Source organism: Neodiprion fabricii, chromosome 2 (genome assembly GCF_021155785.1).
Source record: "Neodiprion fabricii isolate iyNeoFabr1 chromosome 2, iyNeoFabr1.1, whole genome shotgun sequence".
Taxonomy (NCBI): Eukaryota; Metazoa; Arthropoda; class Insecta; order Hymenoptera; family Diprionidae; genus Neodiprion; species Neodiprion fabricii.
The window spans coordinates 23,031,462-23,276,589 of NC_060240.1; the positions used below are offsets into that span (position 1 = coordinate 23,031,462).

General features: G+C 35.2%; 19 protein-coding genes and 4 long non-coding RNA genes across 66 annotated transcripts; 12 read left to right on the forward strand and 11 right to left on the reverse strand.

Moving 5' to 3' along the window:
- Nucleotides 1-3,009: 3,009 nt before the first annotated feature.
- LOC124176184 lies at nucleotides 3,010-5,624 on the forward strand. 3 transcript variants are annotated; one of them, XM_046557119.1, is made up of 5 exons: nucleotides 3,010-3,258; nucleotides 3,385-3,593; nucleotides 3,668-3,907; nucleotides 3,988-4,083; nucleotides 4,253-5,624. In XM_046557119.1, exons 2-5 carry the CDS (start codon nucleotides 3,472-3,474, stop codon nucleotides 4,476-4,478), a joined length of 684 nt encoding a protein of 227 aa, XP_046413075.1. In that variant the 5' UTR covers nucleotides 3,010-3,258; nucleotides 3,385-3,471; the 3' UTR covers nucleotides 4,479-5,624. The 3 variants fall into 3 exon arrangements, with proteins under 3 accessions (XP_046413075.1, XP_046413073.1, XP_046413074.1); XM_046557117.1 differs by having other exon boundaries at nucleotides 3,023-3,297; nucleotides 3,387-3,593; nucleotides 4,253-5,623; XM_046557118.1 differs by having other exon boundaries at nucleotides 3,030-3,297; nucleotides 3,387-3,593; nucleotides 3,680-3,907; nucleotides 4,253-5,621.
- Nucleotides 5,625-7,938: 2,314 nt separating this feature from the next.
- Nucleotides 7,939-15,146, reverse strand: LOC124176182 (BRCA1-associated protein). Of its 2 annotated transcripts, XM_046557110.1 has the most exons (7): nucleotides 14,923-15,145; nucleotides 14,805-14,837; nucleotides 14,242-14,536; nucleotides 13,525-13,714; nucleotides 12,708-13,026; nucleotides 9,957-10,375; nucleotides 7,939-9,865 (listed from the first exon to the last, which is right to left on the reverse strand). In XM_046557110.1, the coding sequence occupies exons 3-7, from the start codon at nucleotides 14,529-14,531 to the stop codon at nucleotides 9,476-9,478; spliced, it is 1,608 nt and encodes a 535-aa protein (XP_046413066.1). In that variant the 5' UTR covers nucleotides 14,532-14,536; nucleotides 14,805-14,837; nucleotides 14,923-15,145; the 3' UTR covers nucleotides 7,939-9,475. The 2 variants fall into 2 exon arrangements, with proteins under 2 accessions (XP_046413066.1, XP_046413065.1); XM_046557109.1 differs by having other exon boundaries at nucleotides 14,805-15,146.
- Nucleotides 9,507-13,648, forward strand: LOC124176188. Of its 2 annotated transcripts, XR_006869322.1 has the most exons (4): nucleotides 9,523-9,645; nucleotides 11,130-11,210; nucleotides 11,613-11,708; nucleotides 12,722-13,648. It is a non-coding gene; the product is annotated as an uncharacterized LOC124176188 (long non-coding RNA). The 2 variants fall into 2 exon arrangements; XR_006869321.1 differs by lacking the exons at nucleotides 11,130-11,210; nucleotides 11,613-11,708 and having other exon boundaries at nucleotides 9,507-9,645.
- A 3,695-nt stretch (nucleotides 15,147-18,841) lies between the features above and the next one.
- LOC124176185 (probable low affinity copper uptake protein 2) lies at nucleotides 18,842-24,014 on the forward strand. Of its 2 annotated transcripts, none has more exons than XM_046557121.1 (4): nucleotides 18,842-19,540; nucleotides 19,644-19,936; nucleotides 20,598-20,824; nucleotides 21,646-24,014. In XM_046557121.1, exons 2-4 carry the CDS (start codon nucleotides 19,671-19,673, stop codon nucleotides 21,735-21,737), a joined length of 585 nt encoding a protein of 194 aa, XP_046413077.1. In that variant the 5' UTR covers nucleotides 18,842-19,540; nucleotides 19,644-19,670; the 3' UTR covers nucleotides 21,738-24,014. The 2 variants fall into 2 exon arrangements, with proteins under 2 accessions (XP_046413077.1, XP_046413076.1); XM_046557120.1 differs by having other exon boundaries at nucleotides 19,663-19,936.
- Nucleotides 24,015-24,474: 460 nt separating this feature from the next.
- LOC124176186 lies at nucleotides 24,475-26,569 on the forward strand. Its single transcript, XM_046557123.1, has one exon. The coding sequence runs from the start codon at nucleotides 24,682-24,684 to the stop codon at nucleotides 25,153-25,155; it is 474 nt and encodes a 157-aa protein (XP_046413079.1). The 5' UTR covers nucleotides 24,475-24,681; the 3' UTR covers nucleotides 25,156-26,569.
- A 4,001-nt stretch (nucleotides 26,570-30,570) lies between these two features.
- On the reverse strand, nucleotides 30,571-31,882 carry LOC124176187. The gene is made up of 2 exons (XR_006869320.1): nucleotides 31,263-31,882; nucleotides 30,571-31,103 (listed from the first exon to the last, which is right to left on the reverse strand). It is a non-coding gene; the product is annotated as an uncharacterized LOC124176187 (long non-coding RNA).
- On the forward strand, nucleotides 31,872-35,926 carry LOC124176181 (endoplasmic reticulum chaperone BiP). The gene is made up of 6 exons (XM_046557108.1): nucleotides 31,872-31,974; nucleotides 32,513-32,666; nucleotides 32,847-33,267; nucleotides 33,470-33,835; nucleotides 34,017-34,420; nucleotides 34,667-35,926. The coding sequence occupies exons 2-6, from the start codon at nucleotides 32,539-32,541 to the stop codon at nucleotides 35,325-35,327; spliced, it is 1,980 nt and encodes a 659-aa protein (XP_046413064.1). The 5' UTR covers nucleotides 31,872-31,974; nucleotides 32,513-32,538; the 3' UTR covers nucleotides 35,328-35,926.
- On the reverse strand, nucleotides 35,479-45,324 carry LOC124176183 (histone-lysine N-methyltransferase SMYD3). Of its 5 annotated transcripts, XM_046557114.1 has the most exons (7): nucleotides 41,740-41,875; nucleotides 41,437-41,624; nucleotides 40,872-41,113; nucleotides 39,776-40,080; nucleotides 37,860-38,139; nucleotides 36,680-36,845; nucleotides 35,479-36,546 (listed from the first exon to the last, which is right to left on the reverse strand). In XM_046557114.1, exons 2-7 carry the CDS (start codon nucleotides 41,550-41,552, stop codon nucleotides 36,336-36,338), a joined length of 1,320 nt encoding a protein of 439 aa, XP_046413070.1. In that variant the 5' UTR covers nucleotides 41,553-41,624; nucleotides 41,740-41,875; the 3' UTR covers nucleotides 35,479-36,335. The 5 variants fall into 5 exon arrangements, with proteins under 5 accessions (XP_046413070.1, XP_046413067.1, XP_046413071.1 ...); XM_046557111.1 differs by lacking the exons at nucleotides 41,437-41,624; nucleotides 41,740-41,875 and adding an exon at nucleotides 45,113-45,324; XM_046557115.1 differs by lacking the exons at nucleotides 41,437-41,624; nucleotides 41,740-41,875 and adding an exon at nucleotides 41,992-42,288.
- A 2,059-nt stretch (nucleotides 45,325-47,383) lies between these two features.
- LOC124175734 (neuropathy target esterase sws) lies at nucleotides 47,384-68,758 on the forward strand. Of its 9 annotated transcripts, XM_046556196.1 has the most exons (16): nucleotides 47,994-48,112; nucleotides 49,512-49,913; nucleotides 50,692-51,111; nucleotides 52,979-53,304; nucleotides 54,565-54,925; nucleotides 55,018-55,311; nucleotides 56,132-56,511; nucleotides 57,414-57,585; nucleotides 57,657-58,037; nucleotides 59,661-59,936; nucleotides 60,033-60,219; nucleotides 62,970-63,086; nucleotides 66,252-66,572; nucleotides 66,951-67,258; nucleotides 68,077-68,133; nucleotides 68,415-68,758. In XM_046556196.1, exons 1-15 carry the CDS (start codon nucleotides 48,002-48,004, stop codon nucleotides 68,122-68,124), a joined length of 4,104 nt encoding a protein of 1,367 aa, XP_046412152.1. In that variant the 5' UTR covers nucleotides 47,994-48,001; the 3' UTR covers nucleotides 68,125-68,133; nucleotides 68,415-68,758. The 9 variants fall into 9 exon arrangements, with proteins under 9 accessions (XP_046412153.1, XP_046412154.1, XP_046412157.1 ...); XM_046556197.1 differs by lacking the exons at nucleotides 47,994-48,112; nucleotides 68,077-68,133 and adding an exon at nucleotides 47,384-47,687; XM_046556198.1 differs by lacking the exons at nucleotides 47,994-48,112; nucleotides 68,077-68,133 and adding an exon at nucleotides 47,384-47,669.
- Nucleotides 67,380-75,254, reverse strand: LOC124175736 (folylpolyglutamate synthase, mitochondrial-like). 4 transcript variants are annotated; one of them, XM_046556212.1, is made up of 4 exons: nucleotides 75,120-75,254; nucleotides 72,577-72,700; nucleotides 71,336-71,451; nucleotides 67,380-71,061 (listed from the first exon to the last, which is right to left on the reverse strand). In XM_046556212.1, exons 2-4 carry the CDS (start codon nucleotides 72,649-72,651, stop codon nucleotides 69,582-69,584), a joined length of 1,671 nt encoding a protein of 556 aa, XP_046412168.1. In that variant the 5' UTR covers nucleotides 72,652-72,700; nucleotides 75,120-75,254; the 3' UTR covers nucleotides 67,380-69,581. The 4 variants fall into 4 exon arrangements, with proteins under 4 accessions (XP_046412168.1, XP_046412167.1, XP_046412170.1 ...); XM_046556211.1 differs by having other exon boundaries at nucleotides 75,112-75,249; XM_046556214.1 differs by having other exon boundaries at nucleotides 72,530-72,700; nucleotides 75,112-75,249.
- On the forward strand, nucleotides 71,659-87,035 carry LOC124175737 (uridine-cytidine kinase). 5 transcript variants are annotated; one of them, XM_046556217.1, is made up of 6 exons: nucleotides 71,659-72,463; nucleotides 75,273-75,563; nucleotides 77,256-77,512; nucleotides 82,835-82,980; nucleotides 83,128-83,274; nucleotides 85,474-86,528. In XM_046556217.1, exons 1-6 carry the CDS (start codon nucleotides 72,461-72,463, stop codon nucleotides 85,605-85,607), a joined length of 978 nt encoding a protein of 325 aa, XP_046412173.1. In that variant the 5' UTR covers nucleotides 71,659-72,460; the 3' UTR covers nucleotides 85,608-86,528. The 5 variants fall into 5 exon arrangements, with proteins under 5 accessions (XP_046412173.1, XP_046412174.1, XP_046412172.1 ...); XM_046556220.1 differs by lacking the exons at nucleotides 71,659-72,463; nucleotides 75,273-75,563 and adding exons at nucleotides 75,953-76,042; nucleotides 76,143-76,208 and having other exon boundaries at nucleotides 85,474-86,529; XM_046556218.1 differs by lacking the exons at nucleotides 71,659-72,463; nucleotides 85,474-86,528 and adding an exon at nucleotides 86,553-87,035 and having other exon boundaries at nucleotides 75,267-75,563.
- LOC124175741 lies at nucleotides 79,867-82,912 on the reverse strand. Its single transcript, XR_006869224.1, has 2 exons — nucleotides 81,973-82,912; nucleotides 79,867-81,397 (listed from the first exon to the last, which is right to left on the reverse strand). It is a non-coding gene; the product is annotated as an uncharacterized LOC124175741 (long non-coding RNA).
- A 365-nt stretch (nucleotides 87,036-87,400) lies between the features above and the next one.
- LOC124175740 (ubiquitin-like protein 5) lies at nucleotides 87,401-89,688 on the reverse strand. Of its 4 annotated transcripts, none has more exons than XM_046556227.1 (4): nucleotides 89,583-89,688; nucleotides 88,713-89,034; nucleotides 87,891-88,094; nucleotides 87,401-87,612 (listed from the first exon to the last, which is right to left on the reverse strand). In XM_046556227.1, the coding sequence occupies exons 3-4, from the start codon at nucleotides 88,066-88,068 to the stop codon at nucleotides 87,569-87,571; spliced, it is 222 nt and encodes a 73-aa protein (XP_046412183.1). In that variant the 5' UTR covers nucleotides 88,069-88,094; nucleotides 88,713-89,034; nucleotides 89,583-89,688; the 3' UTR covers nucleotides 87,401-87,568. The 4 variants fall into 4 exon arrangements, with proteins under 4 accessions (XP_046412183.1, XP_046412184.1, XP_046412181.1 ...); XM_046556228.1 differs by lacking the exon at nucleotides 89,583-89,688 and adding an exon at nucleotides 89,178-89,332 and having other exon boundaries at nucleotides 88,855-89,034; XM_046556225.1 differs by lacking the exon at nucleotides 89,583-89,688 and adding an exon at nucleotides 89,178-89,332.
- A 75-nt stretch (nucleotides 89,689-89,763) lies between these two features.
- LOC124175738 (surfeit locus protein 4 homolog) lies at nucleotides 89,764-94,923 on the forward strand. Its single transcript, XM_046556221.1, has 3 exons — nucleotides 89,764-89,919; nucleotides 92,882-93,556; nucleotides 93,692-94,923. The coding sequence occupies exons 1-3, from the start codon at nucleotides 89,869-89,871 to the stop codon at nucleotides 93,776-93,778; spliced, it is 813 nt and encodes a 270-aa protein (XP_046412177.1). The 5' UTR covers nucleotides 89,764-89,868; the 3' UTR covers nucleotides 93,779-94,923.
- LOC124175743 lies at nucleotides 94,403-96,336 on the reverse strand. The gene is made up of 2 exons (XR_006869225.1): nucleotides 96,187-96,336; nucleotides 94,403-96,079 (listed from the first exon to the last, which is right to left on the reverse strand). It is a non-coding gene; the product is annotated as an uncharacterized LOC124175743 (long non-coding RNA).
- A 129-nt stretch (nucleotides 96,337-96,465) lies between these two features.
- Nucleotides 96,466-140,201, forward strand: LOC124175735 (formin-binding protein 1-like). 7 transcript variants are annotated; one of them, XM_046556203.1, is made up of 11 exons: nucleotides 96,466-96,674; nucleotides 118,172-118,287; nucleotides 123,876-123,926; nucleotides 124,496-124,802; nucleotides 124,924-125,070; nucleotides 126,738-127,094; nucleotides 131,563-131,592; nucleotides 132,412-132,719; nucleotides 133,717-133,908; nucleotides 136,023-136,159; nucleotides 137,514-140,201. In XM_046556203.1, the coding sequence occupies exons 1-11, from the start codon at nucleotides 96,651-96,653 to the stop codon at nucleotides 137,669-137,671; spliced, it is 1,827 nt and encodes a 608-aa protein (XP_046412159.1). In that variant the 5' UTR covers nucleotides 96,466-96,650; the 3' UTR covers nucleotides 137,672-140,201. The 7 variants fall into 7 exon arrangements, with proteins under 7 accessions (XP_046412159.1, XP_046412163.1, XP_046412160.1 ...); XM_046556207.1 differs by having other exon boundaries at nucleotides 131,563-131,574; XM_046556204.1 differs by having other exon boundaries at nucleotides 131,566-131,592.
- On the reverse strand, nucleotides 139,833-158,898 carry LOC124175739 (leucine-rich repeat-containing protein 20). 2 transcript variants are annotated; one of them, XM_046556222.1, is made up of 4 exons: nucleotides 158,130-158,898; nucleotides 145,906-146,049; nucleotides 142,811-142,978; nucleotides 139,833-141,677 (listed from the first exon to the last, which is right to left on the reverse strand). In XM_046556222.1, exons 1-4 carry the CDS (start codon nucleotides 158,284-158,286, stop codon nucleotides 141,514-141,516), a joined length of 633 nt encoding a protein of 210 aa, XP_046412178.1. In that variant the 5' UTR covers nucleotides 158,287-158,898; the 3' UTR covers nucleotides 139,833-141,513. The 2 variants fall into 2 exon arrangements, with proteins under 2 accessions (XP_046412178.1, XP_046412179.1); XM_046556223.1 differs by lacking the exon at nucleotides 158,130-158,898 and adding an exon at nucleotides 150,464-150,544.
- Nucleotides 158,899-174,182: 15,284 nt separating this feature from the next.
- On the reverse strand, nucleotides 174,183-189,051 carry LOC124175389 (PDZ domain-containing protein 8). 2 transcript variants are annotated; one of them, XM_046555596.1, is made up of 9 exons: nucleotides 188,104-189,051; nucleotides 184,453-184,645; nucleotides 182,601-182,863; nucleotides 181,160-182,264; nucleotides 178,536-178,801; nucleotides 178,255-178,458; nucleotides 175,883-176,032; nucleotides 175,193-175,375; nucleotides 174,183-175,096 (listed from the first exon to the last, which is right to left on the reverse strand). In XM_046555596.1, the coding sequence occupies exons 1-9, from the start codon at nucleotides 188,503-188,505 to the stop codon at nucleotides 174,893-174,895; spliced, it is 2,970 nt and encodes a 989-aa protein (XP_046411552.1). In that variant the 5' UTR covers nucleotides 188,506-189,051; the 3' UTR covers nucleotides 174,183-174,892. The 2 variants fall into 2 exon arrangements, with proteins under 2 accessions (XP_046411552.1, XP_046411553.1); XM_046555597.1 differs by lacking the exon at nucleotides 175,883-176,032 and having other exon boundaries at nucleotides 174,184-175,096.
- Nucleotides 189,052-192,727: 3,676 nt separating this feature from the next.
- Nucleotides 192,728-199,069, forward strand: LOC124175028 (ras-related protein Rab-9A). The gene is made up of 3 exons (XM_046554835.1): nucleotides 192,728-193,974; nucleotides 194,047-194,303; nucleotides 197,161-199,069. The coding sequence occupies exons 1-3, from the start codon at nucleotides 193,495-193,497 to the stop codon at nucleotides 197,177-197,179; spliced, it is 756 nt and encodes a 251-aa protein (XP_046410791.1). The 5' UTR covers nucleotides 192,728-193,494; the 3' UTR covers nucleotides 197,180-199,069.
- On the reverse strand, nucleotides 194,484-203,156 carry LOC124175027 (exosome complex component RRP4). Of its 6 annotated transcripts, none has more exons than XM_046554833.1 (4): nucleotides 203,031-203,156; nucleotides 202,778-202,916; nucleotides 201,489-201,729; nucleotides 194,484-200,118 (listed from the first exon to the last, which is right to left on the reverse strand). In XM_046554833.1, exons 2-4 carry the CDS (start codon nucleotides 202,810-202,812, stop codon nucleotides 199,597-199,599), a joined length of 798 nt encoding a protein of 265 aa, XP_046410789.1. In that variant the 5' UTR covers nucleotides 202,813-202,916; nucleotides 203,031-203,156; the 3' UTR covers nucleotides 194,484-199,596. The 6 variants fall into 6 exon arrangements, with proteins under 6 accessions (XP_046410789.1, XP_046410786.1, XP_046410787.1 ...); XM_046554830.1 differs by having other exon boundaries at nucleotides 202,752-202,916; XM_046554831.1 differs by having other exon boundaries at nucleotides 202,778-202,933; nucleotides 203,031-203,115.
- A 1,785-nt stretch (nucleotides 203,157-204,941) lies between these two features.
- Nucleotides 204,942-212,720, forward strand: LOC124174656 (T-complex protein 1 subunit zeta). Its single transcript, XM_046553968.1, has 7 exons — nucleotides 204,942-205,182; nucleotides 208,769-209,360; nucleotides 209,723-210,058; nucleotides 211,161-211,226; nucleotides 211,344-211,566; nucleotides 212,187-212,355; nucleotides 212,460-212,720. Exons 1-7 carry the CDS (start codon nucleotides 205,046-205,048, stop codon nucleotides 212,530-212,532), a joined length of 1,596 nt encoding a protein of 531 aa, XP_046409924.1. The 5' UTR covers nucleotides 204,942-205,045; the 3' UTR covers nucleotides 212,533-212,720.
- A 1,166-nt stretch (nucleotides 212,721-213,886) lies between these two features.
- On the forward strand, nucleotides 213,887-221,624 carry LOC124174657 (beta-ureidopropionase). 4 transcript variants are annotated; one of them, XR_006868966.1, is made up of 6 exons: nucleotides 213,897-214,593; nucleotides 215,145-215,392; nucleotides 216,243-216,631; nucleotides 217,412-217,729; nucleotides 218,008-218,150; nucleotides 219,263-221,624. XR_006868966.1 is itself a non-coding variant. In XM_046553970.1 (5 exons), exons 1-5 carry the CDS (start codon nucleotides 214,439-214,441, stop codon nucleotides 218,009-218,011), a joined length of 1,122 nt encoding a protein of 373 aa, XP_046409926.1. In that variant the 5' UTR covers nucleotides 213,887-214,438; the 3' UTR covers nucleotides 218,012-218,862. The 4 variants fall into 4 exon arrangements, 3 of the variants coding, with proteins under 3 accessions (XP_046409926.1, XP_046409927.1, XP_046409925.1); XM_046553970.1 differs by lacking the exon at nucleotides 219,263-221,624 and having other exon boundaries at nucleotides 213,887-214,593; nucleotides 217,412-217,737; nucleotides 218,008-218,862; XM_046553971.1 differs by lacking the exon at nucleotides 219,263-221,624 and having other exon boundaries at nucleotides 213,894-214,593; nucleotides 215,145-215,241; nucleotides 216,233-216,631; nucleotides 218,008-218,862.
- Nucleotides 217,772-232,869, reverse strand: LOC124174655 (peregrin). Its single transcript, XM_046553967.1, has 10 exons — nucleotides 232,850-232,869; nucleotides 232,584-232,768; nucleotides 232,061-232,343; nucleotides 228,925-229,252; nucleotides 226,055-226,570; nucleotides 222,827-223,126; nucleotides 222,533-222,707; nucleotides 221,223-221,641; nucleotides 219,260-219,667; nucleotides 217,772-219,119 (listed from the first exon to the last, which is right to left on the reverse strand). The coding sequence occupies exons 2-10, from the start codon at nucleotides 232,701-232,703 to the stop codon at nucleotides 218,939-218,941; spliced, it is 2,730 nt and encodes a 909-aa protein (XP_046409923.1). The 5' UTR covers nucleotides 232,704-232,768; nucleotides 232,850-232,869; the 3' UTR covers nucleotides 217,772-218,938.
- Nucleotides 232,870-245,128: the final 12,259 nt, after the last annotated feature.

A 245,128-nucleotide genomic window follows, 5' to 3' on the forward strand; every position in this document is an offset into this window, starting at 1 on the left:
GTACTATAATTGACTAGCCCCATTACATCCAACCATTATATAATACTTGACAATACCATTCGTGAACACCCAGTTTTGAGCCGCACTACAGGCAACTCACGCTACACCATATAGCTTTGGTAGCAGATGAGACTCTACAATACAATATACATATTGCACGTTACAATAGATATATAATCGATATAATATAAAGCTAAACGCATTGCTGAATAATCCATACAACCTGTGACTACACAACCTCCAGAACCGTGAATACAAACCATCTAGCATGAACTATAGAATCCTTTCCGAAACGCCATATTGTGGGCATCGCACACGTAACGTTTGGAATGCAATGTAGATTTCGAATGTGGAACGTATGGAACCACACAGAACGCCTACAGAGTATATCAGGGACACAACACCGAAACCACTGAATATAAACGAATTCACCGGGTGAGTCTGTATCGGGAAGCAATTGAACATTGATCCAAAAGGTATGATGATGAATACATCATTATAATAACTTTAAACCCTTTAGGTCAATAGCATCTATACCAATTTTGGGAACTAAACATAACAACGTACAAAAAGGTCAACTCTTTACAAAACCAGTAAGAATTCCAAAAAAGTAATCTAAATTGCATACGTAGCAACACTGAATAACCAGCAACCAACTCGCTAGAATGATCCTCAGAAATCCCCCAAGGTCAATAATTCCAACAAGAAATACTAATTGTAAAAGAGAACTGTTCCAAATGCCTGTGCATACACGAATAAATCCTAGAACAACAACCATTAAATATTTAACACCTAATTCTTCTAGCCATCTGGCAATATTGATTCCGATGAGAATTATAAATAAAATAGCTTTGTGAAAATTACAATAATGCAATTTTAGAATTGATATAAATATTAATTATGCAACAATTACATTCAATAGATAAGTCATTGTCTTTCCAGTTAGTTGATGAAACATACAAATATTCAATTACACCTAAGTAAACTAGTTTATTCTAGACTTAAAACGTATTGAAGCCCAGCGACCTTGAGAAAGCCTACGCTACAAAATAAGACTAACACAACATAGTATGAATATCGAAACTCACACACATTCCGACGGCTACACCACTACAACCCTGTAGATCTGCTCTAGCCTTAGGTATTGGAGTCAACAGAAGAAGCATTACTGTACCACAAAAAAACGAGGATTAGAAGAACATATAATAAATAAGGCCTCCATGCGTCATAACGCTCTCTTGGATCGTACCGCCAGACTTGACATCTTGTTCTCGATTCAGTCTCGTGACATAATCCGGTTGCTTTTCTGGATTTAACATTCCTTTCTAACGACTTATAAACATCGATTTTGTATGACGCTCTCTTAGTTTGTGCCACAGGTCCCACCTGTAGACTCCTCCTGTACCTAGTCTTTCGGTACCCAGCATTTGTATATAACGCTACGTTTTCAAAAGCCATTTTAGAAATTCTGAACCACTATTCTTTGTCCCGCAATTAGATATTCCATTTTGTTTAGAACTTAGTTCTAGCCGAACAACCAGCGTTTCTCCATCGTAACTTTTAAATAATTATCATCCAACATTTATTACACTGTAAACGGTTTATTGAGAGAATAAATACCTTAAAATATGTTTCAAATAATTCTAAATAAAATTAGTTGCATTCAAGCTCCTATTTCCTCTCGCGTTCTAATCGCGACGGAGCTACACCTCAGCGGAAATCGACGTTTCAAAAGTAAGTAATCCCAATTATTAATCACCTATTAGGAATTAATCTTGGTTTATCTGAATCGGGCGATTGAATCGAGTTGCTCAGTCTATTTCAATGCTTAATCGGGATTTGGTGAACCAAAACTGCTGATTGTGCGTCTAGCTATAATTTTTGTCAACGAACTCCACTGACTAACTTCTGGAAATTTCAGGAATGGCCGCTCGATGTCACACGAATGTGAACCGAACTGACGAAAGAAAGAGAAATATATATTAGGCATGGAGACTAGAGACAGGAGCACGAACTGCGGTTCAGTTGAGTGAACATAAATGTATAGTCACGAGCACGGTCATACATACAGGTCTGGAAACTCTAGTGGTGTGGGCTGAACGCTTATGAAATAGCATTTAATTCCCGTTAGGGCCGCTAGAGGCGGGGCGGTAGAGTAAGGTTGTTTGGGAAAGAGGTAGAAACAGGTCTATCATCTCTGTCTAACCGTATTATCGGTTCAAATGAATTTGAATAAGATTTTGATGAAACAACCCAGAAAACTAAGCATTCGGCTTTTTCGCTCTTGTAGCCCATTCTACATTTCGGGATAACACATGGCTTTGGCATAGTTCGTCGTCGCACACCACTTATTGTCTTATTACGATTTATGCGATTTTCACCATTTTTACGTACATTCGAAAAATTTGGGAAATTTAGAGGTTGTGTTTGCAAACATTACTTTACGACAGTGCGAACTAGCGGCAGCGTCGAAAAACAAAAAATGCAGCATAAGCGTATTTCCCCCACCACGTAAATTTCGATGAGTTTTAAGACCTGTATGTCAGACCGTGGTCACGAGGCAGCGCCAGTGGGCTCAAACAGCTCCAGTTCGAGCTGGTGTGAGGTGGGAGCGGACCGCGACAAGGTACAATTCACAAAGGCACGAGGGCAAAACTATCCGGACGTCTAGCGCCGTAGCCATGGAGACTGGAGGTAAGGAGGCCGAAATCATATGGGGGTATCGTCGAAAAGTGGATCGTGAAAGCGATGAAAGATCTTGTAGTTCGGGATGTATCCGCAAGCGATACCAGCGCCCGGTTACGAATAAGATACGTACGGGAGGATCGACGATTCAAAATCACCGCGCTGACGGAGCCCGCAGTGGTAGCCATATCCGTTCGGACTCCTTTACTCTAGTCTCCATGATTTAGACGATGCCGGCGGCTGGGACGACGGCATAGACGAGAACTCGACTGTAGCCTTTTGCGCCCTCCAGCGCCATCCAGCGCCCAATCTTTAATGACGTATTTCACTTTCCATTTAGCGTAGCAGTTCGTGCTCCTGTCTCTAGTCTCAGTGATATTAGGTCTACTCTGTCTCTCTCACTCTGCATTTTATTGGCTGATTCCCTTTCCTACCGAATCAGCTGTTGATACGTTGAGTAGCAGATTGTCTTCAGACATAAATTGCCCGTCCGGTTTGAATCTTTGGCACTCGTGAGAATAGAAATTTATTAACAATGCCACATAAATGTTGTGTTCCTAGTTGTAAATTGCAGAGTGATGACCCAGAAGGATTCCAAGCTAGTTTTCATAAGTAAACACGACCAACATTATGTATAGAATGATGACAGTTTGAGGTTAATTCACATCGTAGAAAAAAAATTTTACTTTAATTTGTTCCAGATTGCCTAAGGATCAGGATATTCAAAGAAAATGGTTAGAAAGTATAAATAATGCTGAGAATGTAAAATTAGACCCAAAGAAATTTATGTATGTTTGTAGTTTGCACTTCAAACTAGAAGCTTTCTATTACAGTGGTTTATGCAAACTGAAGAGAATTAAAAAAGATCATTATCCAAGTATATTTGACACAGTGAAGAAGCATGCAAGGTATATTTTACATTGGTTACATACTTTCTGTTGATACAAAGAAGTATTCATAAAAAATTAAATGTCAATGTAAGGAATTTTTCTAGAAATCTACCAAACCATCAAGACTGTCAAACGAAACAGCAAAATGATGTACCTGGCAACTCAATCGATTGGAGTGCTAACTTGCAAATCTCACATAATTCATCACATCGTTTAACCACATCTCGACCCAATCCAGTCAGTTCAATTAATGACGAAGAACAACAAGAACCAATAAATGCAGGAGATTCTGAAAGTGGCAATGAATGTCCACAAGCTATGAATTGTATGAAGTAAGTATAAAATTTTTTGTAATTATTATGAAGTTTTATACGATGCATAAAAATACACATATGATCTAAATTATTTTCAGTACCAGTTCCAATGAAAATGTGAATAAACAAACTGAGCCTCTACCAAAATGTTCGAAATGCACACAATATGAATGTGACTCATTCATTATTGGAAAGTAAGTGCTCTGATATGATAGTCAATTAGTAGATGTTTGTAGGATAGTGTATCTGCAGTAACTAAGAAAAGATTTTCAAGATTCTTGCATTTTAACTTAATATCTTGATAGAATTAACATGAATTTCATTGATGTATATTTCTTACATAAAAATTACTTGCCATTTCAGAAATGATGCGACTCTCATCGCAAACACTGTACTAAAGAGGTCAGTAGCTAACATTGACCTTGGTGCAATAAATACTTCGAATAATTTTCTTCTACAACAACTGGTGTTGAAAGCTCAATTAGAGATAAGACAATTACACAAGAAGAATAGGAATCTGAGATTGAAAAACGCTCGTTATTGTAGGAGTAAAAAAAAATTTAAAGACTTTGCTCATAAGTATGACTAACAAGAAGTATATCACACAAAAAGTGTCGAATATTTTGGAAGTAAGTGATCGTATCTTTGTATGTGAAAAGTGATGAAACTTGAAAAATGTCTGTCAAATATGTGGATTTTACTCTGTATACCTACTTTGAAACTGTACATTATTCTATATATTTTTCTTAATATAAACTCTGTAAGTCAACAGAAGTTAAAATCATGTAATTATTCTTAATTTAATTTTCAGTTATACCAAATGAATGAAAACATTTGAATGTTTATTTTCTATTTCAACGAATACTCAAATAGAGTAGGTTTTGGGAAATCTTGCAATAAAAGTCACAAAAGACATTATTGTACTTGTTTGCGTAAAACTGAACTTGTTCATATACCTCCTGAGAACTTATCTAGTCAATCAAACGATGAAACTAATTTACAATGGAATGCTGAAGGTATTATTAGAAATACGGATTACAATTTGTCAATAAATGAATTTTTATGGTACAGGAACTAATAAGAAATATATTGAAGAGATTGATGAATATTTGACTGGTTTCTTAACCAGATTATTGCTAAAAAGGTACAAATATTACAATTGCCTTGTACTGTTGACACACACAGTTAGTAAATCTACTTTACTACTGCAAAAAGACAGAGATAGTCTATCTCTAGTCAAAGCTTGCGAAGATGTCGTTGAGATTTGTAAAATTGTTAAAAGGAACTTCAGAAGTTTGTACACTTCGACTAGAGGTATTATTATTAAAATATACATGAATAGTTTCTTACAAATACCAGATAATCTACTGCCTTTCAATCATACTTCAAACTCTAAGAAACATAGAGCAGAGTTACTACAGATGATTGTTAAGATTTATTTACGTATAAGAGCTAAGCACCAAAAGAATGAGAAGAGACAATCTAGAAAAAGTATGAGAAGGATCTTAACAATGCCGATTCTGAATAGGAATGAGTGGAATATGATTTATTTAATATTTTATTTACTAATATCCGTTGACTCTAATATGCAGCACGTTTTTAACGAAGCAGAGCTTATAACTAAAGCTTCCCCATTTTCTTATTCTCCTAGTCATAATAATTATATCCCATATTGATATTTAATAGCGTTGAGTAATACTTTAAATAAACGTGAATAAACTATTTTCACTTCACCTATTCAATCATAGTCGTTTGTCTTCAATAGTTGGTATTTATTATAAATCTACATTCTCAGACTTAACAATTTACTGCTAACAATTTGTATCGACTGCGTAAAAACCACTCATCACATTAACCTTCTCAGGACTTGGGCTATGATAATATATGGATAATATATTGTCTCCAATCATTGCCTCCATGCCAATCAACCAATGTAAGATACCCAACCATGACCCAACCACAGTCTTTATTAGATACAGACCACGGTCTTATAGACCTTGAAACTATACATACAATGCACATGCGCGAGTTTTATCGGCTGCTCGGGCAGACTGGCCACTCCGAGTTTCAGCTGTCAAACTCTGGTTCTGGCGGCGATGTAGTTCCATAGGTGTTCCACAGACTTATAAAGATAGACTGAGCGCTCCCATAAGAGGCACAGAGAATTACATACCTATAAAGGACAGAAATATAGCGGGAGTACTGCTCTCTTTTCAATCGGCCTCATGGTGGGAGACAACGGAGCAGTGGAAGTGGAACAGCTATAGATATATGCGCATAATTTCGCCTCATTCTCCTCTACCGCCTCGATCCCCGCCACAAATATCGTCAGAGAAAGGAGTACTCGCGGCATATTTCTGTCCTTTCAATGTTTGTTCAAGCAGCTCATAAAAGCGCTCACAATCAGTCTATCTTTATAAGTCACATGTGTAGTTTGTACGAACTTTTGAGGTTAGAATCTCAAACAGTCGAGGTAGTGACTCGGAAAGTTGATGCTAATACTCTTTGAAAATTGGCTTTATTCGACTGAAATGAGAAATCTGTTTAAATGTTGGGTGCTTGGAAGATACGCAGCAGGTAGGTGGGAACACTTTATTTGATCACTTTTATTATTTCGTACATTAGAAATAACAATGAAATTTTTTTCCATCAACAGGTGATACAGCCAAAATAATTACATCTCTAATATTCACTGTTATCTGCCTATTCAATTTATCACACGTACAAAGATCATTGCCACTTTCAAGCAACTAAGCAACTCACTCTCTTGTGATTTAAGGCAGTAATATTAAATTTTATCACTTTTGAAAATGAGACATTAAACCGAGCGTTCAAGAAATTTAAATATCTCAATATCTGTAATAGAACTGTGAATCTTTTTTTTCTCGAATATAGTTCAACAAAGTTTACAAATAGTTGACAGTCAATGTATTTTTTCCGATCAATAAGTTATTGCTACTACTATTAAAAATTTTTCAATGATTATCAGAGTTCATTTCACAAATTTTCAATGATGATCGATTAAATAAATGAAAGGAACCTAATACTCAAATTGAAAATTCAAGTAATATTAGATTTATTAAAATGATTTCTGTATTTCATGTTAGTGCGGTTCGAAACAAAGAAAATCTAATCAGAAGCGTAGAACTCAGGAACGTAGATCACATCCTGTGACACAAGTTGAAAATCAACTTTCTCAAAATGCGCCTTAACGTCACAATTAGCTTCAAGGACAATCATGTTTTAGAGTAATGTCATTGACTGATTGGATTCAAGATTGTGTCCCTTGTTCCATCAAAATAACTGAATATCTAATTTTTAATGAAGTTCATGAAGATTTTTTTCCAAATAATTTTCCAATCTCAAAATGAGATTTTTTTTGCTCCAGACAATGCTATTATGAAATGCAGAAATAATTGAGGTAAATGGAGATTCACAAGCTTTCAGTCTTAGCGTAGGACCCTATAAACAATGTAAAATTAAATTTGGTTTTAAGTTATCGTGCAACTAGCTAGCCAGATGACACCGTCAACTAAAATTAAATTTAAAGACATTTTTAACTGAAGTTATTTAACAATTCTAGATTTAGATTAATTCAGTTTGCCTAGCGAAATTCAACCCTACAATCTAATTGAGGACTTGAAAAACTATTTATCTGAATTTAATGCCAAAGAGAGTAAAAGTAAGCTTCAAAATAAGATACCAAATTAAATGGTATAAAGTTTGAAAAACAATGCTGGTCAATAATAATGCTTGAATTACAATGGTGCGCAGAATGATTCCTCGGTAGAATGGATTGGCAGCAACGGTTAAGTAAAAAACTTATCGTTATTGGCTCGATCAAAGCAAAATGACGAGATATTCAATAATTCAATGTCTCTATCTGACCTTTTCTTTTGCAAAAACGTTATAATAGCGACTAGAAAATTCAAGTGTTATGTTTAAATTTCTTATTGACTTATTCCTATTATTTATGTATATCCCCATTACATTATCGGTATTTTATAAATGAAAAAGAAAATCAACTAAAATAAATCAACGATGCAAACTACTTTAAAAAACAAATAATTTATTTATAGGGGGTACAGTCTATACAAGCTGGGTAATTAGAATTTAAAAATAAAACTGCGTAGTGTTGAATATAAGAAAATAATGTTGATGTCTATATATCAAATACTTTATACTTATTTTGTACGATTTATTATGCATAGTACTATGTCACTCGTATTATTCCATCTCTTGACTATTGGCATTGCTTCTTCCCACGGTTTAAGAATAATAGGTGGTTCGGCTGCGGCTCGGAGGCTGTGATTATTTTTGCGCAATTCCATACTTCTCTACCAGACGGCTACGGGTCTGTAAGACCAGTGTAAACAATAATGGCGGCATGCAGTGTTCGAAAGAGAGGAGGGTAATTTAAGGTTAATCATGAGATGAGCGTGTCATATTTACAAAAATATGAGAAGTTGCAGTCTAAAACATAAAATACGAATATAATATCAAATTATGAAATACATGAAACATATAAAGCAATATAAAATAAATAGAAGTCATAATAAACCTATGAGGTTGAGGTTCATCACATTGACGCAACAGAATAATCAAAAAAAGTTTCAATTTTGAGGAGTCGAACCTTTCAAAAACAGTAAACCACACTACGTAATTTTCGAGGTTGGTTAAAACATTGTGTTTCGCTTATTTTGCAATTTTAACAATATTCGGGTAAAAAAAACTGCTTTTTCCAAGTATCCTATTGCAACAACACTATGAATTTCAAGCTGCTAAACGTTAAGTTTTCATCAACCTAGATAATTTTCTCTCCTCACAGCTCTGCTTCAGTACATCCTGAGAATAAATTTTCGCCCATTGTCGCATTCTCATAGTCATATAGTAGTGCATGATGTATGATACAATTTCATCATTGTGTTGTTCGCAAGGAAATGAAAAGCTGTAGTTCTGTATCATATCAGACACAGTAGATTCGTATACAAAGCGATTCTCAGATTCTATGTGCTTACAGCAGTATTTGATCAGAGTTGAAATTTTTTTGGCAAACGTATTGATTCTTTTCTAAAACTATCCCAGTAAGAGCAATTGTATCTCTCCATTTACTGTATAGATCAATTGTTTTGGGACGGTGAAAAGATATATTTTCCGCACATTCGTCTTGTGACCATCAGTGACAAACACAACTCCTGCTCATATTTAAATAATGTTTCTTTTTATACTTTATAGATATTATGTTATTGATTTGTTTCGAACACTGCGTTCCGCCATTAGTGTTTACAATGGTCTTACAGCTCCGTAGCCGTCTGGTGGGCGTGCAACGAATTATGCTAAAATAATCACAAACCTTAGCATTGTGGGGATAGGGCAATCGGACCACCTATTATTCTTACACCGTGCTTTTTCCTATTTCATTTCCTGATAATGTTTTTTCCATTTAATGTTTGTTATTATTTTACCGTTACAGTGTGATTCGTTAATTGTGATATTTTTACGTTCAAAACGCAATAATTGAAACATTTGTTTATCCTAGGAGTTTAATTTGTCATCGGTATCCCACTGGCCACAGTAAAGACCACATTAATGTTTCTTCTGTTGTCTTCGCGTGGTTCGAGTGTTAGCGGCTGGGGTTGGAGCACTCGAAGTTTGACCAATGATTATACGTCCACTGGCAATTTCCTCTTTGTCAGCGGAGTTTTCAATCTGTTTCTGAGCTTCAAAGAAGAACATCACATCTCTAAGCTGCTCTCGTAAATCAGTCATTTCTAATTCCTGAGCTCCTTTGTATTGGTTAAACTCCAATTGTAACTGCTTATGCTTGGTTTGCCACGAGGAAAGATTTGTTTGAAGTGCTTTGCTCAGTTGCTTTTCTTCCGACAGCTCAGAAAGTGCCTGAGTTAACTTCGTACTCGAATGGTGCAGACGTTTTTCCAATGATTGCTTTTCTTTGATTGCGAGACTCAGTTGTTCCTGGAATGCAATGCCAAGTAATACGAAGTAATTTAGCAAAAATATTGCAATGATAACCTATACAAATAACGCGAAAATTCCTGTCTTTTACCTTGAACTTGACATTCTCGTCAGACATTTGACCCAGCTTCTCGCGCAGTTCTGAATTCTCGCTCACTGTGCGTTGCTCCAGTCGGCCGAGTTTTTCCTCAAAGAACTGTCGCTGGCTTTCCAACTGGGATGTGAGTAAATACGTGAATTCTAGTTGAACAGAGTCAACTTTCTCATCTACGGCAGCTCCTTCACTTTTGGCTCCTTCACGACTGCCTTCAACCATTTTACCATCTTTATCCTGCAGCAATCGGTGGACAAAATTATCTCCTACGTAGTCCCAGACGCGATTGTTTCCCAACTGCATTGCATAACAATGGTGCGTATCTCGGTAATGTTCGAAAGCATGTCCTTGGTGATATCGAGAACAGCCAACGTGGCCGCATATCAGGCAAATCCAAAGAGCATCACTGCACGCACCTAAAAAACGTACAGGCTAATACCCTTTGATAAATTTGTGCAGGAAATATCTGTAGTCGACGTGATAATACAAAGGTTTGAACTAAAAACATCTCTGTGGCACAGGAAAAAATTTAAAAACATTGTATTTGAACTGTAAGCATCTCATTATATTACCAATATTAGAGAAATAACGTTATTCTACAATTTTTTCATTGAAAAATCTATACTGCTTGCCTGATTCTAATGAATTAGTTCATTTCATGAAGTATGCACTGATACTACACAAACCCATCCTATCCAAAATTATTGTACAAACAAGCTCCTTGAATCGCTATGCATTTTATATCATATGCTGGGTAGGTCCAAACTAATTTGTGCTTCAGTAATTTGGTCACCTAATCAGAAATTGCCGTTTAAGTAGATTGCAGCTATTCAGCACTGAGATATACGATATCTGGCATTTAGATTTAGGCCTCACATATGGCATTTTGACCGTAACTATCAGAAAGACGCAAGGGCATTCAATGTTTGCCCACTGAAGTCCTTTAGGGATTACCAGGATTTATTTCGCTTGTTTAATAGTTTTAGTAACCTAGTTGATGCCAAGGGATTAGTGGGGGGATTGAATTCAACCCCCTCAGTTATAAATCACTAAGGGGGGAACACATACTTAGACAGCAAGTAAAATAGGTGAATGTTGGGAATTTTTATTTCAAAAACTATTACCGTATTGTTCCGAATATAAGCAGAGGTATTTTTTTGTTGTTCACAGCACCTACCAAACTCATCCTCGTCTTATACACCTTGAAATACTGTCGCAGAATTAGGAGTTGGCTTATACTGGAACAATTTTGTAATTCGATCAGAATAGTATTTTTTTATGTATACATTCAGGCATGTGTAGAAATTTTTTTGATGATGATTCATTCTAACGAAACATTGTTATTCATGACCGGAGTTAAAGGTGTGCTTTGTGTACAATTTGTGGTTTACAAAATATTTTGAAAACGACACATCCAATTTGCTAAATATTTCCATGAAATGTTTTTGGTTAGTTATCCTCGTTCACATGACGGGATTTTTTTTTTATTGAACTAGTTTTCTCTTAATTGATTGAGGAAGGTCGAAAATTTTGGACAAAAAACGTACATGAACTTGAAAAAAATGTCTAAAAAAAGGCTCTGACACCACGAGAAAAAACTGTCTAAAAACATTTTGTGAAAATGTGAATCTCATGGCTCTAGCCATTTTACAGATATTCTGGGAACCACAAACCATGTCTGCGAGGAACACGTTTTACACCAGCCAGAACAACAACGCTTCGAAAGATTTAATCCCCATGAAAAAAATGGTAAATGTGCATATGTATACTAGTAATGGCCACTATGCTAAAAAAAATGCATCGATTAATTGAGTTCAAAAAAATAATCGAATACGACTCGACTGAATCGGTAAAAATTAATAGATTAATCAATTATTTCGTTTTTTTTAAAACGTTGCATTTCAAACCGAAATTTTGTAAATTTCAGTATGTAGTCTTAATAGTAGAAAAGTTTTTTGATAATTTATAATTTCATTCAAAATACTTTTCAATTTTAGCTGAAAATTTTCATTTATCTTCCATTTATTATATCAGATAGATACTTAGTAAGTAAGACAATGATAATAATTGATACTTTAATCACATAAAATAATATTGTATTCCATTGTTCATGGAAGTAAAATACAATAACCGATTGTGAGGAAAAATAATCGAGTTGGTCGATTAATCTTTTTTTTGACAAATAATCGATTATACTAGATTAATCGGGAAAAAATAAACGATTTAATTTTAATTTAATTTAATCGAAAATCGATTTAAAACAGTTTTGGAGATAAAAATTCCCGAAATCCAAATATTTCTCATTTTTTTGGTGGTCTATTTCCATGTTCCCCCTTAGGTATGCTGGCATATGACAATTTGCATTTCCTCAATATTGTTTGCACATCTGCCTTTAAATAGTTGGTGCAAAAAGCACCTTTGACTTTCCATTAATCCAGTATGCATTCTATTATTATTAGACCTATTCTGTGCCACTTGTCATAATTCTGAAGTCTTTCTCTGTTGTTGTGGCAATTTTATGATTTTGCCATCTTTGTAACAGAGTATTAGGGTCCGTGTATAATAACTAATATTTTGTGAGCTCAAAACGCGTTCGAGTAGGAAGTTGGTAGGCTGTCCCATCAAGATAAGCCAGATGAAATGCTTTTTAAACTTTTGATTCGACACATCTTTGACTTGAGTTTACTTTTCACACATCTTTAATAATTAACTTCTACGTGAAATTCTTGGAAACCATTTCTTACGCACCACATTCCATACAGTGACTGTCAGCTAAGGGTTCCGGAGTCTGTGCGTAGCGACAGACTGGACACGAGGTATCACCCCATTTGACCAAGCAGCTGGAGTGAAAAGCGTGGTTGCATAATATGGTCAAAATTCCATCCACGCTTTCATCCATTCTTTCCAGGCAGACCGGACAAGATGGTAGCTCTGTATGACCTGCGAGTGGCAAACCGCCATCTCCTACTTCAACCCGGGAGACGAACACCATGTGACAGACAATTTCAGGTTCTAAAGAATTATATGGAGCTCCGTTAAATGTCTCGTAAAACTCACTTGCTGCCACCTGAAATAATTAATGATATTTGGGCACGATATAATGTCTTGATAAAACCTTTGAATCAAAGAAAAACTTATAACACATAGATCTTGAAAAATGCAAAATTTGTTCAAGGTTAAAACATTGAAGAAATTATTCGTTTTAATGAGAATCATTTTTTTTAAATTCTACGCAATCAATTTTAAACATCTTTATAAGACTCATGTTTCTCTTTTAATTGCTATAAGTGAAGAAATTGTACTATTTCTGCAAATTGTTTGACCTATTGAGAATTACTTTATAAGTAAGTAGATGTTCTAGCATTTATCTAGACCCTGAGTTACGCTTTAACTAAGTTACGCCGTACTATTTACGCTTTAATATTGATATAGCACCTTTTAAAATGTTAATATGTCAGAGTATTTTGTACTAATATTTTTTCACTTGAAACTAGTAGTCTAATAAAGACGAAAAATTTGTTATAATGTGGACAAAATAAAGTTCTATCAAATGCAAAATACTAACAGCTGATCGGAATGTCAGCAAAGCCATGTATTGATTGGGACTACCATCTCTGATAATCCTAAAGTGTTGAATGTCCTGGTGACAGGCAGCAGTAAATGTAAGCAGATCATGGCACGTCATTGTTGCTGGTACAGACAAAATACAAATGGTGTGACTTCGTTCTGCTGCCTGATGCATTTCAGTCAACTCGCTGAAAAATTTAAAATTGTTGTCAGCAGGATGCTTCAACTGCTTAGTTTCAGGAGCTGGATGCCGAAAAGGTCTAAAGTCACAGTTTAAACAATGGACAAATATTTTGTTTCACAAACGGACTAGCTTTACAAATATCCCAAAACTTTGAACAAAATTCCTCGAAATGGCAATATATCAATTGTTCTCTATGTTTGTGAATTACTGGAAAATGATCATTAAAAGCAAATGATTTAATGAATACCGTAGATACAGTTTCTTTAAATTGAAATTATAGAATTCGTGTAAATAAGTAGTTTAACTTACTAGTAACTAACTAGTAGTTTATAGAGCTACAAGCTAGACGTTGAAATATTAAACATCGAATTATTACAATGTGTGATGAGAGGGAACGAACTACGAATATAGGGATTCATATGAACGAAGATATATGAGAGTAGATTCTCATTAAAACAATTGTACAATTCTATTGACTTACATAAAATCAGGGGAGTTTTAAAATGCTAAGGGCATAATCTGAGTTCTTACTCCTCTTTGAACAGGTGTAGAATTCCCTTCGTGACTTCGACAAAAGGATTTCCAGAAATGAAATTTATTTGATCGGGGGATGTTCGTGCCACTGCTCCATCACCTTCGGCAGGCCCAGAAACAGGAGTGGCAGAATTGTGAGCTTCTTCAGAATTTGCTCTGGATGATGAGATGGATTTTCCTGGCCCACGAGACGAGAGAAGTGGACTCGGACCTTCGACAATGCTCGCATAGCTCTCAACCTTTACATCCTTGGGCTCTCGGCAGCCTCGCATTTTTCTAGCAGCCATTGCACCTTAATATAAAGAGACGTTAGAGATTTTTATATGAACCCAGAATCGATATTCATAGATAGAGAAGTAGGTCTGGAAAATAATCTGGACTAAAGAAGTGGTTAGAGCTCAGATATCGTGAATTATAGAAGATAATATAGTTTGTTTAATTTTCAATAAGTGAGACGAATGGGAGTGATGTGAAATGAAGATTGAATGTTTTGTTGAACCTAACCTAACATTAAGGATAACTATCACTTAAATATGGGATAACTATTATTGCCAACTCACCAGGACTTTTTTGTGAATCTTGATCTTCAATTTCTATGCGAATCACACAGAGAGATACCAATATTTGAGAAGACATTACACATAATCGAAGGTTTTGCAACCGATGAAAAAAACGTACAGTTCACATCTTTTCCATCCCTTGTCCAACGGATGACGATAACGGTGGCGAATGACGAGATGTTGTTCGTTAAACTGTCATGGCCCTCCGCGGTTATTTACTTATTAAATGTTGTTTGCGTTCAGATGTGAACAGTGCAAATGACAACTAAATTCTGTACTTTGCCAAAGCTGACACTATTGGCCATGATTGGCTATCATCGCAAAAGTCAGGCAGGAAGACGGGAGAAGACCATGAGAAGACATAACTCTGTATTTTGCGATGGCAAAGGTGGGACACCTTCTGGTCGGCAGATTGTAGTAGATAGCGCCACTTGCAGCGCTGATATCTTCTGTTGCATTGGAAATTTAATCGCGATACACGCGCGCAAAACTTTTAATATTACTTTCTGAACAAATGAGTACACATTGTTCTACACACGGGTGTTGAACAGGATACGTTAAAAAACGTTTAAGAAATAAAATTCACAGCAGAAAACAAGTTAGTGTTTTTTGACCATGTACGGTAAGTAATGTAATTTGAACTAATGTCTCAATTAACCTCAACAATGTTTAGCACGAGAATCCGTAACTGTACGACTAGCTCACAGGATTGTTTGGAATCTTATAACGCTTTCTTTTGACATCTATCCCGTAGGAGGAACGCTTAAGTCGATGGGAAAAGGCTGTATCTCATTCACGTAAATTATTGAACAAGCTGATACAATAAAATTTTTTGCGCATGTCTAGTGCATTCAAAATTCCAATCCAAGAACCGAAACCAGCGCTGCCACGGTCTTACATACAGGTCTGGCAACGAAGGTAGTGGGGGTGGTTCATTTCACGGCCGGTTATTTATCTCACTTTGTGGCCGCCAGGTTAGCGTTGTGATCGAGGGGTGGATAATCAACGCGTGCACAATGCAACGCCAACATAATAATACATTTTCATCCCTATCATCCCTGTCCCACGTTCATCCCTAGATAGCAGCGCCGCGACATGGCTATTTCAAACACTAAAAACCACGGACAGCAAGAGAACCACGCCGCTCTGTAGAAAATTGGCTTCGTTGCCAGGCCTGTATGTAATCTCTGTACGTCGGGTGAACCCACTGATATATATATACACTGGATTGGATATTACCGTATACTCTACGTGTAAGCTCGCGTGTCCAATTGAACACTTGAATTTCCGCCATCTTGTACAGAAAGTTGTCACAGAATGCGCGCTAGATTTGAACTGCGTAAAATATGCTATTTAAATCTAACGATATATTCGTCACACAAAAAAGTTTTTGACGAGTAAAATAATGTTTGATACATTAAATGGAGAACAAATCATTTTTTCGAAAGTATATTATTATTTACAATTATATGATGTAAAAGATCATTAAATAATATGACGAAAAACTTGTATTTAAGCGTGATTTTTCTTTATGTTCAAAAGAAGTCCTCAATTCTAAGAAGTTTCCGTCCATTATCCTTTATCCGATGGTGGGCTGAATTCCATACGGATTATTCAAAAATTTGTATAACACTAATTCAACCGTTAGGGAATTCATTTACCATCCATTGGCATCAAAGTGGAGCTTAAGACATGTAAAAAAAAGTTTTGAATTAAATTATATCGAATTGGGTGGGTAAAAACTTTATTCAAAAATATGGAGAATAAAACATTCCTTGCAAATGTTAAGGGATTTTTATAGAGTAGCGTGCGATAAACCACAACCGTAATATAATTAGTAGTATCAATCCACAATCCATTCACACGAAGAAAAAGTTACAAGCACAATCAAAAGAAAATAAAAAAGATATACATATCTGAGCATGCAAATCAGGTACAAATGTGTAGGTGACATATTGGATCTCGTCAGGGGATATAAATGGTTACTGATTGGCCCATACGAGTTGCCGATTTGTGTAATGCCGTATATTCAATCCTGTTTGTCGCAAAGTAGCAATCTTGGTTAAAGCAAACATTCGTAATTCGATATACTCTTTGATGACAGATTTTGTGAGTTGATATACGTGATTAGAAAGCTCATCTGGCGCATCGTCGAAAATGTGAGCATCTAGCTCACTGAATATTAAATTTTCCAACGGATTCTGTAAAAGACTTTTTAAAATCTGCAAACACAAAATACCTGGAAACTGAGGCTCTACTGGAGGGAGACCTTGATTGCAATTTACAGCATGCCTGAACATTTTTTCAGCAACAGAAGCAATGTTGATCACTGATTCGCTCGGTACGGCAAGGCGGAACACATCTTTCACGGGAAATCTACACATCGAATTATAATTTAATCCCTGAGTCAATAATACCCGAGTTTTCAATTTCAATTATAATAAGATCGGTTCATAATTCAAATATTGTGAATTTTTACTGACACGATTCGTACGTTATGATACTCGTTAAATATAATTAGTAAATACTTCGTATGCTGACATAACCTCTGCAAGTTATCATTTGCAGAACGCTTCAGCGTTGTATACTCACTTGTGAAACGATCGCCCACAATATTTTGATTGCTTTGTTTTGCAAAAAACGCAGGTACTCATTGTTACCTCAATAATTGTTACTGTAATTTTCCAACACAATCGATTATATACACATGCATATATCACGTATATATTTATATATATCTGAAGTGACAAGAATCTGTACAAAATGGCTACCGTTCAATTGGCGTGACGGCACCACGCTTAAATCCAATCCAGTGTATATATATATCAGTGGGTGAACCAAGCTGCAGGGGGATTTGGACGTGGTGGGGGTAGTTCGCGTGCATATTGGCTTGGCCGATACGTCAGATTTTGGAAGATCGCTGCTGCACCTGCGTGTACATCAGCTACCTGGGTAATGCAGAGTGACTGCAGAGCTGACTGAGCGGCGGCGTGCGCGTGCCTCGAGCGTATCTATCGGGTGCACCTTTTTGTTTGGAAACCGCGCCTTCCGCGTTCGTTGGAGAAATCAACAAATGCGAGAGTTCACGTTTATTCACAGACTCGATTGTATTTTGCTGATGATGAATGAGTCTGTAACCGAACATTTAATTGTGATAAGCATGTATTTATATCACGGACTCCTCAATTGGGCCTGTTGCGGAAAAGTATGCTCATCAAAAAAAAAAAAAAAAGATGTCGCCTCGATCCGAGTATCGTTAGATCACCAGCCACGAGTGCAACGCCCGCTGCTACGGACTATATACAATAAATATGGCGGTCCAGTGCATGTTCATCTACTGAAGGCTTAACAGCCAATTAATTACTTTTTACGTAGATTCAGTTCAATTAGATATAATATCATTCGAAGAAATTGTTGATGCGTATACGTGCTGGAATGAAAGAATAGTCTCTGACGCAGTCATGCAGCTATTGACGAGCATACTTTTCCGCAACAGGCCCAATTGATGAGACCGTGATAAAAATATATGCTTATTAAAATTAAATGTTCAGTTACAGACTCATTCATCATCAGCAAAATACAATCGAGTCTGTGTTCTTCCAGAATCTGACGTATCGGCCAAGCCAATGTGCACGCGAACTACCCCCACTACCTCGGCCAGCGGAGACCCCCTCGAGCACCTGCATTGGCAATCTCTCTACCATGATGTAAATATACAAGGTGTGCCAGAACTAAAAACCGATTTTCGCTCAGTCTGCGCATATCCAAGATGACGTCACAGAAATCACGTAATATCACGTAATTAGGTTACTTGAGATTACTTAATTATTTCCGTATATTCTGTTTCCTGAAAATGCCAGTTTGCGCAGTCCAAAGCTGCAACAATAATAACATAAACACCAAAGGACAAAATATCAAGCCTACATGACGTCACCTTGGATATATTTTCTGATTGGTTCAACTAGAGCGTATGCGCATGGTTTCACCTTGGTTCCTTACATCATGCTCTCTACTAGTCTCTGGTTCCACGCTGTAAGACGTAGGAATGGTATCCGTCCACTATCCAGTGATATTATGATTAGTCCATTATCTAGAGATCGGCGGTGTCACCATTGTCACCCCGTTGGTCCAGAGGTCAAGGGTCAGACCACGGAGTGGTCAGATCCATGTCGAATTGGCATGGAATGCACTATTCTACGCATTTAAATCGTCGAATGATAAAACCAAATTCTATTTCATTGCTCCGTTCAATGCGAAAACCTACAATCATGATCATTATTATTCTAGTATTTCTAGCTTTGACTCAAGTCAAGTCTTTCTATGCATATATTGCAATTGTCATGCAAGAATCAAAATTGTTAATGCTAAAACACCTATTCTATGACAATTGTAGCACATGAATTGTTGAACAAACGTATTTTCAAGCTTGTTCAGCTGTGAAAACTTCACCATCACATTACATGTTGCATGAATGATGACTTATTATCACTAGTCAGCCGCTTGCAATACCAAGTGTCCAAACTAAACTCCAAGTCCAAGTCTACACATGCAAAGAGAGCAAAGCCTGCCTTTGGGTAAGGCTAGGTGATCAACGTAGACTAATAATATCAATGATTAACATCATGCCAGCACATGAGTGTGTAAACACAAGTGCTTATCAGTCTTGATGCACAGTTCGAATGTTGAACAATTTCGACAGCGGGATCTGAAGAACAAGAGAGAAAAGAAATACAACGGTAAGTATAACCTGGACATACAATTTATATTCTACCAAAGGTCTATTACAAAAGTTATCTGCCCGCATTTCCATCACTATAAACATTAATTATTTGACTACAGCTGTTCTCCTTTGTGCCAGGCTTTCCGATGCATATGTGTTTTTGGTTCGGAACGGACTTAGGGTCGTTTCTTTTTCCAAGTTACATCGTAAGTTCAACTTGGGCTTTGGTCATGACTTGCATAGGATTGACAAGCCTGGCCATTCTCTTTGAGGGCATGAAAGTACTGCAAGTTAAACTGAGACTCGGCACCGTTGCTTCGATGTCAGACAATCAGCCTCATTTCAATGAAAACTCCTCCCTGTTGTCAAGATTTTCTTCCGCATCCTTCACCCATGCTGCCTCCACAAATTGGTAAACTTCTAACTGTAAGGATCAGGACCATCAAGATGATTGTGTCACTTGAAAATATTGTTATTGCTGTTTTCATTTTTTTTAGAAAAAATCTCCAGTGTTATCTTGAGCTCTTAAACACCCAGAGTAGAAAGCTTATTCCAAGACATTATTCTTAGGAACGCGTCTGTGATAAATACTACAAGAAAGTTTCAACTCCGTATGAAGTTTCAGTATTTTTGACCATTTGATCATATATTCCACTAACAAAACATGATACATTAAAGTTTGAAAATCCAAAGAAAAGTTGTAAAGCGCTGATTAATTTTATACTCGACCTTGTGACCAAAGGTGGTAATGAAGTTTGAAAACTTGTGGCAAATCGTAATTTAAGACCCTTATTTTCAGACCAAATACCAAATTTAGTCAAGTAGTTTCTTTGAAAACTCACAATCTTTGAGCGATTGATTTTTTTAAACTAAATCCTCTGAGTAACTTAAAAAAATTCTTGTTTCTCTAATATTTGTATAATTACAGTTTTATTCGATTCTATTACACATATCCTAAAATCGAAAGAAGTACAATGAAATGATCCAATATCTTTTGCAGCCACGTTACCCTATAAAGAACGCACAATGACAAGAAATTGAAGATATGTAGCACATTAACTATTCCTTTACAGTGGCAGCTGGCCGAGATGGTTTTTAGAAGTATTTCATTGGTCTGCACACACAACTCTGGGGTATCTGCTTATGCTGGCTGTGATGTCTTATAACGGTTATCTCAGTATCGCATTAATCCTTGGAGGAGGTTTCGGGTATTGGATGTTTGGACCGTCACTTCACCAACTCAATATGCATCACTTTGACGACCAGCACAAGAATATGCAATGTGATTTGGAGTGTTCAGGTAGTTAAAAAGATACTAGATAATATCTTTCCAATTTATCCTTACATCGATTTGAGTCCAAACAAATCACTTGCAGTAATCTAATCCTGATCAATTTATCAGTAGGTCGTTGAGCCAGAAAATCATTACTTTTTATTAATATTCCTACGAATTAATCGTACATTTAAGATTTATAAAATTAATATATTCATAAGCTACGATGATTTCTTCAACAATACAAAAATGCAAAATACTGAAATAATAAACAAAAACTTATATATCGATGCTGCACGCCAAATGTTTTCGTAACAATAAAAAATCGACTGGATTCACTCAATCTTATTTTACGATGGCCATTTTATTCAGAAGACGATTTTATACAAATTCACAACAATACATTTTTTTTAATAGCTAATCGAATATAACCATTCGTTGAGCTCAATCAATATCGGTGCACTGTTGTAAATATAAATACTTGTAACCGTACAAGCATGAATAAGAAAAGTTCTTAATAAAATTGTAGAAAATAATCTTGAGAATAAAATTAGTCATTATGGAGTGAAATAAAACGGATCTAATAGATTTTTAACCATTTTGAAGCGATTTGAAATGAAGCATCAATATTTAAGCTCTTGTTTAATTAACCTATGAATATTGTTTCGAATATGGTAATTCGATGAATACTCAATGTTTAACTATCTTGTAATGAAATTAGTAAAAAGTATGGATTTTTGGCTCGCCAACATCCATCAATTCTATTTGCGAAATACTTGTAGTTTGTACTCGCATGTTTGTGTGTCCAGTATATGCTTAAGAAAAATTGTTTTTTATTACCGTTTCAGATGCAATAACAAATACCGAAAGACGTCAATCAAGTGTGTCTGTAATCGGAGAGCAGCTGGCATCAGAAGCTAGCGCACAAATGCACACGTGATGGAGATTTAGTAAATGAGAATCAAGACAAAATAGGCAGTACGAGATGATCGATACTAGCTTTATGTAATAATTTAATTCTAAGTAAGACTTGAGGAATGACGTCTGTTCAAGTGACGATTTTTCACAGTTGAGACAATTTTTTAAAACATTTTGGTATTTCAGCTTTAATTCTTAGATCAATGAGCTATTGTACTGATTGTGAGTTGAAAAAAGTGCTGGGTGAGCAATTTTACATCTACCTACTTTCGAAATATTTTTGAAATTTCACTCATAGAAATATATTATATTGATAAAAAGTCTATTCATTTGAAAACGATTAGTTGTTACTTGATAAACTAAAATTGAATGAATTTGGTGACTAACATCAGATTATAGGCACGGTAGAAAAGTAATTTCGAGTGTCAACTACTCAGCATTAAGAAACTCATCTTTTTCTGCAGTTAATGCATAGACGGCTTTTCGTAATAACAAATACATTGGCAACGGTAGAAGTTAGGTAATCCTTTTTTAAGAACGAAGTTCTCTGCAATTGTAAATACGACATTTTCAATTTTAATCTCAGAATACATATTCCGCTATGGTGCCTATCACGCAACAATCACGTAAACTTGATTCAATGGCTGTGATAATAAATCAAACCGTAAGCTATTACTGCTTGCAATTAAAAAACATGATGCTGCAGAATATTAGAAAAGTATAATATCGAGACCAGAAAATATGATACAGTAACTTAGATTTGGTAGTATTGCCTCAGCCAAATAAATTGACATAAGTTACACACTAAAGATATCCTTGGATTGTAAAACTTTTCAAGTATAAATTCGACATCCAGCATTGATATAAATATGATATGTGAAGCGAAAAAAACATTAAAATAATTGATATTATGTTGTTCTGGCATCAGGGTACTGAATTAATCCTAATGTGTTTGTTTACACTTTTTTCTACATACTGAATCTATGCTCAAGGCTGCAATAATATCAACTAAATTTTTGAAAATATGTAGTATTAGAATCAAAGATTTATGATAATTCACCTGAGTGTCATATAGTGCTTGGTTGGTATGTATCGATGTACAAGTCAGTAACCTGCCAGTCACAACAGCAAATATGACCAAGACGGGAGACTGCGACGAATACCGATGCTCTGCTTGCAAAAAAGCAATTAAAAGCCAGGTAGTACAATGCAAGAGTGATCCGAAACTTTTTTACCACCCAGGGTATGTGAATGAGCATAAGATACTGGATAGGAATCGTGAGCTAGTACAGTGCAAGGGTCCATTCGATACGTTTAATGCAGAAGATGAACGTCCGAAGGCAGTAACGCAGTTAGTAGGTGATAGCAGAGATCGTTTAGCATCGACTGGACCGACGGGAGGAATAAGAAGTAACAGTCCATCGGTAGTGGTTGACACAAAAATAGACTAGCTGATAAAAACAGTGAAAGCAATGAAGGCCGAAATCGCTTGCAAGAATGAAGTTAGGAATATGATCCAAAAGATAATTGGTGTGGAAATGGGAGGGGTGCAGCAACAGATATAATCCAGCCGAGTAAGCATTGACTCCTATTCTTTTCGAGAACAGTTTCGCCGATTTTTTCGTAGGTAGATTTGACCTGAACCAATGAGCCCTTGATTTTTCCGCCATATCAATTTAACAGCTGATTGTTTACAAAAATGTTGAAAAAAAAAATTGAATTTTTATTTTTAATTTTTTTTCCATCAGCGTGAGAAAAAATGTTTGATATAAAAGTAGTAGATCTCAACCTCGTGCATAAGAAAAAATTTTTTTGATTTAAAAAATAATTTTTAGTTTAGCCGCAAAATGTAAAAAACCAGCCATTTTTTTTTTTTAATTTCAATCCAGTTTCCTTAATTATAAATTTAAACCTTCGAAACTCACATGTCGCGTGTGAAATTAGTGCTTCAAAAACCAGTTCCAAAAATTATTCGATTATCTCGTACATTATGGCAACAAATAGCGATTTTCGAAAAAACTTTGGGTACCAATAGAATCCAACATAATGGGGTTACAGCGTCAAAAAAAATTTCTCGTAGTACTTACAGATATGGAGATTACTAATGCGATTGAAAAAAGAAAATTTTTCTTACTTAACAAATAGGATTATTGCTGAAATTATTGAATTACGAAAAACATTTTTTAATATTGTTATTTCTGTTTTTGAGACGAAAAATTAAAAAAAAAAAAAAAACCTCTTCATCTTTATTAGAACCGGAGTTACACTTGTTTTACTTATTTCCAATTTATTATCAATGTTAATAATATTAAGATTTGAAAAAAATACTATATCTTGTCCATACCTCAAAGGTCAACCATGAATTTCTTCATTCTGATTTGAGCTCTATTTTTATCAAAATTAATTAGTGAATCGAGGCAAACGCGAGGCGTCGCATCCCAGCAGCGCGGCAACGTGAAACGGCGGCGCGGAGACGCGGTGGAAGGCATACTTAAATGAATATCTCCGGTAAAAATTATCGTAGAATTTCTTTTTTTTGAACTAATTATTTTTTTCTCAGCTATCGGAATATTCAATTAGTTTTTTATTTTGATCAATATTTTTTTTTTCTTTTATATCGTAATATCTCCGGAAAAATTGTAGAAGGAGTAGGAGAATATCAGGCAGTCGGTTACATGCCTTATTCGCCTGTACTAATAGAAGAAATGAAGAGAATGATACAGGAAGATGGTACGAGTAAACTACAGTGAAGCAGTGAAAGAAAAGAAAAAATAAAAAGTGATTATCATCAAACCCAAAGTGTAACAGGAGAGCGAAGAAACAAAAAGAGTGATAAAGGAGACGGTGGATATAAAGAGTATGGCGGTGGGAATAAGTTACTGAAGAAAGGCAGTAAAGGAACGGTGGTCCTGGGCTGTGAATCAGGAGAACAAATTGAAACACTGAAGGCTGCAGTACAGGACAAAATGGGTGAGGATTTCAAAGTTACTGAATCAGTGCAACTGGAACCGAAGATAAAGATAGTAAATGTGGAAGAAGAAGAGTTTAAACTAAACGACGAAGAACTAGTTGACACAATAAAAATGAGGAATGGGATAGAGGAAACCAAAGGAAGAGAGATGAAAATTGTAAAAAGATTAATGAAGGGAAGGAAACAGGAGCGTAACAGAAGAGGAACCGGCAAGAGATCAATAATATTAGAAGTAGATGAAGTAACCGATGAGAAGCTACCGCAGAAAAGTAAGCTCACCGTGGGATGGAAAAATTGTCCGGTTTACAATCACATCAGTGTAAAGCGATGCTTTAAATGCTGGGGCTATTATCATTTAGCGAAGAATGGCACCAGGGAAAAAACTTGCTATAGATGTGCAGGAAAACACAACGCAAGAGAGTATACAATGAATAAGAGTAAATGTGTAAACTGTACGTTTCAAAATTAAAAGTACAATCGATCGGGAATGTCCAACATACAAAAGAGCGATGCAAGAGGAAAAAACGAGTGTGGGATGGATAGAATAGCAACCACAGAAGGAAGAGACGATATGGTACACAAATGCGCAAAGCCTCTTAGCACGTAACAAGGAGATATGACACCAGGTGGTTGACAAAATGAAACCTGCATTGATAGAGTTATCAGAGACGTGGGTGACTGCTGAAATAGGAGACAGTGAAATATATATGTCGGGTTATAGTGTAATTAGGTGCGATGCAGGGAATAACAATACAGGAGGGGCCATGGGATATGTAAGAGACGGTATTAAACATGAATTAATAATGAGGTCGATAACAAGTTATATAAAGGAGTTATAATAGTGGTGTACCATTCACCGAGTGCGTCAGATGCAGAATTTATAAGATACATAGAAGATGTAACTGAAGAGTTAACAATAAAGGAAGATTGTTTAGTGATAGGAGGTTATAATATAGGCGTCAAGGGAAACTCGTTCTATAAAAAACAATTAATATCAGAAATGTTAAGCCTAGGGATGAAACAGTATGTCAACGAGCCAACAAGAATAATGCAGGATAGCCGAACAGTTATCAATCTTGTATTCGCAAATACAAGTGTGCAACTACAGGTGGTACACAAACCAAAAATAACAGACCGTGCAGAGTAGTGAGTAAACAGCGAGAATACAAGACCAGGAACTACGGTAAAATTGACATGCAAGAGTTTACAACAGTGCTGAAAAATTCCGTGCAGCAATGGACAAATGGATATATCAACTGGAAGGCAAAGCTGTTTATCGATAGTGTAGTACGTACTCTGGACATAGTAGTACCAATAAAGGTAGTTAAGGTTCCAAGCGTATGAGAGGATAAAAAATGTTACTCAGATAAGATAAGAAGGGTGGCGAAAAAAAGGGACAATGCATACAGAAAAAGCAATGCATGAGGGAACGGAAGGATGACTGGGAACAGTTTAAAGTAGAAAGAAATGAAATAATTAAATTAATAAGGAAAAAGAAAAATGAATGTTAAGAGATCATGATAGACTGTAATAAGAATGATCCAATTAAAATGTGGAAAACTTTGAAAGAACTTATTAGCAGGGGACTGGCTAAACCGAGACACATTGAAGATATGAAATTTGGAATATTAGATGATATGAAGGAGGGTAAGATGGCGGACTAATTTAACATGTTTTACATGGAAAGTATTAACAACATAGTTAATTCAATAGATAGGGATGTATCTGCAAGTCCAGGTAGAAGAAGAATCTTGGTGGGTGGTGGTGTGGAAAACGAAAGAAAAATCGAAAAGTTTGAAAATATCGGAATAGGGGAACTCGAGAAAATAGTCAATGGACTCCAGAGGAAGAAAGGTACTGAAGAAGGTATATCAAGCAAAATATTAAAGCTGGAGTTCAGTGCAATTGGAAAGGAGTTTGTTGGTGTCATCAACGAATCCTTAAGGGTGGGCTGTTGTCCTAATAATTGGAAAAAGTTCACGACCATACCGATCCCAAAGATAGAGAAGGCCAAAAATGCAAAGGATTTCCAGCTAATTAATATATTACCATTGTACGAAAAGGTTCTAGAGCTAGTAGTAAAGAGTTAAGTAGAAAAATATTTAGAATCAAATAACATTATAACAGTGGATCAATCGGGTTTTAGGGAACAATTTTCGTGTGAAACAGTGATTCAAACTGTCATAGACGAATGGAAATTAAACATTAGCAAAGGGAAAATAGCAGGAATAATCTTCATGGATTTAAAACGAGCATTTAAGAGTGTAGATAGAGAACTGTTAATAGAAAAAATGCGGCAATATGGAGTTAGAGGTAAAGTGTTAGAATGGTATAGATCGTACTTAAACAACAGGGCACAACAAATTTGGTTTAATGAAGAATTTTCCGAGATTATCATAACGAAATACGGTGTTGCACAAGGATCCGTATTAGGGTCTCTGCTGTTCATTACATATATAAACGATATAGTTGACATATGGCCCGAAGACAATGAAATAGAAATAAAAATTGTTGCTGATGATACACTAATGTATGTTACTGGAGACAGTAGTGCGGAGGTGGAATGAAAGATTAATCGGGCATTAGGCATAGTTGAAAGATGGATGAATAGGAACAAACTGAAAATGAATGCGAAAAAGACGAACTACTGTATGATAGTAAGGAATGTAAGGAAAGAATTGAGAGGAAATATTGTACTGAAATGCATGGACGAAACAGAGTTAGAGCGAGTGGAGGTAATAAAATACTAGGTGTTATATAAGACGATAAGCTGCGATTTAAAGATCATTGTGAGTATATGTTGAAAAATATAATGAAAAAAATTACTTTGACGGACTTTGAGTTTTGTGTAACACTGCTAGTGGGTATGAGTGAAACTGTGTTAAATAAACTGCAGACAGTGCAGAATAGAGCAATGCGAGTAATACTGCGATGCAATCGGTATACGAAGGTGGACGATATATTGCAAGCGGTTCAGTTTTATAATGTGTTTATAGTTACGTTCAATGCTGTAAACAAATTGTTACCAAAAGAATTGGCAAGTAAATTCCAAGTTGTAAAATCGAGAGCGGGTCGGGTAACACGTCAAGCTAAATATATTGTAATCCAATTGAGGAAAACGGAAAGTGCTCAATAGAGTATGTTTTGCGAAGGAGTGAAAATGTATAACGGACTGACAGAAGAGTTTACAGGCTGTGTAAAATTAGTTCAATACAAGAGTATGTTAAAAGCATTTATTGTAAGTGAAATTAAATAAGTGCAATAATATGTAACATTATGTAAAACAAATAGCTAAGAAAGTTAATAAACATGAATCAATCTCTCTCTGTCTCCCTCTCTATCTCTTTCGCTCTCTCTCCCTTTCTCTCGCTGTGCAAGTGATCTGAGCGGCAAGCTGTCCGCGCTTCTGCATGCATAGTAAACGAATTTTGACGGTACTTGATCGTTTTTTTTTTTAAATCTGTCGTGAGTAAATAAATAAGCGTTATAATAAGCACTTATCGTGAGGTGTATAGGCACTTAAACAAGTTATTTATTTTACACAATGTAGGTAATCTTACATTATTTTATACAATGGAGATAATCTTATACTTATATGTACACTGTCTACATGCTATGAACATCATAACAGGTGGTCACTATGACGATTATTTACTTATGTTAAAAAATCGACAAGAACTATGAAAATTCGGTTATTATACAAACAGAAGCGCGGAAAATAGAAATTTTGTATTTTCATACAGATACCCTGATGAAAATTTTTACTACAAAGAATTTTTACAGAAATTGGAATATTTCGTGTTATTCCGTACAAAATTGTGAATGTGTACGGATTTACATGAAAAATTGTTAGTTTTCTTTGAAAGTTGTAGTGTCTTATAAATTTCTTACTGAAAAAATACAAATTTTCATGAAAATTGACCATTTTTTATGAGAAACTATGCGTATTACAATTTTTTGCATAGAATTATTCGAAATGTTCCTATTTCTCTGAAAATTCGTAGAAAATCATAGAAATCATTTTTACCAGGGTAAGTATCATTTGTACATATACCACATGTTCCTACAAGGATTTTGTATAATTATAATGCACTGTATAATATGTCAGCAATTAGATCTGCTATTCAACAGCAAGTTCACTAAAATCAATGTCAAACACCTAAACATGTTTTTTTTAAATAATTTTCTACAATTGATCAACATCAGTCGTCAGCATTTTATACCTATTTACTTATCTATTAGATAATAAACAACACAGGCACATATATCATTGGGTAATACACCAAAAACGCTATTATAAAATCATGGACGGCAGCTCCCAGGTGCAATATAACAATTGTCATTATCACACTAGTTTCTTATTATTTTTTTATTGTGTTTTACTTTTATATTTTTACACCTGTAAGACTTAAGGAAGGAATAGAGTAGAGAAAGCGAATATATTTACAAGTACATTTTTTAACGGTATCGAAACAACTCATATAGCGATTATTTAGAGTTGAAACGTAGGTTGACCATGCTTAAAGACAGTGTATAAGAATATTTTTGTAGACTTCTATCCCATCGCCATGAAAGGCATTAACAATATACATATGTGCATCCACTCCTTACCAGTTGTTCAAAATTCTTAAAATTGAAACTGTCGTAGATTTTGGTTAAAAACTTTCTTCCTTCTTCGCTGTAAACAATATCTCAAGTAGCTGTGTAATCTTGTGGTGAGTCTTAAGAGCCATTAATAATTTTTTCAAGCATTTTCTGGACTGTTTTACGTAACCTATTCTTCTGTCCAACATCAACATTAAAACATTCTTTCTATATTTTAAAAATTAAAAGCTTCAACTGAAACAAAATTGGTGTGACATGCGCATGGATAGCTAGTTATTAAATATGACCGACCGAACGCAGGATCAAACACCAGCATCGAGGAACCATTCACTTGAGGAATTAATTAAAAATCACTGGAAATCACTGGGATTCAAGGTGTAATTTAATATCGACAATCACTTTGAAATTAGTAATATACCAAACATCTCCAAACTTTTAGGAACCACTTGAAGAATATTGAAATTCAAACTAATTTTTAATATTGGACATCATGAGGGAATTAATTCTGAATCGTTGATGATTTTAAAGCGAGTGGCTCCTTTGACCATCACCGTAAAATCTGTTCACAGATTTCTTTGTACAACTTTAAAGTACATCAAAAGTAGTTTTATAATACCACTTTAGAAAGATTTGACACTTTGCACATTCAGAATTTGAAGTCTAGTCTTTCCACAAAATTATAGTGATACCAATTGAACAGCAAAGTTTCGTGTGTGTTGATTTCCATGTAATTAAATGTTGGTCACTCTGAAGTAAAACTTCACAATACTGAAGGTAATTTTTTATTATTGATGTTGTGTAACTTTCAACGATCAAGACTTGAGCAATTTGACATTTGTTCACCTTTTTTTTTATTTTAAGTGCCTGATTCAGAAACGAGATTTACTTGGAGTTCCAATCGATAAATTTTAATAAAAAACTCAATTCGGTGTTGATATAGGGATTATATGATAAATGTCTGAGTAATTATGGAAACTTGGGTAGCCTGATACTCTACAAATAAACATGATTGATCGAAGTTTCAAATATATGATGCGATATATGTAGCACTGAGTGCTCAGTGTATCGAACATAGTCAGATGAATAAATTTGAACTAGCAAACTATATCTTGCCAATTGTAACTGACCTTCCGGGATATAAGGCACATAAAGCTTCGAACAAGAGAAGCCAGTAATATGAATCCCAGCAGAAATTTATAAATTTCAAGAAAAGAACTGTTTGGATACAATATAAACAATATAACTGGTCGTAGTGCTAATTTCATTTTTTGGACACTGATTTAACTCGTATAATATAATGAAAAAAAGTGAGGTCACTGTGTTTCATAGTCATAGGTTCAGAACTAAGTAAAAAATATACAACAAACTAGTCATAATTATTACACTACTCTAAATAGGATTGGTGAATTGCGAATTGGATTTTCATCAATGTACGAGTTATTTTATTTTTTATTCATACTTAATTATTATTTGTAGTTGGATAAGTTTATCGCCAGTCTGATACCACTGACAGCAGTCGTCATGCTTTTATTGTGAATTAACAGACATGTACTTAGCAGTAGTATGTAATTTGAATCTTTTTTTGTACGAGATGATTATATGCATATATTTTTGATTAAAGAAGATATTTTTGTGTGTAATGAACAGATTTTTAATGTACTTGGCGAAAGATCTTTGCATCGAAGGTGCTTTTTTTGGGAATTATGAAAGACCTGTCAAATGAGCTATTTACAATTTTGGTGTTCTTGGTCATTGCCGGGTTTTGCCCGTCGCACCGTGTCGTGTTACAACTGAACGACAATTTGCCGATATCTGCGAAAGAAAGAGAATTCAGTTCTTTTACAACTAAACTCGCGTCCGACGTAATTTTTCTTTTCCAGGCACGATATCGTGAATTAGATGTGCTGTTATTTGCATCATCCCGTTTCATCTTCCCGTTATTTTTAAATATTCCACGTTGTATATACGTACGCAATTATACATGCTACGTCGCCAGGAACGTCCGTTCAGGGATCTATCAGGACGGAGCCTGAGTTTAATTCAGTCGTAAAGAAACTGAGATATTTCTGAAAATGGAGCATCTCTCATTTTTCGCCCTTCGCTTCTATTATACTGAAGATCATAATTCAGATCGTACTGCCTTCGGAAGATCGAGATTGCGGAGAGGGATTCTCAATTGACGAAACCGTTGTCGTCGGGTATCGCGAGAATTCATCAGATATTTACGCTAATACTACGAAAAAATACATGTAATAGAGTCATTATCGCAATTACATCAAAATATAAATCCGTAGCTCGATAAAATTCTCGACAAGAGGACAGTGAGATATACTCAACGCATTCATCACTGATGTGTGTCATTCGCAGTCTACGAGAGGCACGTCCAATCTTGTTCGTCCCCGAAACTTCTAGAACAAGCGAGAGTCGCGACGTGGGCCAATAAACGGAGGCCAACTATAGAGACGCGGTCCAATCAAAGCGCGAGTTTCTTCTATAACGTGGAGATTCGGACCAATCAAAGGAAGACACGACGAAATTTTCCCGTTAATATCTCCGGCGATGAATGCGCTCGCTAGTCAGTCATTTAACAGACGTCCCAAGTGAAAGAAGGTGTTTCAGTATAGAATTGTGTCAACTCGTGTGATCTTCTCAACGAACTGGGATCAAAATAGAAATTTTACTGGTAATTATTAATCGGTTTAATAACTGCCAATCGATATACCGTGCATATTATATTTCTCACTCCTCGAATGAACTAATTTCGGAATAAACCAGTCTTCTATCCGGCGAGCCACGTCGTTAAGAGGAGCCATATCCGTCCACTATCCGTATAATTTTGGATTAACGATTACAGTATCAGTCGAAGCAATAAGGGTTGATCGGTCACTCGTTCAATAATTATTTCGCAGCCTTTACCGACAACTCCACGCATGCCGAATTCGCGGCTTTCCGGCATTATTGAGATAGCCGGGTACAGCTGCTGCTAGAAATTTTACAACTCGTAGTCTTCGTGTTTTCATTGCATCTGTGAAAGTCAATTGTATCGTATATTCATAGTTATAGAACTTCTGTCAACGCAAACTGCGATTTTAGCAGACACTTGAACAATGTTAGCAATTTTTTTTACACTACAATTGCAGTTGTACCCGAATTGTCCGGCAGCTTCGACCAGATTTGCTTAAATCAGTATCTGACTGTAAATTTTTTCAACAATTTTTCAGGTGAATATATATTTGGATACGTGAAAATGAAGGGAGCAGTTGCCCTTTTACTGTTAGGGCTGGTCGCAGCCTTGGCAAGTGCCAAAGATGAGAAAAAAGACAAAGAGGACATTGGAACGGTGATAGGAATTGATTTGGGAACAACATATTCATGGTAATAATTACAAATAAAAATTGAATTATTAAGCATCTATTTCCAGTCTTGATAAACCTGCATTTGAAATTCCCTATTCCACAAACCTCTTGAGACTGAAGTACTGAATTTAATATTTCCAGCTGACTGGGGTTTGAAAAAACATTTTCGTTTTACTAATTTGGACATTTTTTTATACAGTGTCGGCGTTTACAAGAATGGTCGTGTGGAAATTATCGCCAACGATCAAGGAAACCGTATCACACCGTCTTATGTTGCGTTCACGCCGGATGGTGAAAGACTGATCGGTGACGCAGCCAAGAACCAGCTGACGACAAATCCTGAAAACACAGTATTTGACGCAAAGCGTTTGATTGGCCGAGAATGGTCAGACAGCACTGTTCAGCAGGATGTCAAGTTCTTCCCGTTCACTGTTATTGAGAAAAACAGTAAACCCCATATCAAAGTTTCCACTAGTCAGGGAGACAAGGTATTCGCACCTGAGGAAATATCTGCCATGGTTCTTAATAAAATGAAGGAAACTGCAGAGGCCTACTTGGGCAAGAAAGTCACACATGCTGTAGTCACTGTACCTGCGTACTTCAATGACGCTCAAAGACAGGTAAGATAATTGACAGTAAGATGTTCAATACCTTTTGTGCAAGAGTGCATCAACTCACTGAATATTCCTAGTTTTTACCATCATTGTTTACTATGTTCGATAATTACCCAAAGATTCCCAGCACTATGTCTCTTTTCGGCATCAAAATTTGCTTGAATATTGGTAGGTCTTGAAAATATATTATAAATTTTCTGTAAAACAGGCAACCAAAGATGCTGGAACTATTTCTGGTCTGAATGTTATGAGAATCATAAACGAGCCAACGGCTGCTGCAATTGCTTACGGTCTTGACAAGAAGGATGGAGAGAAGAATGTCTTAGTATTTGATCTGGGTGGTGGTACTTTTGACGTCAGTCTCTTGACTATTGACAACGGTGTGTTCGAAGTTGTGTCTACAAACGGTGACACCCATTTGGGAGGTGAAGACTTTGACCAGAGAGTTATGGACCACTTCATCAAACTCTACAAGAAGAAGAAGGGCAAAGACATCCGTAAAGATAACAGAGCCGTGCAGAAACTCCGAAGAGAAGTTGAGAAGGCGAAGAGAGCACTAAGCGCCAGTCACCAGGTAAATATGATTTAAATGTCTATTAACACTTGAAAAAAAAATTCAGCAGCACGAAAATCACCAAAAGTTCAGCAAAACCTTTTGATCGCAAGATTCAGATTTGAATTATCAAAGTTCAACTTCATACCGAAAACCGAAACGAAAGTCAGAACAAGATTTACATGTTTTATGAAATTTTCAGGTCAGGATTGAGATTGAATCCTTCTTCGAGGGTGAAGACTTCTCTGAGACGCTGACACGAGCCAAATTCGAAGAGCTGAACATGGATCTCTTCCGCAGTACGATGAAGCCTGTACAGAAAGTTTTGGAGGATGCCGACATGAGCAAAAAAGACGTAGATGAGATTGTTCTCGTTGGTGGATCCACAAGGATACCGAAGGTCCAGCAACTTGTGAAAGAATTCTTTGGCGGCAAGGAGCCATCGAGGGGCATCAATCCTGATGAAGCTGTAGCGTACGGAGCTGCGGTACAGGCTGGTGTACTTTCTGGGGAACAAGACACCGACGCAATTGTCCTTTTGGATGTTAACCCTCTGACCATGGGTATTGAAACTGTTGGAGGAGTTATGACCAAGCTTATCCCAAGGTAATTATTATTATTATGATTTGGTAATACATCAACATATTTTGATAGGTAAAGTACATTTTTTATCAACGAAAATAAATGATCTCCAAATTAATTATTATTAGAATACTCTGAGAATTAGCCGTTAGATTCTAATACTGGCAAAAAAAATGGATTTTGAAATATCATCAAAGTCTTGTAACATTTATTCGATATTTACCAAATGCTTAATTTGAAGGTTAATTAAGTTTCTCTTTCCGTTTACAGAAACACTGTAATCCCGACGAAAAAATCGCAAATATTCTCTACAGCATCGGACAATCAGCACACAGTAACGATTCAGGTTTACGAAGGTGAGAGACCGATGACCAAGGACAATCACTTGCTGGGCAAGTTTGATCTGACTGGCATCCCACCGGCGCCACGAGGAATCCCTCAAATTGAAGTGACTTTCGAAATCGACGCGAACGGTATATTGCAAGTATCTGCTGAGGACAAGGGAACTGGTAACCGTGAAAAAATCGTCATCACCAACGATCAGAATCGGTTGACACCAGATGACATTGAAAGGATGATCAAAGACGCTGAGAAGTTTGCCGATGATGACAAGAAACTGAAGGAGCGAGTAGAGGCGCGAAACGAACTCGAATCATACGCGTACTCGCTGAAGAATCAATTGTCTGATAAGGAAAAGCTCGGTGCCAAGGTCAGCGATTCTGATAAATCGAAAATGGAGGAAGCCATTGAAGAGAAGATCAAGTGGCTCGAAGACAATCAAGACACTGAACCGGAAGAATACAAGAAGCAAAAGAAGGAATTGGAGGAAATAGTTCAGCCTATTATCGCCAAGCTTTACCAAGGCGCAGGTGGTGTTCCACCAACAGGTGGTTCCCCTGATGAAGATGATGATCTTAAGGATGAACTTTAATTGCAGAGAGCCCTTTGCGTTCTATAGACTGAAAAAATCATCCTTTAAGCAAATACTTCAGATATTATTATACGACGATACCGACTTGTACACTGTACATAAATACGCAGCTGGATTCGTGATGGCAAAAAGTTTTTTTTTTCGCTAGCCAAGTAGAAAATAACGCGAGTTTAGAAGAGAAAGAAGCTAGACGTAAATCGTCGAATCGTTGTATCAATCTTTGAAGCATATTTGCTGTAAAATAATTCCACCTCCATACCCCTGAAGGAAAAAAAATGAGACACGAAGCAGCAATATTTCCTTTTTCGGAATATTGTCTATGAAGGAGTTGAACGTCAATTCCTGTGTAAGACTTCACTGTGTTGTTAATTTATTTTGATTATTTTATATGTTCCATTAATATAGTAATCGAATACATTTGAAAATATTTGTGAGACTGGGAGTGAAGAGACAAAAGCGTGTCTGATGCGTGAATGCCAGTGTAGTTTCTTATTGTTATTGTGGTATATGTGTAGCATATACAATAATATTGTATGAGTGCGTGAATGCAAGATGTATCCTATCAGTATCACAAAATAAACATTTTTTCAGTAAAGTAATTATCGTCCAAATTTTATAACAAACTCCCTTGTTATTGATTTTCCATAAATTTATGGTAAAAAAGTTTGGTTCCACGTGATTCTAGAAACGCACCATTTTTATAACCAGCCTAACATGTAGAACGTATCCAAATAAATTTAATAATTTACATACTTATCTTTCCCATTATCCATCTAATAAATGCATCGTAAAAGTGATTCTAAAACTTGCCAGAATTTCATTAAGCTTTGGTAATTACAACCCATCGTCAGAGTTCAATAATGTAATTTCTGCTACAGTTTGCTCATACAATTATTTTTCATTCTCGTCGTTATCGTGTACTGCGGCAGTATAATATCTCGATAATTCGGTGAACAGCGTTTATACAAAATCTAAAAATATATTTCTGTAAGTGAAAATTGGCCTTATTTAATTAGAATATTGGGAAATAGCTTGATAAGTCAATGGTTTGAGCTGCTCTCTAACAAGAGAGTGTTGATCGCCATGTGTTACAGTTAAAACTGCTGCAGCCTTTTTGAGTGTGTCAACTGCTCTGCTCGATTTCCCTAAATACAATTGTATCTTTCCTAATTTCAGATAGAGTAATCCTGTTAATGGGTGCATGGCGCCATAATATAATCTGAAAATGGTAAATGCAATGTACAGTAAGTAAAACTGATATTGCTAGAAGAAGAAGTAGATAAGTGATACATGACTAATTATTGTGGATGTAATAACAAATTGAGCCATGCACAGGAAATCAGAGCACTTACAGATATCCAGGTATGAGTTTAGTTCCATAATGTTCAGCATCTTCCCAACAAGTGCCCAAATTGACTGCCGCTTCAAAAGCAGCGTCAAGCGTTCGTACATGCTGCAAGTTGAGGGAATGTAATACGCCTTCCTGCTTCTTTAGGCATATTTTACTAACATCGAGATCTGAAGATTTGAGTTAAGTTGCTTACAGCCTGATCCCCTAACGTTTCGCCAGTTTTTTAAGGTAAACATTTCAATTTTGCTGCAATTTGGATACGTTATATTGTAAACAAAGATCCGCATGTCTACTTTTCATAACGAAAAAAATAAAAAGAAATTCATGTTTAACCCTTTGTGGTACAGCATCTCACACATGAGACACCTTTTTTGAATTGGCTATTGAAAATTTATATCAAATTTTTGAAACATCGCTGTAATTTTTTTGCATAACTGGTCTACTAAGATGTCAATGTGGATGTTTTAAAGGGTTTATGATGATTCCGAGAATATAGTGAGCGCTATAAATAAACAAAGTGTTGAAAACGCCTATTTTTAAAGAATAAATGTAACTGTGGGAAGGTTATGGGGACTAGAAAAGTGGAACTTCGTAATATTGGATTTTTGGAGTCGCTAAAAATGAATCTGACGTCAGAATTTAAAAATTCAAGACAGTGGATCCAATACGACGGACTGAAAATATAAGATTCAAGATAGCGGATCTAATACAGTGGACTGAAAATATAAGGTTCAAAGAATTTGACTGCAAGGAAAAATGTATGCTTCAAAGGGTTGACTCGTTCACATACACATGTCTAAAAGTGACGGAAAAACGTGTTTATTGGCAGTTTCAAAGGATCCATCAAAATGGATATGATCTTTGGAAATAACAGATTTTTTACAAAAATCACAGATTAGGTTACATTTTTTTTCCGACCACAGGAACTGTTAGAAATTCGAAGACAAAAGTTCAATACATAAATGTGAAAAAATTTAGCAACGTCTTTTTTGTCAAGGGTGGATGGATTTTTATATCTTCTTATACAGTATGTTATAGCAATGAAACTGCAGCCAGATTAAAATTTTTACCTTAAAAAGCTGGCCGAAAGTTGGTGAATCCCACCAACCATTACAAGTCGACAATATAAGAGATATTATGTCACATCGTATTTCATTACTCCGGTGTTTCGACAAGGATACATGCGACAGTCTTCATGCTTTGTAAATGATGTAGAGTAAATTCTGTAACTTCTTCAAACAAATCGCTCAGTGTTTCGGGTAGTTTTTCTCCACATTCTGAACAACTTTCCTCAGACGGAAAGCATGGAGCATCGCATGACGGACTCGGACAAGCAGCAGCCATCACAAACGGCTCAGGTGACGTGCATCGTTCACAGTTGCATCGAAAATAATAACCAGCTTGTAATTCAGTTTGTCTTTCTTCCGTGGAATTGAGCAGGTCGATGTATGATATTCTGATCTGATTTATTGTCGGTGAGAAAGATGGAACCAAACTAAATTTAGTACTTTTCATTAGTTAATCAATATAGTGTAATATTGAAACATTGCTTTGTAAGCCGAAAATTATCTATGTCTTATAGTAAAATCACAATTTCGCAAAATCATGGATAAAATAAGGATGCAATAAAGTATTATACTTCTTATCATGACATATGACTTCGATTGCTTTTGTAACTCACTTTAATAATGCATGCAGAATTGAGTTAGTATCGCTGAAAGTGAAATATCTCGGTATTTGTATTATTAATTTGAGTTGAAAATACTTGAGAACAAGTGGATTTCTATCTGTTATCCAAAAATCATGCTTTGTTGACAGCAAGATAGATATTTATGTTGTATTTATTCATTAAATTTACACACCTGCGCAAAGTACTATGCATTGCATATATTATGAAACACAGGGAAAATCAGCACATGGTTCAAAAAATGCAACATAATGTGGAATGCATGTTTATATAATGAAATATCAACAATGATGAACAAACAAACAAACGGATGAGCAACACTTTGGACAAAACAACAAGTAACTACTATATGATGTAAGCACCCATATTTTATGCGAAGCAACTGCAAGCTGCAATTACTAACAGCAACAAGTAACGATCAGCATTATCTGTATGTAGTAAAAGAAATTGAGCATTTTATAGCTTTTCGTACAATTGCAGAAGGAAAATGTTTCTTGGCAATCAAGCTCAATTCCAGCACTATTTAATACGATACAACAAATAGGCAAACTATGGTGTCATAATACGAAGAAAATAAACTCTGTAAGGAAATGATACAAGTTTAGTAAAAGCCTGGAAATACGAGTTTGTGTAAATAATATTATGAGCGCAGATTGATTAACCCTATCAGTCATAATAGTAAATATTCTTACCATCTATTTTATATCCATTTTTTATACATTTAGAGAACTTTTCAATATGTTTTATTTCGGTTTTTTGCTATTTCTGATAGTCCACTAATAGGTTTTCAATACTCGAGAGAAATTATTGCGACATAATGTAAATTATTATTGTTAGAAGTAAATTGATTGAAAAAAAATGTAAGAAATGATGGAATATTTCTTTTCTGCGAAGGTTACCCCTCTACACGTACACATGTTTTACTTAAATTTTAAGTTTTTGGGGTTGCTGATTACGAATCTGGAATCAGATTTTAAAAATTCAAGATGGTGGATCTAATATGGTGGACAAAAATTTCGAATTTGCTCGAATCCGAAGACAAATCTCTGTCCAGGGGTTTTTGGGAAAATCAGATTTCCAAAATTGAGTATGGCAAATCCAATCAAACACATCGAAAATCCCTGCATAAAGTTTTTTGACTGTATTCGATCAAATTTGAAATTTTCATCCGTCGTATTGGATCGACCATCTTCAACTTTTTAAATTTGACTTCCGATACGTAATCAGCAACCTCGAAAACCATGGAATACTACCTTGTTATAAAAGTTGACTCAGCACAATAATGTATGACTTAAAGGGTTAACAGATCAGTTTAGATCTGGAACTTGATTGAAAGCAAAACAATTGAATTATTCTGAATGATTGAGTTAATACGGTGGAATGAGTATTGAAACTTGTGTATTTTCATACCTCTGACCAATCTAATCGAGGTATATCTTCCAGGGCTCTAATGGTGATTGTAGTCCCTTCAAAAACAGCAACAGCATTTGGCTTGCAACTATGATCCATTACGGAAGGCCCTAGGTAAACCCCAGTTCCGATGCTGTTCATCTCTGAGTCTAATATGTTGAAAGAGTTGACGCACAGGCGACCATATATTCCCATCAACTCTGCTGAGTTTGGTAGAAGCGTCTCTCCGAGAACTTCAAATAAGACACCACATAGAGACGTAAAGTGTTCCATTCGTTTCACATCTTGTTTCAGATCGGAATAATCTGAAAAATGAGATGTATGAATTTGAGGATAATTTGGCAGGACTGTCTGGATAGAAAATTAAAGAAAGAGAAGGAACTGTTTAAAAAATCTCTAGCAGTACTGTTTATGAGAATGATGATGATCATAAACGAAACAACAACTTGACTGTTTCACAAAAATGAATCCGAGAAAATTCAATAAACACAAGCTAAGATATCGAAAATTTAACAGATAATTTTACAATTACAACGTTCAAACTGATTAAACGCTGGTATATATTTATCTGATTCCTATGTTTTTGTGCCTATACTGCTTGCTGACCAAATTCCCACATATTATCTGATTGTGAAAGACAATCAAGAAATTTTACCATACATTATAGTTATAACATGCGTATATAATTTTTCACGAAAATCTGTTGCACCATTTTGAAAAAATCTGTGGTGAGTAAAATAAGCCCAAAAACATCAGAGTTACTCATTTTGAATGTCTAGTTATCAAAATTTTTCTCAAACTATTGATTTTTTAGCTGGCGTTATTCAAATTATCTCAGAATAATCTTTTTAGCAAAGTAAAGATGACGTTTTATTTTCAGGCTCAAAACATTGTTGTAAATTACATTGCTCAAGATTGTTTAAATGTTTTTTTCGTCTCTTTTTACAATATTTGAATCTCATTAGATTTTAATAATCTCTATAAATAAATTAAATGATTGGGTGTTTTTCATAATCTAATTATGAGATTGAACCCTTCAAAATGCGAGCTCGAAAAGTAGTTTTTCTGAAACTTGCCATTTGTTCTTGTTACTTACGAGACATAAGGTCCTTGAACTTCCTGAATCTTGTCTCTGTGTAAAAGCCTTGCTCGTCTGCTCCACCTTTGTTCAACTTTATGACTATTCGTGCCATTAATCTAGCTGCGTCAGGAATTATTCTTGGTGATATTCGCTTCAAATTTGTACACTCGAACTTGTGTATGCCCCATGATTCTTTTTGACAGTGGCGATCGCAGTAATATACACATTGACACGCTGAACATTTCAGTAGTTTACTGCTATAAAGTGAATACCATTGAATGTATTAGCAACTCATTATTAAAGCTTCTCAATTACACAAGAATGTTCTTTCAGTTAATACATTCATTTATAAGAAATTCAATCGTATCAAAATTGTTGTGATGCAAAGCGATACAATGTAACAGTAAATTTAAACGTTTTCAACCTGCTGTAAAGTAGTCAAAGAATTATCAATGCAGCTAATTTCAGTGAGAAATGTATCGTGTGATATCTGCAAAACTCTGAATTAGAAGAATAATTACAGATGAAACAAACAGATAAAGTGGGGAAGAAATCGCTGCCAATTCTATTGTTATTATACCTCCGCAAGCAGTTGTCGCATCTGTCATTTCTGTATTTGGACATCAAAACAAACGCGAACGGTGTCGCAGTTGAGATTACTGAGCCTTTCAGAATTTGACTATGTTCACCCTTCATATTGATGATCAGTAATTAATGTCATTCTACTTATCGCCCCTAAATTCTGATTCTTAAATATGAATTGCTTTCCTACAACCTAGCGGTATTCATAATTTTAGTCGAATTTCAGTCATACAGTGCAAATGAACCCCGATCGGACGCAACGGACTGCGTGTTGCTGCGTGTCTGATTCACGTGCACTGACCTCTATAGTAATTGCCACGGGTAACACCCGTATTCATAGTCCTTCCTTGAGGAACAAGGATTCCTTGTTCTCATTTCACATTTCATGAACAAGGAATCCTTGTTCCTCAAGGAAGGACTATGAATACGGGTTCTCATTTCACGTTTCATGAACAAGGTATCCTTGTTCCTCAAGGGAGGACTATGAATACGGGTGTAAGGTAAGGTTTCATGAAGGACAGGGAACAAAATTGCAGTATTCTGCCGTACCGACTCGATCTTACTTTAGGCGGTCTTTTCGAGCCGAGCGTACGTTTGCAATATAAGTCGTAGGTGGGTCGAAGATGAATATCGCAAATACGCGAGGCAAAAAATGGTTGCCTCCTTGTTGCACACGATTCTTTACATAACAAGAGATGTTACGCGTGTTTTCGCGAAGCACGAAATTGAGGTTAGAGTCGCATAATATCAGATTTGTTCGCGGCACCACTTGCGCGCAGTACAGAAAAGACCACTTGTAACTTTTTAGAACTTAGGGCCGTGTTCGACGATCTCTTTTTTTTAATGAATTCCTTCAAAATGATAGCAAAGCACGCGCAGAACGTACTTCCTGCTGCGCGAGACCGGCACATGCGCAAATTATTACAATGAGGATATAACCTCAAAACTTGGTAAAATGTGTCAAGAAGTTATGTGCTTTACCATAACTTCTTGCTTCTGAAACATCTTTTGTTATAGGTATAAAGAAAAATCGACAGTAAAAACAATACCGACAGTGTTTGACACGTGGTTTGACCAATTTACCCAGGTTTTGAGGTTATATTTTCATCGTAATAATTTGCGCATGTACCGGTGTCGCGCAGCAGGAAGTACGTTCTGCGCGTCCGCTCCTATCATTTTAAAGGTTCATCAAAAAGAAGAGACCGTCCACTGGAGATTAGTGAGATTGTCGAACACGGCCGGAGTGGTCTTTTCAGTACTTCACGCATGCGCATTCACAGCTTATTCAACCGACAAAAAAAAGGGTACTTTGTGTACGGTACGCATGAAGGACCGTGTATAACATGCTGGCGTTATATAATAGCTATTTCCGTACCTAGGATGTAAAGTATTACGCCCGTGGTGCGAACAATATTTTTCGTCCTACGTAGGCGTAAACGGGCTTTAATTCTTAAAAAATAAAAAGGCTTAAAATCCTGCTTTACGCCTGCTATAAAGAAAAATCAATTTCCGTACATGCGAACAACCAAAGCAACAAACTTTTCTAATCCGGACTGCGTCGATAATGTTAGGAAATTCTTTCACCGATGCTCCCAGAAGCGGCCCTCAGGTAACTCCAAGGCTGACTGTCTTTAACAATGTTTGTTACAATCAACCAACTACGCCAGTGAATATTTCAAACATTTTCCCGACTAAATACGTAATAAAATTATTACATTCGGTTTAATGATTAAATCATATTTGCTTTGTGAGGATATAGGATTTTCAAGGGATTAAGCGGGTATTCGCTAATGTTACGATCGATAAAAAAATTAATTTTTCAAATACGATTTTTTCTATGATCTTACTGGATTATAAATCAAAGATTTTTTTAGCAGAGATGCAAAATATAGGAGTAATGAAGGTTTACAGACAAGCGAGTGCAGGTTGAAAATTGATCTGGTTTCACAGCTGTTGTTCGTCCAATTGTTATTCCCTGAAAAACCTTTAAACGCATATTTCATAAAATTACTTTTGTCGAACTCAATATCATATCTTGAAAACTTTCTCACGATGTTTACACTAATTGACCAAAATTAAAACGTTCAAATCTCATTTGACTCGTACATAAATTTTCTGTAGTCTAAAGCAATATTAAAACATAATTCATGCAGAATTTCTATTCTCTATAACAAACGAAAGTTTGAAATGTCTGTGCAAAGTCGACCATATTGTTATTGTTTCAAGTACTTATCTTTAGTCATTTTTTATTTCATGCGTTGTTATCTGATTGATTTTAGTTCTAGCTATATAGAGGACTTTCCTGAATTATGTAGAACTTTTGTTTTTTCATTTCTGAACAACATAAGAGGTGCAATCCTCTAGACAATCGTTGGACTGCTGCAACTTCTGCATTTTTTTTATCAAACCAAATTTCAGTTGCAAATTTGTTACGTACGTCGAAAAACCATTTAAATTATAATTTTTTTGAATAAATAAAAAGATTCGTGAATATCACCTACTTTTTGGTCTTTTACTATAGCGTGTACCTCTTTAACTCTTGTAGGACCTTGACATTTCATTTCAACTTTTTAGTTTAAAAACCTTGAATTTTGCTGTCAATGTCATTGTGTTAAATGGTGAAAAAGATTTTTAAAACTACAGATGCAATCTGCATGATTTTTTTATATTAACTCATGCACACGTTGAGGAGTGAGTTCAAACAGTTTTCACTCGCGAAATTAGTCCTTAAACTTTGGACGCGTTTTTCTCGAAACTTACGTTTTCACAACGGTGTACACTATACACGATATTACGAGTGGTAATCGATCGAAGATGCGATTTTGTCGTTTTCATTTTTCATTAAATAGTTATATTGATAATGATACAACAGGTTACGTCAAATTTCAAAATAAATGAGGACCCTAAAATATTAGTGGGCAAAATATATTGTATTCGATGAAATTTATTCGATTTCGAATAAATATAGACATGCGAATTGTCTTGTGTCCAATTCCGAATCACACAATGAAACGAATAGTCACAATCGTTGAAATAATAAATGTTCGAAACTGATAATGTTTCAATTCGTCATTCCGAATATTCGTTTCCAATTCGAACGCAATTCGTTTTTGTGTACTGGGAAGATCAATGTTTTCAATTTGATGATCCAAATATTTTACAATTGCCCTCGGAATCGCTATTATAACGAATAGTTTGGCATAAGGGATATCTGGAATTTGTGTATTTGTAACCTGAATTCGTAGCTTTAAAACTGAAAATCATTTAAAAAACTGCAATAGAGTTGAAATTAAAAAAAATAATTAAACTATTCGGAACCTTTGTTATAATCTTCATCATAATCAGCTTATTTTCTATAAAAACGCGAAATGTTCCTGTATGGATGGTTTCAAAAGTGGATCGTCTGCGACGGTAAATGTTGGAAATTTAAATTGTATGTTGATAGCTGGCTTGATTTCATTGCTAAAGATCATATGCACTTTAATATATTGGAGTGCAAGTTAATTATTATAATAACTATTATTATAATAATCAACAGTAATTAATAAATTGAGTTGGCACTGCAGTTTTACTAGTTAGGAACTATAGGGCTTTGACGTCATGCTTGTGGCTGCCATTTGTGCGATAATTATATAGGTATACTTGAAATCAGAATAAATTTAATGTTGTCTCACCTCGCGAAACAATTGTCACATCGGTTCCATCGAAAAAGTGACTTGAGCACATACACAAACGGTTTAGCACTAAGAAGACTTGTTCCTTTACTGATATTAGCTCTATTTTTGTAATCGTTATTTGTAAACCTCATTCTCACATATAACTTATATTTTGTTGGATGAACTTCAAAGATTTAGCATCCAGTTGCTGCCGTCGAGGTAATAAAAGAAACTGAAACTATGAATTGAGTGCGTTACTCGCGACGCTGGGCCAATCTTTAAATTGAGTCCCACGTTACACATAAAGATACCTAGATCCAATGAGCTTGTGTGTATCATCATTCTATACTGCAACCCTAAAATTAACCACTAGGTTTTTTCAGATGACACCAAGTTTAACACGGTATTATAAATAGACTTATCATGGTTCTCAACCTGTAGAAATAGATGCTGCATATATTTCCAGGCATATACCGTCTCTGCAACAGTTACGTATTACGGATAATCAAGCCTCTCAGCATTTCACACAGTAGTTCATTCCCCTGGAAATGAGATCAAATGAGTCTAATGAAAAATTTTACTCTCGCCTGATTTTCTTTCAGCGGAAAATCTTCAAGAGCATGACGATTCAGTATGGAGGTATAATTTCTTATATAATAATTCGGCTGATCACTGATGTACAACTACACATGTTCCAATTGAACACGTGATATTCCTTGACTTTTATATTGGTATACACAGCATTTGATACCTGCATATGTATTGATCTAGCAATTACATGGCGTAGATGAATTGCATGAAATGATCAAACGACCTAGCTTTTATACCTTATATCTTTGCCGCGAGTATTCAGTCATTTGAATGCAGCTTAATAGACTTAATGACATTCAAATTTGATATACTCATAATGTAATGACAAGATAAAATATTAACAATTGATATAATTTTATACCTAAGCTATAATATTTCAGGCAGTAATTCATTACGTTGATATCATATTCCGATTATTAGTTGCGATTACATAGCCATAATATACATACTGGTGGATTCTAAATTCACTGTAATAAGTGATTTTGAAGTTAGGCGGAATTTATACAAGTGAACGTTTAAATGGCCATGGTTCTTCTACTTGGAAGGTAAACCAATCTCCATTGTCAATTATTGCCATTGTTGCTATTATGCAAAACTGTGGTTACGTGATACTAAATTTTTGAATTCCCGCTCGTATCGTTCGATAGAATTTGATAATATGATTATTATACATACGAATTCGATTTACAGTTGCGCACTGATTGTGAGAGTGCATATTTTTTGGGTTTTCCACTTTTCGATAAGTTGAAAACAGGGAAATCTACACTAACAGTGCTCAATTTTTATTTTTTCAAGTCGAATCACCATAATAATAAGGTGGAGAAATGAAAATCTCTTTTTTCTTTTAACTGCAGTATAAACTAATCAGATTTTAAATATGTCAGAAAGTGTGATAGTTGATCGTTCTGATGATCTCACAATGAAACTCAAATACTTGTAATTTCATTCAGCATCAACACAGTGTTTTTTGAAAAGGTTAAAAATATTTTTACTAATAATAAGTTGATATACTATAATATCTACGAATCCCACGAACTATATACTTGGAATTCCGAAGCCACGTGCGCAGCGATTGTATTCAGATCGCTTATTCACATTCTTTCGCACATTACAGGCTCTTCATATATCATGCCGCATGTGTATTTTATATCGAGAATTTTGCTACATACGTACGTATAAATCTCACGGCTTTAACAAATATATTTCGACACTTATAATTATTATCTCATTGATTTGCAACGATGGATCGTACGAAAGAGACATATAGCGGTTAGAGTAAAATTATCGAAATTCAAAAACGGTACAAAAATAGCATGGAAAACCATTCTCTGGATGATCTAGTGATAAATATACCAGCAATTATTGCTATATGCTCTAAGAATGATAAAGGAGGAAAGGTAGCTCTGCAAGTGTCCCCGAACTAGAAAGAGAGAGAGAGAGAGAGAGACAATGAATCTATTTCCTCTCTCTATGGTGCATACAACATACAATTAGGCGCTCTACACAGGTACTTTCATTTTCTTTCTCTTTCTAGTAGGGTCGCTGAAGTAGCTCCCCTACTCTATTCTTATACTTCTTATACTCTATGTTGATAGTAGAGTAATTTAGAGGCAGTAGCATGAAGTGATTAGATATTAGACAATAAAAGTTCAACGCGCATGTTCAGACTTTGGATAGTTGAATACGGATCAGTGTCATGGATCAGTATGGCGTTGGATGTCTCGCGCGATGGATGTCGTTGGTTTATGCTTTAGCTGACAGCAGTATAAATGTTATCATTTGTCGTGTTTTGAATGGCCAAAAATTCGAATAATACCACAGTTCTTCGCGATTGTGTCACGCGTTTTTTCCATTCGCGTTCCATTCATGCGATAAAACATAGTTAATTAATATCGGTAGTTCAATAAACGACGACGACACTCTGCTGCGCAACGTAAATAATACGTACGTCATAAGACAAACGAGATGTTCACCCACCATGGAGGTTGTAACTATATCAGATGTACTATTTTTCAACACTACCGCAAATCACAGCAATTAGTGAATTCGAGGCGATAATCAAACATAGATTATATCAGATGTAGATAATTAGATGCATGACAAAACAACTGTCAAATCACACACCCGATGAAGGCAAAAAAGAAAAATCGTGATTTTTTTCACGTGGATAAGATAATCTTAACCAAAACCTGCGCATCCAAATTATTTATAACATGATGAGGTATATTTTTCGTTTGATGCTTTACATTGTCGATAAAGATGCTGCGTAAGTTACATGTAAACAAAATATTTCACATTATGTTTGCAGTTGTGACGATGACAATGCGATCAGCTAGCAACTGCGTGTTTGTCACTTTTACACGTCATAAATATCTCGATTTCGCAAACAACAACAATTGCGCAAGCTTACTTGAGTTTGATAGAAAGGTATCATCGATAGGAATTACAAACTTATAAGTAATTGCTGCTGTGTTAGGCAATTGCCCCACATGTATAAAAGTGACTCGGCATTTTTAATTACAGAGCTCTGTCAGGAAAACTTATCGAGCTAAATTATTAATAATCTAAGAGTCTAGAAATTCACTGCCATTCAGTATTGCAATTTGGAAAAAATGCTCTATTCGTCCAATCGCATTGCATATCTTGGCTAAATTGCCAGTAGAGAATAATTTGCTTAATCTTTGGGGTCATACAGTTGGATTGAAAACCTATTCGAAAAATAATCATGATTAAACACGGGGTTAAAAAGTATAACTGAAATAAATCAAGTACATTTCATCAAAAACCTCTCTGTGACACTGGAAAAGGTTCTACGACATTGAATTTTCACTGTAAGCACCTCATTACATAATACAATATCAAAAATCCCATTACGCTACCGTCTTTTTACCAAGCAAATCCATATCGCTTGTCTAATTTTGACAAACAATAGTTTAATTTTCATTTTGACATTGATATTCGTGAATGGAGTTTTCACAAATCGTTCCGAGTCAAAGTATAGGTAATGGTAATTTATTTCTTGGTGAATTACAAATTTGACATCCGTTACTTACAATAACCTTCCATGTCAAATTTTTTTAATCACAGATATGCCCCAGAAATAATCTCTGATACGATCTTTAGTGATTTCATTTATAAAGAAAAGTGCTGTTTCTCGATGGGATTGGTTAAACTACACGAATCTTATGTTCAAGATAAAAGAAACATTTCATTTCTCTTTTGGTGTTAACTTGAAATTCAGTGTTTAAACATTTTTTTCCAAATCACACACTTTTTATTTGTATTTCACTTGATTAGTTTGAGTTGTGTTTAAATAAATTTTCAACCTAACTGTACGTCTTACAAATCCATAAATTAATAAAATACATAACGGATGTGAGGATACGAAAATATACCAAATTTATACACAGAGAATTTCTATTCTTACAGCAAATGAGTTTCTTACGATCAATATTTTAAATTATCATGGTATGGAAGTAAACGCTGAATATGTAAAACAATTACCACCTTCGTGTATCAATGCATTTTAAGGAGAAACTGAAAATCGTTATTTCAAAACTTTAGGATCGTGAGAAATTTTGCCAACCATAACGAAGCAAAATATTCTCATATTTAGGATATTCAATTTCTTCGAAGTTATTAAGAAATTGCCGAACAGTGATTTTTGTTACTGTGTTTATTGAAGTTAAGATTACCAACTTCGACTTTGTTTTATAATATTTAAGTAAGAAAGGTTATCTAATTTCATGCAACAGAAAAGCTTTGACACAGCATTATTCACCTGTTACGAATAATCAAAGGAAGTAATCTTGTGTTTTCTGTTCAGGTTGTCGACTTGTTTAATCAATTCAACGAGAGTCTGGGGTCATATGCATTTTCAAGATGGATTGGCCAGTTTGTGGAAGAATATCAGGCATCAAAAGCTCTATTCCTAGGTGCGATCGGTCTTTTATTAATCCTGATCATCGTGTCTATAGTAGTACTGCGCAAATGGAAAAACAAAGAATTCTTGCCAGAGGTAAAAGAATTCGTTGGCGTTGGAAGCGGCAGGCCGCGATTCAGAAAACGAGACAAAGTATTATTCTACGGTAGAAAAATGCTCAGGAAAGTGAAATCAATTAGCGGCCAAGTACATCCTACTGGACAAGGGAAAAAGAGACGCGCCGTTATGCGATTTGCCAGAAGATTGCTCCAGCTTAAGAAAGAGAGCGCCCCTCAACAGTTGAAGGCAAGTTACCACTTTATATTTGCTTTTGTGTGGGAACGTTCAGTCTACAATTGAGCACAGAAAACCCTCAATTACAAAATTTCCTTTCGCATATTTTTGACCATTATTCTCTGCTTTTTTAAATATAACATTCAAAATGATTAAGAAGCTTAGTTGGCCAATGATTTTTAATACGATGACGAGATAGCTATATATTGACTATTTACAAAGTATTGCAATCGTAAGCTGCAAAGATACCTTAAAAAATCCAAAAATAGAAAATACTGGAATTATAAACGGAAACTTAGTTACCAAAGTTTTAGTTCAAATTCCTTCCAAATCGTTAAAAATTCACCAATTCGTTCCATTTCGCTTCTTCTTATTTTGGCATTGTTGAATATTTAATTTTACAATATTGCACCGATATTGATATATTGAATTGACCATTGGGAAAAAAGAAAATCTGTTTCAGTGAATTCATAGAAACTGCGCACATTTGTTGTACCTTACTTACACAAATTAGTTTTTATACACTCTAGAGATAGCAACTATTTGTGGAACATTTTTCAGACAATCTCTGGAAATTCTTATGATGATTGAAATGAGCCAAAAAACATTAGACTATGTTTAAAAATACCGCAGTTGAATTAATTTTAACATTCTAATTATAAAACTTTCTCTCAAGTTATTGATATCTTAGCTTGTGTTATTCAAATTCATTGAGATTCTTTTTTTATAAATAGTTTTTTCTTGTTCCTTAATTTCTGACCTTTAAAATATTGTGCACACTTTTTTCCAGGTACTGGAACCTCCGGCTGAATATTTGGAGGAAGATCTCGGCCCAGGAGACAGAGTGCCGCCAGATGCGTTGTACATGCTTCAAAGCATAAGAGTATTTGGTCATTTTGAAAAGCCGGTTTTCCTCAAACTATGCAAGCATACAGAGATCATGAATTTACCCGCTGGCAGTTATCTATTCAAAATTGGAGACCCAGATGTGAATGTATTCATCGTCCAGCAAGGGCTGGTCAATGTATTTATTGTAGGAGCCGATGGTGCTCAAATTTCTTTGAAACTAGTAAAAACTGGAGAATCCGTAACTAGCTTACTCAGCTTTACAGATGTGCTTACTGGGCACACTAGCTCTTACAAAACCGTGTCAGCCAGAGCTGTTGAGGACTCTGTAGTTGTCAAACTGCCGATGAGTTCTTTTCAGGAAGTAAGTATAATGCTTGACAAAAGATAAGTTCAGCTCAGATAAAACTAGCCCAATGAACAAAAATGCTTAGCTGGTTTAACAGCAGAACTGTAACAAAGACTACTAAGCTCAAAATAATTGATGCATTGATTAATCGAATCCAAAAAAATAATCGAACACTACTCAATTGAGGTGGTAAAAATTAATTGATTGTTTCGCTTTTTTTTTAAATAGCGCGTATGAAACCAAAATTGCGTAATTTTCAGTGTGTACTGTTAATAGTGTAAATGCTTTTTGATAATTTATAGTTTTATTTAAAATATTTTTCAATTTCAGGTGAAAATATTCATTTATCTACATTATATCAAATAAGTACTTAATAAGTAAGACAATGATAACAATTGATACTTTAATTCAATAAATTGATAAATAATCGAGTCGGTCGATTAAACGAGTTTGAAAAATAATTTATTATACTCGGTTAATCGGGATAGAATAATCGATTTAATCGAAAATCCATCATTTTTTGCCTCTTAATTTTTTCTCCCTAGTGGCTAAGTTTAGTCTGTTAGATGCTCAAATATGCGAGACCGAGGCAAATTTATCTTGCGGGAAGAATTTTTAAGTGTTGAATGATACGAAAAAAGAAAAATGTCTGCATGAAAAAAAAACAGTTTGCAGAATTAGGTACAATATTTTGGAATTAATTACATCTAAATAAGTAACAATGAATTATAATACCTGAGTTAAATATGAAAGTTCATATTTCGAAATCTAGGAAAATTGTAGGAAAATTTTGAGAATTAATATGTCAAGAGATATTCTAAAAAGTTGTGTTGCATCTCCATCGAATAGTTTATGTTACTCCCAAATTTTATTCGAATTGATTTGGCCGTTTATTTCGAAAACAAGATGTATGTAAGCGGAAGTGGTAGAAGTTTCGAAACTTCTGTGACACGTCTATGTTCAATATTTGATATGTCACTAAAACTTGGTGCAAATTGTTCAAGCCATCCCTCTGTAATTTACAATATACGAAATAATTACTGGACACTTCGAAAATTCGCTATTTGGCAATCTACAGTGGTAGATGCTTGGAAAGTTTGTCGAATCAGCTTGACCTAATACTTAATTTCACACTAAACGTTCGTCCAAATCGATAAAGCCATTTTCTCAGCATTCAGGATACAACACTTCCTTCATACACATGGATGCATTTGGCAAATGTATAGAACACAGTGGTGTAATCAATAAAACATGTTTTCAAGTCGGAGATATTTTTTTTCTTCGAAGCCACGTTTTCTGTGAAGACAAATACATACCGAATGTTCCCAATTAATCGAGCATATTTGATTAATCGATCGACTCGATTATTTTTCCGCACAATAGATTTTTGTTTTTTACTCCCACGAACAATGCGATACAATATCAATTTATATGACTAAAGTATCAAATATTATCATAGCTTTGGTTACTTAGTACCTATTTGATATAATAAGTGAAAGATAAATATTGAAAGATAATATATCACATGAAATTGAAAAATATTTTGAATGGAACTATAAGTTATCAAAAAACTGTTCCGCCAAAATTTTGGTTTCAAATGTATCGTTTCAAAAAAATACAAAATGTTCGATTAATTGATTCATTTTGACCAATTCAAACGAGTCGTGTTCGATTATTTTTTTGGCCTCGATTAATTGATGTATCAATTGTTTTTGGCGAAAAGGACATCGCTAAAATACAAGAAGCACTCCACTTTGCGCTTGTGTTTAAAAAGGTATTTACTTATAGTGAACGCGATTGAAACTATAAATCTACATATAACAGAACTTTTTATTAGCTCAATTCTGCCTTTGTAATAAGAATTTGTGTTGATATTTCGCAGGTATTTCAAGACTACCCAGACGCATTCATTCGAGTCATCCAAGTCATAATGGTTCGTTTACAACGCGTGACGTTTACCGCGTTGCATCAGTACCTGGGCCTGTCAGCAGAGCTGGTGAATCCAGGAATGCAGAAAAAGAAGCAGAGCCCATTTTCTGGTTCTCCAGTTCGTTCTAGAACTAGGGAAAATTTTACTGGACAGGGTTTGGATACTAATCCCAACACCGTCTCGGGACACATAGAGCAACCGGTGGCGGGATCTAATATTTTTCATCGAGATTGCTCGGGACTGATATCCCAGCCAATTCCGATTGCCTCTAGTCGTCGGTAAGAAATTTTCCCCTTTCTTCCTTTTCAAGGATGTTTATGACATACAATTAAGTAAAAACTATACCCAAAAATCACAAAACGAAGCTTTAAAAAAGTTAACTGAAGCTAGTTCCGTTGAATATGCTAAAAAAAAGAAAATCTTCTTGAGAATCAGAAAGAGTTTTTTGACACTAAATTTCAATTGTAAACACCTTGTTGTTAACAACGAAATCTAATTACTTGACTACTATTTCTATGAAAAGTATAGTACTTCCGATTCGAATACAAAATAATTTATTCTGTGCAAAAATGAACTCCCTATAAATCGTCTATGATAGCTTTTTTTCTGAGTTTGTCAATTGTTAGAAAGAAAAAAATATCGACTATGCACAATCGTTAAAATTTGTAAATGATAAACTAATGATTCAGCAATTCAGCATGTATTATTGCTATCCAAAACTCATACGAATGATTTGTCAAGAATTCATTTACTAATAAAATGAACTATTGTTTACAGAAGTTTATCAGAAAAGCATTATAATTTACTGGAGAAATAATGATACAATAATGAGATTTCTCTTATGTTGTTAATACAATAAGGTCTTTACAACTAAAATGAAGTGTTTTCAAATTAGTTTGTAATGCAACTAAATTACAGTAGAACCTCGATTATCCGTACCAATTGGGACCGAAACTAGTTCGGATAATCAAAAGTTCGGATAATTGAAACGTGGGTTTTTTGGCACGAGATCATAAACAACACCTTTACATAAAAACAGTACATACATATATATTAAAATTTGACATACATATTAACGTTGAAATATATATATATATATATTTTTTTATCGGGTATATATATTAGTGTTTCAAAAAAAAAATTTGGGATTTTTCTTAACGCTACCCGATAAAATTCCTGTTTGGGACCTAAAAAATAACTGCTTAAAATTTGAGCCACATAGCTTATGCGTAAGAACTGCCGCAATTGATTTTTTGTTTTTTTTTTTTATTTTACTTTTTCCTAAAAATGTCCCAAAATATAAAATATTTAAAATTTTGAAAATTTCTCTGATCTGACCCCATTTTTGAAATCAGCGACCTCGAGAACCTTTATAAACCCAGCTTCAAAGAATTTGACTTTAAGGAAAAATATATGCTTCAAAGGGTTAAAGATTTGAAATATTTGATGGCAAGCATAAATTGCGAAGCTTTTAAAAATGATGCTACTGAAGAAACAAGCCGTTTTTTAAGATAAGTTAAGAAAGTATAAATGAATAGGTCAAAGAATACTTCAGACTGGAAGTACCAAAGTTCCAGTCCTCTTCTGAATCAAAATACGCCAGATATGGTGCCAGAGTGCGATTCGCATTGGCCAACTCTGCCGATGCCGAATCAACAAAATTCCCAAGGTGCTGCACCGGATCTCATGCATTCCGGCAGTGGTAGCGCTAATAGAAAACGTCCAACCAACGACGGATCGCATCAACAACATATGGATGAACAGCAGTTGATTCAGTTGGCGACAGATGCGTTTGTGCGAGAACTGGGACTAGAAGACGACACCATTCTTAAAGATGGAAAAGTACAAATTCGGGAGATTCCAGGAGGTACTTACATCATGAAAGAAGAATCGCACAAGGCAGGTTTCTAGTTCTGATGTTTCATTCCAAAAATTGAATCCTACACTTTCTAATTCCACAATTTCTAATAACACACTGTGATCTGATTTAGGATGTTGCACTGGTTTATGTCATCTCAGGATCTCTAATCGTCAGTCAGCGTGTCACTGAAGGCAGAGATGCTGATCAAGAAGTTCACATGTTCAGTACACACCCTGGGGAAATAGTCGGTGGCCTAGCCGTGCTGACAGGAGAGCCATCGTTTTACACAATTAGGGCGAAAAATCTGAGCCGCATTGCCTTGCTCTCTAAAAACACTTTCTTTGCAATCATGCGAGAGAAGCCTACAGTGGTTCTTCATGTTGCCAACACCGTGGTCAGGCGACTCAGCCCCTTCGTTAGGCAGGTAAGTACAAGATGATATATGAGTCTACAAAGACCAATCAGTGGATGCATAGATCAATATAAGGTGGGTTAACTTGATGCAATAGGGAACCTGCATACATCTGAAATCTCTATATTCCTCTATTGGACTCGAAAGCAGGATGAAAAATAATGAATTTCCCAAGACAGTTTCTTTTTTTTTTTTAAATTAAATTAAATTACAATTAAAAAACATGCAAGTTCCCTATTAACATTGCTAGAGATTGTTTGAACTGTTTTTTCCTTTGCCATAAATTTTAATTCAAATGGTGCAACACGTTCATCCTTAACTCTTGCATGTTTACATTTTTCTTTCCATGCGATTCACTTAAACTTTGCATACGTGGGGGACCCCAAAAGGTCGCTGATTAAGAATCTGAACTCGAAATTTGAAAATTCAAAATGGTGGATCCAATATGGCAGACAAATAAAAACAACAATAAGAAAATTTTTTGTTTTGTATTAAGCTTGTGTAAAAAATGGCGTTCGGATTTTCATGGTAGACTAGCAGAAAATTCTCTTTTTCGTGGAAACTGACAAATTTCGATAATTTTTTATATGTGCTATTTTTGCAATAAATAAATGAATAAATGTTATATGTTCTTCACACTTAGGAATATTTCAGGGGTCATGTGGAAAAATTCGAGAGTTCTTACCAAAATAGTAGTTTGATAAATAAAAACTGCAAAAAAAAAGTGGGATTAGTGTCCCAGTGTGAATTAAAGGGTTAACGATCGTAAAACAGGGATCCTGGGATTAATATGAGCTATTTATATGAAACTAATATGAAAATAATCATACAGGTAGACTTTGCCCTGGATTGGCTATTCCTGGAGAGTGGTAGGGCCTTGTATCGGCAAGGTGCCGAATCCGACTCAACGTTCATTGTATTGAGCGGACGTCTGAGGTCTGTGATCACTTATGCAGACGGGAAAAAGGAGCTGGTCGCAGAGTATGGAAAGGGGGATTTGGTTGGGATAGTCGAAATGGTTACTCAGACTGCAAGATCCACGACTGTAATGGCTGTCCGAGATTCGGAACTCGCCAAACTCCCCGAAGGCCTCTTCAATGCCATCAAACTCAGATTTCCCATCGTTGTAACACGGTTGATCAACTTACTCGGTCATCGCATACTCGGCTCTTGGAAACGTTCCCAATCCAATACAGTGTCAAACGGAGTAACGTTAGTTTTTTTAATATAAATGTAATAGATACTATATTCAGCTTACCAGATCGAATCATACGGTCAATTTCCCTGAACACTTTCCATTCTCTTGCCCCTTGCGTTCAGATCCAATCGAACATGTGTTAAAAAAAATCAGCCACGAATTATTTTCAGTCTTCCTAAATTGACAGTTTCATTGTTATGCCAATTGGCAAAATTGTATTTTAGTGATTCTCCGATCATTAATATAATCTACATATTATATTAATATATATGATCGTTACTTGTAATCTCGGTAGGTAAATTCTGTAGAAGTTCTTGCATCAAAGCTTTGCAGCTTCGTATGGAGTTTTCCATCTCTGTTTGAAAACAAAGTAATGTTTTTTACCGACAATCTGCGTAAATCGTGTGTAACGCGAAGTGTAATGTAAAAGTGCCCTAATCTATCTGGGTATTTATACACAGCATGTCTTTTCCAACTCTACAAAGCATCCATAAATTTCAAACCGGCCGGACAAGTCGTTCAGAACTTGCAAGTAATAATATACCTGTCGCTGTGAAATTTTACTACACTTTTACCCCATATTTATGGGTACATGATGATTATGACACACGATTCAACATTGAATGTGAACAAAAAATTTCAACTACTTTCTTGGTAGTTAGGAAATGATATCCAAAAATTGAGTTACAATATATTATATGTTAAGGTAATATCATTTAATTGGTGGTTGACTGATTCATTGATGATTGAACTTTATTCGAAAAATCTGAACGATTTCGTAGCTGATCCTTTAATATTTACGAGAATTGTGTAAAGAGGGTGAGATGTAGAATGTAGTTAGAGAAAAGTTTGTTCGATTTTGTATGAGATGACCCACGTAATTTTCAACTACACGCAAGTTTTTTACATTTTTTAGGAGACGGACAGCTGCAACGGTGGATGCAAGACCATCTCAAGTGAACTTTTCAACAGTAGCGATAGTTCCAATTTCAGAAGACGTTCCACTCACTGCTTTCACCTTCGAATTATACCACTCGCTGTGCTCGATCGGACCATGCGTACGCCTGACGTCTGATGTTGTTCGAAAGGTGATTTCACAGCTCTGATTCCACTCTCACCACTTTACTTACATACCTTATTCATTTATCACGGCTTACAGACATTGGGTGCTTCCATAATGGAGTCGGCTAACGAGTATCGGTTAACATCGTGGCTGGCGCAGCAGGAGGACCAGCATCGCATTTCATTGTATCAATGCGATTCGAGCTACACACTTTGGACTCAACGCTGCGTCCGACAAGCCGATTGCATACTCATAGTTGGCTTAGGCGAGAAGCCGCCAAGCTTAGGTCGGATTGAACGTGAAGTTGAGAGACTTGCTATGCGTACTCAGAAAGAATTGGTGCTACTCCATAGAGAACAGAGCGGCCAACGACCCAGTAACACTGTTCAATGGCTCAACATGCGATCCTGGGTCTCAAGTCATCACCACATACAATGCCCGAAACGGATGTTCACCAGAAAATCTCAATATCGCATTGTAAGTTGGTTTTCAAGGGCATTGCAGTTTGCGGAATGGAAGTAACGATCAATCGTTTTTATTGATACTAGATACTCAATTTTATCTGCGTAATGAATAGCGGAAAACTCATATTTTACTGCATCGCTAAACTAAAATTCAGCGTGTTCCTTTACAGTTACTATTTGCGATAATAAATCTTCGTTAATGTCATGTAGTACTTTTACCACTACCGACAAAGCAAACTCACCCTTTTTGTTCCTATATTAAATAATCAAACGAAGGATAAGGGTTCAAATTTCGACGGTGCAGCGCCTTTTTGTAGCAAAATCCAGGAAAGTTACTCATATCCCGAAAATAGTTAAAAAATGTAGGGTTTGTTGGCACATGTTACTATTCTCTCATTTCCCGGATTTCAGAAGCCAAAAAGTGCACAGCTGAGATACTTTGCGCAATTCCGGAAAAAATTAGGAGTAAAATGAGTATCGAGGGACTGTTTTCATGTAATACCGAGGTCGTTAGACGAGAACTAGGAATTACAATAATTTCGTAAACCTGAGCTTTCTTTTGTAGGCCGTTATCGTTAGAGCACCTTTTATTTAAGTTGTCGTTCTCGTCTCTGAAATCCGGGAAATGTGGGAATAGTAACAACCGTGTCAAAAAAGCGCACATTTTTTTACGATTTTCGGGATACGAGTAACTTTCTTGAATTCCGCTACAAAAGAGCGATGCACCGTCGAAATTTGAACCCTTTCCGTTCGTTTGATTATTTAATATAGGAACAAAAACTACATAACCTTGAGTGTACAAATCTTGAAATTTTGTGAGAATCTGGATAATATGTGTTCGTTAAAACTACTTTTTTTTTTTAATTGTGGCTTTCCAATGATGGGAAATTATTGTAATCGCTCTAAAAATCAAAGGCTGTTTTCACTAAATCTCGAAGTTTTGAGGTCTACCGAATCACCTTTGACCATTTTGAGGTAGACGCTGGACATATGTGTAATCAATTTGTTATCCATCCAACGATATCTTCAGAATGAATGAACGAATTCTTATGATTTTGGCCGAAATTAATGTGGGTTTTCTAAGTTTAGGACTTATTAGATGTCAGATTTCATTGGCCCATCAGTATTTGAGTTTTTCAAATAAAAAAATTAGTATCTCAAAAATGGATCAACGCATTTTGATAATTTGGTCCAATTCAACGTGGCTCTTCTTATATTTTCTATTATTATTATTATTATATCATTATCATATATCATGAACAGAGCAACGGATTTTTTATGAATTGGGTATTAACGAATGCAGTTCTTATTAATCTAGAACTGATCAGATATTAGATGTGATGGGTTTAGTAGTTCAAGTTACTTAAATACCAAATTTGAAAAAAGTCTGTAGTTTAATATTGTTTTCTGAGCTCGAGACCCATCCGAGCGGATAGCGTGTTGGCTAGCCGATCGAGGTCTGCCAAATTGACCACTTTTTTTTAATTAGTGTCAGATTCTCAATATTATCAACCAAAGCAGATAATTTTCATAGTTAGCTATATCGAGTATACTGTGATTGACCAATCTTAATGCTTTGTAATAATCCTAGCTCCCTGATTTACACTATAAGCACGTTTTTATTTTCTACTTACAGAATGAACTCTACTCAAAAGTGCTGACGTCAGAACCAAACGTGCACAGTGATTTCAGCAGACTTGCACGATGGCTCACTGGAACTTCTGTAGGCTTGGTTCTGGGTGGTGGAGGAGCTCGAGGTGCTGCTCATATAGGAATGTTGAAGGCCATTCTGGAGGCGGGCATCCCCATTGACATGGTTGGCGGTGTCAGCATAGGAGCTTTCATGGGTGCTTTATGGTGTATGGAAAAGAACATTACCACGACAACCCAAAAGGCCCGAGAATGGTCGAAGGTAATGTAAAATTGATCACACACCCCCTCTTACGGTAGTTACAATGTTAGGTTGAATATTGTGACGAAAGGTGAAATCTTTGTCTTCTGAATGTAGAAAATGACCCAATGGTGGAGGCAAATACTGGATCTAACATATCCGATGACATCAATGTTTTCGGGAAGAGATTTTAACGCAACTATTCAAGGGACTTTTGGAGATGTGTATATCGAGGATTTATGGCTTCCGTATTTTACCATCACGACTGACATCACTGCATCTTCTATGCGCACGCACACACACGGTCGGTAAACTGGCTTTGATCACTCTTTATTTACTCGTTTCGTTTCTCTTGTTCTTACAATCCTCTGCTACATTTCTTACATGCACGCTAAGTGAATATTCTTTTTCCTTCAGTTTTCAAGTCATCTTGTCCATGTTGAAATTTAAGCCAATTTCTTATCAAAATTTTTCCTGTAATATGGACACACGTACACACATACGTACATATGTATGGGCCGATCTAACGAATTTTTGGAATAAAAATTTTGACCAGGCCGCAATTATGGTATGTTATAGTGCATACTAGGATATAAAAATTCTTTAATTTTTAAACCTTCACACTGTACTGCTTACGAGAAACCAAGAATCACCAAAAATAATCGATCATTCTTTCCGGATTAATCTAATATAATCGATTATTTTCCCTCAAAATCATTTTTTGTTTTTTACTTCCATAAATGACGCAATACAATATCAATTTACGTAATTAAAGTATCAATCATTATCATTGTCTTACTTACTAAGTACCTATTTGATATAATAGTGAAAGATAAATGAATATTTTCACGTGAAATTGAAAAATATTTTGGATGAAACTATGAATTATCAATAAACTCTTCCACTATTGAGACTATATATTGAAATTTACAAAATATGCATCGTTTCCAAAAATCACGAAATAATCGATTAATCCATTAAATTTTACAAATAAAGTCGAGGCATGTCCAATTATTTTTTTGGGTCTCAATTAATTGATGCATCGATTATTTTTAGCTTAGTGGCCATCGCTATAAGGAACACGTTATCGAATTTTAAAAAATACGACCCTATGTACTTTTTGCGGTAAATAAATCTCATGCAAATGTGAAATATATTTTGAAGTAAAATTTCAGAAAATACGAGAAAACAACTTCTTTCAACATTTTCAGTCCTGTATATGTAAAAGACAAAAAAATTATTTATTTTTTTCGCCATTCTCCTTGTTTTTTCACACTGGGATGAAAATGGGATTATAATTGAATCCGTATAAATATATATAGGAATACAATATGTGTTTAGAAAATTCGAGATCTGTGGAATATCCATCCCGATTGAATTATAATCCGGTGCAAACATTTCAAGCATACACTCCGGAATACTTGCTTTGTCGTAAAAAAATATGAACCTTTTATTTTTCATTCCCTTCGTGTATGCATAGAACTGAAAATTTCTAAAAAATTTGTTTTTTGGTAGTTCCTTAGCAGAAAAAAAGCTGCACACAAGTTGGTTAATCGGCCCATATATGTACCTGAGAATACGACACAAGTATTTGGATATGTGTACTCGATGAGTTAAGATTTGGACAAGTGGTTTCACGCTATTTAGAAAAATTTGAAGAAAAAACCTATATACTCACAGAACTTAAAATTTTTTCGAATTTTGAGGAATCGTAGTTTTACTTGACATACCCACCGTAACGCTGTGTGATATTTGTGATATTTGACCATAGTTTGAACTTTTCGTTGTTTTACGTTTGGCGTAGTTTACATGATCATATATTTTATCATCAAATGAGAAAATACCAAACGATTAAAAAAAAAGGAAAAAGAAGCTTCTCAACTTGAAAAGTTGTTCCTCAAGACTTGTTATACGTAGTAGAGATAAAAAACTTTGCCTTCCTAAACATTCTCATGCATTCTTTAGATATTATTTTAATTTCTTTTCATATTTGACAAAATTATTCTTTTGAACTGGGTATCTGCAGTCGAAGGATAGAACACACTTAAACAATTTACAAATTCATATTTTAGATTAACTTCGTCAAAATTCTCGGCTATACGCGATATCAAAAAAATTATATTCTAATTCGATAATTACAACAGTATGAACGTGTTATTCAATCAATAGGAATTTGCTTGAGTTTTCGACTGCATGTAACCACTTAGCTAATCGCATTTTAGAGAATTAAGCGAAACCGTTTTGTACAAATGTCCTGGATTTTTTATATCGCACGTACAAAAATTCTACTATTGAATTTTAACATTGCTGCAAGTCAAAACTTCGTCAATCATCGCAAATCTGGCTCTACCTTCTAAGCACATTTATCATCAAAACAGGGCAAGACAGAAATAAAATTGAACCTTGTATTAATCTTCGTTTTCACTCTAGCCCTGAGCAATGAATGTGTATCAATTTTTTCTTTTTCTCTATTTTATTAAATCCAAATCACTAAAATTTGAAATCACGCATCTGGGACATTTGTTAATTTATATGTTTTTCCACACAATATATTTAAGTTGTACATTTCTAACTGGCTCGCCACTATCTCAATTACGCAGGAGCGAGCTCTATGGATAACTGTTGTTGACGTACTCTCCAATTTCTGTTACCCATCCATCAAGTTAATCTGAAAAGAAAAAAAAAAAAATATATGCACAATGTTTTCAAGTACAAAAGTTCGCTTTCTGACAGTTGATAAGTAGAATTTGATGTCACAACCTACTCGATATACTGCCATGAAATTATGTTCACATATTGAATAATTGTCTGTGTTTCACTGTATTTCACTTTCATATGTAGAACACAATAAATTTAAGCATATTTGGGTGCAAAAGCTTATCTTTCCGAATGAAAAGGAAATACAAAACAGAGAATTGAGGCAATTGGTTGTTGGATATTGAATTTTATTTGTCATGAGACAATCCCAGCCCCGAATGTTACAAAAATTCACAAAGCTATTAAAATAGTCGTGAAGAAAATAGTTAAATAACATGACTGGTTTGTCATATTCAGGATCGCTGTGGCGTTATATTCGGGCTTCGATGTCATTATCGGGTTATATGCCGCCGATGTGCGACCCTGTCGATGGCCACCTCCTCCTTGATGGCGGGTACGTCAACAACTTACCAGGTAACACGACACAAAATAAAACTTCTTTTCTATTTCATTGAAAATAATGTTTAAAATAGACAAGCATGAATGGGTCTCACATTTTCATAAATTCACTGCGAAAAAGTAACAAGCGTTCGGCAAAGTGTTCGAACATTAGTCACCTGCTTTTGAGAACGACGCTACTTAGAGTCATTGTTGTTCCGAGGTATTACTCAAGAATGAATCAGCCTGACGGTCTGAATCGAAATTTAGAAAAAGACAAGACACCGTTTTCGAAAAATCTGGAGTAGTGTTATTTTAGTGATTAATGTTGAAAGCGAGTGACAAAACATCCGTACTGTATAATAGAAATGATTTTTATGAGTTTCGAATGACATAAAATAAGGTATCAACAATTTGAGGAAAGATTTTATAATTAAACCATTCGAAATTATTAAACTCTGGTGTTTTTGACCCTATTTTAATAATTTTTATTTTATATTGCCCACGGAAAAGATCTCCATAGATATCCTGAGAAGAATTTTATCAATAGTTATCTCCAGGGCGAATAACAATAGATTCATTTGAAGATGGTATAATAGATGTTGGTCAACAATTACATTTCTACGTTACAGTTGTACGGTAATGTAAGATTTCCCGAATTTTTTTCAGAATAATTTGTGAGGAGTGAGCAAAATGAGACCATAAACATTAGAATCAGATGGAAAATACCTTTTCCAATTTTCTGATATCTCAACTTGTGTGACTCGAACTTACTTACAGTCATTTCTTTTACATAGTATGGTTGTTGTTTCAACATCTGATCTGTATTCACCATCATTGCAATGAATAACATTGCTGAAGATTTTTAACGTGGATTTTGTTTATTTTCTAACTTTCGATTCAGTGGTCCAGCTGATGACTCTTTAATTTCTGTTGAAATGCAATTTACACCAATTTAAACAATATCCAAAACCAAATTCTCCTCATTTAAATATAATCTTCAAATAAAATACTCAACAATACTCATTTTAATATATCAAAAGCAGGCAACTTTTGTTTGAAACATTTTTCTAGGTTCCTGTTATCGCTGTTGAATATAACCACATGTTTGATTTAAATGGGATACAAGCTTCTATAAGACTTGAAAACAAAAATGAGAATCAAACTGTCTTTCTTTGAAAAATCTAACATGTTAACAATTGTGTAAAACCTCTGTACAACCTCATACAGCCATTCTATCTGTGCTATGCGATATCGAATACGACCAGATTGTTTAGCATATCATCTTTCAAGCAGTTACGTCTGTTGCTAATAATAATCAACCTTTGATGGTTAGACTTACAAATTTTTAAAGAGAATTTCTCCCCTTGCTTGAACACAAAATGGAACCAAAATGTATAGCTAGTCGTTATCGCCAAACTCCAGTGTACATTCATATACATTGGTTTTAGAGCTCGCTCCCGTAGCCAAAAGATGTATATATAAATGTAAGAAAACAGATCATGAAAAGGTTAGTTTCCTTGAGACAGGCTTGTTATGGAGGTACTGCCGGGCGAGCATGTCCATAGCTGGTATTTTTCCACCTATTTGCGATCCAGCTGACGGACATCTTTTGGTTGACGGGTGCTACGTTAACAATGTACCAGGTATCATGTATTTCGTGATAGTTAATTACTCTTAAATTACATTTGCAAATTAGCTAGTTCATGTTTTTGATTTTTCTTCATATTTTTTAATTTTTTTTTTCTTTCGACAATTTCACACTTTCCATTTGATCACATTTGTTCTACGGTATTATGTAAATACTGCTCTCTCAACTATGTCCGATTGAGGAAGGATGGGCATACCATCATACCGTCTGTATTTAAAGTTGGGAGAAGAGAAAAATCATTTCAAAAATCTCCAGCAGTGTTATTTGTGCTAATGATGACGAACACGAATAAATCAATATCTGTACTATGCAATACAGATGAATCTGTGCACATTCGAAGAATACAAGCTGAGGTATCGACTGCTTGAGAGTTTTTAGAATTAGAACATTGAAAACGAATACACTCTTTTTTTTCGTCAGATTCTCATGGGTCTTGGTTCATTTCGTTCGCTAATTAAATGACCACAGATTGTTTGAAAAAAATTTTTAAGACAAGTTTTGTTGCAGCATAGTTATAACGAGCAATTTTAATTGTAGACGAAAATCCGTTTTACAATATTTACACTTATCTGGATTTATTCATTCTGGTCGTAACTGTTAAAAAAAATGTTAAATACCGGAATATATTAGAATCAGACCAAAAACTTGAGAGTTTCATCATTCTGAAATTGTTGATACCTCAGCTTCTGTTAGTCGAATTTGCTCAAAATCATTTCTATTACACAGTATGGAAATTATTTCATTGGTGTTCACCATAATTGGCACGACAAACATTCCTAAAAGTTTTTTTAAACGCAATCTTTATTCTTTCCGCATTTTCGATTCAAACCCTGTAGCCTGTATATGTATATGTTTAATAAAAAGCAAAAATTTGGACCCATTGAATGCAGAAACAATCATTCCAATCGCATAAACTGGTTAATTAAGGTGCAAATGATAGTTATCAATTTTGTTCATAATTTAGCAATGGTAAGTTATATTCGTGAATCATAGCTATTTCACTGTCAGTTTCTCTCTTTTCCCAATTTATGACTACATTTTCTCATTGGCATTGGCACTCGTATGCAAGTATGACATAGTTTAAAATTCTGATCATTCTAATTTAGAATCTTTCCTCTGCGCCCAACACATTTTCGATAAATCTTATAACAGTCTAAATCGTCAAGCTCTAGGCTGACAAATGCTGAAAAAAGCACGGCTGTTAATACTAACGATTCTGTAATCTCAAAAATACATATGCCAGGTCTTTACGTCGGAAACTGGAGAATTTTTCATTTCAGAGATGTGTTAAATTAATTATACTTAGTCAGGGAATGAAAAGCGAGGTTCCTTTAATGCTGCATAATTATTTAGAATAAAACTTTTTACAGTATTGACAGACAATTGTAACACACATACATCTGAAAAAATTTACAAATATACACATTGCATAGCACGCACATTATAAATCATGAGCCTATCGAGCATGTCTTGTTGATTGAGAATTTGGCAAATGTATATCTATATATTACTTTGTATGATACATACACCCTTCTTACTTTCTATCAAAGCCGATGAAATGCTTCGACAAGGAGCTCATCACATACTGGCAATAGATGTTGGTTCCCAAGATGACACTGACTTGACAAATTACGGCGATTCCTTGTCTGGCTGGTGGTTGTTGTGGAAACGCTGGAACCCGTTTGCTACAACTGTGAAAGTTCCAAATCTCCCCGACATCCAGTCTCGATTGGCATATGTCAGCTGCGTTCGCCAATTAGAAGAAGTCAAGTCGTCCGACTACTGCGAATACATTAGACCTCCGATCGACAAGTACAAGACCTTACAATTTGCAAACTTTGACGAAATCAAAGATGTCGGTTATCATCATGGTAAGCGTGAATTATTATTTACATTTATCCAAATCAAAATTTGAATTTTTACTAACTCTTTACGTTTTGTGGTCTGAAGAATAAATTAAGTGAGTTTTATGATTTCGGTTTCAATCAAAGTGGCTCTTGGCAACATAGAACCGATTAAATTTTGCATTCGATCAGTCTAGCAGGTTTAGAGTTATTTAAATGACATGAATTTAAAAAATTTTTTTTTATTTATTCACGTTTTTCGAGCTCGAAATGCATTTAAGCAGGAAATATGCAGGCTCAGTCATCAAGGTTAGCCAGATTAATTACTTGTTTGAGCTTGTTATATCAAAGCGATTGATCAGTACTTGTGAAAACAATCAAACATCTTACGACAACTGGTTACAGGTAAAACATACTTTGATGGTCAACTGAAGGCAGGAGTATTACCAAGATTCAATGCTGACCGAGAACATGCAAAAGCAATGCAGGCTAAACACCAAGCAGCTAATCAACAGCAATACCAAGCATCTGTGTCAGCTTATACATTCACCGATTTGGCACAAATGGTTTGCAAGGTATCTCGAGGCAATCGTTACGTCGATTTAGAGCTTGATTCCGATTCGGAAGAACTAGAAGAATACGAAGCAGATTTGGAAGAGGATGCACACGAAGTTGGCTATGCCTCCGAACCTACCGCTGGGATTCTAGACCAGGCGAGTACACTCTTTGACTGCACGATTCTTCATCACATTACATTTTCATTTGAGTCAATTTAGCCAGACTGTCATCCTCGGAGCCTTCGATTTAGTTGTGATGTATTTTTTCAGTTCGTGGCAACAGTTAAATTTAGAAAATTCGTATCCAAAAGGTTTACTACAAAAAAAAACTTCAAAATATACTGGAAACTTCATACAAATTTAAAAATAAACGATAACATCTCTTAGCTGAACTAAGTTAGAAATCTTCAAACTAGAATCCTGAAGTTCCGAGCCAGTCAGTACGTACATACTCAACTGAAAATATTCTCAGATAGGTGCCCGTGATAGTTAGGTTCTATTTTACACTTACTAGCATCTGTATCAATCGATGCTAAGATATTGACAGTCTTGGGGGTGCAATAGTGTGAATGATAGTCGTCACAACTTTTAATCACTTGAATTAGTTCGAAGTAACTGCTTGAGAATTCAGAATTTTATAAGTACTATGGAACTTTCGCGAAAATGGTGAGTTTTTCCATTTAAATTTGTGTGTGGGGTTGATATAACGTAAAAGAACGCAAGCTTTTTGAATGTTAAAATTCATCTTTAGCTAAAAATGTATCACTTCGAAGATCGTTCTACAGGATGAAATGAAATATTGTGTCTAAATTCAGCTTCACTTTAATTGTATAATTCCTAGCGCTTTTTATTACATTTAATCAAATTAATACTTTGGCATAGTTGTTTTGAAGACTAATGATCGTTCATGTATAAAAAATCATGGGTTAATCATTGTGTACGCCTTTTAAAGAAAGAAATGCTACATTTTTCAGCTAGGACCATCACTAGGACGTTACGGATATTCTCCATTTTCTCTGTAGCTGTGCATGGTAATTAATATAGTATCAACGAAACAAATTATCCCCGTAACAGCTATAAGTTTATGCTTCATTGATTTGGGTTGGAATTAACTGTGGCAATTTTCAAGTGTGATTGTTCGCTAGTAGTCAAATGCATCTTTCCAACATCATTCTGCCATATTATCATTAAAACAGAAACGGAAGACGCTAAATATTTACGTAATTTTATCAATGCCTTTGGAAGATACTTTCCAAGTTGATTATTAAAGGCATTGAATAACATGTCTTCGACAATTGTTTTTATTTTTCAGAGTCCGGAAGATAATCGCCTCAGACGAAGAGCCGGAGGTTCCCTAAGTTTGTCGGAAAATGAGGCAGAGTGCGAAATCGACTATCGTTCGAAGATGTTTTGATCCCGTTAATGGCGTAGGCGGAAATCTTCAAACTTCTGTTGATTACTTGTAAATATTTAATTATACTAGAAATTTTAGTTCGTCTTCTTTCAAAAGTACAAACGTAATCCACAAAAATTCGCAAGCAGCCGGAAGCTTGCTTGCGTTGTGGTACACCTATCAATGCAATGTACCACTAAAGTACATATTAATATTGTTATTATTAGTGTTAAGTATGAATAATAACTATTGTTTCTACTGAAGATTTTTGATTTCTTATTTCCATCCGATACAATTTTGTGTAGTGTATCGATTACTGAATAAAAATAAGAATACGAAGACAGTATAAATTGGTTTGAAAACCTGAGCAGTATGCAACTAGGACGTGAGTAAGTAAAATTATTTTTCGCTGAGATCTAATGCAATGGTAATAATAAAACTTTATTCTAAGTTGACTAAAGACGTTACAGAATGTTTATGATCATCTATTATTATCTATTTATGTACATCTTTTAATTCAAGTATTTAGGGATGAATATGATCACATTTATGCAGAAAAATCGTTTTTTTCTTCCTTTCTGTAGCAAAAGAAATTTTAGTATAAAAAATATGTAAAAATTTTCACGTAGATGTTATGATGATCTTATGTAGAAAAGTATTCAATCGCTATACAACATAAAATGAATACAAAGCGAATGACATAAATATTTATCCCCACATGGTACGTTCCCTTGATCAATAAATCGGGAAAGTCCTTATTCGGCATATGTATGATTATTTTTATAGTGTACAAAAGTAGGTTTCCACTTCCTGGAAAAATCTAGGATCCTTAGGAAATTTTACATTCACAATTTAGTCGGCAGCCTATGATTCAGCATATCATAGCTAAACAGAATTTTGCAGTAAAATAAAATCAATGAGAAAGAATGATATTAGCATAGATAAATTTTAACTCTTAGTTTTGATTTGAATTTTAACCACAACAGTGAATCGTCACTGCTCTGTTTATTCCATATTATGTATGGAATTTTGCCCGTCTCATTACTGAATGATATTGATACATGCGTTAAAATTTTGGACCTCGTATCAGTAATTCGTTTTCATAGTTAAATTTGGATCTAAAACTAATAATGCAGCACCTACCAAGTGCAGAGACCCAGTGATAAGTACCTGTGGTTTACCTTCATCATTGTTGGTATTTCTGTGTGAGTAAAACGTGCTAGTGATGTGCGATAATGCTTCGCAAACATTTTTTAATACCATTGAATTTTCTTCACCCCATATCTCGTGATTTCTCATGCATCTTTCATGCTGTAGACTACTTGTCGTTTGCAATTCTAATTGATCTAGCTTAACGGTTTTCCCCGATATGTTTGGTACAAAATAAACTTTTTCAAAGTGCAAACGTTTCAGTGGCTTCAATAGTTTCAACACGTCTCGATCGCCCGTTATATTGAATATCAGGAAACGTTTTGCGCCCTTATTATCTACCTTACTTAGATACCAAGAGGCGCAATGTTCAACACTTTCAGATGTGTGAGCACCGTCCAAGTAAAAGTCCATTGTTCTACCACACAATACTTGCGTGCGACCTGGCCACACACAGCGAGACAATGCGAGGGCAGTTTTCTTAGGGGAAATTATAGAGAAATCATTATTTTCATCGAGAGTGGCGGAAATGGAAGAAATTTGAGACTCTGAATGAAGGAGGCTACTATGATGTAAATTCTCTTTGCCATTAAAAGTTGAATTGAACTGTGACCTACGAAGAATTTTTGCAGCACAAGCATTATTGTTTTCGCTCGTATCAATAAGACGATTATTTGCTTCGTTACCGTTTGAAAATCGTGAATTTCTGTTTGCCATTTTCAGAATCCAAGTGTGCGCCAATTGTACAGCTAAAGACGCGTTAATCTCTTGAACAGGACCAGGTATCCCTAGATCTGGTGGATCTCTGGTCCAATAGTAAGATTTGAAATCTGGTACCATTCGTAGTTCACAGTTTCTCTCGATAGCCCTTTGCTTGATAACGTTTACAACATTGTCTGGTTGTGGAACTGTGAATGCGATTGAATTTTCTTTCAATATGCCTGACTTCTGGTGCGCAATTTCTTCCAGCGTGTTTCCTAACAACATGGTATGCTCCAATCCCAGACTGGAAATACCAACACACACAGGATTTCTGACAATGTTCGTGCAGTCGTATTCACCGCCAACACCAACTTCAAGAATAACAACATCGATGTCAGCGTTTAGAAATATGTGAAACATTAAAACAGTGATGAATTTAAAGTATGCAGGCATATCAGTTTCGCTTTCCTTCTGACTACTCAATTTGTTGAAGACATGCCAAAAATATTTTGCAAAATGATCCTCCTTTATCGGCTGCCCATTGATTCTTATCCTTTCCGTAACATGTATTAAATGCGGCGAACTATAAAACCCTGTGCGATATCCATATTGGCGCAGTATCGCCTCCGTGAATGCGCAAGTCGATCCTTTCCCTTTGGTTCCTGTGACATGTATTATCGACAGTTTGTCGACATCTTCAAGAGTCAAACCAGACCTGTAAAATGGACAATAATTTAGAGAGTAGGATGTAGAAGAACTGTAAGAAAGTGGAAATGTGTGAGAATAACAGGAATTTTTTAAATCGCAGAGAAAATCAGGCGCTATGATTCAATAAATAATTCCAGGAGCATCCCGAAACTTGTACGGAGTTAAATTGTTATTGTAGTTTTACCAAGGCAGTATTGAATACCCAATGAATGAGAATCAGAAATAAATTTGATACATATATGATACAAAAAATACCCATATTAAAAATTTTAATTATGTACCGAAAAAGATATTTTTTCATATCCTGAATGGATTCGCTTCCCGAAGAATGATTCGTTTTAGCTGCCCTCAAGTACTGTGCATTTGTTTGTAAAGTATTCAGAGCACGTATCACGTCCTAGAAGTAAGTGAAATTGATAGAGTGAATGTGTAAAGTGTGACAATACATTAGCAAAAATAAATACATCTCATTTCTTCTAACCATGATTATGAGTAAGTGATATCTTTGTAAGATATTGCGTTACATTTTAAAAGCCTTCATCAGCCATTATCTAATTCTTTATTGTGGGCTGATTATGGTTAATCAGAAGACTTGTCAGAGAATCAACACTCAGTCATAACAGTGATAGTGAATTATTATTACATGTTTGAGAATCATCCAACAATAATTATTCAGTGAAATGTAGGAAATAAAGGTTTTATCACGTAAACGATGGCTGTGATATCCGAGTCGAAAGATAGGAAAAAGAGAAACAACTGTTTCCAGTTCTCTAACATTATTATTTGTACCAATGATTGTAAGCACGAATGAAACAACATCCCTATTGTGTGGAAAAATTTTTTTTGAGCAACTTTCTACAACGCAAGAATTAAAATGTTCGAAATACTTGAGCTCTGGTATTTTTTATCCAATTCAAATGCATTTGAGCTTATTCTGTTCACCACGGTTTTTCAGAAATCGTCTGAAAAAAATGTAACACATTAGAATCGGATCGTTGAACGTTTAATTATAAGACGCTTTACACGAATTTTTCAAACCTAATTAGCTCGTGCTATTCGAATTAGCTCAGAATTATTTCTGTTGCATAGGGTCTGGGGGTGGCGTTTTACTTTTTCTCATCATTGGCACAAATATCACCGTTAGAGATTTTTTAAACGTTTTCTTTTTAATTTCCTAACTATCGATTCATACGACACGGCCGGTTCATCCTTGAATATAACTCTGTGACAATAGAGAGCCATACGGGCAGATTTCCAAAGCGTTTTTGTTATCAGCTGCTTGTACAAAAAGAATTATTGTAAAGACATAAGAATATCTGAATATGTGTTGATAATTATTATAGTATGTCTTTTCCTTTCAATTCACATGGTGAATTATCAATTGTGTGAGGGAGTGATGAATAATAATGGTACGAAATATACATTAATTGGTGAAAAGTTTAAATTTTAATCGAAAAGCGTTTCAATAATAATACCATTGTTGCCAAATGTGTTTAAAACGGCGACCGGGAATACGACGTACCTCGTAGCTCGTGCCGGTGGAGACAAATCGTCCGCGTGTGATAAGTTGTGTCATTTTCTTACAAAAAAATGGCATATCTCCTGGATTTGATACAGCGATACGGCGTGACGACGCAGTCCGTGCCCTAGCAATTAAAATTCTAAGGTCAGATGGTTCACGGACTGCCGATAACGAGTTAATTCGTATAACACAGATTACGTCACGAAGTGCGTCGAACACATTTTAAAAAGTTAACGCGAGCCGAAGTCGCGCTGATGTTAGATTGTTATGTTATTCTGCCGCCAACCAGCGTCAACAATATACCCTCAGAACAATACGCCAATTGTGCATCTCTTCCTTAACCACTTAACTACCAAGGCGTCATAAATTAATACAATGATTTCGGGTATCTCAGGTGAATATTTACTTTTGAAAGCATATGTTTTAATTGTTTTTGAGGTCAAAGAATCCGATTTTATCCATAAAAAATTATTTTTTCCGTGCATTCATACATAAATGGCATCATAGAATAAACTATCATTTTCTCTCTTCGGGATGAATTTTTCTTTTGAAAAACATTGAATGGTAATATTTTTGAGTTCAAATACGGAATTTCAAGAATTATAATACTGAGTCAACGTGGTTTATTATACAGTCTAGCCTATAGCTTATATTAAAAAAATGACTCGGTAATTCTTGAAATTGCGTGCTTGGACTAAAAAATATTATTATTCACTGTTTCTTAAAAGACAAATTCATGCCGAAAAAAGAAGATAGTTTGTTCTATGACGCTATTTGAGAAGATGATAAAAAATTCGTCAACTTCAAGAGCTCAAAACTGTATGAATGCGCGGACAAAATAACTTCTTATGGTCATAATCGGATTCGTCGAACTCAAAAATTCTTAAAATACATGCTTTTAAAAGTAAATATTCACCTGAGATACCTAAAAACGTTGAACTACTTTGTGGCACTATTTCGCGGTTTTGCAGTTACGGCACGCGCGCGCTTGAGGCCGCTATGCAGTTAAGTGGTTAATATTACCCACGGGCATAGAGAAGTTAGATATAGCCCTAATTAGGGTGAAGCAGAAGAAAACAGCGAACTATACGCTTAATTAACTATGATAATTTTGATTTGCGTGTGCAGATATTGATCAGCGATAAAAAAAAACCGCTACGCGAGCGCAGCTATTTTTCGTTATCAATGGAATTCTTCAAAGAGATTTTTATCCATTCTGCCAAAAATAATTACACGTAAGTTTGGGGCGGGATTGAAGTTCCTAAAGAGACTAATTCCGAATTATTTGGTGGCGAAACTTGAAGTAAAGAAATCAAACGTTTAAGAAACAACAAAGCTGCTAATAGTCGAAAACCCGACGGCTCAAAGTTTCGAAATATAAGATTTCGAAAATTCAACTTACGATAGATCAAAGTTCCGAAAAGCAAAGTTTCGATAAAGAAAAACTCTGAAAATTGAAATATACTCACGCAGCGTAATTTGTTCAACGAGTGGGTATGAAAAATCAGCAAAAACTGAAAATCGGAATTACCAGAATTCCGAACGTAAAAACATCGAAAATTCAAAATAAAAAAAATTCAAAGTGGTGAAATTTCACCAAGCCAGAAAATCATAAAACTAAAAATTTTCTATCATTCAGAATTTCGATGTTTCAGATTTTTGAATTTTCTCATTTTCGTACTTTAGGAACTTTGACTTGTCAGAGTTATGCCTTTTCGGCATTTTGTCCTTTCAGAACTTTGAGCGTCGGGTTTCGAACAATTCGAAACTTTGATGTTTTGTAAAAGTTTGATTTCTTTACGCCAAATATGGCTACAAAAAAATTCGAAACTCGGCGCTTTCGAAACTTTTAAAAGTCGGAATTTCAACCCCGTCCCATAAGTGTTGATTTTCATTGTTTCAACCCGTCCCCATAAGCGTTGATTTTTATTGTTTCAACAATCCTCATTTCCATCGGTGATTCTCAAAAATATGTCAACTAACATCGTTTATGTTCTAATAAACCGATAATAAACGCAGTATCTGCTGATGATTTATCATCAGAGTTTTTACATCGTGAATTAGAAAAAAGATGACGGTGAAAATCGGATGCGTTTAATAATAAATAGAGACTAACGGGCGTTGCGCCTCGTTGTCAACGCACAATCTTAAAGAGCTCTCCGATTGTTCGTATCTCCCGCGGTTTGCAAAAGTTACAATTAGCGTTATTTCGACCAATAAGGAAATCGGGTTTAAACGCAAATACTGCGTTATCGTCTAGCTAACTTCAAGCTCAAGTTTCCCGAGCAGTTAAGATGAGTCAAGATCACGTTTTTCGGCGTATCAATGTACACACATAGTGTATTTGTTTAGAACATATGGAAATCGACGCAATGGGTCGAAACACGTACGAGCGATTTGAGGAAATTTAGCACAGTTCTCGACCAACCACAATCGTTGTATAACAAGAAAATGCTCAAAAGCTGTAATCGAGCGAGCCTTGCAACCTTGATCCCTAGTTACAGATTATTTCCTTTACAAGGTTAAAGTTAGTACAAAGTTACGAAATAAAGTTGGTTTTCAGCAGTTTGTAGTTAGCGCCTAATCAGCAGCCCTTATTTTCCAGTTTTCGTCTATTTCGAACCGATCGATAATCGACAGAAGTAGCACCGAGACGCGTAGATTCGCAAATATGCACGTGTCTTTTCTTTATGCAGGCGAAAGCAGATACGGCGCAGTCGCAACTTGATGACTGGTTCCGCATTGGTGGTATCGACTGCGTTAAGGAACCGCAACTGCTTCTGATCACCACGTCGCGTGAATTGTTACACACATGTTTTTCGTTCATGAATAGGCACGTTGTACAGAGTGTTAGAAAAATGGCTGACGGTACGATGAATCTTTGTGCGTCACGAAAGATGTCGTTCGGCATAAATGGCAGGCTGAACGGCGTCGAGGGAAAAACGCCCTTCCTAATCGGCGTGTCCGGCGGAACTGCTAGCGGCAAGGTAAAAGTCCACTCGAAAATATTAGCGGTTATATCGTTCCTAGTCATTGGTACTCCAATTTGCTGGACACGAGGCGCAGTTTCTCGACGCTACACGTGTCGCATCGAGTGCGTTTTTATTCGCATATGGAATGCAACACGCATTGCATTGAGCGATCATCATCTTGATCGTTTTTTCAAGCTAATAGTCAACACGTTATTCATACTCATGAATACAACGTTCAATTAAACACTATAGCCAAGAATACCAACGAGGTTGAAGTTAGTAACGTTATTGTAACGAAACATTGAGGGAAAATCACTATTTTCTTAATTTTACAATGATTTTTAAGGAACTAAGATTTCGAAATATGAGTGTGTTTTGTTTTATTACTAACGGTTTTTCCATAATTGGCATGAATCGTTATGATAACTTTTCTACCTTCAAACAATACCGAATGCATTGTTGAAGCTCGTCTTCAACCGGCGGAATATCGCAATGTAAATATTACGGATTACTCCTGCATGGAGCAACAAAATAATTTTCTCTCCCAAGAGATAAGTTGACAATTTGCAATTAATGAATTTGATGCTTTCTAAGTTGTTACAGAAATCAATTACAGTTTTAAGAAAACGCGCTTGCTCTGTCGGTAAAATGAAGAAAAAGGCAAGCAATAAAAGCAGTTTATATTTTATTGAACTATTCTTATAGAGTAATTCCAAAACCTTAGATGCAGTAATGTTACAATATTCATTTTCCTTGACACTGTACTACCGATATTGCTGTGTCTCTGTGAGATGGAATATAACATACAGAGATCCAACAATATTAACACACAACTTTAATTGCAATGAAAAATATCTTTGTATGTAGTATTTATTCTAACCGCAAGTGAAAACTACATTTTTCATGGATACAAAAAGAAATTTATCACTTAGGGCAGATGAAAATTTTCAATTCTGGATGAAACAAAGGTTATATTTTTTAAACATACTCAAAAACAATTTAGTAGAATGTTTGAATTATTCGGAGCACCTTAATTTGTCTTCTCAAAGCTCTAGCCTTTCGATAATCATTGACTGATGATCGTTGAATTCAGAAAGTATTATCTTTATGAAGATTTATAAGGAAAGTAAAGTAGAGCCAAAATTTTATAGCACTAAATATATACTTATACATAATACATCATATAAAAACAATACATGTATAAAATAACGATGGCTGCTCAGCTAAAAATGATCGATGCATCGATTGATGGAGTCCAACAAAATTATCAAACGCAACTCAATTGATTCGGTAAAAATTAATGGATTAATCGATTATTTGTTATTTTTTTAACATGCATATGAAACCAAAATGTCGTAAATTTCAGTATGTAGACTTGATAGTGGAAAATATTTTTCAATTTCAGGTGAAAATATTCATTTATCTTTCATTTATTCTATCAAACAGATGTACTTATTAAGTAAGACAATGATAATAATTGATACTTTAATCACATGAATTGATATTGTATTGTACCAGTCATGGGAGTAAAAAACAAAAACCGATTGTGAGGAAAAAGTAATCAACTACACACGATTATTCGGAAAAAGATAATGAATTATATTTTTAGTCATTCTTAGTATAAAATGAAATATCATATTGACGATATTAGGAACACCATTTTATTGACTATATCATGCATCTTATAACATTGACACGAACGTTTAGTCCACAGTTTGTAAGCGGATAATGGAAAAATTGGGACAGGTGGATATGGATCACACGGAGCGCCAAGTTGTCTGCATATCGCAGGACAGTTTTTATCGGGAGTTGACCCCCAGTGAGAAGCTAAAAGCTGAAAAAGGACAGTTCAACTTTGACCACCCAGATGCATTCGACAACGATAGAATCCTGCGGACCTTGAGAGATATTTTGACTGGAGTTAAATGCGAGATACCAGCCTACGACTATCGATCTAACAGTATGTATGTATCTCTTTCGGTCGTATCTTGAAGTCTTTTTCTAAATCTGCGAACTTGTTCATAGATTAAAGATGAATGTGTTTCATTATCTGGGTCAAAAATTCAACAAAGAAATAAAAAATCTTTGAGAAATCTCCAGCAATGTTATTTGTGCCTATGACAATGGACTTAAATGAAGCAACATTCCTATTATGCCATAGAAACGATGCTGACGAAATTTGCCCATAACAAGCTAATATGTCAACAATTTCAGAAAAGGTTTTATAATTAGAGCAATGAAAATGATCATGTTCGACTTTAATTTTTTCGGGCTCATTTTACTCACGGACCAAAGCCTCGATATTTTGTGAAAAACGTATACGAAATTTTATATTATAGATAAATAATAACATGCAAATGTAATTGTTGACCAACTTTTATTTTACCGTACTTACAAAAATTTATTTATATTATTCCACTCTGAAGATAATGATTTGCGAAACTTTCTTCAGACGATCACTAGAGTTCTTTATGATGAACAAAATAACCCTAGAATTAGATCAAAAACATCAATATTTAATCATTTTGAACATTCTAATGATAAAACCATTATCCCAGTTGTTGATATATTAGATTCTCTATTTAAATTTGCTCAGTATCATTTTTGTCACACAGTGTAGAGATATTGTTTCATTTGTATTCACTAGAGCTGTGTATAATTTAATTGGCTGAACGGCAAAGACTGTTATCCTGATTCAGCCAGTTAAATTATACAGTCTCAGTAGCGTGTCCTATATTTAGGATGTTGACGAATTTTTTCACGTACACCCCCAAAATCAATTTCAAATAATTCAAAAACAATTGCTTAATTTTCTCAGAATTTTATTTCAACTCTAACCTGTGCCAAAAACAGGGTGGATTTCCCTGTTTAGAATACATGTGTTTCAGACACATCCCAAGTATATATTTTATTACAAAAGTAATAATATTTTTAATAAATCTGTAATTGCCAAGTTTTAGTGGTCATTACTGCTACTATCGCAGAAAAAATTCACGGCATCATACCATGCAATCACGACCTATTGCACACCTTCGAAATAAAAAAAAATGTCAGATAATCAAACCGAGAGAATATCTTGAAACAGTGAAAGGCCGTAAAATGATTGCATCGGCGACGACGACGATTATGCTTTCATTTTTATTATGTGGCATTCCCTGTCAATACATAATCGTCGTCGTCATCGATACAGTCATTTTACGGCCTTTGACAGTTTAAAATTAAAGATGGGATGGCCAGCCTGCGAGAAACAGACGAAGAACGTAAGTGGTGCCGAGTCGGCGATGACCGACTGCGAACTTTCAAGATATTCTCTCGGTATAGAATACATTATCAAGAGGACAAAATATTTGATTTTTATATTCTACAAATTAGCTAAATTTATGCAATCTAGCATCCTCAGATCAATATAATATGCTCTCTTTCATAGTATTATTGGCTACGGTATAATTATCTGGGGTGGAGCCTATAAAAACAATTTAGATCCACTGCACAGACTACAAAATAGAATATTGAATACAATAAAGAAGAGTCAATTCAGGCAAGACAATCCACTGAATCTGCAGCCATTATATGCTTTTGAATCTTTGTACTTTAATTACGATAACCCTAAGAATACATTCCTAAATTCGGAAAGCAGAACTAGAAATAAAAATATAGCCCTTCCAAATATGACGCTAAGAGTGAGTGATAAAATCAACTCTGTTAAAGCCGTAAAACTATTCAATAAGTTACCTAATAATCTCAAACCTCTGAGCAATACTTAAAGAACTGTTAAGAACAGACTGAAAAATTGTATTAGACTCTACATGCTTTTGTAAGTAGAATTATTTCCATAATGTTATATGATTAACTGGGTCTAACTTGTGCATCTACAAGAACGACAGTTACTATGTTAAAGTTTAATTCAATTTCAATGTGATATGGATACAAGTAATCGTGTTATTATTTATGTCGTATGTTTTATGTATGTTACTTAATTGAACGTTAGCTGCTAAGTTGTTCCAGATCTGTGTATAGGTAACATTGTTTACCTGTTCATGGATTACAGTGTTATGTAATTTTTCTGGTTAAATAGACATGTCCAAAAAACTTGAATTTTAAACGGGGAAATTCACACTGTTGTTGGCATGGGTTAGAATTGAGATAAAAATCTGAAGAAATTAGGCAATTGTTTCTGAATTATTTGAAATCGATTTGGCGGGTATACTTGAAAAAATTCGTCAACACCCTAAATTGGGACACCCCAAGCCTCAGTCTCTACTATCATTGATATGAATAACACTGCCAAAAAATATTTGAACAGTTTTTTCTGTTTTCCTAATTTTCAATAGAGATGGCGAGGTCCATTAATTCTTAACGGACAGTGAATTTTCACGGAAATTTTTTTTGAAAAACTATCGACTGAAAGTGTTGTGGTAATCGAGTTAAGGTGCACAGTTTTTCTTCTTCAATGACTAAATAAAGGAACTTTAATCACTAAATAAAGGATACACTCGGAAATGATTTTTTTGAGGGCTGGTTAATCGAAATTGATTGATTTGTTAACTTATTCTTTGACTGCAAATATCTCGTATATTAGATTGAAATTGAGATGACTTTGAGATTCGTGTGATTTTGTTTTTTGCAGTTATAACTAGGTGTGAAAATAGTTGTCATAAGGTGTGAAACATATCACTTATTAGAACCGTTTGGAATTTGGCATGGATTTTCTGCACCAATGTAATTTCGATGCCTGAGAATAATATTTATAAGGTCATGTATTATTCCTACCTTTACCAACCGAACAAACTCACCCTTTCGCTTCCTATATTAACTAAACAGACGAACGGAAAGGGTTCAAATTTCGACAATGCGTCACTCTTTTCTAGCAGTATTCAAGAAACTTACTCATATCCCAAAAATCGTTTAAAAAAACGTGTGGTTTTTTGACATGTGTTACTATTCCTACATTTCCCGCATCTCACTGGCCAAAAAGTGCATAACCGAGATACTTTACGCAATTCCTGAAAGAATGAGGAGTAAAATGAGGCATTGTGAGACTGTTTTCATGCAATATTGAGGTCGCTAGACGAGAACTGGGAATTACAATAATTTCGTAAATAAAAGCTACTCTTACGCTCAGCTGGTCGCACAGCCAACCAGGGAACGCTCGACTGTGCTGTGCGCCCAGTGTCAAAAGAGCAATGCATTGTTGAAATTTTAACCCTTTCTGTTCGTTTTTTTATTTAATATAGGATGAAAAAGGGTGAGTTTGTTTGGTCGATAAAGGTAGAAGTACTATTTTTTTTTTTTTACAAAAATCTTGTATATTATGTTTTAAACAGACAAATTAAAACTTTTAAAATTGAATAGTTTACATATTATCAGTTTATGCCAAAATTATATCACTATAAAATACGTACGCCTGATTTCGAAAGTTCAGATGAACAATGCAATTTGCGTCCTACATCAACCATTATTACTTATACTGGTTCTATTGTGACCAACAGCCATAAGAAGAAATATTTTTTTGACATCTAAGAAACTAAGTTAGAAATGCGGAACGAATAATACGAAAGCAAAATTAAACTTTTAGCAATGTTTACTTTGAAACTTGTAAAGACAAGACATTTATTGTTGTATATACTGTTGTTCTACATTATGCGTTGTTTATTACTAAGTCATATTAATTAATTATTATTCATAGTCATATTAATTAATTATAAAAAAATATTAATTAACCATCGAATTTACAGATTTTTGAATTAACACCCACAATTATTGTAATAGCCACAGTTATTGTTTAGACGGATAGACTTGCGCCTCGAACAGCCTCCGCAATATGGTTTTGGGTACCAGGTCGGAGCATCCTGGACAAAAAAATTAATTGAAATTAGTGTTTTGGAAAATATATTCTTGAAGCAGGGACAAATACAGAAACACAGAATGATCAAAATAATTTCCAAGCAGTATGTTCGGATGAATTTTTTTCATCAGCTTGAATTCGACAAAGCAGAAACTTAGATGAGATTCTGCATTGAACGGCAAATTCAAACTTACATTAAAATGCAGTGTTCAAGTGGATTATGTGTTTCAATGTGAAGTTATGAAAAGACAAAATTCCACTTAAAATATTTTCAGCAATGTTAATTGCACCAATGACGGTGAACTCGAATGAAACAACATTTTTACTATATCGTAGAAGTGTGTCTGAGTGAATTCGAGTAACACAAGCTAAGATATGACTAATTTGAGAAAAGGTTTTATAATTAGAACCTTCATTACGATAAGACTATGGGGTTTTTGATCTGATATCAAGGTTTTTGGGCTTATCCTATTTACTCCAGACATTTCCAGATATCGCCTAAGAAATTTAATAAGCTTCAAGTTACAAAATTTTTACAAATAGTACTTTATAAGCAATCGTAAAGTATTCCAAACTTACGCAAGGTTCGTTGCAACTGCTGCACAGCGAGAATGTCGGTTGATGAACTGGGGCTGGGAGTTGAAGTACAGAACAGCCACCAGAACACTTGTCGTAACCACACTTGTTACATGCGTCTGTATCGCTGATTGCAATGGCAGAAACAATCGCAAAAATGGCCAAGGCTCGGACAAGTTTTCCATGCATTTTATTCATTGTCTGGTTCAAAATAACTTCACTCAAAATCTTTCAGTAACGGACAAATCTTCGGTAAATTACAATTGTACCTTTTTTTAAAAAACGTTGGAGTTTTTGTCTGTTGCACTTGCTGTTTGTCTGATGCCAAGTTGAATTCTGCAATCGTTTTTATATTCGACACCTTATCATGTGTAAAGTGAAACTCAGCAGATTTTGAATGAGTTTACAAACAATGCGGAGTTTCACGCTGAGCTGGGATGGATGCTTGATAATATAAAAAACGTGTACTGATTGTCACGGTCATTCTTTGTCTTGAGTTTTATGAAAAATAACAAACAGTTTGGTAAAATATTTTTCTTCAGCATTCTCACTTGGTTTGTGTCAGCAATCTTACAAATCGTATGATTGTTGAATATTTTATTGACGCAAAAGCATAATAAGCAACATATCACGCAGTTATTACATCAAGTCTTCGCGGAAATATAACAGTATTTATGTACTCATCGTGCTTTGATTTGTCATTTAATTAATAACAAGCCCATTATGTAAATATAAATTGTAATTCTCATGATTTCTGCAGTTCACTTGTTCGGAATATGAATCAAATTTTCAAAGTCAATATAAAACTGTTTTGAAGCCGAATAATTTATTCAAACAATCTGTGATTTATCTTATCTTGTTACAGATTAAAAAATCAGATCACGACGATTTATCCAGCGGATGTCGTTCTATTCGAAGGAATTTTGGTATTTTATTTTCCAGAAATTCGAGAACTTTTTCACATGAAACTGTTCGTTGACACAGACTCTGACACTCGCTTAGCCAGGAGAGGTGAGATTGCTTCTATTCCAGTTTCCACACGATTCAAAATACAATTCGTTTTTCTGGAACATTATTTACGTAGCCCTGATAAAACGAATTTTTTGTCACTGAATTATTATTGAACAAATCAATTGACGAATTGGATATTACTTTTAGTGCCAAGGGACATCAAAGAGAGAGGAAGAGACTTGGACTATGTGCTGAATCAATACATGAACTTTGTGAAACCAGCTTTCGAGGAATTCTGTTTACCAACAAAGAAATTTGCGGATGTCATTATACCAAGAGGAGCTGATAACACAGGCAAGTCTAGCTTAATTTAAACCACATGGCAATCAAAAATTTTCAACTAGTGTTGGCTTACGCCAATGTTGCTGTTTGCAGATCTAGCAATCGTTCGGAAATCAATACGAATTATGTCAAAGGCTGGAAATTTCTCAAATACGTGACTCAAGTCATGTGCACTTGCTTCTTTCATGTAGGAGGTGGTGGTAGCAGTTACCGATAAATGCGCTATTTTGTCTGAATAAAAAATTAGAAATGGACAAAAAACTGTATCTAAAATTTTCAGCAATGTTATTTGTACCAATGATGGTGACCCTAGTACGTAATAGAAATAATTTTAATCAAATATGGATAACACTATGATATTCACAATTTAAGAAAGGTTTACGAATTGGAACATTCATGAAATGATTAAACTGGTGGTCTTTTATCCAATTCCGATAATCTTGGGTTTATTTTGTTCACCTCATGAATTTTTGTAATTATGGTTCACCAGATGTTTCTTAATAATAAAATTTGTGCATTAAATCTAAACTGTGATGCAAGATATCCTGAATATTTTATTATATCAAAGTTAGTAACGTTATCGTAATAATTCATGCTGAGAAAAAAACACTACTTCACCATTTTGGAATTGCTTCAATTCAGTAATAAAACAAAACACACTCATATTTCGAAATTTTAGTTCCTTCAAAGTCATTATAAAATTAAGAAAATAGTGGTTCTTTCAATAATGTTTTATTACGATAACATTACTAACTTGAAAATCGCAATATTTTTCTGACAATTCGTGGAAATCTGGTCAGCGGGCAAAATAAGCCCAACAACATTAGAATCCACACCTGACCCCAGGGTTTAAGCATTTTGAACGTTTCAATTAGAAAGCCTCGTCTCAAATTGTTGATATCTTAAATTATGCTACTCGAGTTTACTCAGATTCAACTCTATTACATAATAGGGATTTTGTTTTGTTGGTGTCACTATCATTGGCGTAAATAGCGATGCAGTATATTTTTGAAACGGATTTTTCCTTTTTTCTGAATTTTGCGTCTAGACGGTCCGGCCCATCTATCCTCAATTCATATTTCATTTACGTTTATAATATTTCCATGCAACTTTACTAACACGCAACGCGAGCACCGCTTGACTTGAATTCGAAGTTCGCCTATTTTCACAATTGCATATCGACTGTCGTATCAACCTGTGAAGGAGCGGGGTTGAAGTTTCGAATTCGAAAAGTTCCAAAAAGGCCTAATTCCGAATTATTAGGTGGAGAAACTTGCAGTAAAGAAATCAAACTTGAATGAAACAACAAAGTTTCGAATGATCGGAAACCCGACGGCTCAAAGTTCCAAAATGCAAGATTCCGAAAATTCAAGTTACGGTAAAGCAAAGTCCCCAAAAGTAAAGTTCCGACAGAGCGAAATTCCGAAAATTAAAATATATTCGCACAGTGTAGTTTAGTCAACGAGTGGGTATCAAAAATCAGAAAAATCGGAATTACCAAGATTCCCAAGGTAAAAATATTAAAAATCCAAAACAAAGAAAGATCAAAGTGGTGAAATTTCACCAAGCCAGAAATTCAGAGAACTGAAAATCTTCGATTATTCGGAATTTAGATGTTTCAGATTTTTTAATTTTCTCATTATCTCACTTTCGCACATTCGAAACTTTGACTTGACCAAGTTACACCCTTTTGGAACTTTGAGCGTCAAGTTTAGTAACATTCAAAACTTTGATGTTTCGTCAAAGTTTGATTTCATTACTTTAAGTTTCGCCACCAAAAAATTCGGAATTTCAACTCTGCCCCCCTGAGAAAATTCTGAAATTTCAAGAAGTACAATTGCATATTAGAATTTCTGCACTGAGTATTTGAGTCTTGATATTATAGCTGTTCACGGAAACAGCATTCCAACACTGACCAAGTGTTTTTAACCGTTAAAAAGTATCCAGGTTCTCAACGTTGGTCAGTCCTCTGGCTAGGCCGAACAAAGAGCTCATTCGATGAATCCATGTATGAACATTAAAATAGTTCATCACATTACTCTCGGCTAATTTCATCTCTATCAAGCTATGAGTTTATGTTTTATGGGTGCTGCCCGGTGGTTGAGGGTACGATTAGTGTGGCGGGATTGAGTGTTGTGTTTAAAAGAGCGAAGCAGATCAAATGTACAGCGATTTACAACAACAAATGGTTTGTTTGTGGTATGTTCGCAGTGGCGATAGACCTAATAGTGCACCACATCTGGGACATTTTACGTTCGAAAAAGGCTGAATCGTCATCCGGGCAGCATTCATACCTCCGCCATCGTAGGCGAACATCAGCATCATCCGACACGCTCAGCAGATGACTGATCTATAATCAACCGATCGACACAGTTTATATATTATCATAACATATTTCTAACGATTTACAATTCCTGATGATCAGCTATGCCCTCGAACCATGTATTATCCATATTTTCTTTTTCTCACTGCGCACATGTGGAATGATTTCAGTCAAGTGAAATATTTTTCTACACATAGCACGCCTTACTTTGAACTCATTATACTAGCTGGTCAATTGAGGACCACTTTTTTCTGTTATAACCACCTCTAAATGGATGATATCCTTTTATCGCTTGTATTCAAGCATTTAGAGTGATTATTGAGCCACGTCATACGACAATAAGAGAAGCTATCATTTAAACTCGGGTAGAAAAGCCATAAATTTCGAAATACATCGTTCAATTATTGATTTTGTATGCACCCATATGTATTTACATTACGATAATTTTTGCACGTAAACAATTGTTTTACATTTTTTACTGCAAACGAGTGAATAGATATAATATTCGAATGTTTATACTCTTGAATCAACATCAAGTCATCATGTATTGTTTCATAATTTCGTGTGATATGATATGACCTTTATATGCATAATAAATCCAATGGACAAATATAATAAAGATTATGATATAAATTTAGATATGACGATGAAACGACGATTTTAAAACTAAACGTCAAAGAATGCTGTGAAACAAATCATCTTTCTCTCCGTGTATTTTAAAATATATCCAATATATTCAATATACTCAATATGAGAACAATAATAATAGTAATACTGTGATGGAATAAATGTGTAAAAAAAAAAGGAAAAATAAATGTTGCAAAAAGTTAGTTGTCTTTTATTTGAGTCATGTAGCTTTGAGTATGTTTCATCGTGTTCTTGTACATTTTTATCTCATTGAATTTATATCGAAAAATCTAGTTCGAAGGCTTAAAAAAAAGTAATAATAAATTGGGGTATGTTACAGTGGCTATAGATTTGATCGTGCAGCACATAAGGGATTTCCTAAGTAACCGAGGTAGAGTTACAATGGAAGCTGAGAGTCCTATTAGCCGTGCGGAAGGCGGATTCAAGAGACCTCATTAAAGATTATTAATGTTAAATCACTATTTAGTATAATACACTGTTATTCTAAAAGGTAGAATACAATGAAAACTGTTTTGAGAGTAATCAGGTGAATTGAGACAGCGTTGATTTGCAACAATGACATTGTCGACACTTTAATGTTTTACATTATGCACTTTAGATTTTGTAATCATCGCGAAGGATGATCTGCTTTGCCCTCCACGTTTACATTTTACTCTCTATGAAGCTCAAAATCTAAAGAATTGCACTGACAATTAGTAAAAGTAGGTATATTAAACATTTTCGGTCGATTGATACGTTGCCAAATGCCGCTTCTATTAATCAAAATCTTCAAACGAAGTTTCAGTGACAGTCTCAAAGCAGCTAAAGTTTATAAAAAATATTAAATTTTGAGCAGCAAGTCCACGTCAAATTACCAACGATCATTGTTTGTTTAGTTTTTAAATTTAAATAATATTTAGATTCAATTTTCTACTAATTTGAGGCTTGGTTTCTAGTTAAGTGAAATGATTAAATATATATTTATTTATAGGTATATATACATATATCTATATATATATATATATATATATATATATATATATATATATACCTGCGTGTGTAAATTGTAAAGAGAGGAATTGTATAAAATATTTAAATGAAAAGCTTATTAATAGTAGACTATTATTTCATAGATTTTGGAGTACCAATATAAATGGGCAAAATATTCTATTATGTGTGTTTAACATATTATAGTTATGAAGTTGAATGTTGTATTTATTTATTTGTTACATGTAAAGTATAATTGCTATACACATTAAAAATAGTATTTAGACACGTTGCTATTTATAGTTAAATTTATTATTATTATTATTATTGTACAAAGTCATTATATCTTAATATCAGACGTGCATATCTTCACTGGTAATACAACTCCAAATTCATACCATCGTGTATTTCATCTGTAGATATAAATAGGTTTGTAAAAATTAAGGAAATTATCTGGTAAATTGTTGGAATGTAAAACTAATGACTCTACTACTATCACACAGTAGAATTAAGAGTTACTTATTCTGAATACAATTACTTGTTTGATTGAATTATCACATTTGTTCAGTTGGCGTATTAAAGAAAAATAGTTTTAATGAAAACAAATAAATAAAGTCAAATACATAATCCCTAATATCAGTAACACCCACATCATTTTTAAATAAAAGAATATGTTTATCTAAAAGGATACAGTCTTGGAGCTTAATGTGGTCTTTGAATATGGTGTACCATTTTTTTAAGACTATCTTTTCCCAATGGGTTCCCGTTTGCGCCGCTATCAGCTTTTTTAGATCTCCTATCGTGTCATCGGGATTACATTTCACTCTTACTTTTTTTCCAAGACGGTCATTGCAAGTGATCTCAAGCATTTTTTTGCTTCACTGGGTACTTCAATCTGTAAAACAGTGTTCTGGTTAAAATTGGCAAGAAAAATGTATCGTCTTTCACAGCTGTAAATCTAAATATAATCTTCTGATAGCAGATTTGTAATTTGTATAGTAAAAGTAACACGAGACAGATGATTTAAGCATAGAAAAATATGTGTGAATATTTTTTAACAAAATTCTGCTTGATTCTACGAATTCTGATAAATGATTATTATTTATCCATATATTCTGATTACTTTCATTATCAAATGCCAAAACTTCATGCGATTCGATGGAGATTTTATGCGAAGTATAAAATCTGTTATCAAGTCTGAAAAAATATTAATTAATGAGAGTAATGAGAATAAGATCCGAGAAAATTGGAGTTTACAACAAGAATTTTCAAGATTGTTGAAATATTTCTTACAAAATTTGCATTAATATTTTTGTATTGGGCTGTTGATTAGATTAGGTTAAGTTAAGTTAGGTTATAATTAAAAATCTGGTAAGAATTTAGTCATTCACACCCCGCATGCATTTTCCCGTATCACGCGAAACGGGCATGAAGCTCTATTAAGAACATAGCAAGAGAAACCCTACGAGCAGTATAATTAACAATATCAGAGATTGTTTATGTATGTACCTACACAGTGAAATTACACGCGACGTAAGTAACAAATGCGCGTAGCAGTATCTCTTTTATTTTATTTTAATTGTTTCTCGTAAACCGATGTCTGCCCGCAGCCTTCTAATAAAATCACGCAAGGTTTCTAGTCTGCATGATCTCACCAACGTTTTATTACGGTATTTGTCTTCGAGCTCCTTGCAATTAAACACGCGGTAACTGCAAGCAACACACGCTGCATACGCTTCGCAACTTCTCCCTATAAGTTGTCTGTGACTTTTCCCCAGACTCCTTCCCTTCGATCTCCTTCAATCATTTTCCCCTACTGCAGTTTTCCCGGCGGCCTACAACGAAAATCAAATTGCATTTGAAACAATGTATCACAAGTGACGATAGCGATTCGGCAATTTTTGTTATAAAAATGTTTAGGATCGACGTTGTTAATTATAGGTGCCAGGTAATATATATAATAACTGTAGAAACCCACAACGATCTACGATCAATTTCTTGCTAATTACGCAGTTACAGCAAATCGTACAGTGCAAAGGTAAAATAATTTCAAACTATTTGTGTTATTCATACAGAACTATCCGTCATCATGACGAGACGATATTTATTCAACTGTTTTCCATTCTTATGTGCTCGTGTATTATCGTATCTGTGAGATAGGATAACGACTGAATAGAGTCGGTACAAGATTATCGACAAGTTAACTGGCTGAATGCCCTGATAAAAGTATCGTAATTGCAGCTGAACGAAGTTATGAAGTAAACCTTCTTTCTGGGATTCAATAATTAACAATTACAATAACATGCTGTTTCTTCTAGGAACGGATGAAAATTTGAAAAAGCCTAATCACTCTGTCGGTAAGCTAGTGCAAACATAATATTACCAGATTCTCTTAGATATACGTAGCAGGCGCCATTTTTCGCATCCAAATAGTTTAACAATTAAAGATAATACTGTCAAAGTAATTCTAAAACTTGAAAATCTACGAAACAATGACGAGGTGAAACTCTTGTTCAAATACCGACGCCGTTACCGACGCAGCTTTCGGAAAGGTGGTGCGTGTGGTTTTAACCGGAAGTCAGTAAGTCGTCGGTTGATACGTTTCTCCACATCATTCGCGAGTCGCGAGTCGTGCTGTGTGTGTGTGGTTTTATGAAATATACAACACGATGGTCATCCAACAAGAGGTGGTTTCGAGGGCCGAAGAGGTTGCTGATCAGGTGAAATAACGTATTTATTATACAAATTTCGATACGAATGGACCGCGATGAAAATCCGTGCCGTAATGTTCGAATTCCGTTAAACCAAAGCCGAATCAGAAAGTAAGGGTTCTTCTGTCAACGTCATCGGTTCTTCTCAGTCGTCTGTTGCTCGCTATAATTTGCCCCACATATTTTGAACGATATTTTTTAAACCACCTACTATCGCCAATCACCTTTCATTTCACCTCACAGATTCTAGTTTATCCTTGTCATCGGTTGTTTGCAATTTTTGAAAAAGTTGCACAAGTTCACACAATCATTCAACGTAATTCTCTGCATTGGTCATGACTGAACTTTGTCCTTTGGATGAAAATATAACGTAAAATATTAATTTCTAAACAATATGTATCCTTGCTCTGCCCTCAAAGATATCTTCTGGCTCAATTTATCTAGTAACAACATTCTCTTAAGTCATTTGTGTCTTCGCTGAAACAATAACAGGCTAGTTTCCACCGCGTATTTTATCGTCAATTCAGTTGAGGTTCAACAGAATGTTGATACTTGTGTGCCCAAACCTAGATCCAATAATTTTCAGTCGTATCCAAAAGCCTGATATTTAAGTTTAATTATAGGAATGTGCCACATTCCAGATTCTAGTATCTGGAATGAATGATTTTGTAACCAAGGTGAAAGTTTGCCAAATGTTGTGCCACTTTAAGCTGATAGAGTTTGAAAATAGTCGGTCAGTCAAGTTTCACCAAGTTTCTCATTTCTGGGAACATTCATCATTGAGTTTAAATCCATGCGTTATTTACAATGTTCTATCACAACCAAATTTGGCACTTGCGTTTAGCGCCTTACCATTTTGACCCGGAATCTGACGTATTGTAACAATGTGTTAGGGTAACAAAATATAAATGATTGAGTGGCACTATTCGCGGATTATTTGTAATTCAAAGATCTCGCCGTAAATTGGGCTTGATTTACGTTTCGTTAATTTAGTTGCCTATTGCTGCTCTTTTCTCAGTCTAACTTGCAAGATATCAAAAAATCTAAGAACTTGATTTTTGATCCCTACGGATAATGAGAATATTAATTTTCCATCGCATGAAACAGCGCTAGGAGTATTTGATTTAGGATTTTTAACGAAAATAATTAATTGTAAAGATTAAGTTTGAAGCACCACAACATGAGATTCGAAATTACAATATTAGATCACAGCTGTAGTGACTTTGCCTTTGAATGAAACCAGAATTGAGACATTCTTCTCAGAGGTGTTTGAATACTAAACGGAAACCGGTTTTTAAGAAACTTGAAGAATAGAAATGTTTTCTATACTACCAAGTTGATAATTTTTCACAGCCAATATCTCAATGAAATTGAAGTGAAAAATCGTGATGTCCAAACTCTAAGGTTGTCTGAAATTCAGTAAACTGTAATACAGTAAGAAATAGTCATATTTGACCAACTGAACCAACTTTGAGCCACTCTAAAGCTGCATAACAGTGAATTTTTTCTTAATATTTCATTATTTCAATATTACTAATTTCTCTCATTTTAGTTTCTTAAGATTAGTGGTGAACAAGAATTAGCCGACTGAAATAATACGTGCTATTCAAAATATAAATCAAACCGAATCTATTTAATTCTGTAAAATGTGAAATTCTCAAATAATTTAATTAGTAGTTACAATATTGCTTTGCTGTGAATAAGTCAGAGTTTCTCAGAACAAAATTAGCTTGGCATTCAACTCAACTATTTATTAGTTGGCAGTCAAGAATTAACCTTCAGTGCGCATTAGGGTAGTCGTTATTTAGGGTGTTGACGATTTTTTTCTGGCGCACCCTCCATATCAACTTTAAATAATTCAAAGACAATGCTTTAATTTTTTCAGATTTTATCTCAACTTTAACCTGTGTCTATTAGATGGTGGATTCCCTCATTTAAAATTCTCGTTTTTCGGACACATTTGCAGCATATATTTTATTGTAAGAGTAATAAAGTTGAAGAAAATCCAACTGCGAGGTTTTAGTGGGCATTAGTGCTACCATCGGAGAAAAAATTCACATCATCATACCAAGTAATCTAAGCAAATTGCACTTTCTCGAAATTTAACTTTTTTCCATTCACAGGAAGTACAATTTGTCCAGATTACCTGGTATGATGATGTGAATTTCTTCTCGGATAGTAGACCACCAAAACCTCGCTGTTACAGATTTTTTTTTTAACATTATTACTCTTACAATAAAATATATGCTAAGGATGTATTCGAAACACGTGTATTTTAAATGGGGAAATCCATCCTCTTGTCAGCAAGGGTTAGAGTTGAAGTAAAGATCTGAAAAAATTAGAGAAATGTTTTTGAATTATTTGAAGTTGATTTGGGAGGCACACAAGAAAAAAATCGTGAACATTCTAAATGATGACCACCCTAGTGCGCAACAGCAAACATACTTTGTTATACAAAGCAAATCAAATTTGTTTATTAATTTATGTTACATGGATAGAAAGTGTAACAAAATATCTATTAGAATTATTTTATTGTGTTCCATAAACAAGTACAATGTATTAATTAAGTGCCGCAGTAAAAAAGACTGTTTTTAAGTTAGTAATATTAATTTTATGAAATATTGAAAATATATTACTAATTTGCATCTTTATAGCGTAAAATTATGAGTATATTTTGTTGTATTATGGCTTACGGAATTTTAGTCTAGCATAATGATTTTTGTAACAATGTTACAAACTTCAACCTCAGAAATACAGAAAGATTTTTGAAAGAACAACTTAACAACAGCCAGTGTAATATGCAAATCTTATTTTTTGCTGAATATTGTGGGCCATGTTTCATCACTGGAGAATCTGTAAACAACAGTTTTATACACTGATACAGTATATATTTGCAAGGGCGCACGTTTGTCATTAAATCTTGACAACAACAATGCCAACAATGTTAATAACAATACCATTGCTTTTTCAGGTGATACGTAATGGAAAACACATACTGCCAACACTTGCGCGGCTTTGTCTGATTGCTACATTTTTGGAAGATGGATTACGCATGTGGTTTCAATGGAGCGAGCAAAGGGAATACATGGACATGTCTTGGGGCTGTGGAACATTTCTGGCCACGCTGTTCGTCTTGATCAACTTGATTGGCCAGCTCGGCGGCTGTGTTATGGTCATCACTAGATGGCGTGTCAGCATAGCTTGTGGAGTTTTATTCTTCATCGTTGTCCTCCAGACGTTCGCTTACAGTATTCTCTGGGACCTGCAGTTTCTCTTCAGAAATTTAGCCCTAATCGGCGCGCTGCTATTGGTCCTGGCCGAGTCCAGAGTCGAAGGAAGATCTCTGTTTGCTGGTGTTCCTACTTTGGGTGACAACAAACCCAAGAACCTGCTACAGTTGGCTGGACGAGTGCTGCTAGCCTTTATGTTCATCACGCTAATTCGGTTTGAGGTTTCCTTTCTGCAAATACTTCAGGACATCCTCGGCAGTATTCTTATGGTCTTGGTTACCATTGGATACAAAACAAAACTGAGCGCGCTTCTGCTTGTCCTACTCTTGTCCGCTCTCAACTTTTACCACAACGCGTGGTGGACTATTCCTGACTTTAAACCGCTTAGAGATTTTCTCAAATACGACTTCTTCCAGGTGATGTATCCAGTCTTATACATTTCATCTTTTATGTCTTTACTGTCCTTCAAGTTTCTGTTGTTATACAATGTCTCGATGTTTAATTTTTTTTGCACACGTGACAATAATAATAATCTTTTGTTCTCATTCCAGACCTTGTCCGTGATCGGGGGACTTTTAATGATCGTTTCACTGGGGCCTGGCGGTGTCTCTATGGATGAACACAAAAAGAAATGGTAGATGACCTACTAATTATCATCATTTTGATCATCAAATCATCTCAAGAATCAAGAAGAAAAAATTTCCATTTCTGCAAGTTGCCCTCGGCTAGAGTTATTTTATCTGTGCAAGTGGGGGCTAGGATTAATTCCAGCACAGTGTTGTGTGCAAGTAAATGATTTCTAAGCCAAATAAGACAATGTTTAAATAACACAAAACACTTCTGATGTACATCAAAATAGCGACAAGACAACTTGGAGTGACCGAAATGCCTTGAAAACAGCATTTTTACTATTGGCAGATACATGAAAGTATATTAGAATTACCTAATTTATACTATTGCTATGGTATTGTATATATGGCAGTACATTTATTATGAAGCAAAGAAAAAAATATATATTTTTTTGGTGCGTTTTTAATTTCTAGAATTTTAGCTTAATACGTTAATTGATTACATGACAAATTATAGATAAATAATAGATCAAAAATTATTAAATATTTTTCAGTTGTGAAGCATCCGAAAATATTGACCAAAATAACAATTTGAAACCTTGTAAAAACGAATCCCCCTCGAAATAAACATCATAGGTGACTGTAGATTTCTTTATATATATTCTTTGAACTTGTCATTTTTGATAAGGAACAACGGAAGAACCATTTTAAAGTCGGTGAAACTCATAAAAGATTTATTTGAATGAGTTGTTAGAATCAGATCAAAGTTTGAAGCATAAGAATACATGCTAAATCATCTGCATTTCGAAATCGTGAATCGTGTTGTTCTAGTCGTCGGAAACTTAAGTTATCAGGGACATTGTCTAGATTTCCAAAATTGACCAGGATACTGCGTTTGAAAACTAGTTTCCGTATGACATGAATTTTTGACGAAAATTCTAGTATGTATTGCTAAGTCAAGATGTAGTACGGAAACTTAATCGAGACTTTTACTCACATTTTTTTTAAATTCACACGTCTTACAACAGTGTTGGAATGTTACAATTTGAACAATAATAGACCATTTGAGATAAATAAATATACAGAAAACTATTTTCTAACGCATTCTGCAATTAGGATGAAGATTTATTCGATCAATAGACGAATTTACGTACATTGTAATATCTCGTACAATTCAAAACCAGGAAATAAATAAATCAAATTTTGTCTACTTATACTTTTGTTGCAAGTGTATCTTTTCGCCTAATTTTGATTTACCTCATTGTCAGTTAGGAATTCTTGGATACAGATTTATTGTGCATAGATACCATTAGAGACAAATTTATTTTACACAACTGCATTCACAGTGTTCATTCACAACAGTGTTCTTCTATTAGGATGTCGAAGTATTTCTGTATCCAATGTTCGGCCCAGCATATATACCGGTTTTTGTCATAAGTATTATTGAATCACCCAAATACTACAGTAATTTGAGGGAAAAACTGAACCACATGCCCTGCGGAACATTGAAAATCAAAATGTTTCAGTGCAGTCGTCTCTACTAGGACATCCTAGTAGAAGAATGCTGTGTCAATAATACCCATGTAGAATAAGTGTGTCAAATAAAATCACTGTTCAATAAGTCCGTGTCGAGTAATACCTGAGGCGAACAAAGTCGTGTCGAATGGGGTTGTGTGCAACATGTTTGTGTTTTAACGCGGTCTGAGTCTAATTAAACCAAGGCAAACTGGGCTTTTCCCATTTTAGTTTACCATAGTTCTCGCATTGTATTTTTCTCTGCAAGATGAGACAGAAAATAGAACGTAACTCAAGAGTTGCAAGTTTTAACTTATATAGTGAAGTTGTTTATTATCGCATTCCTGATAAAAAATGATGTGATTCAAAAATTGATAATCAACTACGATTTTTGTGACAAGGTAATCAAAAAAATCACTGTTGAAGCAAGATATGGATATCTCGAAGAGATAATCTTTGTTGCGATACTTAATAGTATTAATTAAACTCAAATGAAAATGTTCCACTGCCTTTCGTAAGCTAGGGTGTATAGAGACACAAATTAACTACAGATGCATTTTGTTATCAATTTTCAGCATCGCCAGTAGTGTTGCATCTTATCTTCCCTAGGTATTGGATCGTCGGCGAGGTCTGTCCAACACCTAGGGTCCAGGGCCAGGGTAGCTTTCAGCTGCTTTTAGCACTGCAGGCAACATTTTTAACCTGATGCCAAATTCAAATGAATTAGAATTCTTTCTTATTCAACCATAATCAAATTTGCTCGTTTCGTTGTAGCGCAGCTGTCGTTGGTTAACTTGGTCGAGTTGAGTCGAACGAGTGGAAAGTAGCCAACGAGGCCTTCCGGAATCGAAAGAGCTAAAAGTCCCACATGATTGGTCAATATTCAAAAATCAGTCAATCCGCAGCTTCTTTCAAACCTTAGGCTTGGAAGAGGTGGCTAAAATAAAAACATTAAAACGCACTTCTTGACTCCGATGCTGACTCATTTTTTACTCGTGAGGGCGGTGATAAGCGTCATCTAGACCAATCAGAGGGTAGCTTTAAACGGAAAATTTTCTTTTCACGAGTGCAAATTAAGTGAGAATCAGGCCCCTGGCTTTGCGACGAGCAACTAGACCGAGGAATTCGGTATGGAGGGGGTTTCGAACGGCCGTTGGCCGTCGAAAGGTTTGAAATCCGAATGTGGAGTGTGTCGGGTGAGGCCTAGATGGCGCGGTCGTGGAATTCCGGGCGGTTTTGGAGACAGACAGTGAGTCGAGTCAGTGGTTACAGGCGGACATGTTGAAGGTGTTTCCGTAAATGTGGGTGAATAATAAGTGAATTTTATGCCTCTTGACGGAGTCTCTTAACGGGCTCGAGCGATATCCCAGTGTCTCTCTATGTGAAGTGTCGTGACAATAGACCTCCAGGCTTTTAAGCCGCAAAGATGAGCTGGGGCACCGAGTTATGGGTGAGTTTTTATCGGGACTCCGTATAAGAGAGCCCGATTCTACAATTCTGTGTCGCGATTTTGCTATATTGCAGTCTTCAAAACCAGTTCGTGTGCCTCGCTGGCCGGCCCCTGCCTTTTCAGCCAACTAGCCCCGGGCGATATTCTTTATTCCCCCGATGCCTTGGTCGACGAATTCTCACTCTCTTCATTCTTCTCGTTTCCTTTATTTTATCTCAAGAAATTTGAACGACACACCGAACGTCAATTATTCCCTCCGAGCAGCTGCAGCTGACGCCTCGCATTGTTCGCCTCTGTTCGTGCCGCTGTCATTGAATGACAATCTCATCCGTTAATTCACTCATTCCAGGGAACTTGCGTCAATCCCCACCACGTCATTCGACTCTGCATTTCTACATTTACCTACGCCTACTACCCACAACTTCGATGATACACGTTTTCCGAGCTTATTCACACTCACGGCGGGATTAAAGAATACACAGCGTTGAAACGGAACCCTAAGATTTTTTCGTATTATATCCAGCTATCGTTTATATCTTCCGAGAGAGGCTGTTGCGATCTCAATATTTCCATTCATGCTCACAAGTGAGTCATCGCACCTCATTTATCCCGGAAAAGATTACGTTTTACAGTCGCTCGTTGTTCTGAGGTTGGTCGCGATTTTGCTGTTCCATATACTTCTCGTTCCTTTATTATTGTTTTCCTTATGCTCACTATTGTACATACATCCATACATGCGATACTTTGCGGTATTTGAAACTCGTAAAATTGTATCATCGTATATTATCATATGACCGGGGAATGTCGCAATTTTATTAACAATTAACTTTCGTTGATGTGTGTGTATTCAGTCGTGCAATTGACAGCACACTCGTTAAGCTTTGCCCACAAACGTTCCTTTCATTTCATATTTTCTAAAGACACACACACGCAAGTGTCCAGCACGTCCTTGCAGTTGTATTATCACGCCTCGGAATCTATGTAGGTATATAAATAAATAAATATATGTACTAACACATACACACACAAAATTCTTGACCTCATCGCGCATCTACTGATGATGATATACATATTTACGTATGTACAACTTTCTTCCTTCTCACTCCTCTCTGCTCTTACTTCCGGAACGTGACATCCTCTTTGGGTTAAGTTACATATCATCGAAGCACCTTGATCCCCCCCCCCTCTTATCTTCTTTCTCTGAATTTCGATCATTTTGTCGGAAACTTTCTCCACGTGCGTCCGCCGCGTCGCCACTTGACAATAAATTCATTGCCCGCGACGTGAATGGAGCAGCGAATATTCAATCACCATTTACGGTATTCGTGCGTGCGACTGAAATCGCATTAAGATTTCTCGTCTATTTATATCGTTAAATATACTATCGTCTTTCTGCCATCTCCGTGTGCAGTTGTCACACTACGTCACCTCTTTAATCCTTGGAACTCGAGAGAACAGAGGCCGGAAACTCCTTACTGTGCACGCATTTGTTTCATTTGAAATGTGTATGAAACCGAGTTCCGAGAAGCTCGCAAACCGTTTTATCAATACATTAGTCGGCCTATCGTCCTAAAACGATTGTCATTAGTCGAAATTGTGGTTGTTACCGAAGCACGATGGGTTCTGAAATTGCTCGGAGCTGTTTTAAACAACGAGGCTGAAGTTAGTAATGTTAATCTATCGAAACGTTGAATCAAAAATTAATCAAAATCTGAGATTATTGATGCTGTATTAACAGTTTACTAAATTTCAAGTAATCCTAAGGTTGCAAAATAACAAATTTTACCCAAGATGCATCATTACATTAACGCGACAAACTTCAGCCTGGTTTTAAACACGGGTTCATCGACGCCATTACGGAAGAATTTTTAAACGGAAATATAGCCACTTCGCAATTTTCCGTGAATTCGTCGGAATTGCATCAAGCCGTGATTTATGGCTTGAAACAGCGAAATATCATCAGTTTTAATCGCAATCCCTATAAATTATTTAGAACGGGCCAATGTAATAGAATTTCCTTTTATCGATCAGCGATTCAGACTTTGTAGAATGGCCCTCGGCTGCGTATATTAATAAAAATATGCAAACACGTGCTATGTCAGTTCACCGACTGAGCAAGGACATTTTTAATATGTTTTGATGGGTTTCTATGGCAAGCGCCATTTCACTGATTGTGAACTGTTGAACACTGGAAGGAAAAACTTGGTTTCCATGTTCAATACGATGCTGAAGTTAGTAGCGTTATTGTAACGATTAACGTGTTGGAAAAATCGTTATTTCACAATGGCATCAACGTCTGAATTTCAGTAATTCATAATAACATAAAACCTATTAACATTTTGAAAACTTGGCTAATTCAGTCACTATAAACTTGGAAAATAGTCATTTCTCCCCCCAATGTTCCGTTATCCTAACGTTATTAACTTCAGCCTTTTATATTCAACGACTTATTATGAAGGTGAAACTAGCAGCCCGAATTAGCAGCAAACCGTGTTAAACTTTTTGGAAATAGAAAAACGAAGCTCACTTTTATCCACATAATTGTATAAAAGTATTGGGGGTTCAAGGTGTTTCACAAAATTTTGATTTTCGGGTTTCTCTACTTTATTCGAATGAACGTTAGAACGTTTGGCTGTTATCCTCGTCGACGTATTACGAACTATGATCGTTGTACCGAAAGTTCGACCAATCTTGTGGGTAAAACAAATTCATTTCCATCGGTCGTGTAGCCTTCTCGCACGGAGAAACGTGAATAAAAGTTGTTGTAGGTTTTTGGAACACGCGCTGACGGCCTCACGAGTAATAACTTACTTGGAAATTTCTCTCTCAACTTTTACACACTTGTGTATAATGCATATACGTATGCATACTCTTGACCTTGCTTAAAATAAACGAATGATAATTTTTGTACCAGATTTTCGTAAAGTACATTTTCACATTCCATGTCTGATACGAAGAATCAGCCAGCCATCTTGACATTAATTAACATTTTCCTGAAACCTGTAATACATTCATCGAATACCTGCGAATATAAGTGAGAAATTCATTCATAGTTTGGAAAGTCAATCCCATGAAAGTCGTTCTAAAATTGTACAATAACGATTTTTTCCACGATGTTTCGTTACGTTACGATAACGTTACTAACTCCAGCCTTCTAGAATTCTAAGGCTTTGGGTCAGACTTAAAATTAGGATTGATATAGGTGCCTCGGGATTTGGTTACATTTTGTCAAATTTATCTCGAGATATTTATCTCAGTCCATTACGACCGAACTTATTCTACTTGTGAAATTTCTCGGCTGCTTTCATTTTTTCCACGTCCATATACCTATGTGTATGCATGCATGTACGTTTGTATAATCTGACACAAAGCGACCAATCACACGGCGAACGCAGCGTTGTTATTATATCTGTCATTCCTTCTTTCTCTTCCTTTTACCATTCTTGGTTGCAGGCTATAAGTTTCGACGAACGAACGCTTCAGCAATTTTACGCTCGGTCAATAATAGTATCTACGATTAAGATTTACACACACCGCACAATTATCTTATCAGTTTGAGCCGGCTTATCAAAGGTAACTTATACGAACATTCTCTTGCTTCTTCGCTCTTCTTCTCGAACTCAATACGCGGTCGTTATTCACGCATCCTCTTATTATTCTTCTTTTTCAACTTATGTACGAGGCTGAAATTAGTAACGTTAGCGTGTCGAAACATTAGGGGGAAAAATAATTGTTTTATCATATTGAAGTTAGTAATCGTACCGATTCGTGCTGAGGTAAAACCGTTATTTCTCGATTTTGGAATTGTATAAAATTCATTAAACCGTAATAGAACAAAACACACTCACACTTTGAAATCCTATTTCCTTAAAAAATATTGCAAAATTAAGAAAATAGTGAATTTTTCCCCAACGTTTCGTTACGATAACGTTACTAACTTCAATCTCGTACTATTTTGCATTTTTGTAGTGACTTTGAAGTGGTTAAATTTTGAAAAAATGAATAACTTCGCTTATTATAATTTACCGCGTTTTACAGATATATAAAATTACGGAACAAGTGGTTTTCCGCAACATGAATCATTATGACAACGTTACTAACTTCCGCCGCATATTTATGTTTGTTGTTCTATATTCTAATTCCTCTGCCAACCGCTGACCGACGGACAAACGGGCAATGAACGGATATTCCAAGTAATTCTCCGTGATTATTTTCCTGTTGTTTCCATTTTCCTTTGTTTTCTTCACTTGTTCTCTATTTCCTTCGTTCCTTCCTTGCTTCCTCTTCAGCCCTCCACATCCTGCTTTGTCGCAGTTGCCCTCCGATCATCTACAATGGTGGAAATATTTATCTGCCAATAATTTTCTTAAATTTCTTGCAAAACAAAAACACTGTACTGAATCAAAAACCGCAGTGCAAAACTTTGTGAAATCAATCGAGTCTTTCGTACAAACTCCCTCTAATTATTATTATATAAAAAATTCTCTACATTCAAACACTTTTCACGAGGTATTTAAATATTTATAGAGATACTGGAGAAAATATTTGAAAGATTTAACCAGTTTCACCGTAATTTGAAGACAAAAAAATATATGTTCAAATTTCGTAAACTTTTCAAATCAATTTGACAAGGTTGAAGTCAGTAACGTTATCGTAACGAAACACTGGAGAAAATATAATTACTATTTTCTTAATTTTAGAGTGATTTTGAAGGAACTACGATTTCGAAGTGTTATCTCACTGAATAGACATTTTTCGGCCCATATTATAATGAGCATTCATGTTTATTCTGATCAAAAATGCAATCCAATAACAATAATTAAATTTTTTTTTATTTTTCTCATTCATCTTTTAAAGTTACGAAATCTTCATCTTATAACAGATGTCAACAATTTGTAATGTTTCATAAGATTTTTCTGAATTTTTTCAAATCTTAGAATCTGGACTTTTTTTTCAGGTTTTTAAATTTCACATTAGATACGCTGGGTCAAGAAATTCTGGAAAAAAATTGCGATTGCGTTCTTCTTTGTGTACTTTCATCCAAAAAATTAGAAATTTAATCTGAGACATCGAATTGTAATCCTAATCGAGATGTCATGAAATGTACCATTTACATGTTTTGAGAAATAATCCGTGCTTTATGCTAGAATGATTGATCAAGCTCGAAAAAAAAGTTATCGTAGAGTACATTTTCACCGGGTATTTGGCATGTGCGAAATGCAGACTACAAACGCGACGACGACGACGACGACTTGAAACAAGTGACGCGGTTCGCTCTCATTTAAACAACCTCTGCAGTGAAAGAATAACAGACGAAAAAAACATACGCAACCTCCTCTCAGGTCTGCCAAGTGGTGGCGAAAAGAAAAAAAAAAAAAAAAAAAAAAGTGACGCAGGGAGGACGGGGGATATATTTAACAATCTATGTTATGCACGCACCTTTTTGCTCCATACGTGTGTCTATTTGTCTGTGTATATATATATATATAAGACTGGTTACTACCGCAACGCAATTAGCGTCGAATTTAGTTCCTCGTGATGTAATTTACCATGCCGTTGTTATGTAATAACGAACATCTGTGCGACGAATTCATAATGTGCAAAATATGTATATGTATATTTGTATATCAGGATGAGTAGTAGGTATGAGAAATTCACAAGCTTTGAAATGATAAAAAATAATAATGATATTGTTCGGCGATCCATCATTCTGAAGAACATCGTTGGGGAAGATTATAACGAGGTCAATATTAAAACTTCTGTGCAGATAAGCTTAATGCATATGTCTACCACACCTATACGTCACATATGCCTGTAACAATATCATGGAGCGTATGATAATAATATACGTAGGTATAATATTAATGGGGCATTCCAAGAGTCATCGATCAAGATCGCTAATTCAATTATTTACTTGAAATTTTTTTTTTTTTTTTTTTATAAGAAAACTGGTTGACACATGCCAATTTTTGAAAAAAACGTATCCATTTACCCGAATCTATTATATGACTTGACTGTATAAAAATTGAAAGAACTCAAAAAAATCTAGTAAAATATGTAAAAATGTTTGAGACCTTGCTGAAAGTGGAGTTTTTATTATAGCAAAAAGAAGGTTATTTTGGAAAATAATGAAAATGAAACATTATAATTTGAGGAAATTTTTGGTAACAAAATGAAGAAAAAAATTTCACCTAAAAGTGGGTCGAAGAAAAGATTATTTACGGAATTACTAAACGATGATTTTCACATTTTGACACGAAACATTTATCACTCAAGAACATTTATACTTGGAATTTAAAATGACGTATTTATTATAATGCCAACATTTACAGTCGTGTCAGAGATTGGAAATCGTGGTATTTTTTTTTTTTTTTTCACCATAGAAAAAGAAATCAATGCAATGATGTATGTAAAGTAAAATGCGTAAATGCCTTAACCTTCCGGCTAACTTGTTTTCGGCCCGAAACAAAATGCGACCGCGATTCTATACAAATTATTTGACAATGCATCCCATTTTCTCACGACAGATGCATCGCCTGTCATTGTCACATAATTCGCATAGAATTGAACTTTCATTTTCTTTCGGACCGAAAACAAGTTAGCTAGAAAGTTGAGGCATTTACGCATTTTACTGTATTTGCTCGAAGTTCTGAACCTTCATTCGAACGAAACTATAAACGGGATGGTCAGTACCACATGTCATAGTTGTTCCGCATAATCTATTCTATATATATACCACAGTTGTATCGAAAATTGTATTCAATTTGTAAAAAGAGAAATCGTGGAAACTCGTACGACAGCTTGCCCAAAGTTCTCTGCAGTGCCTTTACAGGAAATAAAATTGGCCTAAAACAGGATCAGCAGATTATATTCGCACTATAATTCGACTCTATGTTGTTTAGCCGTGCCCAACCAATTTTGGATCTTAAAGATCACTACATTTTTTCACATCAAGATTCGAACCATTGCGTATAACGAGTATATACCTACCTACTTAAGAAATGTATTCGAATCGAGGTAAGGGAACGCGGTTCGAAATTTAAGCAGTCTTACCTCGGTGACGACCACGCCTTACGCTTATCGTTCCGATACTTCGTCGAACTTTAGAGATACGAACGATGCGGCTTAAATTTTGTTTATATACGTACTCGTTTTGGCCGTTACAGACTAAGTGACGTCATGTTGGAATGGAATTCCCACTTAAAAATATTCGATTCGCTTGATTTTTCTGGTGCTCGACGTCTCCAGTTTGAATCTGCGAATTTCAAATTACCTAGAACACCTGGTGACCGGTAAATTCGAAAGTTATCTGGTAGAACGAAAAATTCCCTAGAACAGAGACTAATGGTGGCGAGCTTCTACTGATTTCGCAACATGGATTGTCAGGAAGCATTTTTATTAGCCGTGTCGGCGAAATGAAGAAATGACCTTACGAAAGCTTGCTGGTAGAACGAAAAATTCCCTAGAACAGAGACTAATGGCGGCGAGTTTCTACTGATTTCACAACACAGATTGTCGGGAAGTTTTTTTATTGGTCATGTCACCGACACGAAGAAACGAACTTACATTTATCTCTTCTGATTTGAAAACTAGGGTGACTAAAATTTTCTCATCTCCCTTTGTCAGATTACACAGACGTCGAGGTTTCGTCTCCTGCGAGTTAGAGTCTTTAATATGCTTCGTCGAAACTCGTTCATCCTCGTTCATCCTCGTTTTAAAGCTAGCTTGAACAGCTGACACCGACGATTACGGCGCGGGTAAAACGCGTGTAAGTAAATTCCTCCGTCCGGTTGTCGAGCGTTGGCCCAGGTCGTGATCGGCATCAGAGTCATTGTCTCGCACGGTGTGTGTACCGTACGTATGGAAGTATGTGGCTGCTCACGTATTACACGTATATAGATACCGAGAGGTTCTCCCGAAAGGACCTGCTTGACAATTGCAACTCGCAGCTTTTTTCTCTAAAAAAAAGTTTCTTTCGCGCCGGACTGGACTTACACAAATTCGGTACCAACGGTGCCAAAATACCCTAGATCGGTGGTGATTAATCGTTGTGACGTTGAATCTGCGTGGGGATTCGTGTACCTGAGAATACGCTTATTTTTTGAAATATCGAACAATTCGAACATCAGTGCGAGGTACAAAAACTAAATCATGGAATTTAAGTGTTACACTATGTGCGCAAATATTTCCATAACACGGCACGATACGCGGATCCGCCATTTTCACTACAAACTTTATATTCATCTGCGAATAATATTCGAAACAATCTATTTTCGATTCACTCCACGAATAACCGGGAATGTTGCACAATACATAACTGTCAAACTGCTATGACCGTTGTGTGACGTGTACTCTACACGATGGCGTTACGGAGCAGGGAACCGTTTGCCAGAAAAATAATACCGTAACAATATGAGAATTTCTTCGGACAGTTGGTACAAAATTACTCGAAGGTTTTGACCTCGAAGTAGGGAGCGTGTCGTAGGAGTTCTAGGTAGACCATCTATAATCACGCCACGATGCGAATATAGCCAACTTCGTAAATATGTTACTAGCATGGTAGGCAGCGTGACCGATTCTCAATAAGCGAGAGGTTATGGTTGAATGTCGCTCGTCAACCGATAAATTCTAGGGAGTTTGTTCTTTTCGGCGAAGGTTTCCAATCAAGCAAATTGAACCGCGCGTGTTACGAGCAGGTTCTTTCAAGAGAACCGCTCGGTATACGTAAGCCAAGTAGGAGCCGTTTTTAACACTTCGCAGGTCAAGACCACGCGGATACAGCGGAGAGAAGATAGTCGCGAATGAATTGAATTCGAGTGGAAAAAGGTATCGCCGGTGATACATGTATGGTTCATGACGTAGAAATTTTATCGGCGAAATATTTTCAGCTGTGTGTATTGTTATTGGTGTAAAACAATGTATCCTGAGTAGTGACTTTTACGCGAACAATCAAGGCGATGGTTAATCTTGGAGTTTCTGCAGTCTATTCCACTTATAAATAAGCTGATATTACCCTCGATCAAGCTCAATTTGAGGATGTGTCAGGTGTACACCTATACGGAGATGATTTCTAACAGATGGCCTTGAATCGGTCAGAATCCACCTCTGTAGGTAAACAATCTAGTCAAAAACAATATTGGATTGAAATAATTGCGGAATTTATTATGGAGTGAACAAGTGCACCTGAGATCAATCTACTTGAATTAAGGGCAAACGATGTTCCCTCGAAATAGGGAAACGAAATAAATCGAAGGATTTGCATGAAATAGTTCGCACTATTCAACCTATTAATAATTATTGAGGAGAAAATTGTACCTCATATCTGATTTGAATAAATAATAGCTCACTTTGCTTTCCAAATCCAGAATTATATGCATGTTATGCTAATACGGGGAGTAATTTACTTTACAAAAGCAAAGTAAAGAAAAAAAAACTCGCTTTATGTAGTCGAATTAGGACTGTTTTTTGGTAAATTTCAACACCACCAATTTTTCGACGTGTATTTTTTTACGAATATCTTGTAAATCTGCAGTAGTTGAAGTAGTATGAACGTAGTCGTAGAACAGGTACGTTGTGTTTTTATATTTTGTTAAATATTTCAACGTCGTCAAATTTCGAACGACTCATCCAAATTGCTTCTTTTCGTTTTTAACTCTGCCTTTATAGATAATTAGTGAATCACTCAATACGGAATCCGCTTTACTCGATTCAAATGTTTCCACAAAGAGCAACGGCGGTGAATCACCAAACGGTCGATTTGTCACTCTGTTTAACAAACTGCCGACGAATGCTTTAGTAAGTTGTACTAATGTAATCTAGACACCTACGTGTTTCGTATGTATATATATATATATATATATATATATATATATATATATATACATGGCTATATACATGTACACTTAATCTCTTGGGAAGGATGCAAGGAAGATAAGAAGTTGAGGCGCAGTTCTATCGAGCTGCAGGGAGTTCGATATAATTGTAATAAATAACACATCTCGAGACCTCGAAAGTTTTGAAATATGCTAATACTTTTATACCACTTGATAATTATACATGGGTAACGGGTCATTTCACGGAAATGTCCCATAGTCAGTTTAACATGGAGTATGAAATACCTATCAACAAAATGTATCCGGTGTTAAATTATTGCCTGTATTTATAACGTTTCCATGAAGTAACCCAGTAGGATCCGTAACATGCGGGCGATCTACGAACCTTCGGCCATCTTTTTGTGGTGAAATTTTCGAATTTGCTGAAATTTTTTCACGTTTTAGGATCGGACGTCGAATTTTTATATTTCTTGTCATCGAAAAAAATTTATGGCTTATGTTTTTTTGTTGTGAAATGTGTTACATGTTTCCAAATATAATATCTATTTTGAGATGGATCATCAGAAAGTGGCGAAAAAATACGTTTATTTACTTTTTCAGTCAGATATGTATGTGTGAAGACCCAAAAAATAAATTGTTTTTATTTCTTCGTTTCAAAAAGTAGAGTTCCGGAGTATATTCTAAAATTTTCAGAGTGAGATCGAAACGGGATAACGATTGAATTGGTATATTTTTCTAGAGATCTCAAATTTCCGGAGTATGAACACAAAAATTATTTAATAATTTGTTTGCTTCTCTTATGTGAAAGAATACATATGTTAAAGTATATCCTGAAGTGTTCAGAGTCGATAGAAAATGAGTCCATCCATCATTAATGATGAATTGATATTTCAGTGATCTGGAATTTGACGGCATATCCAAATTTCGTCAATATCAAAATTTTGACTCCAAACAGCTGGCTAAAATTTGGCGAATCAGCCTATATACATAATATACATAAAATACAATCATTCAAACAAACTATGATAAATATACTTGTTGAAATAAAATTCTACAATGTGTGGTTTAAATTTTGCACAAAAGATTATGTTAATTATCTTTTTATAATAATAACAATAATAATAGTATCCACACACGCACGAAGATGTAAAATAGATTTTTCTCTCTATAAATAAATAAACATCGTGTATTAAAAATATTTTTAAAATTATCTGTGGCCGTTAGAATTGATGATTCTCGAGAACTGCTGCGTGGAATTCATCACATACTTCTGCGCAGTTGGAAGAAGGAAAAAGTTTGTGTCATGATGTATTAATATAAACGTACGGAGGCGCCGAAATATCTCGGCAATTTTTTTTCATTCCCATTTATATTATACATCCGAAGTATGACGATATACGCATGTATAAGATATTTGACATGTGCGCCTTCAGAAGAAGCAAAGATTTGAAACCTCTTTTTGCTTGAACGCGTGGGCCGGACCTACCGGTTTTTTTTTTCTTTTTTTTAATTTTAAGTAAAGGTACCTTCCTACCACTAAAAAAAAAAGTAAACGAAGTTGAAGTTCGAAACATAACGAGATGTTGAGAGAAAAATTATCAGTTTTAAACTTGACAATGACCTTGAAGATATCTAGTTATTGCGATTCCGGTGTTCTAAACATTGTTTCAAAAGCACGACGTAGTGTGTCGAACCATGAGCTCGTAAAATTAAAAAACGGGTTTTAAGATCGCCTACTATTTCAAAAACAAAACTTTTCAACGTGTTCCAGGTTGTTCTAGTCGTCCAGTTCGGTGTTCCATAGGCACCATGTATTGAGTCGAATCACGCAGTCGTAAAATCCAAAAACCCATTTGGTTTGTCTCACTGCGTCATACTTTCGGAACAATGTTCAGTACCACCAAAACACGTTGAAAACTTTATCCTCGGAAACCTAGGTGACCGAAGACCCCGTTCTTGAATTTTACGAGTCCAAGGTTCGATACACTACATCGTACATTTGAAACAATGTTCAATACGACTAGAATAACCTAAAACAATCGAAAAAAGTTAGATTTTCCAAAAGTGGAGGGCTAGTAAAAAATATTTTGCAGCTTTTAGCGACCCCGGGTTGACTGTTTTGGAAATTTTTTTAGAACAACTAGAACAAGCCGGAACAGCAAAAAAAAAGTTCGATTTTCCAAAAGTGAGGGGCTCGGTCAAAAAACGGTTTTTACTTTTGTCTTATTGTATTCTGTAAATCATGAATACAAACTTTTGGAACAATGTAGAACAAACCTAGAACAATTGTGAACGATATTCAAAACATTAATTTGTTGGAAGTGGGGAGGCTTCACGTGGGTGAATTTCAGACCTTCCTATAACGATGTAGAATAACGATTTGTCTTGAAAATACATCGAAATGATCTCGACCAACTTCAACCTCATAAAAATGATTGACAATTGAATTTTGTCAATAACATTTGTGGGCTTGGATTTTTTTTCAGACCAATTCAACAAATGATCAATTTTAGTCGCAACAACCGGGATGGAGTTGAAATTCCGAGTTTGAAAAGTTCCGAAAGCGGCAAACTTGGCATTTTTCGTGAAGAAAGTTAAAGTATAGAAATCAAATTATGACGAGACATCATAACTTGGCCAAGTAAAAGATCAGAAAATGCGAATATGAGAATATTTAAAAATCTGAGACATCGAAATTCCGAATGATCGAAGATTTTCAGCTCTGTGAATTTCTGGCTTGGTGAAATTTGACGCTCGGAATCCAGGTAATTCAGATTTCCGGTTTTTCTGATTTTTCACACCCACTCGCTGAATATTAATTTTCGGAATTTTACTCCGTCGAAACTTTATTTTCCGGAACTTTGCTCTATCGTAAATTGAATTTTCGGTATCTTGCATTTCGGAACTTTGTTGTTTCGTGAAAGTTTGATTTCTCTACTTCAAGTTTCGCTACCAATAGTTCGGATTTAAGCGCTTTCGGAACTTTTCAAATTCGGAGTGTCAACCTTGCCCCCAACCTTTCGTTTCGATACCTAAGCCGAATAGATTTCAAGGGATTTATCCATTGGCGAACGGATGAAGAGCTTTTATTTATGTAGCTTATACACGTAGGAGGATATCATTGGAATGTCATTTCACTTTAGTTCGTTTGCACCCCTCTAATTTATTGATAATGTACGTCGTTAAAGAGATTGTCAGACATGCGCATATAGATCCTGGATACATAAAAGAATTGAGAGTGGCGGGCACCAATTCGGAGCTTTGCCCACCACTTACCAATACATGGGGTATTCACTGACAATTACTCCAACAGCCTTTCGCAAGTTATATTCCGTCAAAACTTTTACTGATTTTGAGGTTACATCAGCACTGTGAAATCACCGATTTTTCAATGGTCAAATTTTTGTTATTTATAAATTTTCAAACACTTCCATACTTCCACCTTTTTCGAAAATTCTCAAAAATATGCCATATGATCTTTCTGTATTTTAACTTGTCTATTCTTGAACTTTCTACGTTTTTAAATTCTGGGAATTGAATCCTCCTATTACGCGAAGACGCTAAGTTTTAAAATAGTAACAAAAAGAGAAAAATAAACTCATTTCAGCTTCTATATAATTGCAACATACCGAGTCATTTATTCGTCGCTAAATGCGAGGCTGAGGTGAGAGAAGGGAAGGGCCGCTTATACGAGCGTTTCTCGAATAATATATAATGTCTCTGTATTTTTTAACATTCAATCAGATGTCTCATTTTTTTTTTTTTTTTTTTGTGACAAATTTTTCTAAAACGTTGCTTACTGATCTTGGTAATGAAAAAATTGCTGAACTTCTAAATGAAATGAAAACAAAAAAACATGCAAACGATCTGAAAACGACGTGAAAAAAAGGAAAGATGCATTCTTGAGAATTTTTGAAAAGGTCGAATACTTATAACTCGGAAACCGCTAGGTGAAGGAGCGGAAAAACAAAAGAATCGCGACATTTTAACTTAGGTGTAATTATCACTGGCTTAATAGTTTCAACCGAACTAACGAAGATGAGGTCAGAACCCGATCGAGTTGCCGTGGAATGCTTCATATACGTGTCTGCAACATATGTAGATATAGTAACGTGTCCAGGATCGATAAGAGGGCTCTTGAATGACTCATGTAATGCATCCATCCACTTGTTTTCCTCCACTCTGCTGCCGAATATAGGTATACCCTGTCCCTGGGTAAAAGTATGTAAGTGTAAGCCGTGCACGCCATATTTGTTTTATATTCCTACGTAGGTATTATCATTTATACACCAGGTTATTCTGTGGCAATTTAACATTGGGTATATACGCATGTATTTGTGCAATTTAGGGTACATTTCTTACCGAGATCAGTCTACAGTAGTCTACACTTATGCAATTTAGGGAGTGAATGAGACGGCCATTCGTGAACAATGAGTCAAATGTCTGTTCGTAGAACGGATGTACTTCCGAATGCCGAAATCTAAGCAAATTGTGGTAAAATGTACCATCAATTGTACAAATCTAAGCGACTTTACTTTGTTCGTTAACCGTTTGAGTCATACTGTTAAGTATTCTTACCACCTATCTTATATTCATTTTTTGTATGTTTTGAAAACTTTTTAACATATTTCTTATCGGTTTTTTTGCTATGTCTCGTAGTATACTAATGGATTTTCAATAGTCGCGAGTGATTATTGTGATATAATGTAAAGAATCATCGTTGGAAACAAATTGATTGAAATCGTGAACATTGAGGGAATAATTCATTTTCGAGAAAGTTACCCCTCTACACATATATATGTTTTACACAAATTATAAGTTTTTGGCTTCGCTGATTACGAATGTGAATTCAGATTTAAAAAATTCAGTATGGCGAATCCAATCAGTGACCCCGAAAACTCCTGCATACGATTTTTTTGACCGTATTTCATCAAATTCGAATTTTTTGGCCACCATATTGAATTTCTGAAATTGATTTCAGATTCGTAATATTGGACCCCAAAACCCAGAGAATACTATCTTGTGAAAGTTGACTGAGCACAATAATGTGTCACTCAAAGGGTTAAATTACTTGCGTGTGACATTTTCACGTAATAACCCGTTATAACATACCTACTCACTTATGCGGACCGTTTGATCGAATTTTATTGCCGTGTAGAATGCGGCGTCTATTTAACACGACTTGAATTCTAATCAGCGCCGGAAATACTCTTGAATACACGCCTCGTACGTGAAAACTTGAGCTGTTAAAATTTACCATACCACATTTTTCTTTTAAGCTATACCTGAATCTTTTTTCTGTATGTACATACCTAACATCTTACTGATGCGACAAAGTTGCGCTCACAATTTGGTGAGAAATTTGATTTTTTACATCAAGAAAGAAATAATCGCACCATTTTTTTCCCCTTGCGGTTAACAGGAATTTTTTTAATTTTATCGTAAAAATCAACATTTTCAGCAACCAGAAAGTTTTCAATACGTTTGTGGCAAACTTTTTCTATATGTTGCAAAATGTATAAATTTTGAACATGTACAACAGATATTAATATAATTCATGGGTCCACAAAAATGTGTGTGTATGTATGTAGTATAAGTACTTCGTAATACCAAATAATACGTTTATCAGCGCCACTTCCGGTTGAAGTGGAAACTTTTCTGTACGCATACCTATGTATATCATATCTGTTCAATAGATAAAAGTATATACATGTGTATTTTGTTCCGGTTAATCTTTATTATTATTTGCGATGATTCTTCAGGCGTTTCAGGCTCCTTTTTGTTGTTACACATTGCAGTGCGTTTATTGAAAAGAAATGTATGATTTCGTAAATCAACAATAACCGTGGACCGCATTGTACAAAAATTCTGCGGACGCCTGACGATCGAAAAAGTACAAAACGAAGAATATATAAACCATTACGAAAATGAACAAGACAAAAAAAAGCATGTTATTTCAAATTGGAATACATGAAATTTATATTTTCAAAGTGCGCGCTAATCGTTACCGTCAATTTCTAAACCTAAGTAAAACATAAAAAGTTTGAAGAAAATTAAGATTCTTTAGTTCAAAATGATTGTTCGTAATTGTGGACATGAGCTGCAAAAAATAAAAACAAATCTTAAACTTCTAGTATTACGTACGTATAAGATATGGTGGAACACGTTGTTTCTTTATAATCCGTAATGAAGGTACTAAGGTATTCGAGTACATGTTAATTCGTTCTTGATACGCGCAACCATGCATAGTGTAATGATAGATACATGCATCGTGGTTTACATGCTCATAGAATCAATTTGTGTACACACGGAATAACGGACGATGTAATAAAGAAACACAATTAACCCCGAAAAATTAACGGTAAACATTCCGCGATGTAGTTCTCAAATTATCATGATGATAAAAACGTCACCTTTACACCTTTGCACAGCTTGTGGCAGTCGGTGAACTTGACTTTTTAATTCCACGTGTATACCCAATGCGTGTGTACAGCTGTTACGCTTGATATTTGATTAACTTTCAGACTTGTCGGAAAGTAAGATAATGCCTGTACCATAGAAAATGCGAAAAGCTGTCGCAGTTGATGAATTATCTCTGTTAGGCATGTATTTTGCACGCGTAACCTGGTTAACAAACTGTGCAGTTTACATTTATAATCCGTGTATAAGGTATACTTAATCTTGAACGAGGAACGCTGAAATTGAGGTAATTTTTTTCTTTCTTTCCTTCTTGCTATACGACTTCTGTGTTTATCGTATTAGTCGTCAATGTCGTGATTCCTGCTGCAGACTTCGTACGAGAAGACAAATAATACTACCAACACCTTGAATTGAACTTACTCAACGAAAGATATAAAAATTTTTATACGAAATCGAAATACTTATGAATAAATTAATTATGATTGACCAATCATCTATGTCTAATACCGTCTATTCTATACCTACGGCAACATGGACAGAAGACTTCGTTGCGAGCTAATTGCACTTTCGTTTTATTACATTGAGGTGATAAAGAGTAAAATACGCTTTGAACATTGACTTTGACCGTTAACCATTTCAATCACACATTTTTCAACTCAATATTTTGGGTTATTCAAAGTAACAAAGATCATTTGACGTTGTAAATAAACTGTGATAAGGCTCGGACATGGAAATTTTTGAAGTGGGACGGTCTGAGCATCCTACTGTGACTGAAATGGTTAAATACGAGCCTCGCGCGTGTGCCATTAGATGGCATCTTTACATATTTTGGATCAATAATATAATAAGCCGTAATTTGCGTCTTCAGTACCTTGTAGGTTTTATGATTTCTCAGGATTTTTCATGTTATTATATGTGTAAGTTAAAATTAGATCCTTTAAGCGTTGCTGCAAAGTTCGCTCAGGCACTTTATACTCATAGAACGCAAGGTGCCGTAGTTTCACTTTTTGTACCAGCGCGTTAACTGCAGACCCAGTCTTTCGTGCTTTCCTAAGCTGTGGTTGAGAAATAATCGTCATAGACATTTCTTTGGTGCAGTAGCCAAGCACTCGTAAAGCGCGCTCGTAAAAACAGCAATTATTCATACTTCCTTGTTTCTAGACGGGTCTGAGGAATGCAAATGAAAGACACCGGAAGATTCATAATGAAAATAATAATAATAGGAAAGAAAACTGGACGCGTAGTTTGTTTGCAGTTTTTTTTTTTTTATATATCAAACTACTTTTTTGGTAAAAACTGCCGAGTTTTTTGGTTCCACATGGTCCCTGAAATATTGTTAGGTCTGGAAAAAATACAAAATTTATATTATTTATTGAAATAATAATAAATAAAAAAATGCGTAATTTTCCACTTCTTGTTATTTTTGTTGGTCCGCCTTGTTGGATCTGCCAGTTTGAATTTTTGAATTTCGAGTTCAGATTCGTAATCAGTCACCCCAAAAATCGTGCAACATCGAGTTTTATCAAAATCAAAAACTTCTTGAAATAACATCCGCCATATTAGATCGGCCATTTTGAATTTTCGAACTTCGAGTTTAGATTCCTAATCAGCTACCGTAAAAGCCTATGTATCAAGAATTTCGAGTAAATCGTGTGTAAGGAAAAATGTATGCGTGAAAGGTTTAATATATTGGAGTCTATAACGTGGACGGGGTCGGAACAAAACGACGTTGAAGCGGATAATCAGCTGGTTCTTTTAATCGCAATTTTTGCAAATATCAAGGTACGGAGAATTTTTGAATTTTTCTTTTGTGACAATGAGTCAATGTAAATTGAAATATGCGATGAACGACCACTTTCGGAAATAAATATTAATTATTTAGTTCCATAGTAAATTCACTGCTACCAGGTGTCGTCTTCTAAATTTAAAGATCTTAATATTCTTGTCAATTTCTTTCAGTTTTCTTTTATTTAATTTCATACTTCAATCCGTACGAAACTATCTTCCCCCTCGGCTGAAAAATATCTATAGTTGAATATAGAATTCTAACGACTCGATTCCACGGTTTAATGACAATAGTGCGTACCAAACAAACGATGCAAATTATATTAAAAATAAATTATCGCCCGCACCGCAGGGAAGAACCGAAGATTGGTTTGAAAATTGTATTTACATACTGACTTTACATACCTATGCATATAACGTACATACATTAACTAACTGTGTTCACACGTGGTTATATGTAGAAGTAGGTCGAATGTAGTCTTGTAGGATTAGGCGAGGTTTCTTTATGTCCCGAGTTTAGTGGAGCTGAATTAATAAGATTTAATGCTTTGATGGTACAGTGACGTCACAGAACAAGGAACCCATAAACGATCGATTGATTTGTTTGGCCGTAGGCGTGTGTACGTTTTATATCTCGTTTTATATTCTTCTAGGTCTCATCTATTGTGTCTTCGTGCAGTCTACCCGTTTCACATTCACGATATTTATCATCTTCGACCCGAGTTCGTGATGACGTACGTTCGCGAAAATGATAACGGATTCATCCTTCGTGTTCTCAACCGTCGATTTTCGTTACCCCTTCTGATGACAAACGCTTTTATGTATTGTTCAGATTCAATGGATAGAATATGTATGTATGTATGTATGTATTCTTCTATTCAGCGATGTTGTATATACGCAATCGATGCGTATGTGATGTATAATTTGACTCTGTTTTAACGTGTTCGGAAAAGACCTCGAATTCGGAGTATGTGGCAGATCTAATTTTGTGAACAGTATTCGTTCGAATTTGCCAAGTGATTTCTTTAGCATTCAAGATCTTGAGGCGAGACATTTTTTTTTCTTAACAAAATTTATGAAGGATGAAAACTGTCCTTATAAAAAGTCTTAGAATTTTATAACTGTATGCTAGGATGTCCCATATTTAGGGTGTTGACGAATTTTTTCAAGCATACCCCGCAAATCAGTTTCAAATAATTGTATGCTTGAAAAATCTCGTCAACACCCTAAATATGGGACACCGCACTGTATACATCCTAAAATTCAAAGAAAGAAGTCAACTTCATTTTCTTGGTAATCCAGTACAAATATCAATCAACCCTCGTGGAATATTGCGAGCAGATGTCAAAGTAGTTCATCTGCGGTCGTGTGATGCATGGGAAACTTTTCCAACACGACGCAATCATTTTCATGAACATCAATTACGCAAACAGAATTCAATTACCTCTTACGCTTCGATACATTCCTAAGTATATGTAGACCGCAATTCATTCATTTCTCGCAACGGTGCCATCAAGAAGCGGGAATGGTATACCGATAATTGTGTGGCGTTCTATATTGCCGATCGTGAGAATAACTGTAATAGCGACGGAGTAATGACATTAACGAATATACCACAACGGTTTTGACGTGACTATGAGATTTTCTTCTTCGGGAAACCTTACTTTCACGCATGTACGGAGATGAGACATTTTTTTCAAACTTGATAAAAGAACACACTTTACTATAATGGATTGCTAGCTTTTAAAAACGTGCAATCTGTGAGCTCTATAAATATGAAAATCTATGAAAAAGTAGCCTGATATCAATATTATTATCCCTTTGAAGCATACGTACACTTTTCCTTGCAGTCAAAATCTTTGAAACATGAGAATTCTCGCGGTCACAGATTTTGAAAATGGGGTCAGATCTGAGAATTTTTCAAAATTCAAAATGGCGGATCTAACACGAGTGAATAGGATACATTTTTTGTACTTTCAGTTCGCCATATTGGATCCGCCATCTTCAATTTTGAAATTTTGACGTCGGATTCGTTTTTAGCAACCCCACAGACGCAGGATTACAGAGTTCGACTTTTCTAGTCCCCGTAACCTTCCCACAATCACATTTACTCTGTAAAAACAGACATTTTCAATACTGTTTATTTATAGCGCCCACTATATTCACAGAACCATCATAACCCCACTTAAAACATCAACATTGACATCATAGAAAGTCAATTATGAAAACAAAATTATAGCTTTATCTCAAAAATTGAATGTAAATCTTGAATAACTGTTCCACAAAAAGATGTTTCATGTATGAGACGCTGTGTCGGAAAAGGTTATGAAACTGAAGCCTCTCGTTCGAAACTTGATTTTCGAGTAAACAGTACCTCAGTTGTCTGAGCTTAACTGCGGACGCAGGTATAACGGCGAGCCTTGGAAAAATTGCCGATATCTATCACCGTATACGATTATACATATATACACAATATACCTGCCTTACATTTACTCCTAACAAGGATTTATTTCTCTCTCTTTCTTGGGTACCGGACGCTTTTATAGGAACCAATTTCTAGAGTTCCTTGGGAACTTATTTGCCATCATTTTTCCGGAAAACAAATATTTGTAAAGAAAAAATGCCTCCTCCCGGTTTAAAAAAATTGAAGTTCAATTGTTGCGCTATCAGTTGCTATAATAGTTTCCAAAATACAGGGCGATTCAAAACGAATGGTTAATTTCGTGCCATGGCGTAACCACAGAAGCTTATGATTGGCTGAGTCATTGGCGTAGACAGGGGAAAGCCCTTCGGTTGGGACAAATATCGTCGATTTGGCGCTGTCGTCAATTTCACGTAAGGTCTCCTATAAGCTACTTTATAAGTTTAGAAGAGATGGTTAGGTTAGGTTAGGTGGTTAAGTCCATGTGATCTTTGAGGCGCACAGCATATTCATTTGTAAGACGGAAGATATATCACCGCAAAATTTCCCCACCATCAAAATGCACTTTTTCGGTTTTAAACCGGATTAACCAGTCAATGAAAATTAGCTGTAAAGATTTTCTTTCAGAACTCTCCATTTAATCGGATGGTGCTGTAAATGGTCTGTATAAAATCGATTCGGTGCAATCATGGCCGTTGGTCACGGACTGTGAAACAAAACGCATGAAAAAAAAATAATTCTAGAAATTTTTTTTTGGAACCTTTCATTTAATTGATCAATTCCGTACATTTGATAGGCTCGTCCAGCAGTAATTTTCGAACCAATTAGGAAATATTTTCTGTAAATTTGTGGTATGATTAGTTAATCGATCAGATAGTTAGTATCAAGTTTTTACGGCGTAAAAATAGTCATTAACTCGGCGTGCAGATCTATACCTATGGTATAATATCATATCCATATCGATGGTCAAACCTGCTTATGTTACATACAAATACCTACCGCCATACTTATCACCTTCTTTCTCTTTCTGTTCTTAGGACCAGTACGAGAATCTCTCGTTGCACACACAAAAAGGTATCGAATTTCTGGAGCGATATGGACATTTCATACGTGATAGATGCACCATCGAAGTTGAGTACGCCGCAAAACTAAGGTAATTATCGTTTTTCGATCATACATCTTACACCTATATCTCCAAAAAGCACCTCATTGCAGGTGTAAAACCGTTGTGCCAAGTACATTAAAGTGGCAACTACCAATAAAAATTTACGATGCAACTAACAAGGAAGGTATCCCCAGGTCGATCTTTCTGATTTGATTTCTTTTGTAACGCGTTATAGTAGACTAAAAATTAAGCGACACGTATGTTTTTTTGTCTGCCATTAAGCACTTCAAAAGTGTGAAACCATCCGCCAAAGCAAGGCATGTCAAGGGGTGATTTGGGAGATCCACCCACAAGAACACAATCTTTTTTAACAAATCCATCTGGAAAAGTTTTATCGTAACCAAAAATGAAAAATGTAATATCATCAATAAAAAAAAAAAACCTGCTAAATCGCCTCTTGACGTGCCTTACTTTGGAGGATTTGAGGGGAACACATTTCTCAGAATCTCGGTTCCTCCACTCTGACTATAAACGTTCGTTCTTGAGAATTAGATTTCGACCATATCAATAGTACCGCGCGAAAAAGTGTAACTTTCGTAACTTTGTGTTTCATTTACGTACGTAGTACTGAATCACTAAAGTAACTATCTACAGTGATGGTCAGAAGTATTCGTACAGTGGATAAATTTAAATAAAATAAGGATTCATTTTTTTAAGTTAATTTATTTATTCAAACCTGTGCTGTTTTATTTCATGGCTGGATACTGATGTAAAGAAACACATAGAATCGGTTTGGTTTTCTTATGTTGCGTAGACGAGTCGCCGTTATGGCAAGGACAATACTTTTATCCCTAACTGTACGTATTTCACCAGCGGCACTGTTGAGGAAGATTGCGGAAAATGCATCATGTTGAAGTTAATGACATTACCGCAACAATTCATGCTGAGGAAAAACCGTCATGTTGCGATTTTGGAAATCTCAGTTCCTTCAAAATCGTTGTAAAAATAATAAAACAGTGACTTTTTCACAATGTTTCGCTATGATAACGTTATTAACTTAAACGTCGTGAAAATGCCTGACTGTAGTCTGGTAGTAGGAGAAGCACCCGAGCACGACTTAGAGGGAAGTGGCACTATTGAGAGGTTGTACTGTAGGTACACTTGAAACTCAGCTTGATCATCCCGAACAAACTGAGAACAATTCTTTTCCTGCTAATATTGATTTGCATGCGTGGCTAGTCTCGCCATTTGTTCCTTCAAATGCCTTAGAGAAATAAAAATTAAAAACGAATTACTCGTTTAAACCACGTGCCTTGCTGGGGGGGGGGGGGGGGTTAAGTATCTAGGGTTTCCAATTACCTGTTACAGTAAAAAAAATTTAATTTGTGGTCAAAATTAGCACATAAATAGTAATAAATTCTAGTTATAACTTGTTTGGATTTTCAAATTTGAAGAATCTAAAAACATATTGGTCATAATTGAAATGTCTGTACTAGTTTGGTTGTATTTCACTAGACGCCGCATCGTACCAAGTATAAACAATCACAAAGCAAGTGACACATGGGTGTAAATCGAATATGTGTGCATTACGACGTACATATATTACACACACGCGACAGAGTTCAGGGCCAAACTGGGCTCTACACGCTGCTGGTCATACACCGCACCGTAATGTTATATTAAAGAGATCCGTTGTGCCCTCCCTGAATACCGTCTACTGTATTATTTTCGTAGTAATGTCGAGAGCGTTGCCTTTGCGTACATACAGCGGCAGATTACATACCTATGTAGGTGTATAGGTATGCGTAAAAACGGAGTACAACATATTATATAGTAAAAGCCTTACTGAAGTTAAACTCATGCGTACATTGAGATTATTTCATGCAAACTTGACGATTGTTTGTTCAGCGTTTACTCTTTTGTACTTAGGTACGTGCATCAATGTTCCGATTTAAAAAAAAAAAATTAAAATGTTTTAATTAGAGAGTTTATTTTAGTACAATTTTGCTGAGAGCTTGAAAAGACAAAGAGAAGTACATCTAATAGAATGATTTTAAATGTGGAATGTCAAAAATCTACGTACGTAATTGCGGTTTTTACCGTATTTGAAATATGTTAATCGAATTGTCGATACAAAAATATAATGTTCTCAGTAGGAATGGTCAATAAATAATTTTCTTCAACTTCAATATCAATCCCCGTCTTTTCTGCGTTTTATTATAGTTTCTAGTTTTCGTTAGGGTATTAAAGAAGTTGGATTTAACCTTGGACGACCTTGATTATGCAAGGTCTGCACTTATTCGTCATTGCACACGTGTGCGATGGACGTCGCCATTTTCGCTGCCGCGGCTTGTTCTCACTGAAGGGTCATGTGTTCAGCATTTAATAAATGCCTCTGTATGCACCTATGCGTACGTTATACTTATAATAAGTAAGATGCAACGATAAAGTTGAATACCTATCAAAGAATTTTGGAATAACCCATGCAGTGTCCTCTTCTTTCTTCTTCCGGACGTTGTCGATTTTACATCGTAAACATTTTCTTTTTTCTCTTTAATATTACACCACGAAGTAATAATTCGCTTGAGACATTATCTTGTTATACTTCATATGTACCTGCATTCTGCCGTACCCGTTTGTGTAGTACATATTTAGATGTACCTACGTAAGCATAAATCTGTCGTTGTATGTTGTACATACGTAGGTATCAAGACTTCCAGTGCACGGACTGCTCAGCTAATATAGACGGTGTTATTACACTTTTTCCCCTCTTTTAGTTACGTTACTTTGTGTGCACGAAGCGTGGTTCGCTTCCTGGATTCTGCTAACTAAATATCTATGTCTAATACACTGCATTACACGTGAAAGTGGGGAATCTCGAGCAATTCATGAAAACACATGTAACGCTTTTTTTTTATATCGCTTTTGGAGTCGAATTTCGAAAAATGCTATAATCAGTGTTTAGGTATCCGCATGAGCTATCGCTAGAAGCAAAAACTAAGTCGATATCTCATCGGATCCAGCAGATATTGTTAAATCAGCGAAATCACTTTTCACCCGTTTTCATACTCTTAGGAGTCGAATTTCGAAAAGTCTTTTCTCAATGGGTTGTTACGTCATAAAAGAAACATACTTCCCAAATTTCATATCTATACGTCGAGGCGTTCGAGCCGGGCGTTGATACATTATTCCAGACATCTTGTTGATATTGTCACTTTGCAATATGTCATCTGGTGGAAAAAAATCAAACTAATGCAACCAGGCTGACAGCTGACCATTGACAGTTAATTTATGTGACATGAACAATTCGAAACCCCAAAAATCACGATTTGCCTCCATTAAAATTAAAAACTTAGGTTATCTAGTGATAAAATGGCGCCGACAACCAGGCTTTGACGTCATGAGGACATTTTCTAATAGGGATGGGCAATTCTTTCAAAAGAATTGATTCTTGGATCGATCTTGAATCGGTTTATCGAGAATCGATTTACTGAAAAATCGACTGCAATGAATCGATCTAGTAAGAATCGATTTTAAAAATCGTAAAAATTGAAAAGAAATGTTTGAAAGGTTTTTTTTTAATAATTATAATTTGCCCTACATTTTTTTAATTCATAATGATGAAAACAAAATTATCTAAAACTTTGTTTTATTATTACTCTTTTACAAATATAAAACAATTTTTGAGAATTCTTTACAGTGTTATATATAAAAAAAACGTGAAAAATAGTAATTTCGCGCTAACGTTTAATCTTTCATGTGCCATTCTTTAAGCGTCAACGAATTTGAAAAAAGTAATTGCTGTAGGTGATCTGGAGAAAGTCGGTTTCTGTTCTCCGTTAAAATATTGCCAGCTCGTGAAAATAACCTCTCGGAAGGTACCGACGTTGCAACCACGATCAAGTATTTTCTTGCGATTTCACTGAGTGTCGGATAAACCATTTTATATTGATTCGACCAATAGAAAAGTGGATAGAAAAGACAACGCGCAGCCGCAGAATTGCGAATTCGCCTATAGGCGCCACTAGTCGATTCTTAGCATGGAGGATCGATTCATGGAAAATCGAGACAATAAAGAATCGATACAAAAGATCGATTTTTTAAACCTCATGGATCGATCTAGGCAGAATCGAATCGAGATCGTCCATCCCTATTTTCTAATAAATAAATAGGTAGATAGAGATATATAGTTGTGGAAAATGTCGAGTATTTAGAGATAATGCGAAAATCTCTTGTCGTAATGGCCAAACAACAATGCTCATTTCTTGTAATAGCGTCCAGAGCTGAGGGACTTTCCGGGATTTTTGAAATCACAAGGAATAAAATGATACCTCGCCCAGCGTTATTTTCTACAATACTTTCTACAGAAAAATTAATTTCGAAATGGTATGTGTCTTGAGTAGTAAAATTTTTATCCTCAAATAGCACTTCATATTCCAATAGTCCGGTTCCAAATATAGTGCCTTGAATCTAGAAATGGGCGGTCAGCTTAAAACGTTTGAAAAATTTCAATATCGTATAAATTTGTCAGTACTTTTATCAATTTATGATGTAATAGTAATATTTTCATCGTCATAATAACAAGGAAGTTTAATGGAAAAAAGTTTTTACTTTCATACCTACCACAAAGTGGAGTATAAAAGTAATTAGGTAATATTTTTTTATATTCGTTAAAAATGATAACTGCAACAGTTATTAGCAATTGAACCTCGTTGTTCTTGCCACTTGAGATGTCTAGGTTATGTCCCGCAGTACTTTTTTTTTCTAGCTATTGTATCTACTTAGACGTTGCTTCAAATATGCCCTAAACATTTTTCTCCGAACTACTGAAATATAAATTAAACAATCTCATGGAACTTTCTCGTTGCTAGAGAGCATAAACAATGGAATTTCGATGATCTTGAAAAAACTTGCGTCGAAAACTGCAGAGATTTATGATCTAATTTTTTCTGACTACTCTAATGATGCTAACAAAGAGTTTGTGTGTATTCTTCTTTACTTTCTGATAAATTGCAATTTGCCGAATTTTTTTTTCATCTTCCTTTCATCAGGTACTTCATTTTTATACATCAAATTTTTTTTCGACATATTACATACGATCAGCAACTTGTAAGTATATTCACGTTGTATAGCATAAATAATATCTACGCCGTGTAAACATTCACGAAATGTTTTCATAATTTCCGGGAACATAATATTGAAAATTACGTTAGTTGGAATTAAAGCAGCCAATTTTTATGAGGGGTAAAACAGACTGGCACAATGCGCCTAAATAAAATTATGCGAAACGTAGCGTCAAACTTTTACACTGCGTGTGTTTCATGCCAACAGCAATATTCTTTTCAATTCAAATATTATCATCACTATGTACTCGCCACACAATTTTTTATTATTTACTGTTGCTCTCTCTGTTTCTCGGTCTCTATTTTTGTAAACTTGCGTTGAAGAAAGAAAAAACATGTTGAACTGAAAGCATACGAGTACACGTTTTGCTTGAGCTTCTTCAATGTACACGAATTATACTGCAATGTGATATTTGAATTACGGCAATCGACTACCGGTGACCGTAATTTTACTTTTTCAACTTCTTGAGGTTGATCACAATTGAATACATTAGTTTATTTTTTCTGCTACAGGAGACTTGTCAAGAGTTATCAGCCGAAAAAAAAGGAGGAGGAAGATTACCAGTGAGTAAAAAAGAGAAATATTTCTTGTACTATAAATAGGAATTTTATTCCAATCAAATTTTATACTATATTGCTATACTGTATATGAAGGTTGCTTGATGAAAACCAGAACGTCTATACGCTTATCATCAAATAGCTTGAAAGGTGTTTGCTGGCTGCGCACGTCTATACATAAATATTTTACACTTGAAAGATGGCAGTTTTTTTTTTTTTCCATCCAAAATTAAACAGTTTTTATTTTTGTTCAGTAAACTTCTGGAAATTAAAATTGCAGTTTTCCCAAGATTAACCGTGCTTGGCAAATTCTGGCGACTATTTAGAAAGTTAATATAACAGTATGTTGTGGAATCTCAATTAATTTTGTACTATGTCAAAGTATGAAGTACCAGTGGTCATTTTAAATTGACGTATAGAGTACCATAATTTTCTTTTTTTTTTCAACGGTTTTTACTCTTCCCATCTTGTGATCCAGACGGTATGTCCTTAATTAATGATGATAAATTGGGAAACGTAATTAAATTTGTTCATTTTGAATCAAAGATGCTGATAATTATTTTCTGTTATAAAAGGTACAGTCCATGCCGTGCCTTTAAGCTGGAATTGAACGAAGTGAACGATCAAGCAGGCCAGAGAGAACTTATAGCCGAAAATCTGCAGGCGAATGTCCTTCGAGAGCTAAATATTCTTGTAAAAGACTTCAAGGAAGATCGAAAGAAACATTTGCAGGAAGGAGCCAGATTAATGGCGTCACTTGCTGGTCAGATAGGAAATTTAGAACGTGCCAGAAAAGCTTATGAAAAAGCATTTCGTGAAGCGGAGAGAGCGTTGGACAATTATCAAAGGGCCGATGCTGACCTTAATCTTTCTAGGGCCGAGGTTTGTAATTTTCTGGGAGACAAATACATACATCTATAATCAAGAATGTAAATTATATGCTGAATTCATGGCAAAAGATTTCGAAACAATGTTGAAAATAATACAAAAGTGAATTTCACAGGTAGAGAAACAGAGAATGAACATGACTGTGAAAACGCAGCAGTGCGAAGAGGCAAAAACGGAGTATGCGAATCAGTTGCAAAAAACAAACGACATGCAAACGCTACATTACCATACAGCGATGCCCGACGTTTTCCAACATTTGCAGGTACATATTCAACGAATAATATCTACAGAAAACACTTTTAGACCAGACAAAATATTTTCGATAGATCTAGAAATTGCACCGGGTTTACTTCGTGAAAATTTTGCATGGTCAATTCAATACACGTATGTATATATGTTGGGGTGTTTTAGAAAAAATAATTTGCAATTTTGCACGATGGCACCCCCTAAAATGTTTATTTACGCTAAAAGAAAGATTCTGTCAAAAGACTAGCGTTCTACATTATGTGGAAGATTATGCTCAGTTAATACTTCATTTTTATAAATTTGTTTAAACTTATGACGTATTACGAATGAAATTTTCATTCTATCGCTTACATCAATTATAATATTAATTTACGTGACAAAGAAGACCCACACTTGTAATATTAAATCTTCAGTTGATATTTGAGAAGCATATCTTACAACTTTTTCATTATCAATTCAATAAAATAGTTATAATTTAATATGAACTCTTAATTTAGAAGATTATGATTCCCGGTTGATTTATTGTTGTATTATGGATCGAGATCTTTTGTTTGAATATAAATGTTAGGAAAGAAATAATTGAAGTGCTACAACGTGTATCTTCACAAATTCAAAAACATGTAAAAACAAGTGCAAAATCAAATAAGCGTGATCTTGCACATAACGCAAAACGCTCGTCTTTTGACAGAATATTTCTTTCATGGAAAATTATATGTTTTTGAAACATTCTAATATACATATTATATGATTCTTCAATTGAGCGCAATAACAATTAGGCTGAAATCATTACAGGTTTATGTGATAATCTGATATGTTACTTCGAAATATATTCATCTGATCAAAAGTCCATGTCAGGTGGTTTGTGTAGAATTAAGTTACGAACATAATTCTACGGTAATGTTCATTAATGCCTTAGGCTTCCGGGAAACTAGTTTTCGCTCTGAAACAAAATGCGAGTTTAATTTTATATGAATTATGCAACAATGACTTCCAATCTCTCACCTCGGCTGCATCGCTGGTCATTGTCATATAATTTGTATAGAATCGAGCTTGAGTTTTATTTTGGATTGAAAACAAGTTAGCTGAAAGCCCAAATCATTAATGCACATTACTGTATATAGGATACGAAAATTGTCACTAACAAGAGATACACGATAATATAACTAATTTTAAATTATCATTCACCGAACCATTTCAATCAAAAATTACGGTGCTGAATTTTTTTCTTCTTGTAACAAAGGTATAGGTTTCTGATGAATCTTATCGGAACTTAATATAGCCATTGGTTAAATTTATTTCATCTTTCTTTCGTTTTCACTTTTTTTTTTGACTAGACTATGCACTATTGGTACATCCTTAATTAAAATATCTCTTAGTACAGTAAATTTTTTAAAACCCACGCATTTCAAGTAAACAAGCCGGATGATTAGAAATCTTGGAGCACATTGTCGTATAATTTTATTCAATGCTAAAAACTTTTTAAAGGTACTAACTTTTAATTAACCTTTCTCCAATAGAACTTGGGATTTAATTGGAATTAACTTTCTACTTATAATTTAAATGTTATTCTGCGAATAGAAGAGCAAATTTTGCGAACATAGCAAAAGTTAAGTTCGTTCACACTGTGAATCTTTTTTTTCGAGAGGTTCCTAATAGTTTGAATACAAGAAACACTGTCTGCAGGAACTGGATGAAAAAAGGGTGAAGAACATGCGGAATTACATGATGAAATCTGTGGCAATCGAAAGAGCCGTCGCTCCAATTATTGAACAATGCTTGGACGGGATAGAAAAAGCGGCGAATGAAATTAATGAGAAAGAAGACACGCTGTTGGTTATCGAACGTTACAAAAGCGGCTTTCAACCACCGGGGGATTTTCCATTCGAGGATTTATCAGCTGCAAAATCATACGATAGTAACAGCCAGTTATCTCAGCCAGTGATGCAACCAATCCATAATCACCTCACCGTTAAGGGAACAGTTTCCGGTGGGAAGATTAAAAAACGTGTGGGTCTTTTCGGAATATTCAGCAGTAACAAGGTAACATTTGTTCCGATTTTCTTTTCCCTATTCTCCATGTTTCATTAGCTATTCATTATTTATTTATTAAAATCTTTCAAATCTACACAGTATTAATGTTCGCACTGGTTTAGTGATGATTGGTTAGATATATGTAGCCACACACAGTGTTGGGCGTGTTTTTTTAATTAATTGTATTTTAATTACAAATTAAATTGTAATTTGTAATTGAAAGTAAGAAAATTATTTATTACAATTTCAATTTGCGATTAGAAGAATAAAAAATGCAATTACAATTGTAATTTGAAATTACAAAAATTTCAACTACAATTTTCGAATGTAATTAGTATCGATTTTTCTCCCAACTACAAATTTCAAATGTAATTAGAATCGATTTTCCTTGTAATGTAATAGTAATGTAAACAAATTACAAATGTAATTAGTATCGGTTTTTCTTTCAATTGGAATCGAATTCCCCTGCAATTAAATGTTTTAAATGATTTTCATATCATTTTAGAACTAATTACAATCATACTTCAGGCATTTATGGGTCATTCTAAGGAAATATGAGCAACCTCGAGAATGTGCCATAATTGAATTTCATGAAAATATCAATGACTTCCGCTATGTATGAAACTTTCTAAATATATATGGCTGACTTAAAGAGTACACATGGGTTGTTCCAAGGGAGCATGACTGACTTCATACACATATGGATTCCAACTAAATGTCAATGATTTAGAGTACTTATGGATCATTCCATTTATAAATAGAGTCAAGAACTCGAAATTTATTGAGCTTAGAGCTTTTCGAAAAAGCTGTGTTTGCATAATTTAAGATATCAGGCTTCAATTTTCTACAAATTACATTACAAGATGATTGGAATTCTGAAATATTGTGAAAAATAAAGAGTTTACGTGAAAGTTATTGCAAGCCTGAAACAAACTGCAAGTTGAAACTTGAAAAAAAAAATCACATTTAATCACTCATTACATTGTGAATTTGTAATTAAAAAATGTAATTACTCTATACTTTGAGCATTTGTAATTAAATTTCATTTAATTACTTATGTAAGCAGTTGTAATTGAAATCCATTCAATTACTTTAAGCATTTGGTATTACATTTGTATAATTTAATTACATTCCTACAATATTTTTAAAACAATATTTAGTGAAATCAGTTATCAAAGTCAGTCACATTTCATCGCGATAACCCAAAAGTTATCGGTATTATTAATACTTACAGGGAATGACCCATATATACTTGCAATTTTACATATTTCCTTTGGAATACTCCGAGTTACTGATATACATGAAATACCCATATATACCTGAAGTCATTATCACTTACGTTGAATGATTCAGTCACTCGTGTATCCGCCGAATGACCCACATACCTATACCTGAAGTATGATTGCAATTATTTCGAAAAATGACATAAATTATTACTTATCCTTATTACCTACTTACTTATTTATTTTTGCGTTGTAATTAGAAAAAAAAAAAAGATTCCGAGTACATTCGTATTTTGTAATTAAAAGTAAAACCGACTAATTACTTTTTTAATACATAATTAAAAGAAAGACTGAAACTAATTACTTTTCTAGTTTGTAATTATAGAAAAACCATACTAATTACATTTGTAATTTATAATTAGAAGAAAAATCGATTGTAATTACATTTGTAATTTGTAATTAGGAAAAAAAAACTGTTCTAATTACAGTCGTAATTTGTAATCAGGAGAAAAATCGATACTAATTACATTCGTAATTTGTAATTAAAAGAATAAGCGATATGCGATTGTAATTAGTAAGTTTTTCTTTCCTAATTATAAATTGAAAATGTAATTAGTATTTTATTTTCTTTTAATTGGTAATTTCAATGTACTTAATTACACAAAGTAATTAGTGGTGCCCAACACTGGTCACACAGATGTATGTTGTACTCAAACTTTGGTTGAAACAGGGCTTGCAGCAAGTTACTTTTCCATCTTACCCCCACTTTTTGACCTCATTTTATTAATTTTCTTTCAAACTTATCTGAACTGCAACTGAGGTATTCAGCAACATTGATAGAAGTGTATTTAATTATTACCAGAATATCGAGTAACAAATAATAGTAAATTCGAGTTATTTTCTGCACTTTAAAAAACAATTTTTTTTTGTTTTAAGAATTGGTGTATCGTAACTTAATATTTTGGTGACTAAATTTATTTGTTCGTTCGTCAGAATATTTTTAAATTTCGTATGCATTTTCCGAGGTGCTGTAATTTTGACACAAACAAATAATATCCTTGAATATGATGCAATGATCAAGTATTCAAAAATTAAATATCTAAAATATTATTGGTTAGCATCAAAAGTACATTATTTTGGGATACACTGAATTTCAAAAGGTTCAAAAATTGAATGACGTGATCTGTACTTTACGAAAACTACGTTATTTTCCAAATTAATTTAATTTCACCTTGAAGTACTAGTAATCTGCCTAGAAGAGAGTAAAATGTTCCAAATATGACAAAAAGGTCCTTGAAAAAATTCTATTTCTTTTTTTAAGTTTATATACAATTACTTATATGTAATATCCTCTTATTGCGTTTTAAGCAGAGGAACGACTCCCCTTGTTTTTCTTCTGATGGTTCGTTGTCAGCTTCCCAGATAACATTGCTAACAATATTGGAACCAGTTGTGTCCTCCATTGCTGTCAACATTCGAGCAAATCATTCTAAGCACAAGCTGTCAGCAAAATATCTGCTAAATGCAAGAAAGTTTTGCTATGCACCAAAATAACAAACAATTATTACTGTACATTATTTTGCGGCACAAAAATTATTTCACGATAATTTTTGGTAAAAACTCATCACCAATCACAGCAAGCGAAGCAGACTTTTTGCACAGACACACTTCGTTATCTGGGTTCTAATTCTGTAATTCAAGTGCATATGATACAAGCATGAATTAGGTGAAAAAAATTAATTGATTATATAAGTGTCTTGATGAGCAGGCGCGGGTCCAGTGGTGAGGAGTAGGGGGCGAAGTGGGCTAACCTCTACCCTACCCTAAAAAAATTGTCCTGGATCTGCGCCTGTGATCAGTTGTAGGATGTGCACTGTAACATGGTATAAACACGGTAGATAATTCATTCACTGATTGAAACCGTTATTTTGGTTTTACTATTTCAAGAAAACATCCTCTGAATTTGTTTTTATTTCTTATTACACATCAGATTTAATTTAACTTACTTCTTTCTTGAGTGTTTGTTCTGTCAAATGATGGTGATTTAATTTCTTCTATACCTTTCTCTTAATTTGGTGGATGGTTCTTCGATCTGTCTCTCTGGTCTCTCTGTCATGTTTCCAATCCACAACCTATGAAATTGGATGCCATCCCACTTAGTAAGTACATATAGTGATAATTGCTACCTGCTTGTCTATCGTCCGCACATCTGAACATTAATAATTGCATCTACATCTAAGAAAATTCACCAGACTGTTGTCGTCGGGCATTTTCAAACCTGGTGAAAAAAATTCTAAGACATACATTATCTTTTAGAGAAAAAGTTTGCATTATTATGATAATGTTAGAGACTTTTAGAGATATTCTGAAAATTTTCTGGAATGATCTCGTATTCTTTCTAAACTCTATTTTCTGTTCATTATTTTAAAAACGCGAATTTTGTTGGTCTTTTACTATTCCTGACCAAGTTTCAGAGGAGCATGAAAATCTGACTAATTTCCAGGTATAACTCCTATATTTTTAAAGCCTCTTCATTTCGCAATTCTGAAGAAAGCGGAATTCTGTTTAGTTGATTTATTTATTTATTTATTTTTTTCAATGTATTTCCTGATGAAACTGCATTATTGAACACTAAAGCTGATGTCTCAGAAAGAATAAATTTTCAATGAAAATGGAATTATAAAAAATTTTCCAATATGTTGAATGGTATTGTATTAGTAATTTTTCTCCATAAATCTTCCGAAATTAATTTTATACATAGCAATTAAGAAATTTCTGCGAGAAAAAAATAATCCGAATTGGTCACAGATTTTTCTGCAAAACTAAGAAACTGTAAAGTCACATTTATCTATTATAGAATCTTGGTGATCGGTCAATTAAGAAAACGTATTTTTAGTTAATGTTTCGACCCGGATATGGGCCCTCCTCAGAACGATTTATTTTTTAACTGTCAAGAATAACAAAAAGATTTTTTATAAAATAAATAATAGTACTAGTAATAGTAATATCTTATCAATAGTACTTATTCATCAATCTGTAAAGTCACATTCTGAGTGAAGTCTTAAAAATTGTGGAAATTTTTTTGAGAATGATTTTCACCACGGAAGGCATAATTATTACTTGTCAGCTTCAACGACAATATTACCCTGTCTCTGCATTCAATAATTTAGCCAGAAAATGCCCGAATGTATTGAATGACATACAACATGATGTGTGACTTACTGCTTTTGTGATTTGTTTCATGCTTACGACAGAAGTTGATCGAGGTGTGCATTGCTTTAAAGGTCTGTCTCTTCTATAATATTTAATAATCGGCCAGTACGCTGAACGAACTTGCCTATAAACATAAAACATGTTCCACTACCCATTTCAGTTCATAAAGTATAAAAAAATGTAAATAAATCGCGTGTCTATGATTTTCACATTAACTCATCAACTGTAATAAACTAGCTTAAAACATTTCAGGATTGCTTGAGCATAGCTGTTTTTATTTTTCATTTAATTTATATTATTATTATTAGTTCTTAGTTTAAAAAATTTGACAAATTAATTGCTAACCCTTTGCGGCACAGCGTCTCATATTTGAGACACTTTGATTGAATCTGTTATTCAAAATTTATGTTCAATTTTTGGAATATTGTTGTCATTTTTCTTTGCACAATTAGACTTCTAACATGTCAATATTGATGTTTTAAGAGGGATTATGATGAATCCCCGATTATAGGAAGCACTTTAAATAAACAAAGTGTTGAAAATGCCTGTTTTTACAGAATAAATGTAATTGTGGGAAGCTTATGAGGACTAGAAAAGTGGAACTCAGTAATTTTGGATTCTCGGGCTCGCTGAAGACGAATCCGAAGTCAGAATTTAAAAATTCAAGATTGCAGATCCAGTATCATATTAGATCCGTCATTTTGAATTTTCAAAATTTCTCAGATCCGAGCTTATCTTTGAAATCAGCGACTTCGATAACCCTGACATACCCAGTTTCAAGAAATTTGACAACGCAATATTCTGTCGAGTATTTCTCAATATTTTGAGACACAGAACTATTATTTGCAACTCTATAATCAACGTGGGTTTCCACTACCGTCATGTTATAGAACAACGTACCTGGTTATGGTGATGGTGCAAAGGAGGATTGCAGCGATTTGCCGCCAAATCAACGGAAAAAGCGCCTTCAGCAACGGATCGACGAAATACAAGCGAAGATCCAACAGGAAACCGCTGCGCGGGATGGTCTCATGAAAATGAAAGGTGTCTACGAACAAAATCCTGCCTTGGGTGATCCTATGAGTATAGAGGGTCAACTCAACGAATCCAGTCATAAATTGGACAAACTTGGGGCTGAGCTAACTAAGTTTCAAGGATATTTTGATGAAGCTATGCGTGCTGGCCTTAACTTATCAAGGTAATCATTACAAGTCTCGGAAATAATTTTGTATGGATGTCGAATAAAATTACAGTATTTTGTGAACTCTCCATTGAGAACTTTTGAACTATTTTTTTGCAACTTTTTTTCTAACAAATTGCTCAACTTCTTGCACCGACTGGTTCAGTTTTTGTAAAATTTGCAAAATTTTTTGAACGTGAGAATTTTGGAGCTTAGAATGAAATATCAGGAAAAAAGGTGTGTATTTTTTATTGAATTATGTAACCTCCAGTAGCCCGTTAAACAGTAGAATTAATAAATCTAAATAAATCTAATAAAATTGTTCTGAGGAGGGCCCCCACCAGGGCCGAAACGTTAACACGATAAAAGTGTTTTGAGTTGTGACCTTCATATCCAAGAATAACTTTAATCAACAAATCTCCAAGGTCAAGATAAATCTTCTTCAGTAGAATTAATAAAATGACTTACCAATTTTTGAACTGAAATGTTCAGTCACCTAATCTTAGAACTTTCGAATCACTTGGGCAATGAGAAGAAATTACCATTGCTATTTCTAGAAAAAAATATACACAACATTACGGAAGTATAAAAATCGCAAAATATAACCATATCCAATGTCACGTAGTGGGAGTATGGCACACCTTCAAAAATAGCATAGCCTTGTGGAAGAAGAACAGTGGGAGTACAAAGAATTACAGAGAATTTTGAAAAAAATATATTGAAACTGGTAGCTTTTACTTTGGAATACCATTTGAATCATTCGTTTAGACCTTATTGTGGACAAGAAATACTTTTTGTACCAATGGACAATTTGCAAAGTGCTGCTAAATTTTTGAACGCATACCGTAGGATTTCCAACGATTCCGAAAAAGTAAAAATTCTTCAATGCTTTTGCTCTTCAATGATCAACAGTATTATTCGATAAATGTCTTTCTAAATGAAAAACTTGTAAGTCGTCGAACAATGCCGCTGTATTTCACGAATATCGTGTAAATTTAACTCGTAACTTTTCTAGTCCAAGCCAAATTTCTCGCAAACCTACGAGCAATGGTTCGGCGACCAGACCTCTCAGCTCTAGAAGATCAAGCCATTCTGGTGGAGAGGAAAGCCTCTCAAGATCTGCGTCAGACTCAAGTGTTAGCAACGTTAATACTAGTCAACCAGTGCACAAAAAGAGTGCTCCTGGAACACCTCAACCAATCCATGGGTAAGCTTTTCTTTAATGTAAATAGACGTTATATAAAAATGTCTGAGATTCTTTGTATGTAAGGGTTGTTCCTAAAAAAATCATTTATAAATTTCGGTTGGCTCGCCCCCTAAATCGGCTTCAAATAATTCCAAAATAATTTCCTTATTTTTTCAAAATTTAATTTCAACTCTAATTTGTATTCACAAGAGGTGGATGTCGCCATTTAACTCCTTCAGGGGTACATTGAATCTACAAACGAATTTCAATCAAATTTGGTATATGAGCGTTTCTTAGGTCGCTGACTACGCATCTGAACTCAAAATTTGAAAATTGAAAATTGCGGGTAGTATGGTGAACCATAATTCAAAAAGTTATTCGATTTTTGTGAAACTCTGTATTTATAGACTTTTGAGGTCGCTGATTACAAATCTAAACTCGACATTACAAAACTCAAAATGGCGGATCTAATATCTCAAAGATCAATTGATGTTGCCATATTGGATCCACCATTTTGAATTTTGCAATGTCAAGTTAAAATTTCGAGTTCACATGCGTAAACAGTGACCTCAAAAAGCCTCAGAACACCGAGTTTTATCGAAATCGAATGACTTTTCAGATTTTGGTCCGCCATATTGGATTCGGCATTTTGAATTTTCAAATTTCCAGTTCAGATTTGTAATTAGTGACAAAAGAAACTCCTCTACCAAACTTTATCGAAACCCGTATCCCTGAAAGAATTAAATGGAGAAATCCAAGCTCTTACGGGCACGGATTAGAGTTGAGATAAAAATCTGAAAAAATAAAGGAATTTTTTTTTAAATTATTCGGAACTGATTTGAAGGGTGAGACAGTTGAAATTCAAAAATGAGCTTTTTAAGGGCCACCCTAATGCAGAGCCGAGTTCAAGGGGACTGAGAAAAATGGTTGAATTCTCAGAATTTTCGTTTCAGCATTTCTCTATTTATTTCGATTGATTTTTTTTTCATTACCAAATAGACTTATGGAGGTATATTTTACAATGTTTGTAGGAAAGTTTATCACACAATGCGTTGTTATTTCACTTGAAGTGTCAAGGATTTTTTTTGGTGTTACAATATGATAAACTCTACATTTCGAGATCAGCTTCATTGATTTGATTCAAATTTTTCGTAAATATTCTTGGATAGTATACCCTTCCAACCTAGATCACACATTTTATTCAATCATTAGCATTCCTTTTTAACTAAATGGTAACGTTGGTAATCATACACAAAAAGTTAGACTTCCATTTCAACTGATCGTTGCTTTGGTAAAAAAAATGTGTTCAATCTAGGATTGAGGTTACGTGGATAAACTGTGCAAAACTATTATCGTGAAATTTTAAGTAGTACAGCACAGCTGTTTGCCAGATTTGTATATTGTTCACCACAAACTGTGTCACTCAGAAACGTGGTTGACCTTAACTGAAACAACATATCGTATTGATAAATTTTCCTATAAGAAGTCCTGAATATACGAATCAGTAAACCTACCTTTTAACAACAGAATATCGATCGAATTACATGAACTGTTTTATTGGGAAAAATTCTAGAAATTTTCTCATTTCTTCAGCTGTCTACTAAGATATTACACCTAAGAACGACCATAGGCGTCCTTTTCTGCTTCTTTTCGTTAATACATGTAAATAGATGCAAATTAATTTAGCAGCAGTATTTTCTACTATATGAAATGACGGCAACAGTAACTGGAACGTTATTTCACATTCAACTAAATCCTAGAAACTGAGAATTTATGCTGTAAAAATTCATCTGTATAGTGTGCTCGAGTGATGGTGTCATGCCAAAAAAGGCATCGCAAATGGTGCATTCTTAATGTTGCATTTATTTTTAACATGGGATTTATGATAAAACTTTTGTCCAAATAAACTTTTAAAGAAAGTTTAGATTATGAATAAAATCAATGCTGTGTATAGTTTGGGTCTGAAGGATGTATCCATTGATATCGAACACTGAAAATCTTGATTTATTTTAATGGCAATGTCAATCATGATATTAGTAAATACATAATGCCGTAGCAGAGTCAAATTCGCAGTGTGTTAGGTAAGATAAAATAGGGTAGATAGACAGCTCTGGCTTTACTGTACTGATGCACAGTTCCACGAACAGCCCGGAGTCCGGCCTGGGAGCATCGCGAACATCTTTGCCTGGTAGCGGAGGCGAGGAATACTACCTTGACGAGCTTGAAGCGCAACCACCTCTAGGAACATGTCGAGCTCTGTATCCCTTTGACGGTGAGATGAGTTAATAGTAACCAAGTTGTATGAAACAAAGTTGAAATTAAAACTTGAGAAATGGGAAATAATGATTTCAAAATCTTCAACAATGTTATTTGTGCCATAGAAAGTTTTCGTCTCTGGAGCACCTGATGTAAGAATGTATGTCGATGAATGTTTACATGTTGGAATCTCACGCTTATTTTATTTTACCATTAATTAGTGAACACGAATGAAACAACATTCCTATTATATAAGAAAAAATAAATCCAAGCAAATTCGAATAACAAAAGCTAAGAATTTAACAAATTTAGAGGAGGTTTCACAAACTGAATGCTCTAAATCACCAAACTCTGGTGTTTGTAGTTATATTTTAATTTTTTTGAGCCGATTTTTCTTCCTAGCCAGATCTGCGCAGGTTGTCTAAACGTTCGCGCAATCTTACGTCGTAGTATCGTTATAACGGTCAACTGTAATTGTTGACAAACTTATCTGTCCCACTCAAAGGATTAACCACTCTGGTTTGTCTGTACACCAGATTCAAAGATCTCGGAGATTTCATTGTTTTGGGATGACTTTACAGGATTTCACAAGATTCCATAAAATTTTGAATGATTTCAAAAGATTTCATAGGATTTCAGGGATTTTATGTGATTGGTTAAATTCATTTTATGATGGGCTGAAGTTAGTAATGTTATCGTAACTAAACAATGGGCATAAAAAAATTACTATTTTGCAATTTTCTAGTGACTTTGAAGTGGCTAAGTTTTAAAAATATGAATTACTTTTGCCTCATTATAATTTACTGCATTTTAGAGATTCCTAAAAATACGAAATAACTAGTTTCTCGAAACACGAATCATTACAATAACGTTACCAACTTCAACCTCGTATTTTATGTTTGTTAAAATTTCGCGTGATCCCAGCCGATTTCAGACATCTCGAAAGATTTTTTAAGATTTGATGACAGGTCGTACATTACTTGCAAAAATCTATCTTTATCAGCCCTGGAAAAAACTGCCAGAAAATTTTTCCTTAGTTCATCTCTGTAGAGCTCTGTGGCAAACACAACAAGCTCAAAAACATTAGAACTAAATAAAAAACACTCATTTTAAACTCTTCAATTCGGAAACTTTTTCTCAAATTGTCGATATCTTGGCTTGTGTTATCGAAATTTTTTCAGATTCATGACTATTACATAATAAGTATCTTGTTTCACTCAAGTTCACCGTCATTCGAATAAATAACATAAATAACAGATTTATCCAACGGTTATTTCCTCATTTCTTAACTTTCAACTCAAACGATGCAGTCCATTAATTCTGAGGTCAAGCTAGGTGAAAAAATTTTCATATATTATCAATATTTGCAGCAACAAGCGAAGGATCCATACCCATGTATGACGGAGAAGAACTCTATATGATTGAACTCGATCAAGGAGACGGCTGGACGCGTGTGCGACGTATTTCACAGCCCATTGAAGGCTTCGTTCCCACATCGTACATAGAGTGCAATCTCTATAATACATAGCTAAGTTCCGGCGAAGTAGCAAGTACCCAATTACAGAGATTGGTGGCTCTTGGAGGTGGGAGGGAAAAGTTACGTCCAGCTGAGATCCCGAGTTTTGAGCAATGCTGAAAACAAAAGGAGACCGCAAGGAAACAACAGAGCGAAAGGAAGAAAGAAAAATGGAGTTGCTACAGTTGACTATTCTATTTATAGCAGCTCGGCTGACGACGAAATAAACATTTGTGTTACTTAATAACAAACTTTGAATTATACTGTAGCAAAAATCAATTTTTCAATCGATCGGCGTAAAACCATAAATCTTTTTGACGCGTAATCAGGCTAAATTGTTTGCCTTGGTGGTGGATAGTTTTTTACAAGATCGTACAACAATCACAGTTGCATCGGGCAAGAGTATATAGTGAAAAAAAGTGAACAAATCCTGCAGTTTGCGCATAGAGCTGGCAACGTTAGGGTATAAATTTTTATGCTCAAACTGTACACATAGTATTCTCTATAAGTAAATAGTGTTTAATAATAAGGATACGGAATATATTTATGGCAAGGATTGCCTAGGTGTCGAAAAGTTTGGTGTAAATGATCCGGTCAGATGAGGAATACGAGAAGACTGAACTACTAAAGTACGTTAGATGCGACATCGTGTCGGTGTTACTCTGGATTTTCAAACTTTACACTAGACATGTGCAATTTGCCATTGGAAATATTAAAGTTAGATTATGGCGAATTCAATTTTAATGCATTCGGTACGATTTCCCTGGTTTTATTACTCTATGCTATATAAATGTCGGCAAACTAGGAAAACCGCACTTGGTGTCTTGAAAACGATGCAGCAGTTAGGTTTGCTATTAAATTCTTGTATATAACGAGGGTACGGCGTGAATAACGTTGAAGTAGAGAAAGTTTCTTTCGTGCAGCGTCACAAGTATCGAGTGTATATACATTATATTAAATTGTACGTTTAAAATAAAACTTCGTTATAAATATATAATATGAAATATAACCAACACGCAAAACCTGTTTCGAGAGAAACATTATCTGTGCAATGCTTCTATTGAATCCATGATTATGTGTCCAGGTTTTTTTGAGACTTGTAATTAATATTATAATATTTATTACTATTATTATTGGTCGCAAAGCACAGAGGTTTGTATGATATTCAAACTTCGAGCAAAGTTGAGATTTTATATTAACAAATCCCAACAGTATTGCCAATATTGTTATTTCAATTGAAATATCAAAGTTTCTATCGATTTATAGCAGAATAAAAAACAAGAAAGAAGCTACTTTCGTTAAAAATGAAATCCGCTAGCTGTATTATTCAAGATTAATATACGTGTAGGGTATCTATCTAATGTTTAATCTAATATACGTGTCCATTGTATGTATATTTTGTGATTTTATATCTATTGACATGTATTGTAGATAATCAACTCTGCAATTCAATTATACTCTTGTTTAATAGTAATAGTAATAGTAATGATGATGATGATAATAACAATAATAATAATAATAATAATAATAATAATAAAATTAAAGGACATACTAAAAAAAACGTTTAACTCGTTTTTACAGTAGCAGCCCACATAATTCGTTCTAACAGTGAGTTTTTTTTTTTTTTTGCAACCGAATATTTATATTCCTCTTCTCGCACTCTCTGTGTATATAAATAATAAAATATTATCAATGACTAGGTAGTTTTTACACGAATAAATTAGAGGTCACAAAATACGGTCATATTGATGTAACGAGACGTCGGTTTTCATTCTGATGAGTTTTTTTTTTTACTAATTATAAATACATATATAGTTATTTGTCGCGTTAACTAGTAACCACGCGATTCGCGTTATTGGCGAATAATTGAATATGGATCATTCAGCGATATATCTACATATAAAATACAATTATATTATTATACATGCAAATATTCTGGGTAATTGCCAGAGCCGAATGCAACAAGTCATGATTAAAATAATGTAAACTTTTATTAACAAAAAAAAAAAAAAAAAAAAAAAAAACGTTATTTAATTCGCATTCCACTCACGATCCAAATTCCTCAAAATGAAGGCTGAATTCAACTAAAGGATTTTCACGGAATGATGAAGAAAGACGAACACTCGCGCGCGCGCGCCAACGCAGCAAACAGAGAAAGGAAAAAAGAAATCAGTTAGTTTCATAAAATGTATTGCAACGTCCGATTGGACAATTGACTAGATCGAAATACAGAGTAATACAAGGTAATTCTTTTTTTCAAACATAGGATACAATCTTTACAAAGAACAGACGTTTTAAAATTAAATACAAATAGTAATGTGCTTCGGTATTTCGGCACAAGAGGCTGTAGATAATCTGTCTAAATCACAAAAATGCTTTTCATAACATGCGTAGTTGGGGCGGCTCTTTAGATCAAGGCGAGAACATTGTTTTTACCCTAACTTTGAGCGATGTTGTTGACGTAGGTACGTATATCACCCACCCTGAAACGTTTTAAGTAATTGATCTAGTAGCCGCTCATACACGGCAAACCACCACCTAATTTATTTATTGAAAAATTGGCAGTCAGACGGATCAATATACAACACAAAATTGAATTGTTTTTATCATAAAAAAAAAATAACACATTATCATGTATACGTGTTAAATAAGTTAAAACTGGGGTTAGCAAGAAATAACGTTAGGGTTCTAATACATCATTTATATATATATATATATATATATATATATAAATATATATATACATGTATGTACATTATACATATATATTTATACTGCATACATAATATGTATAATACATCACACCCTTGTAAGAACACATCGTGTGTTATCAAATAAATCGTTGAAAATTTCAAGCTTGTTTGCATGGTACATAAAAATGACATAGATAATTATTTGTCTTCAATCAATCTTCCTATTTTTTTATATTTGGCAGAAGTCGAAATAGTTTGTAAATCAATCAATATATCTTTATATGTGTATATGAATATAAAAAAAATATTATATGTGTATATATATACATGTATATTACAATATGTATATATACATACGTATATACACATACCTACTGTGAGCAATAATGACATTATGTTCAAATATTCTAGTCTTGTTCGTAACTGTTGCCTTAAAATGAGCCGTTAAGTCTTGTGGTTTCTCTCGTTTTTTCTTTCGCTCTGCTTTTGCATAGTTATTGCAGCATAATTGTCTTGAATAATTTCGTGAGACTATAAATTGAACGTCTAAAAAAAAAAAGACGAAAGGTAACAATTTTCCACAAAATATGTTTACAATCTCTTATATATAATACGATAAAGGATATACTTATATATAATCACAGTAGTTGTTTTGATATCAATTAATTTTATGAACGGTAATCATAAACGTGTGTTTTTGAGAAAAACTTTCAATTACATCATGCTATGTACGTATTTGTACATATTTACTCGCGTAATACGGAATAATATTTGAAAATTATATCGCAACTGTTCTGCAAGGGTGTTTCTAGGATGAGTTACAAGTGTTATATATTATATTATATTTAATTAGTGTTTATAAGACGAAGAAATTAAATCACTTTGGCGTACGTATCCCGCACCGGTAAATATTATTGTTCTGTCAGTCTCTTCTCTGCACCACACATATAAAACACAATTATACTTGGCTATATATATTCTGATAAATCGCACGTTGTCCCGAATTGCTAATACTCAAATCGACACGTTTAATCGGTCGAATTAACATATAAGTGCAACGGGATTAACATCTTTTTACTCTATTTTCCCACTTCTACGTAAAAAAACAGACAAAAAATTTCTTCTCTTATCAGGTAAACGCGCCACACTCCAGTTTCATTTTCAGACTGTCAGATCTTCCCAGTCTTCCCGCTCTCGTGGTGTCAGCTCGATTTTAACTTCTATCAAAGTTTGGAGTAGGTCGTGAACTCGCGACGTCAACGGGTTGTTTTGTAAATCAATAAATTCCAGGGCTGGTGCATGCCTCAATCTTTCCACATCAACATCTGCACAAAAAACATTAATTTAAAAAAAATAATAATACCTGAAAACTAATTGGAATACATTACTTATCACGCCTTTTCAATCGCACAATGAAAAACGCTTGAAAATCATTCGTTCTCCGGAAAATAGCATTTTTTTCAGGGCTTTGTGATTAATCGAGCAATTGTTTTTCCAATTAATCGATTAATCGGTAAAAATGAATCAATATGTGTGTGTGTGTGTAAATTATTATTATTAATATGATAATTACAACTCTGAATCCTTGAATTTGGTCTTTCGAAAAGTTGAAAATTATATTTTTATAATACCTCAGAATAAATAATACAACGTAAAGAAGCTACTGAAAGAGTACAATTCACATTACGTACTAATATACAAAAACCGCAAGCACATGTAAAGGTGTTAAAAAAAAAGAAAAAAAGTTCAGCAATATTCCCGGTTTCATGACCACAATTCTCAAATTGTCCGACTTCTCGGTTTTCCAGGATCAGTATAATACACCCTGTTGAAGTACAAAAGAATTAGGGCTGTGCGATTAATCGATTAATCGTAGACTTCAATTAACCGTTTCTTCTAAGAATAACCAAAAATAATCGATTGTTTTTTCTGACTCGACTATTTTTCCTCACAATCGGTTTTGGTTTTTTACTCCCATGAACGACGCAACGCAATATCAATTTATGTGATTCAAGTATCAATTATTATCATTGTCTTACTAATAGGTATATATATTTTTTCTAATTGAAATGACAAATCAGTGTTGTTAAAAATTGCTGTACTAATTTGTATTTGAAACGAGATCGGTTATACCAATTTAACCGTTGCAATTTTAATTTTGTAACCGAAGTGTAATATCACGGTTTTATTGTTCGTTGCGGAATAAAAGAAATATACGTAAATGTACAGAAGTAAAATGATAAAGTTTGCGAACAAACTAAGACTGTGCAATTCATCGATTGATCTTTTTTTCGGTCATTGATTAATCAAACCTTTCGATTATTCGTTTTTTTTTCTATTTTTCGATTAACCGGTTAATCGTATAGCCCTAGAACAAACATAACCGAAACATACCACAAAAACAGTAAAAAATAGTATTATTTTGATGAACAGAGTTGAACTAAATTTTGATACTAACCTATGATTGAATTATTGTTGGCAAGAAGTTGTTCCAGTTGAGGTATTCTGCAAGTGACGGGTGGTAACGCAATGAAGGTATTATGGGAAATATCAAGCCTTTTCAAGGCTTGCAATTCCGAAAGCTCCTCGGGTAGTTTACTCATTTGGTTGTGGCTCAGGTTCAATTCTTGAATTGAAGAAAATAAAACATAATTCATAACTCATGATTTGTCTGCAACAATTAACCGATCTTTGACGTATTACTTAAAATTAATCTGATTGAGACATATATTTGACACGAATGTTCGTTCAATAGTTTGCGATATTAGATCACCGAATTCGATATCAAAAAATTGTTTTTTCAGCACTCTATCCTCAAAATCGCGACTTTGTCGTGATTTCTTGGCTCTCGTGATAAAAAATACATATCGAAACTCGTATCGATAAAGTTTGACTCGGGTCTCACGTCTCGTCAAAAAGCCTCATCCATACTCGTTACGAAATGTACTATTTTTATTCTTCTCTATTATATTTGACTTATTAATTTTGTCCAATTAAAGAATAGGAACGTTTGAAAAAATTTTGAGAAATAATAACAACAATAACAATAATAATACGACTCGGACCGTTTTTTATCAAAGTTTTTTAGACAGTAAAAAAATTGCATATTCGGTAAATTCGTAACGTTTCTAGCATATTTGAAATCTGCTTTCTAGAAGTCTGTTCAATTTTATTCATTTGATTTGACGGTGGACAAAAATTGGTCGTTGCATTAAAAAAAAAAAAGTTGTTTCATCATATCGCACCTTTAATATTGAATTCAGATGGTGATCGTCAAGCGTCTCGCGTCGACGTCAGATTTAAAGTTGCAGTTAATGGCGAGACTATTTTTTTCGTAAATTCTCATTCCAGATTAATTCCAATTTTTTTTTTTTTGAAGATGTTCTATTTTTGTTACATTTAATTCAATTAAAAATTTTACTTTCGCCGCTGGTGAAATCGTTCTGCATAATTTATTCAGCGACTGCAATCTAAGCTGCAATCGGCCGTGATCTGAATTTATAGGGAAAATCAGACAATTTTAATTTAAGGCTATAATAATTCGAGAAAAGTCATATACGAAAATATCACGTTGTATGTTTCGAATTTCCGTCATAAGATGCAGCAATACTATAAGTCATTAAGAGTTACTATACTAAAAATCCCGTAATTCACTTATTATCACTTTATTTCTTTCTTGATAATTTCAGAGCAAATCTAGTGATTTTGCATATGTATCGTATGATATTGCATAATCTATTGCATCATTCCGGAATAGTTTAAATCTCGAATAGATAATATATACTGTAATACGCGTTTAGCAAACAGCTTTTTAATTCGTTGGAAAAGAAATTTATTAGCGTGTTTGGAAACTATTTAGAAATGGTTGAAAATTATTTGGAAATTTGTGAGTAAAATACATGCGAAATAACATTTTTGAAGTACATATCAATGCATCGAGTGTACAGTCCCGTCAAAAAACGTCGATCAAATTGGAATAATTGATAAACAGAGGTTTCAAATTAGCAACAGTGTACCCAAGTTGCAAACCGTTGGCTTAATAGTTGACTTATTATCGACAGAAATTTTCAGTCAACTGTTTCAAGTCAACAGGGAATAAGCATATTATGATCCTATCATTGACTGTACACTGCCTAACGAAAGAGTGCGCGAATGCCATATGAAATATCACGTTGGGGGCAACACTCGACATCAACTATTATTAAGTTTTCAATTGACCGTGAGCAGTCAAGACAAAAAGGCAGAAATTTGCAAATGGACTAATTACGTGTACTAATAGTCAGTTGGTGTCAAGTACGAGATAGCGATTAGTCAGCCTAACTGCCTAACAGACGTTGACGTTCATTCGGCACATGCATGCGCTCACATAAGCAATTATTTATCTGAAAAATATGAAAAACTCTTCACCTTACTTTCCAGTGGTAACTGGAATAGGGTGACAACGGGTTGTCTAGTCAAATTGCCTTATGCTTGGCATTTCAGAGGACATTCGTAATCATGAAGTATACTGCATGTCAACTTCAAGTCCAGTTTTTTGACGATCTATAGCCAATCAAAAATAGCCGACCTTTTGTTTATTTTTTGCAAGCAATGCGTCGATATTTTTATAATTGGACAAAACGTCGACTTTTTGTAGTCGAATGATAGTCAGTCTCTGGCTGAGTGTGCTATCTGAGGTAAAGTTTTTATGTCGAGTTTGATCACAAAATCAGCCACTTGTTCTTCAAAAAAGAAAGAGCGGGAAGTTTTGAACGAAAAACCATGAAAAGATATTTCGATTGAAATGGTTCAGTGATTAGTAATATGAAATGGGCACATTATCCAATCTAGCACCTTTTGTTAACGCCAAGTTTATTAACTTTGTGAAATTTCATTTAAAGATAGCTCATTATTATTATTAATCGATGAATATATCTTGAATTAACACTCTAGTCTGTTACATGCATCTTGTAAGTCGATTTTACATCAATTGTTTTTCGGTCTATCGAAAACCTAAATAATAATTTTTAATTCAAGCAATTTGTGGTTAATTCAATTCTTATCAAAATGAGCTACGACTCATCAACAAAGGCAGAATAGTATTGGGCCTAAATAGCTGTCGATAACTGCAGATTTATACGTGCAAAGCTTACTTTGTGCTTATGCTTTACACCACCAATACTGAGATCTTATGAAATCATTTGGAATATCCGAAATCTCGTGAAATCTTCGGAAACCGTGTGAAATATTTGAAATCGTATGAAAACCTATAAAATATTTTGAAATCCTGTGAAATCCGTCTAAATTTTTTGGAGTCTTATGAAATCTTGGGAAATTGTTTGAAATCGTGCAGTCTTGAAATCTGGCGTACGTACGAAATGATACAATATTAAGTGATTTTTTTGTCACCCTTCGGTGTTGAGCTAAGCATTTGTTATCAGTAAATTTATTTGGCAGTACTTTTGTTCTAGACATATTTTTTGACTGGATTGTACACGAAGCTTATGCAGAAAGTGTACAGTCTTGTTACTTCTTTTTACCGTTAGTACTTATAACCGATTTGTATTGGCTTACCGTTGATCAGCGAAAATTTGACGGCAAACTTTGGCGGGATTTTTGTAATCACATTACCGGAAAGGTTGCATCTTTTTAGTTCTGTATGTCGCATAAGGTGGTACACCGCGTCTGGCACCTGCATCAGTTGACATTCGGACAAATCTGCAACAAGTATATGGAATACGGAATTTTTGAAATACTGCATAGGTGTAAAAATTATTACTGCAATACTATTTTAAATGTTATGAAAGTCATGTTTGAATTTTGACTGTGTCACCCCCGAAATTGGCGTCAAATAATTCAAAAATAATTCTTCAATTTCGTCAGATTTTTTTATTTCAACTCTAATCTGTGCCGCCAGAAGGTTCATTTGCCCATTTAACCTTTTTCAACGGAATATTAAATCTGCCAAACGGATTTCGACGAAATTTTATATAACGGAGTTCCTTAGGTCGCTGATTACGAATCTGTGGCGGATAAAAATCCCAAAAGTCACTTAGTATTGCCATATTGGATCCGCCATTTTGAATTTCGAAATTTCGAATCCAGGTTCGTACTCAGCGACCCAAGAAACTCCCCTATATCAAATTTCATCGAAAACCGTCAGGTAGATTTACTGTTCCATTGAACAAGATTGAATGGGGAAATCAACCCTCTGGTGACAAGGGTTAGAGATGAAATAAAAAAAATCTGACAAAATTGGAGAATTATTTTTTAATTATTTGGAGCCAAGTCGGGGGGGGGTGAGACAATCGAAATGCAAAAATGACCTTTTTAAGGATCATCCTAACTGATATAAACATAATGATTTGGGCGGTGGTGATAAATTTTACATATCCATGTATATACCTACGAATCACATGCAATTATTATACCTATATTAAAATAATTTTGACTCTCCTTATACTGGAAATTACGTTCATATTAAAGGAGATTGGTTAATAACGTGTATGTACATTGTACATACGTCACGTGGATTGCGATGCTTATGTGCTGTCGTAGCAGTTTTCAATAAAGCCGACCATGCAGTCGCCGACACCGGAATTTAACACGAATACATAGCAATTTTTTTCAAATTAGCCGAGCGGTCATCCTGAGAATATCCATCAAATATGGAATTATTTTTACACTGAGGCGGAATCGTTTTCGTACATTTGCTCACATTGCATAAATTCGTTTTTTTTTAACTTAAACTCATATCGCCATTTAATAATATGTATTCGTATTATTGCTTGTCATTTTTTCGGAAACATTTTACATTCTGTTTGACTTATAAATAACTCAATTATAAATAATAATTATTATTCCTATTTCAAATCGATACAGCTGGTACATTCGCGTCAGAAATCAAATTAATATCGTGCGAACTGGCGGGAATTTCAAACCGTCGACGAACTACGTAATTGTAACGGAATTTATAAATTTTTCAATAACACTATCGTGGTGTTTGGAAACAAGAAGGTGTACAATTTTTAATGAAAGTTTTTTTATGGCGTAACTTTTTTCGTCTTATTGCACTGTATATTGTTGTGTAATTCATTACGAACAATTGTCGGAGTATTAGAATGAATCGATTATATCTTTGGGAATATGTTCACCTGCATGCGCGAAAGAATCTCTTTGAAAGTGAATATCGTGTTTGCAAACACACTGCAGGCATTTCACGCTTTCTCCTGTACGATTTCCGCCTGAGAAACTTTGTTTATATAAAGCTGAAATGGTTACCAGTCAATTAACAAGCCCAGCTCATCCGCATTATACGGATAGTGTGAAGTTGTGATTTAATTTTTTCCAGATTTGACCAAAAAATTTTATAAGACTAAATTAAACTGTAGGAGAAATTACACGTACCTCACATACAATCAAAAAAACCTTCGCATTATGCTTATATAACAATTGCAAAATATTCTCCTGTATAATAATTAAGAAAATTTCCACACTGTTGTCCAACAGTAAAAAAGAAGTGATATACATTTGATCACATGCCTAATTACTGGCCTTATTATACGTATAATTCATTGAAATGCGTTACTTCATAACTATGCATAGCGGTTTGAATAATGATGTATCAAGTGTAACAAAAAATCACGCTCTTTTTATACTCAACGTCAATTTTGCAAAAGGAATACGTGAATTTTAACATTTTTTGAGTATCTTGCAATTGGTTCTCCAGAGAATGCATTTATTTTGATTCTTGATCTGTGATGTGAAATAGAAATACAGTATAATCTCAAATCACCGGGCTTGCTGCGAAATATTTAATTGTTTTTCTTTTTTATCTCTGGAAATATATTTGAACTATAAAAGATTGACTACATGCATGCTCAAAGCGTCTGTCGTACGTGTAAGGCAGTGGATTCTAACCGAATATTAAGATTTAATCAAGTCGGCGAAAAAATAAAAAATTGTTTTTTTTCTTAATTTTTATAATGACGATACAATGGTTATAAACAATATTTTTTCATTCATATGAACTGTTGTAGATACTTGTAGAGTCGTTGACAACTGTTCTTCACATTCAACAATGATATAATATGTCTTGTTCGGATTATGCGTGGATTTCATTTAACCGGGTAATTCCCCGTTCCGTCCTCCTTGTTTCAGGGGATACCCGACCTTCATCTCTAGCTATAGATCTCCCAAAGCTGAAACATTTTTAATTAGGGCTATTTTTTACGTAGAATTCGAATATCAAAAAATAAAAAATGAAACAATTGTGGTACGGTCTGTTTAAATTATTTTTCATCGAAAAAATGGGATATCGCAAAATCCATACGATCAGTTTTTCGAAATCAAATTTGCAGCACATAAAAATTTTCTCCGATTTTTAAATTAATTTTTGCATTACTGACGTATTATTTACTAAAAAAAAATTGATCTTACTACAATTTTTTCATTTTTATTCTTTTATAATTGGATTCTATGTAAAAATGAGCCCATATTAAAAAGTTTCAGCTCTGGGACATCGTTGCTTCATATAGCTATAATAGAAATGAAGGTTGGGGATCCCCTTAATAGAAGTTCCACTATAACTTCAACTTTACTCTCGTCACAACGAGTGATTTGTTACTGTAACATTGACTGATCATTATCACATTTAAAAGAATTGTCAAGCACAAAATAAAAACCAATATCAAATCAACCGTAAAGATAAGCTCATGTGTATTTTGTCACTAATTTAACAATTATATCCAATCGGCTACAATCAATTCTACTAGCAGGTCTTCAAGATTCATACGAAAGAATCATATTTTCTTTTGAAGAAAAAAAAAAGTTACTCCATTAACCCCGAAAACAATCGAATTGACTCAGCAGCTTCACATTTCGAGTCTTGCGAAATCGATTCAACTTCATCTAGGTAGCTTGGAACTGATTTAATTTTGAGTAAAAGCAGTCGAACAATTTCTGACTTGTTTGCCAGAATGACAATTTTGGTCACAAAGGTCGTTAAGCTAAATAACGGGAAGTTCTAGGATTCAAAAATTCAATCCAGTTATTTTTCCTGCTCCGTTTTAATTTTGTTTTTTTTCAATTTCGCATTCACACGTACGAATATTTCCTGATCGAAAGCAAAGTGCCTAGACTCGAAAAAATTATCGACTTTACCAAATATGGAGAAATAAATATGGTTTCACCCAATAACCCAAATTGTTTTGTGATAACAATTTTTTTCATAAAATGAAATTTCTTTTATTCAAGTAACTATTCTATTAGTATAAATTTCTGTAGTCATAAATCACGAAGTCGTACGGATGCGAATACGGAATTCCAACTCGAGATTCATCTGGAGTTATATTATATATATATATATTCATTATATATATATATATTCACGTTGTCCCACTTTGTTGTGTTCGGCGTTCTGTATAGACGAGTCAAACTAGGTCACTCGATAACTACCGCCTGCATCTAACCGGTATACACAGATGGGCTGCACCTCGATTATGGGTCAGTAGATTCGTCGCGTACGCAGAAGCAAAAGAAATACTAAAAAATAGCAAAGGAACTAACAGTAAAACCGTTAATCAACAGCGAAAATTTGAAAATTTGAAAAATCAAATGTATGTTTCCCGCGCTTTTTCATTTGAAGATGTATTTTGAGCGTACGTTCCTCATCCACTGTTGCCACACGGCAGAGGCAGCGTTGATACTTGACACACATTGGAATCGGATATAGGTCTACGAAATTATTACACTCTATAATATGGGTTACATTATGAATAGATTCAAACACATGCAATTGTTTATTATGCTAGGCCTACGAATCCTGCATAGAGCGAAAAGTCGAAGCTACAGCACGTGACTAAAACTTCCGGTTTAACAGTTTATCGTTCATGTATTATGAATATTATTACGGATTGTTGGTTGTCGCGTTCTATTTCGTTTGTATATTTATATAATTATTGCACAGAAATTTAAATTCATACGGTGTATTTCAGATTGAGCCCCACCTAATTTGGTTTGAATAACTGTAACCGAAATGAGACAAGCATTTAGACCAATAATTAATCACATTTAGGCACAAAACGCGTCGTGTAAGGAGCGGTACATTTTTCCAAATGCATGTATCTTTTACCTAAATCCTCGTCTTCTTGTGCTCTCTCACAGCGTAGCACTACTCGTGTTACCGCGTGCGCCATCTTGACTACTATACTCTGCCTCTGTTATCTAGCGAGTGGAACGAGATTGAAATACAGTACCGTGTTGCCAGTAGGCTAACTCTAGGCGGCGCCAGGAATTCGCATTACGTACCTGGCGAAAAATATTTTTAGAAAGTTTCAGAAATCACTAAATAAATTTACTCAGAATGTGAATTTCAGACAGTTGGTCAGTTTTTTAATCAAAAATCTCAATTGCCAGATTCGGATTATTTCTAGGACTTTATTTTTAGAAATACATCAATTTCTGTGCAAAAAAATAAAATGAAATTCATTTCGGCAGATTTACACAGAAACCTTAATATTTTTATGAAAATTTTGGGAATATTTGTATAAATCGACTTTCATGAAAAGTATTCTTTTAAAAATATGACCAGATTTTGCAACTGCATTCTCGAAAAATTATTTTCAATTAGCTGTTTCCTAAAATTCTTCTAATTTTTCTCGAAAATTTTAAAGCCAGGGTGCTTACTAATTTATTTACTTTTACGTAAATTTCAATATTAAATAACACCTTTATTTTCCACGACATGTGATTCTAATTGTTGTCAGAATATTGGTAGATAATATTCGGCAATTGAAACGCGGAAGTTGATCGGCGTGAAAGTGTGTACACGCACATGTACATAAGTACATAGCGCGTGTATTATAAACACGCGTTCGCATGTATAAATAGTTTTGCAACAAGGCCAACGTACGGTTCGAATTAATTACCAAACCGCAGAAGCGCGATACATGTATGTAATACGTTTATGTAATACATCAATTTACAGTGATCCTGCGATGAGATAGGAACGAGGGATTTAAACATGTCGAAGTTCGTCGATCCTTAGTTCAAAATATATTTTTGGATTTCAATTGGCAACGCTGTTTCGTGCCCGTTTTTCCTCAGAAGATGGTAATACTGCATGAATATGTATAATAGGGATGGGCGATATCAGTAAAAAACATCAACATCGAACTATCGATATTTTTTCAATTTTCGCTATCGAACCATCGATATTCTTAGAAAAACATCGAAACATCGATTGTCGATATCGATATTGAAAATGAGCGCGAAAATTTAAAAAAATTATAATTATCTCTAAAATAAACATACAAAAATAATAATTCTAACTTTCAATTTATTTTTTACTCAAATAATTAAAAGCATTTATACTATAACATAAGTAATTTTATCATAGATGGAGTTAAAAAAGATGGAGTATACCCTCTGCAGGTAAATCACTCGACGATGTCGATAGTTCAAATTATTCCATCGACTATCGATATTTCGACCTAGAAAAACCATCGACTAAAAATATCGATGTTTCCCCCGAAAACAATCGATAGTTGAAACATCGATGCATATCGCCCATCCCTAATGTATAACCACTACGAGTCAGAAAGACTAATAGACGTTGATAAAAACATCGCAATCTACCCTTTTTTTGATTTCATCTAAAAAAAAGGATAAGTTTAAAGCAATGTGGCGTCAAAGTCGACTATCAGCTACCCGTTTCAGGTAAATATAATAAAATATTGTGGCACAGAAATCATTGCGCGAGCTGTTAGCCTTTTATTTTGTGGAATTAAGTCGTCAGAGAGTAAAACATGCGATGAAAAAACACTTTTACTTTCAAATGCGAAATAGCTAGTATTGCAAATGTGTTTACTGCCATTTGGTGGCATTTTTAATTCTTCCCTCGTGCTAAAATAAATTTGTAGGTTACTTATTCAAACTGAACTTACAGATTTTTGACTTCTATCGAAATTGGGTTTAAACAACTAAACTTTTCTTACAGCCTTTACATCATTTTACAATCATTATAATCATATTAAAGACGATATTAAATTGCAGGCTTGTAAATTACACAGCTTATCTAAAATTTCTGAAATTCAATACACGCATATTAGTTCCAGGACAATGTTTTTTTTACAATACCTAATCGGGGAGTTTTGTAAAACGACTTGGAACGCTGTTAGCGAGTAGTTTATAAGTCTGCAAAGGCGAATTGAAACCTGGGAGTCTGCACATTGGTTTTTACCAAGATGTACATTCTTTTTCCGCGTTCGTGCGTGCGTAGCTGGCCTTAGGGCCTCAAAACAAGCTACCATTTAAGGGTATCCTTCCTTTTACGGCAACGCCCTGCATTACCCGTAGCTCACATCTGCGGTGACTATAATGCATGCAAACACGCGTACACAGACTTGTGTTCAGTAGCCGCTGGTGTAAAATAGCGAAAACCGAATGTACGGAAAACCCTTCATTAAAAAACCCTCATATACGTGTTTTTTGTTATTTTTTCTTACGTAGTTACGTGACGACAAATTGAACCTATTCCTAATCTAACCTAATTAAATAAAAACATTGAATGAACAATTGAAAGGATAATGTTTTTTAAACGGAATGCATGGTATATATTCTCAATGCAGTGCCAAGGCCTGTTCTCTATTTTTGGATTGTTGATCTTTACTAGCACTATATTGATGCGTGCGAGGTGCGTGTGTGTGTGCTTGAATAAGTCACTCCGAAAGGCCGAAGGTATTTTGCTTATATGTATTGAGGCCGGTCTTTCACTCGCTAAATTTTAAGCTTATGTAGCTGACTTGAACCTCTTCAACTCACATTGCATAATTATTTATTATATCGATTTTATTCTGTGTACATTGAATATGAAAATCCACGAAGTAATATACACAGATCAAGAGAATTTGATGCATATAACTTGAACAAATTCGAAAAACGTGCAAATTTAATACATAGTAATTTCTTCGGATAATATTAAGCATGTAAAGCGTAAAGAGATTGTAAACAAAGACAAGCTGAGATTGCGAAACGTTTGATACTCGCTACTCGTCTGTATTTCTTTGTGTCGAATTACGAAAACAAAGAACTCGGACGTTCGGAAGATTTACCTATAAAAGAAAAATATTTGACTGGTTTCAGAGATCAATGAGAATGTTTTACGAACCCCATAATTATTTTAGAGGAATAACGAGTTCTCAGTGATGTTCAGAAATTTCTCACTGATTATTCCACGAAATAAAACGAAAATGATAAATAAGATGTCACAATTGTTCGGAGCGTTGTTTCTATCAGAAATGCGGTCGGAAATTTCGTATCTTATTAGCTGAGTGATGTACTTGCAAAGACAAAACATCGTTCTGTTAACAGGTAACGTGCATCTCTAATTGTAAGAAATGATCTTTATACATAGATTAATCTCTCTAAATTTTGCGGAGTGAAAACCGAGCCACTCCGTTACATAGAAATGAAATTTTAATACGAAAAATTCATGAACACTATTTAGAAAATTAGATAGCTTTTTAAATTTTTGTGAGTAAAATCTCACTCTTCACTTCAGGTGCGTTCTAAAATTAGCTGGCAGTGCTAAAAACTCCCTAGCATAGAGGCATTGCTACTCATGAACTCGGCAGCACAATAGAGATGAAAGATTGTGGACAGCATTGGGAGCTAATATCGGAACGCATCCATAGCGTGGTTCGATTTTCACACCAAAAGTATGACATGTTACTCGACAGAATTTCGAAAAATAATTCATGATAATAGTAAGAACAATTAATGATTACAAACATAAATGGAACGTGAACACTCGCTTATAAATGACTATAGCGAACACGTATAACTGGATAAATACGTGGAAAGTATTGCGTACAAGCTGATACGATTTTCAACGTGGGCGCGAGCAGCCGGTCCGCTGCTAATTCGCGTCGTAGGCTTTTGAACGCGTAGCGAGACTCTTCGCGGGATATTCTGCAAACAAAGAACTGAATTCAAGTATTTACGTATCAAACGCGCAACTATACAACCGACGAAAGAAGCGTACAGGTATACATGTAAAACGAAAGATGAAGAGGTTTCGAAATCCAGATTTTTAAATTAATCGAAGCGTTTTCAGGTTATAGTATCACTTCTAAAACCAGCTAATAAACATTTTTTATGTAATTGTTTTAAAATTGCTAATATTTATAAAAATTTATTATAGTTCCACTACATTCTTTTAAATTCTGGTGAAAAAAAAATCGTCCGGTTTTACTCCGATCATTATATCTAACATTGATTCCGTGATGAACTTCTTTCGTTCTACAGATTTTTTTTTCTCAGTATTTTAATAATTTTCGATGCGCACAAAACAGTGTTTTAATATTTTTACGAAAACTTTGGGCGAATTTCAAATATCTTCGATTCAATAAAAAATATACATTTTCATCAAAATACGATGAAAGTATCAAAAAATTGGTTCATTTCTTCCTCATGATTGCAACATGTTTGTTAGGTTTGAAAAAACTTCAGATTTTATCAACATTTTGGAATGAAATTTACGATAAGTGATACAAAAATTCTCAAATTTTTTCAACATTTGAAAAATAGTAAAACAATGATTTTTGTGTATTAGAAATGCACAAAAGGCTGGAAAGAAAATTTAAGAAGCAGAATGATTCCGCCACGAAATTAATCTCAAAATACTCATAACAAATAACAAGTCTATTTGAAAACTTGAACAAAGGTGTAACTGTGATAAAGAGTTCGAATACTCACGACGATAAAACAATTGCCCAAAAAGAAAGAAACGTTTTTTTTTCAAATTGGAGTGGCGCCTGCAAGTTTTCCCCAAATAAAAAATCACGAGATTAAAAGTCGGTGAAATTGGCACTGAATGCCCCATATGTATACTATAGTTATAAAAATCCAGGAACTCGTTTCCTCCGGCTCACTTTCGCCGCTACTGTAGCAGACGATTAGAAATCCCGTTTTCATTTCTAATATGTAACATAGGAGGATCGTTGTTGCATTTCTACGTTGTTTTTGCGTCGAATTTACCATCGCATTCGCAAGCGTACACATATATACGCAAAGATTGAGTATATAACTAAATATACATATAAATATACGTATATGCATGTAATTGAATATATGGACGTATAGTTAAATACCCGCTGGATCGTCTTGTATTATCTGAAGAGACACATTATGTGAGTCACCATGAGCAATAAGGCTAATTAAAAATGGTAGAAAAGGCTGTGCACAAGGTCTCAAATCTTTCCAAGTATGGTTAAGGCAAGGCCCGGGCCTTGTTCAATCCAGGAAGTACAAAGTGTTGCTGATCCAGCTGGCACTGCCTATACCGCGTGGCGTTGCTCTCCATATACCTATGGGCTATGTATAATGAGTACAATAGCGTTTATGTACCTACTCTCGTCACAGGATTATATATGATTATATATCAGGGTTCTTTCCTTTGGAAGTGATCGTTTTCTCACCCTACCTGAAAATAATGTATTGTGTAACAAGGAGGCATACTCATTGTCAGTGTTTTTGGGCCGAGGATAAGTTTCCAACATGAGTCGTAGACGAATATTGCAAATGCGAGGCGAAAAGACCGTTGCCTCCTTGTTGAACGCGATTTTTTTATATGACAAGAGTATGTTAAGCGTTTTTACACGATACACGAAATTGAGGATAGCGACGCGTAATGTGAGATTTGTTCGCGACAGCGCATGCGCGCAGTACAGAAAAGACCCCTTTCAACTCCTAGGACTTAAAAGCGGTCTTTTCGGTACTCTGCGCATGCGCATTCGCAGACTCACGTAAGTGTTATAGAAACGGGTACTTTGTGTACGGAAAACACGCACGGAAAAATGCGCAACACATGCTCGCGTTATATAAACTTGTTTTACTTAGCAAACCGTTTTCCCATTTAACAACATCAGGAATTTACAAATCGTTTACTACCACTTGGCCACATTTCATGATACCGACTTGTCCTAGAAGCATTTCGTAAGAAATTTAGTTCTTTGCAAAAGTATCCTTTGAGCAAAATTCGTATCTCGAACGATTCAAAAATCATAAATCTCTGAAATCACTTTCATGCATAGGATTCATATTTAAACATTTTTTGTGTCCGTGATATTGACCTTGAAACAGACTTAAATTACATTTTAGCAGAGAATCAAGTTTTCTACAAATGAAATGAATGACAGTTTTCCTATGTTATTTAAATGAGAAAACTTTAAAATCTGAGAGCAACCTTCTCAGAATTGGATTTAGAAGATATCCTTGTGCCAGGTCTTTTTTTTTCTGAGTATAAGTTTTTCAGGTGTGACGATAAAAAATGTTACCTCCAAATGGAACACCGTATTTATGTATGTACGCAGTTCTTAAAATTACCAGTAGAAACCATGTATCAGAAATTTATATTACAATCGCATATCACTACTTCGATGTATTCAACGTTCCAATCCCACGTGCTTATATTATGTTTAATTATGAATTCAGGACATTGAGTATTTACTCTGTACCCATATATTATACAGCTAATATATCTATACACATGTATGTATACACATTAAAAAGTTTATGCTATAATCCATGTAATATGTTACGATCATTCTATTCCGTTTGGTATTTCAGTCGAAAAGCAAATAGATAACTTAACATAGGATCTCTTATAGACATGTATATATAGTAGTTGCCATCAGAAAGAAAACGTAATTTACTGTAGCCATAGATGTGGGTACACATTATGTATCCGCGTGATCGTCGTTTATAAGCAGGAAATTATCATGCTTGTCTCTACCGACCTGATGCTAACGGTAAAATAAATTTTCTTGCCCTGTAGGGTTTTAAAAATTCGAGATATAGCTTCAAGAGCTTGTCTGTGGAATTGTGACACATATTTTAGGTGTATATAATATAGGTATGTATAATGTGTGTGTTTCTGCCGGAAACGAATCGACTGGATAAATTGCGTTCTTATGACCCAAGGAAGGATGACTAATTATAGCAAGGTGAAGGTAGTCGGCTAAGTGTGTTGTATACGTTTGCCATTACGCACTTGAAGTGGTATTGTCTACATACAGGCTTTGTCGTCCTGTCAACAACAAACAAAGAAAGAGTTCAGGCCGGTTGTGTTTTGACGGTGCCTTATCTCTATAATCAGGAATCCGATAACGCATAAGCGACGTAAAAATTTATCACGATGAAATTTTAGATAAAAGTAGTACACCACATAAACACAACAATTTACTACGGAATATTTTTCTGCGAATCGTTCGCGTCGATAAAATTGCAAAATTTGCTTTTCAGTCCAGAAGCACAGTTCCGTAATATTGCAAAATTACTGACGTCTGTTCAAATTGCGCGACAGCTAGAATTATCGCTTGTTTCGATTTCAGGTAAAGCTACGCAATAAAGATATGGTAGTTCGCCGAAGAATTAAACGTTCGAATTTCGATTACAGCGTTTGAAAGTGACTGAATTGCAGTCAGCTTCAGAGCGTTGGGGCAGAATTTCTATTAAGTACATTCTTTGGACGATCGTCTGCTAGCTAACCTAAAACTTGCGTTCGAATGCACAATCCTAACAATATCGGATTGAAATTTTCCAACGCTATTTTATTTCATCTTCACTCTTCCAACAGCAAACATTGTTACATAAAATTCATGGAAACTGTTGTGTAAATCCGTGAACATTCATCGGATTTGCGAAATGCGCGCGAACCGTTACGCGCGAAATTTGAAAGTCTGTTTGTTTCTTTGTTGTAAAATATCGGCGATCATTGTTACGCGCAAGGTACTCACCCAAATTGCAATTGTCTTGAGCGGCTTCGCATCTCGACACAACCCTGATGATCGCTCTTCCAGCTAGTTGTACGCAAACAGCCATCGCCACATTGCGTTCTCCTTGTTCCTGGGAGATCCGCTGTACTTCCTCGGTGTTATACGACGGGGGCTTCATCTTCGTTTTTCTTATTTGTTCTTTGTTTCGTCAATTAGCGGAAAATTTTCCAATTCTATCGAACACACTCGCGGCTCAAACTCTTTGTCCGAAAAAGTTGACGCTCAAAACAATACAGAAAAAATGTATACAATATATATACGTATATCTGTATGTGTGTAAGTATCTGCACAGATGTGCGTTGTATTCGACGAACACACTCGACGCACTTATCACGTACGAACTACGCTTTACGTAATCTCTTGCATAGACGAATTGCAGAATATCTCTGACGGATTTTCCAACGGAATTACCGATCGATTGTATAATTTAGGTTGAACGAGTTTCCCGCGCCGCGTTTGAAAACGTTCTTCTTTTTTTATTATTTTTTTGAATACTGACCGGACAGTTTTACCGCCACTTCTTTTACGATCTGAATTTGCTAATCAACTTCTGGGCTCCTGAACGGAAATTGTGTTTTCCTTTCAGCTAGCCAGACCGAAGGTTGATCAGAAATAAGTCGAGTGTCGTTTTGTTGGAAATTGAAGTTAGTACTGGTGCGTTTGAGCGGCGAGCGGTGCTATTTAAGCCTTCCTCTCTCTCCCACCAGAGATGCATCTCCGATCAGCTGACTTTGTCCGGTCTCGCTCTTTGTTTGAAAACAACTACACGCACCGATTCCGTGGAACGGAGCCACGTGAATATAAACTCGCGGGGCAACGCGCTGTCAAAATTTTCCAAATCCATTCCGCATTTACGCGTCTTTTATTCTCAATATCTCTAACGCGATCTCGTGATATATTCATCCTCGCGATCAATTCACACAAAATAGTTCAACACTCGACACGCTCCGGATACTACGCATTATCGTAAACCGAACAAAAAAACGCGCTTCTCAATTTTAAAGTACGTAATAATTTTCAGTCACTTCCGGTTTCCAGTGCTAATTCATCGCACCTCTTGCGTAATTTTGTAATTTAAATCTTTCCGGTTTCAATAAGGTTAGCCGCGTTATCTGCTCTGATATCCTTCATCATATGTATGGGATATTCCATACCAATTCTATCCATGTTCAACCTTAAACCGTTCTAATTTCTATGCGAATTCTTAACTGCATTACATAGAAGACCGTGAATATCAGGTAATTTTGGCGGCTCTTTATCTCATTCAGTTCTTGTGATATCAATTTTTCAAACATAATTTGAGTAGACTACGGTGACAAATATTTGTAAAGGAGTTGAGACGATATGCCACAAGGAAAAGATATGAACAATTAAATTGAAATATATGTAATTTTAACAGTTTTTATTTAGAGCTTTAGTTATAACTTTTTAACCAATTTCTAACTATACTGTGATTATTTTTAACAACTTAAAATATTTTTTATTCTAGATATCTAAAATTTGCACCTAGTGGATCATTTTGACGGTGAATTTCAAGCCTGTCATAGTTGCAGGTTCTTTGCAACGTATACCTATAATAAAAATCTGTGGCTTTCTAACGCTTCGAACCTATAAAAGACAGCCAGCTGTGGCTCCAGTTTTCTCCCTATCCGACTCACTATCGGTGTGCATCGTGCTTCATACGTTACGTATCAGGCATGACAATTTCAGATTATTACGATAATTTCGATGTACGGTACTCTCGAAAGTTTGACTGATAATTATTAAGATACAGGAAATGCGTAATGTGTCATTATAATACACTCAAAAATCGCTGCTCTGTTCGCCTGCTTTTCAGATCACCTTACGCAAGTTCATTCTAATCACTACATGAAGTAATATAGCAGAGGTTCTGTAATTATGCAATTATTCAACAACCATCCCAGAAAGCTTGTACGAAATTCGAAGATCTCATTGCGTGATAATTTTACAACATATATTGTACGATAGTTAATGTGCGCGTAAACATTTATGTATTTCACCAATACGCAACCAAACTCTGTACTTTCAACGGTTCGCAAATTATAAGAATTGAAAGTCGATTTTGTACAAAAATTCATCGTTAAACCACTTCAGAGAAGCCGACTCGCCTCAGATCACATTGCACACGATCTTATTCGACACGGACTTATTGCGCAAAGGTATTATTCGACACGGACGTATTCTATATATATGTTATTTGACTCGACATTCTTTCATTAGGACGTCCCAGTAGACGTGATTGCACGTAAGTATTTTTATTTCCAATATTCTGTAGAGCATGCATTACGGTTTTTGTAATTTGTATTGGAAAATGTCCTCGTGACGTTAGAGCCTGGTTATCGGCACCATTTTATCATCACATCACCTAAGTGATTATTAATTTTAACGAAGTCAAATTTTAATTCTTGAGGTTTAAAATTACTCGTGCCACATAAAGTAACGAAACGGTAAATTTATTGTACCATGCACACGCCAAAAAGGACGGTCAACGGTCAGCTGTCAGCCTGGTTCATTTTTTTAGATGACGCAATACGAAGTAACAATCCCAATTCCACATTTATTTATCCGGAATTTTTTTGCAGGGAATCGATATCAGATGAAAAGGTACCCCTCGATATCTTCACTGGTCAAACTCTTGACTTCGCAACGAAAATTCAAAAGACAATTTTAGGTGGAATTTAATTCTGTACAAAATGCTTCTAGAATTAAGTCTATATCTATAAATTATGCGGTTCAGTCATAATAATTCTTTTGACTGACATCTTGCCCCATTGTTAATTGGATGGGGAAACTTCGAATTACAAGAGCCACCTTTTGGACTCGTATTTAAGAGATTTCTTTCCCAGAGAAGCCTTTTTACGGCTATGTGCAACAAGTTTTTCAAGTGGAAGGAAAAAAATATTCCTTTCAAACGAAACACCTTAATAACGATAAAGTTCGAAAGTATGTGATTACGAATCTATTATTTATGCTCTTGTGACCAAAATTGAATTGCTGTGATCCGTCAAGCCTCTCGGATTTGGCTGCATTCGCAACTATGCATGACTCGGCTTATTTTAACGATTGGGAATTTCGTTTGAGGCTAGAATATAAGTGATGTCTAACAATAAATGTTGGTGACCCATTAATGCGTGAATTGCGCGTTATGTAGCGCAGCTTATAAACGTCTCTGGCGAACGATTTCTTTTATTTTTTAACGCTAGTAGCGCCACCAACCATCAAATGGTCGAAATAGAAAAACGTTTAGATTTGAAAGAAAACCATTGGAACGAAAATACCGCGCACATTGCACGTGTTGATTACACCGATCGTTGTTCCCATTTCGCACAAGTAAAATTATAATTCAAAACACAACGGGTTCAAGATTCGCGTCTCAAACGAGAATTCGCTTCATTATTAATTGATATTTAATGATTTTGAAGAGTGTAATGGGGAAAGAGGGAAAGAGAGAGAGAGAGAGAGAGAGAGAGAGAGAGAGAGAGAGAGTTAGAGAAAATGCACTGCTTCAAATTGCGTTCTACTGAAATGAAATAGAGAACTGTTTTTCACATTTCAACTATAATTTACGGATTACAGTAATACTTTTTTCTGGAAAACGGCACATTCAGTCGACGGCCTGCTGGCGTCTGTATTAACTTGGTATATAACGTATTTAGATAATAAAAATAATCTATGCTGTTTCTATGCTGAAACTCAACGGTTACTGCGTAGATTGAAACGGTTAGCGTATAACGCGTTATACCGAGAAAATATTTGAAGGATTTTGCAAAATTGGCAGTGAGTTGCAATGTGTGAGCAGGCTGCATATGTGCTTTTTTACTTCAAACAAAGCAATGTCGGTGTCGACTAAGGTCATAAGAGAAAAGCATATGTCTGGGGTATTTTTAAAAGAAAAATCCTTTCGTGCAGACTCACTCATACGGTTCACTGACCCAGTGGAAAATTTTCAACATCACAAGTCGTTCGTTTCGAGTTTCTTGAATTATAATTGTATGCAGAGATGTATGAGGTGCTTAGTTTATCTCTGAGACTTAGATCCGAAATAAGTATACTTCAAGAGATTGGTGAGTTGAAAATCTATCCGTTTTATTTGTTCGCTGATGAAATCGCTCTTCGAGTATTTGACAAATTAATTTAAAAAAAAAAAGAACCGAGTTAATTATAAACGAGCGGTTCAACATCCACTTCTGTAAATAGTTTATTGGTTTGTTTCACTCTGGGATTGCACATTTTATTCTAATAGATTTCTTTACCAATTTATATCAGAAAATCTATGCCTCATCTCATGTTTATAACTTTAGTATTTCTACTTCTGTCGCCTCAGCGTTGATGTTTGAAATTTCAAATTCCCGCCTAACCATCTGATTTAGACGCGTGAATATATCCGCACTTAAGCTACAAGTTGTTATTATTATAAAAATTGTTTATTAGAGGAGTTATGTTATTTTTAAAATGGCGGGAGTGTAAACTTGTTTTATTTTTGTCTAACTCTATCTTACAATGTCTATAAAAATGAGGTCGAGATCAAACGATCCTAACTTGCAGCGTAGATCTCATTGTACTCCGAGTATAATCATTTTCGATACGCGGGCTATTGTTCGATAAGATATCCTCTGATACTTTGGCAGCTGTAGCTTTTTATTTTCCTTTCATCAACACACGTGTGCAGTTTTTTTTATCTAACTAGCACGAAATTTCTTTTGTTTATTTGTTTGTTTGTTTATTTTCCAACCCAATTCCATCTTGTGTTTATTCTTCTCTCCCTATTTTACTTATACCGGAAAATTTGTAATATTATTTTGAACCGATGCGCACGTGTTCCGCTTATTCTTCGCCGGTATATATCATTATTTTCTAAGAACGTATAACCGCTGAGTTCATTTGTCTCTGTTCCAATTCAAAAATATATACTAACTTAGATATATGTAAAACTCAGGTTTTTCCCTAATTTTCACACTGTATACAGCTATACTTTTGCCATCACCGGATGCAACGTCTGCGCCTTTCTGGCAAACCTTGGCTTTACTCCAATCTACGAATGGAATTATTTCCCACATTTACTCCAACGGCGCACTTTTTAGTTGCGAGCAAATACTCACCGCAAATGCTAAGTTGTGAAAATATGATTAACCCTTTCATACATATATTTTTTCTTATATGCGATTCACTCGAAATTTTGCAAACAAAACATGGCTTTTGGGGTCGCTGATTACGAATCTGAACTCGAAATTTGAAAATTCAAAATGGCGGATCCAATATGGTGGACGTCATTTCGAAAAGTTATTTGATCACGATAAAACTTTATGTTCAATGGTTTTTAGGGTCACTGATTACAAATTTGGACTCGAAATTTGAAAATGCAAAATGATGGAACCAATATGGCGGACAGACAAAAATTTTTTGGTGTGTATTAAGTTTGTGTTAAAATTGGCATTCAGAATCTCATGGTCGATTAGCAGAAAATCCTTTTTTTTGTGGAAAAGTACGAATTTCGACTATTTGTTTACACGTGCTGTTTTGGCAATAAACAAATAAATAAATTTAATATTTTTTCTACTTAGAAATATTTCAGAGACCATGTGGAACCGAAAAATACAGCAGTTGTTACCAAAAAAGTAGTTGAATAAATAAAAAACTCCAAAAAAAAGGTGGGCGTCCCAGCGTAAATTAAAGGGTTAATAATGATATTGTTATTACATATGCATAGACATCGCATCACTGTTTTTTTTTCATACAACCGTAAATATCTATGAATTACGCTTTGGCAAAAGAACAAATTCAGTATTTAAATATCGCTGATATTTTTCCTACACATTATAATTCGTTTCGTAAGATAAATGCATTTACGTGAAATTTGAGGTCTATCAGTCGGTCCTTTTATTTCTTACAGAATTCTGTTTTTATCGTTTACTCAAGGGAGTATACAATAGTCTAGAAATTTGAAAAAATCATTTTTTGTCTTGTATATTATTATAGCTACATCTTTCAAAAATATTTTATTGCAAAGTTGACACCGAATTTCCAAGAATTGAGAAAGTTATGAGCACTTGAGTGAAACAATGCAAGGCGTGCGCCTTAATTAATAGAGCCGAGGCTAGAAAGATCAGCCTATGAGGAAGCTACAAATGCGGTAGAAGACATATATGCCTCAGGAATTGCCCATCAAGGTAAAAAAAATTCCATTTGTAAACGGAAATAACTATTTTCATATGAATATTAATCATAAATCAATTGATCAGAAAAAAATGGGAATAAAACAGAGCTCTGCATTTTTGGAGATCATTCGATATTGTTTCAAACTGACCTAATTTGTGCTTGCCGATCATAAATTTCCACCTGCGAAAATCAGTCGATGATGATAAAGCATCATTTTCTGACGAAATTCCAAATCCGTATTAATCTAATTTGTCGTCGGGCTTTTTATTCTATTATATTTTATACATTACTTCAGTTACTATTTACAAAGAATAGCGTAATTTTTTGAAGCTTTTTCAAAACGGAGTATCGTGAAATTTTCTTTCCTTTCTTTCTACCAGTCAAGACGAAAATTTTCTTTTGTTTCTTGTAATACAGAAAATTCGAGAACACTGCAAAATCACGATGAATATGAATCAAAGCTTTTGGCAAAAAAAATTAAACATTCTAATTTTAATACTAGTTTAGAATTACTTTAGAGGAATCCTAAAAGTGGTGAAAAAATCAACTATTTATTAGTGTATAATTTAAAACTGCGATCAATCGAAACGCCCTTTACTTAATTCGTAGCTAAAAGGTTATTTCTAGCAGCGCTTCATCAAGTGTGAAATAGAGTTCGATACAGCTGCAGCAGTGTACTTAAAAAGAGTTAGCGAATATCTGAAATTGTATTGCAAAAGTGGTGTCAACGATGGCCGTAATGTCGATTTTCCAGAACAGAATACATCTACGCAGTACGAAATTTTTTGAAAAAATATGTTTTTACGGCTTCAATCAGAAGTGTGTAACCCAGAAAACCAAAATGAATTGAAATGAATTATGTCAGTCAAAAAAGAAATTGCCACGAATTAAAACAAATTGAATAGAATCAACAGACCTGTGTGCCAATTCTTTTAAATTTCATTTGATTTGTGTTTATTCCGTTTTTGACATGCTCAATTCGTGTTGGTTTATTAAGAACTGACCTACGATTAAACTTGCATTCAATTTTTTTTAAATACCAAACTGTTTCCCCAAAATAATACAAGTGAAATTGCGGCCAATTAAAAGGCGATTTTAATTCTCAATATTCTGAACGTATCTGCAGCTTTGGGAGGAAAATCATGCCGCCTATGTCTTAGTTTATTTTTCTCATTCACTGGCCTCGTACGAAAGTACCGAAGAGAGGCAAAATGTTTATACACGACGGTGTGCTTGGCCGGAAGCCAGAAAATACTGCGCGTGCATGTCTTCCGACAAAAATAGAACGTGGGCCAAAATCCCCCATGACTTCTTCGCTTGACTTTATAGTACTGGGCAATAATCTCCTACGTCTTTAGGTATAGCTCAAAGACAGAGCTCATTGGAACCAGGAAACCTTGGCCAGCGCTTGAATCTTTGTGTCTTCGGCTCGCGTCGTTTGTATTAGCTACGAATATTGTAAGCAAGTATTTTTGTACTTACTGCTCTGACGCACGTGGATAAAATTCAATATTGCTTAGGCCACGAAAAAAGTAAACAAATATACAAATACAAGTGAATATAAATAAGCCAATTATATTGGTAATACATTTTTTTTACCGTTAATTACTATACAGTCAATGTTTAAAATAATGCAGATCAAAAATATGATGCACTGTAATAAGGCATTATTAATAATTCAACGCAATTTAACTATAATAACGCCTTATTGTAGGCAGTTTTCGGCGAAAGCACGGTATAATAACCTCGCGATATCTACGTCGCCAAAAAACAGACCAGCAGCCTTGTACTGATGATTTTCTCTGATTTACTTGATTTGCGAAAGTGAAACACATGGTAGAGTATTCCTCAATGAGGATCCGTGATAAGAATGACCAAAAATAATCGATTTAATCGAATATCGATTATTTTTTCTCATTTAATCGAGTATAATGGATTATTTTTCAAATTCGATTAATCGACCGACCCGATTATTTTTCCTCACAATCGTTTTTTGTTTTTTACTCCCATGAACGACGCAATAAAATATCAATTTATGTGATTCAAGTATCAGTTATTATCATTGTCTTACTTATACTAAGTACCTATTTGATATAATTAGTGAAAAATGAATGATCATTTTTACCTGAAATTAAGAAATATTTTAAATGAAATTTTGGTTTGAAATGCACCATTTCAAAAAATACGAAATAATTGATTAATTTGTACCGATTAAATCGAGTCATGTTCGATTATTTTTTTGTACTCGATTAATCGATGCATCGATTATTTTTAGCTTAGTGCACATCGCTCCGTGAGAATGTAAACAGCCATCTGCAAGGCTCATTGCAATCTCGGTCGATAAAAAAGCTGCCCAATCTTCATTGCATTAAAGTAACAAGTTTTCTACCTACTTATTATTAAGTGACTACAAAGTTTTGCTTGTGCAAGATATCGTGACGCACACATACCGAAATTGATTTTGAAACAGTTTTCCGCTCGGGCGGCGCGCTACGGGCTGAAATTCTCCAATTGCAATTCATTATCATTGTAATTGGCGAGGGAATAGAATTGGCTTTCGCAGAATCAATTTCTAGATTTTCTAAAGAGCCTTTATTACAATGATTTTATAAAAATTACTTTGAACGATTGGGATTTTTGTAATTTTCATTCGTTATCGAGGGTTCATTTTCAAACTATACGGGGCTACGTGATTAACTGAATAATCGGCAGTTTGTAATGATTTTTTGTTGGTAGATTATAGTCATAATCTTGAGTATTGCAAAGCACAGTAGATTAATCGCACAACCCTGTTTTGAAACTAGCTCAACAACCGATTTCAGTTTTCAAACTCCACATACCTATTTGGATATTTAATAACTGCCACCCAAACTAACACAAATTTTCTTGTCCCATCTAGAAGGCGTTGCTGCTGACAGGGATGCTTATTTTCATAAAAAGGCTGACAATAAATAATACTTGCAGGAAAATTTGGCTTCGTATGGGATTGAGGAGATTAACCCTGATTCACTTTTTGTTACAACGCATACGCGACACACGATCAGTCCAATAGTACCCAATTGCAAGCAATTATTCTTCTTTTTCTTTCCCTATTTATATAAGTATCTGGTTCCTAACCAGATGAACCTATGTACCACTTCAAAGAATTTCAGATCGCATTAAATAATATAAATTATTGGAAATCGGAAATTAAATACATGAATGAATAATTACCTAAAATGTTAGATATGATGAGAGACCAATGGCAGCTAAATGTAGAGAGAGGGTAATAGGAGTACGAGTGAAAGGCAGGCGGAGTGTACAGCGATAGAGCAAGAGAGTAGTAAAGAGTTGATGGTAAAGGTAGTAAGATGAGAGGCGGAAGAGAATAAGGAGAGAGTAGGGAAGAGAGCTATGTGTGTGAGTCGAACTATAGAAGTAAGAGAACGAGAAGAACATGTTGAATTACCTGATTTATTAATTCTGCGTCTCTAATTTATCGTCGTATTGTTAATGTATTGTTATCATGAATACATAACTCGTTCCTTCTACCGACTCTTGAGTGGAAACGAATATTTCTCCCTATAATTAATATTTCCTTATCCAAGTCATTCCCTACACACACCTAACAGAAATATAAAAAAACATAAAATAACATAATACGAAAGGATATGTAAAATAACTTTAAATCAAATTTTTATACACCGACGTATCTCATCGATCCCTTAGTCGCTTCACTTTATGGTGCTGAAACGTCTCAGAAAATTAAGAATATTATAAACATTAACAATTCGAATTATTTATGAACATCAGTTCTATAAAAAAGTTCTAATGTTGATTTTCCGTAACACAAATATAAAAAAATTATTATGCTTCAAAAACGTTCATCAGTTAATTTTGGAATTATTTTTGTAACAGACAGTTCGATGCAAGAGTTGTAGATATAATAGTATTTACAAAACAGCACTGCTCAAAATTATTGTGGGACCTATAGTTTTCAAGGTAAAGACAAGTAATCATACAAAAAACTAATCATGCCCTTACTTTCAAAATGTCGATTGAATGGTGGTGCCCCTCTCTCCAAAAACTCAAAGTTAGGCTTACAATAAGATCAAACCTTCGACAAGATAGAAAAAAATACAATTGTTGCCGACCCAAAATGCACGGTTGGCCTTTTTTCAATGCCAGATTTACATAACCGACTTACATAACAAAACCTTCAAATTTCTAAGACGCCTAATTGAAGGCACCCCACCAACAACAAAGCATAAAAAGACAAACTGTACGACTATTTCTTAATCTTCCCAGGAAGAAGGAATGCCCTGCATTCACGTCACTCCCATAGATGATTCGAAATCATTGACCTCTTTAGTGTTCGATATAATATAGTCAGCAAACAAAAAGTCTTGTCATGTTATCTCAGCTATTGATCCGACAGCCTTCTAGTTATCTTATTTAAATGTCTTAAGGCCGAATTGGTAGGAAAAGGCCCCTACAAATCGAACCAGATATGATAAGATTTTGGCTGTAAGAGTTGCTAGGAAAGGATGTTTTCATTCGATTTTGTGGTTTTTCGAAAAAACCTTAATCTCAATTAACTCAAACCCTGGCGTGCTTCAAGACGGCCAAATTGATCAGGATGCATTCAAAATCCTAGTTCTAAGAATTCACCAATTCACATTCCTGGTGTTATATTATAAAAATTTGCAGTCCCCCCGTAGTTAGTGCAACGGACGGGAACTCGGAAAATAATAACTCACTGGCTACTTTATCGACTATCGCAATCAGCCAAAATACTATACTGAACGCTGCCAGCCTACGTAGTCATTGTCAACGGCTCAGAACCACCCTCTACCTCCTCGCTCTTTGGGCTCGGATGAACATTCATTCACAAGATTTCTAGCTTCCACAAAAACTGGGGTCTCAGAGATAGAAAGAGTCGAGAGCGAATCTATTGGCTATTCCTCCCCCTCTCTTTCTTTGGGTCTCGGTAAGGGTATTTCAATTTTTTGTTATTTGTTGTTCTCTTTGCATTACTACAATATCTAATCTTCAACTAACCGCAGAGTCAAAGCAAGCCAGGGACACCTCCGATGAGGACCCTGGAGATTCGAATTCACCTTATAATAAAAGAGAAACTGATATGAAACTCCCTGGATGCCGTCTTTCAGGGTCCGTGATAATAGATACAGGCAGGGTGACCATACTCCATATCTTGTTCAGGTGTATGATAAACACGGGGGCAACGCTGGCAACGAAAACTCACAAGGGTAACGGCCTACTCAAAGATGTCGCTAACATTAAAGCCTCTGGTATCAATCGGTATAACATCTTTAATAATTTTGAGGATGTGAATTTATTTGTGGACCAGGGCATTCATATGTGTAATCCGGCCTTAGGGGTATATGTGTCCGATGGCTGTATTTATAAAATCACTTTAGTTAAGGGTGTCGAGCCCCTGCTTTTGGAGGAAGAAATTTTTAGAAAACTTTACAGCCTTAGACCGCGAAAGGATTTCTTGGGTCTTCCGAGCTCCTGACGGTAGCTTTGGCAGGAAGAATTCATCTTGGATTAAGATCTTCTTTCGGCGCATGGCCCTTCCTAAAAAGGTGGCCATTTTCCTCAATGTGAGGGACTCGCCATAGTCTCAGCCTTCAACAAAATTTCCAGCCTCTATGCGGTGAAGGAATATTCATTTTCCGATACGGATCATTTTGGCCAGTTACTAGATAGCGACCTAACTTTAAAGGAACTGAAATGGTCCATCCACACTTCCAAATGTAGCTCCTCTTCTGGAATAGACTTCATAACTAACGAAGTGCTTAAACGTTTCCCTTCCTAGGGCCAAGATTTACTTTTATCCTTCGTTAACAAAATCCTTAGGGCACACGATTTGCCGACCGCTTGATCACTCTACTCAGTAGTTTTTGGACCCAAGTCGGGTTCTAACGGATTTAGGCCCATCTAACTTTCCTCAGCAATCCTCAAAACACTAGAATGGATAATAAATTTTAGGCTACTTTGGTGGGTCGAAATCGGCAAATTCTGCTGAAATGTTTTTACAGTTTCAGGAAAGGAATATCTGTTAGCAATAATGTCGACAACGGACATCAGATTAAGCTTTCTCAAGAATGAGTATCTCGGTGGTCCATTTTTGGATATCGAGGGGGCATTTGACAATGTCATTTCGAAAATTTTCATTCCACAATTAACTGAACTTGGCATTCCAGACCCGATTGTAATTTTTATAAAGCATGTCATTTGGTAAAGGGTGGTCCATGGCAGGGCCCAGGGGGCTGACCTTGGCATAAGGATAACGAGCCTTGGTCTGCGCCAGAGTTCAGCCCTATGTCCTCTTCTTCTCAACTTATACTCAAACTCCATCCTCAGGAACACTGGCCATAACACAAGAAGCCTCACCTACATTGACGATGTGGTGATTTGATTCTTGCACTAGGACTTACAAGTGGCACTCAATGAAGCATCATCCTCATTAGAATTCATTAACACCTGGCTCGTTCACAGCGGGCTAGTGGTAAGCTCCAAAAAAACTCAACCCTGCATCTTTTCCAGGAGACCCCTGGGAGACAACCCAATACACGCCCATCTGAATGGCTCCTGGATTCCCAACTCACGCTCGGTCAGATTCCTAGGTATCTATTTAGATAGGAAACTCCTTTGGAAGTCCCACATTGAGTTTAACAGATCAAAGGCCATCTAGGCTGTTTCGGTTCTCAAAGTTATCTCCAGTCTTACATGGGCAGGCCACCCTTCCACTATGATCTTGGTATACAAAGGCTATGTCCGAGCCATATTAGACTGGGGCAAGCAGTTTTTCGGAGTCGCTGCCAGGTCTCACCTCTCAAGACTAATTGAATCTGTTCAAGCTTTGTCAATAAAAGTCAGCTTAGGTTGCCTCAAAATCACCCCTAATAACATAGTCATTCATCTTGGAGGGATCGCCCAACTCTACGTCAGAAGGCTAGAGCTTATGAAAAACTTCATACTGAGGACTATCTCTCACCAAGAAAATATGATCATTCCCAATCTCCAGCTTATGGAAATCCTAGTTGATAGGAGAGTAAGCAATTTCAGTTGTCTTGTATTTTTAGGGTATGGTCCTCAATCCCAACTGAGCATCTTTGATTTTATCATCGAAGGTAACTCCCTCTGTTTTAATTTAGAATATCTGGCGATCTTCGCTAAGTCCAATGTCAACGCGTCTATCGGTCAAATAGCTAAAGACGACCCTTCTCCTCCGACAACATTTAAGATCCATTGTGAATCAGAATTCCTCAACTTCACCCACATCTATTCTGACAGATCTAAAGCTTGCTCCCCCCTAAGGCTATCTGCAGCCGCCATACCACCTAATGATGGTCAACCAACTGTCTTTAGGCCCAATGAAAATTCTTCTATCTTCTCCACTGAGGCTCTTGGAATCTCCAAAGCCTTATAAGTCTTAGCCAGAAACAAGGGCTTTGTGAAGGCGTTAATTTTGTCAGACTACTTGAGTGTCTTCACGTCATTTCTTCAATAAACACAAGATCACCCCAGGCACAGATCTTTAGAAATTGTTTTTAAAAAGTCCATCGTGCATCTTCCTAGTTTTGGCTGAATTTATCATCAAAAATAACCTCAACCTGTAATCACTGGTATCTCTAACCAAATAACAAATTTTGGCGTGTCTGTTTCAGTGTTTTTTGTTTGATTTGTTGCTGTCCGTGCTGTCACATACTTATATTCCCAACCTACGCCATCTCGAAAACCTAAAACAAAATATAGGAAATCTCCCTGTAACTCTCACACTCTACAAAGATCAATCGCATGGAGGATCACACTTCTCCAATATCCAGTAACTCAGAACTGACCCAGGTTACACCAGATTTAAGAGTTCTTTGACTTATCCTCTTAAGGGGTATAGCCATACGAAAGAAGATGACGAAAACGAACTCAAACCTTACTTAAGTTGTGTTTCTAGTATGCACTCAAATCGCTCAGAGCACTCAGATCTAGTACAAATCTGTTATTTATAACTAGAATTGAGCGTTTTTAACTGGATTTGAGCGCTCGTAGTGATTGGAATGCATACTCCGAACGCATCTTTTATCATAACATTGCAACAGTTTTCAATTGTGCATGAAACCAAGATATTACTTGTTAAAAGTTACAGGATTACAACCCAAAAACTAAGTAAGTCTTATTACATATCTGCAGCTTATCATGGTATAATGTTCTGGTTGGGTTTTTAAGGTTCCTAGAGATCCAATTAGTAAGGAAAAGCTCCTATGAATCGTTTTTGAAACGACGGGTTTGGGCAGTGCAAATTACAGTAATACTAAGTTTACCCTTTTGGTTTTTCAAAAATTTTGACCGCTTTCGAAAAATGCTCAAATCAATCTTTTGGTACGCTACAGCGATGTAATTTAGCGCGAGAAAAAAATTGCAAATGGTCTCAAGTTGATCTGATAGACAGCTCAAAAAATACAGTCAATAAACCAAGAAATATTGACATGTCTTCTCAATGGTTGATCCTAATTTGCTACGAATATTATTATGATATAATATGAAAGGTAACAGGGAAATAAAATCATTTCTGCACCTTGTTTTATTCAATATATTTCTGTTTTTAGTTGTTGAAATAAGTAAAAACTCTGAAAATGGGAAAATGTTCAACAATTGATATTATATATTCATTTGGCGTGTTGTATGTTATCGTCACAATCTCATGTAAATAATAATCTTGGATATATTCACCTCACCTCTCATCTACCCCCTTATCTAGATAATAGACATAAGCTCCTTATCTTGTAACAACATCGTTTTTGTCATTACTTCAAGATGTAAAGGATAAACTCATTTATCTCTAGCACATATCCAAGTGTAATAGGAGCATCAAATTGATAAACAATAAGTGAAATGAAATTTACACAACAACTGTGTATCATATTCTAGATACATTTGTTGTGTAGAAATATACTTTACATTTGTGTAAGTTAGTCGCTATGATTGTATGTAAAAAAAAGTTGTTTGTAGATTCGTTGATTCGCATATTGATACATATGGATTGATGCATTATCAGTATTTATATTATATTCCTACATATTCCCTCTTAGCTGAGAATGAAATAGTAGGCATTTTGCTCATACGAAGTATTTCATTCCTGCTATAATAATCTTACTATAATTGATTAATAATTGATAAATATGCATACAATTATGGATAATGTCAATATTGGACATTATTTTTCGTTGCTGTATGTAGCTGTATACGCATGTTTCTAAACGAAGTGTAGCAATTGAAGTGTGCAACGCAGAGAGAGTAATGAAAAACGTTCTCAGTCACACATTCGTGACAATAGTGAAACACTTCTTTTGTCATACAACGTACAATGGAATTCATATCTAGCAATAATAATGGAAATGCGAGAATTAAGTGTAAAATTTGTCTTATAGATAAATATCTAATCAACACTACTTTCTATATTCATTTATCATTATGTAATTCAAGTCTTGGCCTTTGGTGTTTTCTGGTAAATAATTTACTATAATATACTGATAATAGACATGAGTATTTAGCCTTCCCGTTATATTTGAGCTGACTGGTATTTGAAAAATTTATCTACGAAAAATGTAAAAACTTATTCAACCATCTTACTTAATAAACTTGACATGAAAATATTATAAACTTCATAGATCATATTACAAATTACAATTCTGCAGATTGCACTGTATAATAATAATAATAATAATAATAATAACAACAACAACAACAACATGCAGCTGATGCAAAACGCCTCAATAATTGTTTTTTAAATTAATCAATAATGAAACAAATTATTTCTTCAAATCATCTTAGAATAATATAGTATATAAATATTCATGAAATAGACGTATGATAATTTTTCATCTTTACAGACAAATGAATTTTTAGTTAGTGACCGTGAACTAATTAGTGAAAAATTTCGTCGGTGATGGGCAGTGGACTCCTTTATCTCATTTGAATACAATTTCTATACAATAATCGTAGTGTGCATGTGCAGGACGTGGGACAATTTTTACGTTAGACTACCTTTTATAAGATTTACAAACAAAACTTTCAATGTTTTAGATATCTTAATATCGAACAAAATCTAATTTTGCATGATTTTGAGAAGAAAGGATATGTTACATTGTATTGATGATATGTAGAACTTTAAAAGAATTATTTATAAAACGTGCAAGAGTGGATGTGACCTAAAAATTGTCCCATGCCTTGCAAACCGTAAATATTGTTTAAAAATTATATTTATTTCATAATATTTTCTGTAGACTGAAGATGGATGGGTATATCTGGCTGAAACGTCAAATGAAATAAAGGATTCCACTGACTATCGCCAACGAAATTTTTAAATATTTACGTACAAAGTTTCAGTACCGCTTTGAAATTCTGATCAATAACACCTTGAATATTTTTAGACAAAGACAATTGATTCGCAATTGCTCTATATTGACTTCGCGTTTTACATTATTATTACTCTCTTATCTATAAATAAATATATAATTGGGTTAAACGGAGGATCGATTCAACTATAGATCCTTCTCAACTTCTGGTCGATCCATAGCTTCCTGAGCATGTTGCAGACCTGCGCAATAATGTAGGAGCAAAACACTTAGCGCTTGGACTCTCGAATCGCTTTGGGCAATCAATTTTGCACTGTCCGCTTCTCCGCTATGAGATAATTTCAGCCTAGAGGTAGTCTCAATGTCGAGCGCTGTCTTCAACTTGCCCATCTGTGTGATATAAAGACCAAGAACAATGACTTATGAACTGTAAAAGTAGTTAATCATCATGAACAGCTTGTGCACATATGTATCATAAACAACTACCATGGAATTGATTTTCTCAACTCGTTCTTCAGGCTCCAGATATGCATACAGACATTTCCCTGTGTCTTTCGCTCGCGACATCAAGCCGTCATCCAAGTCTCCACTCAAAAGTGGCCCTACTATCGATGGGTCCGCTCCTTCCAATAAATTGGTGCTTATACCCAGTCCACCAACAATAGAACTCTGCATATTTGTGTGAATTAGGTCAAGTTACAGAAATGATATAAGCTGGAGTAGTGGGTGATGATTAATTGATAATCGTCAAGCAACAGTAAAGAAAATATATTACTACAAGATTTATTACTACCACCATTAGTTCTGTGAATTTTTGCCATAAATGTTCACTGAACAAGGAGACAAATCAACAACAGTAATATGCACAGAACAGTTTCAAGTTCACTTCCAAGATGACTTAAAACATTTTATTAGATTAATTTTCTAAAAGCAAAGCAGATTGAGGTGAAGTATTAAGGTTCTATGGTGTGAGTAAAAGTTTGCTTATTTTACATAATATAATAATTACTTGCAACACATCACAGGGTATAATAATAACATTATTATAAGAAGATTCTCAAAAGTTTCTGAAGAACATTTAAAAACTAAATTTCATTCATTATTGTTTTGAATGGCAAGTTTAACTGAGTTGATAAATGGTTCTGGCCTTAAGGAGAAACCTAAGTTCCGATCTACCTTGCGAGAAGAACATGGGCTGGGTGGAAGGCTTCTGGAGGCAAGTCCGCTGCCAGAACTTGGTGGTGCCAGGCAAGTCGCACTTCCAGCTCTCTTTAGACCGAAGAGCGTATTCGCTATACTGGCCTTCACGGCCAACATCCCCGCGCCCTGATTTTTTTATTACCGCATTCAACTTTTCAACTGTATTTTAACGGTTCTACATGCTAGCTGCTACCAGGTATAACTCATAAAATTGAATTTTAGCACTTTACGAGATGTATATCGGTATTTATCTGTACGTACACAGTAGGGTGGTTCTTAAGAAGGTAATTTTGGAATTTCGATTCGTTCAGCCCTCAAGTTAGCTTCATATAATTAAAAAATAATTCCCTCATTTTTAAAATTTTTTATTTCAACTGTAAGACGTATCCCCAGAGGGTTTCTGTTCCCATTTAACCCTTTTCAAGGGAATAGTTAACCTACCAAACGGATTTAGACGAAATTTGATGCAAGCGGTTTCTTCATTCGCTGATTACGAATCTGGATTCAAAATTTTCTAATTCAAAATAGCGGATCCAATATGGCGATGCCAAGTGACTTCAGAACTTTGTAACGTCAAGTTCAGATTCGTAATCAGTGACCTCGAAAACCCCAGAGCACCGAATTTTATCGAAATCGAATGACTTTTTGGATTTTGGTCCGCCATATTGGATCAGCCATTTTTATTTCGAAATTCGAATCCAGATTCGTAATCAGCGATCCAAGAAACCCCTCTATATCAAATTTTATCACAACCCGTTAGGTAAATTTACCGTTCCCTTGAAAAGGTTAAATGGGGAAATCAACCTTCTGGCGGCACCGGTTAGAGTTGAGATAAAAATCTGAAAAAATCAGGGAATTATTTTTTAATTATTTGGAGCCGATTTGGGAGGTGAGACAGTCGAAATTCAAAAATGATAATTTTAAGGACCATTCTAGTACACAGCATCTTTGGATGTGAATTGTTAAATGTTAATTGAGTTAATCAGTGCATATATACAACTTAGGATGTTTTCTTTGGAAGCTAAATTTCTTTATCACTTCCGCCTCAAAAACTTGTACATAACTAGAAAAAAAAATTCTTGCTCAAGTATATCTTCTAAATCAAATTTTAAAGGGTTGCTCTTAGAATTTAAAGTTTGCTTATTTAAATAACATGGCCAAAATGTAATTTTTTTTTAATCGTTACCATTCAGCTAATTCAATGATTAAATTCTTTAAAAAATCGTAATTTTTGTTTAAAGTCAAAAGTTTAGCCACTAAAGACATTTATACATGAATTTGTTCACAAATTAAACTTTCAAAGCTTATAAGTTTTCGCTTTACGGACAATTGCGAAAAATTGAATTTGTAGGAAATGCATTCAGGATCACCTACGTATCATAAAGTGCAACTGAATGGTAAAAATCTTGTTTTAAAATGACGCCTTCCCTGTATTATAAGATGAAAAAACAGAGCAACCTTTCAAAACTTGGATTAAGAGATATTCTTCTACGTGAATTCTTTTTTTTTTACTGCTCACAAGTTTTTCAGGTGGAAGTGAAGAATAGGATGATGCTTCTAAACAGTATGCCCCTAAGTACATAAATAACACAAACTTCATTACCAATCACAATGCAAATATGGCACCTTTAAATACTGTTGCATAGAATCACAGCTCGTATTTTTTAATTATATCAATTTTCCTTATCGTTTTGGAGATATATTATACCATTTAACATTGACTTGCTGTTCTATTATTGAAATCCTATGCTAAACGCGAGTACATAATTATTAGAGGACTTTGAAAGTGGCTCAACGAAAGTAAATGGTGCGTTGTTCCAAAATCATAAGCAAAAGAGAGAAAGATAAAATTATGTACTACAAGGAGCCAACATTGTTTTGCGATTAGAAACTAAATATAGATTATACTTTGTCAAGTTACGAATGATTATTGTGATGGATATTGGAGTTGGCTTTAAATAATCGATATTCTCTGGATATTTTTTAATCTATTGTTTAAAGCGAAAAACTTTGTTACGAACTCTGAAGAAATTAGTTGCAGGGGCAAGGTGTGAGCCTACAATAAACCTTCACCTTCAGTGAATACAGACAATTATTATTATTATTTTTATTGATTATAAAATAATATTAAAACCCACAAAAAATTTTACCGTTCAGAATCATTAAACTTGAATTTTAGATGTTATATCAATATCAGTATAACATCGAATAAATTAATAGCTTGATAAATAAAATTTAATATTCGATTATTGGAAAATGACTAGATAATTATTGATTCAGTCGCATTTTTACTACAATTATAAGTATAAAAATCATGTAAGAATAGATTTTTGTTACATATCTAATACCTGAACTTGGTCCTCACACACAGTGAATGATATTTCAGGTCCGCCATCTCCCACAACAATATTAGACTCGTTTTCATCCGCTTCGAAAGCCAAAGTTGTAAGACTATCAGCTCCACATCCTCCAGAAGTCTGGCACCTTGTTTCACATTTTTTGTGGCAAACTAATCCACAATCCCGACACTGAACAGCGTCTTTAAGCCAGATCTGAAAAAAAATTCCGGAAAATATGATTTTCAGACTATTTTCCCTGCAGAAAATAAGTCTATGAACAGAACTGCTACCTTTTTAGAGCAAAAATCGCAGTGTGTCGCTCTGTGGAAATGTGTTCTTATGAAATCGTGTAATTTTTTGTCCCCACTTTCGACGTTTATCATTTGCGGCGTTCTAGCAATCTCAGGATTTTCCTTTCTGCCTGTCTCACCGGCGTTCAGTTGATTCTGAACTTGGCTGATATTCCATGTGAAAGACAGTAAGACGTCACCATAGCAGAGTGTCGGATCAAATCCAGAATAACCTTGCAATTTCAGGTTTGATGTCATCGTAGAACCTGTTTGTAAAGTGTTAATTTCAATTAGTAACTCAAAATCTAATTGTATGAAATAAATCGCAGATGAGCTCTTTCGGTATTATCAAATATCTGTGCGGTAGAATATATACTATGATTCTTATAATGCTTTTTTGTGTGTTAGTAATACTCGTCGATCATATTAAGCTAGGTGAGTAAATTGTAGCGTGCGATGTTTGCAATCTTGTGCATGGGATGTTCATATTGGCCAACAATTTGGTTGTAAGAGTAAATTGCTAACTCTCTTTCGGTATGTAATTTTTGTTAGGAAGTACATGCACCTCCGTAGCTACCTTCTACCTCAAGATGTATGTTCATGAGAATACCACCAAGTAACATGCAGTTCAAGAGGTAAGAAGTACACCTCAAAAGATGTAAAGAGTATAATAATCATAGAACGTGTGTGCATGTATTCTTGAAACTGCTTACTTATCTTTTGAAGTATATACAAACAGGTTGATGTAATGCTCAAAGTGATAAAAGAACAGTGAAAATTCTCTTGGAATTAAAACACAAGAGAATTGAGAACATTTGAAATGGTATTAAAATATTTCTAACTTTTCGCGTCACTGTTTTCAAAGAAAAAAGAAAGCTTAATCACACCGAAAATGAAAAGTGGAGTTTCTACTAGATCTCGACGTTTTAAGATCTAGAGAATTGTCTCCGACCATTTTCGCCTGGACGTCTGAATGTATGTATGTGATCAAGCTTTTTGTCTGACAATATTTCGAAAGCGGATTACTAAATTTCAATGATTTTGGTATCAATCAATGTGGCATTTCTCAACTTGGGAACTGATTAGATTTTGGCTTTGATCAGTTCGGTACTTTTCAGCTATTTAAGTAACAAGATTCCAAAAGATTAAATGGAAATGATGACATCTTTGAGGATGGCTGGATGGATTTGAATGAAAATTGGTACTGCGAGGTTTTTTGGGTCACTACTCACGTATCTAAGGTCAAATTTGCAAGATTTAAATTTGTCGTATTCGATAAACTGAAAAAAAGGTGGCTGATCACGAATCTCAAGTCGGATTGGGAAATCCAAAATGTCGATCCAATATGATGAAAAAAGATCTAAAAATATTCCGATTTTGGTAGAAATTCATGCGCGGAGGTTTTTTTTGTCACCGATAACGAATCCAAATTCAGACTCCCCAAATTTGTAATGGTAGGTTCATTATGGTGATTCAAAATAAAAAAAATCATCAATTTCATGTAATATGGTATCCGCTAAATTGAAATTGGATATTATTCCTTTTGTTCCTCCATGAACTTGGAACCGGCAGTATGAGAACGGAAAGTTAGAGGGCTGGTTCGTGGCCAATTTAAAGCCACTTGTTTCTAAAGGCTTGGTGTTGTGCAATGGAGGATTTCATTATCCTAATTTCTTACAGTAGAAAACTGGTATTCTGAAGTCACATTAAGCAAAGTTTCAAAATTATTGCGACATCATTTACTTTAGTTACAGCCAGTAGAAACGATAGTGATTAGCGTACGATAAAGATGACATCAAAATTTGTCCCAATTTGCTGCTAATGTTGAATCATTAGCCCATTTTGGCACAAAATAATGATGTTTGAAATATTGGATTTCCAGATACTCATACCGTTCTTGTGTCAGCAAAATTTGCATGATTTTGAGAAGAAAGAATATTTTATCCACGCAGAAACATATTTAGAACAGATGATACTTCAGAATATAATTGGATTTCCTCAAAATTACATTACTATAGAAAGTGTATGATAAATTTAAAAAAGTTATGCTGAACAATGTTGTATCAGGCCTACAAAACCGTTTCTACTTCTTTCTGATAAGGTTAGTAAATCAAATATTTTATTGTAATTTATTATGTGAATAACTCGAGAACTACTAGACTGATTCCAAAATCTAATCAGTTCCGAGTTGAGCAGAGCCGTGTCGATTGAGGCGATAATCATAAAAATCCATGGGTCAATTCTCGAGATATCAGGATTTAAAATTTTTGGTAACTTTTGTTACACGCGACACTCGAAAATATCTGGACCGAATGAATCTAACATCTAATCAGTTTTGAGATGAAAAAAGCCGCGTCAATTCAGACCATATTAACAACTTAACCATAGACACACAGCCAGTGTTTGCATGAAAATGGTTGGAGTCGATTCTTTCGATTTCAAAACATCAAGACCAGTCAAGTTCTGGTGAAAAGCTAATCTAGTGAGTTGAAAAAATGTTCTGTCAAGATACGCCAGTTGCTGTAAAAAATCATTTCTCGAGCATTGTCTGCCAAACACATGAATTTTGAAAGACTAGTATATACGATCATTAAATTCTAGTATTAAAATGCTGTATGACAAACCAGTATCCGGTGGAAGTAGAGCGTAACATTTGAGATAGTGACCAATCGTAGACATGGAGCACTGTGCCAGTATCAATTTAATGGGAGCATTGATGTACCCCAAGAGAAGTGGAGGATTATCTCCGCCTTTTACTTTAGCCCAAACTCCCAGGTTCAAATACTGAAGGTCAGAATCAATTTGAAAGTTATGCATTTCCTCAAATGATATTAGCGACGCAACGCTTTTCTCCTTTGTCGTGTAATACAAATCAGTCATGCTTTGGATACTGCCATCGTCAGTCGAGTAAATTTGGCTGATATTTGTGATCAAAGATTGATTGGAAATAGTGGAAATTGTAGAAATTCTGCGAGATGGTGATTCAGGACATGAGGGGGTCTGTGGTATATCCTCGCAGCTTTGTGTCGCACTTTCTTTCCTTTTAGACAGTTTACTAGCTTCCCCAAAGTCCAGCACCTCAAAGTCAGTTTCTTTTAATTCAGAAAACTTGATCGGGGTATCAAATTTCGTGGTTTTCATATCTGAGGTGCTTTTCTCGCTAGCTATTAATTCGCTTTTCGATACCTCATTCTTGGCAACCTTCTGCTCAACACCAGCCTTATCCAACACAGTTTTCTCAAGTTCTGATTTCACGGAACCTTGTCTTTCCATCTCTGCTTTAGCATATTTTCTCTCTACTCTAATAATGAACCTTCGTTGCGCAGCACCTTTGACGAGTTTTGCAACCTGATTCATGTTCAAGACCTTTTTACCATCCACAGCGATCAATATGTCGCCTCGCCGCATTTCACCAATTGCTGCTGGACTGCCCGAGACGATAGTTTCTACTATAACGCAGTTGATTCCAATTTCGGGTATGATATCCTGCCTGAATACAACGCCGAGTTGCTGCTGCGGAGTTTTACTGATTATCAAATCTAAGATCATGTATGCTACTCCGCTGTACTGTGTCAAGCAAACCCAGGGCATCACGTCAACACTCATTGTGCAGTAAATTTCAATTCGATCAATTTCATCGGTGTTAAATGAATTGGGATTCATGTTTAATCGACTCACTTCCAGAAGAGTCACTTCCAGGTTTCCTGGACTCGACTTTCGGTTGGAATCCTGGGGAAACAATGGTGCAAGTCGTATTAAGGGTGACCAAACCATACTGCCTTAATCAAAAGTCAGAGAGAAATAAAAACTTTTTAAAAAACTTTCAGCAGCGTTACTTGTTAACGGTAATATCAACTGCTGTTATTAACAATGAATTAACAATTGAAGTGTGAATGAAAAAGGATACATACGTCCATTTTTGAGCCCTTTCTTACAGACACACTAAGTTTTCTTTCCTTTTCCTAATTTTTTACTTGGATGGTGCGGCCCATTCACGCATAATTTCTTTTTTTAAAGAAAAATAGCTGTTTGCAATAGAAAAGGTTTAAAGTATGGGATACTTACCTCAATCAAATCAACATCCTCGTCATTGAGCCTACGAAAAAAAGGCTTATACCGCATCTTGTATCTGGGAAGGGTGTGTTTCTTACGAATTGCTCTCCGTATCTGGCCGGTGATCAGCGATATAATTTGTGGTTGTAACTGACGTCCCTGAAAGTGCGACTGTACGTGAAATTCCAGAATTGGTTCAGAGTAGAAGCTGAGAGACCAATGAGTGTAAGGGACACGCGTAAACTGCAGTCGAGCTCTCCCTGTTACTCGTTTCACTGAAATTGTAGGACATTCCATATTTTTTGAATGAAATAAAAATTGTAAGGAATACACAATTGTAACGAAAAATGGATATTTCATGGCAGAGACATTCCAGCTGTAAACACCTGATCCAAATTCTCACCATTTCAAAACCGATTCAAACTTTATGAAACATTCTTGTTAGCTGCCAAGAGCATGTTTGACTTTTTACCGATTTTTATTTGCATGCGTTTAGACATGAGTATCGGATAATGCACGAGTTCTAACATAGTATACATACAAACAAAAAGTTAGATACAAAACAGGTTATTTTTAAGCAAATGAAAATGAATGAAAGCGAATGAAAAACAGATTAAAACCAACTCCCGTACCATAATGAAACTTACACATATATCTTTATAGCACAGGAGTATTCTCTGAGACTTTTGGTGAATTAAAGACGGTTTGCGAGAAATCTAAAAAACGGAGGCCCTATGATTTTTTTCAACTTTCGGGAGCCACCATATTTTCTTTTGTATAATAATCTTTGATACTCAGCTAATACTGTAACTGTGTAATAAGGTGGTCCTTAAAAAGGTCATTTTATTATTTCGACCGGTTCCAAACAATTGAAATATAATTCCCTCATTTTTTCAGTTTTTTTATCTCAACTCTAATCCATGCCTGCAAGAGGTTGAATTTTCCCATTTAACTTTTTCATAGGCACATTCAATCTACCGAAGGTATTTCGATAAAATTTGGCCAAAGGGGGTTTCTTGGGTCGCTGCAATGATTACGAATCTGAACTCGAAATTTGATAATTCAAAATGACGAATCCAACACGGCGGACCAAAATCCAAAAATAATCCAATTTCGATAAATCTTGGTATTCGGGGGTTTTCAAGGTAGCTGATTACAAATCTGAACTCGACATTAAAAAATTTAAAATGGTGGACCCAATATGACAACATCAAGTAAGTTTTGGGATGTTTGTCCACCATATTGGATCCGTTATTTTAGATTTCAAAATTTCGAGTCCAGATTCGTAAGAAACCCCAGAGTACTGAAGTTTTAGCGAAGTGTAATTAATTTTAGGATTTTGCCACGCCATATTGGATCCGCCGTTATAAATTGTCAAATCTTTGAGTTCAGGTTTATAAACAGCGATTCAAGAAACCACCCTGTACCAAATTTCAACGGTAGAAAATCTGGTCGGTAGATTCAATGTGCCCCTGAAAGAGTTAAATGGGGAAGTTCACCCTCTTGTGTGCACGAGTTAGAGGCGAGACAAACATCTGAAAAAATTAGGGAATTATTTTTGCATTCTTTAAAAACCTTTTTAAGAACCACCCTACTGTACAGTGCTTAATTTTTTTTTTTTTGTATCAAGTATAGTTTTAAAGTTATTACATTCAGCACTCTGCCGTTGTTGATTTCTGTATATATTTTGTCGGCTGCTAACATCTAAACGTTTTTAAACAAAAATCTACGAAGAATCGTACATACTCTTACCAACTAACTAATATATTTCACAAAGGTTGAACCGGTTTTACGTAGGTCAGGGTTTTGGTCAGGTTGATTACACGTGTAATACCCCATGATTGTATAATTTCTAAATTCACACCTTGCACAGACAAATAAGCCGTCTTTCCCAGCACCATTTTAGCATCAATCGACAATTGAAAATTCCCACAATAATGAAGGTCCAAAGCCAAGTCTAAGGTCTCTAATAATCCTGTATCTGCGTCAATTTTTGCGTCTGCCACCTCCAACCCTTTTATTGTTGGGAATTGATTGCCGAGGTGAAGATCTCGCAACTAAAAATTCAACAAAAATAATTAATATGCATGAGCAGCATTTTTAAATTTCTAAGTAAATATTTGTTACTGTTTGTACTTTTATGACTCGGAAATAATAACGATGGATGTCTATAAATTACTATTTTTCATGAGGCTGAAGTTAGTAACGTTATTCTAATTCTTATAATAAGGTAAAAGTCATTCATATTTTCAACATTCAACTACTTTAAAGTCACTAAAACATTTCAGAATAGTAATTTTTTTCTCCAAAGTTTCGTTAAGCTAACATTACTAACTTCTGCCTCATGTTTTTATCCTGAAAAGCCTGCCAAAATCGATGTAGGGCAGAGCAATGTTGCTATGGGATCAAAAAATTCTCAACTTATAGGGTTCAAGTGTTAGAACTTGTGCATAGTTCATTGAGTATATTGGTTACGTTGAGTATAAAAAATTCGGAAAATATGTGGTAGGATAGATGTACTATTTGTGGCCACCTTAATATCATATGTGCCCATCAATCGTACCATTTTTTCATTCAATCTGTTAAAATCAAGCAATACATATCGAATCCTATTCACGTTACATCTAGCATTGGTGCTCAATTTGGTCCACCATTTTTTGCTACTTTTATTAATATCATTCATTTAGTAATTAAATTTGTTCGATTCTTATTTTCTGCTGACGATACTAAAACGTTTAAGGAAATATTGAATGTTGACGATAAAGTATTATTTCAAAAAGATTTAGGTCCTATTTGTAGTTGGTATATCGCAACAAATTTTTTTATATTACGTTCAGTAGTTGTGGTAGTCGCGTTCTACAATATGAGTTTAGTGCATACAAATTGGGTAATTCTTTCCATAACCCTTTCATGCGCACATTGTTTTCCTTCCATGCAGTTCACTTGAAATTTTCCAGGTATGTGCTTTTGAAGTCGTTGATTACGAATCTGAACTTGAAATTCGAAAATTCAAAATGGCGAATCCAATATGGCGGACAAATAAAAAAAGAAGAAAGATTTTCAAAAAATTTTGTCAATTTTTTAGTGTGTTAAATGTGCTATTTTTGCAATAAATAAATTTCTAATTTTTTTCAGACTTAGAAATATTTCAAGAACTATGTGGAATCAATTAAGAACTCGGTAGTCATTACCAAAAAAATAGTTGACTAAATACAAAGCTGAAAAAAAAAAGCCAGGACTCTGATCATCCTAGCGTGAATTAAAGGGTTGAATAAGTTTCTAAAGCAAAAGATCATGGTTTCTATTTTGACTGCAATTTAAATTTTAACGAAGATGATGATTATGTTTTGAGAGCTACAAAAGAAATTAGCTTTATTAAACGTTTTTCTAAAGTTTCTGATGATGTAAAAACTTTCAGAACACTTTATTATTCATCATTTCTGTATCCAATTTTAACGCACTGTTCGATTATTTGGACACCTCATACTATATGTATCCAAACATTTACAAACTTGAAAAATTATATTACTTATTTTTGCGTTTTGTAGCTTTTAAGTCCGGCAATCCAATGCATTTTAGTGATTAAGATTACTGAAATATTTCTTCAATTCTTCTAATACCGTCAGTTTGTTCAGAAATGTACAGAATTGATCTAATTTTTGCTTATTGAATTCTTAATAATGTGATTGACCACCCGAGTTGCTATCTAGGTTTCTTTTTTTCACTCCAAGCAGAACTTTACGACACAACAATGACTATTTCTACATAAATTTGAACATCAAATCATACTCTGTAATTGACCGTCTATCATGATTATGTAACGAGAATGAAAATTGATTTGATCCGTACAACACTAGTTTTTATACTATAAGAAACCTCTCTAGATCTTTATTTAAGTATGAATAACTCTTTTCTAAATTACACTACAACACTGTATTATATCTTTTTCTATGTACAAGGGTGGGATATACCCTTTTACATAGTTAATCTCTAATAAATAAATAAATAAATTTCTGACCATAACCATTCGGTGTAAAATAAATACTTAGCCATAAATGGCACAAAAGTGTTTGGTCGGCTTTGAGCATTGTGAAATTCGATTGTTAAACAATTGAATATTCAAAAGCTGCGCTGATATTTACTGCAGAGGATAGTCTTGTAATTGGATTAATAACTGAATAGATTTCTAGTAGCAGGAACAATTGAATCGTTTCCCTGGTGTAAATTTCTACTACTACGAATATTTACAGAAATTGGGCTATATTAAACTGTATTATTTCATACAAAATAATAAATATGGGGCATTGACATGACATCTTGATCAAGATTTTACATCAATGTCTCAGATTGGCTTTATAATTTTTTCTCTGAAAGTTCATGACAAAAAACGCAATCGCAATTTTTTTCAGAATTTTTTGACCCAGCGTATCTAAAGTATGATTTAAAAATTGAATAAGCCCCCACTTTCTGAAATTTTCAAAAATTTAGAAAAATTTTATACGATATAACAAAATTTTTGACACCTAGTAGAAGATGGAGATTTCATAACTTCAAAAGATAAATAAGAGAAATGAAAAAAAAATTGTTATTACTGGATTGCATTTTTGCCGTAAGAATGAACACAAAAGTTCATTATAATACCTCTCTGAATACATATTTTTTAGCCCACCATACTATAATGAGCTTTATGTTCATTCTTATGTAAAATATGCAATCCAATAATAATAATTTTATTTTATTTTTTCATTTTTCTTATTTATCTTTCAAAGTTATGAAATGGCCATCTTCTGGTAGGTGTCAAAATTTTTGTGACATATTATAAGATTATTCTGAATTTCTTCAGGTTTTAGAAAGTGGGTTTTTTTTTAAAGTGTTTAAATCATACTTCAGATACGCTGAGTCGCAAAATTCTGAAAAAAATTGCGATTGCGATTTTTGTCATGAACTTTCATAGAAAAAATTATAAAGCCAATCTGAGACATCGACGTAGAATCTTAATCGAGGTATCATGGAATGCTCCATATACGTAGTTTTTCATCAAGAATGGTTAATTTTTTCGAAAATTGTAGTGGCTTGAAGATTTCTCACTGAAAAAATGCTAATTTTCACGAAAATATACAAGTTTTAATAAGAAACTAGGCATATTTACAATTTTTTATGAAAACAATGTTTCGTAGAAAATTGTACGAAGTGTCTCAATTTCTATACCCTAATTGAGTGAAATGACCAGTATCTTCTGAGAAAATTCTCCAAATACAGACAGCTTTACAAAAATAATTAAAAACTAGTTTCCAATATTTCTTTTCTCAACAGTAAACTCTCATGCAGTGTGATGACGAAATACAAGTCTCTTTTTTCTGACATAGAAAAGTGTGAACAAATATGTGTTGAAGTCAATTCCTTCTATTGCGCTACTTGTCCTCAATAGCCAAAGTTGTTGAATGAAAACAATTGAAGATCAAAGCGAGCATCATGTTCCTGTGAGTTCCTGTGAGACATTAATTGTATGACTCACTTGAACGCTGTCGAACAGTTTGCCAGTAGTCGACCTGGTAAGCAGAACTTTGAACTCGTTGTTAAGCTTCCTGTAGAGCCAAGAGCGAACCCGTTCTGCGCTTCTGAGCTCGTTGAACAGGAATTGCAGCGTCAAATTGATAGCCAAGTTCTCGTTGCCCTGGGAGACACTTTGCCTAGGAGTAAAGCTGCTGTTGTGAAAGTTTGATTTCTCGTTTTCAACCTCATTCAGAAGTTCGTCAGGCAAAACTGCACGTCCATGAGGCGCCGGTTTTTCGGGAGGATCGGCAAGCGGCGCCGCTTCCAAGTATTTTATGAATATGTACCATTGTAGAGCCAACGTCGATATTACGCCGCATATAAATGACAATATTAAGAGTGTTACAATGCTCCAGAAGTCCATGGTTTTATAATGAATTGATTGAATTTAATTTATCAAACATAATCGATGTACAGAGAGAAGTAATTTCTTCTTTTTCTAAGCGGAGATGCATAGGTACGCAATATTTATAGTGATGCGATCATACTTTGGTGTATTTTCACCTTCAATTAATGAACATTATTTCATTTGGTTGGTAGGAGGTGTTGGAACAAACTTAAGAGTTGATTTACCCCAACCTGATTCATAATTGATATTTCATTACTTCAACAACTAGTGTGTGGTGGTGTAAAGCTAATAAATAGTGTCAGACTTTCACTCTGAATCACGCATTTCTAATTTAACTACATGTAATTGTCTACTAGGTTCAATGGTGTGAACATTGTTTATGTGGAACAATTAGTTTTATCAAGTGACAAAAAACAGTCGCCACATGCCGTTTTATGTGAGAATTAAATTTTGACATTTCTGTATCGATTCCAGCGGCTTCCTCCACATTGACACTTCTCTCTCAGCTGACGCGTGACAGCTGAACGAAGCCTTTATGGAATCGTACTACACAATGAAGGGGGGGGGGAGGCTGACACTACGCGACATGCAACGTTTCTACCCTTACCGGCCGAGCCACTTATTAATTCAATTTTAACTGATTCTTGCAATAGGATTGATAATTTTGATGGTTGATATACAATTTTCACGGTCACGTTTTCACTCGTTCGTTCAATTGCATAACATGATACATTGCTGCCCTATTTTTATGCAATTATTACGACAGGGTCTTGCAGCATTGTGTATTCGACTCGGTGTATACATACCCACATGCTCGAGGGACAGGGTACAGAAAACTACGATTTGCTAATAAAATCATTGTCAATGCATAGTTTATTTTTATGGCGCACATGTTGCATGATCATTTGTATTTTTGGTGCCTACCGATAATCGTGTTGAAAAATATCATTTTATCACTTTCAAGAATCCTGAAAAAGTTCCGGAGCTATGGATATCAATGCCCAAATTGCGATAAAAAAATTACTCGGCCGGTATGGAAGAATAGTGCGAAGAAAAATTGCAATAGATAACAGATAACTCTTATTTATAAACAATGAGTATTTGTTGTCTAATAATGTTTGTTAAAATGGTCAAAAAGAAGATGACGGAGAAATTAAACAGAGGAATGAGTTGTGTCATGCACAATTGTGTCGTATGACCATACAACTTTAGCTCATGGAGACTACACAAGGAGCACGAAGTCCATGTAAACAAGAAGCTGCCTGAAATAAGATGATACTGGTGATCCGTATGCACCGAAGACAGTACAGGGAGTATAAGGCAGTAGAGAATACTTTCTATGAATCACATTGTAAGATCATCGATTAGTCGATCTTGAGTATCCTTGCAACCATGGCACGGAATAGTAGTCCTACTATTCCGTCGTTGACTGAAGAATATGTATAAACACGGATAGCCCTGGGTAAATTTTTGTGACCAATTTTCGTCGGGCAAGTGGGCCCAGGTGGGCCTGGGAGCCTAGGAGGGTTCTGGTCTATCGACTCTATCTAACGGGTTCGCACCGACATTTGTAGCAGCCAAAACAGTGTCGGTATAGAAGCTTGAGATTGAGTCGGTACAAAGTGAGTACGTAAGACTACTTTTCGACTGCGACTTAAAAATGTCGATCAGCTCGATCATCCCCGTGAGAAGACGCCTAACCGCGTCCACAGCCAACCACCGCATCAACCTCCGAACACCTCCAACCACTGTCAACCACCTCCTACCATCTCCGACCACCTTCTACCACCCCCTACTACCTCCTACCAGCGCCTACCACCTTCTACCATTTCCGAACACCTCCTGTTACGTTCCGAGAGGAACGTTCCGAGTCGATCCTGATTCGCCGCGTGATTTAAATCGTTCTCTTGACTTACGTAGTTGGTGTATGTAGATCTCGGGAATCCGCTGATCAGCTCCTCAGATCTTCTCGTTCAACTCGCCCACAATTCTGAAAGTTCGTTAGGTAGGGCTCGTGCCAACCATCACTATGCGTGATTGAAATAATTAATTATGACAACACTTGGGTTAATTACACATTTATTAACGGTCTTCTTCCAGTTCTCGATGGTAGGTTTACAATCGTGGTACAGATTGGTGTTAATCACTATCACAGTGACAAACTGTTACAAGTCTCGAAGGTTCTGAATGACTTATATTGATTTTATTCTAGGATTTAGGTAGAGATCTGATTTGTTCTCTATGATGTCTGAAGTTCTTCTGATCTATTCTATTTTCTAGAGAGGTTGAATTAGAGGAAAAGTAGGAGGAGTTCAAAAGGAGTCGCGGTTTCTCGCGGGTCTCGGATGATTGGTCAAAGATGATGAAATAATTGAGGGTAGGATTTCTGATTCGTGCATGAGATCTCGGTGGTGGATTAGTGCGAGGTAGTTGGTTTAGAGAAGCAAGCGGCGAATCGCTGATTGGTCTTGTTATCGTTAAAATAAGGGCGCTATCCTGGATTCTGGGAATAGGGGTTTCTTTATTTGTGAATTATCCGTGATTTCTCTTCCCATGTTTCCGGTGTTTAGTCTACTTGATTATCTTAATTACTGCAGGTGTTTATTACTTTGAGTTATTACGGTTGAGATCGTAAATCAAAGGTTTTATGTGAAAGCTAATGTTGAAAGGTATAACGGTTAAATGGGAAAAAATGTGCATACCATGTATGTTATGAATATGACTGATAAAATAACGGTTGATCTAGCGTGTGAGAACTATCGATATAAGGATTTGGACGTTATGATGGTAGCTATGTGTGTTAGTATTAATCTACGACTATCGGTAAGAGCACGTGAGGCTCTCTTATGATAACTGCACGCTGGTCAGGTAGGGCGCAGGGAGGGCGCCGCCGTGGATACCGGCTGGCACGTAACACTCCAACCACCTCCGACCACCTCCGACCACCTTCGTCCTCTTCGTACCCCTGCTCCTCTATGTATTCTATAACATTAATATTCATAATTATTCCTACAACTTTTCATTTGCTCTCTCAATCTTGAATTTTCGTAGGCACAGAAGCGAAACGCTGTTTTAGCTAGTCGCATGTGAAGTATCTACGTTGGGTAGAAAAGCGGAATTGTTTTTCGAAAAGTGTTGTCATGGAAAAAAATTCAGAGTACCTGTAATACATCACGAATGCGTTAATTTTGATCAAGATGAAATGGATGCTCCGTATATGAGACAGTATTTAACGCAGTGTCCTGATTTAAAGACCTAAAAAGGTGATTGTCGGCGATTTTTTTTTTTGATAGGGAGGGATAGAACGAAGCTTCTTGAAACTTCGAATGTATTTTAACACACATTCGAAAGGTACGAGCAAGAATTTTTATTATCCAACTATCGCAGTACGGCAGCGTTATTCACTGACCCGTTAACTGAAGAATATATCTCTAGTCAACGACTGACCATCGGAGGGCCTAGCCGTTTATGAGTCTGGAATCGGCAGGAAAGATAAGGTACGTATTTCTTGTCTGAAATGTACAAACTAAAATCATTATACATCATACATGATACATAATATTAAAGTTTGCCACCAAAGTTTGGATGTTCGGATCTTCGGATGTTCAGAGAGTGACGTCACCCAAAATTTTTTTCTTCCGACGTCATCGATCTATACCTATATATATATATGTATATATACTTTTTGGTTTCTGCATCATTATTACATCTGATCTAAACATGTGTACATTCTTCTCTCGGGTACCTATACTTCAATTCAATCACTGTTTTGCTAAGAATTTTGGAAGAAATTTATTGTCATTATTAATTTCTTGTATGGCCGACAAGTCGGTAAGTACACACAGGCTAAGTAATGACTTGGGCTTACCATTGCGAAGACTGTGTTACTCGAAAGGTGAATGCAGCCAGCATCATGTCGAAATCGGTAACTCTCTGATGTTCTGCAATAAGTTCTCAACTCTACCGTTGGAACATCTCAGGGAGCGCAAGCGCGCGACGTTTTTCGGTTGTCACACCAAAGCCCATTAGGGCAACTGTCTTTATATTCTTCAGTCAACGATTCCGTGCTTGCAGCCAATGACCAGTGCCAATGACACTCTGGTACAAAAGGAACACTAGCGACACTAGTGGTACAAAAGATAAACCTAACGTGAACGTGACAAGTTTTGTCAATTTACCTATTTGAGTTCATACTTCTTGTGTAATCTCTATGCCCATGCTCCATGCTTTGGCTTACGATACTAGGCTAAATATGGCCACCATGATCTGTCGTCTGCAATGTATCAGCGGGTTTTTGTCCTTCGCGACATGTCAAAAATCGGCTGTCATCGATTGATTCGGGCGGTTCGATTGTGACGTATGAAAATTACGTACGATGCGAAGTGATCATTGAATGACAATAAGTGCGATATTGATGTAATTTAGAGTGAATGACTAACGATGATCTAGATTGGAATTAATGCCAATAAGTAAATAAAATTCTTGTAGTCGTCGCGACAGTGAGTCATTTGACAGTGTGATCAAGTCACACCCCGGACAATGGGAGTGATCTATTTGAAACGTAATTAGCAAGAAGTAGAAATCAAAGTTATATCGTTTACAACTCAACCGTGTGTAAAACTTAATTTCATGAACCTCAATGTAATATTCCTCGGAAATTGTTTATACTCGGAGAATAAATATATATCAGTCGAATTATACAAAGGTTACGTATCCATGACCGGGGTTCTTTAATACTCAAACAACGAATACGGGATTAAATTTTAACATAAGATAAGCTAACTTTTGAACTAAGCGAATGTTTCGATCGAGTGAAGAACTGTATCGAGTAGAAGAAACAATCTGAGCTCTGACGAATCGCTTCTGCGGTGACATGCAATTCGAGATTATACATGAACAGTGATTATGGATTGAAGTAGCCTTTCTTTTTGGGTAACCGTAACGAGAATTGCGTTATAATTCTGCCAAAACCGTTATTAATACTATAACTAGCTTGATAAGCGAATGCGTAAAGGAAAGAATAAATACGGTAGACAAAAGGCATTTAAGATGTCTGCAAGTAATAATGTAGCTGGCGGGGCGCCACGTGTGTCGAACTTTCCAAATCGCAATTCCCAGAGGTCGACGTTGTTGAAAGTAGTTATTTTGGGTGACGGGGGTGTCGGGAAGTCGTGTCTGATGAATAGGTTTGTTTCAAATCACTTTGACGAGCACAGCTTTCACACGATCGGTGTTGAATTCCTAAACAAAGACATTGAAATCAACGGTGAGGCATACACGCTCCAGATTTGGGACACTGCGGGTCAAGAGCGGTTCAAAACACTCAGAACGCCGTTCTACCGAGGCTCTGACATCTGCCTGCTAACCTACGCTGTCGACGACAGAACCAGCTTCCAGAACTTGGCCCTCTGGCGAACAGAGTTCCTTTACTATGCGGATGTTCAAGAAGGATCGACGTTCCCCTTCATCGTGATTGGAAACAAGGTTCGTCCGCTTCAATAGCCAGCTTTATAGACCAAAGCTCAGGCTGCGACTCGATCGGCCATTTTTTTGCAGGTCGACGTTCCTGAGTCGGAAAAACAGATTTCTACGGAGGAGGCAAAAGCCTGGTGTCTTGAGAACGGGAATTCTCCACTTGTCGAAACATCGGCCAAGGACGCGACGAACGTCGAAGCCGCCTTTGGTGCTGCGGTTGCTGCCTGGGCTAGACTGGAGGCGAGGCTAGAGCGTCCGATCGTCGAAGATACGGTCGATCTGTCCAAACAGCAATCTCCGCATCGCACCAGCTGCTGTATGCCAGCCTCAACAGCAGAGTAGGTCATCAATAACGAGTTTAAAATGTGATTAAAAAATGGACGCGTATATCCTGTTACTTCCACACCTTGAATTGTTGTGTTATATTCGATACATCGGTTGATTATTACAGCGTATATTCAGTTGGGTTCTTTTTGTTTGAACGATCATTTTAACCAAAACTATAACACAAAGTCAAATGACGCTTGTGTAGTTTTTATTCACTGTTTTCGATGTTGAACGCAACTGTCCAAATGGACCAGCTGTTTAAACAAGACACATCACACTCTTAACTGATATTGGACCTTATAATAGATTGCGAATAGATTATTCACGAATTTGACTGATACTTTTGTGAAACTAACATTAAGAATGAATCGTCTGAATTATCTCTATCAAATTTTAGAAAGTCAAACCATTCAAAAAATCTTTAGCAATGTCAATTTGCACTAATATTAGAAAGCATGAGTAAAACAAGATCCCTATTATGGAATAAAAATGCGTCTAAGCTGATTTGAATAACGCAAGCTGATATTAACAATTTGACAGAAGGTAGTTCTAATTCACATGGTAAAAATGATTAAACGTTGTTTTATTTTATTTTATTTTAATATTTTCGGGCTTATTTTATTCACCACAGTTTTTGAGAGATCACTTGAAAAAGATTCTACTAATAATTAAGTTGATTTTTGTAAGTACGATAGGACAGATGTTGAGTGCAGAATAAAATTTGCACATTTTGATTATAACGTCAAATTTCTTGTATGTTTTTCTGACAATTTATGGGGATCTTGTTGGAATACGTTTTTTTTTTTTTTTATCTCTGAAAAACCCAGTTACGTTAGTAACAAAATGTGGCACAAAAATATCATATTATGCAGAGATGGAATACAACTAAAATTTAAACTAACAAAAACTAAACAAATAAAATGAGCCCAAAACATTAAAATCAGATCATGAATACCGGAGTTTAATCGTTTGAACATTCGAATCGCACAGCTTTTTCTCAAATTGCTGATTTCTCAAGTTTTTATTTGAATTTGATTAGATTCAATTCTGTTAGATAGGAGGGATATTGTATTAATTGTCTTTGCAATCATTGTCGCAAATAACATTCCTGTGTGCATATCAAAGTCTCGACCTCCAAAACTGCCAAATTGCCAAACCTTAGTGTTGCAAAAATGGGTCGTATCGACCGCATGTCATCCCTAACTAGTATTTTATGAAGCAAAACAAACGCGAGGGAGTCTCTTATGGTTACAATAAAGTAAAGTACGTCAGCTTGCCTATCTAAAGGTGGTTACCGGCGATTCGCTGCAACAAGTCTTAACATCGTGCTAAATTGCCAACACACCTTACAGCTATTTTCAAAATTAATAATTAAATCTAATTTTCTCAGATTCTGAATGGAAATGAAAAACATTCACATAAAGCGCTTCTGCATCAATCAACCTCCTTTAAAATATTGAAAGATTTATGCGTACTGATTAGCACTTTTTCTCTACAGTCTCGACTCAGTATTAGGTAAAATTTGTATTCCATCCTAGACGCAATGGTGCACATTTATTACAATCATCGTGTAATCAACGAGCAATGGACCGCTTATGATACGCTGTAAGTACAGTTGGCGCACCTTCAACAAGTATTGATACACGAGCTAGCAGAGATTTGTCAAATATTACAAACAGCATGTAACATTTTTTTGTTGCAATACACTCATGTTAATAATATCCTAATAGCGGCAATCAATTACATTGCAGCGAATAGCTGGTGAGCTAGTGAGCTAATCTATCATACTTTATTGTAACTAAAGTAGGCTCGTTTGCGATTGCTTTGCTTAGGAAAATAACGAGTTGTGACATTTGTAGGTCTGGATAACGAGCAGTGTTGACATTTATGATTGGAGGCAACGTGCAATTGTGACGTCTGGAGTTAGAGACTCTGCTGTACATTAGGGTGGTCCTTAAAAGAATCATTTTCGAATTTCGACTACCTCACCCCCCGAAATCAGCTTTAAATAATTCAACAATAATTCTCTAATTTTTCACATTTTTATTGCAACTCTAATCCTTGCCGCCAGCGGGTTGATTTTCCCATTCAACCCTTTTCAATGGAACAGTAAAGCTAGCAAACTCATATTGATGAAATTTGACATCGGAGAGTTCCTTGGATGGTTGATTACAAATCTGGACTCAAAATTACGAAATTCAAAATGGTGGATCCAATATGGTAGACAAACATCCCAAAAGTCACTTGGTATTGCCATATTGGATCCACTATGTTGAACTTCAAAATTTTGAGTCTGGATTCATAATCAGCGATCCAAGGAACTCCTCTATCATATTTATTCGACATCCATTTGGTAGATTTGCTATTTCCTTGAATAGGGTTAAATGGGGAAATAAACCCTCTGGCGGCACGGGTTACAGTCGAGATAAAGATCTGAAAAAATTAGGGAATTATTCGGCGCCAATTTGGAAGGTGAAATAGTGGACATTAAAAAATTACCTTTTTAAGGACCACCCAACTTTATACCAACATTTTTGGTAATATTTGGAACAAGTTTCCTCCTTTCCTAACTTTTCATTCAGACAGTCTAGCCCATTGATTTTCAACACAATTTAAAGTTTTACAACTAACCAATAAAAAGAATCAGTTGCCTGTTCGCACCTTTTCCCATAAATATACTTAACTATACAGTAGCACCAATGATTGATTAATTGGAAGTTGGTTTAAAAACCGAATAATAGGATAACCCATCCAAATTTTGATCTAAAATCATGAAGAATGCATGCTTCTTCATAAAAAAATACAAAAAGATAAAGTAAAATAAATCATGTTCGCAAGACTTCACTAGGCATGCTTTGTTTCTTATAGGTCTAACAAAGTAATTTGAAGAGAAAACGTAACACGTTCGTGGAAAATTTTTGCTACGTACAACACTGTATGTATCACACCTTTAAAGAGAAATAAATACATCAAATATTAACGCTGTATTTAGCTAAACACACACAGAGCCAAAAGTAGTACTAATTTTTGAGTTTGTAGAAAATTAAAAAAACGACACTGTTTTTTATTTTTACTCTATTTATATTTACTTAAGATATAGTGCAATCATATTAAATGAAGATGATTATACCCTTGCTACTCGATTGTGATTAGAAGCAGCTCATGACACTGCACAGTATTTCAAGTCTTTTACCTAAATATCCCACCGGCTTGTGATGATATTTAACAATAATCATAAATACGTAAAATAAGACTTAGTTATGAATTGTAGAATATACCAATAGCTTTGAAGCACATTTTTGCCTTATTATCGCAATGTAATAAATAATCGTACCTGAGGAATGAAATGGGGCCGCGGTTATCATGTACTAACACAAACTCTTAGATAGGTTGAGATTACTACACCTTGTGATACACGGCTACTTTATGAGCATTATTTATCTAAAAATTTTATTATTAAAAAAATGTATATTTGTAACATTCTCAAATTAGAAAAACACAGATCAAAGACTCAGTTCAGATTTAGTACCGGTGATATTTATTTTATTAGACATGCCTCGTAAAAATAAAATGATAATCATGCTGAAATATTTTCAACATTTGACAATAATTATTTGAATGGTCATTAATTCCCGAATTTTCTCACTCATCGCAATCCTAGTTTTCTCTTCACTTTTCAAGACTGTTAGATTTAGAATCTTTTATTTATTATTTTTAAACTTGAACTCTACAAGTCCCATGCGCAAACCCCATTATCCTCAGCCTGTACATTGCCTTGAATTTAATAGCTTTTGTACAATTTCAGAATCAAAGTATAATTCGAATGAGTATGCTTTTATATAACGAGCATGTTTTGCGTGTTTTCCGTACACAAAGTACCCGTTTCTATGACGGTTGAGTGAGTGCGAATGCGCATGCACGGGATACTGAAAAGACCACTTTAGTCCTAGCAGTTGAAAGTGATCTTTTCTGTACTGCGCGCATGCGCTGTCGCGAACGAATCTGACCTGACGCAACCCTAACCTCAATTTCGTGCGTCGTGAAAAAGGCACAACATATTTTTGTTATATAAAGAATCGTGTGCAACAAGAAGGCAACGGTCTTTTAACCTCGCGTATTTGCAATATTCCTCTTCGGCTCACCTACGACTCATATTGCGAATTTACACTCGGGCCAAAAAGACCGAGTTTGGTTCCTTGTCATACAATATGCTATTTATCAAACCAACTGTATTCGACTGACCGTTGAAATTTCATGTCATGTTCGAACATTTCAATGATTAGTGCTGAAGTCAATATTTAATAATTCGAAAGAGAGAAAAATAAAATGAGAATATTCGGTTATCAGTTATTGACTCGACCTCACAGAACTGGTTCATGCTGATTTTTGTGTCAGATGTGTATGCGGTGCTTTTGTATAGCTGTATGTCGGAAACAAACTTACTATAATGAATAACTATATTAATATAATAATAATATAATGATAATAATATAATAAGCATCTAAATCTAATCATATCAAAGCAAAGGAAGAAAGAAAACAACGTAAAAGCTCAATACTGCTCTTATATATATGTATACAACCGTATCATAATATGTTTATTTTTACAGCGCAGTTTCAAATGTGTAATTGCTTTCTAATTTAGAGCATTGTATTTTTGAGCGCAAACCAAAGGTCTAACGTAATACACTCTTGTGTTATTCTCGTCCACTCTTATTTTTATTTCCTATACATTTTTCAATTGTCCATCAATAAAAGTTTTATCAAATTTGAAATAACATATGATAAGTTTATTTGTTACAGTAGATATATTAAACCCTCAATTCTTCAACATACAACTTTAAAGTTTTTAACATTTTCAGAATCAAAATTGATCTATAACTTCTCATCCATACCTTTATTATTCTAACTTTGTTCAGTGATGAAACTCCTAAGGTTTGTCAACGTTCGTGATCAATGATGGCGATTTTTTACTTGATTCAAAATATACTTTCGTGTTTATAATATGAAAAAATTGTATTGAAATTCAAATTCTTTTTATTTTACTTATGGCTATAATTAACAAGCAGTTTGTCTGAATTTATCAAAGTAAAAAATTAAAATACGTATTAATATGTTCGAAAATTTTGACATTATGTTAGCTTATTTTGCTGCTTGGGTCAAGCAAAATGTTATCCTCAACTTCACAGTTTCACAAATATTAAAAACGTACATTTTTCACGACTGTCATACTGCAATGTTTTGTAAACTCGCATGTATTTTAAACGAGTACATAGCTTGGTGATTCTGTGTTGCTAACTTCGTCTCAATCAATTCTCTCACCAAGCCTCTGCTGTGTGAGAAGTGCGACGTCGAGTGCAGCTTCAGGTTGTAGCAACTCATTCGCAGAGTATTTGGTAGATTCATCATAAGCGTAAATTACTGATGTATCAGTGAGTAAAATGTTGGATCGAGCCAAAGCCAAAATGCAATTTCGCAATCGCGCGCACATTTCTCGATCCTGCTGCGGTATACGGGACAAATCTTGAGCAAATCCACCTTCTGTCCGATCGGTGTTGTGAATGCTAGCACCTATCCACACATAACCATTATTCCCCAGTATCAAATTGGCGCCAATTAACAAATTGTGGAAATGAACCTTCTTTCGTTTAATCAGCGAAGGTGGCACTTTCAACAAAATCCCCTGTGAAAGTTTTCCATACTTCAAAACCCTTGTGTGCAATGACAGCGAACCATCAGCGAAGACATTTTGCACCTCTGCACATATCAAATCACCCTCCTGCAAGTAACGTCGCATCGTTTGTTCATCCTCTGCTGATCTCCGCCTCTGAAAGGTATTTTTGAATAATGGCAGACATTCTACATAGGAATGAATGTGCCGTACTCCTTAAGTGAGAAGTTGGAAATAGAGAAAAGAACCGTTAAAAAAATTTCCAGCAGTGTTGTTTGCGTCAATGATAGTGAACACAAATGTCCGAATCTAAAGATTTTGGATTCATTTTGTTCACTGACTAGACCACCCTTGCAAATTGTCTGGTAAACATTCCAGAAATCTTCAAAATCAACAAAATAAGTCAGAACATTAAATTAGAATCACCAAGCACCAGAGTTCAATCATTCTGAATGTTTTAAATATTAAACTTTTTCTCATATTATTGATATTTTAGTTTGTGTTAATCAAATTTACTTCCAACTATTACTATTAACGAAGCTGAAGTTAGTAACCTTACCGTAATCAAAAAGCGGGGAAAAAATAATTATATTGTTCAATTTAAGAATGATTTTCAACGAGTTGGCTTTTCAACATATGAATAGGTTTTGTTTATTATGGTTTACTAAATTTTAAACAATCCTGAAGATGCGAAGTAACGATTTTTCCCAACCACGCATCGTTGCAATAACTTTACCAACTTCAACCTCATTACTATTACTCAGTTAGGATGTTGCTTCATCCGTGTTCACCATGATTGGTGCATATAACATAGTAGGTGATTTTTCGAACGGAATTTTCGCTTTTCCAATTATCATTCAGACAGTAAGGCCCATTCAACCTTAAGGTCTTGTAATACTACCTTGACCGACGGAACAAATTCACCCTTTTTCTTTCTATATTAAAAAAACAAAAGAACGGAAAGGGTTCAAATTTCGATGATGTATCGCTCTTTTGTAGCGGCATTCAGGAAATTACTCATATCGCGAAAATCGTCAATGTCAATAGTTACACATGTCAAGAAACGATACTTTTTTTTCATGATTTTCAGGATATACATAAGAAAAGATGCACCGTCAAAATTTAAACCCTTTCCGTTCGTCTGTGTATTTAATGTAGGGATAAAAAGGGTGAGTTTGCTCGGTTAGTAAAGATAGAAGTACTACATGACCTTAAGTGCAGTAAATCACATATAGGTAAACACTCGTTCTTAGAAACATCTCAAGTTCAGAGTAATATTCGAAATATGGTTTGTAACGTTGATGTAACAACATATGTCTGAGAAATCACGTTATTTCACAAAATTAGGATTGTTCGGAAATCAAAAAATTTTAATAAGGCAGTAAGGCAACCTAGTGCTGCACAACAGTGATTACTTTTCAGTATTGTAATAACATTGTTACTAAATTGAACTTCATTGTAAAAAAAACACTAATCTTGTTTTGCATGGAGATTGTAGAGAAAATTGATGGGGTAATCAAACCTACCAATTCTCCACCAGGAAGATTGACACTGGATAAAAGTAGGGCCGAATCCAATTTTGAGTTAGTATCAACCTTCCAGCGTTTTTGCTGAAGCTCTGTAATTCGGCCGACAATTACATCTCCAATTTCACCTTGGTATCGTGCCTTCAAAGGTTTCACAGATATCAGTTTATTCACTTTTTCTAGCACACCAGCGACGGATGCGCGCAGCGTGTCATTGTCATCCATGTATGTCCCATGACCTCTTTATAACATTACAATACACAGAATTGAATTCAAAGTTAATGAATTTCAAATCATGAGTCCTCTTTGTACATAATTGGTGATATAGCTTGAATTTAAATAGGATTAAGAACTTTCATGCATAACACTCTGCAGACATTCATTCATCCAATCAAGCTCAGTGATTTTGCTTTACCCAGAAAATAAAAAAAAATAAAAGGTATATTAGACCGTTTTGAAACAGATTTGTTTTGATGGCTGTAAACCCCGATTTTCAGAAGAAAACTGATGGCATGATATAAAGGTTAAACTAAATCAATCATTTTATAGTTTTGAATAATTGCCTACGGTTTTGATTTCATTTCTTTTTTATTACGATCATAATATCATTAAGACTCAATTCAATTTATACTGTATAATCACATCTCTATCCATTTTCATTTGATTGTTTTGTACACTTTTAAATTCACTTGAAATGCAGTTTGATACTTCATTATCAAATCAAGTTCAATCCATTTATTTCTGTTTAATTACTGCAACAGGTTAAATCCATGTTAATCAGTGAATAGCATTAGTGCGTTGATAGTTTTCGAATCGATCTTTATTGTGGAAATTCAAATTGCTATAACTCCAATTCAATCTATGACAAGATTCCGAATTCTGAAATATAATTGCTCATATATTTTGGCCTACACTCTACTTGTATTTGATAGGTTCCAATGACTATAACTGTAATGACACCTGATATCTGATAACCAGCCTTTATTGGTACAGAAACTACGATTGGAACGGATTCAACTAGTAATCCAAGCTTTTATAACAATTGCAATTTTATTTTTTGGATTTTCTATTGATCAATTAAAATGGATTTAATCTTCACTCGTTTATTGGGTGATGCGTCACACGGGATCTGGTTGGACTGTGTAAGGAGTATTATTGGAAAAAGCGGGAAAATAGGTATAAGCGGATTTAGCACATTCCTCAATAGGTAATAGCCACTAGGGAGATAGAAGAGCTCGTTGGATAAGATGGATTATGATGTACCTCATGAAGTCAGGCTGACTACACACCTCTTCACCGGGTGTATAATATCTGGGCATCCCATGGTCACCGTTAGATAAATTCGTATTTGTGCGATGAACTGCCAGTCGCACGCGGATCATGTCTTCATCATTCATTTTCAGGTTATGTACTGTATCCTCAAGTATTCTTGTAGAAGAAACACACTGTTTAATTATTGCGGATTCTTATGACGGTTAATAAAGTTTTTCAAATCGTATGGAAAAGTTAAAATTAAAACAACTGATTGTAATACTTTCATACTTTGTACTAGCTCACTATTGGTACTGCAGGATAGGCTGGAGATACGCGCTGAATTGTAAAACAAAATAAGCTGTTGTTGCCAAATTCATAGAGGTATATAACAAGTATATATGCTTATTTATGTTGCCAGCCATCAGGCGCAGCGTAACAAGCAATGCCAGCGCTGCGATAGGTTGTTGGTTTATAACCTTTGGTTCAACCAGGTTTAAGCGGTAAACTCGGTTTTAATGTCAAGGTGTGGAGGTTGTGGACCGGGCCTAACTCTACAAAAGTACATTTTAAAATGGGAGCTGGATCCATTGGGTGCTTTCCATTTACTAACTCAAGTCGACTTGTGTCGCTATTTCTGGTGTATTCCTTTGCCCAGATTGGCCGGTTACACCAGAAATAGCGACACGAGTCGATTTGACTCAGTAAATGGAAAGCACCCATTATATTCAAAGGTAGGTACACTTTCGCATTCGACCGACTGTGGCGCTGTAAGTTTCTCTGTGTTGCCTATAGACTTATAAAGATAGACCGAGCGCTCTTGTGAACCATTTGAATGAAACATTTAAAGGACAGAAATATGTCGGGAGTACTCCCTTCTCTCTCTGACGATATTTGTGGCGGGGATCGAGGCGATAGAGGAGAATGAGGCGAAATTATGTGCCTATATCTGTAGCTGTTCTACTGCTCCGTTGTCTCCCACCATGAGGCCGATTGAAAAGAGAGAGCAGTACTCCTGGTATATCTTTGTCCTTTATATGTAATTGTCAGTGCCTTTTATAGGAGCGCTCAGTCTATTTTTATAAGTCTATGGTGTTGCCAAGGTCCCTAGATTAGACAGGTCAAGACAAGCGTGGGCAAAAAAAAAATTAGTGAGAATGCGCCAAAAGTTTCATATGACAATGGATGCTTCCATTTAGAGCACAATATGACACGGTGTAAACATTTCTGGTCTATTCCTTTGCCCTGATTGGCCGCTTACAATAGAAATTTGTACGCTGTGTCACACTGTGCTCTGAATTGAAAGCACTTGGTGTGGTTCTGATTTCTGACCTGTCACAATGATTAACCTAAAAATATATACGTGCTTCTATTTATTTCGTGAACGTCAGGACACTAGGGGCGCAACTCGTTAATGCTTAACCTCAAAACATTGAGCAAGATTGGTCAAAACTGGTTAATGCGGTAATGTAAGTTTGATGTTTTTTGGGCGAACGTGCATAGAACATTTTGCCCACGTTATAGTGAGAAAAACTGGAACACGCGTGTATTGGGGTATGTTCCGATATACACTGCGAGCACTGTAAGGTATGACGTCAATTTAGTATACTGCGAAACCGTTCCTTTATAGTTAGCTATACTGGTTACTGCTCAAAACGGAACGCAGTACAGTATACTGTGATCGACATTTTTTGGCGTTACTTTCATTTCATACATAATATTTGTTTCACATTGCAATAAACACAATTTATTCAAATGTTCCATTTTTGTTTTTAACGGCCGGTATTTTTAAATGACAATATTCAATAATAACAATTATCAATAGTGGAAGCTGTTACATTTCTGAACGTTGTTGATCACGTGATCAAAGCACTAAGAGTACCTTACCTCGAAAGCACCAGTGTTCACAGTAGAAAAATGGCGACGATTTATGACGTCATATATTTCCCTAGGATACTGCGACTGTATACTGTACGGAACGAATTTCTCCCCAGTAAGAGCATTGAACAGTGCTCGCAGTGTATATCGGAACTTACCCTTGACTTTCCTAATCTAGGGACCCTGCTCATCCTTACCGACGCATGAGGTCCCTGGCGGATTTCCGTCGTACTAAGACATAATAATCACAGAGCTCAACACAGGGAGTATAAGGCAGTCGGACCACCTCTTATTCTTATACCGTGGATTACTCACATTCATTAATTGAAAGTTTTCTGATCTAAAAGGCACTGCAGTTGTTTCTCGAAGCGGGTGTATTCGCGGCGTTACGATTATCTTACGTTATTTATTATAAGAATAATAAAGAAATGGCAGCGATTAGTCTCCTAAACCCGAAAGCTGAGTTTGCACGAGCGGCTCAAGCTCTGGCTGTTAATATATCGGCAGCAAAAGGCATCCAAGATGTGATGAGAACAAACCTGGGACCGAAAGGGACTATGAAGATGTAAGTCGATTTCGCCGCACATGTGATCACACAAATCACCAACCTATGTCAATTCGTCGGCGCTGTCTCAATCGCCAAAATAATAAGTTACTCTATCTGTTACCATGAGCCTTCATTCCGTTCTCAATCATAAAATCCTAGCTCATGTATTGTAGCCAATTAACGTACCAAAATTTGTATCCATATAAGGTCATCCACAATGATTACATCCACTTATACACGTACACCCATAGAGGCCTTATACTGATTTTGGTTTTAAACGCCGAAAATAGTGATAAATGTTGTTCAGACCTATTATTGAGTAGTTGTAAAGAGCTACCGGAATTCTGTCACATGCGGCAAATTGTATTTTATAATTATTACTTTATCCGAGTGCTGATATGTCTTCAAACTTATGATGATAGAAATAGACTTGTGGGTCGAGTGAGAAAAGTTCAGAAAATCTATGATGAAATGAAAAAAATATCTGATTCAGCTGCAGGAGCGTGCACTTTAAATCCAATAACCTCAAATCAAATGTAGACTAGCTGCAAATATTTTAGTGTTTCCATTAATTTTCCGAACTTTTCTTAGTCAATTCACAAGATCTATTATAAGCCCTATCACTACCTGAAATTTAAATAAACTTTTTTACGTAAGATCAGAAAGAATTGTAAGACACGATTTATCATATTTGATGGACGTCTGACATCCCCTTAGCCAGACAATTTCTTTTTAAATGGCACAAAGTAAATTAGAATCAAATCCGCGCTATCCATGCTAATCATTATTTCACGCATCATCCTTCTCATTTGTGAATTCTTATCCTACATCTACTGTGAAAATTTGTAAGAAATCATTATTTAGTCATAATGATATTCTGAGGCTTGTTATGATTTTATTTTTCAAGTATTTTGGAGATGATAATGATTGAGTTTTCATTCTTCAATAAAATTTCAATTTTCACAATTCTACATTGTTTTGTTTTAGAAATAATGCAATCAAACTTAAATTTTATTGTCTTGTATACTTCTGACTAAGCAGTAGAAATCTAGTTTCATAAGTGTGATCATTTTCATTTGCTTAAACCTGATTTATATAATTTCACATGTTATTAAGAAAGCAATATTGAAATTTACAAGCGTTAGTATAATGTAACATTGAAATCCCAAACCACTATTGCGGCAGCAACATAGGTAATCTCTATTTTATTCAAAAGTTGGTAAAAGAGTAGAAAGCTGTTAAAAAATCTCCCACAGTGTTATTTAGAACAAATATTGTAAACATGAATGAAACAATATTTCTAACATATAGTTAAAGTTTTTCTGAGGAAATTTGAATGATACAAGTTGAGTTATATCAACCATCTAAGTAAAGGTTATGTAATTAAAATCTTGAAAATTTTCAAAAAAATTGGAAATCATACTTTTGTTACATAAAGCATAAGACACCAAACAATTATTGCAATTCCAATTTATTCACCACAGTTCTTAGTAATACAATGTAAACACTGAATACTGCAAAGATGGAATATCATCTGTACGTGGGTGAAGTAAAAATGATACAACTGTATATATGCACATACATACTGGGGTGGTCCTTAAAAAGGTCATTTCTAAATGAGACAGTCTCATTCCACAAATTGACTCCAAATAATTAAAAAATAATTCCCTAATTTTTTCAAATTTTAATCTCAACTCTAACCCGTGCCTGCAAGAGAGTGTGTTTTCCCATTTAACCTTTTCAGGGGCACATTAAATCCACTGAACTGATTTCGATAAAACTTGGTATAGGGGGGTTTCTTGGGTCACTGATTACTAATGTGAACTTGAAATTTTTAAATTTGAAATAGTGGATCCAATACGGTGGAACAAAATCCAAAAAGTCAATCAATATCGGGAAAACTCATGTACATGAGCCTCTGTTATCCGAAGGTCTAGTTATAATCTGGACAAGGAGCACGAAACCTTTTTACAAAAGTTTATTAAGAAGGTCTTCACTATATGCATCAACTTCTAATATATTTATGCTGAAATCTCCAACTAATATGTAATTCTTAACTTTTTGATTATCTATTAGGTACCTTCCAAGACTTTTTATGATATCATTTTTAACAACGTTATGGCACCTTTATAAACTCGATATCTTAATTTTAGTTGACGTAATCTGAAAAGTAACAGACATTATCTTTAGTGAGTTAATAGTTACCAAGTCAGACCTATGTGAACCTAGCAAATAACTATCTACAAAAACCTACAAGAATCAACAAAAAATAGTTAGGTTTTGTCAAGTCGGGTGCTAGGTTCACATAGGTCCAAGTCAGTGTCAGAAAACGTTCTTTCAATGGTATACAGTCACTATTTTCTATGTTAACCTTACTTTCGTTATAAAGGATTTGATATCCTCTAATTTGTAATATCTGCGGTCTAGTTATGTTTCAAGTTTCCATACATACTATCAAAACAGATTTGCTTTTACAAGTGGATAAAAAAGCTTATAATAGTTTGATGTTGGGGTTAAAACTCCTCATATTGATATGCATGAACAGGGTTCGTTCGCACAAGGAAAACTGGGAAAGCTCAGGGAATTACACCAGGGAACAATCAGGGAATTTCGAAAATAAAATTGGAATTTTTAGTCTGTCGAAGAAATAAACTCGTTCTCATACAAAGTACTGCCGATCTTGAGAGAAAAAAAAAATTACACTTCAAATTACACTGCAACCCTTCATACATTCTATGTATGTTACTTAATACCAAACCTTCTTTCGTTTCTTTCTTAGGATTATCGTAGGCTGTTGTTTGCAAATTGATTGTCAGACAGTGAGTTAGTTACTAAGTAATATTGAAGGCGTTAGTACTAATGTATAAAAGAGTTGTCATTAATCTGTGGCATATTTCATGAAGTGTTTTGGAATTTCAAATTCCAAAAAACGTACGAATACTGTAAGAAAACTAAAAATGGCACTTCAAATTTTGTTTCTTCACACCACCTCATACATTCTATGTATATTATATTAGACATTCTTTCATTTATTTCTTACGAGATGTCGCAGGCTGTTGTTTGTAAATTGATAGTCGGACAGTAAGATATTTACTAGGTCATATTGAAGGTATTAGTATTAATGTATAAAAAAAATTGTAGTCAATCAACGCTATATTTCTTGAAAGGTTACTGCAAAAATCCTGTTTCAAGGATGGAATACCTGGAATAATTAGGAAATCTTAGACTCCAAAAAGCGTACGAACCCTGGGTAAAATATGTGGTATCAATGTATAATTTCTTCAAAGTGGGCACATCAGTACACTCATGGTGTGTCGCTATAAATTCAATATTGCGATTATATATTGTAACTTACATTTCCGGCGGGTCTGCAAAAACTGTTTAGCGGCTTGGACTGGACCGGGATTCGAACCTGGGCGACTGCTATGAGCATTAAGCTACCCAGGCCGTTGCCAAAACACTATCCCGGACCGCTACCTGACTAGTTCTAGAAATGCCACATTACAATATATAATTATCCAGACGTTAATTTGGTTTTTTAAATCTCTTGTAATCATTCGTGAAGATCATACGAATGTTTAAACTTGTGAATAATGATTGATAGGTTGGTGTCTGGAGCAGGAGACATTAAAATCACGAAAGATGGGAATGTCCTCTTGCACGAAATGCAAATCCAGCATCCAACAGCATCTCTGATTGCCCGTGCATCCACAGCACAAGATGATATGACCGGCGATGGAACGACAAGTACCGTTCTGGTAATTGGAGAGCTTATGAAACAAGCTGATCTTTACATCTCCGAAGGACTTCATCCCAGAATGCTTACGGAGGGTTTTGAATTGGCCAGAGCTAAGACAATTGAGGTTTTGGATTCTCTGAAAATTCCCATCGAGCCCACCAGAGAAGGACTTATGGATGTAGCCAAGACATCGCTGAGGACCAAAATTCATCCTAGCCTAGCGGACAAGCTTACTGAAGTTTGCGTTGACGCAGTCTTGGCCATTAGACAGGATGAACAACCTGCCGATTTACACATGGTCGAGATAATGGAAATGCAGCACAGAACTGCAGCCGATACTACATTAGTTAGAGGAATTGTTATGGATCACGGCTCTAGGCATCCCGATATGCCAAAGCGAGTCGAGAATGCTTATATTTTGACCTGCAATGTCAGTTTGGAATACGAAAAAAGCGAGGTATTTTGTTGAGAGAAACATGAAATGTTTACCCTTGTATACTGGTGTACATCACTCTTATAATCTTTAAAATTCATTTAAAATCCCCTCAAGTCTACTGAACCTGTTGAAAACCTGTAAAATCATATAAAATCTCTGAAATCTTTGAAATCATACAAAACGCCTGATATCCTTAGAATATCTGTAAATTTCTTGAAATGGTGCAATTTTGAAATTTGGAGTACACACAAATTGATGAGGTTCACCTCTTGGAGCAACATATCTGTAACAATATTGCATTACCTTACACCATTTTCTGAATGAATGCATAAGTTTCCTATAATTATTGCCTGATTTTCCAACTCATGTGCTAATTTCTTTAGGTAAACAGCGGCTTCTTTTACAAAACAGCCGAGGAACGCGAGAAACTCTTGGCAGCAGAGCGTGAATTCATTGAGAACCGTGTGAAGAAGATAATTGCTCTGAAGAAAAAACTTTGTGACGGAACAGACAAGTCGTTCGTCATAATCAACCAGAAAGGAATTGATCCCCCGTCTTTGGACATGCTTGCCAAAGAAAATATCGTTGCATTACGTCGTGCTAAACGCAGAAACATGGAACGCTTGGGGCTTGCCTGTGGTGGTTCTGCCATGAATTCCGTCGACGATTTAGTTGAAGAGAATCTGGGTTGGGCAGGGCTTGTATACGAACATGTCTTGGTTAGTTGTCGTCAAGGTGATATTAAAAACAGGGCATCTACTCACTGGAAAAACTTTAAAAACCATAAATTCTCAATACATGTATTTTTCTTTTTAATTCAATACCTTGAAATAACCAAGTTGAGATTGGAAAAAGAGAAAGATTTTAATTTTTCTGATGCTTAGATATTATTTAATACTCGCTAACAATTAGTATTTTTTTCCATTTCCATTCTTACTTGAATCCTAGAACTTCAGAAATATTTGTTTTTTTTTCAATATTTCCATGAACAATTCTCTATAACGTAGATAATGGTAAAAATATGTATGTTAGACCTGTCCTTAAGAAGGGCAAAATCGAATTTTAATGGTCTTACACCCCAAATTGGTTCGAAATAATTCAAAAAAAACGTCCGAATTTTTAAAAAATTTTCACTCCATATTTACCCGTGCCTAGGAAGCCTTATTTTTTCCCATAAGAAAAGCATTGACAGTTGTGTTACCTTTTTCTCCAATTTTTTGGAATTCGATACAAGCATTTTTGGGCTAGATCGATTCACTTTTTTCCGCGTTTTTCGTAATATACAGGGAATAAAGATGTGATTGATCTAGCCCAAAAATGCTTGTATCGAATTCCAAAAAATTGGACAAAAAGGTAACACAACTGTCAACATCTTCTGAGAATTAGCGATTTTTTAGCTGATAATTACGGCAGCGGTAAAAAAACGATTAAAAATTCCGAAAAACCAATGCTTTTCTTATGGGAAAAAGTAAGGCTTCCTAGGTACGGGTAAATATGGAGTGAAAAATTTTTTAAAATTTGGACGTTTTTTTTTTAATTATTTCGAACCAATTTGGGGGGTAAGACCATTAAAATTCGATTTTGCCCTTCTTAAGGACAGATCTAATGTATATATATCTCTAAGGATTAAAACTATGTAACCGGATTGTGAAATGTAAATGAGACATTATATTTACGTTACACTTGAAAAAGTGTTGATTTTTTTTAGGAGTTTTGGTTTCATGTTTGAGTAGACACCCTGGACAACTATTGGGAAGACTGTAGCAATTGTCTGGATGACTAGTTTCATTCATTACGTAATAAACTTTCTACATTTTTCAGGGTGAAACAAAGTACACCTTTGTAGAAGATTGTAAGAAGCCAACGTCTGTAACAATTCTTTTGAAAGTAAGTTATTCAGTAAGGGTTACAAATTTAGAAATAATGAAAGCAAAGAAAGGTATTTAATCACGACAATTCTGTAGTAAATGGCTAGAATGATAATTTATTTCTGTTAATATTTAGGGTCCCAATAAGTACACTATTACCCAACTGAAAGACGCCGTTCGGGATGGTCTGAGGGCAATTAACAATGCGATCAACGATCGTGCTGTTGTTCCTGGTGCCGGTGCTGTTGAGCTAGCTGCCAGTCGGGCACTTCATGCCTACAAAGAGCAAGTGAAGGGCAAGCAGCGACTTGGTGTTCAAGCCTATGCCGAAGCTTTACTTGTCATTCCGAAAACACTAGGTGAGCGATTTATTACTTTCCCGTTCCTCTCTTTTCAGAGTAAAAAGCGAACAATGTAAGTTATTGTAATAACAATTGTATAAATGATCATTCAGAAATTAAGAAATTGAGTTTTCACTAGATCGCGACATTTTAAGATCTAGAGGATCGCCTTTGACTAGTTTGCGCGCGCGCGCGTGTGTGTGTGTGTGTGTGTGTGTGTGTGTGTGTGTGTGTGTGTTAGAAAGAGAGAGATTAATTTTCTGCTGAGGATATCTCAAGAATGACTGAACGGGTTTTTATGATTTTCGTCCGAATCAACGTGACTTCCTAATTTAGAACTGATTACATTTCGGATCTGAATGATCCAGTACTTTTTGAGGTATTTAATACCAAAAATTAAGATAAGAATGTTTCATTTAATGTTTAGTGAGCTCGAAATGTCTCCGAATAGGAAATTCGTGGGCTGGTCTATCCAAGTCAACCAAATCAACATCTTATTTCTCGTAATAGGTTACACACATCTGGCAAATCTTCTAGTTACTATGTTGTCAGATTCATGTGAATTTTGATTCGTTTCTATGACTAATCAGTAGTTACATTATGGTGTACTAACGGTCTTGTATTACTTTGTGTCTTAGCTGTGAACAGTGGGTTCGACTCCCAAGACAGCATTGTAAAGCTGTTGGAAGAATCTACTGCACTTGGTGAAGCAGTCGGACTGGATGTGACAACTGGTGAAGCTCTCAAACCTGCGGATGCCGGAATTTACGATAATTATGTCGTCAAAAAACAAATTATCAATTCTTGGTAAGTCTTTCCTCTAACCTCTTGTAAGGTTCTTTGAATTTATTATAAATATACACATGTTTCCGTCTTGTTTATTACTTTACTATTTTTTTTTTTTGTTGCAGCACTGTTATCGCTAGCAACCTTCTGCTTGTCGACGAGATAATGAGAGCGGGAATGTCTTCATTGAAAGGATAAACTCTGCAAAACTCCTTCAAAAAATATAATTTATCCCTGCAAATGCATTAGCTTAAAAGTTAATTACTTGTCATTGACTTTACACATAACTTTTATTTCCTCACGCGTTTCCATGTATCGAATTTAAGCATACTACGAAAATTTGTTACTTATTACGCTTGCAAATAATGAACTAACATTTCTTACAATCATCAGGAATTTTTATTTTTTTTTCCCCTAATTTGCGATTTTCACTCAACTCTCTGCGATTCAAACTAACTGCATTTCGTGTATTGTTACAAAAAGTGATATTTTTGTCAATAGATATTTTGGTTCTGGTTGTTCTTACATACATAACAAAAAGGTTGTGATCATCAGGATTATTATATTTCCTATACAGGATGATTAAATTCTGTATTAAATTCATTCTTACACTTTTTTTCGTGCCCGCAGTTCAAAAAGGTATTAACAAAAATACTACTTTTTATACCTTCTGATCGAAACGAAAACAGATATGTTATTATTTGCATTGAGGACGTATCGGTCGACCAACTGAATCTAAACTCAAGAAAAAAGAAAAACCCGATAAAAAAATGTCCAGCAATATTGTTTTGACCAATGATGGTGAAGATAAATGTAGCAACATCCTTAATCTGCTATAGAAATGAATCTGACTAAAATCGAATAACACGTCCTGAAATATCAATAATTTGAGAAAAGTTTTGTAATTAGAACGTCCAAAATAATTACATGGTGTTTTTTTATTTGATTCTTATTAGTGTTTTAGAGTGACTCTGCTCGCTGACCAGACTGCGACAAATGGTCTGAAATATATCCTGAAACACTTAAATTAGAACATAGTTATAATTTTCAAGTGTAATATTCATATATTATAATAGTCAATGAACATCTGCTGATGATAAATTCACTTTTGGTGATAACTATTTGTACAGTCACTTTCTAGCTTTCTCCAGAGTTTTTTATGGTAAAAAAATAATCCCCAGAATATTAGAATAGGACAAGAAACACCAATGATCGAAAATTTTATACATTGTCGTTATAAAACGTTTTCCCAAATCGTTGGTATCTTTGATTGTGTTATTTGAATTCTTTTTATCGCTAAGATGAAGCCAATCTATCAGATTGTACTAGACGAACTTTTTGAAAAATGGATAAGTAAATATTTTTATATAACGCAAGGATGTCATGCGTCTTTTCTGTACACAAAGTACCTGTTTCTACGACGGTCGAGTGAGTCTGCGAATGCGAATGCGCATGCGCGGAGTACAAAAGAGACCACTTTTTAATCCTAGGACTTAGAAGTGGCCATTTCTGTACTATGCGCATGCGCTGTCACAAATAAATCAGACATTACAGAACCCTAATCTCAATGTCGCGCGACGTGAAAAAACGCGTAACATACTCTTGTTACGTAAAGAATCGTGTGGAACAAGGAGGCAACGGTCTTTTCGCCACGCGTATTTGCAATATTTGTCTTCGGCTCACCTACGACTCATTTTGCAAACTTAAGCGCGGCCCGAAAAGACCGACTCATATTCCGGGATGATTTTGCAGTAGGTAAAAACGGTCATTTAGATCTGATTTCAGAGAAATGGACAAAAATTCCCTCAACTGAAATAGTCTTAATACCTATATTCGTTTGTCCACACGTACAATTGAATTTTAACTTATAAAACACAACTAATAATAGACTACACTTGAGCACCGCCCGCAGCTTGAAATGAGTTAAACGCGCACTTATACGTGCGCGAGTTTCTTATCGCGTACTGTAATTGTGTGTAAATGAAGCTCATATTAATTTATGACTTGACAGACGACATGATTATGTCGTATTTGCCGGTGATCCAAGAATCAAGCGCCGATTGGTCCGTGAACATTGAAATAAAAAGAGACACATTCTACTCTGATGCCAGTCGCTGCACGATCATTGGGGCGTGAATTTGTTCCACTTTCATTCTCGTGTAAAATGGAATCTTATACATTGGAGGATATTTTAAATAAACATTTGCCGATAGATGAGTTACGAGAAGTGAAGAGAATTTTATATGGAGGAGAATTGGAGTAAGTTATGAGCAGATGTGCCTCATTTTACAACTCAACATATAGGATATTCCGTGCCAATTCGAACATGAATTGCCCGCACATTTTTGTATTTTGGATTTTTTCATGCAGCTGTTTTTGAGTTAATCAAATTTTTCTACAGATCCATCGTATTTAAAATTCTCCAAAAATTTTCGATGATGTCATAGTTTAGTCCGATAATTTTTGGGTGGATTCTCTTATTATTCTTCCTAATGTTTAAATATTAAACGGTTGCGTCAAAAAAATGGTAAAATTTTATTTTTTAGAAACGCTACTATCATCTAAAATGTTTTGTATAAATTAAATACGATAAGGTCAAAACCGGATCGAATTGGCATAGAATGCCTTATACGCAAAATGTCAGTAAGTGTTTGTTGAGCTGGCTGTAGTATTAAAATCTGGAACTAAAACGTTATCATTCTATGACTTATCTGGGTTTTCAGTTTTCATGTTACATCTCAATGCATAATGCATATGATATAAATGCATCGGTAATAATGATAATGATACGTAAAAAATGGTGCCAACAGGAATTTAAACTTACCAAGATTCAAAGGCACCGATGATGTCGAAATAAAGGGATGGAAATTTAGAGCTTCACCCGAGCAGCTTCGTCAACCCCGAATGGTTAGAGTTGGATTAATACAGCATTCGATCGTACTACCAACAACAAGTCCTATAAATCACCAAAGAGATGCTATATTCAAAAAAATTACAGCATATGTGGAACAAGCCGCTGAGTGTGGAGTCAATTTACTTTGTCTTCAGGAAGCTTGGTGTACGTTTCTTTAAATTGAGTCGTTAACTTAGTGGGCAGCAAGTTTCTTTTGACCAAATCAATTGAACTGAGGTTTTAACAGGATGTTCTATGGCCAAATCATATAATAAAAGTTCCAAGATGTTCCCTTGTACGAAAGAGAAAAAAAGCTGTAATTTTGTTGCTTAGATTTGTTGTGACTGTGTGCTTTTCAAGTGTTATTAAATGTGTGGTTTTCAAAACACTCATTTTCTAAAAACAGAAAAAATTCAAAAAAGTCACTAAAGTACAATAAAATTTTTGAACACTGTCAGAAGATCGGAATAATTTCATAACACCAAATGTTGATTGCAAAAAATAATAAAAATCAAAATATAATTATTGGAGCGCACTTTTCATGTGAAAATAAACGAAAAAGAGTTCCTGACAAAATATGTCGAGAAAAAAAAATATTACAGTATTACAGAATTTATAATCATAAAATATCGACAAACGTGTCATCAATATTGGAGTTAGTTAATAACGTTTTTTTGAATATATTCGTTACTGTGTAATTTTTTGAAGATACATTTTTCATCCATTTACAAAAAATTGTTTCAATCATTTTCACATGAAAAATGCATTCCAATAATGAATTGTTATATTTTCATTATTTTTTACATATAATTGCGGCTGTTGTGAAACGATCATTTCGAAATATTTTGTGTTATTCTATTAAATTCGGTATCTTGCATTTGTTCAAACTCCGATGCTTTCAAATTTATTTTAATCAACCAATCTTGTTTGAGATATCATGGATTGTCCCATATATAAACGTATTACAGTCATTTATTAGTCGATATTATAATAGTAAATGAGTAGGAATTCACAGCGATGCCTTTCGCCTTTTGCACGAGGGAGAAACAGCCATGGTGCGAATTTGCAGAAGATGTATCGGACGGTCCAAGTGTGATGGTTCTTCGCAAGCTTGCGCAGCAGTACAACATGGTCATTATATCACCAATTCTGGAACGGGACAGTAACAAAGGTGACACCATATGGAATACATGTGTGGTGATCGGTACAGATGGAAATATCATTGGAAAGCACAGGAAAAATCACATTCCACGAGTTGGGGATTTTAACGAATCAACTTATTACATGGAGGGCAATACAGGGCATCCTGTTTTTGAGACTCGGTTCGGTCGTATCGCCGTCAACATTTGTTACGGCCGACATCATCCGCAGAACTGGATGATGTTTGGAGTAAATGGCGCAGAGGTAAAAATTACTGTTGGAATAGGGTAACCACTTGTTTGGGAAATCTGGAAACTCGACAAATGTCAGGAGATTTTGTACCAGTTAAGGAATTCCAGCAAATACTTCTAGTTTTTCTTGGAAATCCTATGACGTATGGTCTTTGATATGATCTTTCAGTTTGTAAACTATTCCTGATGATTTAAACTAACTGTTAATCTAACACACATGCTACACTTATTTCAGAAATTTTGTGGGTTTAAGGTCTAGTACTCCTACCCTTACCGACAGAGCGAACTTACCCTTTTTCGTCCTATATTAAATAAACAAACGAAAGCAAAAGGTTCAAATTTCGGTGGTTGGAATTTTTTTGTCAATTTTTGTTATATGAGTAACTTTCACGAATTCCGCTACAAAAGAGCGATGCACCGTCGAAATTTGAACCCTTTGGGAGGAGATTCTATCACTGCGGCACAATGAGTTTTGAACTAGATATACTAGCAAACGAACTCCCTAAAATTCATGAAACTTTAACATAAGTTTGTTTTTACAAAAATTAATCAATAAGTGTTTTCTTGAGAATTTTTACATTATCTTCACTGAAGATGTGGAAGCTCCTTAATAAACTATTCCATTTCAACGTTTCTAAAATCACAGTAAGTGTTACAAAAAGCGATGTATCAAAGACAAAAGTCAGGGAAAAGCGTAATTTCGGCCAGGAAATTTCGAAAATCAAATTCTGGGGTCACCCGTTGGAAACGTAGAGAAGTGAATATTTGAACTTCAATTTTTCACTCTTCACAGGTGGTGTTTAATCCTTCAGCAACAGTCGGCTTACTGTCTGAGCCTTTGTGGCCGATCGAGGCTCGTAATGCAGCTATCGCAAACAGTTACTATACCTGTGCGATAAATAGAGTTGGTAATGAAATATTTCCCAATGCTTTTACCTCTGGGGATGGCGCTGCTGCTCATAAAAACTTTGGCCACTTTTATGGATCGAGTTATGTGGCTGCACCAGATGGAACCAGAACTCCCGGTCTTAGTCGTCATCGTGACGGTCTTTTAGTTGCCGAATTGGATCTTAATCTCTGCCGCCAGACAAGAGACGCTTGGGGATTCAGGGTGAGGAGGTAGAAATTACCAAGGAAAAAAATACAGTTAAAAATTTGTATCAAACAACGATGTAAATTCTATTCTGTGTATCTCTAATGTCTAAAGACAGCTTAGAGTACAGTTTACATGGTCTACACAGATATTATCTGTTGATTTTGTTAAAAATGGTTCCAATTAACTGGAAACGAATTTTTTTTTTGTAGCACTGTAGAAAAATGAGTGTGAAATTGTATTGTGTAAAATTCATTTTTGCATTTGTATTTGTAAAATATAATTTATAATTCTAGATGACACAGAGACTGGACATCTATGCTCGAGAACTTGCAGAGGCAGTTAAGCCTGACTACAAGCCACAAGTAATTCGGGAATAAGGCCTTTCGCTTTTTCAATTTCTTTGAAGCTCTCCACGTCTTCGTCGTTTAGGAGTTTGGTGAGTTGAAAATCAACGCGTTTTGCTCATTTGATTAAGACAGTCGCACATCGAGTATTTACTCGACTAATATATTCGTAATTTACGATGATTTTCTAGAAATGCGCGATTAAGAAACAGCAAAATCACAAACAAAAGCTTAGATGTCGATTTTTTGTAGAAAATTGCTTTAAAATAGTATAAAATCCAGTAGATTCATTCTATTTTACTCCATCATTACTTATTATGTTATTAGAACTATTTTTAAAAAATTTTCTGAAACAGATTCGTTTGCCGCTAGTAAATTTATTGCCGCTATTCTTTGATCAACCTCGACACCAGTAAAATTGTTTCAGAAAACGAATATTTAACTATACCAATGTGAGAAAAAAAAAGTGTGTTACCAGTGCTGTAGAGAATAGTTTTCTGAATAAAGTCCGTCTTTACAGAGTGATATCGAATAAAAATACCAAATATTTCACCCCTTAAAAGTGATTTGAATTGAAAAATCGATATCTAAGCTGTTGCTATCAACTTTGATCATTTCGTTTCTTTCTCTTGCATACTTGCTAACATCATTGCTGCTTACGAATACATTAATCCGATAAATAGCCAATGTGCTCTTAGCTCGTAATGTAAAAAAAAAAAGAAAGATCTACGACCTAACAATGTCCTTAATAATTTAATCCAAGCGAAAGTCACATTTAGAGAATATCGACAAATGTACGTGATTTGCGCTTGGGTAGTAAAATAAACGTGAAGAAACAAAAATATAACCGTATTTCAAACAACTGGGTATTCACTATAAGTTATACAGGTGAGGCTGTGGCAAGCGCAGAGTTGTGTGTTTGCTTGCGATAATGCAGTGCCTCTTGATAGGCTTTTTTGACTGCTTTTCGGTCCGCAGGTTTCCGAGATTCGATTAGTTTCCCTTCGTCCAACTCTTTTGACACTCCCAATTTTTCCAACTTCTCACCAGGCAGCCATTGCCTAGAAATTGAAAAATGTGATGACGTGTCGAACTATCGAAATATCATTCAGTCGTCTAATACGCTTGTACAGCATAATATAACAAGCTTTTCGAAAGGCAAGAGAAACTTAGATCGCAATTTCTGAATTGTCAAACTAACCAGGTACGTTTTGTGTCGAAGAACAAAACAAGAAAAACAGGATCCTTGTAATTGGTAGCGAGAGCGAGAACATCGTCAGGCGGTGCTGGAATCGGAACTCCTTTATGCACGGTTCCTCTGGGTGTTCCAGGATCGATAATCAGTGCGGGATACCAAGGATATCCTCGGCACTTTGCCCACACAAGTTGCAGTGCCTCCAAACGATCTTCGTCTTCCCCTTCCCCGTCGGCATCCTCTTCCCCTTCTTCTTCGGTACTTTTCTCCTTCTCTACCTCGGATTCTTTTTCGGTATCCATATCTGCATCCTTTTTTTCCACCTCTGGGCTTGTCGTACGACTTGTCGAACAACTGCTACAGCTTGAAGATTGACTTTCGCCTTCTCCTCCATCGCTTTCAGTTACTCCACTCCTGGAATGTGTGTGTGACTAGATTTGAGACTCGTCATTGCGTTAAAAACATTTCTTTCCTAATAGAATCCATCGTTACAAAGTACTATCTATTAATTAAAATGTTTTTACTAAATTGGTACAGGCCTCAGAACAGCAAATTGGACTTGCCTTTTTTAAGTATCAGCATATGTGTAATGAAATTATGAAACATTTTTAGGACAGTTTGCATCAGCTCTAGCAGCCGTTAAGATTTGTGAAATGTTACACTATCTTTAGTTACAAAATGGTCAAAATTCAACTTGGAAGAAAGAAATATTGATCATTGCTGTATGACTGTCTTTCCACTTTCATGTAATTGTAGTATAAAAATTGCGATCGTTACTGGTTTGTAGGTTTTTCAAGTTTTACATCATCTTCCATAACCAAAACTCAAGGAATAGATGAATTTGTAAGAAAAAATCAAGTATGAGATAAATATGTGACACAAAATTTCTCGATTGCATAGTCTAATTCCATGTTCCTGAGACACTTGACAATTTATTCGATTTTTTAGTCCAAGCGTTTTCGTTACAAATCTAATAATGACTCCATTAATCTAAGGATAAACCGGCCATACTGTCAGAACTCAATTTATTCGATTTCTTAGTGCAAGTGTTTTAGTTACAAATTCAATCATGACTTTATTAATCTAATGATAAATCGGCTATATTGTTGGAACTAAAAATTAGAAAACGAGGAAAAACCGTATGAAGAATCTCCAGCAACGTTATTTTTGTTAATGTTGATGAACACGAATGAAACAAATAGCATTGATTCTGAGCAAATCCGAATAGCACAAGCTGATTGTGAGATGTGGATGGTTTGAGAAAACGTTTAAAATGGTTGAACTTTGGTGTTTTTAATTGGACCTGATAGTTTTAGGTACATTTTTTTCGCTAATCAGATCTTCTGTCAGATAAATGGTCTGAAAACATTTAATAAATCTTACATTGTAGTATAGTTATAAAGTATAAATGTCATTGTTGATTAGCATATATCCTTCCTTAATTACGGAAATCTTCCACTTAGTATTTGTGAAATTTTTTTCGGGTCATCTTTAGAAATCTATGGTGAATAAAATAAGTTTCAAACCATTAAAATCGGATTAAAAATATGAAAGAAACTGATTAAACTCTACTCTGTTTAATCCATTCGACAATTCCAACTTAAAACCTTTTTGCAAATTGTTCATATTTTAGCTTAAGTTATTCGAATTTACTCAGCATTATTTCTGTTACACAGCAGGGATGTCGTCTTTATTCGAGCTCACTACCATCGGCACAAATAACAGTGAGGACATTTTAAATGTCAATTCACCCTTATTCCAAATGATTCAAACCCATTTATATCTAGTTTCTCATTGTAAAACTGTATTTTCAGTTACGTTTGATGGTATAGTGAATTTATTTGCCTCTTAGAATTGCTGCTATGTTTACGAAATTATAGGATAATTTTAGAATAGAATATGCAAATACAAAAAATCTATGAATTTCAGGACATTATTCCTGAAGTACGTAGATTTCAGCCTCTCATACCTGTACACTCTGAAACTATCTCCTTGTTTTTTTTGATCTCCTTCTGGAACGGGAGGCACGCCACTTCTACTTGCACGAGCTTTGGCCTTGCGTGTGAACAACACCGCAGTTCGTCGATTAACCCCACCCCCCCCTGTTTCTTTTTCGTTTGTTTGTGACTCTGATTCCCCTCTATTGCGACCAGTTCTTTCTCGTTTTCGTGGTTTGGCGACAGTTGATTCCTCTTCGATGACAGGATTGAATTCAGGATGGTCTTTACGAGCTTGCTCAATAAGCGCTCCGCCTTGCTCGCGCATTCTAACTCCGGCTCGATAAAACATTGTATCCTTCCGATTGTAAGCGAGACAATTGTTCACCATGAGGTTGAAGTCAGCTTCAAATGCGCCGATGGAATCGTACTCTTGTTTTTCCAGTTTAGCCTGTAATTAAGATATTAATTTGAATTGGTTTTTTTAATTTCCATTTCCTGCAAATACATTTGTTTGGAATAAAGCTTATCAGAAATGCGTATATACCGTGTTTCACAATCTGTAGGCATAAGTAATTTCCCGCTCTACTGAAAAAGGAAGTTATTATAATCACCCCAAAATTGTAAAATTGGGTTCTTACCAGATCTCCAGGTTTTAAGGACTAAAGAATAACTGGCCATTTTCTGACACCGAGCGTGTGTGTTATCGATTTTTTTGCCAGATGATATCTCAAGAATAAATGAATGGATTCAAATGATTTGTTCCTCAATCGACGCGGATTTTATCAACTTACAATCGATTAGATTTTAGATCTGAATGGTCCGGTAGTTTTTGAGTTATCTGGATAACAGAATTTGTAAATAAAAAAAAAATTATAATGATTTTAGTCCCAATCTACGCGGCACTTTTGAACTCAGTACTAATGAAATGTCGGTTCTGATTGGTTAAGCAGTTTTCAAGTTATTCAAATAACAAAAGGAAAAAAATATATATATTCAATCAATGATACATCAAAAACAGGGGTTTCGATGATTTTTGTTGGAAACGATGTGGGTCTTCTTAATTCAAAACTGATTAGATTTAGGATCTGATCACTTTAGTGGTTTTAGGATTATTCAAATACTATGACAAAAATTCTTTTGATAATATTTCAAGAATGGGTAAATGAATTTTGATGATTTTGGTTTGAATCGATGGGGCTCTTCTCGACTTGGAACTGGTTAGATTTTCGATTTACTTAAGTAAGTAAATTTTTACTAATTTCGAAACGTTTCCAAGGAAAAGTTTATAGATTGGCTCGTCAAGGTAATTTTTTTTTTCTTCGATATAACTGTTTCATACCTGCATCGTTGACAGGTCCATAGGATGCGATACTATTTCAAGATAGTCTGTGACTTGATCAGTATCAACTGGCTGCCCAAACACGTCGTTGGTATCTCTTGCTTTAATTCCTTCTAAGAGTGATCTAAGTATACTTTCAAGCGGTCGAAGTTCATACCACAAGCACTTCTCTTTTCTACGAAAATAATATTGGAAGTTAGCTGTAGCTTAAGTGAAGTAAAAACTCATCTAAATCCCAGTACTACAGTATACTTATGCAAGGACATTGAATGTATCAGATTGGAGCTTACTTACACTTTGAAGAACTCCTTCTTCAGCTTTTCACGTTTTCGAACCAACTCGCAGAGGAGTCTTGCCCGTTCTAAATCCTGACGTAAACATTGCCAATACTTTAGTTGACGGTAAAGTTCTCCTCTAAGTTCACCGTCCACAGCTGGTGATATGTGACCTCCTAACGTCGGAGGACGAGAATGTGGATGGGAACTTTGAAGCCTTCTCAGAAGCGGTACACCATTTCGAAATTGGCGTTTTAAAGTCCAGTAAGCTATCAATCTTTGTATCAACTGACTTTTCTTAGGCAAGCCTTCAGCCAAGCTGGATAGTTAAGAAATTTAATGATTACTAAAAAAAAAAAAAAAACTTTTTCACTGGTGTAATTAAATTTTTACTATCAAAAATGTTCAATTTTAGATTTAGAACTTTATTTAGTCGAAATTCAAAAATGACTTTTTTAAGGACCACCCTGGTGCAGATTTATCCTACATGGGGAGGTCATGGGTCCGAGATGGCTGATTGAGTTCAAGTTCAAATCAGTGAAATTAGGTCAAATTCTATTAGACTAAGCAGCTCTGGCTGTAGTCCGCCAGATGAATGCTGGCTAGCAGAGCCCCTCACCGTACGGACTTGACAGTCGGAAATTTCAGCTCCCGATTACTCAAAAACTAGTAGCTACAGGCAGATAAGAGGGGGAAAAAAAATAAAAATCGTGCATTGTGGAATTTGATCTAGTTTCACTGCTTTCGAGTGTAACGAAATCGGCTGGCCACTCTTGTTAGTCTCGTTATTTGAATTCACCAATAGGAAACACAACGTGCATAACAGTTATTTTTTTACAGAAATCAGTTTAATACTCAAAAAGATGAGTTTCTTAAAAATCAGATCCTAAGAAAGCTAATTTCTTACAAGCAAAAATTTCAAGAAGATGTATATTTGTATGTTTTTTCCTGGTGTTCACGTTCTCCAAGATATATTTTTGCACGTGCGTCACGGAAATAGTTGTTTACTTGTAGATCAAAGAAATTATGCAGTGTTTTCACATCCTTTTTTGTTTGCTATCAATCAAGCTGCAGAAAATTATTATGTGCAATGATTGAAATGAAGAATTTTTCCAATGTGCCACGATACAAACACAAACATGACAAATATCTGAAACTACTGTTAAATATTAGAATTTATTTATGAATAAGTTATATGGTTCATGTACGACAAATGAAAAAACTTCAGGAAGAATAATTTTGATTCTATAATATAGAACTGGTTGTTCCAAGGGTTACAAGAAAACAAAAAAATTCCAGATTTTGCAAGTGTTTCCAGTACGTAAGTGCACTTGTATATACAGGGTGTCCCGATTTAAAGTACGCATTACGTTTTCAGCCGAACTAACGTTTCAATTGGAAAATGTATCCCACAGAAGTTGTTCGGTTCAGAGGGGGACAACATGAAGATTTTTTTTTTTTGGTCCAGCATCATAATTGGTGCTGCTGTGGAGGATGCACCAGTTTTTTTTAAATGGAATCATGCATTTTTCTTTCAACTTAAATATTCTTCATTCAAAAATTTACAATTTTCTCAGAACATGTTTTTTTTCTAAATGAATAGTTCGTAAGATAGAACAAAAAAAAAAATATTTTATTACTCCAAACTTTCTCTGTGATATGTGTGATATGTCGGAGCATCAGTGGGGTGACTACAGATGTTCAAAAATACCACCATCAAGAGCAATACATGCTCTTACTCGCTTTTCGAAGCTCTGCACCGTTTTCAAAAGGATTGCCCTTGGAATGGCTCTGCACGCTTTAGTAATTCTATTTATCATGTCAACCCTAGTCGTTGGAGGCTCTTGGTAAACAACATCTCTAAGGAATCCCCACAAGAAAAAATCAGGCGATGTTAGATCCGGCGATCTTGGTGGCCACTCAACTGGACGTTCTCGACCGATCCAATTACCACCGTAGGTAGCCTGCAGATAATTCCTCACAATTCGGAGATAATGAGGAGGTGCTCCATCTTATTGGAACCACATTCGTGCTCTTGTATCCACGTCAACTTCTTCCAAAAGCTCTGGTAATGCGTTCTGCAGAGTCGAGATATCTTTGCTCGGTCACCGGTCCCTCGAAGTAATATGGCCCTACAAGATATCCGTTGACGATCCCACACCAAACATTTAATTTTCACCGATGTTGGTGATCAATCTGTCCAGAGCTTTTGGAAGAAGTTGACTTGGATACACGAGCACGAATGTGGTTCCAACAAGATGGAGCACCTCCTCATTAAAACCGAATTGTGGGAATTATCTGCAGGCTACCTACGGTGGTAATTGGATCAGTCGAGAACGTCCAGTTGAGTGGCCACCAAGATCGCCGGATCTAACATCGCCTGATTTTTTTTTGTGGGGATTCCTTAGAGATGTTGTTTACCAAGAGTCTCCAACGACTAGGGTTGACATGATAAATAGAATTACTAAAGCGTGCAGAGCCATTCCAAGGGCAATCTTTTTGAAAACGGTGCAGAGCTTCGAAAAGCGAGTGAGAGCATGTATTGCTCTTGATGGTGGTATTTTTGAACATCTGTAGTCAGTCACCCCACTAATGCTCCGACATATCACACATGTCACAGAGAAAGTTTGGAGTAATAAAATATTTGTTTTTTTGTTCTATCTCAGGAAATATTCATTTAGAAAAAAAACATGTTCTCAGAAAATTGTAAATTTTTGAATGAAGAATATTTAAGTTGAAAGAAAAATGCATGATTCCATTTAAAAAAACTGGTGCATCCTCCACAGCATCACCAATTATGATGCTGGACCAAAAAAAAAAAAATCTTCATGTGTCCCCCTCTGAACCGAACAACTTTAGTAGGACACATTTTCCAATTGAAACGTTCTTTAAATTAAAGCGTACTTTAAATTGGGACACCCTGTATATATTATAGATGTTTATGTTAAACTTAATTTGGATGCTCTTGAATTTACATTATCATGTAATATATCGTTCATAAAGCTGAAAATATCTTAATTTGTGGATTTCTTGTTTCAATTAACATTGAAGTGTAATAAGCAACGAATTAAGCAATTATTATACAAGTACAATAGATTTCAAGATTTCAAAGGATTTCAAAATATTTTATAGTATCAAGATGGTTTCATAGGATTCCAGAAGATTTCAGGAGATTTATGAAATTTTGAGTGTTTTCAGAAGATTTCAAAACTAAGCAAAAACTTCGTTAAAATCTTCCAAAATTTACCTGGCAATTTCTCGTATCCGTTCGGGAGGAATAGTTGGTATTGAAATAACTGGTGCGGATGAGCTTTTTTTGTTGGCAATAGCCCTACGCCTAGCATCAGCAGGGTTGTTGGAGGGTTGGTAATCCGGAGGAGCATGTCCCTCGCAATAAGCAGTTTTCTGAACGAGCATCGGTTCACCGTTAGCTGGCTGAACAGTCCGCATTCGCATGCAAAGTCCAGCTTGTTGGGCGCAGGTGACGTGGAACGCGGCATAGCAGCTGCTCTTGTGACATTGTATGCAGGCGCCAGCGCCTCTCCTCTTGCATACGCAGCAAGTAAGTTTCCAGCGAGCCGAAGGAATACTCTCTATGCTGTCTATAGGCTCCAGAAATACCGTATTTGCAAATCGCACCTCTGGTATCCAAAGCGCGCAAACTACATGCGCCCAAGTCGCAGGGCGATCTGTCTGCTTGAAAGCTCCGCCTCTGTTTGGACAGAGAACGCAGTCGACAGCTCTGGAGGGACTCTGCAAACACCTAAAACGAGCAAAAAATTTGGTTATCTTCATGAATTTGAAACTACCATTGGAATATGTTTCGTTGCAATCTGTTGGCTGAATGAAAAAGACAAGAAAAAAAAAATGGCAATTAGGTCGAACTTAGAGATAGCATTCTTCAATATACAGAGTGTTTAATTTTAATCGCCCTACGCCGATTACTCCAAAACAAAGTAAAATATGAAAAAAGTTTCCTACAAAATATTTGGGGTTCAAAGGGGAAAAGAAGATGAGACTGTCAGCATCTTGAAGTGAAATTTTTTAAACGGGGGTAACTACAGAATTTTGTGAAACACAATGTTTTAAAACGCTGTGTTGTGAATCGTGATGTTATGAAATCCCCAAATGACTCCTATCAGTTGTCTTTCCATTGTGCGGATTTTCATGCCCCCACTAAACTGTGCCTGAACACAAAAACTTATTTAATATTTTAAATAAAAATCGAAGATTGACTCTCTCCCTCTCTTTCAGATTCATTCTCTCAACTTCATTGTTTGAATATAAGCCATCCAAAAAGCCATTCTTTGAATAATTAAAGTCAGAGAGTAACGGTAAATGACTTATATAAATTTCAGAAGTTTCACTTCTGTCACGCGCGATTGCCACATACATGTTTTTTTGTAAATGGAGTCGCTAAGGTCAGGTACAAGTCAACTCGGTTTTTTTAAATGGAACAGTGTATTTTTTTTCATCGGTATCTGGAACGGTATTAAATTCTGCAACAAAAATTGCTTACTTAACACGTAAACTTGACCAGTGATGAGATACGAGCGGGTCAAGTTGCTACAGAGAAAGGTACCGATAACTCGTTAGACGAGTTTAGGTGGTAAGTATGTAATTAATGTTTGATGCAGAATTTTATGCTTTTTCAGTGTCGATGGAAAAAATACACTGTTCTATTAAAAAAAAAGAAAAATTGACCTTTACCTGATCTTAGTGGCTCCACTTACAGAAAATCTTTTTTCACTCTCATCTTTTTTTCCTCTTTGAACTCTAAATATTTTGTAGGAAACGTTTTTTCGTATGTTGCTTGGTTTTGGAGTAATCGGCCAAGGCGATCAAAATGAAACACCCTGTATCTTGCAGAAAAAAAATGAATCCAATGATTTGCTTTAGTTTCGTGAATGTTTGTGCATTATTTTAAGCCTTAAAGAATCTTGAAACTCCTGAAGGGGTATTACGCGGTAAATGGGTGGACTCTTTTCCATCTGTCGAGAGCCGTACAGCTTAAAGGACACGCCCTGTGAAACTGGAGCACAGACCCTTCAGAAAAGTTCCCTGAACACACCATCTGGCTAATTCAGTGGTGGAGGTGAGGAATGCATTGCTGGGATCAGTAGTAGAGGCAGAATTTGTAGATGAGTTCAACTTTTTGAGTCACACATTATTGTGTGAGTCAACTTTTATAACAAGATAGTATTCTATGGTTTTTGGACTCGCTAATTAAGAATCTGAAATCAAGATTTAGAAATTTCGAGATGGCGGATCCAATATGCCGGACGAAAATTTCAAATTTAATCAAATCAAGTCAAAAATACTCTATGCAGTGGTTTTCGGTGTCGTTGATTAAAAGTCTAAAATCAAATTTTAAAAATCCAAGATTACGGATCCAATATAGCAGACGAAAATTTCAAATGAGATCTAATTTGGTCAAAAAACTCTATGCAGGGGTTTTCGGGCTTGCTAATTACAAATCTAAAATCAGATTTTGAAAATTGAAGATGGTGGATCCAATACGGTGGGCGAAAATTTCAAATTTGATGGAATATGGTCAAAAAACTCCATGTAAGGAATTTCGGAGTCGCTGATTGGATTCGCCATACTGAATTTTCAAAATCTGATTTCAGATTTGTAATCAGTGACCCCGAAAACTTATAATTTATGTACAACATGTATATGCGGAGAGGAGTAACTTTCTCGGAAATAAATTATTCTAACAATAATAATTTATACGATACCGCAATAATTACTTGCGAGAATTGAAAACGTATTAGTATACTATCAGAAATAGCAAAAAAATATTTTGAAAAGTTCTCCAAATATACAAAAAACAGATATAAAATAGGTGGTAAGAATACTTACGACTATGACTCATTGTCGAAGGGTTAAAAATCACCTCGTCTTTCACTACCACGAGTTGATACAGTAAAGTGGAGGCCATACGAGCCATATAAGCGTTGAGTTAAAGCTAGCAAGTAGTAATAATAATGATAATTTCATTTGAATAATACCTTTGAACCTCTTTTTGTTCATCCCGCTATAGTTACGTATAAGCAATAAGAAATTAAATTACTGCCAGAGTCGCAACCAAAATTAGTAAAATCTATTACACACCTTCTGCACAGCCATTGTCCCTCGGGTATATAAGGCACTCCGTAACAATCCTGGTGTACGGCTAAATTGCACATGTCGCAAAAGAGGATCGCATTGCTATTCTGACATTCGCCATCCATGCAGATGCAGCAGACCGCATCTTCATCTGCTGCTACCCCTCCACCTCCGTTTGTTTGCTGCTGGAAATATGACTCCTTCTCTAATCGATCCATGAGTAGCTCAAATATATCAGCCGCCAATGGCGGCTGAAGGCCTGCAGCTGCTCTACGCTCGTTTACGATTGCCAGCCACGCTGAATCCTCTTCATCAAGGTCGTACTCGACTTCACCTGAGATTAGAAGATTACAAGTTAATGTCGTACACGATCTATTTAATTTCACCTAAGATAACTGTCTAAGACAAATTTATCTCATCTCTTATTTTATCGAGATAATGTGATTTCAATCAATCTATAATCTTCATCTTTTGTTGACGCAGTATAACAATAAGATCAACTGTGTACAGAAACGTAGGCAACACCATTAAAAGTCAAGACTCTTATGTAATTTTGCGATCATAAATAATTCAGTAACTTTCTGAAAGAATTTTTTCGTAATATATTAAACTGGAATAAAGAATGATTGGAGCCAATCAAAATTAGTTTTTTGCAGGTCGTAATATAATGATTTTTACCAACACTTGTCTGGAAAGTTTAATTTACGAATCCTGTGGAGCGTGTGTAAAATGCTTCCTCTCCGAACAGTATGGTAAAATAATATTAGCGCATGCGCAATATATAATTACTCTCTTTTATATACATCGGCATTCTTTGGGACATGCACACTTTCAAATAACTCAATTTTAGGCTTTTTTACGTTCAGTGACAACTTTGTTGATTTTTCAATCAAACTTTCCTTCAGAGGTGTTGAAATAAAAATAGCGTCTGTCACACATATGGATGATCCATATCTCACTTGTGTAATTTGGTGCTTGGCTAGGCTTACTTAATATTTATATTAAATTTTTGAGATATCGTAATTTTTTTGTGCATAATTGGACTTCTAAGATGTCAATGTTGATGTTTATGAGGAATTATGATGATTCCGCGAATATAGTAAGCACTATAGATAAACAAAGTGATGAAAGTGCCTATTTTTATAGAATACAAACAAAAACAAGATAAAAATTTTGTTGGCATATGTTAAGATTTTGTAAAAATTGGCAATTGGGATTTCATGGTAGATTGGCAGAAAATGGTTTTTTTTCGTATATTTTTTTAGATTTAGAAAGATTTCAGGGACCATGTGGAACCAAAGAAGTCTTTTAATTAATAAAAAGCTGCATAAAAAAGGTGTGAATTGAAGGGTTGAGAAAGATTGTAATTGTAGCTTCAAAATTTTCCAGACCCAAATAAAATTTCAGGATATTTTCATGACTTTTGTTAGGAATCATAAGTTCTAGATATATCCAAGATTCCTAGGATATCTAGTAGTGTTTTTCTAAAATTGCACAAAAAGCATAGCTAGCCGAAGAACCATATAGAAATTGTCCCTGTTCTGATGTTATCCTCATTCTAGTATACTGTGTATTCAAATGTCAATAAGCTTTCAGTCAATTTTTAGGTAAAAATGTTAATTCATTCAAGAGATATCGTCAAAAAACAAAAATGTTAATCATCGTTGTTTCTCAAATACTATTCGACTAATTTTGTCCACCGAAATTGAGGTTGTACACTACCAAGTAGTATAAGTAGTATAATTATGAAATAAGATTTATTTATTTTTCTACGGTAATTGTTTTTCACATGTTTATTTTGCTTTCTCAGGGGAACACCATTTTTTGTCTAGCTTTTCTCATCACTACACTATAATAAATTACTTATTAAGAATTTTCGAAGTGATGGACCCAAAACAAAAAAGTGGTAATTCTTGTCAGTTAGATTTCATTCTATCGTTAGATTGTTTGTTGTAAATGTTCGATTCATTGTAAGATTATTGAAAATTTGAAAACTATTTGACAATATAAAGAGACAGTAAATAAGTATTCGATCTAGTTTTCATTAATTTTTTTTCTAACGTGTTTCACCACTTTGAAAATTATCAACAAATTCTGTATTATAGTTAAGTGTTAGAAGTAACAAAAAAAAAAGGTAGTCGGAGTGCAGTTAGCAAAATATGAGCATGTTTTGTGTATGTTTTATTGCATTTCAAACAATCCTAAAGTTGCGAAATGATTTTCCTAAAAATGCATCATTGCATTACTATTACGAGTGGTTGATGAATGGTTCGTTTAGAACATGAAATTCAACTCCATAGTCTCAGGTTAACCAAACGATTTTTTTTCATCGTTATTCTGCAACTTTCAAATTACAAATAAAGGCTTTGACAAAGTAAAACTTATTACATTCGGCAACCACAACGTTTAAGGAGGTTTGATGACCAAAAATAATATATACAGTGATTTCATTACAAAATAGTCCTACCTCAATCATTTATCAAATTACTATATTCGTGATCTCTTTATAAATATGCAAAAGAAAATACTGCAATTGAGAACAAAAGCTTAGGTATCGATGCATCATTTCAAATCATTTTAAAATGTTCAAAAAAAAAAAAAAAATAGCATCTATTGATTTCACTCATAACTTCTTTTACTGAGAATTCTATTTTCCACAAACTCACTGAAATATTGTTTTTCATCATGGTGGCATAGTTCAAAATTCAATCTTACGATATTGCACTGACAATAATGGTGATCAACAAACGGCAGTACTGATTTAAGTACCATAAGAAAAAATTTTGTTCATTGACTTTGTAAAAAATAATCTATTGAATAAAATGAGAAATAGTAAGTTTTTAACGATATGGAAGCAATCTCAAAAGAAGCATCGATATTGAAGCTGTAGTTCGTGATGCCAGTATTTTTAATTTTTGTGCTGGTAAAGAGATCTTCAAATATAACAATTTGACAAATACTTAATGTCTGAATACTTCTCAATAGGATTAATAAAAATATATTGATTTTCAGAAAACCAAATCGAAGAACTAATTAAAAAATTACGAACTAGTGTTTAATTTTCAATTTTTACTATGTGAATGTAACGAACTTCAACCTAGTTTTAAAAAACACATTGATCAGAGTGATGAATGTTTATTACCGTCAAGTTCTTCCCCGCTGCGCTCCATAAATCGAACATACGAATTCGGGAGGGGTTCAGCTTCCCCGATTTGACTTTCATAACCATCTAAAGCTTTGACCATGGCGACTGGCAGCGAATTTAATGTAGTTTTGTCATCTTTATCCTTGTCAGTAACCGATGTACTTTTCCTGTGGTCGGAATTTTTGTTATCCGCTTCGTATTCCTCGGATGAAATGATGGGAATAGCCTCTGTTATACCCAGACGATTTGATTTACTTCCTTCTTCTCCGATGCTATGAATCTGTTGAAAAATAAATCTCAAATTGAATTAACTAATACTTAATGTGCTGTTTGAGAATCTCTTATCGATTTATGCTTAGGCATCCAATTTTGAATATTGTCAAATATAGAGTGAACGAACGATAATCTTGATGCAACGTGTAATTGGAAAAATAAAAGCCGATATGATTACGAATAAATGCTTGCATAAGCTCTTTAATAAGTAGGTGAGCAATAATTAAGAAATTCTGGATAAACGTACCAAAACAAAACGCGCGGCCTCTTGGGGACTTAACAATTCGGAATCACTTGTTGTGACAGCATCGCCTGGAGCCCCAATTCTGTTTCTTCCCTTCTTTTTACTGCTTTGAGGAGTATTCATGCTTGATTATGGGGATATAATTCGTGACAAAACCGACATGGGAATGTATCAAACATTTGTTTATTCTAGAATACAAAAAAGGCAAGAGTTGTTTTTAGGGTTAATGCACCATACAATCGCGTTCATAACCACAAAGTACTAATTACTAATAGAGCAGCATACTGTAACATCTAACCGGAACGTCCATATGTTTTATCGACTATTATTACTGCATATCACTTTTATCAACTAACCAAACTCGAAGTACGAGAATCTTGTAACCATAAGGTAATAAAACAACTGTCTAACTATTTGGAATATCCCTAGATGGAAATAACTATGACATTCACTAACCAAATCTTAAAAACCATGTTACGAGATCTTCGCACTACAAAGAGCTATAATATTATTATACGTTATTATGCCCATCATCTTATTAATACCATAATTAACTAACACCATTATATCCAATTATTATATAACATTCGACAATGGGTATGTTCCGATATACACTGCGAGCACTGTAAGGTGTGTCGTCAATTTAGTATACTGCGAAGCCGTTCCTTTATAGTTAGCTATACTGGTTACTGCTTAAAACGGAACGCAGTACAATATACTGTGATCGACATTTTTTGGCGTTACTTTCATTTCATACATAATATTTGTTTCACATTGCAATAAACACAATTTATTCAAATTTTCCATTTTTGTTTTTAACGGCCGGTATTTTTAAATGACAATATTCAATAATAATAATTATCAATAGTGGAAGCTGTTAAATTTCTGAACGCTGTTGATCACGTGATCAAAGCACTGAGAACACCTTACCTCGAAAGCACCAGTGTTCACAGTAGAAAAATGGCGACGATTTATGACGTCATATATTTCCCTAGGATACTGCGACTATACTGTCAGTCTATAACGGAACGAATTTCTCCTCAGTAAGAGCACTGAACAGTGCTCGCGGTGTATATCGGAACATACCCATAATGTAAAGATAAATGCACTGCTGCAATAATCCATAAAACTAGAGACTGCAAAACCATCAAAACCGTAGGTTTGTTCGTGCTAGCTACACCTTCTACACTTTCGTGGGGAGTGTACAATTGCCACTGATATATAGCAATTGCGCGTTCGTTTTAGCAGACGTGACGTCGATGGCGCTGTTCGTTTTACAAATACGTATTGGAAGCTTCTAGAACGTTTTCTTTATGTTTATTGGTTACCTGTCATTGGGCGTTGCCACGTATGCATGTTTGAGTTTATTGCGAGTTGATTTACCTTCAATCGTTTCGTCGTTAAGTTTCCTAATGTGTTCTCTAGATGAAGTTCTGTATGGCTCCACATTGGAGATCTGCATTGCCTTCAAAACGTTGCGCGTGTTGCCTACAATACGGCGTTACGGAGGAAGGTATAGTTCATGCTGGATAATTAGTATTCACGGTTTTGAAGGTTTTGCAGTCTCTGGTTTTATGGGTTATTGTAGCAGTGATATCTTTACATTATATTGGTTATACGTTTATCTATGGTTTTACAGTCTTCTATACTCCAGGCTATATGGTAAAGCGTAAGTTGCTTATAGTATAGCTCTCAGCTCCGAATACACAAATGGCATTGTCGAGTGCTGTATAATAATTGCATATAATCGTGTTAGTTAATTATGGTGTTAATATGATAGTGATATATAATAACGTATAATAATATTATAGCTCTTTGTAGTGCGAAGATCTCGTAACATGGTTTTTAAGCTTTGGTTAGTGAATGTCATAGTTATTTCCGTCTAGGGATATTCCAAATAGTTAGTTGTTTTAATTCCTTATGGTTACAAGATTCTCGTACATCGAGTTTGGTTAGTTGATAAAAGTAACATGCAGTAATAATAGTCGATAAAACATATGGACGTTCCGGTCGGATGTTGCACAGTGATAGATAGGGACGTCGTAATACGCATATATCGGGACAATCTCTTGAAACTTGAAAATCAACTGCCGATGCGGAAAATAATTCAATCTCATTGGTCGGCGAAATCTTCCCGCAGCAATATTTTTGTCTGCGTTAGGGGGGGGGGGGGGGGGGCAACGTACACAAAATGTGTACGTTTGAATTTTCAAAGAGAATAAGAATCTAGGCTCCATGAACAGATGCTTCCCAAACCTTTCCGAGCACGGTCTTACATACAGGTCTGGAAACTCTAGTAGTGGGGGCTGAACGCTAAAGAAATAGCATTTAATTCCCGTTGGGGCCGTTAGAGGCAGGGCGGTAGAGTAAGGTTGTTTGGGAAAGAGGTAGAAACAGGGCTATCATCTCTGTTTAACCATATTATCGGTTCAAATGAGTCTGAATAAGATTTTGATGAAACAACCCAGAAGGTTAAAGCCACGGTCTTACATACAGGTCTGGACACTCGTCACATAATCAAGTGGTGGGGGTAGGACACTTATGGAAGCACTGGAGTAGTTCGTAGTCCCGTCACTACTCGTCTCTGCGATCTATCTGCCTACTGCGTATTCTCAAAGCTAACCTCAAAATCCCCGTGTCATATATTGTGCTCTGTTGTGCTCTCATACGTTGTATCTTGCTTTGGTTGTGCTTAAAAATATAATTAAAAAAAAAAGAAAGAATAAATTTTTGAAAAATTGGCAAAAATGCCAAGACGGTATGCGGTTGCTCATTGCAATACCGGCTGCAAATCCGATAATGCAAAGGTGTCGTTCTTCCGGGTGCCTAATGACAATGTTTTGCGCGAGAAATGGGAACACGCAATTCCAGGTGTCATAAAGTTGGAACGGTCAGAGGTTTCGTAAAATAAGCATTTGCGTTTTACTGCGTGTTATAATAGTCTACAATAATATCAAGAACGAGAAATATACATAGAGGTGACAGAGATTGAAAAGCTAACGCTGCCTCTGTCTCCCTTCCCCCACCCATCGTCATCGCGCCGGAGTTTAGATCGCAGCGATCACAGTGGACAATACATGAACTACACGTCTGGCATTCATAAGCGAACTACCCACACGACGGGAGTTTCCAGACCTGGGGCCGGATTCTGAACATCAAGTGAGTTCGCGTTCGTCTTTGTGGAAACGGAAATTTGGAGTGTGATGTCAATCTTTTCTTTCCTGAATAGTGGATGGTTCAGAAACTTGCGGTCTGTGCCATCTAGCGGCTAATAAATCGTTCTCTATCTGCTCGTGGTAATTGCCCACCCACTAGCACCCCGTGTTTTTTCTATTATTTTTTTGCCTGTGGTGCCGGTTTTTGATGTAACCTCGCGTTGAGCACACAATATATAACAGACTACTTATTCGAAAAGTAACTCTAAAATAAGAAGAATACAGCATACTCAACACCCCACCTTTTGAAAAGGAATGAGAGGTTATATATGGTTATTACCAACAAACGTCAGAACTAACATCTATTTTTCTCTCCTTTCTTAGCTATCGGGCTCTATCAACAGCATGTGCCACTTCGTAATAATATTTAACATCGATAGGCTCTGTACCGACCGTGATGTTCATTAACCATCGACTATATTAATAGTATGGAGAGCGGAAAACCGTAGAACTCACTAACTCAAACTTACTTGATGTTCAGAATCCGGCCTCTGTATGCATGGAGACTATATAGTCTTCAGTCAACGCACGCTGTGTCCACTCCACGGTCTTACATACAGGTCTTGCGACTCAATAGAATTCCAATGGTAGAGAGTGGCTCCTCTGTTGAAGAAAAATCCAGATGGAGCTGCGATCGAGGGATGCATCAACATAACCTACAATGTTTGAATAAGCCTTTGACGACTGATTCCACGCCCATGTGACGCGCGAGCGCGACTATCGTCATCCTTGTCGCACCGGGCATCCCTCGATCGCAGCGACGCTAGCGGCTTGACACGTTAAGAGGCCCACGGCGAAACTCAGAGTCGCAAGACCTGTATGTAAGACCGTGGTCTACTCTCTTACTCTAGTCTCCATGCCTGTATGTAAGACCGTGGTTAAAGCATATTTGATAGAATTTAGAGGTTATGTTTGCGAACATTACCTTATGACAGTGCGAACTAGCGGCAGTGTCGAAAAACAAAAAAATGCAGCGTAAGTGTATTTCCCCCACCTCGCAAATTTCTATGAGTTTCAAGACCTGTATGTAAGACCGTGTTTCCGAGTCACTACCTCAATTATTTGGGAATCTAACCTGGAAAATTCGTATCAATTACAGCGCTGCCAGAAACAGTTTGACAGCTGAAACTCGGGATGGCCAGCCTGCACGAACAGCCGATAAAACTCGCGAATGCTCGGTTAATTATCAAGTTTCAAGAGATTGTTCCGGTATGTAATATTCCTATATTGCTAGTTCAGCATCTGCTCAATAAGTGGGAGCGGCGCCAAGAAAGAGAGATTGAAAACGATAATATGTATGCAGAATAGGTGTTTTTTACCGTTTTGCGCAGTCGCGGCGATTTATTCAAGTAGCTCCCCAAAGCCGTTGACTGAAGATAAATAAAGACTGATAGCCGTATGGGACTTTTCGTAATCGAAAATGGACGGGATAAATGTTTGGTCAAGCGGCGCCCTCTGCGTCCTCCCTTGTACGCGTAACTCAATTCGGTAAGCGGTCGGTACGTAGAGGCGACAAGAACGATGTTACTTACTATCGCTCACCGCGTGTTCTCAGATATTACAGAGTTGAATATTGTTATGCCTATGGAACGAGGAACCGGAGCAGACTGAAATTTTCATATAACTCTGAGTGGACGCCGTACACTTTTCAATTACGCAAATTCATTTTGGCCAAATTCAGCAACGTCAATCTAACTCCATCGGATCGACAAAAATCATGCTATCTAAATAGATGCACAAGGAAATGACGTCGACAGGATAATCCAACAACAGCTCTGAGAGAGTATAAAACTGGAGGACCACGAAAAGCGGTTACCAGTTGTCCGGCAAAGCGCCGAGCTGCGTCATTATCGTACGAAGCGTTTCTCGTCTAGAGAGCCTTATCGAAATTAGCTTCACGACATTTGGAGAGGAAATTCAAGCAAAGAGCTTAGTCCGAAATTTGAAAAGAGTACAGAAATTAGAGTCCACGATAGCCCAGGATCTCTAGAGGAAATATTGAATAGAGCTGCGTATTTCACGTTTGAGCTGTAGGGAAATTTAGGAGCTGAACCGACGAATTCTGATAGTTTTATTATTTCTTTCATTTTGTTTTTATTCTTTGTTTGTCTACGGTTAAATTTTGTAAAATCATATCATATCATAACTGACAAAGATCATTGTAGTTGAATTTATCGCTATTAAAACATGTATTCTATATAAACATACACTCGTCTGTCTCGTAGTCAACATATTTCCGAGCATATAACTTTACCTTGAAAAGGGGAGGGGAATAAACGAACAGCCAGCCAAGGTAGTCCCTGGTCTGGAAGGTTGGCGGTGTTTTGGGTCAATAACTCATAACAAAATATAGGAAGGCGACTCTGTTTATTCCGAGTTCGCGATTAGAAGGAAGTACTGGGAAACCCGTATCTCCGACTAGGTGACATACGCCTCTCTCACTTGTCTCCAGCCGTGAAGCAACGGCTCGCAAGCCCTTCTCTTACTGAAGGGAGCAACGGGCGGAGGTGCCTGTTCACACATCCAAGCGGCTTTGGTGATACCTAAGTCCGTACAGTTCGACTAACCAGGGTTTTTGGGTCTGATAAGCTGATTCAGCTTTTAGCCATCGGAGGGGGTTCCATATAAAACTATTGTTTCATCAGAATTTGATAAAGAACACACAATAACAGGCTTATCTCATAGGCTCCGGCCCCAAGATAAAACGTAACCGTTACAATAAATATATATATATATATATATATGCATCTCTCCTACATACATGTTTGACATTATAGTATATATTTTTGTTACATTATTTTTGAAGTATAATAATTATTAATTTTGTCAAATGATTTTTTGACTATTTCATGGGGGGAGGGGGGGGGGGGGGCCGCTAATTTCATCAGGCCTAGGGCGCCAATTTTCCTAAACCGCCCCTGCTCGCGTAAAGCTATACCAGTGGCGGCTAATTCATGGGCGTTAACGAACGAGGGCTTCCTTAATGGAGAAATAGATACCATTGATAGATTGGTCGAAGAGTTTGAGTTGAGATTTTTGTAAATTGTCTGCCGGCGCCTGAAATCGAGACGCAGTATGTGAAGTCGTTGGGACATAGGATATGTAGCGTTTCTGTTTTGGAAGCTGAATAAATCTATGAATCCAAGTTAGTCAATGCAGTCCAGTACGTACCAGTGAAGGATGTCAGTCTCATGTCGCAGTTTGTGGGTGCTTATAATTGCTGAGGGTTCAAGAATAGGTTTACTTCGCAAATCTTATGGATTCCAATATGGAGCAGCGGTTTGTTTAGTCTGCGTATGTGGATGTTTTGAGTTAGGGTGCACTTTGAGAAAATGAGTTACGATAATTCGAAGTACGATGTGCGGCTTAGGGCTATCGCTAAATAGTCACTTGCGGGCTGTATGAATACGAATTTGTTATTTGTTGAGTCGTATTTTAGTTTTGCAGGTAATGGAAGTAGGTGGTAAAGGTTAAAAGCGTCGTTATTTAATAACGAGATAGTTATGACGTAAATCAGTCGTGGTTTGATATAAGTAATGTCCACGGTCGATATTCTACTCAGTTCATCGATGTCGGAAATTCGTGTTGCGGTTTCAAATTTCGAATGTGTTGCAGACTGGATATGATCTGTGCTGGGGACAGGATCTTTGGGTGAACCATACCATTTTGTGCGAACAAGACGGCGTCAAACACGTTATTTAAATCAATTTCGAACTCGTTCATGTATACGTCTAGCTCGACTAGACGGTTAATGACAGTTATTGGGAATATGTTATTTGATATATGGGCCTTAGATATAATTGCCTGGTTCCTAAGTCTCATGAGTACGTCGTCTTGGTCACGACCATGCTGTATAATGTCATCGAGTTTATTTTGATAGATTCCGAGAGTTGACTGTATAACGTGTGTTTGTTCGTTAAGTATTGTCGCTAAGTGTTTTGTGTCATTACACAAGTTCTCAATTAGATCGTTTAGGTATTGTCCGTCGTGTGCGTCTAGCGTCCCGAAAAGTGATTTTGCGATCGGACCTATGAAGTTTACGGCACCGAGTTTGTTGTGATGCGTTACGAGTTTAACGAATTTCGCATGAGATTAACTGCTGATGTGGTGGCCCATCAATTCGTTTCCTAAGTCTGATATTTCCTGGACGAATTTCTCTTGGTCAACATGTTTGTACGGTCGCCTGTATTATAATGATTCTGTGCTTTAGTACGTTTATTACGAATTATGTCTAAATATTCGGAGATGCGTTTGGGTTTCTAGAACATGTTACCAAGGTCGATAAAGTTGATCATTTTCCATTGCTAGTTAAAGGTCCGAAGGTTTCTTAGTTGTTCGAAGTAGATACCCGGATTAAGCTCGATTCGCTTCATGGAATATGGTACTGAGTTATCAGTGCCGTGAACAGTTATGAAGGACCTATAAGAGTATGTTATGAAGATAAAGTTTGTTTACATGACATAATATTTTGGATGTAGGATGTGCGGGGGGGATTTTCAGAAAACGAGAGTCGGGCTTTATATATACTAACTTCAGTGTGCTGCCTTAAGTTTATTTACGTGGACTACTTTTATCTTGTTATTCGAAAGATATATTTCGGTATTGATATCGTTTATGATAAGTTTTATCTCGTACGGCCCTTTGTGATTGTCTCCGAATTCCGTTTTGGTCTTACTGAGTAGGTAAACTTATTGACCGGGGACGAATACGCGAGGGCGGGAATTCTTGTCATAGCACGTCTTAGATTTTATGTTCTGCTGCTGTAAGTTTGATTGCAGGGTGTTTGCGGATTGCTGAGAAGTTATTGATTAAATCAAGTACAAGGGAATTGTAAGTGCGAATGTAGGTAGAACTTGGTAAAACGTCTGTAGGGAGTCTAGCCTTCATGCCGAATACTGGTTGGTGTGTTGTGAAGTCTGAGTCTTCATGTTTTGCATGTTCGATGAGTACCACGTGGCTCCGTTTGAGTGAGCCGTCTGATTGTAGTCGGTAAGCTGTCTTTCGTAATTGCTTGATTTTGAAAACTTTACAGAGGTTCTTGATAATAAACTTATGAAATTTTGTGCTTGATCAGGATTGTTAGCAGTAGTATAGCATGGAGATTTCAGAATACAGATCCCTACCTTACCGGCAAAGCACAACTAGACGCAAACCCTTGAAATTTATCCCCACCCTTGTCAGATAAAACGCGCTTTCCCTCACCTCCCTTACTGTCCCCCACCCGCATTGCGTTGTACGGTACCGACGTTTACAAGGTAAGTAATGTTATTATTTATTTTATTTTTATTTTTTATTTTTATTTATTTACAGCAAGTACCCCCTACAGATATATTGTATGAATTGATGTTGAAATAAACAAGTTGAAATTATTTTTGAAGGGTTCACATTATTATTGAAGAATAAATAATTTGTCGAATGAAGGTCAAACATTTTAATTTTTTACAACATGTAAAATGGACGTTTCGGCCGGGCCCCGCCAACCATCTTCAGGCTAGAAAGATACAGGAATGTTTTGATAAACATTCGTTTCTTTATCTTTAGACAGTGTATTGATTATTAACAAAGTTATTTAGTAAATTCTAAATATAAGTATATATGTTACTACGAACGATATACTGTCAATTTATTGAGGACAGCATGTTCTTGAAGGTTAGGTTGCATAAAACTATAATAGTTTATGACTTTAATGAATATTATCAAATAATATATACAGACATGTCGAAAGGCAAATAAAGGGTTTAGAAATGGAATTTAAGTTATAGGAGAGCTATGTTACAAGATTACTTACAAATAAGTGACAACCTTTTCTGCTTAGATGTTAATTAGACGCCAAGATGAAAGGAAGTAACAAGAGATTGATGGCAATTTATTACCAATATCGATAATTCAATACGAGAGTCAACACAATAGACCAACCGATGTCATTAGACGTGAAAATTTTATTTTTTTGTAAACTACAGTACATCGAAATATAGATGACTTAGATTTTGTATATCTGTACGTCTATTAACAGTATTAGTATTTTTCCTAATACATATCATCTCTTTGATATTGCGTTTATACCAATTTGGTTCAAATCTTATAACCTTCCCATTGTCCAAATCAAAATAATGTCCTTATTGTTGAGAATGAGCTGCTAAAGCATAGTGTTATGGTCATGGCATTCAATATTCGATTTATGTTTGGAAATTCGTTTCCAATGTAGGTTTTATTACATTCTAAACAATCGATTTTATGAACAGTGTTAATTTGATTTCGAACAGGTGTTTTGGTTTTAAGAGAAGTGAAAAGACTATTCCCCTGCTCTCCTATATTATACATACTTTCTCTGTGTTCTAGCACGTTTTTGTACCTCCTTTCTTTCCGATTCTACTCTAGATTTTTCTCGTCGGTGCTTCTATCGATATTATCGACCGTGTTCTATATAACCTTTGGGTAATAAAGTAATCCGTATTGCCTCTTTTCTTCAATGTAAACTATCATAGTTTTATGCAACCTAACCTTCAAGAACATGCTGTCCTCAATAAATTGACAGTAAATTCTTCGTAATGACAAATGTACTTATATTTAGAATTTACTAAACAATTTTGTTGATAATCAATACACTATCTACAGATAAAGAAACGAATGTTTAGCGAAACATTCCTGTATCTTTGTAGCCTGAAGTTGGTCGGTGGGGCCCGGCCGAAACGTCGATTTCACATGTCGTAAAAATTAAATTGTTTGACCTTCATTCGACAAATTTATCATTCTACACAACTACCTGGTCACGAATAATTTACAAACATATTATTATTGGCAATGGGCAAGAGGGAAAATTGCATTTCAGGGCAAGATGGAATAGTAATAGTCGATCTTGAAATGAAGAAATGATGCAGAAGGCGATGGATAAGATGGAATAAGATGATCAAATGTTGCAACATTCGGAGCAGCTCTCACTAGATGATGTGTTTCATCTATTTTATGGCGAACAATATTTGGAACCACTTACAGACTGGGTACAGTTTTCATTGTATTATGGTTAGGCAGGTGAGCTGTGTACTGATATAGAAGATGGTTGTCTCGTACGTACTAATCGTAAAATGTAGGGTTATCCTGTACATTCCATGTTGCCCGTATAAGCTTTACATTTTTCCTGCAGGTTAAGGGCAAGATGTAAGTTTTCATGTTTCGCTTCATGAGTCATAACAGATTTTACACTTAATATCAATTATTATCAATTACATCATTATGTAGGCGTGTAAGATCGCTCTTAAGAATCATTAAAATGAAAGATAAATATTATGTTGTTTTATTCTTTTTTAGGTCATACAGTTAGATATTCCATCTTCACAGCCAGTATGAAGTTTTAAAACGATGTTATCAACGTGGCAGGTTATGCTCATATCAAGGTCTTTTATCGCCTTTTTCATTAATGCGCCTTCAATCGATGGAATTCATTCAACACAGGGAACCGACAAAGGTTGCATAGCAATGTGTAGTAGATGTGGGGTAGACTCAGTTGTTTTTAAAAGAAATACAAGATGTACCGCCATATTCTTCGCAAATTCTATCCGCAAATGCAGCGTAATATTATAAGTGAACACTTTTTGTGAGCATAATTACCATTCTTGTTCATTAAACATTCTTTCAAATCATAATTTTCGTTATCATGTAGCTGTACCTCTAATTCAGCTCTGTGTTTGCCTTCAGCTTACTCTGTTATTTTCGAAGCACAGATAGCGATAATTGTTAGCGGGAAATGAATATTTCACGTCGGGCTTTCCATGTCAAGTCAACAAACGGCCGACCTTCGCACCGTTCGGATTCTTAAACTGTTGGTTTATTACATTCCTTAGAACGAAGTAGACACTATATATTTTTTAGATATTTATCTCACTCAATTTTCTACGTAAAAAGTATTCAATTTTGAAAATTTAGCGTTCAGTAGTTGTAGTCCATTGAAAATATTCTTCATAGAGATAATTTTAAATATGAGACATTTGATAACTACAAATTTGTATGAGATAAAATCTAAAAATACTTATTATCTACTTTGTCTCAAGAAATGTAAAAAAAAGTTGGCAAAGAAGCCAAGAAGGTAAGGGTTGTACGTTGTCGAGTTCGGATGATCTCCCCATATAGATAAGGCTGTTGTTTTTTTTTGGTTGAATGCTCAAATAAGATTTTTCTGTAGCGCATGCATGATTTTCGCTTTTTTCTTTGACCCATTAAGAGGGACTAGAGTCTTCAAGCCGGCGGGCAGAAAAAAAAACAGAAAACGCCTGCAAAAATATTTCTCAATATTAAAAAAAAAACTATCAATAATGGAGATAAAATATGTTTATTTACTTAAAACGAGTTTTAAATTGTGAAAATAATCCATAGGTACATGCGTTACAAAATAGTATATTGGGCACCAAGGGCTAAGCGGATTTAGTTGGTAACCTCGTGTGGTTGCTTCGTGCTAGCTTGCCTTCGACTGGTACTGCAATCTTCACACTCGGTTCAAAAAGCTTGCCTTACGCCCTTGATACGCAATATATTACTTCGAGTTATATTTACGTTGATGTGTTACAAAAAATATTTTCGTGTCAGTTAAAATTGGCGATGTTCAAATAAAATCTGCGATGATGCAGTGATTGAATAATATTCTTCGGCCCAATAAAGTTTTCACCGAAAGTTAATGTTTACGTTTTACCGAAACTTTTGTAAAATCATATAATGAATTTAGATCACTTCAAAAGGGTCAATACATTTAACATTTAGTTTTACGTATTTGAGAATGAACACTTATAGATAACTTTCTTCTTTTATTTGTTAATTTGTAATTTGAAAAAGACGGAGTGAAACTTATCATAAGACTATTTAAGTTAAGCTTTTTAGCCGCGGTATTTTACTGCAACTCGTTGTTATAACTATAATATTAAAACTAAACGCAGCTCGTCGACTATAACGGTTTTATCTGTCATTCGACGTGCCGTGATTAGTGCCGGTCCACTAAAGCGAATTAAAGAGATTGAAGAACAAGAAGGATAAGGAATAGTAAAGGAAAACCAGTGTACATAACGTACAGAGGACGAAGAATTAACGCTCCGCGCTTTCCTCTCAGTGTCGTGCTGCGCCCAGAGGAGCAAGAAAGAAAGAAAGAAAGAGAAAATAAACGGATTAAGGGAAAAATTTAACAATCGACCAATCTATTTGAATTATACTTTTTATAGATATTTTCTTTTGGTTTCCAGTACTATCTTCGTAATTATTTTCCTGTTTAACCTGAAAGTAAGTTTCATCTATCTTTTTTTGTTTCTTCTATAATCATTTGCAACGTTCCAAACTTATTTCTTTTTCATTTGT

Coding starts and splice junctions, on each gene's coding strand:
- LOC124176184 (XM_046557117.1), top strand. CDS start 3,221: ATGCCACATAAATGTTGTGTTCCTAGTTGTAAATTGCAGAGTGATGAC. Junction 3,298..3,386: donor TTCCAAGCTAGTTTTCATAA/GTAAACACGACC, acceptor AATTTGTTCCAG/ATTGCCTAAGGATCAGGATA. Junction 3,594..3,667: donor ACAGTGAAGAAGCATGCAAG/GTATATTTTACA, acceptor TGTCAATGTAAG/GAATTTTTCTAGAAATCTAC.
- LOC124176182 (XM_046557109.1), bottom strand. CDS start 14,880: ATGTCTTCTCAAATATTGGTATCTCTCTGTGTGATTCGCATAGAAATT. Junction 10,376..12,707: donor CAGTCACTGTATGGAATGTG/GTGCGTAAGAAA, acceptor TACGTTTTTTAG/GTGCGTGCAGTGATGCTCTT. Junction 9,866..9,956: donor ACGAGAATGTCAAGTTCAAG/GTAAAAGACAGG, acceptor ATTGCATTCCAG/GAACAACTGAGTCTCGCAAT.
- LOC124176185 (XM_046557120.1), top strand. CDS start 19,471: ATGCACAGTTCGAATGTTGAACAATTTCGACAGCGGGATCTGAAGAAC. Junction 19,541..19,662: donor GAGAGAAAAGAAATACAACG/GTAAGTATAACC, acceptor CCTTTGTGCCAG/GCTTTCCGATGCATATGTGT. Junction 20,825..21,645: donor ATGTGATTTGGAGTGTTCAG/GTAGTTAAAAAG, acceptor TTACCGTTTCAG/ATGCAATAACAAATACCGAA.
- LOC124176186 (XM_046557123.1), top strand. CDS start 24,682: ATGGGTGAGGATTTCAAAGTTACTGAATCAGTGCAACTGGAACCGAAG.
- LOC124176181 (XM_046557108.1), top strand. CDS start 32,539: ATGAAGGGAGCAGTTGCCCTTTTACTGTTAGGGCTGGTCGCAGCCTTG. Junction 32,667..32,846: donor TTGGGAACAACATATTCATG/GTAATAATTACA, acceptor TTTTTTATACAG/TGTCGGCGTTTACAAGAATG. Junction 33,268..33,469: donor TCAATGACGCTCAAAGACAG/GTAAGATAATTG, acceptor TCTGTAAAACAG/GCAACCAAAGATGCTGGAAC.
- LOC124176183 (XM_046557111.1), bottom strand. CDS start 45,246: ATGAGGTTTACAAATAACGATTACAAAAATAGAGCTAATATCAGTAAA. Junction 41,114..45,112: donor TGTGACAATTGTTTCGCGAG/GTGAGACAACAT, acceptor TTCACTTTATAG/CAGTAAACTACTGAAATGTT. Junction 40,081..40,871: donor GTTCAAGGACCTTATGTCTC/GTAAGTAACAAG, acceptor CTCATTTTTCAG/ATTATTCCGATCTGAAACAA.
- LOC124175734 (XM_046556193.1), top strand. CDS start 48,002: ATGACAATGCGATCAGCTAGCAACTGCGTGTTTGTCACTTTTACACGT. Junction 55,312..56,131: donor TCAGCCCCTTCGTTAGGCAG/GTAAGTACAAGA, acceptor ATAATCATACAG/GTAGACTTTGCCCTGGATTG. Junction 67,259..68,414: donor CCGCTGGGATTCTAGACCAG/GCGAGTACACTC, acceptor TTTATTTTTCAG/AGTCCGGAAGATAATCGCCT.
- LOC124175736 (XM_046556212.1), bottom strand. CDS start 72,651: ATGCCATTTTTTTGTAAGAAAATGACACAACTTATCACACGCGGACGA. Junction 71,452..72,576: donor CCACCGGCACGAGCTACGAG/GTACGTCGTATT, acceptor ACTTACTTCTAG/GACGTGATACGTGCTCTGAA. Junction 71,062..71,335: donor ATGAAAAAATATCTTTTTCG/GTACATAATTAA, acceptor TCCATTTTACAG/GTCTGGTTTGACTCTTGAAG.
- LOC124175737 (XM_046556216.1), top strand. CDS start 75,267: ATGCAGGCGAAAGCAGATACGGCGCAGTCGCAACTTGATGACTGGTTC. Junction 77,513..82,834: donor GACTATCGATCTAACAGTAT/GTATGTATCTCT, acceptor ATCTTGTTACAG/ATTAAAAAATCAGATCACGA. Junction 83,275..85,473: donor AAGAGGAGCTGATAACACAG/GCAAGTCTAGCT, acceptor GTATGTTCGCAG/TGGCGATAGACCTAATAGTG.
- LOC124175740 (XM_046556227.1), bottom strand. CDS start 88,068: ATGCTTGAGATCACTTGCAATGACCGTCTTGGAAAAAAAGTAAGAGTG. Junction 87,613..87,890: donor CCACATTAAGCTCCAAGACT/GTATCCTTTTAG, acceptor TTATATCTACAG/ATGAAATACACGATGGTATG.
- LOC124175738 (XM_046556221.1), top strand. CDS start 89,869: ATGGTCATCCAACAAGAGGTGGTTTCGAGGGCCGAAGAGGTTGCTGAT. Junction 89,920..92,881: donor CCGAAGAGGTTGCTGATCAG/GTGAAATAACGT, acceptor TTGCTTTTTCAG/GTGATACGTAATGGAAAACA. Junction 93,557..93,691: donor TCAAATACGACTTCTTCCAG/GTGATGTATCCA, acceptor TTCTCATTCCAG/ACCTTGTCCGTGATCGGGGG.
- LOC124175735 (XM_046556203.1), top strand. CDS start 96,651: ATGAGCTGGGGCACCGAGTTATGG. Junction 118,288..123,875: donor GAGTACGCCGCAAAACTAAG/GTAATTATCGTT, acceptor TTTCTGCTACAG/GAGACTTGTCAAGAGTTATC. Junction 136,160..137,513: donor AGCTCTGTATCCCTTTGACG/GTGAGATGAGTT, acceptor CAATATTTGCAG/CAACAAGCGAAGGATCCATA.
- LOC124175739 (XM_046556222.1), bottom strand. CDS start 158,286: ATGAAGCCCCCGTCGTATAACACCGAGGAAGTACAGCGGATCTCCCAG. Junction 142,979..145,905: donor CAAATTTTCGCTGATCAACG/GTAAGCCAATAC, acceptor CTTCAATTCAAG/AATTGAACCTGAGCCACAAC. Junction 141,678..142,810: donor CAACAATAATTCAATCATAG/GTTAGTATCAAA, acceptor TTTTTTGTGCAG/ATGTTGATGTGGAAAGATTG.
- LOC124175389 (XM_046555596.1), bottom strand. CDS start 188,505: ATGGACTTCTGGAGCATTGTAACACTCTTAATATTGTCATTTATATGC. Junction 182,864..184,452: donor GGCTTATTTGTCTGTGCAAG/GTGTGAATTTAG, acceptor CTACAATTTCAG/TGAAACGAGTAACAGGGAGA. Junction 178,802..181,159: donor TCTACTTCCACCGGATACTG/GTTTGTCATACA, acceptor CTTTACAAACAG/GTTCTACGATGACATCAAAC.
- LOC124175028 (XM_046554835.1), top strand. CDS start 193,495: ATGCGTAAAGGAAAGAATAAATACGGTAGACAAAAGGCATTTAAGATG. Junction 193,975..194,046: donor TCATCGTGATTGGAAACAAG/GTTCGTCCGCTT, acceptor ATTTTTTTGCAG/GTCGACGTTCCTGAGTCGGA.
- LOC124175027 (XM_046554830.1), bottom strand. CDS start 202,885: ATGAATGATGAAGACATGATCCGCGTGCGACTGGCAGTTCATCGCACA. Junction 201,730..202,751: donor AGTCAGCCTGACTTCATGAG/GTACATCATAAT, acceptor AATGTTATAAAG/AGGTCATGGGACATACATGG. Junction 200,119..201,488: donor ATCTTCCTGGTGGAGAATTG/GTAGGTTTGATT, acceptor AATACCTTTCAG/AGGCGGAGATCAGCAGAGGA.
- LOC124174656 (XM_046553968.1), top strand. CDS start 205,046: ATGGCAGCGATTAGTCTCCTAAACCCGAAAGCTGAGTTTGCACGAGCG. Junction 211,227..211,343: donor CTGTAACAATTCTTTTGAAA/GTAAGTTATTCA, acceptor GTTAATATTTAG/GGTCCCAATAAGTACACTAT. Junction 212,356..212,459: donor AAACAAATTATCAATTCTTG/GTAAGTCTTTCC, acceptor TTTTTGTTGCAG/CACTGTTATCGCTAGCAACC.
- LOC124174657 (XM_046553969.1), top strand. CDS start 214,439: ATGCCAGTCGCTGCACGATCATTGGGGCGTGAATTTGTTCCACTTTCA. Junction 214,594..215,144: donor TTATATGGAGGAGAATTGGA/GTAAGTTATGAG, acceptor TGGTGCCAACAG/GAATTTAAACTTACCAAGAT. Junction 216,632..217,411: donor TTGGAGTAAATGGCGCAGAG/GTAAAAATTACT, acceptor CACTCTTCACAG/GTGGTGTTTAATCCTTCAGC.
- LOC124174655 (XM_046553967.1), bottom strand. CDS start 232,703: ATGAATACTCCTCAAAGCAGTAAAAAGAAGGGAAGAAACAGAATTGGG. Junction 232,344..232,583: donor AGGCCGCGCGTTTTGTTTTG/GTACGTTTATCC, acceptor ATTTTTCAACAG/ATTCATAGCATCGGAGAAGA. Junction 229,253..232,060: donor CAGCGGGGAAGAACTTGACG/GTAATAAACATT, acceptor TTCTAATCTCAG/GTGAAGTCGAGTACGACCTT.